At 37.9% G+C, this 233,533-nt stretch overlaps 14 protein-coding genes across 25 annotated transcripts; 5 read left to right on the forward strand and 9 right to left on the reverse strand.

Annotated features, from left to right (window-relative positions):
• Positions 1 to 3,314: 3,314 nt before the first annotated feature.
• On the reverse strand, positions 3,315 to 4,909 carry timm10b (translocase of inner mitochondrial membrane 10 homolog B (yeast)). The gene is given in 4 exon segments (XM_058410999.1): positions 3,315 to 3,492; positions 3,494 to 3,903; positions 4,540 to 4,635; positions 4,734 to 4,909. Coding segments are annotated over 4 exon segments (561 nt in total). The 5' UTR covers positions 4,761 to 4,909; the 3' UTR covers positions 3,315 to 3,464.
• Positions 4,910 to 7,295: 2,386 nt separating this feature from the next.
• On the reverse strand, positions 7,296 to 11,729 carry LOC131366503 (uncharacterized). 2 transcript variants are annotated; one of them, XM_058410997.1, is made up of 6 exons: positions 11,605 to 11,729; positions 11,033 to 11,140; positions 10,653 to 10,695; positions 10,420 to 10,490; positions 9,958 to 10,028; positions 7,296 to 8,113 (listed from the first exon to the last, which is right to left on the reverse strand). In XM_058410997.1, the coding sequence occupies exons 1-6, from the start codon at positions 11,606 to 11,608 to the stop codon at positions 7,718 to 7,720; spliced, it is 693 nt and encodes a 230-aa protein (XP_058266980.1). In that variant the 5' UTR covers positions 11,609 to 11,729; the 3' UTR covers positions 7,296 to 7,717. The 2 variants fall into 2 exon arrangements, with proteins under 2 accessions (XP_058266980.1, XP_058266981.1); XM_058410998.1 differs by having other exon boundaries at positions 11,532 to 11,651.
• Positions 11,730 to 14,653: 2,924 nt separating this feature from the next.
• si:ch1073-15f19.2 (cell surface glycoprotein MUC18) lies at positions 14,654 to 28,150 on the reverse strand. 3 transcript variants are annotated; one of them, XM_058411031.1, is made up of 9 exons: positions 28,048 to 28,150; positions 27,364 to 27,720; positions 24,510 to 24,628; positions 24,245 to 24,392; positions 23,955 to 24,070; positions 17,074 to 17,227; positions 15,844 to 16,239; positions 15,409 to 15,508; positions 14,654 to 15,328 (listed from the first exon to the last, which is right to left on the reverse strand). In XM_058411031.1, exons 1-9 carry the CDS (start codon positions 28,106 to 28,108, stop codon positions 15,232 to 15,234), a joined length of 1,548 nt encoding a protein of 515 aa, XP_058267014.1. In that variant the 5' UTR covers positions 28,109 to 28,150; the 3' UTR covers positions 14,654 to 15,231. The 3 variants fall into 3 exon arrangements, with proteins under 3 accessions (XP_058267014.1, XP_058267016.1, XP_058267015.1); XM_058411033.1 differs by lacking the exons at positions 27,364 to 27,720; positions 28,048 to 28,150 and adding exons at positions 25,090 to 25,446; positions 25,550 to 25,574 and having other exon boundaries at positions 14,659 to 15,328; XM_058411032.1 differs by lacking the exons at positions 27,364 to 27,720; positions 28,048 to 28,150 and adding exons at positions 25,090 to 25,446; positions 25,781 to 25,958 and having other exon boundaries at positions 14,660 to 15,328.
• Positions 28,151 to 45,247: 17,097 nt separating this feature from the next.
• On the reverse strand, positions 45,248 to 57,995 carry mtnr1bb (melatonin receptor 1Bb). The gene is made up of 2 exons (XM_058412333.1): positions 57,782 to 57,995; positions 45,248 to 46,891 (listed from the first exon to the last, which is right to left on the reverse strand). The coding sequence occupies exons 1-2, from the start codon at positions 57,975 to 57,977 to the stop codon at positions 46,047 to 46,049; spliced, it is 1,041 nt and encodes a 346-aa protein (XP_058268316.1). The 5' UTR covers positions 57,978 to 57,995; the 3' UTR covers positions 45,248 to 46,046.
• Positions 57,996 to 65,286: 7,291 nt separating this feature from the next.
• Positions 65,287 to 115,268, reverse strand: LOC131366674 (protocadherin Fat 3). The gene is made up of 29 exons (XM_058411320.1): positions 111,986 to 115,268; positions 106,638 to 106,955; positions 101,779 to 101,840; positions 99,395 to 99,709; positions 99,058 to 99,268; positions 98,767 to 98,835; positions 98,029 to 98,165; positions 96,889 to 97,164; positions 96,476 to 96,686; positions 92,281 to 96,372; positions 91,710 to 91,906; positions 91,030 to 91,183; positions 89,666 to 89,899; positions 88,597 to 88,989; positions 87,937 to 88,151; positions 87,564 to 87,701; positions 86,885 to 87,028; positions 86,559 to 86,756; positions 85,417 to 85,694; positions 84,793 to 85,316; positions 82,267 to 82,398; positions 81,099 to 81,256; positions 79,988 to 80,450; positions 78,734 to 78,887; positions 77,260 to 77,975; positions 76,445 to 76,534; positions 75,575 to 75,634; positions 69,999 to 70,064; positions 65,287 to 68,122 (listed from the first exon to the last, which is right to left on the reverse strand). The coding sequence occupies exons 1-29, from the start codon at positions 115,266 to 115,268 to the stop codon at positions 67,629 to 67,631; spliced, it is 13,782 nt and encodes a 4,593-aa protein (XP_058267303.1). The 3' UTR covers positions 65,287 to 67,628.
• Positions 115,269 to 116,613: 1,345 nt separating this feature from the next.
• Positions 116,614 to 123,656, forward strand: chordc1b (cysteine and histidine-rich domain (CHORD) containing 1b). The gene is made up of 11 exons (XM_058411972.1): positions 116,614 to 116,802; positions 117,077 to 117,126; positions 117,225 to 117,281; positions 117,667 to 117,827; positions 117,973 to 118,073; positions 118,340 to 118,398; positions 118,491 to 118,561; positions 118,644 to 118,749; positions 121,492 to 121,611; positions 121,781 to 121,843; positions 122,987 to 123,656. Exons 1-11 carry the CDS (start codon positions 116,739 to 116,741, stop codon positions 123,182 to 123,184), a joined length of 1,050 nt encoding a protein of 349 aa, XP_058267955.1. The 5' UTR covers positions 116,614 to 116,738; the 3' UTR covers positions 123,185 to 123,656.
• Positions 123,657 to 125,271: 1,615 nt separating this feature from the next.
• Positions 125,272 to 128,493, reverse strand: kpna7 (karyopherin alpha 7 (importin alpha 8)). 2 transcript variants are annotated; one of them, XM_058411971.1, is made up of 11 exons: positions 128,468 to 128,493; positions 128,286 to 128,370; positions 128,052 to 128,192; positions 127,884 to 127,969; positions 127,538 to 127,806; positions 127,351 to 127,433; positions 127,004 to 127,267; positions 126,644 to 126,877; positions 125,755 to 125,937; positions 125,489 to 125,635; positions 125,272 to 125,401 (listed from the first exon to the last, which is right to left on the reverse strand). In XM_058411971.1, the coding sequence occupies exons 2-11, from the start codon at positions 128,358 to 128,360 to the stop codon at positions 125,312 to 125,314; spliced, it is 1,572 nt and encodes a 523-aa protein (XP_058267954.1). In that variant the 5' UTR covers positions 128,361 to 128,370; positions 128,468 to 128,493; the 3' UTR covers positions 125,272 to 125,311. The 2 variants fall into 2 exon arrangements, with proteins under 2 accessions (XP_058267954.1, XP_058267953.1); XM_058411970.1 differs by lacking the exon at positions 128,468 to 128,493 and having other exon boundaries at positions 128,286 to 128,418.
• A 649-nt stretch (positions 128,494 to 129,142) lies between these two features.
• Positions 129,143 to 133,639, reverse strand: LOC131366931 (tyrosinase-like). Its single transcript, XM_058411969.1, has 5 exons — positions 132,770 to 133,639; positions 131,626 to 131,842; positions 130,872 to 131,019; positions 130,608 to 130,789; positions 129,143 to 129,401 (listed from the first exon to the last, which is right to left on the reverse strand). The coding sequence occupies exons 1-5, from the start codon at positions 133,589 to 133,591 to the stop codon at positions 129,172 to 129,174; spliced, it is 1,599 nt and encodes a 532-aa protein (XP_058267952.1). The 5' UTR covers positions 133,592 to 133,639; the 3' UTR covers positions 129,143 to 129,171.
• A 1,071-nt stretch (positions 133,640 to 134,710) lies between these two features.
• On the forward strand, positions 134,711 to 163,391 carry grm5a (glutamate receptor, metabotropic 5a). Of its 4 annotated transcripts, none has more exons than XM_058411967.1 (9): positions 134,711 to 134,963; positions 135,604 to 136,449; positions 141,664 to 141,913; positions 145,935 to 146,170; positions 146,415 to 146,661; positions 147,883 to 148,051; positions 149,802 to 149,928; positions 157,643 to 158,582; positions 160,275 to 163,391. In XM_058411967.1, the coding sequence occupies exons 2-9, from the start codon at positions 135,765 to 135,767 to the stop codon at positions 161,149 to 161,151; spliced, it is 3,531 nt and encodes a 1,176-aa protein (XP_058267950.1). In that variant the 5' UTR covers positions 134,711 to 134,963; positions 135,604 to 135,764; the 3' UTR covers positions 161,152 to 163,391. The 4 variants fall into 4 exon arrangements, with proteins under 4 accessions (XP_058267950.1, XP_058267948.1, XP_058267951.1 ...); XM_058411965.1 differs by having other exon boundaries at positions 135,709 to 136,449; XM_058411968.1 differs by having other exon boundaries at positions 134,711 to 134,954.
• On the forward strand, positions 163,176 to 167,025 carry rab38b (RAB38b, member of RAS oncogene family). Its single transcript, XM_058411975.1, has 3 exons — positions 163,176 to 163,516; positions 164,425 to 164,705; positions 166,726 to 167,025. The coding sequence occupies exons 1-3, from the start codon at positions 163,318 to 163,320 to the stop codon at positions 166,876 to 166,878; spliced, it is 633 nt and encodes a 210-aa protein (XP_058267958.1). The 5' UTR covers positions 163,176 to 163,317; the 3' UTR covers positions 166,879 to 167,025.
• Positions 167,026 to 181,424: 14,399 nt separating this feature from the next.
• Positions 181,425 to 199,355, reverse strand: tmem135 (transmembrane protein 135). The gene is made up of 15 exons (XM_058412216.1): positions 199,185 to 199,355; positions 196,043 to 196,170; positions 192,481 to 192,573; positions 187,886 to 187,919; positions 187,727 to 187,792; positions 186,969 to 187,015; positions 186,839 to 186,880; positions 186,597 to 186,758; positions 186,386 to 186,455; positions 185,004 to 185,171; positions 184,785 to 184,848; positions 184,627 to 184,703; positions 184,312 to 184,410; positions 182,638 to 182,705; positions 181,425 to 182,444 (listed from the first exon to the last, which is right to left on the reverse strand). Exons 1-15 carry the CDS (start codon positions 199,323 to 199,325, stop codon positions 182,312 to 182,314), a joined length of 1,392 nt encoding a protein of 463 aa, XP_058268199.1. The 5' UTR covers positions 199,326 to 199,355; the 3' UTR covers positions 181,425 to 182,311.
• A 347-nt stretch (positions 199,356 to 199,702) lies between these two features.
• cct8 (chaperonin containing TCP1, subunit 8 (theta)) lies at positions 199,703 to 206,809 on the reverse strand. Of its 2 annotated transcripts, XM_058412214.1 has the most exons (16): positions 206,650 to 206,809; positions 205,472 to 205,562; positions 205,296 to 205,375; positions 204,887 to 205,036; positions 204,181 to 204,361; positions 203,996 to 204,057; positions 203,746 to 203,883; positions 202,872 to 203,050; positions 202,686 to 202,752; positions 202,512 to 202,599; positions 201,900 to 202,015; positions 201,614 to 201,685; positions 201,023 to 201,187; positions 200,800 to 200,919; positions 200,417 to 200,548; positions 199,703 to 199,944 (listed from the first exon to the last, which is right to left on the reverse strand). In XM_058412214.1, exons 1-15 carry the CDS (start codon positions 206,707 to 206,709, stop codon positions 200,441 to 200,443), a joined length of 1,677 nt encoding a protein of 558 aa, XP_058268197.1. In that variant the 5' UTR covers positions 206,710 to 206,809; the 3' UTR covers positions 199,703 to 199,944; positions 200,417 to 200,440. The 2 variants fall into 2 exon arrangements, with proteins under 2 accessions (XP_058268197.1, XP_058268198.1); XM_058412215.1 differs by lacking the exon at positions 200,417 to 200,548.
• Positions 206,810 to 209,279: 2,470 nt separating this feature from the next.
• Positions 209,280 to 217,617, forward strand: map3k7cl (map3k7 C-terminal like). Of its 2 annotated transcripts, XM_058411251.1 has the most exons (7): positions 209,280 to 209,550; positions 209,815 to 209,933; positions 210,018 to 210,100; positions 211,881 to 211,939; positions 214,149 to 214,264; positions 216,680 to 216,881; positions 216,988 to 217,617. In XM_058411251.1, exons 3-6 carry the CDS (start codon positions 210,025 to 210,027, stop codon positions 216,858 to 216,860), a joined length of 432 nt encoding a protein of 143 aa, XP_058267234.1. In that variant the 5' UTR covers positions 209,280 to 209,550; positions 209,815 to 209,933; positions 210,018 to 210,024; the 3' UTR covers positions 216,861 to 216,881; positions 216,988 to 217,617. The 2 variants fall into 2 exon arrangements, with proteins under 2 accessions (XP_058267234.1, XP_058267235.1); XM_058411252.1 differs by lacking the exon at positions 209,815 to 209,933 and having other exon boundaries at positions 209,281 to 209,550.
• Positions 217,618 to 220,348: 2,731 nt separating this feature from the next.
• bach1b (BTB and CNC homology 1, basic leucine zipper transcription factor 1 b) lies at positions 220,349 to 232,541 on the forward strand. Of its 3 annotated transcripts, none has more exons than XM_058411547.1 (5): positions 220,349 to 220,474; positions 221,809 to 222,060; positions 222,224 to 223,363; positions 228,198 to 228,416; positions 231,433 to 232,541. In XM_058411547.1, the coding sequence occupies exons 2-5, from the start codon at positions 221,821 to 221,823 to the stop codon at positions 231,844 to 231,846; spliced, it is 2,013 nt and encodes a 670-aa protein (XP_058267530.1). In that variant the 5' UTR covers positions 220,349 to 220,474; positions 221,809 to 221,820; the 3' UTR covers positions 231,847 to 232,541. The 3 variants fall into 3 exon arrangements, with proteins under 3 accessions (XP_058267530.1, XP_058267529.1, XP_058267531.1); XM_058411546.1 differs by having other exon boundaries at positions 220,352 to 220,474; positions 221,784 to 222,060; XM_058411548.1 differs by having other exon boundaries at positions 220,352 to 220,474; positions 221,784 to 222,060; positions 228,210 to 228,416.
• Positions 232,542 to 233,533: the final 992 nt, after the last annotated feature.

Below are 233,533 nucleotides of genomic sequence, written 5' to 3' on the forward strand. Positions count from 1 at the left end.
AGATGGTTGTTGACTTCAGGAGAGCAAAGAGGGAACAGGAACAGTGGTGAACCAGCGACAGGGTCATGGGCGGGCAAGGCTCATTGATGCACGTGGAGAGCGAAGGCTGGCCCGTGTGATCTGATCCAACAGATGAGCTACTGTTGCTGAAATTGCTGAAGAAGTTAATGCTGGTTCTGATAGAAAAGTGTCAGAATACACAGTGCCACAATGACAGGTCAGGGCTGTTTTGTCAGCAAAAGGGGGACCAACATGATATTAGGCAGGTGGTTTTGTAATAATAGTATTCTATTGTCTGTTTGCATGCATGCATTTAATGTCAATAGGTTAATATTTTTATTCTTCAGCCATTAGTTTTGTGTTGTCTTGTGTAGCTCTGTGTCTTTATGTAGCATCAGGGTCCTTGAAGAACACTGTTTCATTTTGCTGTGCACTGCACCACCTACACTATATTACCAAAATATTTTTGGGACACCCCTCCAAATAATTGAAAAGGAAAGGAACTCTTAAGGCTTCGTGGGAACAGTTTGGGGATGACCCCTTCCTGTTCCAACATGACTGCGCACCAGTGCACAAAACAAGGTTTGGTCCTGACCTCAACCCCATAGAACACCTTTGGGATGAATTAGAGCAGACTGTGAGCCAGACCTTCTCGTCCAACATCAATGCCTGACCTCACAAATGTGCTTCTAGAGTAATGGTCAAAAATTCCCATAAACACACTCCTAAACCTTGTGGAAAGCCTTCCCTGAAGAGTTGAAGCTGTTATAGCTGCAAAAGGCAGGACAACTCTATATCAAATTCATGTGCATGTAAAGGCAGACGTCCCAGTTTTGGCCTCGCTCAGAGGCTCCACTCTAATTGGTGTTCTATCAGGTTGAGGTCAGGACTCTGTGCAGGCCAGTCAAGTTCCTCCACACCAAACTCTCTCATCCATGTCTTTATGGACCTTGCTTTGTGCACTGGTGTGTATTCAGGTTGAAACAGGAAGTGGTCATCCCCAAACTGTTCCCACAAAGCCTTAAGAGTTCCTTTCACTTGAACTAAGGGGCCAAGTCCAACTCCTGAAAAACAACTCCAGAATTAAATTTTGAGAGGGGTGTCCCAAAACCTTTGGCAATATAGTGTATATATGGTTAAAATGACAATAAAAGCTTTTTGGTTTTTGTCTTCATTACCTAGGCCTGTAGCTAAAAAGTCACTGCTTGCACCTATATTTCCTATAATTATTATTTTTTTATTACACAACACTGATTTTATATTAAAGAACAAAGAGTAACATTAACTGTTAATAAATAATCTGTTCTATCTAGTGATTACTGTAAATTACAGAAGTGGGCTGCTCACTGATTTCTAATGTAATAGTTGCAATAGAAATTGATTTACAGTGTTAATAATAGTTAATTATTTTAAGTTTTAACTTAGTCATAATGTAAATCTTGTGTTTTAAGAACACATTTATGAACTCATAATTTTGAACACTAATGTATGATAAATTAGATGTATACAATAAATAATACAATACAAAATTAGGCACCAGACAATTCACTACTAACTGATGGCCCTTTATCACAAGTGAAACTTGAGCAGCTTTGCCTGAATGTGTTTTACTAGTCTGTAGACAGTGTCTGTGTAATGTTGTTAAATAAAATAGTGAAAGGTCAAACTAAATGTTTGCCCCAATGTAGTATTTAGGGCATATGATAATGTTTCAGTCTGTATAGACAGCTTCTTCCTGTGAGTGGCATAGAAATACATAAAAGACGAGGATATTGCAACACTGCAAAATGTTTGTGACTGTAGCCTGTTTTTAAATGTAGAACTAATTCTTAGGTGCATTATGTGTTAGCTAATTTGTATTTGTTCCTGTACACAAGTCTTAAGAAGTCATTTTACACAATATTACCTTTCTACACTTTAACAAGTACAAAGCCAGTGAAATTCAGTTGTCTCTCCATAATCTTCATGTTTTAATTAAGGAATAGAGTAACTTGTTAGCATCAAGTTCAAGTATTTAACAAGTTGACATGACAGAAAGAATAAGACCTAATACCCATCACTGTAATCTGTTGCTACTTAGACCATTTTATCATTCTTGTACTTTTAATTTCATACTTAAAAAGAGTAAAGAGAGAATAAAAGAATAAAGAGTTCATACTATTTTACTTTATGTTAAAGATATACCTCAATGCTTATGTATTAAGTTGAAGAACTGTACTTTTTACTGTGTAAAGGGTTTCAGGAATGATTGCTCAGCGTCAGCAGCAATCATATTTGGTTGTTAAAATATTTCTATTTTTGTTTTTTCACATGGCATTAGCCAAAGCCAAATCATTTTTAATCTTACAGTTCTTAAAGTTCCCATCTCAATTTCTGTCTCGAATTAGCCAAAGGAAAAAAAAAAAAATCCATCTGCATTTTGTCAAAGAAGTCAAGGCTGAGCTGTTCAACTAAACATTAAAAAGCCCAAATTGTATTAGTTTGTGTACTTTGTGGTCATGATTTTTGCCAAAGTAGTACTGATATTTGCATTCTGAGGAAAAATACCATAGGCAGCAGACTTGACCAATAATAAGCAATAATAACTCTTGGAACCCAAGCTAACCTAGCCTACATTATACTTCTGCAACTAAGACAGAAGTGATTATTTCTAGCACGTCTTGGACAATGGCTCCACAATGCCCATGCCTGCACTCCAGGCAGTGCTTCTTCAGCCATTATAAAATAAATATGTTTAATATGTAATAAATAAATATTAAACATAATATCCAACATGGTGCTTGTGCAGTCTGCGAGTGAAAGGGAACGGAACTGTATCAGTGTTTCAATTTCTGTTAAAAGACTTCCATGTAAAGTGTAGTCCTACTTCTCATGTGAAGTTTGTGGAAACCCCTAAGACTAATAATATATACAATAATATAAGCATGCAATAATAACAACCTAAATTTGATCATATTATGAAGATGAAAAAAAAAAACCCTCAAAAGATTATTATAACATTTTATTTATTTATTTTTAATTTGTTAAAATGTGACGTTCTTCTACTCATCTAAACACATTTATACAATACTCCACCCTGGTGCATCGTGTTTTTAGTCACATGGTCACTTATACTTCCCAACATCAGAAGTTTTTGTTGCCTCTGTGCCTGCCAAAACAATATTAATGAAAGTCAGACTTTCTCACCTTCATGTAATTATTCTACTCAGCACATGCTTCCGGAAAACAGCTCTGCGCTATGAAACTTGTCCCTGTCTATTAAATAAACCAGCATTAAGATGGTGGTCCTTCTCCCTCAGTAGATCGATGTGCTGAGGCTGCTGGTGATGTACAGCTGTTGACTACACCAATGTGCTTTACATCTACATTTCTTAACGGGATACCTGCTGTAGCACTTGAGAGAGACTCTTGTCTGGGATTTGCAGGAGACATAGAGACTTTCAGTCCCTCTGAAAGTGGAGAGGTCACTTCTGAGGATGCTTGCATGGATGAAACTACTACCGTTGGCTCAGCTGCAGGTATGTGTGCACTTTCTGTAACAATCGGGACTGGTAAAGGTGAACCCAATGCCTCATTAGTAGATAGTGATGGTGCAGATTGGATTGTGCCACTGGTAGCTGCTGTCCCTGCTTGTTCTGCAGCAGATGTGGGTGTCTGCACACCTGGTGGTGGTGTAGCAAGAGTAGATGTCATGACTGAGGATGGAGCATCTGATGAATTTAATCCTCCAGCGAGGGGCTCCACTGGGCCTACTGCTTCGGTTGCCTTTGCTATTTCTGCAGCTTTGCTCTCCATTTCCTCCATTCGCCGTTGAACCATGGCTGGCATCAGCTGTACATATGTGCCCATTAGACGATGGTTGGAACGGATTAGTTTACCAGCACAGTTGTCTGCACAACGCTCCTGAAGAAGAAAAAAAAGCTGGTTACTTTTCTCATTACATAAAGTTGCTCTGTGCAGCTTACACCGATTGAGCATAACATTATGAGCACTGACAGGTGAAGTGAATAACACTGATTATCTCCTCATTATGGCACCTGTTAGTGGGTGGGATATATTAGGCAGCAAGTGAAAATTTTGTCCTCAAAGTTGATGTGTTAGAATCAGGAAAAATGGACAAGCTTAAGGATTTGAGCGAGTTCGACGAAGGGCCAAATTGTGATGGCTAGACCACTGGATCAGAGCATCTCCAAAACTGCAGCTCTTGTGCGGTGTTCCCGGTCTGCAGTGATCAGTATCAAAAGTGCTCCAAAGTAGGAACAGTGGTGAACTGGCGACAGGGTCATGGGCAGCCAAGGCTCATTGATGCACGTGGGGAGTGAAGGCTGATCCGATCCAACAGACGAGCTACTGTTGCTGAAATTGCTGAAGAAGTTAATGCTGGTTCTGATAGAAAGGTGTCAGAATACACAGTGCATGACGGGTCAGGACTGTTTTGAAAGCAAAAGGGGGACCTACACAATATTAGGCAGGTGGTCATAATGCTATGCCTGATCGGCGTATTATTCGTTACTGTTTCTAATACACTGCTTGACTTACTTCATCCATTGTCAGATTTCTGTAGTTGAAATTGTTCGTGCATCGCTGGAAGCAAATTTCCGTCATTCGATTATATACCAGGAGGAAGTCCCGAAGCTAGAAAAATCCAGATGTAAAAAACAATACCGCATTAAGCAATGCACTTTCCTCTACTCATGTCTACATGCGATGAAGCAGCTATTACGTTTACTTACATTCCGCAGTTGTCCGGCGGGATCCATAACAGTGTGTCTATAAAATAAAATATATGTGAACGATAATAATATCGTTCTACTACTGGTTCCTTATATACGGTGACTTAAAAACAGCGAACAGTATTTCTACAGGGTGTAGCATGACTTTCACATGCGCGCGGCCATGTTCATGTCACGTGACCAGAGCAGGGGCAACGTCATTGTCGTTGCGGCGGAACCCCGGAAGTCACCCTTATCATGGAGTTAAATATATATAAAATGTCAATTATGTTTTAAGCAGTAAATTCATTGAATGTTTGTGGTTGGTTTGTTTGCTTGCATGCTTGCTTGTTTGTTTATTGTAACACTACATGCTTAGATGCTTGCTCATGATCTACAGTTTATGGTCAGTACTCTTATCAAACACAATGTGTGGCCTGTGATTATGGTTTGAATTATTAAAGTTGACTTTATTTGTCACGTATACATTACTGAACAGTGAAATTCTTTCTTTGCATATCCCATCCTTGGAGGTTGGGACAGAGCACAGGTTCAGCCATGATGCAGCGCCCCTAGAGCAGGGGGGTTAAGGGCCTTGCTCAAGGGCCCAACGGTTTTATTTAGAATAATGGAATTACATGTCTTATCTAGCATCAGGGTCCTGGAGAAACGTTGTCTCATTTCACGATGTACTGCGTCAGCTATATGTGGTTGAAATGACAGTAAAAGCTTCTTAAATCTTGACATATACACTATATTGCCAAAAGTATTCGCTCACCTGCCTTGACTCGCATATGAACTTAAGTGACATCCCATTCCTAATCCATAGGGTTCAATATGACGTCGGTCCACCCTTTGCAGCTATAACAGCTTCAACTCTTCTGGGAAGGCTGTCCACAAGGTTTAGGAGTGTGTTTATGGGAATTTTTGACCATTCTTCCAGAAGCGCATTTGTGAGGTCACACACTGATGTTGGACGAGAAGGCCTGGCTCTCAGTCTCCGCTCTAATTCATCCCAAAGGTGTTCTATCGGGTTGAGGTCAGGACTCTGTGCAGGCCAGTCAAGTTCCTCCACACCAGACTCTGTCATCCATGTCTTTATGGGCCTTGCTTTGTGCACTGGTGCACAGTCATGTTGGAAGAGGAAGGGGCCAGCTCCAAACTGTTCCCACAAAGTTGGGAACATGGAATTGTCCAAAATGTCTTGGTATGCTGAAGCATTCAGAGTTCTTTTCACTGGAACTAAAGGGCCAAGCCCAGCTCCTGAAAAACAACCCCACACCATAATCCCCCCTCCACCTAACTTTACACTTGGCACAATGCAGTCAGACAAGTACCGTTCTCCTGGCAACCGCCAAACCCAGACTCGTCCATCAGATTGCCAGATGGAGAAGCGCGATTCGTCACTCCAGAGAACGCGTCTCCACTGCTCTAGAGTCCAGTGGTGGCGTGCTTTACACCACTGCATCCGACGCTTTGCATTGCACTTGGTGATGTATGGCTTGGATGCAGCTGCTCGGCCATGGAAACCCATTCCATGAAGCTCTCTGCGCACTGTTCTTGAGCTAATCTGAAGGCCACATGAAGTTTGGAGGTCTGTAGCGATTGACTCTGCAGAAAGTTGGCGACCTCTTCGCACTATGCGCCTCAGCATCCGCTGACCCCGCTCCGTCAGTTTACGTGGCCTACCACTTCGTGGCTGAGTTGCTGTCGTTCCCAAACACTTCCACGTTCTTATAATACAGCTGACAGTTGACTGTGGAATATTTAGGAGCGAGGAAATTTCACGACTGGATTTGTTGCACAGGAGGCATCCTATCACAGTTCCACGCTGGAATTCACTGAGCTCCTGAGAGCGACCCATTCTTTCACAAATGTTTGTAAAAACAGTCTGCATGCCTAGGTGCTTGATTTTATACACCTGTGGCCATGGAAGTGATTGGAACACCTGATTCTGATTATTTGGATGGGTGAGCGAATACTTTTGGCAATATAGTGTATATAATGGGCTCTAATGAAAAGTACTGACAAACTCGAACATTACTTCATAAATGATATGTTGAAAAAGTATAATATGATTTCGAAATTATTGTTCTGAATTCTAAATTGAAATGAAATGACCGTATAAATCTATATCACAATAAATCAATTCATTATAACTTCATGTTTTGTTATACAGATGCCAGCTGTCACCACTGACCCGCATTTTAATAAAAAAGAAAGCAAGAAAAAGAATGCAACACATCTTAAATCACTCATTATGTATGCAGTGGTCTTGCATTATATTAAATGCATCAATGCATTAAATTGCATTATGATAAACCGTTTTAATTTAATTTAGGAAGCATTTTGAGCTGCATATGTTAATGATTTAATTATATATATATATATATATATATATATATATATATATATAAAAGCAGACACATTTTATTTAATGACCTTTATAATTAAAGTTGTATCATTTTTATTATCATAAACAAACATATTTCCAACATGCACAGAGCTTGCCTAGTGACTTAAGTGGAATAGCAGATATGATCTATTACAAATAACATTCTTGCGCTCTGCACTCTTTGCACATGTCTTTGAGGCTGTTTTTATTTATTTTTTTAACACCCCGGTACAAATTTAGCTCAGAACTGATTAGGTACAATGTATTTTTCCATAAACCTAGAAAAAAACCTCTTTCATATTTTTTGTTATCAGTTTCCTCATGGAAACATTTAAAGGTGTTTTCCACAACATAAATAAACAATGTTGCTCAATATCCTCCTGTCACCTGCTGTTGCTGAATATATTGTACAATCTGATTATAGAGCTCAGCGTACCTGCAGAAGCATGCAATTTCATTATTCTACTCACTTACAGGCAGCAATATTTGTCTTCACATACTGTGACCACTGATCTTAAGATATTTATGGTAAAATAAGTTATTCTAATGAATTGTGCCAGATTTAGCACTAAGTCAGATATCTTTGGACTTTTTACATTTGCTTTGGTCTTTAGCTGCCTTGATCATGACATGACTCTGATGAACCCAGACTGTGATCAGTGTTGCCATGCAATTTCATCATCATCTCCCACTCATGAGTACTTTTCCATTCTGTCTCTCTCTCCTTTTCTCGTTCTCTCTCTCTCTGTAGCTCCTCCGTCTCCAGTGCTACTTGATGGCTGTTGAGGTAGATGCTGCTGCGGGACACAATGAGGCTGCTGGTCCGTGAAGGCAGAGCGACGTCATAGTTGGCTCCCCTTTCCATGCACCTCTTCTGTGGCACAGGAGCAGCATGAGTCTGAACCATATGCATCTGATTCTGTCTCTCCTGGTATCTCTTCTTTTTCTTACGTTTCTGAGCAAGTCGCAAATCCAAGGATGCATAAGAAACATCTTCTGGGTCAGACTGGGGGGGGAAATGTTGTTTTGATTAGTCTATAATCCATTCATTAACAAACTACAGGGCTGAGCCCACCATCAGGACCTGTCTATTAGTTATGAAAAACTATTTCACAATACTGGGTTTAGCAGACGAACATAGAGGCAATGCTATTTCTGTCAATATTGAGTCATTGAAAGAAAAAAACATCAAACAAACCAAAAAAATAAGAGTTTGTCGGCTGTATGTATGACTGATACCTGGTTGCTTAATAATCTGATAATAGTGGTTACGGCAATATAATGTACAAATAGGTGAAACAAATAAAATTTTTTGACAACCTAACTGAACACCTATGAGAGAATATGGACTGACGTGTTAGACAGAGCGCTTCAATATCAACATCAGATCTCTAATAGAAGGAAATTTTTTTTTTTAGAAGCACAGTATTCATTTCCCCTGTACAGTGCCAGAGACTTGCAGAACCTATGCACAACATCTTATGTTGTTGATCATCAACATCTATTGCCGAAAATAATAATAATAAATAAAAAATTCATTTCAAAAGTTTTTGCTTAGGTATATTATGGAAGTTATTCCAGGTGTCAGAAATAGAGGTATATGAAATAATGACTTAAAATAAATGTTCATGTGTCAAAATAGCTACATATTTTGCCACTAAATTCAGATCTTTTTACGTTTTCCTAAAGAAGATATTTCTTTATAAAGATCAGTTACAGGCATTCATGAATAGCATCGTACTAACTGCATAGTCCAAAAGTCAGAAACTAGTTCAAATAGAAAAGGTTTCCATTACAATCAGCAACAGCTTGAGTAAAAAGTTGAACCTTGAAAATATCGACATGCATTTCATAATTTGTATTTTTTTGCTTAAATGACAGCGTGCACTCAGCTGGCGCCAAAACCTTGATGAACCGTGTTAGCTGAAATCCATTTAAGTGTCATCTGAACAACGTGCTTCAGTAGAAGGAATGAGTTTCTGAGACAATCTGACCTTTTTGTACAAAGCAGTTAACATGTTCAATATCACAGATTTTCCTACATGCCATTATTTATGCAACATCTTGAATAGTCAAAGGTTGCACATTTCCTTTTTTTTTTTTTGCTTTTAAATGTTGAGTATGATAAAATCATTCTGTTAATGTTTCTAAAATTCCGGATTTTCAAACGTGGTTTCAGACGTTTGGACGCCACTGGACATCTTTAGTTAAATATAAATTTTTAAATGAATTTACATTTTGAAGTTTGTACATTTTCACTAAGGTACAATGGAAAGAGGTTTCTCTTCCTTCTTATGGAGTACTTTTATTTCTCACCAATAAATCTGTAGCACACTGTATACTGGAAGTGTGAGGTGAATAGCTACTGTATACCTCCCGAAGAACTAGTTTTCCGTGTGACATTCAACATGTCTATTACATATAAAAAGCCTTCGTCAGTTTTTAGTCTTATCTGGTTTCCTGTGCATATCTTCGCATCTAACTTATTGATGCACAGTGGTCTAAGAGTGCAATACCACAGTTGTGTGAGAGTAAAGAGCCACGGTATTTCTCTGCATGTGGCCGCTTTTAAATGCGTGGGTTGGCCTGCTCAAAATAGTTACCTTGCTATCAAATTAACAGTGCATTTTAACACGATAACAACTATTCCAGTACATCAGCTCTAGCATTAAAAATATCAGCGAAGGTGACACTGTCGCATTTTTTCATGCTTAAGCCTTTTATTTACAGCTTTCCTTCATAATTCATGTCATTTAGATTAGACTGTAATGTTTAAGTGTTTACTAGACAGATTTCTCCAGTTTTATAATAATGGTCATGTTATTTGAGCATACATCAGTAGCACTGTACCTTTTCATCTTGTCTTGTGACTTGTTTTGGCATTTGTACGTTGTTTCCATATTCAGCCATTGACATGGATCCTGAAAAAAATGTAAAAATAATTAAAATACATATTTTTTGCAAAATGGTAGTGAGACGGTGTATTTTTTATGACGGTACTGTTTATTATACTGCATAGCACCGCTATTTACAAAATGTGTGCATATAAAATGATATATATTTTTTTAGCATTAATTTATAAAGCTTAAGAAATTGCAACTTGTTAATTGAATTTTTGACTTCTTGACTTTTTACAGTTCATTTTGCTTTTATAAAGCTCCGACTTTTGCCTTATGGACTGTACAACCGTCATGGAAAGCATCAAGTTTGACTTTTTCCCAAATGTTAAAATCTGTCACGATATACAATATACAATATCAGTGATGAAAAAAAAAGATTAAAAGGCAATGAGGCTTAAAAAACCTGATTCACCTCCAACTCCATCTACAAAGATGTTTCCATATATAGGATTGTCTTGATCTTGTCGTTCTTCATCCTCAAACCTGTGAGATGATGAAGAATAACTAAACACATTTATTTAATACATGGCTTGTGTCATGTTAAGCCCAGGGCACAGCATATGTAAGTATGTAAGCAAGCGAATAAATAAATAAATAAATAAATAAATAAATAAATGCACAAGAGCGCTTGTAAAATATGCCTACCTGTCACTATGGAAAGAATCTTGGTACAACGGCATCCCAACATCTATTTAAAAAAAATAAAAAAATAAAAAAATAAATCAGTATTATCCAAAGTTATTGTTATGTTTGAATGCATTGGGAGAAAAGTATAACATATGCTAATATACTTGTATGCTAATTTAAAATAATGATGATAGGTATAACATTATTACATAATACATATATACATTACACCATATGCTCATTTACTTTACAGGATACAATAAACTAATACACTTTACATTTTAACAGCATTCTAAAAATAATAATACAATATACTGAATCTACAGTGAAATATTCTTAATATACAGCGTTACTAACAAATGATTATGTGTTAAATAAATAAACGATGTTTAACGTACCTCTGTTTTGTCTGTCTCTTCTTCTCAGGTAATAAAGAAAAATGTTTAAACCTACAGACATTAACAGTGCTATAGACGTTATTGACAGCCCCGTATAGCATGGATCCACTTAGAAAACAAGAAGGAAAAAATAAGAAACGTTAGATATATTTTGCTGCATTTTGTTAATAATGAAATCAAGTAAGTACAGTTAATAAAAAGCGCAGTTGTTTCATTTAAATAATAATAATAATAATAATAATAATAATAATAATAATAATAATGAATAAAAACTATATGATAACTACTGACAACAATTAACAATAATTTTAAAACATCAGTGGAATAGATATTTGGAAATAATGTCTAATGTACTGATGGAAATAATGAATTAATAGGCCAAGCTTATTTCTACTTTCCAAGACACTAGTTTTCTTCAGCTAATATGTTTTTCATCTTTCTTAAAAATGCATTAAAGAAGTCAAAAAGAACTGCTCAGCGTAGAGATAGATATTCATACCTTCAGTCTGGAAAACATGTCCACGTACGAAAGTTGTACTTATAGCACAGCAAAAGTAATCATTCTAGCTTACCCATTGCAGATCTCCTTATCCTCAACAGTCCGTTAGCAATGAAGCTTCAGCTTTGCCTACTATGCGTTTTGTTCGTAAGGTGCACCATATCTGCTTCTATTTTTACTGCCTTGTGTCTTTTTCGGTTACAAACAGGAAATGTGGCGGATACTTAATTCACTGCAAATGTTCACGTCACCCAAAGGCAAGGTGAGTCTCTCTTCATGTAACAAATGTGGCACTTTTTCATTTCATCTATAGCCAAATGAAATTCATTCAAAGGATTTACTTAGCAGAGTTTTGTCAAATTAATGATCTTAGATACTTGTTCCCATTTCACTGCTTCATTTATTAAAACTGATACCTTGAAATTATTCTCCTGAAAGCCCAATAGATTAAGTAGAAATGTTATTTGGAATATTTGCAATTAAAGGTAAGATTAATTGCGAACAGATTTCTGCTTTAAGCAACATGCAGTCATGAGAGCTGTTTTATTTATTGTGTTCAACAAATAAATAAAAGTCAATGTCTACTCTACTCAGTCTCTTATACTTAGTCTTGTTTGTAATTAACACTGTGTTTCTGTTCATGTTATCTGGAATAGTATCAGGCAATAAAAATGTTGCTATTGTGTTTAATGTCAATAATGATCATGATTAATATTAAAAACATCAGCAACAACATTGAAAATAATTACAAGCCAGTATATTTGAGTTGTATTGATCTGAACAGACACATTAGCTACAGACTTGTGCTCTGTGGTTGTACCTTAAGGTAAATTCTAAAATCTGTTGCTACGTCTTTTTGGAGTTCCCATGCTGCATGTTATGTTAAATAACAGAATCATATAGAAACCAAGCCAGCATGAGAAAGCTGGCTATTCCTGAGAAAATGTATGTATGTGCACTTGCATCTATAACAGCTTATTACAACTAAATCAGTGCAAAAGTAAATATTAACTACCTATGATTATTTGTTCATTCCTTGTTGCTAGTTGTTTTGAGTTTGCAGGAGTATGTGAGATTTTCTTTTTTTTTTTTTTTTGTTTAAATTTCCATTTCCGACCACATAGCAGGAAACGTCCTTCTGGGTAACTCGTATCTCTTCTTTGAGAACTGAACCACAAACACAAAACACTTGCACAATATAGTCACTAACAATAGAGTTCGGCCAGTGTAAGCATATATATTCTCTATTATTCGAAATGAAAATGATTAAAACGGTTAAATTAGTCATTCAGATAACTGTAAAATGACTTAGATGATATAGTCTGGTTAATATAAAATAAACTGTTGTGTAACACTAGAAAGGCGTTCCTGTTGGTCAGTTCTTGATATCTGATGTGGTTTGCTTGGTTAGTTTTCCTGTCGTCTTTGAATATATGAGGCGTGACCTGAGGTTTAGTGTCAGCTCTAGTGACAAGTATTTTATTTTTTTGTAGGTTGTTATTTGAAGGGCCATTCTCTGTATTCGTGTGAGAATAAAGGTATCAAAGTTTTCAGTCACCCGTCTCATTTTGAAGATATAATAGTGGTTATTGAAAATGACTTACAATACTATAATACTGAAGAACTGGTAAAGCTCCTCGGATGAGCGGTGGAATGTCTTCTGGGTTGTAAACATACCATTTTCAGATATTTGATTTATTTCCAATTTTCTCTGTGTTACATTAGATATGTAAAGACTTGCTTTTGTATGTCTTTCGTCCTGTTCTGTAGGACTGTGATATCATCAGTTACTTGTTTAGGACCCCACACTGTCAGATCAGTAGATTAGTGTTACAGGTTTAGTCACTTCAAAATAGACATTCAAAATGATGTCTGCATGTTTTTGTACACCAGGTTCAATATAATTGCTACTTCATATCACTCCATGAAGACCACCAAAGTTATTATTATTATTATTATTATTATTATTATTATTATTATTATTATTATTATTATTATTAACACAACCACAATTATTTGTTGATGTTTCCCCTTAAGAGAGCATTAAGCCTCTGGCTGCTATGTCTAACATGGGTCATTAACACTAGTAGAGGAATTTCTGGCCCGTTCCAGTTAGAACATTTCAAACTCCCTTATATTTGTAGCTTTGCACATATGCAGTGCTTATTTTTTCACCCAATGCATTGATTCATAGAAATACAGGTCAAGAGCTTCGCTTAAAATTCACATGAAATATCAGAACGGTGGAAAAATGTGACGTCAGTGAGGGGCGGTGGTGACACAAGTGGTTAAGGCTCTGGGTCGTTAACCGGAAGGTTAGGGGTTCAAGCCCCAGCACCACCACGTTGCCACTGTTGAGTCCTTGACAGATATTGAAGTGAATATTCTACAGCAGCATAAGACCACATCAGCTGTTGAACAGGAATCTGAAGCATCTTTGCAGATGTAATAGTATTCCTAATAAAAAGAGTTGGTTAGTGTATAGTACCACGCTGTTCTGTCATCAGCTGAGCTGCAGGATCTCAATCCCAGTGTGCACCTGTAATATGCGTGTCTTTTAAATAGCCTAGTCCAGTCTCAAACAGTTTGTTAGTCACTTCCTTGTTAGCTTCACTGTCAGAGGCATTGCTGTTCCTGTATCTCTTTGGTTATTGAGTCTTTTCAAACCGTTTCAGTCTTTGTCTAGTTGAGGTTGCTCTGTATTTAAGTGACCTTTTCGTTTAGCCTTTCTCTTCTGGTCTGCTCAGTAAATCACTCAACAAACTTACCCCTGTATTTGCATTCAACTCTAAATGCTTTCTTGCTCTGAGTATTCAACATCATTGATGATCACTTCCACGTGCCTTCAATGTATCCGACCGTGGTGGATGTTGTGAACAAGATACAGCTGTTAAGCAAGGTCAGAGCAATACTTGTATTGATTGTCCCTGATTAGTTGTTGCTGTCCACAAACATTTTGTACTCTGAGCTCTTGATATTCAAATAGTGCATTTTTATTTTTGACTCTAGGGCACCTACTTAAGTCTGCTGCAAATATATCGCAACAGATTTGAACCAATCATAACATTTACAGCATGGTGGACCTGGGATTCAAACTCACAACCTTCCAATCAGTAGTTCAATACCTTAATCACTGAGCTACCACTTCATAAATGGTTCATATAAAGTTTAATTTAATCATAAAGTAACAATTAGATTTAATATAACAAGTAATAGCCATGTGAACTGTTTTATACAAAACAACTGTGAGAACATGCAGGTAATTCACAGGGGGAAAAAAATAAAGAATACACAGAATATGACACAAAATTAAAATAACTTTTTTCACATAAAAAAATCACATTCAGTGGCAAACTTTAATCATAGTATAGCAGTTTTGCACCATAGTATCTAAGATATAGCTGTATCTAAGGCTAAACCTTCATGCATTTTTTTGTTTTGTTTTGCTTTTTTCTTCTGATGACATCCTGTTTCCTTGTTCATACTCTTTGACCTTTTCAGATATTTCAAGGGAAAATGTAAAAACCCAGACAGTTAGTAAATGTGTTGAAATGTCAGAGTGTGAAAGAGGGTTCCTGCTTACAAAATAAAGAATAGCTTAAATATATATATTACAGGCAGACATAGTCTATCAAAAAAAAATCCTAAAACTCAAAAGTACTTGTCAGTATAGAAGGCTCTGTTTTGATGCATGAGTTCATCATACTAAAATGTCAGTAACAGGTATATCATTATTTCTTGCTGATGTGTACTTCACTGGTGGTGGAGGAGGCTTGAATGGGGGCGGCATATCCAACCTGAAAAGAAAAACAAAGAGATTAGAGTCACACAGAAAGGTGACAGACAGGACACATGGACCTTCTGACGTGTCTCTCACCTTTTCTGAATGAGGTATTGCCGGTAAAGAAACCCAATGACAGCCAACAAGAGAAGAAAAGGAATGATAAACACTGCATGTGACTTACTGGTGCTCCCATCTGCAACAAAGAGGTCATGAGATAAAGAGAAAGTGATCTCTTTCTTTATTCCCTGTTGTTATGCATTTGCCAGTTTTGGTGGAATAGCTTCTTATGTAGTTATTATAAACAGTGTCACATGATATCGTTAGCATTTCACATCCTTTCAAAATTGCAATGCTGCATTTTACGGGTTCTGTTTGTCTAATGTCTAAAATATTGCAAAAACTAAATGTAGTGCTTCGTTTCCAGGCAGGTGACACTGTATTCATTTAAATTAATAAAATAAAATAAAAAATAGCAAATAATCCTAACCCTAACCCTATTTAGTAAACAGGAGAGATTGCTTGCATCACCTTGTTTTGTAAAACCTAAGGTGTTGTTTCTCACAGTGGCCTTGCTTAAGGAATCCGATGTACTTGAGGGTCCATAGGTGAGTTCTCTGCTGGCTGATTCTGGGCTGGATGTACAGCAAATCTCAGACAGTGTCCTGTCCTCTCTTGATGTATGTGTGAAGGTGGTGGCTGAGCTTTTTACCCCCGTGTGTGTTGTTGTGTGCACCACTGTGACGTTTCCAGTAGATGGAGTTGAGGTGCTGATATACGTGACTTCCTCTGTAGATGTTCTATCAGTGGTGCTGCTGTTATATTCTGTTTGTAATGTTGCCGTTGTAACATTAAGTTCTGGTGTTGTTATAGTTGTGCTGCTTATCTGAGGTGTTGTTTCCGTAGTCATGGTGCTGCACCGATGTTCTTTAAATTGAGAAAGACACAGATACATTTTGAGTGTTATACACAAAGGGAGTAATTGAGCCACGTGTCCCAATATTAAAAATGGAGATTCTCACAAATGAAAAAGCAATATAAAAGTTGCAATTGACATCAATAGAAAAACAATATGTTTCACGTTAAAATGGTCTTTATAAATATAGATAGGCATCAACATCTGGGGCATAGCTTGGTATGCGGACCCAACCATTGTTTGATGAGGGAGATGAACTGCTGTCACTGTGATCACAATGTGGAACAGTTTCATTACTCAAACTGCCACCGAGTGTTAGCGTCTACAATACATCTTCAATATGTGAGTTTATTTAAAGGTTGTCCCAGATTTTAACAATTATAACCCAAGACAGGGGTCATCAACTGGTGGATCCGGTCTGAATGCAGACCAGGCAAAATATCTCAGAGGATCAAACCAATCCTGATACTTTAACCGTATGGAAATAGAAAAGTATATTTTTGCCATTCAAGTTAAACACTGAGACAAGTTCTCTAAAACTTATGTTTATACCTTCCAATTTGCTAAAAAAAAGTTTACAAAGATGTAAGTTAAGCACAAGTATTTTTTTTATTTTATTTTCCTGTACAATAACTGTAACACACTGTGTCCATTCTGTCCATAGAGGAAACCACATTTTCAGCTCTGGCATAAATACCCAGAACACAGCAGACCGCATCTAGTCTTTACAGGAAGTGAGCTCTGAGTAAGCAGCAAACTCAGCAAACAACAATCCTTTTGTCATGTAGCCTTATCAGAGTGTTCAACCTCATAACAGATTTATGCAGACATTTTGACACACTCACCCGTGTGTGTTCTGTTCATCACAGTAACTGTAAAAACCTTCAGTCTGTGTAGACGAGGATTTCCGGTGTGAACAATCAGGGTGTAAATTCCAGATTGATCAGGACTCACTGACCACAGTTTTATACTGGGACTGGAGGACACTGTCATGTTGTGCTGTAGGAAAAGGGGAAACATCATAGGCTTATATGTACACTTACTGAGCACTTTATTAGGAACGCTATTACACCTGAACATTCAGTGTATGAAACCAGATACAGGCCAGCAGCTTCAGGTAATGCTCACATCAACCAAAAAAAAAAAAAAAAAAAGGCATCTGAGTTATTCTGGTGCCAGATGGGGTTATTTGAGTATATCTTTAACTGCTAATCTCTTGGGATTTTCACACACAAGAGCCTCTAAAGTTTACACAGAACGGTGTGGGGAAAAAAATCAAGTGAGTGACAGTGCTCCTGGTGGAAATGCCTCTGCTTTAGAGCAATGTCACTGTTAAAAGTGCTATAGATTTAAAATTGAATTAATTTTTTGCAGAGGAAAATAGCCAGATTCAAGCTGGTTCAAGTCAACAAGAAGGATAACTCAATAACTCAAATAATCATTCTTTACAAGTGTGATTATGAGCAGAAAAGCATCTCAAAACACACAAAACATCAATCTTTGCGATGGATGGCCTACCAACACCGACAACCGTGCTACAGGTAAACTCATTGAGATGACACTTTCACTATTTCAGTATTTCCTGAAGCCCTAAATCTGTGTCATGGTTCAGAAATGCCGCAACTCAGACCGTCCTTGATTTTATTTAACTAAAAATGACATAACGAAGGAAACATGAAATAAACAGTACCTAAATACTTGGAAACATGACTGAAAACAAAATTCAGCATGGCAAAACTGAAACAGAAACAAGCCGAACCAAAAACGACAGTAAACAATAACTTGAAAAGGACATGCACAAAAGGGCAGGTATAAATAGGGCAACACATTAGGGATCATTATATACAGGTGACATAACACATGAAATGATCACATGACACTCAACAAGGAGTAGCAAGCCACCCACCAGCACCCCCTCTGGTGGTGTGGCAGTGAATTGTCCTAGTAGTTCCTTACGATCTGTATCTGATTGGATACATGGTTCTGCTGTCGTTGTGCTACGATTGCCTGATTGCATAATTGAGTGTGTATAGGTGTTCCTAATAAAATGCTCATTGAGTGAATATGGATATTTCTTTATATTTATTTATTTATTTATAGATATGGGAATTTGAAACTGAAATTAAGTTAATGCCATGTTTTATTAAATTTTAATTTTAATTTAAAATATTAAATTTAAATTCTAGGTAATATTAAGGCAATTTCTAGGTAATATTAAACATTGTTTATTCCCATGATATTTTACTTCTGGTAACTTCATTACCAAACTATGTAGCACTAGTCATGCATATAAGCACATTGATTTAACCAGAGATTGTCTAACCTGACATTAATAAAGAAAACATACTTTCTTAAACATAGCCAGTTAATGCTAGAAAATTAGCAAAACATTTTACATACTGTATATGTTCATGCCTGTGCTTTAGGGAGGCTAATGAGACACCTTTCTTAAACATATTAAAACATTTTAGTGAGGTAAACTGAATTATAGAATAGAATTATACTAAATTAATACTAAGTTAAGTATTATAGTATAGTATAGTATAGTATAGTATAGTATAGTATAGTATAGTATAGTATAGTATATAATGAGGGAAAAAAATTATTTGATCCCCTGCTGATTTTGTACGTTTGCCTAATGACAAAGAAATGATCAGTCTATAAATATAATGGTAAGTTTATTTGAACATTGAGAGACAGAATAACACAGAAAAATGCATTTCAAAAAAGTTATTCACTGATTTGCATTTTAATGAGTGAAATAAGTATTTGACCCCTTCACAAAACATGACTTAGTACTTGGTAGCAAAACCCTTGTTGGCAATCATGGAGGTCAGATGCTTCTTGTAGTTGGCCACCAGATTTTCACACATCTCAGAAGGGATTTTGGCCCACTCCTCTTTGCAGATCCTCTCCAAGTCATTAAGGTTTCGAGGCTGACGTTTGGCAACTCGAACCTTCAGCTCCCTCCACAGATTTTCTATGGGATTAAGGTCTGGAGACTGGCTAGGCCACTAGACCTTAATGTGCTTCTTCTTTAGCCACTCCTTTGTTGCCTTGGCTGTGTGTTTTGGGTTATTGTCATGCTGGAATACCCATCCACGACCCATTTTCAATGCCCTCGCTGAGGGAAGGAGGTTCTCACCCAAGATTTGATGGTACATGGCCCCGTCCATTGTCCCTTTGATGTGGTGTAGTTGTTCTGTCACCTGAGGATGGTGTTCTCGGGGTCATGGGCAGCATTTGTCATCCTCCAAACACTGCAAGTTGAGTTGATGCCAAAAGGCTCGATTTTGGTCTCATCTGACCACAACACTTTCACCCAGTTCTCCTCTGAATCATTCAGATGTTCATTGGCAAACTTCAGACGGGCCTGTACATGCGCTTTCCTGAGCAGGGGGACCTTGTGGCCACTGCAGGAATTTAGTCCATCACCATGAGATGTGTTTCAATTTGTTTTCTTGGTGACTATGGTCCCAGCTGCCTTGGGAACTATTGACAAGATCCTCCTGTGTAGTTCTGGGCTGATTCCTCACCGCTCTCATGATCATTAAACTCCACGAGGTGAGATCTTGCATAGAGCCCCAGACTGAGGGAGATTGACAGTTATTTTGTATTTCTTTCATTTGCGAATAATCGCACCAACTGTTGTCACCTTCTGACCAAGCTGCTTGGCGATGGTCTTGTAGCCCATTCCAGCCTTGTGTAGGTCTACAATCTTGTCCCTGACATCCTTGGACAGCTCTTTGGTCTTGGCCATGATGGAGAGTTTGGAATCTGACTGATTGACTGTTTCTGTGGACAGGTGTCTTTTATACAGGTAACAAGCTGAGATTAGGAGCACTCCCTTTTTGTTACCTGTATAAAAGACACCTGTCCACAGATACAGTCAATCTTGCTGATTGACAGGGGATCGAATACGTATTTCACTCTCATTAAAATGCAAATCAATGTTTAACTTTTCTGAAATGCGTTTTTCTGGATTTTTTTGTTGTTATTCTGTCTAACTGTTAAAATAAACCTACCATTAAAATTGTAAACTGATCATTTCTTTGTCAGTGGGCAAACGTACAAAATCAGCAGGGTATCAAAAAATAATTTCACTTTAAGTATACATTTAATTATCTGATTAAATGACATTATACATTTAATCACCCCGCCAAAGGGAGGTTACCAGTGGCAGGCTGTGCATTTCACACCTAGGCCTTCACTGATGTCCTTCCTGAATTAATCCACCTCTATTCCATCATTATGACACCACGGCAATAGATACTAATCAACCGTTAAATGGCAAAGTAAAAAAGAAATTAGGCTACAGTACAGTATTTCACACCTCACAAGGAATAGTCAATTTTATTACAGTCCACCTTGAAAATGCATTTGTAAGGATGTCTGAGACCAAATTGATTTCTTCTCCTCTGTCAGCCATTATGAGTTAAAAAAAAAAAAATATATATATATATATATATTATTTAGTTTGTGCAATTCGCCTCTGACTACTCCAATTATCCAATCAAAGGACAGGAAATTGCTGACGTAATCGTATGCCTGCTAGATGGCCCCAGTGACGCCAACTCGAAATCTGATTGGTTAATGTAACAATTTCATTGCCACTTATTTTAAGCTACGGGCGCCTACACTATTGATTCTGAAGGCCTTAAGGCAGATTTCTTTCACTCTGGCAACACATGATGTCAGCCACTGGCTGAAATATGATTGGATAAATACTCTTATCATAAATATACACTACTGGAAGCAGCGCAACCGAGAGAAAAGCTATGAAATGTAGAGAATAGACAATTGGGAATAATTTAATACACATTCATGGAAAAATATATTAAATATATTAAAATGCAAGTCAGTGATTCAGATCACTGCTGTTTAGGCCAGCAGAGAAGGCCTTGCTGGCCCTGACGGTCCGCCACTGGAGGTTATGTATTTTAGGTATCTATAAAGCCTCTAAATCTTCTTCTTCTTTTGGCTTTTCCCTTCAGGGGTCGCCACAGCGAATCATCTCTCTCCACCTATCCCTATCTTCTGCATCATCAACACTTACACCCACTATCTTCATATCCTCATTTATTACATCCATATACCTCCTCTTTGGCCTTCCTTTTTGCCTCCTGCCTGGCAGCTCCATGTCCAACATTCTCCTACCAGTATACTCACTCTCCCTCCTCTGAACATGTCCAAACCATCTTAATCTGGCCTCGCTAACTTTGTCCTCCAAACGTCCAACATGAGCTGTCCCTCTGATGTACTCGTTCCTAATCCTGTCCATCCTTGTCACTCCCAAAGAGAACTTTAACATCTTCAGCTCTGCTACCTCCAGCTCTGACTCCTGTCTCTTCCTCAGTGATACTGCCTCTAAACCATACAGCATGGCCGGTCTCTCCACTGTCTTGTACACCTTCCCCTTGATTCTTGCTGAAATTTTTCTATCACACAGAACTCCCGACATCTTTCTCCACCCACACTCTCCATTACTCTGGACTGTTGACCCCAAGTACTTAAACTCCTGTACCTTCTTCACCTCTTCACCCTGTAATCTTACTGTTCCACTTCACATGTACTCAGTCTTACTACGACTGACTTTCATTCCTCTTCTCTCCAGCACAAACCTCCACCTCTCCTGGTTTTCCTCCACCTGCTCCCTGCTCTCACTACAGATCACAATGTCATCTGCAAACATCATTGTCCAAGGAGACTCCTGTCTGACCTGCTCTGACAACTGGTCCATCACCATAGCAAACAGGAAGGGGCTCAGAGCCGATCCCTGATGCAATCCCACCTCCACTCTGAACTCCTCTGTCTGCCCCACAGCACACCTCACCACTGTCCTGCTCCTCTCATACATGTCCTGCACCACTCTGACATACTTCTCTGCTACTCCTGACTTCCTCATACAGTACCACAGCTCTTCTCTTGGCACCCTGTCATACGCTTTCTCCAAGTCTACAAACACACAGTGCAACTCCCTCTGACCATCCCTGTACTTCTCCATCAACATTCTCAGAGCAAAAATTCCATCTGTTGTGCTTTTTCTGGGCATGAAGCCATACTGCTGCTCACAAATTTCCACTACCTTCCTGAACTTAGCTTCCACTACTCTTTCCCATAGCTTCATTGTATGGCTCATCAACTTTATCCCCCTATAGTTGCTGCAACTCTGCACGTCACCCTTATTCTTAAAGATTGGCACTAAAACACTTCTTCTCCATTCCTCAGGCATCTTCTCACTCTCTAAAACCCTGTTAAACAGACTAGTTAAAAATTCCCCTTCCGCCTCTCCTAGACTCTTCCAGACCTCCACCGGGATGTCGTCAGGACCAACTGCCTTTCCACTTTTCATCCTCTTCTAAGCCTTCCTGACTTCATCTTTTCTAATCTTATCTACTTTCTGTTCCACAGAGTTCACCCCTTCTACTCTTTGTTCCCTCTCATTTCCCTCATTCATCAGCTCTTCAAAGTACTCCTTCCATCTCCTCTCCTCACTTGTGAGCACCTTTCCATCTCTATCCTTAATAACTCTAACTTGCCGCACATCCTTCCCATCTCGATCCCTCTGCCTAGCTAACCTGTACAAGTCCTTCTCTCCATCTCTAGTGTCTAACCTAGTGTACAACTCATCATACGCCTTCTGCTTGGCCTTAGACACCTCCCTCTTCACTCTGTGCTGTAACTCCTTGTATTCCTGTCTATTCTCTTCAGTCCTGTCCATGTCCCACTTCTTCTTGGCTAACCTCTTCCTCTGAATACTATCCTGAACTTCCTCATTCCACCACCAAGTCTCCTTATCTTCTTTCCTCCTTCCAGATGACACACCCAGCACCTTTCTTCCTGTCTCCCTGATCACTTCTGCTGTAGTTTCCCAGTCATCTGGCAGCACTACCTGCCCACCCAGAGCCTGCCTCAACTTCTGTCTAAATTCCTCACAACATTCCTCCTTTTTCAGCTTCCACCACTTGGTTTTCTTCTCTATCTCTATCTTTGACCATCAAATTCATCCTACACACCACCATCCTATGCTGTCTGGATACACTCTCTCCCACTACCACTTTACAGTCACTAATCTCTTTCAGATTGCCTCTTCTACATAGGATGTAGTCTACCCGTGTGCTCCTACCGCCACTCTTGTAAGTCACTCTATGCTCCTCCCTCTTCTGAAAATAAGTGTTAACCACAGCCATGTCCATCCTCTTAGCAAAGTCCACTACCATCTGCCCTTCAAGGTTCCTTTCCTTAACTCCAAACTTGCCCATTACCTCTTCATCACCTGTGTTCCCCTCACCAACATGTCCATTAAAATCTGCTCCTATCACCACTCTCTCACCCGTGGGAATACTCTCTACCACCTCATCTAATTCACTCCAGAATCTCTCTTTCTTTTCTAACTCACAACCTACCTGTGGGGCATAACCACTAACAACATTCAACATCACCCCTTCAACCTCTAACTTCAGACTCATCACCCTGTCTGACACTCTCTTCACCTCCAGAACATTCCTCACAAACTCCTCCTTCAGGACCACACCTACCCCATTTCTCTTACTATCCACACCATAATAAAACAACTTGAATCCTGCTCCTATACTACGAGCCTTGCTACCCTTCCACCTGGTCTCCTGTACACACAGTATATCCACCTTCCTATAAAGCCTCTAAATATGAATCTATATTTTATTACAAGTTTGTCTTTCTGTTATCTTTTTCTTATGTGAATTACCTTCATCCAAACAAATTGCAAGGATTTGGAAGACTTTGCTTCACAGGTAATCGTCAGATTTGTCCCAGTTTCAACTTGTATCTGGCTCTCCGAACTACACTCTATATTGTCAAGAACTGTTGGGCAGAATGAGAATAATGTTAAAAAATGAATATTAAAACGAATAATAAAATAATAAAGAAAAAAAATATTTTTGAGCATTTTAAAAGAAAGTATTAAGATTCAGCTGTTTTCTTTTATCTTAAGTCTTAAAGCATGTGAAGGGTAAAATAATATTGCTATAGACTCACAGTCTACAGTCAGGTGCACGGTTGCATTGAGGTGTTGTAGACGTTGGTTTGATGAGCTCCAGAGCGGTTGACAGATCAGGTCACTCATGTGCCGAGTAACGTTCTGAATTATGAACTTTCCATCCCGACTTTCCATTATTGATTGACTCTGTTGGGAGGAGCAAATCAAAATGATGGTAAAGTGATGTCATGGAGAAGAGGTTGAGTTGCTTGTGACTGAGCACACAGTGGATAGCTTTTCACTGCTGTAGGTTTTTTCACTCACCAGTGAGGATGATAACATGTACTTGTCAGGTGATGGATCACAGACACACGTGACACTCACTGTGTCTCCTTCAATTACAGTCCTGTTGGTGGGCGTGACCTTCACTGAAACTTTCGGCACTTGGGCACAAACATTCATTTTCAGATGAAAACATTCATTTGTATCAGCAAAGACATAATTGTATCTCCATTACCACTAAAGTTTATGTGTAAATATAAAAAGAAGGTATTTCTGAGTAATTCATTTTAAAGCTATGGAATAATTAAATACTAGGTTACATAATTTTAATACTACATATTTATATACTAGATAATAGGTATAGCATTATCATTAAGAATATCTGATTTCTTCTTCTTTCGGCTTTTCCCTTCATGAGTCACCGCATCTCTCTCCACGTATTACTATTTTGTGCATACTCAATACTTTCACTCATGAGCTTCATATCCTCATTTATTACATACATTTATAATATCTGATAGAAAACATTCCATGATAATAGATAGTTATAAACAGATACATCTTATATAAACATATATCTTACCTACTGTTCCACTCCCAATTAAATCCTTTATAAATTTACCTGTAACTTGTACTTTTGTGAAGTTTTTGATGCTGCCATCAGGAAATGAGGTAATATCACAAACATAGACTCCACTATCCTGTTCTGTAGCTTCCTGCAAATGCAAGATGGAGCCTCGCAGCTCTGCGGTGTTTGTGTCATTCACCAGCTCCAGTGTCACATCCGCAAAGTAAAGAGTGGAAAAGACAGGATTAAACACCACTAATTTTTGTTCTCCCTGGTTTCTCTCTTTATGCCATTGTAACTGGATGATTTTTGAACGCTTGTTGGACAAGATGCAAGGCAGGCTGATGTTCTGTCCAACTGCGGCATTCACCTCTGTTTTGTGTTCTATGAAGGCGGTCTGACAGAGAGTTCCTGTTGATGAGTGTGAATAACATTAATCAGGGATAAGCAAGGTTATTCTAGAAAAATCTTGGTACTTTTTAAATGTTAAAGCTGCTTTGATTGAGTTCGACACCTGTGTTCATCAACACTCCAGAGATTTCTGAATGTCTTTCAAACAACTGATTCTCACTGTTAATATCAGAAAAACCATGATCATTTTACTAACAAGATACAGATGAGATACAAATTCATATAAACATAATACATGCTTAACCAATTAAGTAAAATAAACCACATATTTTTAAACAATTAAGGCAAGATATGAATCTATTGAAGGCTTGTGAATAAATCTAGTCATCCTCACCTTGAAGAATGCTTATAAAAATCAGAAGGCTGGTAGCTTTATTGGCCATGACAGAAGCCATGACTGAGACAGCAGTCAGTTTTGGAGAACGAAAAGAAATGACGCTTTTCACAGGAAGTGGCTAGGGGTTATACCACTGAAGAGACAAGAACAAAACTGTCTGCATCTGCACACGTCCTTGTTCAAACTGCACCATATATTAACACTGTGAGGTCTTGAATATGCAAATAATATTTTAAATGTATCTGTGTAATGGACTGAATGAATTACTTATTTATTATTTTTTTCAGTGGTAATTTTTTAAAATATAAAATGTTCATCTCTTTAAAAAAAAAAAGCTATACCTTTGCCATCTATGTTGTAAGGGGGTTAGATTCTTATTTAAATATAATCTTTCTTCTTCTTCTTCTTCTTTTTTTTTTTTTAAAAAAAGAGATTTTGGTGATTATAAAAACAACAACATCTTTGTGTTAGATTTGAGGATGAGGTTTTCTTTGAAGCACTGCTCAGGCCTGTGCGCAATCATGACCTCCTTCCTAGTTTCATTTTGGTTTCCTGTTCAAATACTCAGTTATACCATTATGCAGTGTGCACACACACACACACAGATGAAGACAGAAACAGAAACCTTGTTCCCATCAACATATCCTAACTCCTATTTTAAAACCTGTGAATTTTGTTTGGCCAAAAATGTAAAAGAATGCACGAATCTCCTTTCCTTCTAGATCTAAGGTCTAATCTTGTTGATGTTGAATAGGTTTCAGCTCACAGGTTTGATGTCTTGCTTACAAAATTAATAAGATCTTTGAAGAGTAGAAAACAGCTAAACAGAAAATTCAATAATTGTCAAGTGAAGGATAGATAACATTTACAGTAAGATACTCTTACCTATCTCCTCTCACAGTTTTGTGTGCCACTGTGGGTTTTAGTGGGTTTTGTGTACCACAGAGACCTGCAGCACTGGGGCACAGATTTGTGTTCATGATCATACAAAATCATAATGTATCAGGAAAAAAAAGATTATTCCTCCAGAGCCAGGCAAAAAACTTTAAATTTATACAGGTGTATACTGTCATGAACTGTGTGGCAGAGCAAAATAACGATTGTGGATTAAGATTCACAGTCGCTTTTGTCCACTCTAGTTCACTCTGTGTGTGAAGTGTATAAAATTGATTCATATTTCTTTCACCATATATCTGTGAGCATGCCAGGCTGTTGAACATGTATGCTTGCATAGAGGTCAGTCTTCATACTTGAATATAATGTGGGCAACTATATTTTGAAAAGTGCTGGAGACAAAATATAGAAACCTTGGGACAAACCATTTCTCACTGAAAGCACTTCTAAAGCATTTCAGTCATTATACAGTAAGCACAGTATTGACGCACATTGGGTCAAATGTAACAGATGCTCTGCTGCTGGATTTCCTTTCATAATAGAAAACTATGTAGATAATGGGGTATTTGCTTGTACTGTCATGATACTGTGAATCTAATTTCCTGTTACTGGTTGATTTCTTATTGATAACAGCACACAGTTGTGTTCATCTGTTCCTCTCCCAATTAAATCCTTCATAAATTTACCTGTAACTTGCACTTTTGTGAAGTTTTTGAGGCTGCCCTTAGGAAAGGAGGTAATATCACAAACATAGACTCCACTATCCTGTTCTGTAGCTTCCTGCAAATGCAAGATGGAGCCTCGCAGCTCTGCGGTGTTTGTGTCATTCACCAGCTCCAGTGTCACATCCACAAAGTAAAGAGTGGAAAAGACAGGATTAAACACCACTAATTTTTGTTCTCCCTGGTTTCCCTCTTTATGCCATTGTAACTGGATGATTTTTGAACGCTTGTTGGACAAGATGCATGGCAGGCTGATGTTCTGTCCAACGGCGGCATTCACCTCTGTTTTGTGTTCTATGAAGGCGGTCTGACAGAGAGTTCCTGTTGATGAGTGTGAATAACATTAATCAGGGATAAGCAAGGCTATTCTAGAAAAATCTTGGTACTTTTTAAATGTTAAAGCTGCTTTGATTGAGTTCGACACCTGTGTTCATCAACACTCCAGAGATTTCTGAATGTCTTTCAAACAACTGATTCTCACTGTTAATATCAGAAAAACCATGATCATTTTACTAACAAGATACAGATGAGATACAAATTCATATAAACATAATAAATCAATTAAATAAAATAAACCATATATTTTTAAACAATTAAGGCAAGATATGAATCTATTGAAGCCTTGTGAATAAATTTAGTCATCCTCACCTTGAAAAATGCTTATAAAAATCAGAAGGCTGGTAGCTTTATTGGCCGTGACAGAAGCCATGACTGAGACAGCAGAACGAAAAGAAATGACGCTTTTCCAAGGAAGTGGCTAGGGGTTATACCACTGAAGAGACAGGAACAATATTTGCACACAGGCTTGTTTCTCACACAGACCAGAGATTAACATTGTGAGATCTCGAATATGTAAATAATATTTTAAATGTATGTGTGTAATGGACTGAACGAATTACTTGAGTGTTTATTTGCTTATTCAATTATATTTTTTTATTTAAAATATTTATCTCTAAAAAAGGTGGATAGACCTTTTCCATCTGTGTAGTAAGGGGTTTAGATTTTTATTAAAACAAAATCTCTCTCTCTCTCTCTCAAAGAGATGAGGTTTTCATTGCTCAGGCCTGTGCACAATCACGGTTTCCTTCCTAGGTTAATTTTGGTTTCTGTTGAAATGCTCAGTTTCTGCATTTCTGTGATTTTTTTTAGCCAAAAAATGTAAAAGAATGCAGAAATCTCCAAAATGTCAGATTTTTTTTTACAGTATAATTGAATCAAACAGTTTTCATGCTTAAATATAGGTAAAACAAGTAAAAATAAATGACATTTATAGCTAGAGAGTGAAACAAAGAAAAGAAAAAACAGTGTCATAACATTTATATCAATTTCCGGAGATTTAAGTCATCTTCACTTTTCTTTAAGATCAGTGGTCTGTTCTTGTGAAAATTCAATAATTGTCAAATGGAGGATTGATGACATTTACAGTAAGTTACTCTCATATCCTATCACAATCTATTCTGGGGCTGTGTATGCCACAGAGACCTGCAGCACTGGGGCACAAAATTATGTTCACTATTATGCAAAATCATAAAAGGTTATTCCATCAGAGCCAAGCACAATACTTTAACTTTATACAAATGTGTACTGTCATGAACTGCTTGGCATTAAGAGCCTGTTTGTGCGTTAAGATTCACATTCGCTTTTGTCCTATTTAACTCTGTGTGTGAAGTGTATAAAATTGATTTATGTTTTTTCACCATATATCTGTGAGCATGCCAGGATGTTAAGTATGTATGCTTGCATAGAGGTCAGTCTTCATATATGAATATAATGTGGGCAACTTCATTTTGGAAAGTGCTGGAGACAAAAAATATAAAAATCTTGGGACAAACCAATTCTCACTGAAAGCACTTCTAAAGCATTTCACTCATTATACAGAAAGAACAGCATTGACGCTAAGTGGATAACCAATCGTAACAAATCCTGCTGCTATATTTCCTGATAATAGAAAACTATATGTGGATATTGGGATATATGCTTGTACACTGATGATTCTGTGTCTTAACAAGAAGCACAATCTAGGGTGAATGGATTCGCTGGGGTGAAAGTCTGTGAATTGCAGCAGGTAGCTGCTTGTTGGTGGCCTGGAGCATGCTACATTGTTAGTGGTAATTGAAAATGCAGCTGCACAGCTTGTTTTCAACCTGCCTAAGTTCTCCCACACCACCCCACTGCTGCGTTCCCTCCACTGGCTTCCGGTAGGTGCATGCATCAGATTCAAAACACTGATGCTTGCCTACAAAGCCAAGAATGGACCAGCACCATCTTACCTCAAAGATCTTATTACTCCTCACACTGCACCTGGCTCCCTCAGATCCGCTAGCACTGTCCAACTGGTCCCACCATCTCTCAGGGTAAAAGGTAGGTATACATCTAGACTCTTCTCTGTTCTGGCACCGTGGTGGTGGAATGAAATTCCCCTAGATGTCCGTAGAGCCGAGTTACTGACTGACAGTCAATTCCTGAAACTGTATCAACTCTGCTGGATTCTTGAAAGGCAAAGTATTGTGTAAGGAATAGTTGGGAAACGGCAATGTAAAATCCATATGCAGAGTTAATTAAAAAATCCAAAAGCAAACAATCCAAAACATGAGGCAAAAATATAACAGTAAGCAGACAAAAATCTGTAATCAGGACAGTCAGCGGGTCAAACAATCCAGAAAACACAACCCAAAAGGCAAAAACCAGAAAACATGACAATAGTCAAGAACAATGAGGCAGAAATTCAGCACAATCTAACAATATTTTGAAAAGAACTTGAGCAAGTGCAGTCTAAACTGGAAGTGTTAGTATTCTGGAGAGGGTTCCCTCTGGTGGTGTGGAGGGGAAGTTCAAAGGGGGTTGTTACAAAATGGTTGCATTTTCATTCAGTGATCATTTAAAGTCAAGTTATATTCACAGGGTACATTTTTGCTAAATATGTTGTTGCTCAGCCAAATTTGACATATTGTGTATATAGTCAAACACTTCCAGGATAACACCTTTGCATCATTTTGCATTTTGTGTTTGCTCCTTCCTCAGGTGGAGTTGGAGAGTAATGGCATCTAGTCAGTGTCTGGTCTCTTGTGTTTGTGTGTCTTTTTAAACCTTTTAAATAGTCCAGAGTAATCATTTACAGGCACTGACCTCATTAGCAGTTGACAGCACTGCTCAGAGGGCTGCTCCTCCAACCCCCACAACTGTCAGCTTTGGGATCAATTTATACATTTTACAATCTAATTTTCAAGAGACTTTCATGTGAAGTAAGACAAGAGTATAATCTTTGTTGGGGAAAACCTGTAAAAGATATAAAGCAACAGGTGGATGAATGTTAGATTGCTAGATGCTTTTTTTCAGCTTTCCGCAGTAATAATATAATATGATACACTATATTGCCAAAAGTATTCGCTCACCCATCCAAATAATCAGAATCAGGTGTTCCAATCACTTCCATGGCCACAGGTGTATAAAATCAAGCACCTAGGCATGCAGACTGTTTTTACAAACATTTGTGAAAGAATGGGTCGCTCTCAGGAGCTCAGTGAATTCCAGCGTGGAACTGTGATAGGATGCCACCTGTGCAACAAATCCAGTCGTGAAATTTCCTCACTCCTAAATATTCCACAGTCAACTGTCAGCTGTATTATAAGAACGTGGAAGTGTTTGGGAACGACAGCAACTCAGCCACGAAGTGGTAGGCCACGTAAACTGACGGAGCGGGGTCAGCGGATGCTGAGGCGCATAGTGCGAAGAGGTCGCCAACTTTCTGCAGAGTCAATCGCTACAGACCTCCAAACTTCATGTGGCCTTCAGATTAGCTCAAGAACAGTGCGCAGAGAGCTTCATGGAATGGGTTTCCATGGCCGAGCAGCTGCATCCAAGCCATACATCACCAAGTGCAATGCAAAGCGTCGGATGCAGTGGTGTAAAGCACGCCACCACTGGACTCTAGAGCAGTGGAGACGCGTTCTCTGGAGTGACGAATCTCGCTTCTCCATCTGGCAATCTGATGGACGAGTCTGGGTTTGGCGGTTGCCAGGAGAACGGTACTTGTCTGACTGCATTGTGCCAAGTGTAAAGTTTGGTGGAGGGGGGATTATGGTGTGGGGTTGTTTTTCAGGAGCTGGGCTTGGCCCCTTAGTTCCAGTGAAAGGAACTCTGAATGCTTCAGCATACCAAGACATTTTGGACAATTCCATGCTCCCAACTTTGTGGGAACAGTTTGGAGCTGGCCCCTTCCTCTTCCAACATGACTGTGCACCAGTGCACAAAGCAAGATCCATAAAAACATGGATGACAGAGTCTGGTGTGGATGAACTTGACTGGCCTGCACAGAGTCCTGACCTCAACCCGATAGAACACCTTTGGGATGAATTAGAGCGGAGACTGAAAGCCAGGCCTTCTCGTCCAACATCAGTGTGTGACCTCACAAATGTGCTTCTGGAAGAATGGTCAAAAATTCACATAAACACACTCCTAAACCTTGTGGACAGCCTTCCCAGAAGAGTTGAAGCTGTTATAGCTGCAAAGGGTGGACTGACGTCATATTGAACCCTATGGATTAGGAATGGGATGTCACTTAAGTTCATATGCGAGTCAAGGCAGGTGAGCGAATACTTTTGGCAATATAGTGTATGATATGATATGATATGATATGATATGATATGATATGACTCTGGATAAATATGAGACCACTGCCCAATCTCCAGATTTGAACCCTATTGAAAACCTCTGGAATGTCATCAAGAGGAAGGTGGATGGTCACAAACCATCAAGCAAAGCTGAGCTGTTTGCTTTTTTTTTTTTTTTTTTATGGTGGACAGGGATTAGTATTGCCTCATCTGTGTATACTTAAAGCAACATTTACTAATGCAGAACATTGAGTATAGTCAAGTCCACATTTGCTCATTCATAAAATTATTATTTTTTTTATCTGTGTACCAACATATAATGGAGTTGAAATGAAATAATGAATATGAGATAAAATGCTGACTTTCTTCTTTAACGTGATGGTATTTCCATCCACATAAGGAGAAATGTATAGGAATTACAGCACTTTTTTACGTACAGTATGTGTGTCTCTTTTTAAGGGACCAAATGTAATTGGGCAATTGTCTGCTAAGCCTTTCCATGACCAAGTGTTTGATAGTCCCTCATTATTTCACTTGCAAGTAAGGAGATACTAGAGTTGATTGTATGAGCAGTATTTGCACTAGGAATCTCCTACTGTTAATTCTCAATATGGTTCAAGAATGACAGTTCGGAAGTGTCTACAACATAACTTAAGGCCCATGAGGTCCATCCACACAATTCTAGTTTGGAGTTTGCCTGGACATGCATTTTAAATTGCTTAAATTGTTTTTATAATAACAAATAATACTCATTTCCTGAGACATGGCATGACATTAACAATTTTTTTTATCATGTTCTTTTATCATTTTCAAGGTTATTTTACATTTTGGAAGTGATTGTTGCTCTTTTAAAGTCCAGTTCAATACAGCTTTACAGATTTAAAGCTAGGATATGACATAACAAGGCAAAACAAATGTCCAGTGTTAGACAGGTCTCACACAGGTTATCAAGACATGTGTGATCAATGTTGTGTGTGACAAATCACTTGGAAGACAGTGTCCTCTGGTGGCTGAGAGTCTGTTGTTTAAGTGACTGCACACCATTAGTTTAATGTTTTTAAACAAGCTATGCCATTACATTTTAAATGGTTATATCTGCCTTTTTCTAACACACACAATGTTAATTTTTGTCTTTAAATGACATCCCTCAATGGACAGTTAATTAAATACAGTTGACCACTAAAGCTGTGAGACTCACACAAAAGCAATGTCCTGCAACCCCTGGAGAACTTCTACTACTCTTAAGGTACAACATTATTCAGTAGGACATGGACACTGGTACTATATGGAAAGTACTGGATTACTATTAGTTTCTGTTGCATACCATAACGCATAACTTTAAAAATACTACCATAAGTATAGTGAGAATCTTGACAATAGAGGAGGGCCTAGACACTGCTCCTCCCAGTTCAAAGCATTAGATTACCCATCATGTCCGCTGGAGAGATTATACCTCACAGTTATCTTTGGAAAGTTTGGGAATCAAATGTGGACAGGGATGAAATAACTTCACAACATGTTGCCAATATGATGCATACTAGGAAGTGTAAATAAAATGAAATGAAATGAAATTAAACCTGCTACTTTTAGTAAACAAGACTAAGGTTTTGGTTAATGAATAATGAAGTATTCCCAGTATTCATAGTAGACATTTTTGTAGCTGATTAAAAAAAAGTAAAACTTAGTAGCTGTCCAAGTCTCATCTCAACATTTTTTGCTGTATGTTGACAATGCTTTAGCACTCCTGGTAGAAGTGGCCAAATCAAACATTTTGTTGAACTGAAAATAGCTGAGAACAACTCTGTCCAGCAAAGACGAGGCAGTTGACAAGAATTACTCTAATTCCCTAGCTTCTAATCGCTTCATTCCCTCTGTAGGGAAGATGACAAAGCTATACACATTGTGCCTTGGATCCATTTAGTAGGACTGTGATTGCATGTCGGGTTTCTCTGATGGACCAGCTGCAGAGAAAAGTGTGATGTCTTCAGTGTCAGAATAACTGTGGAAAGAGTTTCATTTTAGATGGCTCCTTCATAACACTGCTGGCTGGCTGTTGGCAGAACAATGTAAGCAGCAACTCAAATAATAATGATACACTTATGTTGTGCCATAATTTAAAACAACCCAAACAAACAAAGAAAAAAACCCCGCGCACACAGGTGGAACTATATACTGAACTAAAAGAAATATTTCTAGGACAATGGAAAATAAAAGCAGGCAACACTAGCAGACAAGATGGCTGACCCTGTTGAACCCACTTTTTAGCATGACATGTCTCCATAATGTCTAAATGAACAGGTACTGTATTATTACCATGTGTGTGGGTGTGTGTGTTTTTGTACCTGTTTGAGCATCTGTGATGTGTTTTTATGTCTTTATGTGTGCATGAGCAGGTATGTGTAAAAGCCCTCCGCAATGTAACAGCACAGTACAGCAAAACTAGTGACTGTTTCCTTCTCTCCATTTGTTGAAGGTCACATTGAGCAGGTAGCAGTGAGCGAATCTGGGCACTTCAGTGCTGATTCCATTTAATTTGATGTGACCTCTTCATTTAGTCATCATTCTTTCAGCTTTATTCTTTTTTTGTTCAGTTAGTATTTATTTATTTATTTTAACTGAGTCATATGGAAAAGAGTACAAGGAAAGGAGGATATAGATTTTAATCTTTGTACATGAATAATTGAGTATCTCTAGTTATCTAAGATGAATACACACACACATACACACACACACACACACACACACGCATATTTATATACATGACACTGCTCTGATGCCACAGAAGAACTGCTGTATTACAAATAGCTTAAAGGAAACCACAAAGGATATAGCTTCATTTCCTGTTATTTACATCTAGGTATATTAATAGTTTGAACAGTTAATAGCTCTGAATGTCTATTCTTGATTTGAGACCTGAATGTATGGGGTTTTTTTTTAATTCATTTGTTATTAAAACACATAACTAACATGAAAAAAGAGGCTGTCTGTTGGAGAAAGCAATTTATAAAAAACAACAAAAAACAGTAGTAGACTAAGGACAAGACACTGAATGGTTTTTGGCCAAGCAAAACATCAGTTAGTAGTCTGTGAGCAGTTCCTTTCCAAGATGTTCCAATGCTTTTGGAGGAGACTGTATATCCACGTCTCCTGATCTGAATCGACATGCTGCCTTCTACAGAGACTTCTTCAAAGTTGTCCTCTTTATCAGACACCTGGTCTCTCCTTCTGGTCCTCCTCATCCCCCAGGAACTGCTGGAGTGTGCATCTATGTTGACTCTAGAGAACTCGAATGGGATGAACTCTCTCTGAAGAAGATGAATGCTCTTACAAATTAGTGAACTTAAACGCCTGATATTCATTATCATCTGGCCCTATGCTGTGTTTTATTAGGTTCTACTAGATTCTGTGTTCTACATGCTATGTTCTCTTCATTATTTTCTCCATCAGAGATCTGCTCCCTACTGGAGGGTAGCAGGTCATACAACAATTCCTCCTTTAATTGTCCTGTGTTGAAAGACATTGAAGAGAAAATAAGACACAGTTCATGACAAGGATCTACTTACAGTGGCACTATAACCAGTACATGAGTAATCTCTAACTTGTGTGCTTCAAACCTTTATAATAAGTATTTCTAAAATCCTGTTTTCATGTACAGCTTCCAAACATACACTGATCATTATGATCAGTGACAGGTGAAGTGAATAACACCGAATATCTCCTCATCATGGCACCTGTTAGTGGGTGGGATATATTAGGCAGCAAGTGAACATTTTGTCCTCAAAGTTGATGTGTTAGAAGCAGGAAAAAGTGTAAGGATTTAAGCGAGTTTGATGAAGGGCCAAATTGTGATGGCTAGACCACTGGATCAGAGCATCTCCAAAACTGCAGCACTTGTGGGGTGTTCCTGGTCTGCAGTGGTCAGTATCTATTAAAAGTATCATTTAAGTCCTGTAACTATCCTTTAAGTCCTGTAAGTATCCTTTAAGTACTGTAAGTTGCGAGGTGGGGCCCATGGAGGCAGAAAAAGCGGGACTTATACAACATCAGTGTATGGACAATCAATTTCAGGCACTTTAGTACAAGTATAAGATGTACTGTAAATGTTCTTCAAGACCACTCAAGACCATTTACTGTAATTTAAAAGAAAGCGATCTTTCTTGCTGTTTTCTGTACTGTCAGTTTTCATGTACCATCATACTTTGAAATAAATGCATTTTTATTGACTGCAAAACCTTGGTGTAAAAGCAAGCAGAAATTGGCTAAAGCTTTTAAGATATAAAAACAGGGCTTTAGTATGTATGTATTTATTTATTTATTTTACATTTTTTGTGGTATATCTCCCCCTTATCATTTTCTTGCTGAAAATATAATTCTGCCGGTGTTTGTACCTACTCTGTTCCATTAATAACTCGTAAAAGTGGCTATTCAGATTTGTTTGCTTAATTTTTTAATTCCTGTATGTAAATCTGTAGACATCTGGTAATAACTTGGCCTGAAATGGGCATATCTAGTTCTGCTTTGAAACCTGCCTTGGGGAATCAAATATTTCTTTATTTTGATAGAAACATTTTTAACCATCCCTCTCCCCTTTTTCCTTTGTTCTCCTCTGTATCTTTCATCAACTACTCTCTTTAGCAGTTCTGGTCCAGTAAACAGCAGCTTAAAGGCCAGAAAAAAGCCCTGAGTGCTTCTGCTGCACCATCTGTCCATACATGACTGCTCTTTGATTGCATGTCTGTCATACTCAGAAAGCTTTTTGAAGCATTCTGATTATAGCCTATGGTATCAAATCTATATGATTGTAGCTTCTTGTCTATTATTTTTAAGTGTCCTTCAGTATTACATAAGGAGAAATAGTCAATCTTCATGTTCCAATCCTGAGTGCAGTCAGGTATTGCCAGTTGTCAGGTCTCCAGAAAACCCTGAACTCTATTTCCCAAAGTGCACCATGGCCTACAAACATGGTTGCACCGTACCCCATTCCCCACAACACACACATGCACATCCTAGTTTACAGTCACTGGACATCTGATTGCATTCACACACTCTGTGCATCTTTATTAACCTCTTTTTGTTTCTGTCACATTGACTATACCAAGCCTTATATCATTATCATTATTACGACTCTCCTGGTTCTGACCCTGTCCCTGTTCCTTGTTTTTGTCTCACCTAATTTGACTTGCTTCCTCATCACCTGACCTGTGCCTTGCTCTGACCCTGAACTTTCTCAAAGTGTTCTTAAAGCTGCCTCACCTGCATCTGCATCTGTCTCAGAGTTTCTATCCTGACATCATTAGTGTATAGTTAAAGTTGGACTTATAGTTGGACTTCCTACTACATTGTTTCTTACACACTGCAATGTTATTTAAAATGAGCAGGTCTATAGCCATGGTATACATGTAATGGTTATTTCATCATAATACTGTACTTTTTGGTGCATTGACAGCCAAGTTCCTTTTATGATAGTAGTTATTTAATTTGCATTTGATGGAAAAATGTTGTCCCTGAGACCATAATGATGGTGTAATGCATTCGCCAGTTCCTGATATTGTGATGACGGCATTCTGTTTCTGTATAGAAATGTGACTGACGGAAAATAAAATGAAATGAAAATGCAGCGTGAAAGAGATTTGCACATTTGGTTTAGAGATGCTTTACTGGAAGTTTTTGACAGTAAGATCAAGAAAAACTCTTCAAGTAGGTGAAAAGCTTGGCTCATGAATCATCAGGCTGATTATCAGAATTGCTGAAGCACTCCCAGGAGACAGATTTAGGCAAATCCTTCCAACAATGTACACTAAGATTAGTAAGCAAATCATCAGACCAGCTGAGAGAACCCAAAGGGGAAAAAAAAGATTTGTGTGTGGAATTTTTTTTTTTGCAATGGATCAGCACCTAAAAGGAGAAAAATTTGGGCAAAACAGTACAATTGATTCAATTTGAATGCATTTGAAACTATTTTTTATGTAACTGTCCTCTCTAAACCAATGCAATTCAACTTTGCAGGCTTTGTATCAAGCCAACAGTACTAACAGCTCCCTCAATTCACTGTCATTTCTCTTTCAACACTTTTCTGTGTTCATATTGTGCTAACGTATGTGTGTCTTGAGTTTCGCTCCTATCTGCAAGGGCACGGAGAATGGCTACGGGTGCTCTTTTCAGGTATGAATGAATAAGCACTTATGCTAAAATCACTGTATTTGTATGTCTAGCCATAGACAAACAGACAAATCAGCATAAGAAGAGAAGGCCAGCCTCACATGCTTCTTAAAATGATGCTGTGCAGCATGTTAGCTGAGTGGACAGAGGGCACTGATTGGTGTATTTGAAGTCAAAGACACTGAAACACTAGAGCTGTAAATGCAACACTAAATACTGATTATTTCTTCACTCATGCAAAACCTAAAACCCAAACCTGAACTCCAGAGTCAAAAAATACTAACAAATCAGTCACAGACTTAGAGTCTGTTTTACATTTTTATAGCCAGCATGTCTGATGTAACTGCTAATATTTTTATATACTTTGTCAAATCCATAAATATTGGGACATATACACTGATAAGAGCAATATGAACAGTGACAGGTGAAGTGAATAACACTGATGATCTCCTCATTGTGGTACCTGTTAGTGGGTGGGATATATTAGGCAGCATGTGAACATTTTGTTGATGTGTTAGAAGCAGGAAAAATGGGCAAGTGTAAGGATTTGAGCTCTTGTGGTCTGCAGTGGTCAGTATCTATCAAAATTGGTCCAAGGAAGGAACAGTGGTGAACTGGTGACAGGATCATGGGTGGCCAAGGCTCACTGATGCATGTGGAGAGCAAAGTTATATATTATATTATATTATATTATATTATATTATATTATATTATATTATATTATATTATATTATATTATATTATATTATATTATATTATATTATAATGGAGTTATAATGAATTGAATGAATTGAGTTTAAATTTATCTCATTGCAAAAACATTAGGTGTGGACAAATAGTTGATATTTGATATATTTTTAAAATGAACAAACACAAAGCACATCAGACAGTGCAGATGGCAGACGATCCCCAAAACACATTTTGAAAGCAATCTTTTTTTTAGTCCCAACAGGTGGTGTTGTTCTGCAAATGGCAAAATCAAGTCATTTCAGCCTGAAGGCAGAAAGTCCCAAGAACAAGCAAGAACAAAATACAGTTGTAGAGCATCACCAGAGAAGAAACCCAACTTCTGGTGATGTCTAAGGGTTCCAGACTGCAGGCAGTGCAAAAATGACAATTTAGTTTACACGGTATGGCCAAAAGTATATGGACACCTGACCAACACAAACATATCTGCAATTCCAAAACCACGGTTATAAACATTAGACCTGTTTGCTGTTAATGCTGTTAAGCTGTGACTGTTGGTCAAACATCTGTGAATCCTAGAAAAAAAAACAGCTCTAGCCCACTATCATTCTCTACCAAACTTTAGATAAAGAATAACAATAGATTAATGATTTTTTCCATGCTATGCTCTTCAGCACTCGACAACCCTGCCCAGGGAGTTTACATGGTGATTTATCATGTTTTGTCCCTTCACCAGCAGAGCATTATTTTCTTGGTGCACTACAAAACTTTTTTACTCTCTAAACTTTGTTATTGTACAGACAAGGCCAAGCACAGACTTCTATTTTCTTGTCACTGTGTTTTTCTGTCTTTTTTTCCCTTTAGTATAGCTAAGCAGTCTACCCATGCATCCCATTCAGACACTGTCCCCTGTTTACCACACAAACATCTTTCTTTCATTGTATGAGACACAAAGGACAAACATGAATGCAAGCAAGTGTGTGTGTGTGTGTGTTGGGGTAACTTGTGTGCACTGCACCTGCGAATGACATTGTGTGGAGCTTTGCTTCACTTTTTCACCCAGAGTGGTAAGGTCAGGGTAGAGTTTCCAGCGAAATAGTGGCCCATAGATTTTATACAACCTTAATGTTGGGCTAGGTGAACGGTGGATATACCACTTGTGGAACATCATTAACTGTGGTAAAGGTAGAGTAGGCTACTGGCAGACTAAATTTGACTAAGTTCAAAATCTAAATAATATTTCAGATCTAATTTTTATAATAATCTTTTAAAACTGTTATGGTGCATAACACTGTTTTATGGTGCTTCTGAAATTTTTGGATTTATGCTTTTCAGTGGACAAGGATGAAAATACAGTTAGAAATGAAAGATTAATGCCTTTCTGAACCCACTGGTGATCAGTTATCCCGTGATTAAAATGAAAGACTAGTAGCGTCCCATGTTTTGGTAACAAGATTGAATAGAAACATTTTACATGTAACTGCGTAAAATTTGGTGATGTTGAATCACAAAAAAAGGTTTGCTTTACAAGCACAAATAAAGTAGACTTAGAGATATGAAATATTTTGGTTATTGCATTCATGTTGAACCACTGTACAGTATGATTTTCAATCATTGCATTTTGATTATCATCTGTCAGTTTCTGACAAGTCAATACTTTGCTTCCAAAATTGGCTATTAAACATTTTTTTTTTTTGTATGTAACAATTTTTAGAAACTTGTTGTAGGATGATCCTCATTTCACCCAACAAAAAAAAATCAAATGAGATGACTTTCTGTTTATTAATTTATTATTATTAAAAAAAATAATAATAAATAAAATTCACTTTTCTTGAATTGTTCATTTTGTTGACCCCATATTTTACCCAACAGACTGAAATTTGTGCCACATTTTTCAAACATTTTCACCTGATTTTCGGGTTATTCAGTACTGTGGTGCATTTAATGCAGTCTGCTCTGAGCATCGCTGAATCCCAGTGGAAGTCAATGTGCATGCTGATTTACTAGGCAGCTGGATTAATGAAGAAGCGGTGCTAGGTTCTGTACAAGGGTCTCAGAGTCAGTAATGAGTCAGGCCTCACTCTTCCCTTCTGTATTTTCATATTTTTTATTTAGGTTAATCTAGCTTTTAAATTAGATTATATATATAATTAATTATGTAATATTTTATTTAAACGCCTTTTATTTTCACACACACACAACAGTCTCTAGAGTTTAGACAGAATGGTGTGAAAACAAAACCGATGTGATGTGTACAGTTCTGTGGCTTCAAACACCTTGTTGATAAGAGGTTTAGGAGAAAATGACCAGATTGGTTCGAGTTGCCAGGAAAGATGTAGTAACTCATATAATCACTTTTTAGAACCATGGTGTAAAAGAAAAAAAAGAAAAGCATCTCAGCATGCACAAAACATCAAGCCTTGAGGTCGATGGGCTCCACTCCTCTCTGTCAAGAACAGGAATCAAAGGCTACTATGGGCACAGGCTCATCAAAACTAGACTGTTGATGATTAAAACAGTCACCTTAAAAAAACTGGTCTTTTTCCAGTCTTTAGCTGCCTAGTTCAGATGGGTCTATGCCCTTGATAGCCTCACACTCTTTTGTCCCAAGTGTGGAACCTGATGTGGTCTTCTGTTGTAGCTCATCCACCTGAAGGTTTGATGTGTTGTGTGTTTAGAGATGCTTTTCTCATCACATTTGTAAACACACTTTAATTTGGATAAGGGCATCTGCCAAATGCCATGAATGGAAATGTAAAGGTTGCTTATCTGAGTTACTATAGACTTCCTGTCAGCTCAGACTAGTCTGGTCATTCTCCTCTGGTCTCTCTCATCATTAAGCTGTTTCAGCCTGCAAGAGCCGCTACATACGGGATGATTTTTATTTTTCACCCAAGTCTGTGTAAACTCATGTGCATGAAATGCTACGGTTAAAGTGACAGAAATGGCAATTTTCTCCATTCTGATGTTTGATGTAAAAAGAGGCTTTTTACCTGTATCTTCATGATTTTATGGACTGCACAGGTACTGCATGATTGGCTGATTAGATAGCTGTATGAATGTGTGTTCCTGAAAAGGTGAGTGTACCGTATACTGCAAAGCAGAAATGTGAAGTTCTGTTAATTTCTCTTGCAAAACATCAGAAAAAGAGGGAAAGTATTGGAGTGGCAAGGCCAATTTTTGGGAAGTGAAATGCTGCTCAATTGGGTTAGGGTCTGGTGGTCGACTTGTTCAATCTAAAACCACTTCCACATTTTCCCTTGATAAAGTGCTTTGCTGAGCTGGCACTGTGTTTTGGGTCATTGCCTTGTTCCTCATTAGACTGGATGCATTTCTCTGGAGATTCAGAAACAGAATATTACTGTAGACTGAATGTATTCCGTTGCCACCATCATGGGTTACATGATCAATAAAGATTTGGGAGTCCATTCCAGAAGCAGTCAAGTACAGCCCATAACCATGCTTGACCGATGAGCTAGTATGTTTTGAATCATCAGCAGACTCCCCTGGTGTGAAGAGAATTTACACAAGAGGGAACTTTTGTAGCTGGGCACAGGGCCATTACCAGTAAAGCACTCCCACAAGCGATATTTAATCCATTTGAGGTGTTGATTCATAACTGTCTTAAGGAAATGTTTTGCTGTCCTTTGTGTCCTCTGTCTCAAGCTATCAAATGGCTTTGTGCTGTTTTTGGGCAAGGGATGAGAGATGATGAATGGAGGAGAAGAGATGAAAATGGAAAGATGGATTATTTTTGATGTCCTGGGGCAAGATGGCTTGGTGATTGCTGCACAGCTGGATGGTTATACATTTTACGAGGCGTATTTCTATAGTGAATTAAAAAGCATGTATAATCCTTGCTGATCAAAGACTGTGTGTGTGTGTGAGTGAAATGGAAGGAAAGTATGAGCAACATCATTAAACATATGTGCATCTCTTCCTGTCTTTTTGTGCAGTTTTTGTGTTGTACTTTGTGTTGTGTTGTAATTTTGCTGAAAATTTGCCAACCCTCATCATGGGCCTCAACACGCTGTCCTCTGAATTTATTCTTGCCACTGTAATCTCTGTGTTGTTTATTAGGGATCTGTAATTCTGCTATTAAAAACACTTTACAAATAAAAATGTAAATATTGAACTGTTTAAGGTTCATACAGTGCTTTGCATTCCAGTGGTTGTTATTTTCCTCATTATTGCCAGTATTCCATTCAGAATCCCTCCATTTGGCAAAAAAATGTCTGGTACATTTTTATATAACTGATGTCTGTGATATTAAGGACATTTGGGCAATTAGCAATTAGGGCAGCCATTATGCCTGCTAGCCATGATACCCAAAGCCCTCCCCACTACATTTAACAAGTGACCAGTGGAAAACACAGTCATGCCACTACCATCTTCCTGAAGCGAATAACAATAGATATTTAAATGTCTTCTAAAGGTATGCCTTGTAGACTGTGATTAATGCACACCCTTTACAACCACTAATGTTATCTACACAGATGTTGTCTTCTTAGCTGATTAAATTCCCAACTTTTTGATCGTGATCAATGCTTCAAGCACTGTTCTTTTAGTATTACTACAGTGCTATACTGCATTGTTATGTACTTCAAATGCATAATGTGCATTCTCATAGAGGCATTTACTGAATCTTTTTTGTGAAGCCTCAGGCATGCAAGACTGTAATCCAGAGGTGTTAACAAGCAACAGATCTTCACACGTCCACCCACATGTATAGCCTAACACGAATGAACCAGCCACAGACTTATTTTTGGTCTTTTTATCCACAAGCCATACGATCATAACGGATGTCCTATAATGCATGAGGTTTTACATATTTACGTGCTATCATGACGCTGTAATGTATTGTAGTACTGTGCTGCATTGGGTTTTGCCGAAAAAAAAACCCCCTGAACATTTAATTAAAAAAATATCACAACACACCTTTTTTTGCAACAAGTTATAATAACAGCCTGCCATTGATTTCATTTGGTTTTGTGTTGAAATGTGATGTGGTAGATTAGTGGTTAAGACTATTGATCGGGAGCTTGTGAGTTTTCAAAGTGCCACTGCTAGGCCCTTGAGCAAGGCCCTTAACCCTCAATTGCTCAGTTGTATGAAAAATGAGATAAAATGTAAGTTGCTCTGGAAAAGGGCGTCTGCCAAATATAAACATTTTAATGAAATCTCAGTAGTTTCGTTGCTTGGAGTAATGAAATCATCAAAAATCAAAAGATTAGTGTTCAGTTGGTTATTTTAGTTTCTAATTTGTTATATATAAAACAATTGACCTATTTATTTATTTAATTTATTATGAGTTTATAGAAAAGAATCTCAGCAGTTTTTCTGCCCAGATGCTTGGCTTCACCTTGTAATGATTGATAGACCATACAAAAGGTTGGATTTTTGTGACCAGCTCAATGTTAAACACATTAGCATCACTTGGAGCTGCACTACTGGTCAGTTAAATAACATAATCCAAAACATCCTAGTATATCTTGTTATTTTTTCTTCAAATTTTGCAAATCTATTAAATAAACTGTAAGTACAAAGTTCTGTAATCCTCATTCATTTTTTCTTTATTTGTTTTTTATACATCCAACTATCTAGCCGTGACTTCCTTCTTTAGCTTCACCGTCTTCTTAGATGCATTTTGGCAAAAAAAAAAAAAAAAAAAAAAAGTATGTTTTTTTGATGCTCATGCTAATGAGGGGAGATTGAAAATGAAACAAAAAGGCATTAGTTAAACATGACTGCTAATTGCTCTCTCAGTAATGATTGTGGATGTAGGGAAGGTGTACATAAAATTTCCCAGCTGGTTGTACTTTATCACCCGAGGAGCACGTAATTATGTAGCCTCTTGTAAGTAAAAATGAAATGACTTCATAATAGACAGCTGTGATTCTTCTGTTTTATAAATCGCTGTGCTAAACTGTAAATAGTGAACATATACGAAACTGGATCCACCCATTTCTTCTGTCTCTCTTTTAAGGAGATGAAAGTAAGAAATTGGAAGGTAATTTAGAATCACAATTTTCAAGAACAGTTTGATATGATTTGTGTGTGTGTCTGTGTCTCTCTGTGTGTGATAGAGACAGAGAAAGAGAGAGAGAGAGAGAAAGAGAGAGAGCAGTAATGCCTGTATATATGAACAGGAAAGGAATCCCATACACTTTGCATAATCCTGCGTGAATCTGCAGCCATAAGGTTTAAACACATCTCATTCTTTCCTTCTAATCCTCGGCCCAACCCCTTCATCAACACTGAGGCCAGCTGGATAAGCAGCATTGCTTTCTTTTGAATCCTTTCTTTATTGAGGTCACTCATAAAGCACCATGTTTGGGCACAGTACAGGTTTTAAAATCTTAGGATAAATTAAATAGTACATTCTTGGACAACACAGAAAACAAGTACATATAGTCAATACATTCCATAATTTTCCTGAATGCGAAAAACTCTTTCCTGTATTCTTTTGCCAGTCTATCACTTTTATACATTTTTGCCTGTGGCTTATTTTTCCACAAACTGTTAAAGTAATAAACGATTACATAATACCGTCATGCACATTTTCTGCTGGAAAATAACAGATGATCAATTATTTTAATGTATGGATGATAAGAGATGAACAAAAATAGATGAGATCCGCTTCCTCATCCTTCATGTGTTAAAGGCCAATACTGGTCTTGGCTAAATCATTAGGAGCAGATTAAATGCTGTGCTTTAGCCAGCTTTTCTAGTCCTTGATAGATTTAGCAATACACATGGATCAATCTATAAAATTGTCTGCATTTTGTTATTAGAAAAAAAAAAAGGTTCTACAAAATCTAAAATGTTATATTCAAGGTTAGATGTTAAACATAAGAGATTTGCAATTGAAACCATATGTAGTACTTTCACAAAAATGTGCCAAAACATCTTTAATAAATGCATGAGTTAAAATTCTTTGATAACACCAGCAGAAATAAAGTTAAAACAAACTCTGTAGAATATGTATAGTTTCAGCAAAAAAAACAAAAAACAAAAACAGTGCTTTGAAATCGTTCTTTCTATAGTGGCAGACAAGCGCCCTGAGTTGTGTAAAAAGATATAAACAAATTTCACAAATGACAAGCAATGACATGCTTGATAGGGTTTGAAGTAAGCTTTTCACTAATCTTCATCACCCATTTGAGGCAAGAGGGAAATTGATTGTCTCTGTCACTCATTGTTGATGGCTGGTGAGGGTTTGCTTCGTATGCCATCTGTGACAGCTCTGGATGTCTCTGATACAAATCGCCGTGGCATCCACACAGATGTTACGATACGCTTATACTCCTTACGAAAATTCCGGTTGAGCAGCCCATAGATGATGGCATTGAGGCAACTGTTAAAGTAGGCCATGAAGTAGCTGACAACAAACAGCCATTCTGGGATGCGAGGGGCCATTACTTCCGGGTCAACGGCCACCACCAGGCCAATAAGATTCAGTGGTGCCCAACAGATAGCAAACAGCACAAACACCACAAACATAGTAACAAAGTTTCGCCGGTCGCTGCGTCGCACCCTGCCATGCTCCTCCTTCTTCACTTTGCGCCGGACCTGGATGACCAGCACCCAAATGCGGAGGTAGCAGAAGGTCACCACCGCAATAGGTACCAGGAAGTGCACCACCACCACAACCACTGTGTATGAGCTGCTGGCTGTCTGCGTGAATGTGCACGAGTAGACCCTGGGGTCATAGCTCAATGAGCCTACAAAGAAGTTGGGGAGGATGGCCACCACAGTCAGCGTCCAGATGAGTGCCACCAATAGCAGTGTGTTACGGAAGCTGTACAGGCGCCCATAGGCAAAGCTGTGGCAAATGTAGCAATAGCGGTTGATAGCAATGCCTGTGATATTGAACACTGAGCCGATTACACTCAGGCCCATTAGAAAACCACTCACTTGGCATTGTGTGTCCCCCAGTGACCATCCATCATGGAACAGTGCATACAAAACCAGCGGATATGGGTAGAAAGCCACCACCAAGTCAGCAAAGGCCAGGCTAACCACAAAAATATTACCTGAAAGAAGGATAGGAAGAAAGATTTTTAAAAATAGCAGAGCTGATATTGTGCTCCACCTAGATTAATAATAAGTAATGAAAACATCTGGACCACATTTTTACAAAACAGCATTTGAATTTGCTATAAACAGGTGGCAGCATGAATGAAAGGTAATTACAGTATAGCACTTATAAAAATAAATCATTTGCTATAACTAAGTTGCTTTCTGTTTTATAGTGAACATGAGATGTGGAGCTGCCACCAATTCAGGGTGGTGAAAAACAGCAGTGAGGTAAACAGTAAAGGAATACACACAAACGCACAATTATATTCAAGTTTTCTTTCTGCAGTTTCATGAAAAAAGAAGCTGAAATAACAGACAAATCATATGCATTGGATGTGTTTTTATTGTCATCAATGTATCACCATTAGACTGGCAGATTCACATTCACAGGCAACCTTCATTGTGTCTGGGAAATTTAATAGCACGAATTTAAAGAGGTTTTTGCCCAAATGCTTTCCATCATATATTGATTTTTCTACATAAGCTGACCAGACCCTTGATCACTGCTATGCTGCACTCAAGGACAGCTACAAATACCACCACACAGCATTTGGTAAGGCTACTGTTGCCTGCATAAAATGGCTCAATCAAGAAAAACTGTCCATCACTGGAGGAAGGAAGCTATCATAAAGCTCCAGAACTGCTTTGACAGCACCAATGATGATGTTCTGTCATGCAGCTAAATGTGGACATCAGTGAATATACAGACTCCATTGCTAAGTGCATGAAGGATGTTATCTTTAAGATTACAGTGAGGTAAATTTCTAACCAAAACCGCTGGCTTGATGCTGATGTCCCTGACAAACTAAGATAAAGCATGGTTGCATTCAATTTAGGTGACCCACTGGCCTACAGAGAGGTAAGATATAAGCTGTTCCATAACGGTCCATGCAACCTGCCAAAGGGATTAGGGTGGTGAATATACCAGGGCTCCAACCTCAAGAGCATGTTGAATTGCCTGTGTTCATAGAGCTGTGAGATGGCAAGCACAGACTCCAGTGTGCCTTGAAGATTGTCTGATAACATATCCTATGCTCACTTTGAGGCAAGTAGTCCATCTCCTGCTCCTAAACCTGCTTCTGACCAAGACAGACAGACACTTACTTTGTCCACATCAGATGTGAGCAAGGCCTTCAAAACAGTTAACCCTCATAAAGCTACAGGACATGATGGAATCCATGGCCAGGTCATCAAAGAATGTGCTATCCAGATGGTAGAGGTTTTAACACACATCTTTAATTTCTCCTTGAGGCTGTTAGTGATTCCTAGTTGCTTTAAGGTCCACCAACTCACATATGTTTAATACTTCCTGCCACACTCAATCCTCTACAATTTGCAGTCAAAGAAAACAATAAATGCAACTGGTTTGACCATGCACACTTAACTAATAAAACAGAATGCAATTCATTAATTTTCACTTATTCTCCCTGCTAAGCTCTTCACTAAAATGATTGCTTTAGGTCTGGACAACAATCTGTGCATTTAGATACTTGACTTTCTGACTGGCAGACCACCAGAGAGTGATAACTGTCATCTTCACGTCCTCCATCCTGACTCTGAATACAGGCACCCTACAAGTGTGCATCCTCAGCCCACTTCTGTACTCCCTTTTCACACAGAACTGTGTCACAAAGCTCAAAGCACAGCTCAAACACCATCCTAAAAGTTGCTGAAGACACTAACATCCTACATTTATTACTGTTTTGTTCTATTCTGTGTTGCATCTGTGCCTTAGCAAGTTTACAGAGACTCATCACAATGCATAGTTTCACTGGCATACTGTGCATATGACAAATAAATATACGAACAAATAACTCTGTTAACATTCACATTTACTTCATATCTAATGTGTCATAATGTCCACAGAGCTCATATATCTCTGTGAATGTGAAGTGTATGAGTGTAGGTTTTGCAGGCTTATTCACTTAAATTGGTGTCGTAATTAAAGTTTTCATGCTCAGCTTCAGATCTCCTGCACTGTAAACATGCACAGGCAAAAAGAAATGGAAATATGGATTATTAAATTAAGTGGGACTACAACTGGAAAGTTACTGTATTTATGCATTAGAATAATCGGCAATCCAACATTACAAATCATAGCCCAATTTACCAAGAGAGCTTACATATTCTGGTGGCTACCAATTTTGCTTCTTGTAATTTAGACACATCATTTACTTGTGTTTTAAAACCTTTAGAATATGTTTTTTTTTTTTTTTTTGGAATTCTACTTGAGAATGTCTCTGATAGGGATAGCGTTTTCCCTTTTTAAAGATGATGAACTAAATGTCATGTGCTATTTCAGCATGAATATGCTGAGGTTATCCAGTTGTCCACTGTCCATTGCTGCAACTCAATGGACAACAGATGCAATTGATCTTCAAGATGTGATTTTAAATTTAACCTCATTTCCAAGCATATACTTTGAAAGCCCTGCTTAGTCACCTGACGACTGAACTGGGAGAAGTTGCATTTTGTAACTCATGTATAGTTCGATTAATTTGTTGTTGTTCGATTGTTATTATCTCGAATTTTAATATGTGTACAAGCCCAACTTCCCATGGTTTTCAACTAAATTATTAACAACATTTTGAAAAGACAGGTGCATACATTTTATGGCTTACTATTTGGAAACTACAGGTATGTAGAAATACACCACACAGCTAGTAATATTTTACACAGTTTGGATAAACCAGTCATATTTGTTTTGCCTGTGTTGTTTTTTTCCACCATACTGAGCCATGAAGTAAACAACCACTATTCTGCTCCCTGTGATAGATCCCTTTTTTGAAGTGCACCGGATGAGAAAAGTGTCATCACTCCTTATTCTTTTTGGCTTTGAAGCTTCCACAACGAAGCACACAAAAAATGCACTTTCTTGAGAGCAAAAGGACTAATTTGACTCTATACTGACTGTAGTCTGCAATCTGTTGTGTAAACTTAAATTTACACCAGTCCTTTGCCCCATTTCTAATGGAGTAAAATTGCCTTGTTGGGCATTGCCTGTAGTCCGATATAAGCGCTCATTAGTGCAGCAACTCTCTTCTTCACTACAAACTGATGTTGGAAGAGTAGGAAAAGAAGGCATCAGAGTTGTTGAAAGTTTTAATTGTATATCAGTAACCTGTAGTGCACTACCTCTATCCACTGTAATATGTTTTTAATTAAACAAAACAAAAAAGCAAAAAAAAAAGCAAAATGGTGAACAGTATAACAAATTATCAACAGTATCTTAGGTTAGTTACTTTAGAGATAAAATGCCCTAGTTGTAAAACCGACATGCTGTTCACCAAATTAAGATTCATCTTCTGCATTACTTGAAGCCTCTAGGCTTTTTTTGGGATTCATCTTTGCCTTTGATCATAATCCTTTGATTAAGAGATTTTATATAGTTCACAATTAAACTTTGCCCCAAAAGTTTGCCTTCAAACGTTTAATCCAGCACTTAAAAATTTCCACATTTATGCTGATCATCATATAAAAAGATCCACATCGAAAGGGGCCAGTTGAGGTGGCTGGGGCATCTGTTTCGGATGCCTCCTGGATGTCTCCCAGGGGAGGTGTTCTGGGCATGCCCCACCGGGAAGAGACCCCGGGGAAGACCCAGGACACGCTGGAGGGACTATGTCTCTCGGCTGACCTGGGAACACCTTGGAATTCCCCCAGAAGAGTTGGAGGAAGTGGCTAGGGAGAGGGAAGTCTGGGCATCCCTGCTTAGACTGCTGCCCCCGCGACCCGGCTACGGATAAGCGGGAGACAATGATGATGATGATCATATAAAAATACACAAAGGGAGCACAGTTACAGAATACTAGTAACAGTGAAAAACAAATGAGTCTATAAAAATGAATGACTCATGCACTGGGTCATATCTGGAGTGGAATAACAATTGGGGAAATTGTATAATAATATTTCAATAAAATATTTTCCATGCAAAAAATGTTTTATAAATAGTTCAATTTTTCATTCCAGATTACCAGCGCAGTTTCCTTTGGAACTGGTGGGAACTTCTCATGTGACTGTTTCCATGCTGAAGCTCAATAGCAAAGAGCCCATTAAGCTCTTTGAGTTAGTTCTAGCATACATCATTCATGTGTGTCTTGCTTAGAGACCCTGTAATGCCCCTCTAGATATTGACTGCTGTATAGACAGACCAAACAGACCCCACAGGAGGAAGCCCAGGGACTAAAATTCAATTAATAATTCTAAGAGGCTATATGACTTGTGTTCATCGTTTATAGTTCATTGGCATGAGGTTTGACAGTCAGGAACAAGTTGTTTCACAAGACAGAATTTATAGTTACACAATTATATGTCTGGCTGGGATGTTGGAAAGAGAATCTCCAACTAGGAATGCTGCAACTCAGACTTCAGCATTGGCTTAGAGCCTCAGTGAATGCTCAGAGCTTGACAGCCATATTAGAAAGCATATGTCAATAATAGTATGCATGTATGCACACCCTGAGGTGGTATTACCCTCAGGTAGGTGTACTGTAAAGGCAGATGTACACATTCTGTCTGTAAGAGCTCTCTAGCTTCCACCTACTAGTCTGACGTAATCAGATATTGGATGTGGTAATTTAGCTAATTATAACACCTAGGCAGTTGTTTTGGGACATGAAGCATTGGAGTATGACTGGCCCAAACTACACAACAGATTTTATGAGTCTGGCCCCTGGGAGCAACCTCAATATACTGGCATGTTTGCAAAGGGTCAGACAGACTCTTATGAGAGTGTGTTCCATTAATGTGGCAGTTTTATGAGGGCAGGTGAAAAGAATCTGGATTTAGTGCCCGGCAGTTTCTGCAACATGACATATGACCCAAAGGAGCTGATAGAAAGTGCATTATTGGACAGTGTCTGCATTGTGGTTTAGAGATCAAACAGTTCATGTCATGCTGTGACCAAAGTGTTGGAGTTGCAGCATACATATGAACTTATCAGTCTATTAGTAATGTGCCTAGGCCAGCCCTGTATCCACTGAGGGCTTTCAAGTTCTATGTATAAGACACTACCAGCTGGTATTTCACGGACCAGCTGTTTGTATGCTTTATGCAGTGCCGTTATGCATCTTAGGACAGCAAAGGTTAACCAATTGGGTAAGGGAAGTGACTGCACATGCATACTTGAACACAGGTCAAGATGTGTCTTCAATTAAATACCATTTGTCAAACGCTATGGCAACCAACCAGTGGCGCGAACAAAAATGTCACGTGCGCAGCAAAGATTTAAATACTGAAATCTTCACTGCACCCCTTTGTTTTGTGGATGCTTACCCTTAGAGTAGTTTTCCTATTAAATAAGGAACACCATCAGAGTAATAATTGTCGTTCTTAACAAAAAGTATTTGTCAGTATTGACTGACAATACATCAGTCCATTTTCAGAAAAAAAACAACAACATTTGCTAACAGTGTTTAAGACTGGGTTAGTGCCACATTTTCCAAAATGATGTTATGCTTCATCACTACATAAATGAGAGAGTGGCCAACATTTTCTGATTTGTTCACTGTTAATTTATCCAGTGTGTGTAGGCACTAATTCTTAAACAAACAAACATGACTAGTGTTTGCAGCATATTGTTTACAACATATAATAAATGTATATAATATACACTGATCAAGCATAACATTATGAGCAGTGCCAGGTGACGTGAATAAGACTGATGATCTCCTCATCATGGCACCTGTTAGTGGGTGGGATATATTAGGCAGCAAGTGAACATTTTGTCCTCAAAGTTGATGTGTTAGAAGCAGGAAAAATGGACAAGTGGTCAAACTGTGATGGCTAGACAACTGGATCAGAGCATCTCCAAAACTGCAGCTCTTGTGGGGTGTTCCCAGTTGGAAGTGGTCAGTATCTATCAAAAGTGGTCCAAGGAAATAACAGTGGTGAACCGGCGACAGGGTCATGGGAGGCCAAGGCTCACTGATGCACGTGAAGTGAGTGAAGGCTGGACCATGTGTACCGATCCAACAGACGAGCTACTGTTGCTCAAATTGCTGAAGAAGTTAATGCTGGTTCTGATAGAAAGGTGTCAGAATACACAGTGCATGACGGGTCAGGGCTGTTTTGGCAGCAAAATATTACCAAGTACCAACACAATATTAGGCATATTAGGTGGTCATAAGGTTATGCCTGATCAGTGTATATCATAAAAATCATCTGTAGACATTTTAATTATAACTTTGTAGCATAGTCTGATGGACAGCAGAGGCCAAAGGCGCACCATGATAGTGTTGCAAGGAATGATGCTGTGACAAATAACATCAGATTGACTTCCCTCTGTCTCTCTCTCTACATTGTAGTCAGTGCGAACTGTGCACATCAAAGGCACCAATCCTGCTAGAGCACTCCACCATTCTTAAAAATGTCCCCAGGTCTTGTAAGATGCTTATGTAAGCCATCTGTTCAAATGATTACAATGCGTTTATAGGAGATATAGAAAAGGATTTGGATAAGAAATTGGATTTTATTAAATATAATGTTCCCCATGCAGAGCTGGGTCAGATGCATTGAAGTATATGATTGCTATTTTCTTCATGGTCGACTATGTGGGATAGGGGTTCAAAACCACTGCAACTGGTAGTCTTTTTGTTGTTGTTGTCGTTGTTGTTGTTTTTGGTGTGGTTTTGATGGCAACAACAGCTGGAGACTGAGAATAAATTCAAATAAAAAAATAATAATTCCTGCTATTGTTTTAGTGGAAAATGTGAATTATTTTATATAATGTTTATTTTAAACAAATATCTTTGTTAATTTTATGTAGGTTGCCAGTGATTCTGCGGAGCACTGTAAGTGTTAAAAAAAATCAAGACACTAAAATGTTTAACACAAATTTCTGAAAGAGTTCTTAATGTTTTGTGTGCTTAGAATCAGTGCTTAAAATCAGTTTCTTTTAATGCTGACCTCTCACGTAATGCATGATAATTATTCTTTTTTGATAGACTTAAAACAAAAAGTCTATCAAAAAGCTGTCCAATATGTAAATTAGTTTGGTGCACAGATTCTTTTAACTTAGGGTACATGTATTAGTCACAGCAATCCTTTTCAAATTTTCCATAAGCCCGTTTAATCGACTTGAAGTTTGTGTCTATTTAATGCTTTCATGACCTCTATGCTCTCACTGAGTTCTCTCACTCTTTCTCTCTCTCTGTTTTATTCCCCAAGAAACTTTTCAAAATGTAAACTCAGCTTGCTGCTGACCAAAGTCATTACTGTTTATCCCAAGCTAATAGGTTAGTATGCTAGAATGCGAGCGTATTAACTTAAGGCAAATATGTTTTTTAACCACTGCCATAGGCTTTCCTGTTTTAGGGACAAAAATTACAGCAGGGCATTTGGGCTTGATCAAATTGAAATATTTATATTTAAATATTTATTTGTGTGTTATAAGTAGTACTTGGCCTACTTTTATGCAGCCAGTTGCTGCATACACTACAATACATTGATGAAGATGCATCAGAATGAGAGCCTCATATCAAATGATACAATATGCCATAAAATTACATAGCTAGTGGTTTAATGTACCACTGTATGTCTCTTGCCCAACCGTCATTTTCCCAGGCTCCTTGGTTTCTGCCCTTGTCACTGTGCTCAGCAGCAGATCCTCTCTTTGCCCATACTTGATGTTCACTTTGTGCCCTGGGACTATTTGCAGCTGCCACAGAGAGTTTGTGACCAGCCATTAGGCAGAGAGCCTTCTAGGAACCTGACACATTCATTATTTTTATTATCTCAACATTACATAACATTACAGTGCTTTTCACATTACAGTATAAGTCAAAAAATAAAGGCTTAAACTAGATCATTTTGCATCTTTTTTTTTATTAGTGATGGAATTAAGATGATAGATTTAAGATTCTTATATCATCTTGCTCTTTCCTTTTTATAATTTTTTAGCTTTGATACATGGTTACCATATATTTGCGAGCAGATGCTAGATGCACTGCTTTTCTCTAAAGATAGTATGGTGAAAGTTGTAGGAATATTTTCCTTTCTCCTGGTTAGATTTGTTCATGTTGTAAAGAGCAGAAACAAGCAGCTGATAAACTATTGATCAAGCAGATTTAAATTCTGGCGGGTTTTCTCCCTGACCCTAACACTCTGACATGAACAGACAGTAGATAATCTGAAGTGGGATTCATGCCACTCAGAATTATAAGAAAATGAGGCTGATTTTGAAGCTGCATTGTGCATGTGTACCACAGCCTCTCATAGACACCATCATTTAGTTCAACTGATGCTGCAATTGGGACCCAATAGTCCAGACATAACATAGAATTATCTGCCAAGCCTCTGTCATTTTTCCAATTAAAAGCCAAACAAATAGCATGCAAATGGTTTGCTTGGTACTTGGATTACACTCCACTCTGTTTCAGAAATGAGACTGCACTGGATCCTAACATCAAAGCAGAGCTCTGAAATTATGTCCAGACACACAGACAGTTTCGCACTGACAAGGTTCTGGAGTCTAATCTCAAACCAGTGCACACATTTCCACCACAAAATCAGTTTGCTTCTGGAGCCAAGGATCATTAATGGGTTGTGGAGGCAATTCCATCAACATGACAATAACTCAAGCAAATTGTTGGCAACTTGGCAATTTTATGATGTTTTGCATTTGAAATTGTGTTTAAATGTCTGTAAAGGCTTTAACAGTACAGGAAAAATGTGACCTCCACTATATACAGTATATATATTTATTTTATGTGATAATGTGAATGTTATTTCTAATACGGCTTTATGTATTTGAGGTAAAAAAAATATTATATATATATATATATATATATTTTTTTTTTTTTATATATATATATATATATATGTATTTTTTTTTTTTACCTCAAATACATAAAGCCATATTAGAAATAACATTCACATTATCACATAAAATAAATTTGTGATTTGATCCATTTATATTATTTTACCATTTCTATGTCTTTATTTTTCAAGATTTACCTCTTAATTATGCCACAGAAATTTCTTGTGTTATATTTTATAAATCTAATTCAAGTTCAAATACAGTAAAATAAAAAAATCTTAGTAGATGTGATCAGTGCCTTTTAACTTATTTTATAATGATGTTCACTATGCATAAAATCAAGAAAATACAGGTGAAGAACCTCAGTTTAATATTCAGATCAAACATCAGAATGGGGAAAATGTGTTCCTCGGAAATTGATCAGTATGACTGGCAGTAAAGGGGTTGTGGAGTACTTTAGAAGATTTATTAGAAAATATTATACAGTTTATTAAAAGAGAATGGCCAGAGTAGCTTGACCTGACAGGAAGGCTATGTTAACTCAAACAAGCACTATTTAAAGTGAGAAGAAAGGCATCTCAGTACACAACATGCCAATCCTTGAGGCAGATGAGCTACAAAAACAGATCCCCTTCTGCAATGGTTTTCCAACCTTTGTTTGTCCAGGAATACCTGTGCTCACTGCAGCTTCAAATGAAAAGTTGTCGGTATGCCAGAATCAGAATCACTCTCATAATCTAAAAATTTTATAAAGCATGGTAAAAACTAGAAAATTCAAAACCCTGGAGTAAATATGAGGAAGTAATAGAAAAGCTGTTACTCTTGCAGTGTAATTTAGAATTCATCAAAAAGCTCTCTTAAGCATCTGAGCTGTTTACAAGCATGAATGGTTTGTCTCTGCTTGTGTGAATGTGCCAGCATGAGAGCACAGGGAGTGAAGCAGTGTAAAAAATAAATAAATAAATAAATAAATAAATAAATAAATAAATAAATAAATAAAAATCAAGAAATTATAGAAATTATTCTTCTTATTGAAGTACAAAGTACATACAAGAATATTACTGTTCTATTATAACAGTGGTGCATACTGTTTTGTCATTCGTGGTACTGCGCTAATTTTGCAATTATTTAAAATAGATATATAAAATATAATGCAGAGTAGTGCTATTTTGTTAACCAGTTGAGTAAAATTTCATGAAATTTCACCATTAGGCAAAGTTGCTGGTCAAAATATTGCACTCTTTGTCTGGTTGAGAACATAAAATGTCACTGAGCCATTTGGGAGCCTGAAGAGCCAGCTTGTTGGTGAACTGATCCAAACAATCTGACTCGCTCAAAAGAAATAATAATTATTAGCTTATTAATTATACATGCATGAAATGTCTAAACTGGTTTGATTTGTTTTTGTTCTAAAATAGTGTTTTCTCTTACACTTGATGAAACACCCACACAGTAATGAGTTACATGCTTTGTTTAGTTATAATTGTATTTAACATTTCTAATTTTGTGCCTTTTATTTCTCCAAATCAAAAAAAAAAGAAGAAGATGTGATACAGAAGATAATAGATGAATAAAAACACCATATTTCTGTTGTGTTATCCAGAGACACTGAGCTGGAGTGTCAGTTACACAAGATACTCAACCGATTGTTGGTGTTTTTGAAGGTCAGAAATATTCAAAAAGAAAGAATAAGGTGTTAAAACACACATAACTGCAACTTTGATTGTCTTCGTCAATTTAACTGGCAGACCGAATTTGTGAAAGCTTTTCATGAAACAGCACATGGTACAGATAATAAAACACTGAGCACTAACAGTAAAGCACAAGCACCTTCTAACCAATTCAATCAACTGGCACGAGTGACTCCAAGCGTGCGTGCGCATTCTTTGTTACACACACACACACACACACACACACACACACTTTATTTCAAAGTGCTTAAACTTTTGCTGAAGACCTGGTTTGACACTAGGTTTCCAAACTACAAAGGGGTCATTTTAAAATAGTACCCCTGTGCGTTATAAGGTAAATGAAGAGAACAATCGGAAATGATAACTATGTACTGTAGAATTAATATGCTACTCACCCGCATTTCTCAGTTTACGATTTCGGAACACAGAAATGATGACCAGCAAATTCCCCAGCACGTCGACTACAGTGGTGAAGATGAGCACGCTGGCCAGCAATGCTATGGCCCAAGCGGGGCGTGCGCCGGAGTCCGACACGTGCCCGACGTGTCCCACTTCCCTGAGGTTCCTGACGTGAGGGGCGTTTACTGACATGCCGGAATAAACTCAAAAGACTACTCATCCAAGCCCAGTCCATTCAAAAATGACCTGGAATATCGACAACAGAACATCTAGTCTTTGTAGTTATTATGATACGAATGCTTATTGTTGTTAATAAGAAAAACAGATTACTGCAATACTTTGGACATGCAGTGGACAAACCAACTTTCACTTAATCTTCATCATTATTTGTTTAGTTGTATCAGTTTCATCTGTATTTTTAAATAATTTACGAACCATTCCATTACTTAATTGATGATTTGATTAATTACAGATTAATTCATTCCTCATATCCCTGATGTCTCCATTTGCATGCCACACAGTCGAAGGCACAGCGTGAGCCTTTATGTCCTCTTGGCGCGTTAATTCACGCACCGTTGTTTTCCCCGCTTTGCTCCTCTCCAAATTACTGATGAATAAAAGGCGCACTTCGCGCGCTCCGCTTCTCCAAGGGAACATCCGACCATCCTAAATTATAATGACAGTCACTTCACACCGGAGAGAAGATTGGCTCTTCGCAGAGAGAGGAGGCAAAACACAAGCTCGCTCGTGCAGGAGTCTTTATGAACAGCGCGCGCTGATGATTCGCTGCGGTTACGCACAGTTACCTCACTTCAGCTTTGAGCGCACAAGCTTGATGACGGTTTTAACACGCATCGAGTTGCACGCAAAAGGAATCATGGTTTGATGAGTTGTGGTTGAAATATCAGGCAATTTGTCCAGATGATTTTCATCTTCATGTTAATGGGTTTGGATATTCAACAGGTATAGTGAATTTGGCTATACTGGGACAGTTTTGGAATTTCAGCTTGACTAAGCTTTCTCTTTTAGAAGACATTTCTGGACTCCTCAATTTGTTTTCTATGAACATGTTTACATTACACTATAAAAGGTTTACTATACATTATAGTAAAACATGACTTGCCATCCCTACCCTTTTGTCAAATCGTTTAAACGACACGTGGTAACTTATGACATATTTTTATTGGTTAAAGTTAAATACATGCTTAATCACATGTTTTAAAACTTTTATAGCATGTGCATTTTCATCAGTATTCATATACATTTCAATAATGATTTGTTTGAAATCTTTAAATCTCTTAAAATGTATAATACTGTATGAATGTAAACTAAGTTAAATGAATACGGTATTCCCTAATGCATTTCTTACAGCAATTGCAACAGGACATGACAGAGAAAATGCAAACTAGCCCATCTGTTACCACTGAGATCACACCTTTTCCCATTCTGATGCTTGAAGTGACCATTCATTGAAGCTCATGACCTGTATCTGTGTGATTTTATGCATTGTGCTGGTGCTACATGATAACTGCATAAATCAGCAGGTGTAAAACTGAACAGTACAAAACTTAAGGCCATCCAAGGAAGACTTACGCGCTAATGGACCTTTCCTTGTGCTAATTTTTAAACACCCGGTGTAATTATAACACTGCTTCATGAAAAGGTAAATGGAAAGGTGACCAGATCTTTGGTATATATTTGTAAAAATAGCACGCATGTTTAACTCAGTATTGAATCTTGTAATTGTTTATGAGTGTCATCAACAAGAATTTCTTGACATTCATGAAAAAATTAAAGCTCACTCAGCCTTAGTTTTTTTTTTTGAATGAATGAATGGTATGAATGTATGAATGAATGAATGAGTGAATGAATGCCAAACAGTTCAACAGTCTAGTTAATCAAATGTATTGTAAGGCTAAAAATGGCTACAAGAGTAACAAAACAAAATGCAATCAGTAGAAGCTCTGGGGAAAGGGAGAGGTGGTTGCTAGTCATGACTAGCTAACTAGTTTTAGCTAACTCACCTTCACTTCAAGCAGTAATGCCAATACTGGTGGTATTCTTCATAGTGTACTTGGCATTGACCACCATTTCAGCACCACTGTCCTGTTTTCAATCAACAACAGTTTATATGTTGATAATACTTGCATCTGTATGCTGCTCTTTCTTCTCTTTCTCTGTTTGTTTTTCTCTTTAAGCAGCTTCTTAGTTAACAATTAGATGTACATCTGTGTTGCCTGAAAGCCCATAGTGTCACAGAAAATCTGAAACAGTTAGATAGTGTTTTATTATTTATGTGTATACCAGTTATGCTCAGATTTATTTTAATTAATAAAACATTCGCTTGAAAACAATGAAACATAAAAAATTAAAACAAAAGAAAATAACAGGCTACAGCTCTGCAATGGACCCCAAAACTCCTTACATCCCAGTACTATTATTTTGGTTAACTTACAGATATTTATCTAGATAGGGAGCATAATGGTATTTTAGCTAGACACCTGAACTTGCTGACAGCAAGCTTCGTCCAAATTAACAATGTGTAATTAAAAAATATTTTTAATCACATTAGGCTTTAATTGATGGGCAACAGAAGCCTGCACATTTCAGACAGAAACTGAAAACTAAATGCATTAATCTGAGTCTTCTAGGACAAGAGATCCTGAGACAAGATGTTACAGCCTTGCTGCATTTTTATCGACTTTATTCACTCACCCAAGAAGGCTTATTTAAAATTCACAGCCATGACCGTGAAACACAAGAAATTATGTGGAGTATGTAATGGAAACACTGAGATCTACTTAAGGAAGGCTTACCTTTAGGAATTAGACAAGAAGAAATCTTTGTGTACAATGAAGAGCAACTCGTCATTTAGTACAATATTCATTGTGTAAGCTGGCCAAGCAGACTCAAAAACAGATGTGACTGCTATCAATGCAGCATGCCAACAGCCTTTTCCAGGGCAACTGTGGCTTCACATTGAAGTTGTCACTGTGTCTGCCTTAAGGCCTCCCTTGGGTCCACATCAATTTTTTGATGTTGTTTCAAGGTCCCACACACTTGTAGGCCAGCAGTGCATTCATTGTTAGTAATGTATTATTTAATACTTAAGACCTAAGCATAGCAATGTGTAAGCGTGTATGTTTTCAGACAGTTCAAATAATTATAGTAAGAAAGAAGCTTGACCATGCGATTCTTTCCTCTAGGTTGGTTTGCTTTGCTTTACTTTGCATTACTTCACTCCTCAATTTCTTATAGGAATCAATGTGTCCAAACTAATTTAAATAACCGCTTACCTCCATGACCTCTATCCAAAATCTGTGTTGCAACTATAACTAGAAATAAAGTGTATAACAATAATAATAATAATAATAATAATAATAATAATAATAATAATAACAACCCCTGGTATTTTTTTCACAAATACATCTCTTAATAAAAGAAATATATATATATATATATATAATTTATAATATAAGAATATTTAATGGCTGCTAACTACTCGATCTGTCTTGCTGCCAGATAAATCATTTTGCCAATTTGTATCTATTTCCATTGACAATTTTCTAAACTCTGACTCAACTGATCAGATTCTTCTCTTCTTCTCTTCTCTTCTCTTCTCTTCTCTTCTCTTCTCTTCTCTTCTCTTCTCTTCTCTTCTCTTCTCTTCTCTTCTCTTCTCTTCTCTTCTCTTCTCTTCTCTTGGATACACATGAAATAGCTTTTATTAACAGACATGGAAAGGAAAAGGCAACAGGTAACTGATGCAATATCCAAAATTCAAAAGTCTGTATTCTATTTCTCCTATACCTGAACTTTATAAAGAAGGGATTTTCTTTTCAGACTCAACACAACGGAATTTCAACATCTCAGTCAGCGGCTTATTCTTCGGTCACGAAGCTTTTTCTATGAGCATGGGGAAAAGGCCAGCCAAAACCTTGCCCATCAACTTAAATCCAGATCTGCAACATATTTCCCAAATTGAAAATGAATCTGGGGAACTATCTTTTAATTCCCTTACAATTGTTAATGCTTTTAAGAATTTTTATGCCAACCTTTATGAATCAGAATCACCTGAAGATCAGTCTTTTCTTTTTTTTTTTAAATATATATATAAAATAAAGGTCCCTACTATTTCATTTGAACAATTTAGATCAACCCCTTCAACTTCAAGAAATCTCTAATGCTATCTCAGTGATGCAGAGCAGCAAGGCCCCAGGGCCTGATGTATTCCCAATTCAATTCTGTAAGACATTTTCTACCAAATTATCCCCTCCTTCTACTCAATGCTTGAAAACTCTCTATCTCAAGGCACCCTGCTAAAGTCTCTTACTGAAGCTCTGATTACACTCTTACTGAAACCTGATAAGGAGGCAACAAAGTATAGTTCATATCAACCGATTTCTTTGTTAAATGCTGTTGTCAATATTCTAGCAGAAATATCAGATCTCCCCTTAGTTAATATGATTCCAACCAATCAGGCCAGTTTCATAAAAGATTGGTTTCATTCTCTAATGTTGTCCTCTTCTGGATGTCCTTTACACTCCCTCATCTGAGGACAAGAATGAAATAGTTGTAGTGTCTTTACCCCTGAAGTTGTAGCGCAGATCGTTTGGAGTCTTTACCTAGCTATGGTTCAAATATTTGGGTATAAACATTAGGCATAACTTTAAGGGTCTGTATGAAAATAATTTTTTATATTTGTCAATAAAATGACATATTGATTATGATTTACATTTACGGATGACTTGTTAAATATTTTAAAGGAACCAGTATGAAGAGGTTTGAGTTATAGAAAATAGAAATTGCATGTCATTCATGGAGAGCAACACATGACCACCAGGTCACAAGGTTTATTGTATTGCTACATTTACATTTACATTAATGGTTTTTGGGAAGGTTTGAAAACACACAAGGCAATGACTTTTTAAACAATGTGTTAATTTAAGAAGAGGCAAGACAGCCGTTTGAAGACAGCCAGTCACTCAGCAGCCAGGGGAAATGCTTTCCACCACCACGGTGCCTCCTGTACCCTGAGAAATGGTGGGTCCAATAAAGCAGTGCTGCAGGATCAGAGGGAGAGGTGCAAAGCAGGGTATGATAAGGGTTTCAGTGTTTAAGCATCACTGTTTTAAACCTGTTGCATACTGAACTTGGTTGAAAACAACTACATTTTGCATTACAAATATTCTAAAAGTAAAACTGGCATGAATGATTCAATCTAGCAGTACTAGGTGTCAGATAGTGAGATCTGAGTGTTGTACAGGGGCATCACCAGGCTGCTCTCCATTATGAAATGTCAGCCAGACATTCTGTGATCCATGTAGAAGCATGAGTGTTGGCAGCAAAGCAGTAGTATAAAAAAAACCCATGTGAAGATATGACCTCACCATAGGAAGAAAGTATAGGGGGTGAACAGTCGAGAACCCAGCACTGAACCCTGTGGGACACCAGGAAATGTGGATTTCCCACCTTATAAGACTGTTCCTCAGCCTTTTCAAAGGCTGATGTAAGGTTGAGAAGGCATGAAGCAGCATGAAGCTTCTCAATGATTTTGTAGAGTCTCGTATTCTGTGGAAGTTGTATTGGGGGATATAGAGAGGCAGTTGAGTGTAGACAGCACATTCAAGAATTTTCAAAAGATTGAAGTGATACTAGTCAATAGACGCTTATGTCTATGGAGGATGGGAAAAACTTGCTGTATTAAATGCCATCAGTACTTGATCAGATGTCGGAGTTGTTAATGATAAAAGAGATGAAGAGGTCTTTTCAGATGGTCTGAGGCAATGTGGAAGGGATCAGAAACAGTGGTCAGACCTGTTTGGGATTGCAGGACAAGATAAGCTGCAGTCACTAGAGTTGCTAAGCTAGAAAAAAGTTACAATAGCCTATGTGCATAGGTGTGCACTCCCTTTTATAACTGGGGGTGTGTTTGTGGTCAGAATGAAAGGTATTGATCAGAAAAGGGGTATAAAAGAATTTCTAAAACATCAAATGTGCCATGGACCACCATAATGGCCACCATCAACAAACAGAGAAAATGGCAAGAAACCTATCGGGGACCATTTGGAGCTACAAGAATATATTAATATATAAGTATTGATTACTCTGCATCCAAGCACAACTAAATCCCCCAAGCCATGTGGCAAAATCCGTTATGGTCTAATGAGACCAATGTCAAAAGAAAGGTAGGATAGTGGTGAATCTTCAAGGAAGAAATGTGGTCAGAAAAAAATCTTTGAAGATCATCAGTGAAGATCATTTTGGGTGAAATCAAATCATAAAAAAAAACAATAGAACTCACAGCTTTTTATTAATAAATGTGAAGCATTTCCACATGCACAGAGTGAAGAGAATTAAACAGCAGTGTAGCCTTGAGAAGGCCACTTCTTAGTGAGGCTAATTAGAATAAAAGGCTTCAATTTGCTAGGGAACATAATGATTGGACTCTGGTGCAATGGAAAAGCCCCTGTGGTTTGATGTGTCCAGCTTTACCTGGTTCCAGAGTGACCACAGTGCATCAGGGTAAGAAGAGAGTTGGATGAAGTGATGTACTCATCGTACCTAGTGCCTACTGTACAAGTCTATGGGGGCGGTGTTAAGATATGGGGATGCTTTAGTTGTTCAGGCCTCAGTTCTTCAATATTATATGCCCAACAATGAGGTCAGCTGACTGCCTGAATATACTGAATGAGCAGGTTTTTCCATCAATGGTTTGATGGAAGATAGAAGATTAACCTTCCAAAATGACAGTGCCAGGATTCATCCGACTGAAATTGTGAAAGAGTGGATCAGGGAGCATGAGAAATCATTTCCACACATGGATTGGCCACTAGAGTCCAGACCTTAACCCCATTAAGAAGGACAGATAACATAAATATATATACGTTTATAACAACAACAATAATAAAAAATGAATAATAACCATAATAACAATGTTGTTTATTTAACAATATTTCCAATAATTTCATCTACAGTGTAAGTTTGAAAGATAACACAATCAGCATTTGTGCGTCAACACTATAAATTTCCTGTAGAAACTTAAATCAGCAAAGAGTAAGAGAACATAAACAGTATGTTTACTTCTTATTCTGTAATATTTACTACAGAAGATTAGGCTTGTTAAGAATACATATTGTTGTAATTCATTGTTGTAAAACATTCTGACACACACGTTTTTCATCCTGACAACCGAACATTTAGAACATAGACAAACATGCGTACATTTGTCACAATGGCTACAATAAATGTGTATGTGCAGGAAAGAAAATAGTTTTAAAGCAGAACCTATTGTGAGAGGCTACACTATTATAGTAAGTGTTTAATGCTTCTGTGTTTGTGTTAATTATTAATCATAAAAGAGATAAATGATTCCTCACTTTATAATTATTTTGACCTGTAGGGTGCCTTAACAATTGCATTGCATATTTATGAAACAACCCATGTGCTACAAATATATATATATATATATATATTTTTAGCAGTCCACATAGTCTTGCACCACTTCCCAATTACTGGCCTTATAGACTCACCATCATTTTAAAGTTGTGGCTCAATATCACGTCACACATGTGGAGCACCTACAACTTATAGCAGCACCAGTGGGCTCTTTTTACTGGACTTCCCCACAGGAATCAATCACCAACCCCTATTTGAGTCTCTGCTTTAAGACTTCCTTCATGCTGCACAACAACGTTTTGTGGCCCTTCAGAAGTTGCTGGAGGTAGGCATCATCTAGCCAGTGAAGATACATCGATCAGGCATAACATTATGACCACCTGCCTAATGATGTGTTGGTTCCCCTTTTCCTTCCAAAACAGCCCTGACCCATCGAGGCATGGACTCCACCAGATCCCTGAAGGTGTGCTGTGCTATCTGGCACTAGATATTAGCTGCAGATCCTTTAAGCCCTGTAAGTTGCGACGTGGGGCCTTCATGGGACTCCATACAGGATGCTTTTGATAGGTACTGACCACTGCAGACCGGGAACACCCCACAAAAGCTGCAGTTTTGGAGATGTTCTGATCCAGTGGTCTAGCCATCACAATTTGGCCCATTTTTCCTGCTTCTAACACATCAACTCTGAAGACAAAACGTTCACTTGCTGCCTAATATATCCCACCCACTAACAGGTGCCATGATGAGGAGATCATCAGTGTTATTCACTTCACCTGTCACTGCTCATAATGTTATGCCTGGTCAGTGTATATAAGATGTTCATCCTGAACAAGTGTTCCTGACGACTCCTCTCTACCACATATTTCAAGAGCTTCACCTCTCTACCACATTTTCCAACCTACACCTCCACCAGGGCTAATTACAAGTTCCCATGCACCCTAAGAGCATTTGTCTCACATGCGAGGATATTCTGCTAAACAAGACTCTCTTGTAGCCTCATCTCAACCTTCAACTGCTTCCAAAAAACAAGACACATCTTTAGAGACATCCTTGGGGTGGTGATTAATTACACATTGTGGTGCATGGCCCAACACTACCCTTCATAAGAAATGCTTGTACCATGTCTCAGACACACAAACTCACACTCAGTGAACATACTGTTTCTGGCATCAACATAGTTTCACATAGGATGCTTTCTAACATGTGAGAGCCTTAGCCTGCTCTACACAAAGGTGGAAGCAGTGCTGCAAAGCTCAAACAAGAGGTATAACCATTGCCTCCTTCGCCCTGCTCAGCTAGCGCTTAGTTGGAAAATGTAAATCTCTGGCTTGAATTTGAGCCTGAGAAAGGTGGCTCAAGAAACAGACTCCCTAAGGATACATATGCTGGGTTGAGAAGCTCCAGCAGTATCAGTTTAGCTATTTAGAATCTGGTGCTGAAATCACCTCTGCTAATTAGGTTTCTTTAAGGCTGCTTTGTCACAGTTAAAAGCCCAATACAAATTAAAAGTGATTTACATTACTCACAACTGAGTAAAATCCAACAACAGGGATAAATCAGATGACTTTCATTCACTAGCATAAGGAAAGAGGAAAGAGGAGTTTTTCCTTAGCTTCAGCAAGAGGAAAAACCACCACTCCGTTTTTTTTTTACAGTACTACCTTTCCTCTCTCTCTGAATATTGTTTGATTTTACTCTCTCATGCTTTTATTCTTTCTCTGTGCTGTCAGTCTCTAGCAGGTTTTCTTGTGTGCCTAAAGTTGGGAGATGATGAAGTTTGACATACTGAAGCTGATGTATGGCATATGTGTGCAATTCCAAAATCACACAACTGACAAAATGCTGACTGCCAATTACTTTTACAGGAATGTCAGGTTGACTCACTGCAGGTCAGGAATGCCATATTACAATTATTATATATTACTATTTTTTTCATTTATGTCTGTTTTAAATGCCTATAGTCACTGGTCACATCAGATGGAGGGAATAGAGGCACAATGCTGTTCTTTAATAGAATTAACATCACAAGTAAACAAATTATAGTGTGATTCAGACACTGACAGCATACCAAGAGAATGAAATGTAAAAGCACAAAAGAACAGAATAACTTTCATTCTCGCTGTTCATATGGGGTGACAACAGATATGGTATATGCAAGTCTTTGAATGATGCATATGATTTAAATTTCTAATATAGTCATCTGTTTATATATCATATGAGTACTGGTAGACATTACAATTTAATCTGCTATATACTTTCCCACTGCTTGATTTTAAGAGTCCACACATTGCCAGTAATACAGTGTGACTATTCCATAATAGTGTATTTGTGAAAAGGTATTGATTGATTTTTTTGGCCCATGCACATTAACAGCAGTTTTGATGCCAGCTTGGCCAGCTTATGGCAGTGTCCACACAGAGCCATAGGTCTAGGCTGTCATTGCAGCTAGTAGTGTTTATACTGATCAGCTTCAGGCATAGATGGGCTGTGCTGATTACTGTGTGAGCACTTAGCTCCAAATGACCATCTGTCCCCAAGTCTGCTGATCTCCCTATGACTGCCGAAGGAATGGGAGTCTTTCCAGACATGAAGCCTTTCTTCCGTAAGGTTAGATTGATAGCAGGAAGCATTGGCTATCCCCTCGTTATAGCTCCTTTGGGGAAGACTCTCCTCATCCTGGCACTCCTCACACACAGGGACAGGACACTTCCTAGATAGGGATGAGTAGAAGTCTCTGTGGCCTTCATATCTACGTAAGGGGTAGCTGGTCTCCAAGGAATGTGTACTGCCACCTAGACGGACACTACCACCAAGTCGTTTGGGGGTAAGGGCAAGAGGAGCTGGTAAAGGAGGAGGAGTTGGAGAGTGCTGTCTGTTAGTGGGTTCCAGGTCTGTTATTAAGGTGTCAGCAGTCCACTCTGTAGCCTCCCAGTGGTATGCTGCAGGACAGAGAAAGACTGTTATTATTAAAACTTTCATTTGGCTGTGTAGTGTATCTGTGGAGCTTTACATGTAGCAAAACGAGTATAGATTTAAAAAAAAGTTGCTCAACAGACTTATTTGATATTGTGCAATGTTTACACAATCAAGGTTTGCCCATTCATTACAAAGTGGTTGATTTGTTGCATTAAGATATTTCAAAATATCTTTGTGGTATACTGTGTGGTACAAAACTGGATGGATGGATTTTAGTAGGTAATTTAGTAGGATTTATTTGTTTACTGTTTACCTGTTAGGAGCTACTGGGACAGTTCCCTGCCAGACAACCATAAGGGGTGCTGGCAGGTGATTCGTCATAGCCTGCTTTTTTGTCTGTGTAGTCTCCATGAGTTTTGTGCCACACCCCTCCTGTTGTTCCCCTGTATTGTTGTCCCCAATTACCCTAATGTTCTGTCCTATATATATCAGCCCTTTTGTATCTGTCTTCATCAGTCATTGTTTGTTGGTTTTTGTTTGTTTAGTCAGGCCCTATTATGTTCCTAAATTATGCCCTATTATCTTATATTTTGTTAATCATGTTTTATTTGTCCTGTGTTAGTTTTGTTTTAAGTTATGTTAATAAAGCAGCGCTTTAATTTACCCTACATGTGGGTCTGCTAAACTGTGCGCGGGAGCTTGTGACTACCAGGGAGATCTGTGTTCAATCCCTGCTTTGGGTGGTGTCTCTTGTTTGTTACAGAGTGACTGATCACTTTGAAGCCTCAGCAGGATCACCCAGTGAGTTTCCTGTTTTTTTTTAAGGACTTGTCATGGACTGGCTGATTTGGCGGTGGATGCGGGTTTCTCTGCCCCGTTTCTTCAAGAATGTGCCTCCACTTCTGTTTCACCCGATGATGCTGCTGCACTTATGGTTCCATGGAGGACGTCGCTCAGCACCATGTTTGATGGAGGGCACTTCCAATTTTATTGGACCCTACTGGAAGCGTGGTTCTGCCGTCTTGCTAGCCAAGGATGCCGCTCCACTTCTTGGTTCCATGAAGGATGCCACTCGGCAACCCGAGGGGAGACGCTTCCCCCCTACTGTCCATATAGGATGTCTCTCTGCCCCCCAGGCTTGGCTGAGGACATTACTTGCGATCCTGTTTATTGGTTACAGTGTTCCTCGCTTCTCCTCTTTACACCTTGCTATACCTCTTGCTCACTCCTGGGGCATTCGCTCAGTTAAGCTGGGGGCACTTCTGGAGCCACGCCTTAGAGGGGGGACTATGTCAGGAGCTACTGGGACAGTTCCCTGCCAGACCAGCAGAGGGGGTGCTGGCAGGTGATTCATCATAGCCTGCTTTTTTGTTTGTGTAGTCCTAACATGTTTTGTGCCACACCCCTCCTATTGTTCTGCTTTCCTGCCAGGTCCCCATTTACCCTAATGCTTTATCCAATATATATCAGCGCTTTTATATCTATCCCCATCATCGGTCATTGTTTGTTGGTTTTTGTTGTTTGTTTGGTCAAGCGCTGTTATGTTCCAGGTTCCCATGTTATCGTTATATTTTGTTAATCATGTTTTATTTGTCCAGCGTCCTGTGTTTAGTTATGTTTTGAGTTATGTTATTAAAGCAGCGCTTTAATTTGTCCTGCATGTGGGTATGCTAAACTGCCCATGGGAGCTTGTGACTACCACAGAGATTGGGGTTCGATCCCCACTTCAGACGGTGTCTCCTGTTTGTTACATTATCATTAAAAACCTCCTATTTAGAATTTGTAAGTATTTAGAATTTAATAACAATTTTGATCAAGTATTTATAATTTGATCACTTCTATAAACCATTATATAAAGTTATTGCAACTAAATTGTTTATTACAAAGCAGGCAGCTTACAATTGACAAAGTATTCTTTGACGTATTCAATGCATGTTTGATCCACTTGATGGAGATTTGGATTAACTGTAATCAAACAGAAAAGAAACAAAATGCAACAGACAAATTGTAATAAATGAAACAATACTGTAACAAAATGATTATATAAAACATTTGATAAACTGATTTTAAAAAAGCATCAAAATACTTTTTTAACTGAAATTACTTCACACACAGGAAATAATACTGTATGTACAGTACTGTGCAAAAGCCATTCGGAACAGCTAATGGAATTCTGCAAGACTGCCTTTGAAAAATACTGAATTGCAAAATAATTTTTACATTGAGCAAGTACTAAAACTAAACAGCAAAACAACTGAACTAAAAACTTGATGTATCTACATTTTAAACTCCATAAATTCCCTAAGGTGTAGTTTTCTAAGAAAATCTGCTGCAAGGTTGCTCCAGGCTTCTGGAAAAACTTTCTACAGTTCTTCTGTCTCTCTTACAGACATACATACAACATACAGTAACATCTAAGAACTTTTTTGAATTTTTTTTATTTTTGTTTTAAATAAAAAATGTGACCTATTACTTAATATGGGCTATAAATGAACAAACTACAGATATATTTGCTATAATATTGTAATAAATATAATGTTTAAAAAAAAATTCCCCATCAACATGCTAATATAGTAAAATAGAAAATATAGAATTTATTTTTAAAAATGCCCTTTGAAGAGTAATATACAGCGCACTTTAAAACAAAACTGAGGGTGGGGTGGGAGTTTAGAGATTTTGAAATAAACTACGCGACCTATTGAACTCACAAGTACCATATGCCCATTTCAAGTTCGAGCTTCCTACAGCCACTTCATGCAGCTCATTCGGGACGTTTTTGAATATCCTCCAGGGGGCCATTACATATCGACCCAGCTTCTCCAGCTATGCCAGGGCCCCAATTCGGCGGCTGATTACACGGTCAAGTTCAGGACCATAGCAGCCCAGAGTGTGTGAAATGACCCTGCACTGAAGGCCAATTTCCACAAGAGCCTAAATCCTTCTCTTCAGGCTGAGCTCACTGGTAGGGATGAGGAGACCACTCTAAACCAGTACATTGCAATGGCCGTTCGTTTGGACAATCTGCTCCAAAACTGACCTCATCGAGCTCCCACAGTGACAAGAGTTTTTTTCCAGAGGAATGCCAGTGCCGATTGCACCTCCAACTGTGTTTCTACTACAGTCAGGCAGGACTTCGCTGCTCTGCCTGCCCTGAGAGACCAACCATTCAAAGCCCCAAGATGAGCCTTTCAGTTTCCTTTCAGTTTCTGTTTTCCTGTACAAATACAGTGCTCAGAGTAAATGAGTACACCCCCTTGTACTCATTTAAAAAGTAACATTTTAAGCAGTATCTCAATATACACAAAAACAATCTTCAAAATGTTGACAAGACTAAGTTTTATATAACATCTGTTTAACTTATAACATGAAAGTAAGGTTAATAATACAACTTAGAGAACAAAATTGTCAGTTTTACTCAAATTAGGTAATTAGGTGATGCAAAAATGAGTACACCCCACTGAAAGTCTCTGGAGCAAAGCTAAATAGTTGACTACAAAAGGGTGTTACTTAAAGAAAACCCCTTCCCATTTCATGCTGTCAGCAATGGCACCATGTAGAATAGAAATGTCACAAGACCTGAGAAAGAAAATAATTACTTTACACCAGAAAGTTGAAGGCTACAAGAAGATCAGCAAAGCCTTACTTATCAGTCAGAATACTGTAGCAAAAGTGGTACAAAAATTTTACAAAGATGGAACTGCAACCATCTCACAAAAATGTCCAGGTCGTCCACGGAAGTTAACACCTTGACAGGAGTGTCTACTGATGAGAAGGGGTGAAGAAAATCGGCATGCAAGTTCACTGCAGTTATCTAAAGAAGTAGAAAGCCAAACTGGGGTGACTGCCGTCCACGAAAGAAGCCTCTCCTAAAGTCCAGGCACAAAAAAGCCCAACTAGAGTTTGCCAGGGCCCATGCTGACAAAGAGGAAGACTACTGGGACTCTATACTCTGGAGTGATGAGACCAAGATAAATGTTTTTGGAACTGATGGCTTCAAAACTGTATGGCGTCGCAAAGGTGAGGAATACAAAGAAAAATGCATGGCGCCTACAGTGAAACATGGTGGTGGCAGTGTCCTTATGTGGGGCTGCATGAGTGCTGCTGGTGTCAGGGAGCTGCATTTCATTGACGGCATCATGAATCTCTCACTCCGTGCCCTTGGTCGTCATGCACTTTTCCAGCATGACAATGATCCTAAACACACATCTAAGGTCACTGTTGGATTTCTGAAGAAGAACAGGGTGAAAGTGATTCAGTAGCCAAGTATGTCTCCTGATCTGAACCCAATCGAACACCTATGGGGAATTTTGAAGAGACAAGTTGAGCATCACTCCCAGTCTCTAAAAGAGGTCATTATTGAAGAATGGAAAAAGATAGATGTTGCAAAATGTCGCCAACTTGATCATTCCATGCCTAGAAGACTTGGTGCTGTCATTAAAAATCATGGAGGCCATACAAAGTACTAGATGTAGTAGTTTTTGTTGTGGGGTGTACTCATTTTTGCATCACACTAATTTGAGTAAAACTGAAAAATGTGTATCTAAGTTATATTATTAACCTTACTTCCAGTTATAAGTTAAACAGATGTTGTAATAAACTTAGTCTTGTCAACATTTGGAAATTGTTTTTGTGTTCATTGAAATATTGTTAAAAATGTTACTGTTTTAAAGGGGGTGTACTCATTTACGCTGAGCATTGTACCTCATGTTAATAGCACCCACTCTGTCTCAGCCCTAGTAGACTAGGGGTTGGCCGTCAATCTTATCCACCGCCAGCAGATTGAGGAGCTCCACCTCCTGACCACCACCTGCACAGTTCCCCTGAGGATAACTGCGGTGGACAATCAACCCATAGGAGACGGCCTCACCACTCACCAAACTGTTACCCTCATGCTACAGACAGGACTTTTCCACGTAGAGGAAACCACACTCCTTGTCACCTCCTCGAATGGAAGACGGTGTTCCTGACTGCCAGTGGTCATTTGTTAACAAGGTCTTCAAAGACCTCCTCAACCAGTATGTAATTGTGTACATACATGATATTTTAATTTACTTACAAACTTCCAAAGAGCATGTAGTACATGTGCGTTCAGTGCTGAGCAGACTCCTACAGAACAACTTGCTTGCTAAAGCTGAAAAAAGTGAATTCCACAAGCACACGATTACCTTCTTGGGATATGTCATCAGCGAGCAAGGGGTACAGATGGACAATAGTAAGGTGAGTGCTGTCACAGAATGGCCAAAACCTACCAGTGTCAAGGAGTTACCAAGGTTCCTTGGGTTTGCAAATTTTTATAGGAGGTTCATCCAGAACTATAGTACTGTGGCCGCCCCCCTCACAGCCTTACTTTGTGGAAAACCGAAAAAGGTTCCCTTGCCTGGAACAGTGCAATAGGCCTTCGACCAACTGCCGCAGTGATCCCATATGTTCACTGGGATGTTATGTGATGTTACATATGTTCTGGAGGGGAGGGGGTGTGGCCAGGTAGAGAGAGAGACCTTGTGATCACATACGATAGTGATGTCACACGTATTGCTGTACTACACCGCACACAGGGAGGCAGACCTACGCTGGCACCTAGTGGAGGAAATAATTCAAGCCCAATGCTATGAACTGCCACCCCCTGCGTGTCCTCCCATGCTACAATATGTTCCCAATGCCCTCAGGCAACACACCATGGAATGGGTTCTTACAGCTTACCAAGTTCCAGCTACCCAGGCTTCCAACGAACCACACAGCTTCTCCAGAATGCCTTCTGGTGGCCCTCACTAGCTGTTGACACTAAACGGTACATGGAGACCTGCAGTGTATGTGCTCATGATCTGCTATCTATGGACATATTGCAGTAGAGAGCAGCAACATTGGAGTAAGTTTCTTTCATTGGCCTAGTTTGCCCAGAACTCCCTCACCTGCAAATCATTAGCCTAACTCCAGTGCGTGCTTGGATGCCAGCCACCTTTGTTCCACTGGTCAGGAACCGTCAGATGTCCTTGCCATCAATGACTGGTTCCGGTGTAGTAGAGAAGTCTGGGCGAGCGCCCTTGTGCGCATTCAAAGAACAGTACGCAGCCAGCGCATCCAGGCAAACCATAGGAGACGTTCACACCCATCGTATCAACCCACAAAGAATCTCTGCCTGAGACTACCTTGTTGAAAACTAAGCCTTTATTTGTCACAGTGAAATTCTTTCTTCACATATCCATGATACAGCACCCCTGGAGCAGAGAGGGTTAAGCACCTTGCTCAAGGGCCCAACTGTGGCAACTTGGCAGTGCTGGGGCTTGAACCCCAATATTCAGGTCAATGACCCAAAACCTTAACTACTTAAGTCACCACCACACATATCCCAGCTTATTAGGAAGCCAGGGTCAGCTATGATATGGCACCCCTGGAGTAGGGAGGGTTAAGGACCCAAGAGTGGTAGCTTAGCAGCGCTGGGGCTCGAACCCCCAACCTGCCGATCAGTGACCCAGAGCCATAACCACTTGAGCCACCACATCCCCGATCTTGCATCTCTCATCAGGTTAACCCTGTGACTTCCCAAGTCCAACTGCCAGCCAGCTATCATATTTCACCCATGTTCCATGCCTCCCTCCTCAACCCATCCCAAGCAAGGGCCCCTTCCACATCTACAGACATTTAAACAGTGCACACGCCACTAATCAACGGGAAGTATCGTTAGTTCTACTACATACCAAGCCATTTGTTTTGACATTGTATCTTTGGCATTGTATATGAGTATATGTTTTTTGGATTTATTGCATTTTGTCTTTGCCCTTATTGGATTTGTTTGCCACACTGACTGTGTTTCCTTGTGTAGGACCATTTGCTCTTTTACCTGGATTTATTGCTCTTTGTCCTTGCCCTTATTGGATTTGTTAGCCATTCTGACTTTGTTTTCTGGTTTTTTGGACTTTGTGCCTGTTTTGTTGACCTGCCTTCTGCCTTGCTGTTTTTTGGATTATCAAAAGTGGTGCATAGAGCTACATATCTTAGCTGTTTCTCCACAAAAGTAATCATTTAATTATTCATTTATCATTTTATGTTATCATTTTACTATTTTACTTTATATATTTTAAAGCTTGTATTTTCAATGGACGTTTTTGTTATTCTTGAATTAAATCTTTAAATGACCCTGCTACAAAAGTATTAAAATAAAACACTCTCAGAAAAGCATACAGGAAATATAATAAAATGTGTCTTAAAACACTCCTTCCATTTTGACTTTCTGGAAGCACACTGTAAGTGTGTCACAGTTTTAGAATAGATTCTGTTAATGTGTCTTTAAATAAATAAATAAATAAATAAACAAACAAACAATAATACCCTAAATAACAGTTTCTCAATTAAGAGATACTGCTATTGTGTTACACCCTGACTGCTGAACTTATTGATATACAGCAGGTGTTGTATTACTAATATTTATATATTATTAAAATGAAAAGACAGCAGTCAAAAAATAGATATCATCATACCTTCTTTTTCAGCGTTGTCCACTGCATCATTGACCCGCCGTATCACTGTCACAATGGAAGCTAATTTGAGGTTTAAGCAAACAACAAATCAAACACAAACAAATCAAATAAAGGACTTTAAATAATTTATTACACCCTAGTAGATTTGTCAGCTAGCCAGGATAAACATGTTATGATTTACATTTAATCAGGAGCCATGCTATGACTGCTTGTTTTTCCAAACAGTATTACCACTGATCCTCTACTATTGACTGAAATATCAGTATAGTTCACCCTAATTGACAGAATAATTAATGAATATAATGTTGAGTTAGGGTTGAGGTTAGGCTGTGAGTCATCTTAATGCTCTACTATCCTTTGTGCTTGGAGCTTTGTGTACTTGTGACGCACATTCTTCTGCTATGACTGATCCCACATGGAGGTTTGTTTTCCTTCAACAGTGTCACCTTTGCCTTGCTCAGTAGAGACCTAAATCTAAATTTAGATTTCTGTAAAGTTGCTTTGTGATATCTATTCTTAAAAACATTATACAGATAAAGCTAAATAGAATTGTATGTATTCTCAACACCGGTGCTGAGAGCTACAACATTTTTGCAGTACAGTGAAGTTGTTCAATAGAACACCTGTTTGCTTTCTACACTTAACCTTACTTGCTGCAATAGTTGCTGTGATTATTAGCACATAAATGGCAGGTGGAACATGTCAATTTCATTAAGATGTAATTGTTTTAAGGCAGCTTTGTTGGCATCATATGTACCTACAATGTCTACAGGAAGTTGATAAAGGCTAATGTGGTGGGTTTGATGGGAACTGGTATGAATGGGGTTTACTACAGAAGATGTATAGTTGATATGCTGAATGTAGCCTCACCGTCATCACAGAAGTCAGATCTAACAGAATGAGCTTCACTTGTACTGCTATCTGAAAAACAAGAGGCCTCTTCTGTTGTACTATTGGACTCTACAGAGGAGTAGAAGTTATACACACAGACAAATTAGACTACAAGTGTTTTTACTGAACTGTTTATGCTTATGTGTCTTACACACACACACACACACTGTTTGATGATATGCTCCTAGACCTAGTTATTGCTTTACTGTCGTATGCTTCTGCATATTTTATTCCTTACTTAATAAAACACAAGTAAACACTGTAAACACAGAAAATCTGTCTCTTAGCTAGACTACACACACTATTTATATTATGTCTTTGTGCTCTCGGCTATGTAAAGAAATCTTAATCAAATTTCACATCCAAATCTACTAATTGCTTTGCCATAATTTCAGTTTATGCACAACAATATTTCATATAGTGGTTAGCGCAATTTTTGCTCAGTTTATAGCAGCACCTCATAGACTAGCAGCATGTAACAGTTATATAAAATAAAATTTATTCTAAAAACCCAAGACCAAAAAAGACTATAAAACATGACAGTATGAAGCAGGAGAAATCATCATATTATTATTTTGGCAAGGAACCAGTAAACGTAATGCCTCTAATGTAATTTTGTGCGCTTCTGATTCATTAGTGGAGCTAGATGATAAAGGATTTCATTATTTCTTCACTTGCTCTTAAAACAAAGCTTTTTATTCTCTTTTTCAATTATTAAAAGATTTTCTTTATCTATGCGAAGTGAGGGTCAAATATATGTGTGTGAAGTGTACATATTCATGTGATCTCTTTACCCCATTTTGTGTCCATTTCCTGTCCATCTGCCCGATGACAGATGTTTCTGTCTTGCCATTTTAGCGCCTGAGCTTCATATTCTTCATTCTCATTTTCATCATCATCATCATCTTCTTCGTCATCATCCTCCCAAGGAGGTTTGCAGAGAGGGAAGTTAGGCAACAACGAGGGCAGATTTGGAGCAACGCTACACACAGCCACTCCTCTTCTAGATATGCCTAGATTGTGTGACGTTATCTGAAATGTAGCCATTGGGGGTGGGCAAGAGACGGTGGCCAGAGCATGCTTTTCTGCTGTTTTCTCGCCCTGACACCGAGGTGCTGTGTAAGCAGTAGGGCGCACCATAACCTGCGGAGGTCCTCCAGTGCCCTCGGCACCTGCACACATTTCACGTAGAGGATAGCCATTCTCTGTGGAGATCCCTGCTGACTCAGCGCTCACCCAGTCCTTGCGTAGCAGCTTCTTATGGAAAACAGCCAGCAGCACGAGAAGCACAAACACCACGAAAAGCAAAACACCAATGCCAATCACTTCCGCAGGGCCAATGTAGGACAAGATCTCGGCCTGTGTTCCTACTACACCTGTTGATGGCTGCCCACAGAACTGGCCCTCGAAGCCAGCTGTGCAGTTGCAGTAGAATCCACCGAATGTGTTCACACAAGTGCCGCCATTCTCACACTCCTCCCGCTCACACTCGTTCACATCCTCATCGCATCTGTGTTAATTCAGAGAGTCGTTAATCAGTGAGTCATTTTGCTCTTTCACAATTGTCATTTTTGTATAACGAGACCAAGGGTAATATTTTCTTTAAGTTATTCATGATTAAGAGAATTTCTAATCATATAAGCAATTTATAAGCTGACCATACAGTTTAAAAGCCATGTAGAAGATGTGAAAAATGTTATATTTTATTGAGACTGCATTCACAAGACTTTAAAACCCTTAATTTTAGCTTTAAAATTGCAGCTTTTAATCACACACAATCTGTAAAACTAAACTGGCAGATAACTGTAGTATTGTGTTAAATAAAGTTATTATATATTTGTGTGTGTGTGTGTGTGTGTGCATTAAATAAGATTGAACACCTGACTGAGAATTTTGCTTTGTGACTTGTGAGATGAAAAGCATTTCCTTACTTTTGCACAGCAATGCTGCCCTCTTATGGAAGAGCTTTTTCTACAAAGCCCACAGACTGTGACTTATTATAAAAGCAGTCCCACATGGCCCTAATTACTGTAATATCCATCAATAATTATAACCAGCCATAATGACATTATGCGGGACTTAATTAAGAATAACTGTTACATGACCAATCACAAATTAAAATACAATGAGGCATTTGTATTCAGTGGATGTCTGAGAGAGAGAGAGAGAGAGAGAGAGAGAGAGAGTGTGTGTGTGTGTGTGTGTGCGTGTGTGTGTGTGTGCTGTCTGTGTAAAGGTACGGTTTGATTACTCAAAGATGAGTCTTACATGAGTCCGGTGAAGCCTTTTGGGCAGCCACAAAGGAAAGTGCTGCCCACAGCTTTACACTCTCCTCTATTCCGACATGGTGTGGGGACACAAGATGAGACCTCCGTCTCACAGAGCATACCAGTGTACTGTGGTGGGCAGCTGCAGGAAAATGCTGAGGGACCATGCCCATGAAGAACAGCAATTATGACAAGCAATCTTTCATCAGTCAGTTATTAACATTAAATACAATTACTTAACCAAATCACCGAATACAACACATCAATTTTATCACGTTCTCAAATGTTGTTGATCTTTCAGCTGCTCCCTGCAGGTGAGGGGTCAAAACAACTTAGCACAGGTCTTATGCCAGATGCCCTTCCTGACACAACCCTCCCCATTTTTATCCAGGCTTGGGACTAGCACTGCATCTAGTGGCTAGGGTTTGGGCACAGGCTGGGAATCAAACCCAGACCTTCCACATGGTAGGCGAGAAACCTACCACTGAGCCACCAGTGCCCTATCACATGTTCTTGAATAAAAATTCAAAAGATGTATATAATTGTACAAAATCCCATTTAGTTTCATGCTTTGATCACATCTTACTGCCTGAAAGCTTCCACTGCAGCATTTAACATCAGAAGAAAGTGTGAACTGGCCTCTTCGACACACATATGCTTATAAATGCCCCTGTCACTACCAACCTCCCCACACCAAGAGCACTGACATTTATTGGTCTCTTAGACTCCTGGCTATGGGAGATGTGGGCACAATGTCATTAGGGAGAATGCGTTTTGTTGTGCCCCTGTAGAGCCCTTGATTAGAGCTTGTTTTAATCTTTTATTATTATCCCTATGCTTACAGAGGTCAATTCTAAAATCTTTTTTTTCCTTAATAGGTTTAGGATACATTCATGATATTTGTTTTGTAATATATTTTAACTGATTTTAGATGAAATGCCATTTGTTCTAATTTGTTTTGATTTTTAAATGTTATCATGGGTGAATTGCTCAAAAATCAGCAAATGGGGTTTCACTTTTAGATATAAATAGTTAATAATTAGATTATTAGATTAGACTATTAAATTAGATTAGATAGGAATTGTTAATAATTTATTTATTGACTAAATCTTGTTTATTTCTCACCTAAGAACTTTTGTCAGTTCACAGGAAATGTGTGTTCAATTTAATCCACTACTACCGAACCTAAAAAATGAATATCACAAACCAAAACCTTTTAGAGCTATTAAATGACACACTTTTCTACATATTTTACCTCCGGAGAGCAGGCTATTGCAGGTGGCACCGTTCTGGCACAATGCCCCAAGGCAAGGGTTAGGGTACAGCATGCAGCCCATCTTCACCCCACTGATGGCTGTTAATTCACCATAGCGGTTCCTCTTAGTCTGTAGTGGCAGCTCATTGCCATTCAGTGTTACAGCACTCAGGCAGCCCTGGAAACCATCATATGGCCGGGAGTGCCTGAGCCCACCACTCTGTGTCACCTGGGCCCCAAAAAACAGTGAACTATTGGTGCCATGTGGCCAAAGATGAACAGGGACCTGGGCATCATGCCAGCGCTCTACATAGCTGTCATCCAGTGAGAGCAGTGTATAGTTGTAAGTCAGATCCAGGGCCACAGCATGCCACGCACCATCATTTATGGCATGCCCAGAGATGCCCAGCACATCCAGGCTATTTGTACAGTCCAACTGGAACCAGAGGCGCCCTTCCTCAATCTGAATGAACAGTATGACAGAGTGTGAGTGAGATGAAATAGCTGAGTAGGCATTGCAGAAAGCACATTCTAGATGGTAGTGTGATAAGCCATCAGAATCCTAAATGCAGTTGTATTGATTTGTCCAGATGTTTCACTAAATTTGACTTTGTTTGCATCATTATAAAGAAAAACATAAGTGGTCAGTACGTTTGGGGGTAAACATAATTTAAGCATTATTATTTTGTAACAGAAACCCCCACAAAGATAGAGTTTTTCTTACATTTACAGCATTGGGCAGACCCCCTTATCCAGAGCAACTTACATTTTTATCTCATTTTATACAACTGAGGGTTAAGGACCTTGCCTAGGGGAAGCTTGGTGGACTTGGGATTCAAACTCACAACCTTCCGATCAGCAAGCCAACACCTTAACCCCTAAGCTACCACATCCCGTTTTTTGTAGGTATAACCCTATAAATAAAAAAAATCTCTAAAAAAAAAAAAAAAAACTATAAAGAAACTATGAAAACACTGCAAAGACTTGGTGCAGATTGCATTAATGTAAAATGGTATAATGATATACAGTAGAGGTTTAAGTTTACATTTAATTAAATTAAATTAAAGTGTTTTAATTTGAGAATTTAATTAAAGTGTGTGCTTGTGTTTACCTTTAGCATGTGACAGGGCGCAGTAAGTCTGTACATTATGACTCCTCTGTTCTGAAAGGTTCTGATCTTCAGACCGACCTTCATACCCTGATCCTTACTGCTGGCAGTCACTCTGTACTTAATATAGCTGTTCCCTGAAAAACTTAGAGACGTCTGACCTGCAGAACACATCAGCAAAAGACAAACAAGCCTCAGGAAAGCAGAATTGCGCACACACACGCACACACACACACACACGCACACACACACACACACACAGACACCAGTCACTGCTACATACTGCACAATGCCAAATATCTTACGTACATAACTCTGAGCCCTTTCAAATTTATTCCCATACCACTGATAAGATTATAGTCTTGTTTCAAAGACAACCAAAGCTAATTGGAGGTGATGTGCTTACTTTTTAGTGGGATGTACTCACATAATGTGATTGTGCTATAAATGACTAAAAAGAGAACATTCAGGAAACACTGATAAATAAATTAAAATACACTATATGGCCAAAAGTATGTGAACACTTGACTGTGACACCCATACAGTATGTGCTTATTGAACATCATATTCCAAAACCATGGCATTAATACGTATTTGGTGCTTTCTTTGTTGCCTCTAGCCTCCATTCTTCTGGGAAGGATTTTCACATAATTTATCCTAAATGTTGCTTGGGGATTTGTGCCTATTTAGGCTAATGGAACACTGATGTCAGATGAGGAGACCTAGCAAGCAGAATACTTTCCAAATCATCCCAAAGGTTTTTCAGAAGAGTTGAGGAAGGAATTTGTGCAGGCCAGTTGAATTCTTCCAAACCACATATTAATGGATGTCACTTTGTGCATGTAGCATTGTCATGTGGAATAGTTCCAGTGAAGGGAAATCATAAAGACACAGCATATAAAGGCATTATAGAAAATCTTGTGCTTCCATGTTTATGGCAAAAGTTTGGCACAGTCTACATATGTAGGTCATGGTTAGGCATCCATATACCTTAAGTCAAATAGTGTATTTAGCTTTAACTGACTAAAGCTTTTACATTTTAGTTCACTTATTTTATCTGGCTACAGTTGCTAAAACTAGTCTAAAACTATCAATAATAACATAAATAATACTGTTATGTATTTAATTAACTACCAAAACTAAATACTGGAAGATTTGAGTTTGCTCTAACCTGCACACTGGTGGAGAGTTTCAGGCAGGCACTGGCAGGCAGAGGGAACTGTTGAGGCACTGCGTACACACTGCATGTCAGGAGGACAGACCTGGCCTTCACAAAGCTCTGCAGATGTTGAACATATTCCACCTGCTCAAGAAAGAGCAGTATGTTTAGATCATAAGCTATGCAAAAAAAAAAAAAAGGATAAACAGCTCAGATAAATGCAAACAGCCAGAAATATAAAGAAGTCTTTGGCTCTGTGAAGAGCATTTTGAAATACACTTGATGAACACTTTATTAGGAACACTATACTAATACATGGATTCCCCAAGATGTTGGAAAAATCCCATTTAGGTACTGGTCCATGTTGATATCATTGTATCATGCAACTCCTGCAGATTTTTTATGTGGACTGAATCTCCTGTTCTGCCATATTCGGTAGCTGCTCTATTAGATTCAGATCCAATGACTCTAAAGAACAATGTATTCATTGTCATGAAACCAATTTGAGATGACTTAGAAGATGCTAAATTGTGGCCATGAAGGGATGCACATGATCAGCAACAATACTCCAATAGGCTGTAGCACTGAAGTGATGATTGATCGGTATTATTAGGATCAAAGTGTACCAAGAAAACTTTACTCACACCATTACACCTCCGCCACCAGCCTCGACTGTTAACACAAGGCAAGTGGGTCCATGGATTCAAGCTGTTCAAAATCAATTAGATTTTTCTCATTCTGATGGTGGGTGAAGCTGCGTGATTTTATACACTGCACTGATGCTACACAATTGGCAGATTAGATAACTGCCTGAATGGGTAGGCTTACAAGTCTATATTATCTATATTAATCGCAATGCAGTGAGTTCAGATTTAGCTAAATTGATAACCTGGCACCCGAAATTGCCAAATTCCTTATTTGTAACATTTAAATTGGGTATTGTTATAGGAGCAGGGAATAATATTTGGTTGATAATAAAAAAAAAAAAAACCTTTGGTCACTGCTATATTACTGGAAGTTATGATTCACAACAGAAAAATACACCGGGCATGACTAAGTGCAGTGCTGGGGAGTAACTAGTTACATGTAACAGAGTTACGTAATTTAATTACAAAATAAATGTAACTGTAATTCGTTACAGTTACTGAGAAAAAATATGTAATATAATGACAGTTACTTATGAAAATGTTAAAGATTACAAATAGAGTTACATCTGAATGTTTTCTTTAAAAAAAACTAGGATATGTTGAATAATATTAATTTGTTGCTAGTATTTGTTAAAGCGGTGCTATTCTGATGCTTTTGATTGGTTCTCTGGTTTGAATTTGCGGCGCGTCTGCCAATTACGTTAATCCACATTGCCCCGGAAAGCTTTAGGCTACTACACTGTCTGAGAGTTACCACCATGGAGAGTGATAAAAATGCATTTCAGTCCTGGAAATCTAAAAATAATTTCATCCTGAAATCCAGTAAGGGGCAAATATAACAGTTCAGTGCAAAATTTGTTTGCCAGCTGTTAAAATGCTTTCGACATCAAAGGCTTCAATGTTGAACCTGAGGAAGTATCTGCAGGTCTGTAACCTAGCCTTTCTTTATTTTCTAAAAGCATATGGTTTTTGTCATTATTGTGAGTGTACAGAAATAAAAACAGACCCTTTAGTTTCGAATGATATATTTCTCGTTTCTGTATAATAAAAAGTGACAGAGTGGTCAGTCGATTTACTGAAGCTGCTATGTGGAAAAAATCCACTAAAATGCGCCTGCGCATTCATCGAGCCCATAGTGTACTCAAGACCTGTATTCAAAACATTCAGAACAAATTAGCTAGTCTCCTAGCTACCTTTACCAGGCACACTTCTATTTATGAACCGTTTGACAGAAAATATATAGCTCACATTTTTCCTCCTTGATAATGTGTTGGTAAAGTCAGATCTAATATAACTTAGTTATTTTAGCGCTGTAGCATACATTATGATGACTCTTTTCAGATTATGTTTTTTTTTTCCAAGGCATTGTTACTTGCCAGTGTGTCCTGTCATAGCTATGCAGATTTAATTCCTAAAACAATATTAAACAGTTTTTGTTATGAAGTCTGGTTTTGTGGTGGCTGTGCTTAAAATTAAATCAATATAATCTTAATTCAAGTGATGAAAGATTTAAAATTCTAACAGTAAACAGAGTTGAGTTCTACTGTAAGGTTAACCCTGCCTGGTATAAATGTTTGGAAATGATTTAGTTGAAAATATCTGTTAGAAACTTGAAAGTAATCACAAAGTAATCAAATGTAATCAGTTACTTTACTTTTATAAAGTAATTGAAAAGTTACACTACTTATTACATTTTAAACAGAGTAACCTGTAATCTGTAACCTATTACATTTCCAAAGTAACCTTCCCAACACTGACTAAGTGTACGGTTTTTTCTATGTCATGGTTTCATCTGCCATGACGCAGGGCTTCAAAAAAGCTTTACCCATTATATATTTGCTTCTGTTCATTTGTAATTGGATTTTGGAATATAGCCTGGAGTCGGACCTACCTGAGCACATGCAGGTCTCTGCACGCCTGAAACGTGGTAAGACGAAGCTCACTTTAGAAGTACAATAGGTGATGAAGTCAACAAGTTCCATCTTCAGGCTGAGCTCACACACACCATCACCACAGTCCAATTCTCCTGAGCAGCTCTGATCTAGCACTTCCACCAGCTGTAGCTTTTCCCGCAGTTTACCCAGCCTCAGTGCCAGCTCCCCAGGCCCCAGATACCCTCCGTCCTGTGCCTCCACTGCCAAAAGCACCTCTAGATGGGAAGACTGTGCTACCGACTGCACCCCTATAACATGCATAGGCTCTGAGGTTTGTGCCACTCCAGCCCCAACCAGTGCATTCTGGAGTGTTCTCTTCAAATGTTTTAGATATATACCCACAAAGTCCTCAGGAGAGAGGTCTTGGAAGCGCAGCATGACTGCATTCTGCACCATTTCCTCTGTGGCCACCTCCACTTGTACCTTTACGCCAATTATTTCAGAGAACTGTCCATCACTGACTGTGACATTAATGAAGTACCTAGAAACATTGGTAGTGTTATGAAATAACATACAACCCACAGTCTGAAATGACAGAAACAAACAAAAACAGAAGTACACACTGTTGTTTACACTGCTACCTGCCAGGCTCCAGGCCACTGAGGGCCACAATCTTGCCATCCTGTTGGTCGATCCTGAACAGGCTTTTTGGCTGAGGCTGTTGTTTAAAAGACAGCACGTCATTTTCATCTTCATCGCTGGCATAGATCCTACCAATGATTCCACCAGGAAACACATCTTCCACCATTACTATAATGATTTCCAGAGGAAAGACCACAGGCTTAAAGACACTTCCTCCAATCACACGCACAACCACGAAAGAGGATGATGACAAGCGAGGCTTTCCAGAGTCCCATGCCTTACTCATAACGGAGGAAAGTGGAAAACACATGCATAAAATAGTATAAATAACATGAAGTTACAGTGTTTGTATTTATAAATACACTTTTAAATGTAGTCATTATAAAGTTCATAAAGTTGTTATAAAGTTCATAAAGTTAGTCATTTTCCTGCAGGATTATACTTTGCATTACATCTATGCAAAAACTAACATTAGATTTTTGCATTAATATATTTTTAATATAATAATATTTTGTTTAATTATTTGTTGAAATTACTAGAACATCATTCTTTTCGATTTGAGGTAAAGTTGCTTTGCACTGAAGGAAACTGGACTAATGGACCATCATTTAGAAAACAGATGTTTGATGTTTTGCCAAACTTATCACATTATTTAGGATGTACTGTACAACATGACATGTGAAAAGCATTAAGGTAAATGTTCATAGACATCAGCATTAAACTTAACACTTCTTGTCAACTGACATAAAAACTACATAAACTTAGGACTCACTGCAGTAAGTGTCACTTGTCATAAAGTCTGCTTTGCTCAGTTTTGATGTCAAGTGCATACTGTCTTGATAACTGATATGTTATATAACCTGCCACGTGAGGTTTTAGTAAAACCAGAAAAAGTAGATGCTTACAAAATTCAATTATGTAATGTAGCAGTCACTTGACTCAGGTGCTATGTCATCTTGACAACAATACTGATTAGTAGACAGCTAATGCATGCTGTATTAGAGCTTTGTAAATGTTCATGTAGAGTAATGCCAGCTGTCATAAAGAGCTTACACAGGTGACGTTGAACAATAAACACAGCTTTTAAGAACTGTTAATGTACAGTTTGTCAATATGATCCTGCTTTTTAATGTAAGCACACCTGTATCTCAAGGACATACTCCCTTGTGTCATGTGGTCCAAACAATTTGTTTGAGCGTAGCTCTCCATTCCTGTCCAGTGTGAATGCATTGTTCTCGTTCCCAGATACAATTAGGAATTCAAAAGGGCCTCCGTTTCGTGGAGAGTCATTATCAGAGACAGACAGTTTCAGGATGGTGGTACCTGCAGGTTTGTTCAGCTGAAAATGCACATAATTAAAATTTTATTCTAACGATGAAAAGATTTTTTTTTAAATATAAGGCTGTTCTATACTGAAACAATGTTATAGTTTCTTAAAAGAAAATCATAGACATCATGAGCACACACCTGAATAACTGCTGAAGCATTTCCTGGGGAAAACATTGGAGGATTGTCATTCACATCGGCAATGTCAATGTTCACCGTTACTGACGTAGACATTGCAGGAGATCCACTATCGAATGCCTGGACTAACAGCCTGTAGCTTGAGACCTTAGATGAGATATGAGAAGACATAAGAAGGTGCATAGAGTGTAATTAAAATATGATTAAAATAATTGTGTGTTAAACATTCTAGCCCAACCAATATGACACCTGGGTCCCACAGGACCATTCTCAATTCACACTTCTTACTCTACCAGTATCCTATAATAAAAGATTTCTATATCTTGGAGGACGTGGTCTCTTCCTGAATGACAATGTCTCTATCTACAGGCCACAAGGGCTCAACGAATGGTCTGATAAGTATGAAAATTATGTAAATCATATGCTGTGGCCAACACAGCCACCAGATCTCAACTTATGACTTGGAATTCATGTGTTCATCCTTCCAGTGCAGTTGAAGAGACTTGTAGAATGTATGTAACTAAAGCTGTTATGAAGCCAAGACTCCTTATTAAGTTTATGTTATTTTTTACAGCCATGTCTTACAGATTCACCGATGTATTTGTAGAGAAAAGAATCTAAACACTAAGGCCAAAGTGGTTTAATGTTTGTGATAGTCATAAAGGTTGGTTAAAGATCTAACCTTTTCTCTATCAAGTGCCTTGTTGACTTTCAGTAGTCCTGTGATCGGATCGATCCAGAACTGGTTCCCTTGGTCTCCTCTTAAGATTGAGTAAGTAATTCGTCCATTTACTTGGCTGTCAAGGTCTTCTGCTAATAACTTCACACCACAAGCCCACACAAAACAAGTGCCTCAATAATGGTACATAAAACAATCATGGCCTATTTCCTGCAAATTCTCATCATTTAAATTAAAATTTTGTAGCTTATTAAGTAAATGCAAGGAAGAAGTGAACATAATTAAACGCTTGCTATAAAACGAACTAAGTAATTATCTAGTAGCGGCTAATAAATGCTAAAGAAGTTGTATAAAACCAGACAGTATTGAACCGTACCCTAGTGATTGTCTCTCCAATGGCAGTGTCTTCACTGACCAGAACATTATAAATCTCCTCACTAAAGAAAGGTGCGTTATCATTAACATCCATCACTTCAATGCTTATTATTGTGGATGTTTTCAGAGGAGGGGTTCCACCATCCACAGCCTCAACTTTGAGGAAAAACTCTTTACACACTTCATAATCCAGATCATCAGCCACTGAGATGCTTCCTGCAGTAATAAGCAATGAGAATTAGTCTTCAATACAATACAGTACAGACCTGCCTTCTGATGACCAAATCTTTTGCAAACCTCAACCTCTAAAAAAGTACTGCTATGTTTAAATTTCTTTTTAGATATTGCAGTTTCCTTTCATGCCAATGTTTTTCAACTTCAGTCCTAGAATCCCTCTAATTATAAATTGCATATTTTATATTATTTCATGCATACAGTACACGTGACCCGTGCCTAAACTGCTATCCTCATGTTATGGCTCATTGCTATGATTTGTCTTATGTTCTTGTCATGTCATTTATGCTGAAAGTGGAAAATTGTATTTGTATTTGTATTGGAAAATATTTATTTTGTGGTTACAGTGAAATGTAGGTCTTCTAGATTTATGATTAATTAAAAAACTTAAGACATGGCCAGTAAACAGCATCAATTGGTCTCTCACCTTTGGTCTTATCAATGTGAAACTTTCCAAGTTCATTGCCTGTACTGATACTGTAGTATATCTCAGCATTGACACCAATATCCTTACTGGAGGCAAAGACCCTCAACAGCTCTGTTCCCACAGCAACATCCTCTGGCACTGTTACAGCATAGTCCTGCTTCTGGAAGACTGGTGGGTTATCGTTCACATCCAAAACCATGACAATGAGGTCTACCTGTGTGGAGAGGGAGCTGGCTGCCCCTGTTTGGTCTGCAGCCTGGACCCTAACCCGGTATGAGTCTTGGATCTCTCGATCCAGAGACTTCTCCAGAATTACCACTCCAGAAAAAGGGTTAATGGAGAAGACACCATCAGCAGAGTCTACTAGAGAGTACATGATTCTTCTGTTCAGGCCTGGGTGAGATACAGGGTAGAAATAAACAGACCACTTTGAATTGATTGTTTTATATTATTTTCAGTGTGTGGCTGAATAACAGTAAAGGACTACACTTAATCCATGCCTAGAGGTGCTTTCAAATATGCAGTATTTTGTGTATTTGAATTAAACCCTGATGAGCTTACTTCCCTGGTGCAGTTAATTTATAAACATGAACACAGGAATCTCTGGAAGAAAAAATAGTCTCATGCCTCTTCCAAGCAAACCTTTTTAATGTTGAATTGATTCAACATAAATTTGTATGTATCATTGGAATGAACCAGTGAATCATAGAGAAGCACGGTTATAACACTACACACTTTCAAACACAACCAATATTTTTATTCTTAAACTTAAATATAATTCCCATTAAATGGGTTAAGCCATTATGAAAAACAAAAGTACAACACGATTTAAATGTAGATGAATGTGTTCTCATCAAAAAGCCTTCTTTTTCAGGCTTTCTTTAAATAACGCTGTGGTCCGAAGTGTGAATGTGCAGTATAATATCTAGTATAAAACCAACTTTCACAGAAATAATCACAGTAAGAATCAGAAAACTCTTTTCAAGTATATTCAAACACCTGCGCTTCAGTAAAAAAGAGAAATACCAGCCTATGTGTAGTGAGGAAAATGCACTAGTGAAGTACTCACCCTCATCAGGATCTTCAGCTTGAAGACGTGTTAGCAGGGTTTTAGGTGCAACATTCTCAAATACACTGGTTAGAAACTCAGTGAAAAAGAAGGATGGAGCATTGTCATTTATATCTATTACAGTGAGAAATATCTCAAAGCGACAGAATAAGCCTCCTCCATCTGTAGCCTGGGCTATTAGATTATAGTTCTGAGTCCTCTCCCGGTCAATCAGAGAGGCAGTCTTCAGCTCACCTGAAATAATAATAATAAAAAAAAAAACAGTTAATAAAAAAATTGCACTTTTGCTATACCATAGTTGAAATACCATAACAAAATTCAACTGAAAAACAAAAATAGACACATTTTATTGGACAAATAAAAGAAAGAAACTTACTATAACATGCTGATATAAGTGTGCACATTCCTTTATAATGGGGCAAATGTAATTATCACATCATGAACCTGTCATCATTGAAGTGATTCTGATTAACTTTAAATAAAGATCAGCTGTTTCTGTAAGATTTTCTTGACATCCCAGAGCAAAAGCCATGGTCTGCATAGAGCTTACTAAGCATGTATGGGATCTCGTTGTCGAAAGTAATAAATCAAGAGAGGAGTTTAAATGAATTCCCAAAAAATTAAATATATCATGGAACATCAGTAAGGCCATCATCAAGAAATGGGGAAAATGTGACACATCCAAGAACAGGATGTTAATATTACAAGACAAAAACTTAACAGGGAGGCTGCCAAGAGACAGCAACCTTAAGCTGCAGGAATATCTGGCATTGGTCACTCCCATGCACTTGACAACTGTCTCTAATATTATGGTGCAAAGATCTGACCACAGACACTCATAGAACAAAAAGTGTCCTAAAGATAATACCATGTATGAAAGGGAACAATAGCATTTGAGTTGTATACACAAAGAGAATACAGTTCAAGAGCAATGTGTATTTTTATGGGACTTCAAAACCTAACTGATGGATTTCTAAAAGTATGGTGGTATTCACTCCAAGGGAACATAGTACAGCAGAATTAAAAATACATAAAGTGACATCAGAGGTCTTGTAAATCTTAAAAAATGCTTATTTGTTTCATGGTGCTATGTTCTCATGAAAAATATGCCAATATGCTACATCATCATGTACAACTATGAGCCATGCTGGAGTATTATATTTATCAGCGACCTGGAATGTTAAAACTGTATACTCAGAAATGAAACTTACTGTACTTGGCCAGTTTGGCTATCATATACTGTACCGTGTAATCCATAACTGACCCTAATACACCTAATGCCTAACATAAATGTCTGCTATGTATGTTTCAATGCATTTTATCAGTTTACTGTCAAACAACTGGTTACTGAGTATTATCTTTACCAGTGTTAGTATCCATGTAGAAGTCTTCAACTCCTATGCCAAATAAGGAGTACTGAATTTCTGCATTGGTACCGATGTCAGAGTCTGTAGCCGAAACAGTCAGAATTCCATAATTAATGGGTATGTCCTCTGGAAAAGAGGCATCATATACAGCCTGGTGAAACAGAAGGGCAAAAAGTAAAAATAACAAAAATAATTTCATTATGATTAAAATACTTATTAATGTTATTAAAGATGAATAATGGAATGCATACTACTGTCTTATATTAAGTAATGCTTATTAATGTACTCTTTTTTTATGAACTGGTTCCAATTTATGTATGTAAATCATATTTTATTTAATAATAATAATAATAATAATAATAATAATAATAATAATAATAATACAAATTTTATGAGTAAAGCTTTGTACATTTATTATTATTAATACATAAAATTACTTAATAATACGTGTTAATTATAATTATTTTCATTATTTAATGGGTAAAAAACATTTCACTTAAATGTTATTTAGATTTAGACTATTATTTAAAACTACTGTATATCTATTTTGCCAGAGGCTTCAATGGTGAAAGCAAAATAATCAATGTCCCCTGACAGGGTATGGAAATAATAAAGTGTACATGGGAGACATGCTTGACATGTAGATTTTAACAAAGGTAATTTAATTTTACCCACACCTGGTTACATATGGGGCTGTTGTCATTGGCATCCATAATGGTGACCTCTACAGTCACCTGGGTAGCAAACAAGCTGTCGGACGCAGTGATATTGAGTAGATATCGATCCTGTTTTTCCCTATCCAGTGGCCGCTTCACAGACAACATCCACACTCCTTGCACTGAAGCTAGTGCAAACACCCCCCTAGGGTTCCCCCCTGGGCCAAGGAAACCACCACCACAGACAAAAAAGATTATATTTACAATATAATAACAGTAATAAATATGAATCTGTAACAGGACTAATTTTATTTCTGCCTAAACTCGTTCTTCCAACCACTAATATGTGTGGCTCATATGTAACTGCAATGAAAACCTGCAGACACATCGGCTCTCAAAGATTCAGAAAATGTGATAAATAAAAACTATTAACTAGTAATGGGAGAAGGTTTACTACAAATGATTAAATGTGACACTCACGGATATGACACATAGACTCACACTTCCCCCCACATGCGCTGCCTTTTTACTTGACTAGTTCATTATATTTATTCTACTGCATCATGATACAGAGGCCTAGATTAATACATACCTGTGATATGGAGGCTGACCAGCCTATTCTGATCTGAGGTGTCTAAGTCTCTGGTGCTGAGAACAGATACTACTTCTCCAAGTGGGTCATTCTCCCTCACAGAAGCTCTGTAGTAGTCCCTCTCAAAGATAGGAGGGTTGTCATTGATATCAGCAATGGCAACAGTAACCACAGCAGTAGAAGAGAGAGAGACTGTTTCTCCTAGATCTGATGCAACCACAGTGAATGTGTAAGATGGACATATTTCATGGTCCAGGTCTCCAAGAGCAGTGATCCATCCGGTTTTACTATCAACTGCAAACATAGTATTGATCGTAGAGGTTCTCTCAAAGGTTTGCTCTTTCTCATGATTGAAGATTGATCCAAGGCTGTAGGTAACCTGACCATTTGACCCCCAGTCAGGGTCCAAAGCATGTACCCGCATGACCCTTGTACCTACAGGAATGCCCTCCATTACCATAGCTACATATGAGCTCGTCTCGAAGGAAGGCTTATTGTCATTCACATCCAGGACTTTCACCTCCACATCAACTACATACATAGATTCTACTAGATCTTCTCTCATGGTTGCAGACACTTTGAAGCGATAGATGTTGACTAGTTCATAGTCTAGTGAATTATCAAGCCTAATAAGCCCAGTTTCTCTCTCAATAACAAACATTTTACCCTGGTTGTTCTCCACTGTTTCTCCATTTACCACAGCAAAAAATGCTGCCTGACCTGGACTCAGGTACACTGAACCTATGGCTGTCCCAACTGGTGTGTCCTCAAGTATGGTAAAGGAGTATTGAGGCTGAGTGAAGGCTGGTATGTTAGCATCAGGTGGCAGTACATGGATAAATGCAGACACCAATGAATGTTTAGAAGGGACTCCTCCATCTGTGGCCTTGACAAAGAATGATAGTACAGTTCCTCTCAAATGAGCCATGCTTCCCTTTGTAACCATCCACCCACTATCGGGCTCAATTTCTAACACATCCACTAGAGGAAGCCTTGCCTCACTGTACAGTGAATAAGTCACCTTGCCATTGCTCCCAGCATCTGGGTCCTGAGCCTGGATCTGAGTCACAAGTGTACCGATGGCTATATTAGCTTTAATGCTAACCCTATACTCTGCAGCCCTGAAGAGTGGTGCATTGTCATTCTCATCTGTTAGTATTACTCTAACACTACAGAAAGATGCTCTTCCACCCCCATCCAGAGCCATTACTACCAGGACAATGTCCCTGTTCACTGGATTCTCTCTGTCTAATTTTTGGGCAGTGGTGATCACTCCATCTGCTCCTATAGCAAATAAAGTCTTTCCCACGTCATTGATAAATGAATACATTATCTGGCCAAAAATCCCGTAGTCCTCATCTGTGGCCCGCACCTGCATAACCTTAGCCCCTGCAGGGACATTTTCTTGTATCTCAGCTAGGTAAAATGTCTGACTAAAGACAGGGTTATACAGGTTAGCCCCCAGAATTCTGATGTTTACCTGTGCTATACTAGTGAACACTCCGTCTGATGCAGAGACATTAAGCATGTATATCTGCTGCATGCGCTGCAAACGTTGGTGTGACAAAGACATGACTCCTGTTTCAGGGTCCATTAAAAAGTTCATCCTATCATCTCCAGAAAGAATGCTATATTTTAGTTTGCCAAAATCAGAGATGTCTGCATCAGAAGCCTGAACACACGTTACAAAGTGCCCCCTGGGAGCAAGTTCATTAACAAAAGCTTCATAGACTGGCTGATTAAAGGATGGAGGGTTGTCATTTGTGTCATTTACTAAAACAGTAATCATGACTTCACTGCTCTGGGCTGGAGTGCCATTATCTGTTGCTCGTACAGTAAAGCTATAGCGCTGGATCAGTTCATAGTCCAAAAGACGGGCTGTAACAATAAAACCAGTGGTGCTGTCAATGTCAAAGTAATCTGAGTAGTTCAAAGCATCTAGGAGAATCTCGTAACGAATAGCACAATTTTCAGAATCATTGTCTGTCGCTAAGAGTTGTACCACTGTAGTCCCAGTTATTGAGTTCTCAGCCAGAGTAACAGTATATGAGGCTTTCTCAAATACAGGTGCATTGTCATTTACATCTAAAATGTCAATATTAACATCCACCTCTGATGTAGCTCCAGTGAACATATCAGTGGACCTGACTATTAGCTTGTAATATGGAGTAGTCTCATAATCTAAGGGGTAAATTACACTGATCACCCCACTCTCAAAACCAATGTCAAACTGAAAAGAGGGATTCCAGTTCACAATTGTGTAAATGATGCTCTGTTCTTCAGGACTCACAGCAGTAATCTTTAGAATTGAGGTTGACACAGGTGTGTCCTCTCTAACAGAAATACCATAAAAGGGTTTATCAAAAACAGGCATGGCTTTGTTAACTACTGTGACTGAAAGTTCCACTGCAGTGAAAAGGGAGGGGTAGCCAGCATCACTTGCAATAATGACCAGTGAGTACTCAATACTGGACATGTCTGCTACAAAAGATCTTTGAATGGTGAGTTCTCCTGTTGTACTATTTAGCTTAAAATATCTATGCTCATCCTCGAGCTCATAGGAAACCATCCCATTTATTCCTTTGTCCAAGTCTATGGCTGACACCTGAAATACGGATGAGCCAATTTGTGCATCAACCTGTACTGCAGCATAATAAGGTAGGTCAACAAACTCAGGAGCATTATCATTGACGTCTTCCACTTGCACTCGTACAATCACCCTGGCAACCCTCAGCCAGTCATACTCACGACTTGCCTCTACCACCAACTCATAGACTTCTTGCTCTTCACAATCAAATGAGATCCCTGTGGTCTGTATGACCCCAGATGTGGGTCCAATTTTAAAGTGGATCCCTGCATTCAACACTGCATATTTGATGGGCTCATTCAGATGATTTCCTGTAGTACTGACTACCATTAAGGTAGATATGTTTGAGGTGTTCTCCAGCACAGTGAAAGAATATGAAGGCTGACTAAACAAAAGTCCATTGTCCATAGCCTCACGTACTATCACTGTAACAAGGGCAGTGCAGGAGTAACGTCCATCTGACGCCTTTATGTTGAAACAGTAGCGGTCCTGGGACAGTTTGCTGTTTTTGACTGTGAGGATGCCAGTGCTGGGATCAATGGAAAAGGGCTCCAAGTTGTTGTCAGCAAAATAATAAATTGACTTTGTACTGGTGTCAGGGTCAGATGCCTCCACTCTCAAAACCTCTATGCCAGAATATGTAGGAAGAAGCACAACAGCATCATAGGTATACTGAGAGAATCTGGGAGGAGAATCATTGATGTTTACAACTTTTATTAAAACTTTAGCTGGACTCTCTGCAGTCAACTCTGGGCTACCACTATCCCTGACATTGACATGGAAGTAAAACTCACTAAAAGTTTCATAGTCCAGAGTGGCAATGTTTCTGATTGATCCAGTACCAGAGTCAACAGTGAAGAATAATTTAGCCATGTCTTCAACAATCTGAAAGACTAAAAGGGAATTCTGGTTCCAATCAGAATCAATGGCTTGGATAACTAGGGGACTACCATCCTCACCTAAAACCACACTGTTGATGGGGGCTGCTTCACTAATGCTCCCTGAGTAGAACAGCTGTTGAAATACAGGTGGATTGTCATTCTTGTCAACCACTTGAATGTTAAGTGTAGTATTGGAAACAATCCCTGCCAGGTTGACAGCTTGGATAACCAAAATATAGGATGCTGTGGTTTCAAAATCTAAGGACTTCTGAGTCACAATTACACCTGTGTAGCGGTTGATTTCAAACCTCTTCTCATTATTCCCCTGGACTATATTGTACATGAGTTCTGAGGGGCTTATGGCTGTGATAATAGTAACAAAGGCTCCAACAGGCACATTCTCAGGGATCTCAGCCTGGTAATCTAGTTGGGTGAATTTAGGACTAGAGAAATTTGAGAGTGAGACAGCAATTCTAGCAGTGGCTGTGGCACTTAGTGCTGGATTTCCGCCATCCGTAGCACGAACAGTAAGGATGTAAAGGCCGACAAATGTGTAATCCAGCTCTCTGGCAACTGAAATGGTGCCAGACAGTGGATCAATTCCAAATGCACCTCCTGTATTACCTGAAAGAAAACAAGTTGTTTACAGTACTACAGTACTCAACAAAGATATGAATAATAATAGCAGACATAACTGACAGCAAATATCAATATTTCATAAACCCACCTGCTTCGATGGAGTATACAAGCTCTTTATTCCTCCCTGTGTCTCTGTCCAAGGCTGAGACCTGTACAACAAGTTTCCCAAGCAAAGCAATATCAGTTACTATTCCATCATACACTGTCCGTGTAAAAAAAGGACTCTGGTCATTGGAATCCTCTATAGTCACTATGATCCGAGCCAGGTCTCTGTAGTAGGGGAATTCCTGGTCTTTTACCTACAGAAAATATGAAGATATAGAAAAAGACTTTTTCTATAGTGTGAAAATAATTACAGTAAATAACAGTGAATCATCACTATATAATTCCCTGATTAGTTTGACTGCATTTTCTAAATCACATGCTTTATGGTAAATAGTTGAATAATAAGCCATTATGTATTTGCAAATTTAAATATGTAAATGTTTATCTTTTTCTTACCATAATAGTAAGGATATGCTGAGTGCATGCCTCGTAGTCCAAAACATCAGCGGTGTAAATGACACCGGTGCCAACATCAATCCGAAACATGCGCATGCTGATGAGATCCACACTACCATGAATAGAATAACTTAGCTTGGCTCGTTCATCACTATCTGTGGCTTTGATACGCAGAATCTCAGTGTTTACTGGTGTGCTCTCTAAAACGGAGACCTCATATACAGGTTGGGAGAAGAGTGGAGCATTATCATTGCAGTCCAAAACTCTGATATGAACCTGGAATTAGAGACAGTGGATGCCATCAAGCCATCAAAACACCTGCATTACTGCATGTAAAAGCTGAATGTAAAATTTACATTGATTATTTATAAGCATGCACACTACTGACTATGCCACATACTATATGTAAATGACAAAAATCTTTCTTTGGACGTGAAAATTTCGAAATAACATCAGGTTTTCGAGGGCCATAACTCACAGGCTTATCAAGCATCAGCCCACTCAATTAGCTACACAAGAGGCTCATTTGTCTAATGCAATTAAGCTCTTAGAGTAGCTAATCTTTGTGAGTTCTTTGTTTACACATGCATTCCAAACTTTATCTTGAATGTATCTTTCACCTCACATTTGCTTATGATTACAAATAAATTTACTACATACAAAGGAGTATTTAAAAATACGCTATATGGCCAAATGTATGTGGGCACCTGATCACCACACCCATGTGCCCATTCCAAGACCATGGTCTTTAACATGGCATTGGTTCTTCCTTTTGAGTTTATAGCCTTCACTCTTTCAGGGAGGCTTCATTTTGGAAGCTGGCTCTTACAACCAGATTTGTGCTCACTGGGCTACACAATTAGGTACTGATGCCAAGTAAGTAGGCATGGTGAACACCTGACATTCCAATTCATGGACTATGAATTGTGTACAGGGGTGTTGCCATGATGAAACATGATTGGACCCCTTAGTTAAAGTGAAAGGAAATTGTGATGCTACAGCATAAATTGACATTTTATACAAACTGTATACAAATTCTCAGCATACTTTTGCCATTTAGTATACCTAATGCAATTAAAAGAACAATCCATAAGTAAAGAAACATAATATGAAATTAGAGGATTCTTGAACATATCCAACCTGTGTGATTGCTGAATTTGTCCCGTCAGTCACCTGAACAGTCAAGTTGTAAAGTGACTGGTTTTCTGCATCCAGAGGCTTCACCAAATCTATAGTCCCCATTCCCCTCTGGATTTCAAATGCTCCATCATAGTTTTCTCTTGCTAATAAATAAACGAATAGAAAATATCTTTAAAATTGCTTAACAATATGTTATATTTATTATGTAATATTTATGATATTATCTGTTGTTAAGGCAGCTATAACATAATATCCACACAATTATTCTACCAACATACTGATTTAGTATTTTTTCCACATCTCTGGGAAATGCAATTTCCATGCTGCAAAGCTCATCATCAAAGTTTTATGGACTTCATAGCATCAGCCACTGTATGCTCGCATCTTTCTCATCAGCTACGGTCTCATATCTCAATCTGCCACAAACAGCTGCAATAAGTTCATGCTTTCCTTGCCCCAGTTCCTCAAATCGTTAATTCCACTCCATTCTGAAGCATGAGGGCATTTTTAGTATTCATTGCATATGTCTTATCCAATTTCACTCAATTTCCTTCGTATTTAACAGAGATCAGCGGAAATGGATTCTGGCAGGTGTCGAGTATTCACTGTTTACTGTAACAAGGGTTGTGATTTGCCCTAAGCAAACTGAGGTCTTAAAGCAAGTATCAGAAAGTGGTATGGGTGATCCAAAATGAGGAAATTCAAAATGCAAGTAACATAAGAAGAGTTTTTTTTCACCTGTGTTGGTTGTGCAATTTCTAGCATGATAAATTTGGGGAATGTAAAACATCTCCTGTGATGTCCCACCTTTTGAAGATGAAGCCAGAGAGAAAGAAAGAATAAACAGAAAGAGAAAATAGTGAAACATCAACGCCAAAAGGTCAACAGAATCAAGTAACTGCATCAGAACTGCTAAAAGTCTGTCTCTAAAAATTAATAAACAACAATAACAAGGTTGTAATATAGAACATTTTTTTGTAAACACGCTGACATGAAACCAGATTCAGCTTCATCCATGCCATTGCTCACCAATGATATCAAACCAGAGGGGTGTTTCTGCTTGACGTACAAATATGGTGCCCACATTTTCAAAAACTTTGGCATTCTCTGAGATAGTAAAGTTATAGCTAGACACCATAAATTGCAAGGCCTGTGGCAAAGGCAAACGTTTTCTGATCCACTCGATGTGTAGCTGTACAGTTGACCACTTCTGTGGGATCCCATTGTCCATGGCTTTTATCTGCAGAGTATGAAGAATGTAAAATGATATGATTACACAAGGTAGCAACAGACTTTGCTAATACAAAATAAAAAATGGGATGGGAAACCACAATAAGACATATGCCTGATAAAAAACATCATGTACCGTGAGGATGTCATAAGCCCCTGCTGTAACCATCTTTCTGGAGTACACCATTGCAGTTTTGGTATCAATGAAGAACTTCCCATCTCCATTTCCATCCACTATGCTGTATGTAAGTTCTGCATTAGGCCCTTCATCAGAGTCGTACGCAAAGACCCTATAGACAGGATCGCCACGTTTGTTCTGGTCGCGCTCTGGGAGACTTACACAGTAGAGTCTCTGTGGGAACTCTGGTGTGTTGTCATTCTCATCTTCTATATGCACTATTACCCAAACTGTGGACTGCCTGGAGACACCACTGCCATCTGTAATGGTAACCTGAATGCAGGGATTAATTTCCAAACAGTTGTACTGGTATAAAATATGGAAGGAAGCTTAAGTTTGTTTTTTGTTTTTTTTTCCAGAAACAGAATAACAGTCTTTGTTATAACCATTCTTTACATTGACAAAATATTTTTTTAAACTATTTAAGGTCATTACATCATTAAATTAGATGTATATAATTATTGCATATAATTAGTGCAAAATGTAACTAACAACCAATTAGTAGTTATTACATGCTAATAAACAAACATAATGCCATCTTCCGCGTTCTTAAAATGTCTTAATGTCCACTATCCTCCACGTTCTTAAAAAAATACTACCAAAAAGTAAATGCAAAAATAGTTCTAAAGTGTCTAGCCCAAATATTGTTGTTAAACAGTAATTCTGCAATTCATGATTTTATTTATATCTTGCCTCTCTTTTATATAAAAACCATTAAAAAACAGCTAATTAAATCTATTAAATCAATGAGTTCAAATAATTTCAGGAGAAAGACCATGCTTGAATCTTCACTTTTATAATTACTTCATTAATTAGGTAATGAATTAATGTAATAATAATAACAATCCATGCCGAAAATTCTGTCCAATATAACTTCTTAGGCAGTTTATTTTTCAAGTTCATTATCACATTCACTGTTCCCCATCCTTGTATATAAATATTTGTTCCGTATAAAATACTCACATGTACACAAAATGTATGAGGCAAAAAATAAGGTTAGTATAATGGTTTAAATAGTACCTCATAGTTTCTTCTCTTGCCCTTCTATTAGATACGCTCTATCACATAACAGCCAGTGAAAGGCCTGGGGGATTTCATTTATACTGGGATCATTGGACAATAGCAGCAGAAGGGTTCAAAACTACACACACACAGCAAATAAATTGTTTGTTTACTATTGAACCTCTGCAAACAGAGCAGGAATCATAGGGAACAATACAGATTATAGATCTGCAATTCTGTACAACCCCGACCAGCTAATCAACTCCTGCTCAGTAAACTGTATCAAAGTTCTATGACTGCATATGTGTTATATAAAAGAATAAGAGTACACATGCAATAGCATTTCTCCCATCATTTTGTTGGACTCTTCACAGAATCCTCATCTATAACCTAATTACAAAGGCTTTAGAGGCTGCCTAGTAATGACACTTATTCTGCATTGTATCCATTCTGGCCTACTTTAAATAATCAATAGCATATAAGGTCTTTTTTTTTTTACTATGAATTGCAGTCAATGCATTCAATGAGCTGAGAAAAATTACAATCAAATGCAAGCTGTATATGTCAGACAGTTCTCACAGTTCTTAAAAACTGCTAGGTGTATGAATAATATACTGTAATATATAGTACTAATACCACATGTCTGATTTACTGGACCTTCTCCACAGCTATGTCATCATATCTGGCAATTAATATTAATGCTCTGGTTTCATCTTTACAGGTAAGATGTAAATAGCTAGCTAACTTTTTCACACTTGGCTAGGTAGCTACGTAATTTAAAATGATTGCATGGTGCAGTTACTAATGAACACAACACCTATAAACTAGCAAGCTAGCTGGTATTGCCAATAACCTGGCCATTTGCAGGGCATCATGGTGCAGTGTCTGTGTGTGTGTACTGTATGGATAAGTAATCTGGGGGAAGAAACGGTTGCATACAGATCGTTTTATTTTGTCAAAACATTTAGAGAAAATGATAGGTTATAGCATGTTTTTTAGCTGATTAGAACCAGTGGCTTTCAAATCAGTCAGATTCTTTCAAATGCTGGCTACAGACGTATCTGTTATCAGTCTCTATAAAACGCCTCTTAAAATGCTCACACAAAGCTATTTCTTTCTTATAAGCACAGTGGGATATGAGTGAAAGACTAAGTATGCATGTTTGCAATCTGTCTTATCAGTATTTAAACCCTACTTAAGCTTGTGAATTCAAAAATATGGAAGTACAGTATGAAAATATCTGTTGGACTTACTCACGTGATATATGGGGAAAGGTCTTGTATTTCATATATTTCTTATATAAGTGGCATACTGTGTATGTAAATTATGTAAGGACACACCTCCAAAAAGTGTTCAGCTTGCTGCTCTCTATCCAGTTTTCTTGATGTTGTAGTGATCAGACCTAAATGAAACGATCATCATTATCATCTAATAAAACACAGTCCAACATTTCAAATAATCAAACCACTACAGTAAACATTGGGTGTCAAATATTACAATAGCCACTGAAATCAGAATCTGTGTTAATTATCCATATGCGTCTACAGGTGGGTCCATATGTAAAGACATATTTTTCTTTCTGTACACCACCACAATGGATTTGGAATGGGGCAATCAAGTTGTGATTAAAGTGTAGTCTTTCAGCTTTAATTCAAGAGGTTTAACAAAAATATTGCATTAACTGTTTAGGAATTACAATCATTTTTCCTTTGTTTTCATAGGTTGAAAAGCAACTGGACAAACTTACATAATTGTTAATATAAGGATTATTTTAATACTTGTAGGCAAATCCTTTGCAGTCAGTGATTGCCCGAAGTCTGGAAAACATGGATATCACCAAATGCTGAGTTTCCTCCCTTGAGATTCACTGCCAGGCCTTTAGTGCTGCTGCTTTCAGTTGCTGCTTGTTTGTGGCTCTGCTTGCAGTTTTGTCTTCATTAAATGAAAGGCATGCTCAGTTGGGTTGAGGTCAGGTGACTGACTCTGCCATTTAATAACATTCCATTTCTGTGCCTTAAGAAAATCTTGGGTTGCTTTTTGCTGAATAATTTAGGTCATTATCCATCTGTACTGTTTCAAAACACTGACTGAATTTGACAAGAAAGTATATCTATCAGCAGCCACATCATCAACGAACACCATTTGACCCAGTTCCATTAGCAACTATACATGCCCATGCCATATCACTGCCGCCACCATGTCTGACAGATGTCAGAGGTATTGCTTTGGATGATGAGCCCTTCCTTTCTCTCTTCATATTCTTCACTTCCCATCATTCTGATACAAGATAATATTGGTTTAATCTGGCCAAATAATTCTTTAACTGGACAGCCTTTTTTTTAGATGTTTACTGTTCTTGAGTGTTTTCATCTAGAGGTAGCCTCTCTGCATTTGCATAAATTAAGGCATTTCTTGATTGTAGACTTCAATGATGATACTCCTACCTCCTCGAGAGTGTTCTTGACCTGGCTAGATTTTGTGAGGGGATTTTTCCACATGAAGGAAATAATTCTGCAATCTCTTCCATGGTCTTCCAGGCCATTTGGTGTTGCTGAGCTCACTAGTGCATTTGTTCATAATTTTAACAGTGTACCAAATTTGGTCAGGTTTTTGCTATCTCTTGGATAGGTCTGTTTTGTATTTTTTTTACTATGTTATGATGACCTCCTTCACTTGCACTGACACCTCTTTGGACTGTATATTGAGAGTACCCATGAACAGCTACCAAATGCAAATTCAACACTTATAATCAACTCTTATCAACTCCAGATGTCTTATCAACTTAATTTGTCATGAAACAATGAGGAAACAATGGGGATACACCTGGCTGCTTATTAGTCATGGGTACAATATTTTTTGGTCCTGTGAAAATGGGAAAAAAAAATGGTTTATGCAATATTTTGGTTCAACCTCTTGAATTAAAGCTGAGAGTATACCATTTTAATCATATCCTGATTGCTTAATTTGCGATCCACTGTAATAGTGAACTGAGGCAAACTTACAAATATTGTCTCACTGCCCAAATTACTATGGACCCAACTATAAATACAAATAATACATGACAAATTTAAAACAAGCTTGTGTATAAAGGGGGAGGGACTGGACAGCATCTCAACATCCAAGCTCAGGGGAATGCTTGCACAGCTCAGACTTTACATATGGCATAGAGTAGTTTTTTTTTTTTTTTTATTGAGCCCCCTGCGGCCTCCGCAAAACTATTAAAGTATATAGAGAGAAGTTGAGACTTGAGACTGGAAAGACACTAAAATCAGAGATTTTCCCTGACAGATAGGACATCTGAATGGAGACAGATTCAAAGTAAATATGAACATGTCAAACATTTGGCCCACATTCCGGTCGATACTGTAGAAAGAGTAAGGAGCTGAAAACGAAGCAGATGGCATAAAAAGCATAACTAATGTCCATGTTATAATTTTGAAACTGTGGCTACAAGAAAGAGTGCAGCGCAGCTGAACGTGGCATCTATTCCCAAATGTGTAACATGCTGATCCAAAGAGACTCCATTAAACAAATGACAACAGCTGTGAACTGGCAGCACACACATGCATGCAGAGTGACTACAAAGACAGCATTAAAGCCAGGAGGCGAATTTATAGCAACAGAAAAGACATGGGCCAAGCAAAGATGCAATGTGTTTCTAACAGGAGAAAAAAAGATTAACAACATCAAAAGCTAGCAAAAAAAGCTGCCAGTGAAACAAGTACATTAATTATGGAATTACTCAATAAACTACTACTTAAGTAATCACTGACCCACACTTAAATCAAAAGCATGAATATAAAGGCATCGCCGTTTAAGTTTCTGTATGATTGGAACATCTGACTCCTACTTGTTTTTTTATATCAGACTTTCTTAGCAGATATAAAATGTAAAAACGTGACACCAAGCACATCATTATCTATCATTTCCTAAAGAAAAGAGATGTGCAATTAACCTTAGAGTTCCCTGTATCACCTTTATTTATTAGACACACACACACACAGCATGTATATATACACTATATTCTTATAATTTGGTATGATGATTTTACATTTAAACTCCTCATATATCAGTGAATGTGTACCATCTGACAACAAAGGTCATAATGCACTACTCTGTTAAGCTCTCCCAGGAGGATGAACCACCATTTAATTATTTCATTTAGCTACACAAATTGATCACTCACGAGTCATGGCATATGTAGGCAGAATTGAGCACGATCAGAGATGCAGAAATAAGTTTGAGCAGGAGCACAATATATGACATATTGGATCCTATATGTGTGGGGACAAGTGTGTGTGTGTTAGAGAAGCAGCTTGTAGATGATCTGACACAGAAGGTAATTACTAGTCAGCTAGCAAGCGCATGGATCAATACCTGTTATTGCCCATCTCCGATTGTGCTGCCACTGGCCTCATTTAACTACTACACAAAGTAATACCCATGAGTTAGAATGCAGAAGTACTTCAGAGCTCGTAAATTTCACACACACACACGCACACACACACACTTGTAACATACACATTTGTATATTGTATATATGTATAAAATTTTCTTTGGCTAATTTCTGGTCTAAATTACTTAATTACTAAACTTCAGTAAGTAGTTTGCTTAATTGTGTCAATATTGTATTATCCATTATGCTTTTCAGTGATTTGATTTCTGTTGTGGCTGCATTATTTAGGATGGAATTTCTGGCTTCGCTGCACAAGGCCAATATAACTAGAAGTGAAAAATGGCTAAAATTACCTTACTTTGGAAGAGAATTAATCAAAGTCAATAAAATATTTTTTGATCCGTATGTATCTTCCTGCTGTATATTCATAAACTTCTCTTATACACAGCACCTCTCACGATTCTGGTAAGAGCCTCAGAGCATTTTAGAGCACTGCGGCTTATCACATATTCTTGGGTAAAGTTCCAGGGTGGTTTATCAAAAACAGAAAAAAACCGTTTTGTCTTTATAGAGAGGATACATCTATGTCAGCTAACTAACTAAGTTTTGCTAATGTTAGCAGTTTTCCCATATCATTACGTAAACATTCCAGTTTTCCTTTAATGTTGCTAGCTTATTACATAACTGGGTCAACTCATCTGTTAGTTAAGAGATCTCTTTGGAGATCATTTTGATTTGACAGATTTAGTTAACAAATGCAGTTTCCAATCTCCAGTCCACTGCACAGCTGATATGGCTAATATTATTGTAAATGACAAAGCTAGCATGACTTAAGCAGCATAACATTTGCTAGCTAGGTGAAAAAGTACTCATTACACAGGATAGGTGTATTCTGTTGGAGTTTAGTGGTCCTCTTTATGGTGGTGATCTTTAGATGAACTATAGTGATGTTCAGAAAAAAAGGTTTTTAAAAGCAATCTAGAATTTGATTTCTCCATTTCGTTTTTCATGCATGCATGAGTGATTCGATACAAAACACAAAATCTCTGACTGTATCTAAGTTTGGTCAAAGGGGTGTTAACCTTTCCCAAAGTTTGAAAATATCACAGATACTTTTGATGAATCACAGCATAGCAGAAAAGCAACAGCGTGAACTTTACAATACAGGCACCAGCGAGCACTGCATTTTGGAGAAAGATAATAGTTTTGAGTGCAAGGAATCGTGCAGTAAATAAGATTGGTTTCGACTGATAGTAGCAGAAACTTCCTGCTAGAACTAGAGTTGGGGGGGTTTCTTAGTCTTTACTGAGAACTGTTAAATATGTGGAAAGCACAAAGTGTTTTTTTTTGGGGGGGGTATTTATTTGCAAGTAAATTTATTTGTGACTGACAGGTATAGTAATAATGATGCAAATTTTATATTGGGCTATTCTATTAAACTGAACAATGGCATGTTTTTAAAAGAGACAACAGGAGTGTGTGCTGGGAGCAAAGGTGTTAGATTTATAATTTGAATCATTTCAAATTAGTAATGTAAATTATTGAATTAAATTCAACTCATCAATCAGTATTTAAATAAACTAGAACATGGACATTTCCCGAATACCATATTTTTTAGGTTTACTTCTGAGAAAAATTCTGTGTTTTTTTTCCTTTATTTTTTTATGTACAATAAAGTAAAACTCTTCTTTGGGCATCTTTTGGCAAAATACATTTTCCTTGATTGTTCTGCATAACCAATGAACTGTCCTAATAATAAACTTTAAATGGACAATATAATCAAGACAATCTCAATCTTCTTACCTGTCTTGGAATTGATGGTGAAGAAGTTTTGTGGGTTTCCAGCAGTGATGCGGTACGTGAGATGATTGGCAAAAGAAGTGAGGTCAGGGTCGGTGGCCTGTACTCGCACCACTGAAACATCTTTGGGTGAATTCTCCAAGACATAAGGATGATAGATAGGCTCAGATGTCAAAGGGGCATTATCGTTGACATCCTCTACTTGGACATACACCTCGATGGAGGTAGAGAGAGGCACAACCCCTTGGTCTGTGGCATAGATGGTTAACCAGTAAGAGTCCTGCCTCTCACTGTCTAGAATACTAGATGTGTAGATCACTCCTATTAAGAAAAATCACACAACATTATAACTCTGAGCACGTAACTTGCAACAACACAATCAATTAACACATAAGACATGTGCAATATAAACTCTTTCTTATTTTATTAGTATATAAAAATTATGACACTTCAGTTACTGTTTATTTTTTAATACCTCTCTTAAACCAAGATATAAAAAAAGTTCCTCTTTTGTAATTTAACCAAAATCAAAAGAAAATACTACTTTCCATTACTATTACTTATAATACTTCTCCAAAGATTTACTATGTTTTGCATGCTTTATAAATCTGCTGTACTCATATTTATGGAGTAGAGCATTTACTATTTATCACAGGCTGGCAGAAGTCAATCTATATGAAATGCTACAGAAAGGAATTTTTTTTTTATAATTGCATTATCTGGTTTTACCCAGATGAGTATGATATCCTGTCAAGGTTTCTTTGTAATATCATCCCAGGGAGATTTTCTTTGCCACTCTTGCCTCTGGCTTACTCAGTTGGGATAAATGTATACATTTATACATTTTTATAAATATATATAATTTATACAGAATTTATACATTTCTGTAAAGCTGCTTTGTGACAATAGCCATTGTTAAAAGTGCTTTACAAATAAAATTTGATTAAATTAAATTGAAATGCCGTAGGTGTGATTTGGGTTCGCCGGGTTTGTAATCATGTAGACAAGACTATTAATTTAGTTACATTGAAAAGGGAACAAAATAACACTGCAGTCTGAGAACTTCACCTCCAAGACTTTATAATACAAAGTGTAAATTTGTGATGTACTACAATTTCAAAATAAAGTATAACACACTAATCTGAAAATGCTTTCGATTTTTGACTTAAATCATTGATTTCTTTTTAAAAAGAACACACTAGATCTAACAAAAGCAAATAAAGCTCTTGTGTTCCCTCTTTGGAGCTGTGCTGACCTATCTAATTTCTTGAAGAATCTTCTCTGGGGAAATTTACCCAACTACCCAGACTACTGAACATAAGCTTCAGCAATGGGAAAGAAATCTGCTCAGCTTGCAGGTATTAACAGCCTAGTACTTTTACTTTATCATTCATTTCCTACAAAACAAATGCTGTGAATAAAATTTTTAATCAGTATTTGAAAGTAAGATAATGAAAAAGGCAAAAATATGTACATAAATAAAGGATTTTTTTATTCATGTGCGTCTTATTTTTTGCTGTGAAGGCGCTATACCGTGCCAGAGCCATAACTGCTGAATGAACAGATTTTTAACGGGTGGTGTCAAAAACACACTCACATGGTACAGCTTTTCACATTAAATGTTGAAGAAATCATCTCGACTTGAGAGCCTCTTACTGTAGGGAACAACTGCCATGGCAACACTCAGGGACTGGACGACCTTCAGCTCTTCAATGTAGAACATCTAATCGTTCCTGACCAAAGTGCTACCTCGGCCATTCTGTGATCGGGGCCCTCAAATACTGCAACGCTCCCACATGTAAATATGATCACCGCTGGGGCTTTGAGCTGCCGACAAAGTCACCCAGCACATGGCAGTGCAGCAATCAGACAGCTGTCCCCATCCACTAGTCCATACTATGGAACTCACTTCAGTACCACTCAGCTAGAAAGTGCTGCCTCAGGGGTTCCAACTAGCACATCCACCATGAGCAGAAAAAAAGTCCACTCAGGTCACCCAGTACGCTGCTCCTAGAGTGTAATTAGGATTGAACAAGCTTCTGCAGAAGGTATTAAGCACCACAGGACATACACACAAGCATACAAATGTGCATACATTTACACACTAGACCGTAACAAAGAGAGACAGATGATGGATCAGCTCACAACTGGATAAAGCAGCAATTCACATATCACCTGCATTTCAAACACAAAAATATGTATTCATTCTTTTTTTAAATGCTTTCACTCATCAACTAGTCCAGTGACAATAAAGGTCGGAAAGCACAATCTGGAAAATGCCTTAGTATAACAACCTTGGCGTCTTTACTCAGTTATTTTGACACATGTGCAAATTAATCTAACTGCTTATGGCCTGTTTAAAAATATATCATTTTGTCAGACCTAGATATTGATCAAGTAAGTATGTATTACAAAAAACTATGCTCATATAAGGCATATGAATTTTAAAGGACATTTACAATGATTGTGGATTTTGTGACAAAGAAACCCAGCTATATTAGAAATGTAATTCTACATCTGTCCAACGGCCAGACTTCTTTACACATACAATTAAATGTGTGCACTTAAACACATGCATCTTCGCACAGATTGCTCTGCTCTTGCACAGAAACAATCAAATTTGTGCTATACACCGCTTATAACGCTTATAAAAGCTGATATCTTTGTTTTGTGGTAAATACCCAGTACAAGCTCAACTCCTGCTTACGCCATGAACATTTTAGTTACATTTAGGTAACTTTCTGATTCAAATTAAGTAACCTTAGAAGGCACATGATTAGGACATGAATAGGAGGCACATGATTCTTTTTTTTTAAATAGAAAACTTGCACTAAAATCAATGTGCTGCAGTGTGCAATAAATTTACTCCATCGTTAGTTACTGCTTGTTCAGGGTCACTGTAGATTAGATTGGTTTTGTGGGCAGGTACCAGCAAGCACATATCTCTAGATGTAGAAGAAATATGTACTAGAATAATGTAACTGAGGTTGAAAAACTACCAAAGCCAAAATTCAGAGATCAAGGTGACATTTTCTATTATTTCTAGCGTTGTCTAGCTCTTTTTCTAGCTCTGGTTTGCCAAACTAGTTCCTTATTGTTTATAGCAGTGCTATAAATCAAATAGATGACTTAATGCAATAAACCACCAATTCCTGCTTCTGTCAGTTAATGGCAACAAAAACGTTAAGTGATCAAATAACACCTGAATTAAGACTTGTTCGAGAAGTGTTGGCTGTCCTTGCAATGTAATGGATGTTATCTAAGAATAACCTACTAGTGATTGGGACAGAACTGGGGACCTTGGAGATGGCCGCAATGTTACAAACTAGGCCATAAATGATGCTGTATTGCCTAAAGCTTGCTGGCTCTCATTAGAAACTAGATTGGAAAACTGCCATACTTTTACTAATGATAGAACTTCATAATGAATTGCTGGACCAGGTTTAATTACATCTTTATACAAAAAACGAAGGAATATGGATGAATTGGAAGCATATTGAATATGTGTTAGAGTTTCAAAAATCCTCATATGTTCTATTGACCAACAAGCTATGCATGTGTCACCAGAATCACATTCAATTTACATAATGAGAACTAAAGTCAACAAAATCCTTCAAGTTTTCAATGAAATACAGTCAAAGCTGTTAAACTCACCTGTCCTAAATTGCTTTTCAAGTCTAAGAACCCTTTTTACAACAGTCGCTTCCTGTGAATATTAAAGACCTGTTCAGTTCTAGCACATCCCTTTAAGGCCCTTCTGTTCTAAGTCTGGTCTTTTTTTGCTTAAGATATAAATGTGATCTCTAAATGTAATTATAATTGAATCTAAGTGACTTAAGTTCATGGTAAGAGACTTAAGCTCATGGTAAAAATTCTCTGCTCCCATGGCTTCAGGGAAACATGAAACACCTCCAAAAAAAAAAAAAAAAAAAAAAAGCAACACGGTAATAAGATTATTCTGATTCTGTCCATGAAGACATGCTGTGATTATGTTTTTTCCTGTATAAATGAGTTTGATATAGGGAATGTTACCAGGAATAAAAAAGGCCAGAGATCAGAGGTAAATTAAAGCCGCGTCTACTCCGTGACAGCAATCTAAATGAAAATGTGCTTTGACTTATTTCTCCGAGTTCTGGTGAGAATACCAATAGCTGCTAAAGGCAGAGACGTGGAGTGAGGATAAGCATTTTATAAATCCCATCCATCTTTTTAGTTCACTGTGACATTTAAACAGAGGAAGTTAATTTTACTAACTTGCTTTAACACATACAGCGCTACAATCAATCACAGCAGGAGTTAAAAAGAAAATTAAGGCGGGTATATCTGACTCTACATTTTTACAGGAAGAATATACAGAATTCACTTTTTAGAAAGCTCCCAAAATTAGTCTGCAAAATCTCAGCGTGTCACCTAATATGGAAGCTAATTAGATGCTAATAAGTGAATGTGCAGAGAAACACCAAAGCCAAAGTCAGTGTCATCGACCAACAAGAAGTGCTGACTTTGAACATGAAATAAAACTTGAGGGTTATATTCAGTAGAAAATCCGTCCTTATCTGCAGCGCTGACATGGCTAGCCACACTTACAGCTTTAAACACTGCAAGATTAACATACTCAACCTAAATAGTTGACATGTGAATGGAGGACCACAGCTGTGTTACCCCACAGCACTCCAGCCATTTAATCAATAGTAATTAGCTGTAATTAATGATCAGACTGCTGCTCAACATGCCACATCAGTAATTGTGAATCTTTATTTTATTGGGGGGGGGGGGGATTCTGCTGAATCAGCCTTGTACATTGTACATTTTTACTAAAAGTTATGAACTCAATCTCTGCAACCACAAAGTGGCTTTTAAGAACGCTTATTCAAAAAGCATGAAGGTTAATTCTTGCTTTCTAGATCAGTAGTTTGCTCTGACGGCACGCAAATGCAATTTCATCTGATAGAGCAACAACCTTGTAATAATATGTAATTGGCAGACTGTTGCTAGCGCAAAGAAAGACTGCTTTATTATAACATGGCAAAATGTAATAACTGTATAATCATCTTTTTTTCCCCCTATCAAGCAGGTCAAGCAGAAGAACTGATTAATAGACTGCAAAGTAATGCACTGCTGTAGGTTTTTATTCTATGTTAAGGACCTGCTATTAGGTAATGTCCAGAAGAACATGAATAATTAATGATACACTTCCATATAATAGAATCATTAGTGTTAATCTATCATATTAATTACTAATGTCCTTCATGGGGCAAATGATATATAATGTGTGTGCTCTGAAAATAAAAGAGAAATGAATGTCTTTACCACAAAAGGGGTGCAGAGATATTAAGTGATTAAATACATACCAGTTTCTTCGTCAATGAAGAACCTGCCAAGGCCACTTCCAGATTTGATGGAGTATCTCAGCAGGCCATCCCTGCCCTTGTCGCTGTCCTTAGCAGTGACTTGAACCACGCTTGTTCCGATGCGCGAGTTCTCCTTAACAGTGGCTTTCACTGCAAATTCAGTGAAGCTGGGCTCGTTGAAGTTTTCATTAACATCAACCACCTCCACCTCAATGTAAGAGAATGAACGAAGCCGAGTGGAAAAATCACAATCTTCTGCAACCACAGAGAGATTGTAGAACTGCTGTTTTTCAAAGTCCAGTTCCTTGGCCACCTTGACAGCTCCACTCTCCATATTAACCCTGAACGTCCCATTGAAGTCATTGGTCAGAAAATAATTTACTCTTCCCCCTAGTCCAAGGTCAGGATCTTTGGCTTGCAACCATGTGATGACGGTTCCTACAGGAATGTCTTCCAATACACGGCAGCTAAAACTCTTGGGAATAAACATGGGTGGGCAGTCATTCAAATCCTCCAGGTAGACCTTCATAGATGTCACTGATGATTTTTGATTCCCTCTCTCTGCCTTGTCTCTGGCTTCAATTTTCAGGGTAATATCTGACAATGACTCTCTGTCCAATTGGCCAGAAACATAGACCCACCCAGTGGCACTGTTAATGATGAAAAGAGGTGTACTGGTCAATAATGTGTAAAAGATTTCACCGTTATGATCCAGGTCAATATCTGAAGCTACGATTTGGATCACTTCTGTGCCAATGGCTGTGTTCTCTGGGACCACTGCAGTGTAGCTCTCCAAAGAAAACTGAGGGCTATTATCATTTACATCATCAATGTTTACAGTTAACAGCCTCCAGTTGGACCTCTGAAGCAGACCCATGTCATATATACTAATATTAAGGAGGTAGCGGTCTGATCTTTCACGATCCAGTGGCTGATAGATATAAATCACACCAGTTTCCATATCAATATTGAAACAGCTATCAGTATTTCCATCTGATATCACATGGAGAATGCGAGCGTTGAAGCCTGTATCTTTATCAATGGCGTTCACTTTAATGACAGTTGATCCAACAGGCAAATCCTCACGAACTACTATATCAGAGGGAAAGGATTCGAACTGAGGTGTGTGACGGTTGACAGAATATAGGTCGCTGTATCCCTCTTCAACCTTTGACTTGTCTATTGCATTGTTTTTTTTGAGAAGCTGTTCAGCTATTTTTTGTTCAACTTTCGTGTCATTACAATTAAAATTCCTGGATGAAGTTTTTCCTTTCATAACTGTTATGTTGATGAAGGTGGGCTCAGAGAATAACTCGCCATCTGTAGCTGCTATTTTCAAACTGAACTGTTCATTTTTAACGTTAGTGCCAACAAGAGACTTTCTCAGGGACAATATCCCAGTGTCTGGATTCAAACCGAAGATGCCCTGTTCATTTCCAGACAATATCTTATATTTTACCAAGCTAAGCTCATCAATGTCAATAGCAGAAAAAGTGATTATGGTTTGTCCAACAGTGAACTCTTGAGCAATTGTTCCTTTACATGACACACGTTCGAAGAGGGGTGGATTGTCATTGATGTTCAAGATTTGTACTGTGACATTTACCTCACTCTCTCTTCTATAAGGCAAGCCCCAGTCAGAAGCCCGGACAGGGAATACATATGTTTCCAAAGATGATTCAAAATCAAGTTCTTTTGATGTCATTAGTTCACCTGTATTCTGGTTAATGGAGAAGGGCAGAGGCTGAAGGCTTTGTATACTGTATGTAATGCACCCATTATCCCCTTGATCATTATCTACTGCTGATAAGACAAGTATTACAGTACCAACTGGAGTGTTCTCAGTGACAGACACCTTGTAGGATGCTTGGGTGAAAGTTGGAACATTATCATTAGCATCCTCCACAGTGATCTGTACTTTGGCCCTCAGACCACTCACAGCCTCTATTACCTCTAGGTCAAAAAGCTGTTGTCCTAGCATGGTAAAGGGTCTTATTGTTGAGATGACACCAGTAAAACTATTAATAGCAAAATATGTGGATTCAGAGGTGAGGCTTAATCTATAGGTGACATACTGTGGCTTAGGAGAGATTGCAACAGTGTGTATGATCGCTCCAGGAGGAGCCATTTCATTAACTGTAGCTCTGTAAATATCTTCCACAAATTTAAAAAGCACAGGTTCTGGCTTTTTTACCAAGAGCTGAAGATTCTGAGTGCTAGAAAACCTTGGAGGTACGCCTCTGTCTTTGGCTTTGAAAGTGAGATTATAGGCATACGGAAATGTATTCCAGTCTGCTGGTTCAGACATTTTCAGCAAGTAATCATTGCCATGTGGTGCTCTCTTGAGCACAAACTGCTCCATTGGGTCACCTTCAGTGATACAAACCCACTCAATTTCCCCATTTGGACCTTCATCCAGATCCTCCACTGTGACCACAGCATACACTGGATCTTTGTCTGTTAAAGATGGGACGAGTGCAACCACATTTAATGTTGGCGAAAATTCATTAACACGTATGACGTTGATCATTACTTTTGCTGTGCTGCTCACACCATTGTTCTCATAAACCTTCATTCCACGATCAACTGCCAAAACATCAAGCTCAAATTTTGTATTCTCATCAGCATTAGGTTTGGCCGTAAGATATATTATGCCACTTGTGGGATGGACGGCAAACTCCTCCACTAATTTCCTGAAGAAATAATAGAATTCACCATTGGAGCCTATGTCAGCGTCAGTGGCAGTGACCTGGGCAATGCTGGTCCCCAATGGGGTGCTTTCAGATACAATAATGGTATAAGTGGTAGGTGAGAATAAAGGTCTAAGATCATTCATGTCCATGACTTGCACACTGACTTCTGTAGATACACTTAGACCACCACTTGCTGTAGCTCTTACACTTAATGTGTAGTTGTCCTTGATCTCACGGTTCAAAATGTCAGAGCTTTCACCTTTAGTATGTATGCGTAGAAAACAGAAGTCTCCCAGAACATACTTCTCGGCTTCAAACAACCCCTCATCATCCCCTGACGTGATTGAGAATTCAATGTCCCTTGAGAGGGACTGTGACAGAATTATCCCCATCTTGACCTCACTCCTTAGGTAGGACCGAGCTGGAGAGTTCTCATAAATAGCAGCATTGTAGACAGACCTGGTGAACTGAAAACCTTGCGATTCAGCAGGCTGAAGCTGTGCACAACAGGTAAGCAAGCAAAGTAGCAAGAGAGACAAGGTGGAGAGATGGGCTCTCATAATTCTCCTACAAAATCTGTTTATAGCCATCCCATCATCCAGTGTCCCTGTAAGTAAGAAATTACTTGCTATAAAGAATATACAGACTAATTCACAAAGGCATATAATTTGGCTGTCTTTAAAATGAACTTGTTGACTTTTGCAAATGCTGAAATGCTGCCAACAGTTAATTGTAAAAAAAGATGTAAAGAGTTTGATCAGGACGACAAAGTGCTCAGCAGCGAGGCAAGGTCTGAATTCACAATTGTTCTCCTGGTCTACAACGAAATTAATCTCACAGCAGAAAGCGCATTCAGAGGTCAAAAAGTAATATACTTTGTGAAAACTCATTAGAAAGGCAAAGAAAAATTAAGATCTATCTCACTTCATACACGGTTATCTATGTATATTCACCAGACCAAACACACACACACACTCACGCACGCAAGCACACACTGTGCGTGTGCGTGCGTGCGTGTGCGTGTGTGTGTGTGTGATACTACAATTCATCATTTTCCTGATAACAAGAAATCGCGTTTTTCGTGCAATGAAGCGAGATTAACTTTCTGTGTTGTCTGTAGTGCTGGAGCTCATAAGCAATGTGCGATTTAACTTAACTCCTCACTGACTGAATGCAATTAGAATACGAAAGATATGTCTTACCTCTAGATGAGGGAGTGTAAACTAAAGAAATTACCCCCTAAGAAAATCAACCGTGTTCCGATCAATCCTCTTCACATCCTTGATTTAATCCCTTAGCGTGCACTGTTAACTGCGCGTGGTGCACGGCTGGCAGGCGCGCGCACGAGTCAGCGTCAGCTCTGCACGCGCAAACGCGCCACTGCTTGGTGAAGTTAGTATTAATCACTTTTTAATAAAAAAACGCGTAACGTGACTCGCGGAGGAAAAACAACATCAACAACAACAACACACGAGTAAGCGGTGTAATATGCGTTCATTTTATATAAATCTAAATTGTGACATTTTTTTGTTTGACGCGTGTCTTTGTTGGTTTATAAGGATATTGACTGAATGGCCACTAGCCAAAATGTGTGGGGTTTTTTTTTTTAAACTTTAAGCTTACAAACTTTTTAAAATAATGTTCTACATGTCTTCCAGGTTATTTGCAAAAGTAATAAATAAATAAAACTTAAACTGTTGCACAATTTATTGGAACATTACCTCTTAAATCGCAGTGCATATAAAGTATTCTATTATTTTAGTAACATAATAATAATAATAATAATAATAATAATAATAATAATAATAATAATAATAATAATAATAAAACTCCTCTACATTTCCAGTTACTTAAATGTAATATACGGATCGTCCATCGATTCGTAATGCCTGGAATAGGAGGCTCGACTCTCACTGGGATCGACTTCCAGCACTAGATCAAATGGTTATGGCGGAAGGAGGAAGCGGCAAGTAGCTCTTTAGAACCGACCGAGTCCACATCTGGCTCTGCATCCAGTCCGTGATATTTTAGAGCTTTATATCCATATATGTACCTACAAAATGTCTGTGCTTTGTTATAATAAGGGATGTGGGCAACGTTTTGACCCTGAAAACAATCACGGCGGTGAGTTAGTAAGCTTTCAAAAGCTAAAAGGTTAGCTGCATGCTTCCACTGGGTTAAAGAAAATTCGAGTACAAGTAGCTGTAATGTTGGCTAGGTTAATATAAACCAGCGATACATAGCAAAATAAAAACGATTGCCTCGTTTTAAAACTCCCAGTTAGTAATCCAGTCAAATTTGAAGCAAGTAAACTAAAAAAAAAAAAAAAAACCCCACTATATTTACTGTTATATCTTTACAAATACGGTTAGCTAACGTTAATTCCCTATATCTACAGATGTATGCACTTATCACCCAGGTGTGCCAGTGTTCCACGATGCACTGAAGGTAACTTATAATGAGGCAGAATTTCTACTTTCAGACATTGTTTTTTTGTTTTGTTTACATATTTGGATTTATATGTTGCTTGTTTTTACTCTCCTTAGGGTTGGTCGTGCTGTAAGAGACGCACAACTGACTTTTCAGATTTCCTCAGTATTGCTGTGAGTATAACTTTAGGATCAAATAACACTGTGTAACACGAGTTTTGTTCCTGGGTACTGAATGACATTTTCCAACTACGCTTGATGGAAAATTTTATATATATATATATATATATATATATATATATATATAATATATAATAGCCATTAAGCCCCTCGTAGTTTGGGTTTGGGCTTTTAAGAGAACGAAAACCTCAGAATTTTGCCCATTTTACTAAAGAAAACTGCCCAAAATTAACCCAAACTTTCATGGCTAACGTTTTTTTTTTCACTTTATTTGGGTTACAAAGAATGGACACAAAGAAGAATGGTTACAAAGAAGACTTCATTCATGTTACATAGAAAGGATTCAGGCATGTGCACTAAATTTTTTAATTTCCCTCAGGGATGTACAAAAGGACCCCATAACCAGGAGAAACCCCCCGAACCCATCAAACCTGAGGTCAGGACTTCAGGAGAAAAGAAGGATGTTGATGACCTTAAACCAAAGTTTAATGAGTCTATCATCCAGGCACCAAAACCTGTTGAAGCAATTCAGCGACCAAGGTAACAGAAGTTCTAACACTCTTTTTACTCACCAATGCTGTGAACTACTTCAGGTAAACTTATTTGTAGCAGTAGCAATGTGTGCTTGTTATTTAAGTGTTTTAGCAGAGGACATGTAGCAAAATTCTTCTTGCTGTTTTTGCAGTCAAGATGAACCAATGTCAAGATTACCACAGAAAGTCTCTGCTTCACTTAAGCAAGCTTTAGAAAAGCTCAAGTTGTCAGATAATGCGCCAGAGAAAAAGGGTGAGTGAGAATGTTTAATGGTGAATTTGTAGGGACCTAATATATGAAGGTCTTGAAATCTGCCTTGAAAACAAGCCAATAGGTTTCCTTTGGCTATTGGGGTTAGGATTAGGGTTGGGATTATATGCATGTATTGCATTTAATTAGCTATATTAATAATTATGTCATTGCCAAAGATTGTCAACTGCGCATAAACGCACAAGGCAAGACAGGCTTGTTTCTTTCTGTTGATCTTCGAGGGAATAAGTTATATGTTTGTTTTACAGAGGAAGATGATGATGAAATTAAGATTGGTACATCTTGTAAAAATGGAGGATGCACTAAGGTATGTTTTGTGTACAAACTGTATATCTAGCTAGTATCTTCATCAGTACTAACTAATAATTCTTGCATATTTTGTTTTGACCATTCTATTAGACCTTTAGTGGAGCAGAGAGCAATGAGGAAGATTGCATGTATCATGCTGGAGTCCCAATCTTCCATGAGGGGTAAATAAATAACTAATAAAAAATAGTTCTCTACTAGTATTTCTTGAAACAGTTCTGGCTAAAATTTTGTTTTTTTTGTCAGGATGAAATACTGGAGCTGCTGCAAGAGGAAAACGTCTGACTTCAACACTTTTCTGTCTCAGGAGGGCTGCACCAAAGGAAAACATCTATGGCGGAAAAAAGACATGGTGTGTCTTTGTGTGACGTTTAGAATATTATACTATAAGAATGGTTCAGTAGGATCTTAGCCCTTGGTATGGAAGCAGTTGAATTTGTTGGGTAGTGTTTCTTATTATATTTGGTTTGCACCACATCATAAAAGAATTACATGCTATATGTTACATACACTATATTGCCAAAAGTTTTTGGACACCCCTCCACAACATTAAATTCAGGTGTTGTCTTTCAGGGGTTGGGCTCGGCCCCTTAGTTCCAGTGATAGGAACTCTTAATGCTTCAGCATACCAAGACATTTTGGACAATTTCCTGCTCCTGATTTTGTGGGGACAGTTTGGGGATGACCTATTCCTGTGTCCTGCTCTAATTCATCCTAAAGGTGTCCCGGTAGAACACCTTTGGGATAAATTAGTGTGGAGACTGCGAGCAAGGCCAAAACTGGGACATCTATTTATGGGAATTTTGACCATTTGTCTAGAAGTGCATTTGTGAGGTCGGGCACTGATGTTGGACGAGAAGGCCTGGCCTCACAGTCTCTGCTCTAATTCATCCCAAAGGTGTTCTATCTAGTTGAGGTCAGGACTCTGCAGGCCAGTTAAGTTCCTCCACACCAAACTCGCTTATTCATGTCTTTATGGACCTTGCTTTGTGCACTGGTGTGCAGTCATGTTGGAACAGGAAGGGGTCATCCCCAAACTCCTCCACTGTTCACTGCTCACTGGAACTAAGGGGCCATGCCCAACCCCTGAAAAAACATGAAGGATGTGTTTATATTAATGCACTTGTTCTAACACATCATTGCTAACTCGCAGGGATTTGGAATCTAAGACTTAAGATCACAGCCATTTAATTTAATTCTACCAAGACAGCTAAAAGCAACTTTTTAATGTTTGACTTTCAAGTTATTACAGTCTTGAGTTTTGGTCTGCTTTTACGTTCAATTTTCTAAAGGTGTTTATTTACACCTTATACTTACTTACAGCAACAGCAGCCTATAAGCGATTTACATTGGCAGCAGTAGGTTTGGCATGTCAGTCATGTGTGTTCCCTATTTACTGATTGGCAGCTGGTTACAAGTTTCCGTCCCCTTGAGAGGTCTACCCGTTATAATAAGAATGGAGTGTGCATCCATGTGGGACAAAGAGCATGCCGCACAGTAAACACTTCACATTAACATTTATTCATTTAGCAGACGGTTTAATCCAAAGTGACCTACAAATGAGGAAATTCATATACTTGTAGTAGTGCAATACAAGTAGTGCTACCAAATTAGAGTTTAATTGAGTGCTAGAGGAGTAAGATGCACAGGTAACAGCTGGTGTAAATGCAGAATTTATTTATTTTTGAAGAGAGGACAAGTTTGGAGTGTTCATTGAAGAAAACAGGAATGAATACCATTGTATGTATTGAGATTGAAAGTTTATTGTACTACTGGGTGTCTAACTGATTGTAGGTTACGATAGGAGACATAAACTTCAAGGAGAGCCAAGACGATTTTTTTTTCTGTTCAAATCCCATCCGCCCTCACTCCATTCACTTGCGGTGAAGCCTTGCATCTGGACGGGACTCAACATGACGTGTTAAAAGCCTGTTGTCCAGTGAATGTTAATTTTTCATTGTATTAAAACAGGGAATACACAAGCACCTAACGATAAATGACAACAAGGGCTTTAATAGCTGTGTATTAATGCTGGTTTTGGAGATTCCATGCAAGCTGCACTGTCTGCTGAAGAATTTGAATTTACTGAACTAAGCTATATAGCAGAATCCCTTTCTTCACTAAAATATTGAATTGAAACAAGATTGTTAATAAAGACACTTTGGTAAACATTCCACTCCCTTATACAAATGAAATTTTAGGTGAAGCCAGGCTTTTTACGTAGAATTTTTGCTGCATGCTGAACATGCCTTTCCAGATTTAGTTTCTTGTATTCTGTTATAATAACCTCCCTTCTTCTGGGAATGCTTTACTGTGGGATTTTTCCATTCAGCATCATACCCATATGTATGCATTTCACTGGAATTAAAGGGCATGATCTTGGTTTGTCAAAATTAGCATGGAAGAACTCAAATGGCCTACACAGAGCCATTGACCTTAGTGCTCCAGTGAAATGCATACATATGGGTATGATGCTCAGGTATCAGTCTCATCACTTAAGGCATTAAAAAGACTAATTTCTATCTGCTTGACTGATCATGGTTCACTTGGTGAAATAATTGTAATGATTTCAATGTCTGCCAATTAATTCAATAAGTTTGTACTTTTGGCAAATTTTTGCCATATTTTAATTAGTATTCAACCGTTACTATGTTGTCTGCTGCAAACTCTACAGTGTCAGCAATGGTGTGTGCTTAAAAATTTGACAGCTGGTATTTAGAGACCGAATTTATTAGGCTTATGCCAGTTTCACTATGCCACATATCCAAAAAACAAGATCAAAGCATGACATTCACTTTGTGAGGCATAGCTGGCAAACTAGCAATTAAAACATCTTTTGTAGAGTCTGGCAGTTTGTTAAATCAACTATATATTATGAAATCTCTGAAAGCCTAGGTAGGTTTTTAAAGAAAATTATTTTTTCTTTTCTTGAAGTGCAGTGGCAACATATGTTATAGCATGTGTTCAATTTGGCTCTTTGACACATTATTAGCTCCAGCAGCAGCAGTGTTTTCCCAGACGACCACTTTTGGTTCCTGAGAAAAACTGTTTTTCAGACTATGAACATAATGCTGTTGTGTACATCTGTTTTCAGGGTAAGAAGGTCGTGCCATGCAGGTTTGATTGGCACCAAACAGGAAGCCAGGTCACCATAACAGTCTATGCCAAAAACTCCCTCCCTGAGCTCAGCTACGTGGATGCGAATAGTACCCAGGTACAACAGCACTAAGCCATGAAACGTCTGTCTCTCTTTTTATTTTGCAGTGTTTTGTTTTTGGGTAATTTTTTGGTTGTTTTACATTTCAAGTTTAGTGTTGGCTTCAAACTCTTATTATTAAGCTCAGAAGTTAAATGCCTTTCTAATGATAATGTTTCTGTTACAGTTGGATATCCACATTACATTTGATGGAGATAAGGAATTTGAACAGAAGATAATTTTATGGGGTGTAAGTACTAAAATTCATGCATCTCAGAATTCATTTTATAAGTACAATATAATGGTGTTTAAGACTACAATGCTCACAATGAACATCCCTTCACTTGATGCTATATACAGTAGTACTGGAGTGCTGATTTGCAAGTTCCTCTATCCAGTGACGCATTTCATTCTGATTCCTTTCAGTAATTCATGGGGAGTTTTCTCCTTGCTGATTATGGATCTACATGCAGATTTCTGTATAGCTACTTTGTGACGGTGTCTATTGTTAAGCTCTATACACAAAAAATGTAATTGAATTAAGCATTTACACGTTTCACTTTGTTTACGTACATCTTGCAGAATCTGCAAAATGTTAATCATTTTAAAGAGTAAGAGAGATCCAAAATCTTTGGGTTTTTTTTTTTTTTTTATGTTCTGCCCTAAATAAACTGCACTGTATTGCCAAAAGTTTTGGGACACCCCTCCAAATCATTGAATTCAGGGGTAGGGCTTGGCCCCTTAGTTTCAGTGAAAGGAACTCTTAATGCTTCAGCATACCAAGACATTTTGGACAATTTCACGCTCCCAACTTTGTGGGAACAGTTTGGGGACGATCCCCTGACACCTGAATTCAATGATTCAAAACTTTTGGCAATATAGTGTGTTTCACATAACAGATGTTTACATATAGTCTAGAAGACAAAGCAATAACTGAATTTCCCGTCTTGGGCATCACTGAAGAGTTGCACCTTTTTTAAGAGTTATGTGTGAAGTCACTGGTGGAAAGAGTTAATTATGTAGAAGATGCTGGAAAAGCAAATAATGTGCAGGACCCAGAGGATCTTTCTTAGGAACAGAGGGTAGTGTAATTGCTCAGGACAGACAAAAGACTCATAAATAACCATCACAAAACATAATAATTGTTGATCATCCAGGTAACAACAAGAATCAAGCGTATGTAAACTTTTGAACTGATTCATTTGTATAAATTCAGTTATCATTGTCTCTTGTGGACTATATGTAAACAGATGCTATGTGAAATAGCTTACTCAATGCACAACTAAATAAAAATCAAATTTTCTTTTATTATATTCTTTTTATTATCCTATTTATTAACATATTGCAGAACTTTATACATACATCAGTGCTAAGCTTTTCATTCTCGTCATAGGTCATCGACACAAGTAAAAGCACACTGAACATGATGGCTGCCAAGATTGAGATTGTTTTGAAGAAAGCTGAGCCGATGTCTTGGGCACGACTGGACCTTCCACCTGTAGTCAGCCCACCTAAAGAAGAGGAGAAGAAAAGAGAGCGTGATAGCGATAGTGATAGTAGTGATGATGATGATGATGATGATGATGATTAGATGAACATACATTACTATAAGATATTTCTGACCTTTTCCTATAAAAATATTGAACAAAGAATGAAGCTTCACGATGCATGAAAGACATTCTATAAAGACCAGTATTTCCAGTGTTCACAATTCATTGCACGTGGCAATGTAAAATGCGGTTGTGCGTTCCTCTAAATTAGTTTCAGATTTACTATTCTAAATGTATTAAGCTATGAATGCTTAGGAGATGTCATTTGCCACACTAGGCTGCTTGAAGCACAACAGCCAGGGTCATCTAGTTTAATGTTGCAATGAAGTCCATTACTATTATCATGTAAAATATCAAATTGACACTATATTACAATGGAAAGAGCCATGGTTTTAGCACCCCACTGTAAATCTTTTTTTTTCTTTTTTCCTATTGTTTATCCTTTCATGTCTTTTAAACATCACACCTTTAACTTGAACATTATGGTTATTAAACTATGGACCAATCCTAACACTGAAACTGAGTGTTATTCAAATTATTTTAGACGAACAGGATGGGGGATAGGTGTGTAAAGGTGGATTTAAAATAAATAAATAAGTCATTTTATTAGCAAAGCCTAACATATTTCACAAAGACCCAGATATTCCACATCAGGGGATGTCTCAAATATTGTTGGGGACACAGAAGGGTTAGCAGGTGTCGGGTTTGGAGCTCTGTTTCTCCAGTGTGCAGTTGGTACTCTCAACAGAAGGATAAATGGGCACTTTTTGTTAAATTTGATGGTCATTTCTTATTGTCAGATGGCTAAAAGCCCTAGTAATAAGGAATTTACAGACAGAAAGGAAATAAACAATAAATTATATTAGCTGCTCAATTACATTGTATTAATTGTCACATTTACTTGATTAATTTTCCTTTCTAATTTGTGCTTGGCCAGTCTCTACATTCCCAGAGATGGAGCCAGCTCTCCTATTATGTGGCAGCCAGGGAGGATGACGGCTAACTGCTTCCTATGAGACATGGGAAGTCAGATACAGGGCAGTGTATCAAAATGAATGTGTGTAGTCATTAGTACTTAATTTGTATTTGATTAATAACCAACCAATCATGGGCGGTTACTGATATAATGGCCAAAATGACTGCTGAGCAATGGTGTGTAGGTCATTGTTTCATACACATCACAGTATATGGGGGAAAATAGTATATTAATATACTGTTATGAAAGTGTCCTCTAACCTGAAATAAAGCTTCCCAGTTCATTCTTAATCATATTTGAAATGATGGTAATTAAGGTCCCCAGGTTTACCAAATACTGTCCCAGGTTGTCTTGTTTTACATAAATCTATAATTGGTACAGGATTGTTGTGTGCAGTCAGCCTATATGGTGCAAGATTAATACCAAATTTACTAAATATCTAACAGCTAATTTTGAATATTTTTTTTTGTGAGTTTTGCATTTGAGGTAATACATTACATAGCCATGAAAATGTAAGTAGTTTTTAGAGCCAGTGTTTGTGAAATCCAGGAATATTTGCCCTACACAGTTCAAGTACACTTGGCTTATATTAAATTATTTGGCCATTTCATCAGATACACCTACATGATGTACTTTCTAGGTATATGAAGTGTCTAGCATTAAACTGATGCTTGGCTCAGATCATTCTCAGCTCAGGCATGAAAAATGTGCATTACTCTAATAGGAGGAAATACACAAGGTTAAATAGTTAGCACTGTGGTTAGAATTAAAGTACTGATAATGGGTAAGAGAATGAGGAAAGGAGAACTAGACAGAGACAGTACATTTTCATCCCAAAATGCCTCCATACCAGCATAAACATACTGCATTGCTAAACATCTGGTCAATTATACACCCCCCCAATGGATGTTTTAGTGATTGAATACATGATAATCTAGTACTTTTAAAACATAGCACACTATGGTACAGTTAGCTGACAGTTTTTACCCTCATTATACCAAATGACCTTAAGTGCTTAAAACAAAACATGGACATAAGACTGGAATGATCGAAATCTTTGAAAAGCAACCAATAGGATAACTAAACAGGCAGGTATAGCAGCTCACTCCTCAGCTAGGCCCATCCCAAACATACCACCAATGGCCAAAGTACTGCAAAAATATTTATTCATACAAAACTAAGCCATAAAAATTCAGAAGTCAAATCTTCTCTGGACCTCAGCTGGCCCAAAAACAAAGTCCTTTTCAGTGGCTTCAGTCTTCAGGCATTCATCTTCAGCACTCTACATCAAAACAAAGTGCATCAAATGAGCTGTACAACCAAAATGGGGAAACAAAGGTACAGCATGACAGTTGTGTTTTCAACCCACCTCACTGAAGTACTTCTCAATAAGTGCTTGGGCAGCATGATACACAGCATTGTTTTCATGATTCTGAAGGAGCTCGATATGTTCCAGCCCACCCAACTCTTCCACAAGCAAACAAAGCTTTTCAACCTCCAGAAGTTGCTCAGCAGCCTAAGAAAACCAAAAGCGGTCACTGTCTGGTAGCAGCCACACCAGGTCGGTAGTTATTCAGCATAGGAACAGAAATTCACACTACATAAGCGTACATACTTGAGTGATTGCACTCTTACCAAGAAAATGTTATTGATTGCATCCAAGATGACTAGGATAGTCTTGGAATCTTTAACGGTCAATAAATTTAGGATGCCTTCCAGACCTCCACACTTCACAAGCTGTACAACCTGGTTCACTGTTCCTCCACTGGTGTAGTTTGTGACCGCCCAGACAGCTTCTCGCTGAGTCTTAAAGTCACTCTGAAAGCAAGATTTAAAATCGTTACATGTTCAAAGAACGATTTTAGAATGATTTAAGGAAGGAATAATAAAACTGCAACAAGCTGTGCCATTAAATGGTAAATAATCCACTATTGGATGTGGTCCAGCCACCCAAGTGGTTGCCCATAATGACACGGTCCATCATGTTTGTTGTGTCACAATATGACAATTATTTAAATTTTAGTGTACTGTGCTTTTTAACGCTTTATACTTTGTGCATTGTACAAGAGAGTAATCCTCCATGTTACAGCAGCTAGAAGCAGTCATCTCCTTACCAACCTCTTGACATTTAAGTGACGGTGAGTGCAGCAGTTGCTAAAAAGAAAAGCTAAACAGTACAAAATTCATTCATTTGGAAGATTTTCCCCCGGTAGAAGTTTACTGTTAAAGCCTCAACACTTACAACTCCTTCCATAAATGTTCCAGAGCTAATACATTACATTAGACGTTTGAATAATTTCTTAATCCTTTTATTAAGGCTGTGGTTGTTGACTTATTGCTAACAAAGTCCCTGTGAAGGCATTGTAAAAGCAGCAATGTCTGAGCACTCAGATAGGCTCATCTGAAACTGTACAAGCCGGTAATCTACAACTTCAAAAGAAAGCTGTGGTATTAGCAGCTTAAATACATTCCATTCAATTAAAACCTTTATGATAATTATGATTGTATGCAAGTCACCACCTACATTCCTGAGCAAATTCACAAGAGGAGGCAGTAGACCACATGTTATTAGTTGCTGAATCTGTTGGGGTGGTCCAGCTGCAATGTTGGAGACAGCCCAGGCTGCATCCTTTTGGATACTGGGTTTAGGATGACGCATTAGTTTTGGCAAGGCACTCAGCACACCAGCATCAATAGCCATCTGTGTCTGAGGGTCTGAACCGCTCACAATGTTCCCAATAGAACGAAGTGCTGGAGTCTTCAAAAGAATAAAAAGGTCTTAACAGGTGCACAAGTTAATTACAAAAGCGATTTCATTTCTGACATTTTACTAGAATGAAATGAAGGCCCAAATTAAAAGCCAGAACAAGTTGTAATGGTTTACCACCACTGCAAGGTCCTCAAAGCCCAGCAGCTCAACCAGTCGTGAAAGAACCCCGGTCTTTATTACAACGTCAATGCGCTCATTTGGCCCATCTGTAAGGTACGAGATGGCCCAGCATGCGTCAGACAGAACAGATTTATCACTGTGGTGAAGCAGCTGTATAATGGAGGGAAGCATCTGCTGGACTGCAGAGAAACGAGGGAAAGGATTCTTGTTCCTGCACAGGTTTGAGAGGGTCCATGTCAGGTTGCGTAGATAGCCAACCTGTGAAAGACACCCAGGTATGTTTTTGTTCCTCCATGAAGCCTAATATTCAGATACTGAGCATTTAAAATTAAATAACTTACAGGGACGTCTGGCGTTAGCCGTGCTAGTAGCGCAGGGATCACACTGCAGTCAATAAGTGCATCACGATATGCTGGGCCATCACCTGTGGGAACACGTGTAGAGCCAAATCTAATGCATGATCCTGCTCAATCAGGATTGCATCGAATATCTTGCATGTAGTCTTCGAATAAGAAGTATGCAAATTACCTGCAATATTACCCAGGGCCCAGACAGCCTGCTCACTTATGTTTAACATTGGTGAAGCCAAAAGGGCAATGAAGGCAGGCACTGCACCATGTTCCACCACTTGTTGAGTGTGCCACGAGTTGCCTGATGCCACATTAGTAAGTGACCAGGCAGCCTCAAACTGCAGAGTGGGGTTATCGTTCCTACCCAAAAACTCTACAAAGCGGGACAGCAGACCTGCTTCCACAATTTCTTTTAATGGAGGGTTCCTCTCTCGAGACAGCAGCTTCCTAAAATGACAGTGAGCATTAAATACCAAAGACTATGGATCATTATAATCGACAGGCATGTACAGAATTCACCATACCTGGCTGTTTGACAACCCTGCACCTGTCGCTCTGGACAGTCACTGTTAACATTGGCAACAATTTCCTGAATTGTTGCTGAAATGACCTAAAAGAAATAGTAGAAGAGTAAACTTCAATTGGATTACTGCTAAGGATTCATATCGCTGTACGAATAATGAGACTACAACCTCTTGGTTGTCAGTGTTGTAGTCTGGAGACAGAGGTTCTTCATCAGGCTGAGAAGAAATATTCCTCCTCTTCAGGATGCTTTCCACTTTTTGGGCTTTTCGAAGCTCCACACACTCCGCAACTCTGCGCTCACGCATTTTCTTCAAGGAAGGAGCAAAATTAGCCAAATATAGTTTTAATAATGGGTTAAAAAAAAAAATGATATATAGTTTTAATAATGGGTTAAAACATACCATGAAATCCTTGCCTCGGTTTTTGAACTTGCACATGCGCTTATCAACCATATTTTCAGTAGGCATTGTGTGCATCAAGTTGGCACTAAAAATAAAAATAAATTTATCTGGAGAAATTCTTACAGCCAGGAATCTCAAATGAAACGAAGTAGAAGAAATAACTTGAAATGCAGCCCACTCACCCAGGTCTTCAGAAAATAAACCTTCAGGACCCCAAAGAAATAAGCCAACCTCCTGCTGAAATATTTAAACGCTGAGACTAACAATGATCAGGTGATCCTAATCAGCACTTCGCCGTGGGCATGTTTAGCATGCTTTTGTACCTCAATGCAATGCATATGCTCCAGTAATACTAAATCTGTCTGCAGCGCGTGATGTGACTTTTTAATACCGCATTGAAGCACCTCATATCTCACCGGATTTATTGTATTTGGAAGTGGTGCAATAATTCCTTCACGTAAGCTTTAGAAAATGGTGCACTGTGATAAGAGTAGTCTTAAGAGAATAAGCTGGGAAATAAATGATAACTGGATAACTGATGGGTTTTGAGACACGCTTTAATTATATCAGTATGTTTAACACTGAAATATCCAATGTTTATTGAAGCATCATGGTCAAGTACATCATCAGGAATAGGAATGGGGGAAATGATTGTCTGATTTTATTTTTTAAATGAAATAAAACGAAACAAGCAAAATGGATTAAGTCAATTTTGCTCCATAACTTATATATATATATATATATATATATATATATATATATATATATATATATATATATATATATATATATATATTTTCATAGGTTATTTAGCGTCAAGCATATTTGGTGTAGGTAGATGACGTTGGAGTTCTTGGACACTGTCGCCACCTAGCGGTCACATGCTTCACTCCATCATGGTTTGGTAAGAGTCGGTCGAGTCCTCGGAGCTGCTGAGGAGTGGCTGCTTCTCGGAGCTACTTTTCCCTCGCTTTGATAAAAGCCTACGGATTTTAACTAGGACTACAGTCAAAAATGCAAAACAAACTGCACCCAATATCGCAGCACCCAGGAGCCAGGGCCAGAGCTCACGTGCTTCCTCCAGATAGGACACGATGTCATCTACAAACCGCCGGCCTACAATCATAATATTAAAAATAAATAAAACACATACAAAAATTCATATATGTGGAGATATTTTGAAAGATTTTTGTTTTTATTCAGTGCTCCTACATTTGGGGTGTATACAACGATAAGGCATAACATTATGAGCAGTGCCTGGTGAAGTGAATAAGACTGATGATCTCCTCATCATGGCACCTGTTAGTGGGTGGGATATATTAGGCAGCAAGTGAACATTTTGTGCTCAGAGTTGATGTGTTAGAAGCGGGAAAAATGGACAAGCGTAAGGATTTGAGCGAGTTTGACAAGGGCCAATTTGTGATGGCTAGACGATTGGATCAGAGCATCTCCAAAACTGCAGCTCTTGTGGGGTGTTCCCGGTCTGCAGTGGTCAGTATCTATCAAAAGTATCCTTTAAGTCCTGTAAGTTGCGAGGCGGGGTCTTCATGGGCCCCACCTTGCAGTTTTCAGGATTTAAAGGATCTGCTGCTAACATCCTGGTGCCAGATACCACAGCACACCTTCAGGGATCTAGTGGAGTCCATGACTCGATGGGTCAGGACTGTTTTGACAGCAGAAAGGGGGACCAACTCAATATTAGGCAGGTAGTCATAATGTTATGCCTGATCTATGTATATAATAATGTTAAATTTGTCTTAAATGTTCTGTCATATTTGTAACTAATGAAGCCCATACATAGAAAAAAAAGTGTACAGTTCATGTTGTCATATAAAATAATATGGTAACTAAGTGGATGGTACCCAATGTACCTTGAAACATGTTTTATAATATTAGTAAATTTAACACGGAAATATGTCATAGCATTTATTGAAGCACAATATCCTGCTCAAGTGTATCATGAGGATTATGAAGGATAGATCTAATTGCCTACATTAAAATTACTACATTCATTTTTAAAGAAATAAAAATTGGTAGAATAACCAAGTTTTTAAAAATGGTTTTAAACTGTGAGATTTTGGAGACAGTTGAGAACTTTGATAACAATTAACACGTTCTCTGTAACTTGCTTAAATTTCCAACTAAGATTGTAAATGTTTTTGTGATGAATGTGCTTTCTATTAAGCATTGTTTGTTTGTGCTAGCCTTTTATAAATTGCCATGGTCAAAAAACAAAGTGAGATTAGCCTGAAATAAGAGTATTTACAGTATTTACAGAAATTACCATTATATAAATAAATATAAAGCAAAAAAAAATATCACCAGGGTCTTGGAGGTAGGAGTATTCATAGCCTATTTCTCTGCTGGAAATGAAATAGTCCCCATTCTGATAGAGAGGTATGAATGGTGCCATGTAGTATTCACTGTTGTGGCCAATTGGTGCATTGGCTGTGGGATAGTGAGACCTTTCTGGCTGGTGCCTTCTCAGCCACTGCTCGTAGATGCTACGGAAACAGAGGCAAACTCAAACAAGTCTTCAAAGCAAATCTTGAGTTAGGAAGTGTTCAATTTCACTTGATTTCTCACCTATCAACGAAGGCATGATGTAGGAGGAAAACTGGGTCATTGGCTGAGCCCTGCACTGAGGACATGGTGCCATTCATGAAGACGTGCAGGGCTGCATGCATGCTGAGTTTGTTGCTGTTCCCAAGGCCTGTGCGAGGATTTCCAAAACCTATACAGGAAGAAAAGTTAAGTGCTAACAGTTTCAAGAGATAAAGCCTGCCTGGTCAAATCATGGAATTAAATGAGATCGATCAGGGGCATAAACTCAAACTGAAGATATGACAATAATCAGATGTTGTCTGATTATAAGTCAAAAGTATGATTTTTTCCATAAACAACATCAGGATCAGTAACTACAGCCATAGACCTAATTACAAATGTTGTTGGGGGATGTAGTAGCTTAGTGGTTAAGGTGTTGGACTACTGATTGGAAGGTTCTGGGCCTGATCCTGATGCTGAGCCTGATGCTGGGCTCCTGAGCAAGGCCCTTAACCCTCATTTGCTCAGTTGTATAAAATGAGATAGCTCTGGATAAGAAATCTCAAAATGCCAGAAATGCCAGATATGTAAATGTTTTCCTTTCTGGCAAAACCTACTATGTCTACACTAACATGACACTCCCAGATACACATACAACCACTACAACAACTTAAAAATATATATGTATCTGGTCAAGAATATCAACTTCCTGATCTTTTTAAAACACATTTGGTTTGGTGTTTATGTGATAATGGTGCTTTGTAACTAACTAGTGTCTAAATTTGATGTATTTAACCTTCTAGTGTGTTCCTGAAACTCATGTTGGCCATGCGGTCCATTGGTCCAGTGTCATACTGCGACAGACTGAGAGTGAAGTCCACCTCAGAGGATGTGGGAAGCCCATCTGCAAGGTTCCGGTCATGGTTCCCAGGGTTGCGCAGTAAAGGTCCTTCCTCTGTACCATCACACAAGATACCTCTCATACTGTATTCTGGTTCTCTGGAGCAAATCACCTATAAGGTTTATAATTAAACAAAAAAAATACAATCAGATAAATAAGTGATTTGATATTAAGGATGTTTAACATTATTGTAAAGGCAGGTGTATGGGCCACCAAAATATTCATCCACTTGAAAATACAGAACTTTATATAAACTTAATCAGTCCTAAATTTTTAACTCGGAAATGCGTTTAGCATTATTCCAAAAAATATTTTAGGAGTTTCTAGACTACTGTAATCAGGAAGAGAAATAAATATGTTAAAATTTAGTGAATGACTTTGGCAGACAAGCTATGTTATGATTGCACTAAGCAGGGGAAGGGGTGTTGCAGCCTTCCAGAGCTCAACAGTTTTTTGAACATAGCTGTAGATGATGTTATATCAGTCTGCATCAGCAACTTATAATTATGTAATTATATATTCTTTATTATAAGGTCGTTCAAGAGGACATTTTCCAGGTCTTGGCTGGCTGTTATACTAAACCGAAAAAAGTTTTTTTTCCAATGCTTGCTTCTCCGTTCTTCTTTATGAAGAATCGATCCAAGATATAATGTGACGGAAATAACATTATGATAAGATGATCGTGGGCTAAACAATCCATAATTTTAATTTCAGCTTGACAGATGTATTCCTCTTCAAAGGAAGACTTTCTCTTCATATATGACTTTTACACAATTTTTTAAACAAAATTTTGAACCCTGAATGGAATGTATTTTAGGTTATCCCTCTGGGGAACCTTTAACTCTACTTAAACCCTTCAGTAGTGATGACATCAGAAAGTATTCAAAATATGACTCTTTTTTGGAAGCTAAGAACTAATAATTTAAGAGCATTAATGAAATGTTTTTATGTGCAAGTAGAGTATGATTAAGTACAGATTAATTTAAGATGGTTTAAGATTTTTAATAATTCATGTATAAGCGATTTTTTTCTGATTTACCTTCCAAGAGGAGAAAACAGATGATGGGCTGATGAGGTTGGGGTTTAGAGGACTTTGTCCGCCCACGATCTCATCGGTGCAAACTTCACACTCCTGTGCATCCCTCCAGTCCCAGTATGGAATGGCAAAGTCGAAGTCTCCTGTTAATTTCCTAATCTCATGTTCCCAGCGAAGCAGAAACACCCTGTGCCATGGCAAGAAGCCCGGGGCCCAGTGTCCAAAATCTACCTGCAGCCACACATTATTCTCCCCTCCAAGCAGAGCGGGCCGGGAAACATAGTAATGCATCCAGACGAACAGATCGTAGATGGAAACGTCTCTAAACATTGGCCCAGATGAGTTGCTCATTTGGTTGTAGATGCCCGTGATTATCACATAATCTTGGCTGATGGTATTTTTGGCTAAATTAAGATAAGAGATGAACTTCTGCTTTTCCGCCTTTGAAAGCTGGAAAATGTTTCTTCTGACCGTCTCGCGTCTTTCAGTGCAAACTGACCCGAAGTAGCCAAATGCGCATTCACTGCAGTCAGGACCCATAAAGTTTCGGAGACAACGACAAGTTCGGTTAAAAAATGTGAGAGGCCATCTCTCCCTGTCATCCAAACCGTTAAACGGGTATTGAGGTCCATCGGGCTGCTCGGACACGGTTACGTCTTGGCACATTCCCCGACCAGAACGAGCTCCGCAAGCTGATCCATCTCCGCTCCAAACGGGACAGCATTGTCTCGAGGCCAGAGCTTCACTATTAGCGCACTGCCGGGGAATTTGCTGCCATGTCGGCTTTAGTAGCTGAGCGAAAAAGACTATAACAAGGGAGTGCATCTCATAAGTCAGAAGGGTTCTGTTTGTGATGGCACACTGATGACTATTGGGTTAATCCTTTCAGGGTCTTTACCACCCCCATCCGTTGCCCACTCCCCCATCAGATTCTTCAGATCACATGCCTCTTTGCCTCAGGGTCGTTAGGGTGAAAAATTCTTCCCTGCATGTTACTGCTACTCGGAGTGTGTTACGGAGTCAATATTTTAACATTATACATGTTTTAGGTGTTATTAGATGGGAACTGATATCATGTTCCCTGTATAGATTTGTCACAGAATTTGACGACCTTATCCAAAGACACACCTTTCTTTCTTTCTTTCTTTCTTTTCAGTAAACATAAAGTCAAGGTGGATCTGGAGCAGGAACACGAAGAGCAAGGCCGGAATACACCTCGAATGGGACACCAGCTAATTGCAGGGCCCCATACAGACATTTATATACTCGTTCCTGTCTAGGGATAATTTAGAGGAATCAGTTTACCTACTGAAATATTTTTAGAGGTGAAACCCGAAGAACCCTAGGGAAACTAAAATGACAACGAATCTGAGCTCAGGATTGAACCGGAGACCTTTAAACTTTAATGCGCAATGTACAGTTTAAACAGAAGATGGCGCCGTGAACAAATAACATAAGAGTTAGGGTTTCATGTTAGGGAGGATAAAATTACTTGTCTATGTAGAGAAAAATGGAGACTCTGTACCGTGCCTCAATGACAGATTTTGCGGAGTGATCCAAGATCAGCTATCATATATAGTTTTACGTAAAGCAGGTTGAGCCTACACACATGATTTTTTATTGTCTTTGGGCTTTGAAAAACGTTTCCTGTAGTAATGTAATATTATGCTCACATCTCTGTCTAAAACATTGCAAATTGGCCAACAAATGTTGAGTTATCTGTCTTTCTATAGAGACTCAATAAGTTATAAGATGGTTAACAACCTAGAGTTTCTTATTGATTCCATAACTAGATTGCCAATGTTGAATAAGCACATACAATGTGGAATATAAAAAAAAAACAGTTAGATCTACACATAAACTCATTTAGACTACCGTTATTTGGTTCAACCTGACGGGAGAGGGAAACAAATTTCCCATAACGCCATACAGAATACCGCATTCAAACCACCTACGCTCACTCTGCGCTGTTAGTCCTCAGAAATAGACGTGTGTATAGGCTACACTTAAGGGATGTGTTAGTGTTTCTCAGTATCCTGTATGAATGTAAACACTTTGACTAGCGCGCAAAACGCAGCGGTATATTATTCATAATGCCATGTGACCCTCGGCGCTGAAACGGCACGCGTTTCGTGAGCGCTTATTAGAAGGGAAGCAGAGATGTCCACCTTTTGAGACACGAAGTAAGGTGAGAACGGTAAGATTTCCGTAAGTGTTTTACTTACCTGTAAATTCAAAGTAGACATTTTAGGGCATTTAATTATGTTTGTTTTATATTGATAGACCGTGATATTTTTCAAGCTTAAGAAACATATCGTTTTGTATAAATCGGTGGGGTTTGGTTTTTGCAGACGGAATATGAAAAGGCAAATAAGCTTCTTCATTCTGCAAACATTTTATTTTGATTTGTGTGATTGTAATTCTGAGATTTCAGCACCGCGGACAGCTCCGAGACTTTAGCCCTATGCACGTTGTAGGAGTATTAAGTTTATACGGTCTTGTCAAGTCGACTCTAGTTTGTTTGGTCAAATTAAATGCTACGAGATCACTGATAAGAAAGTGAACCTATTAGTTAACAGGTCTCTCTTGGCTCCAACACGGACACATTCAAACACTTGCACAGCCATTTGCCATGAGCTATTTTAGTTCTTAAAGAGATAGAGAGCTTTAATTAGGTAAAAAGGTAAGTTTTAACTTGCAGAATTTAGTACTGCTTTTGATAGCTATATAATAATTGCTGTTCTCTCGTTCTGATATTTGAAACAAAGTATATAAGACAAAACATATAAGACATAGCTCTGAAAAACAGTTTTTCTTTGTCACTCTTTTTCCATCAGAATTGAATATCACAAACTAGAGGATGTAGGAGGGTCTGTCATCTACAGAGATTTTCCTAGATTTTTCTTTTTCTGTCTGAGCTTCTTTTCTGATAACTGTTGCAGATACCATGATGACTCCATCTGCATTTGGCACTGACTGATCTGAGAGAGAGCAGGAAATGGGGATTTTACTTTTCTTCCTTTTTGCACTTCTCGGACACATCAACAGGCTCACACGGCTAGGCACACTGGTGCATGCTCAGTCTAATGAGCGCCGAGTCCTGGCTCACATGCCTGGTGACATTACCATTGGGGCACTCTTCTCAGTGCACCACCAGCCACCAGCAGATAAGGTCCATGAGCGGAAATGTGGCGCAGTGCGTGAACAGTATGGCATCCAGCGTGTGGAGGCTATGATGCACACTCTTGATCGCATCAATGCTGACCCCAACATCCTGCCCAACATCACACTGGGCTGCGAGATCCGAGACTCATGTTGGCACTCAGCAGTGGCACTAGAACAAAGCATTGAGTTCATCCGTGACACCCTAGTCTCCACTGAGGAAGAGGAGAGCATGTCCAGGTGTTCAGCTAATGGTGGAGGGATACCCATGAAAGGGAAGAAACCCATAGTGGGCCTCATTGGGCCAGGCTCCAGCTCAGTAGCCATCCAGGTGCAAAATCTTCTTCAGCTTTTCAACATTCCCCAAATTGCCTACTCAGCCACCAGTATGGATCTCAGCGATAAGTCCTTGTATAAGTATTTCATGAGGGTGGTACCCTCAGATGCTCAGCAGGCCAGAGCAATGGTGGACATCGTCAAAAGATACAACTGGACTTATGTGTCAGCCATACACACAGAGGGTAAGATGTGACATGAAATTTTTCATTTAAATGTGCCTCTGGTGGCATAATTTTTGGATTAGAGTAAAAATGCCAGTTTGAGGATTGTTTGTATCAGATAAATTCAGCATATTTATATCTAAATCTCTTATAAAAATGCAAAAAAAATGCTCAGTCCATTTTTTGTAATTCAGATTTATTTAGCTATAATCAGTTCTTGATGATTAATCATAGTTTGCCCAGTGTTAATTTGTTCAGTTATGAAGTTTGTTATTGATTCTGAGAGAAAGAAAAGTCATAGTCTGTTTGGCAAAATCCATTTTCTGAATTCAGATGTATTTAATGATTATGACAACAAAAGGGGTTACTTAAACTTATTGGATATGGGTTATAATATAAAACAAAATCATGGATAATCAGTGTACTCTGTAATTGTTGACACTTACAGTACACAGAAAATATTCATTGAGAAAGTAAGACATGATTATTTCTGTTTTTGCTCTAATGTTATAAAATTTAATGTAACTGGCTGATTGGCACAGGTTTTCTCAAGACTTTGCTCATATTTGGCTCCATCCATGTTGCCTTTGACAACAAACTTTCCTGCTAAAAAGCTACTCAAATGAATCATGTTACCACCAACATGCTTGGTACCTGGGTTTAGGGCTGTATTTTGTCTGTTTTTCTGTTTGACAAAATGACTTTGATGTTAGTCCTATAACCTGGTGGTGTCCACTCTTCTAATTTTGGTTATGCCAAAATTTTCCTTTTTGTTATAATAGATTTCACCGTACTCCTTAAATGGTTCCAAGCTATACTCAGGTTTGAGTTGGTCCCGGTTTTGCTGCCAAAACAGCCCTGACCCATCAAAGCATGGACTCCACTAGATCCCTGAAGGTGTGCTGTTGTATCTGAGACCAAGATGTTAGCAGCAGATCCTTTAAGTCCTGTAAGTTGGGCCTCCATGGGCCCCACCTCGCAACTTACAGGACATAAAAGACACTTACATGACTTGAAGGACTTATAGGACTTAAAGGATAATTTTGATAGATACTGATCTCTGCAGACCGGGAACACCCCCACAAGAACTGCAGTTTTGGAGATGTTCTGATCCAGTGGTCTGATCTAGCCATCACAATTTGGCTTTTGTCAAACTCGCTCAAATCCTTACACTTGCCCATTTTTCCTGCTTCTAACACATCAACTTTGAGGACAAAATGTTCACTTGCTGCCTAATATATCCCACCCACTAACAGGTGCCATGATAATCTGTCTTATTCACTTCACCTGGCACTGCTCATAATGTTATGCCTGATCGGTGTATGTACCCTGTTTAACCTGTATAGTGTAAGCCCTTGAGAATTAAATACTAGTTCCAATTTAGATTGCTGATTGGTAAATTCTGATCAGTTTTAGACTTAAATTTGATTTCTGAATACTTAACGTTCCGAATACTTACGTTTTATAAATGATGTATGCTACTTAGAAACTGTTCTGAAAAATGAGTCATCATATTTGTTGTAATAAGTACCATTCATAATCAAGTCATAGCAGTTTTTCCCCCCAATACTTCATCATCTGAACACTATGTAATTGAAGTGAAACTCCCCCACATTATTTCTGCCCTGTTAGCATATAAACACTTGATGGGCATATTGAGAAGCAGCATGTCACTGTTACTGTGGCTAGTAGGGTTAATGTGTAGGCACCCTGCTTTTGTTTTCACCTCTCTGTTTCTGTCATGGTAGACCAAATAATTCAGTAGGACAGCTTGGATCACTTGATGAGGAGTGATCATGATTACCATTTACATATTCATTTTATTTTTTTCCCTACCAGTGGGTGTTGGTTACAGTGTAATTAATTTCCTTTGTGGAACGTGGTGTGCTCAAAAGCTACTGATATTTACATGAGATCGGCAAGCCTATTCACCTAAAATAGTTATCATGCAAATGAAGCCTTTTGTACTAAAGATGTGTTTTTTTTAAAGCAAAAGATTTTACATAATACTCTCAAACTGAAACAGGTTTGTTTGGTGTTAGAACAAAGTTTCAGGTATAACTCTTTCACCATATGCACAAAACACAGCTGTCTGGCAGTAATTCAGAGGAAGAGATCCTTCAAAAGCTGTGCCAGATAGAGAAACAGAGAGAAGATCATCTGTGACTAGCTTTGTGGATGTTTGAAATTTTGATATCAGTCTAAATTTTGTCAGCGCAGAAGGTGAAATGCATGATCATTTAAGTTAAGGGCTGACGATTGCTTCGGCCAATCCAAAACCTTCCAAGTTTTCCCCTGATGAAGTTATTTTTTGTGTGTTCAGTACATTTTGGATCATTGTCTTGCTGCATGATTAGGTTCCTCACAATTAGATTGGCTGCATTTCTCTGTAACCTGACAGAGAGAATGATTCTGTAGACTTCTGAATTTATTCTGCTGCTTCCATCATGAGTTACATTATCAATAACGATTGGTGAACCATGACACTACCTCCAATGTTCTTGACCAGTTAGCTTGTACATTTTGGATTAATTGCAGATCATTTCTTTCTCCACATTTTGATCTTTCCATCACTTTGGTAGAGATAACTCTTGATTCCAGAATGTCAGTTGCTTATCTCTGTATTTCACTGTTAAATTCTAACCTGGCTGTCTGATTCTTACTGCTGATAAGTGGTCTGCACCTTGTGGTATGTCAAATGATTGTGATTGTGCCCTATGGAGGTTGCTGATGATGTCACATGACTGTTGTTTTATGGAGTTTCTTCACAGCTCTCACAATGTTTCTATCATCAACTGCTGTTGTTTTCCTTGGTTGATATTTTCAATGTCCGGTTGTTTAGTACACCAGTCATTTCTTTCATTTCCCCTCTTTTCTCAGCTGGGATGTTTTTCACCTATAGACAGCTTCCCAGTTCGACAAGTACAGTATTCTTTTTAACGACAAGTACAGTATGCGAAGGTGAAACCCAGGGCTCAAAGCAAGAGTAGACATTAAGAGCTATTAACTGTTTAATCAATGAATCTGTTAGGACACACATGGGCAGCAAGAAAATGTAGAATGTGTGGGTTTAAACAAAAGGTGTCAAAGTTGTTTAACACGTCTAGGTGTAAATATTAGGAAACAGAAGCTGAAATTCTCATATTCATCTCAAATCCAAATCTCTTCTGCATTTAGCATACATAAAAAAGGCCTTCCCTTTCCGAATGGAATGAATATAAATAGCATTATTTTCTATGAGGCATTAAAACATAATGTTTATGATATAATAACTGGGACTGTGTATATTAATGTCATTATGTAGGTTTAATATTGCCTTCTGTTTTATCCCAATGATGCATTTTACATCAGCACTCATACCACTTGATACCAGAGGGTCCATATTCCTAGCAGAAAGTAGGTGACCTGATTTTGAAGTAATATGGGGAAGCTTACCCCTGACAGTGTGCAAAACAGGGGCATAGCAGACTAATGTTCGTTAGTTTTTATCAGACAGAAAAATGCAACATGTTCCTATTTAAATTGTAAATAAATAAATAGATAGATAGATAAATAAATAAATAAATAAATAAATAATCATGCAACCTCTACAAAATACATACAGGAATCAAGCATGGCACCACCCTCATGCCTAGAGCTACTGCTCTCCAGAGAAGGCACATTATAAGACATTGACTTGGAATTCCTGCAGTTAAAAAAAACAACCCCAAAAAGAAAATAGGTGTTTCAAACAGGCTCACTGATGTGTTGTAAGTATATCACCACCAGCCTCTCTCTTACATAAATAACTCTGTGGTGGAGGATGTCTATTGGGTGTCCACCCATGATTATGTTGATAGTTCTTAGACATCAGAAATTAGACAGCATGATATTTGTTAGGTTGTGGCCACCTGGCATTTGAATGCTCTAAATTTTAGTTCCTTGGCCAGAGGCTTAATAAGTGGTCCTGCTGTGCAGCATAATTTTCACAGGGTTGTTTGCATGCATGCTGATTTTGTGCCAATCCCATTATGCAAAAATAAAACCGATGAAGATTCTGTGTCCTGTCCTAGGTCTCTCACTATCAGGCTTGACATTTCCATCAGCTCTGTCACATATGCATGCATGAATAGATGTTGAATGGACTGATCTCTTCAGTGCAAGCAACAGAACTTATGTGTCTACGTGTGCCATGCTTGAGGCAATGTTGTTTGACCTCATCAGGATATCGGCAATGTACCTGTATTCTGTACACTGTTTTTAGACACTGTGTGCCTGAACAGTTGTGTCTGTAGGTATGTGATCAGGCCCACGTGTTAATTAGCACAAACCACAAGATGTCCAGATGTGTGTAGAGACATCCAAATCTATATCTTATACCCTGTCGGCCTCTGGATTGGTAGGTAATTAAGATATCTTTGCTATGGCCAGTACCAACAAAGCTGACATTGGTGTCCATACCCAACTTCTAGGGATTCTAAAACTTGTCTACACAACCATGAGTCAAAATCGCTTAAACCAAACTTGTTTACAGATAAACCCATTTATGGCAAACAATCTTCCTGATCTATGGCTCTCAGATCATAGTTAACTGCAGATTTTGGTTTAGATCTGATAAGCGTGCAGCCTCTGTAGCCTCTTTAACAACTCCCTTTCTGAGTTGATCAATGCTGTGGCATTGAGTGATGCCTATCTTCAGCTAACAGACAGCCCAGGCATTGCACACATACATAATGAAGCTTGCATTATCACACTTTAAATCCTTTATGAGCCTGAACTGCTAATAGTAGGAATATGGAGTTCAATGATTCACCAGAGTGTTATTCTGAGGCAACCCTCTTGGAAAGCTAAAAAAGTACAAAACAAAAACACAAGAACTTGGAAGTTGATGCTCAGTAAGGATTGTGCTGAGAGACAGCAAAGGTAACCTTGCTTGACATTAATAGAGGAAGAAACTCATTCTGGACATGATTTTATAATGTAATTATAGGGTAACCTGACAGTGTGGTAATGGTTGCATGCACACAAGAATTCATTAAAAATATAAATGTACTAAATACTATGGTTGGTATTCCATAACTTTTAGAACTCTTAAAATCACTATACAATACAGCAGCTCATGACTTCAGTCTGTGACTTTAGATCGCATTAGGGTATTTTTTTTTGTTTTTTGTTGGGAAAATGCTGTGAAAAAACTCCAGCATGCTTATGTTCACATGCAACAGCTTGTTAACAAAGTAATGTCTTAATCTTCAGGAAACTATGGTGAGAGCGGGATGGAGGCATTCAAAGAAATGGCAGCCAAGGAGGGCATCTGTATTGCACATTCAGACAAGATCTACAGTAACGCTGGAGAGCAGAGCTTCGACCGGCTGTTGGAAAAACTGCGCATTCACCTGCCCAAAGCACGTGTGGTGGCATGTTTCTGCGAGGGCATGACTGTGCGTGGCATTCTTAAAGCCATGAGAAGACGCCGGCTAGTGGGAGAGTTCCTTTTGGTCGGCAGGTAATTCTCTCTCAAGTGACCTACAATTCATTCATTCTGCAGTGACGTATTAGTCCCACACTGGACTGACTGCCATCATCTGCATCACTGTTCTACTCGAGTCTTTCCATGAGTGAGAAAAGGTTTATTTTTTGTGGCATATTCCAGTGAACAGTGTTTAAAGACTTTGTGCCCAGAAGCCTTCATAATAAAAAAAGAACCAAATGTGCTATTTATAGTACCATTTAAACAAGTGATTTTTCATTCCATTTTCATTTTTCTCAAATGAGACACTAAAATTTCTTATTAATAGATTTACCCCTATTTCATTCTTGGTTGTTCCTTTAACTATAACTTGGGAAGAAATAATGCTACCCCTTAAACTCCCAGGATGCATCAAGTCCTGACTTACATTCTTCACGCTTGTAAGTTCATAACTTATTTTCAAATATAAATTATTTTCAATATAGTTACTAACAATTTATGAAAATGACTGAATACTACTACTACAACTGATAATAATAATAATAACAACAACAACAACAACAACAACAACAACAACAACAACAATAATAATAATAATAATAATAATAAGCTACTTTAAACAAGAAAAATCCCAGATTTATTGTATTTGTTATACAACAATAAAACTTTTAAAATATGAAGTTGTTCCTAATCAAGGCATGTCCCTGAAAATGTTATTTCAAAACATGTTATTTCTTTCTCTCTCTCTCTCTTTCTCTCTCTCTCTCTTTCTCTCTCTCTCTCTCTCTCTCTCTCTCTCTGACATGTGCACACACACACACACACACAAACTTTTACCTCAGCAACCAAATAGAAACCAATGATCTCTTTAAATTATTTTAAATAAAAACTCCAGGGTTAATAATAATACTGTATTTAATAGTAATTCATTTATATGATATTTTCTATTAAAAACTAAAATCAAATAATCCTATCCCCACTCACTCACTTACACACTCCCTTTCAGCAAACACTTTATTTGGAGTATTTACTCAGAGCTCCGACTTCAGCTGCCGACACTGGGGGTGAGTTGGTATTACCACCTGTTTGGAAAAACTAGATAAATAAATGCTTAATTCTCAGATTAAGCATTTTAATATATTTTCTACCAAGAAAGAAGGTCAGTTCTTAGCCATGTACTCTCTGAGTTAAATAAAGAGGTTCCATATTTCAACTAGAGGAGTTTTAACAAATAGGAACTTGTAAAATTAAACAGGTCTTGCCATTGTTTTCCACTGGACTTGCAGTGATATGGCAGACTGCTGGCATCCCATTATATGCTAAAAGCATGAAAATACCTTTATTCAGATTTGTTTTTGCTTCCTACACAATTTACGTCATATATGTGTGGGAGTACAGAAATATGTATCTTGCCTATGACACTGAGGTCCCATGACTCTTCATTTGTCAGAAGAAGTGTGATCCTTTTGATCCCTGGCAGGCTGCAACAGCATTAAACCCTCATCTACATAAACACATGCAGGTGTCTGTAGAAATATAACTCAACAGAACGTCATTTGAGTGTGTTCAGCACCATATCTCCAAACAAGCTATAAAATATGAGGTAGTATAAGAGAAGATTTATTATATGTTCATTAATATGTGTGTAACATGATTTCTTTTGCTATATAATAATTGGGGCTGTTTTCCTCCCTGCTTTGTTTTCCACTGTTTGCTGTAAAACATGGTTGATGTACCCATTAATACCTTTTGGTTCATGACAAAAATGGGCCTTTAATTTACGCTCCATTCAAATTTATTATCAGTGCTTTCAGAGAGAGGCATTGTGGCATGCAAGAAAAGCCCAAATGTTGTTTACTTTATGTAGAGTGTGAATTTTTAAAGGGTGTCTATTTCAGAAAATGGTGTCATGGATGTTATCCAGACGGCCTGGTTTGACGTAGCAAAGCTGCCATGCATGTGGAGGTGTGTGTACAACAGTCTGTGATGCAGGCTCCAGGCAAATGCTAGGCAGACAAGCACTGAGTTTCTGCCAACATTTCTACCTAGCGTGTTGGATTTTATAGAATAGATCTTAAATTTGGCCAATTTTCAGTGCGCAGTGCTTTCAATTAAGTGAGGCAGGGGATTGTTTTCCGGGAATGGTATAAGAGAAAATTTGCATTCTTTCATAACAAGACTTATTGAAAATGTTCAATTGAAAATGAAAGCATTTTAATATTCTCAATTCTCAAGATTTTACAAACACATCCTGCTTATATTTGCTAGCAGCACCACTTCTGTATTATTTGCTGTTTCATCAAAGTGGTGCTAGCACAATAAAATATTTCATTCAAACAAATCAAATGCCTTTTAGATGGCTATTTTAAATAGAGCTGTGCAGATTATCTCCTACTTAGCACTCACTGAAATGATGATAGTGCTTTTAATTGACTTAAAAAAAGCAAATGGGTATTGTCATGTTCAGGTGTCTCTTTCCAACAACAATAGTTTATGAAATCAAAAAGGCTTAAATCCACTCATGGCTCTTAGCATAAAAAAGCCTATAAAAATACTTATTACAATTCAGTGCTTTTCAGTTATCCACTAATGAGTAATATAGTAGTTTTGAGTCATCTGACCAGCATGAATCAGAAAGGAGCCAACAAAGTTTATGGCACAAAGCTCATAACAGGACATTTTAGATTAAAGTCCCGTGTCTTAAGAAGTGTTTGTTTTAACGAAATTTTAATTAAAATTGTCACAATAAGACATTTTTATATGTAGATCTCTGATGGAGCAGCAAGAAAACCTCACGTTGAGACAACAAAAGGGAATCCATCATCTTCTGGGCAACACCAGATAGTGAAATTATATTATTGTTCTTCTTCAGTATGCTTTAACATCACAAAGTATGACATTTTGAAAGGATATACAAATAATGCAGCTAGTGTAGATGTACCAAGTGGATTTGAATTAAAAGCTGATTAACTACTGTTATTAGACTAGTGTAATTGCAATCTACAGCTCTCTCCCTCTGTCTTCAAGCTCTTCCGGAAAAGATATAAAATAAAAAATCATTATGTGCCTAAATGTAATATAAGCTACAATGGCTCGGCTCCTGTGCAGGATCTATTTTATAACAGTAGCAGTCGGGAGTTATAAAGAAGGCTGACCCAATGGGTCAGTGTGTGGGCTATTGCAGAGCTCACTAGCACGCTGTGCTGCAATGTTTCAAGCTTGCCGCTAACACTGCCTTCAATGTTTTTGCTCACATCGCTTTTGGCTCCAAGGACGAGTTATGAAAGCCTCTCCTTCCTTAGCGAGAGAACAGAAATGAAACAAAGACCTCCCACGCTCGGAGTTGTGTAACACCAGAGCTGCAAAGCTTGGAAGTGTTTGAAAAGGCAGAATGAACACAAAATAGTTTTGTGCGTATTTGAAAGAGTAGGAAGGCCACAGCCACACACCCTCAGCCTCACCCCTGGTGTTCAGAAGAATGCGAGAGTTAGTCAGGAAGTCACAACATCCGCTTTACTCACTAAAATGCTTCTACAATAAATTTATATGGTATAGTTGCAAAGCTCGTTGGAGGGAGAGATGCCTTGCATCTGCATAGACATGTACATTCAGTATATTCTATTTAATAATAGATACAGAAGCATGTTGGGTGACACACTAAAACTTTACACTGATCAAAGACATCACTGGCATCATTTTGAAAGCCGAGCCATAGTTTCACCAGACAAAGTGTAATTTAGGCACCCCCTCTTATTTGGGTAATGTCTCACATTCTGTCATTTTTGTTCATGTTATCATGTGCTTTTCCTTCTGTTCCGTCTCCAACCCTGTCCTGTCTTGATTCGTTTGTCTATTTCTATGCTCCACTTCCTTTGTCCTGTTGATGTCTATGTTTGAGCCTTGTTCTTCAGTATCACTATTCTGTGTTTCTAGTTAGTCCTGTTTGGGATACTGCTGCTTGTGTAAATTTATTCCAACTTTGACTCCTGTTGTCATGGTATTTCATTTCACTGCTATCGCACTCCTCGTTGCTGCTGTTCTCTGTCCGTCTCTGCAGTGATGGCTGGGCCGATCGCTATGATGTGACAGATGGCTATCAGAAAGAGGCAGCTGGAGGCATTACTATCAAACTGCAATCTGCTTATGTCACCTGGTTTGATGATTACTACCTGAACCTGCAGCCAGACACGAACCAGCGCAACCCGTGGTTCATTGAATTCTGGCAACATCGCTTCCAGTGCCGACTTAAGGGCCACCCACAGGAGAACGCAAAATACAACCGCACCTGCACCAGTGAGTGTAGCTTAAACGTTAGAGTTGAATTTCTTTTAAGTGTTATAAACATTTTAAATAAATCAATATTGTATTATATTTTTATCTTACTTTCTAATCTTTTCCAGTTTTCTATTTATTCCACCCTGAAAATAGCGTATATCTAAGACAAATAATATGTTTATCTCATTTCACCCCGTACTTCATGTATGTGTTAAATTGTCATGCTTTAAAGAAGTAATTAATCTAACATTTCCCTAATCAGAGAAAGAGTCTCTCCGGCTCCACTATGCTCAAGACACTAAGATGGGCTTCGTCATCAATGCCATCTACAGCATGGCTTACGGTTTACACACCATGCAGAAAATGCTGTGTCCTGGCTACTTGGGTCTGTGTGAAGCAATGAGACCCATCGATGGCCGAAAGCTTCTCGAATTCCTCATGAGGACCAATTTCACTGGTGTATCAGGAGAAGTGGTGCTTTTTGATGAGAATGGAGATTCTCCTGGGAGGTAGGAGCAAATGGTCAAGGAAAAAGGAGCAAAAATGTGCCCTAAAATGTGAATAGATCTTCAGCTAATTTCTAAAAATAAAACAAGATGAAGAGAACCCAATTAAAACATAAAACATGTTTTACATTTGTTGGAAAATTTATATGAACCTTTAATCTTTCAGTAAGATGTGTGACCCACTTGACAGCAATAACTTCAAGTGTTTCTTGTAACTGCTGATGTGAATTTTGTCTTTTACTCCTTCTCCTTACAAAACTGCTTCAATTCAGTGATGTTGAAAAAAGTCATTTTATTTGAACTGCTCTTTTTGAACCTTTCCTCAATGCTTCTAATGGTTTGAAGTCTGTACTTTGACTTGACCGTTCCAAGATGACAGATTTATTATATATTTCTTTGTATATTTACATGTGAAACAGCCTTTACATGTGTATTAGTGTTTTGTTACATGAGGCTTAAGTTCATGGAAAACTCCCCTGATAATCTCCGGGAGAATTTACTGGTACAATCCAGAATTTATAGGTCCATCAATAATGCCAAGACATCCTGAACCGGGTGGAACAAAGCAGCCCTAAATGCATGCTATCCTGCCAAGCACAACATTCTTGTTCAATGTTTGCCTTATGGTGCCTTCATGAAGAAAGAAAGTAAATACAAGAATGAAGTGAATGTTAGAGTGGCTTGTAGATCCTCAGAAATTACAATGGAGATTTTTATGACTTCTTTTTGCTATGCTCTTGGAGTGATACTTGTTAAAAAGAAGAGTAATAATGGTCCTCTTTTATATATCTGCCTCACAGTGGGTTGGTGGAGACTCTTAGGAAATGAGTCTGGTTAGCAATAATAACTCTTTTTCAAAAGTCCTCAGGAATCTCCTTTGAGGAATGGCACACTTTTATAACCGTATGTGGTGAAGACAAGACATTGATAGTGAAAACCCAAGTTCATGTTCTTGAAACATGAGAGGGCTAAACCTATACCTGTTTGTCATCCCCTTGACTGAAACACCTGACTTCATTAACTCCTAACCCTACAGGTTCATATACTTTTTCTGGCAAAAACATTTAATGTGGAATCGTTTTGTTCAATAAATAAATGCTAAACTAAATGGGTTCTTTTGATGTCTTGATCACATTTCAGGTCAACTATATGCAGAAATACAGAAAACAGTAAAGGGTTCACGAATATGTATGTGTGTGTGTGTCTGTGTGTGTGTGTGGTCAGGTATGAGATCATGAACTTCAAACAGATGAGTGAAGAAGACTACAGCTACATTCACGTTGGCAGCTGGGACAACAGTGGGCTAAAGATGGACGATGATGAGATCTGGGCCAACAGCAGTGCGATCATCCACTCGGTCTGCAGTGACCCCTGTGAAAGGGCTCAGATTAAGGTGAGAAATATTACATCATAAAAGTCATAAAATGAAAGGAAATAAAAAGTCTTGTCATGCCATGATCTGCAAAACAGCCTTATCAGGTTAATCATTTTAATTGGTATTAATTGGCAATATAGCACAAATTACATTATAGAATATAGCAACACAGTGCAATTTATATATATATATATATATATATACACTATATTGCCAAAAGTATTCGCTTACCCATCCAAATAATCAGAATCAGGTGTTCCAATCACTTCCATGGCCACAGGTGTATAAAATCAAGCACCTAGGCATGCAGACTGTTTTTACAAACATTTGTGAAAGAATGGGTCGCTCTCAGGAGCTCAGTGAATTCCAGCGTGGAACTGTGATAGGATGCCACCTGTGCAACAAATCCAGTCGTGAAATTTCCTCGCTCCTAAATATTCCACAGTCAACTGTCAGCTGTATTATAAGAACGTGGAAGTGTTTGGGAACGACAGCAACTCAGCCACGAAGTGGTAGGCCACGTAAACTGACGGAGCGGGGTCAGCAGATGCTGAGGCGCATAGTGCGAAGAGGTCGCCAACTTTCTGCAGAGTCAATCGCTACAGACCTCCAAACTTCATGTGGCCTTCAGATTAGCTCAAGAACAGTGCGCAGAGAGCTTCATGGAATGGGTTTCCATGGCCGAGCAGCTGCATCCAAGCCATACATCACCAAGTGCAATGCAAAGCGTCGGATGCAGTGGTGTAAAGCACGCCGCCACTGGACTCTAGAGCGGTGGAGACGCGTTCTCTGGAGTGACGAATCGCACTTCTCCATCTGGCAATCTGATGGACGAGTCTGGGTTTGGCGGTTGCCAGGAGAACGGTACTTGTCTGACTGCATTGTGCCAAGTGTAAAGTTTGGTGGAGGGGGGATTATGGTGTGGGGTTGTTTTTCAGGAGCTGGGCTTGGCCCCTTAGTTCCAGTGAAAAGAACTCTGAATGCTTCAGCATACCAAGACATTTTGGACAATTCCATGCTCCCAACTTTGTGGGAACAGTTTGGAGCTGGCCTCTTCCTCTTCCAACATGACTGTGCACCAGTGACCAAAGCAAGGTCCATAAAGACATGGATGAGTGAGTTTGGTGTGGATGAACTTGACTGGCCTGCACAGAGTCCTGACCTCAACCCGATAGAACACCTTTGGGATGAATTAGAGCGGAGACTGAGAGCCAGGCCTTCTCGTCCAACATCAGTGTGTGACCTCACAAATGCGCTTCTGGAAGAATGGTCAAAAATTCCCATAAACACACTCCTAAACCTTGTGGACAGCCTTCCCAGAAGAGTTGAAGCTGTTATAGCTGCAAAGAGTGGACCGACGTCATATTGAACTCTATGGATTAGGAATGGGACGTCACTTAAGTTCATATGCGAGTCAAGGCAGGTGAGTGAATACTTTTGGCAATATAGTGTATATGACCTGTAATGTGTGTCTATTATAATAACTAGCCATGATTAAGCCTTTGGCACTGTGATATTTCAGTGGCTAATTTGTAATACTGTTATACTTTTGTAAATGTATAAAATAAATATATGTATAAATATAACACATAAATAGAGCCTAAGTATTTCTAAAAAAATAATAGGTTTGACAGAACTGCTTAATATACAGTTTTTATTTAAGTTCTGAGGGCATCACAAGAATGATGATTCTCCAAATGAAATCATAATTTTTGAAAGCTGTATTAGTATCAGTGGACTGTTGTTGAGTTCCTGTCTCTCATCTAAGGTGATCCGGAAAGGTGAGGTTAGCTGCTGCTGGACCTGTACTCCATGTAAAGAGAATGAGTACGTATTTGATGAGTACACCTGCCGGGCCTGTGAGCTGGGATCCTGGCCAACAGATGACCTCACAGGTGAGACAATAGATCTTACTGATGTAATTAATTTGATATGTATAAAGAACGTACTAAACTAGAGAAAATAAAAATTCTTCAAAAGGGCATACCGTGCCATAATGACCTATTGTTCCAGGTTTCCAATAGAAACTGTATGTTATAAATTCTATGGCTCCCACGGTTTGGTGCTAAAATCCAACATTTGTGAAACATCCTTTATGGAAAAATCACATACATTATGTTATTAATATGCACATAATACTGGTTAAATGCCAGTAATATCATATGCCATTGTATATGTTAATATAAAAAAAAAAATGAATAATTAAATTAATATGTATGTGAAAATAAAAAAAAATCATTTATCACAATGTGAAAAAATGAATATATGAAAATTAGGAGAATTACATATAATTATTTTCTTTATGGATTGATATGAAAATCTTGGCAGAAACAGTGCTGTCTGTATAATTTTTTAATGGAAAAGACCTTACACAACAATTTATTACCAAAATTTTCACTGTATTATAGTTTGGTGGCGGCAGTGGTTAGCGCGTTCACCTCACACCTCCAGGGTTCGAATCTCGCTCCTGCTCACTGTGTGTGTGTGGAGTTTGCATGTTCTCCCCGTGCTTGGTGGGTTTCCACTGGGTGCTCCAGTTTCCTCCCACAGTCCAAAGACATGCATCTAGGCTGATTGGAGTCTCTAAAATGCCCATAGTGTGTGATTGCGAGAGTGAATGAGTGTGTGTGTTGCGATGGGTTGGCACTCTGTCCAGGGTGTATCCTGCCTTCATGCCCGATGACTCCTGAGATAGGCACAGGCTCCCCATGACCCGAGTATAGATCGGATAAGTGGTACAGACAATGAAATGAATATTTTGGTCTGGTGTACTAAAATACTGGCGAATACTAGAGAAATTATGTGTTTTTGTTTGTTTTTTTATGAGCACAAAGTCTTGTGTGATAAAGTCTATTTAACTTGATATTTAAACTGATACTTACCCTGTCCTCCATATTAGTCCAATGACTCCAGATAAACAGTTTTATTAAACTTACATTTGACCTATGTACAGTCAAGAGATAAAGACCGAACAGTGTTATTCAATTTAATTCAATTTTATTTGTATAGTGCTGTATTGTCTCAAAGCAACTTTACACAAATATAGAAATTCAGTTATTATATTTATTTATTAATGAGCAAACTTCAGGCAACAGTAACAAGGAAAAACTCCCTGATACAATATGAGGAAGAATCCTTGAGAGGAACCAGACTCAAAAGGGAACCCATCCTTATTTGTGTGACACTGAAGAGTGTGATTATAAATAATGTCCTGTCTACAACTCTGTATAGTCAAGTGGAAGTGTAAACAGGAGCTTTTGAACAACTTATAAATATAAGCATCAACATAATTTCTGAATGCTAATTCCTTTCTAATAAAGCCATCAATTGTTCAATGACCTGAGCACAAAACTGACCATGGCAACAGCAGTTTAAAGCCACCGTCATAGTCTCCAACTGGTTCTCTCCACAGCAACCCTTATTATCTACATTTTTTTTCCTCTAGGGCCTAAATAACAATGGTATGGTCCACAACATACACAAGAACAACATACATAACAGATTTATTTTCAGCTGACAACAACAAAAAACAAAAGTAGTGACTTTTTCCCAAAAAGTCAATCAACATCAGAAACCAAGTGAGAAATAATTCTAAGACGATAATTAAGAGCTAGGTGTTACTAATGAGATGCACAAAATTAGTTACTTATTAAGAAGCATGACCACTTCTATAAATTCAGACCTTTTTTGTGAAAGATTTGTGTTCTGGAGCACTCAGGTGTGTATCTGCATCGTGTCAAGAAGAAAGAACATCAACCATAGGCTTGTTGCTACTCATCAAGCTAGGGTTATAAGGTCATCTCCAAACAGTTTTAAATTCATGAATTTACAGTGAGAAGTATTGTTTACAAATGGAGATTGTTCAAGACAACTGGCAATTTTCCCAGCAACAGTGACCCAGCAAATTCAGTCAAGCTCAGATAGTTTAATGCTCAGAGATATAAGAAAAAAAACCTACCTATGGCCTTATGTTAATGACACAATCAGTCCAAAACTGAACAATTCATGGGGTGGTTAAGAATAGCCCCTTCTCTCCAAAAAGACTATGGAGCAAACTTCGCAAGTTTAAGTTGTATCTCCAGGAAGAATATGGAGTGCAACTTAAGTTTTACAAAATTGCACCTGAACAAATCTTTTGGACAGATGACACCAAGGTGGAGAAGTTTGGTCACTCTATACAATGCCATGTTTGGTGAAAACTAAACAAGGAATGTCACCAAAACACCTTAAAGCATCTGTGAAGCATGGTGCTAAAGGAATGATAATTTGGGCTTGTTTTGCAGCCACAGGACCTGGGAAACATAGAGTGATGATGATGAAATAATGATGAACTCCACTTTATACCAGAATATTCTTGTGACAAATGTGATGCTGATCCCAAGCAAATTGACATTTGAATTGCATAGGAAGAATCCAGTACTCAACCCCACTGGGATGCTGTGGAGGGATCTTAAGATTCAAGAAGATTCAAGAAGCTTTTATTGTCAGTTCAACCACATATAGCTGACGCAGTACGTAGTACCCTGGTGCTACATGAACATACAACATATAGTTCAAACACAAAAAACAACAACACAGAGCTAGGACAGAAGTTTGTCTTAGCCACATAAAGTGCAAAGTGTGCAACTAGGTGCAAACAGAGCAAAGACAGGACAGTGCAGAAACAATAAGTACAAGAAACAACATAAAAACAGGACACATAGCGCCGAAAAAGAACATGTGCAATGAAATGAAAATGAAATAAAATGAGTTGTGCGTGTGTGTGTGTGTGTGTGTGTGAGAGAGAGAGAGAGAGAGAGAGAGAGAGTTTTGTACAGTTCAGTCCTGGGTGTTGAGGAGCCTGATGGCTTGAGGGAAGAAACTGTTACACAGTCTGGTTGTGAGGGCCCGAATGCTCCGGTACCTCTTTCCAGATGGCAGGAGGGCAAAGAGTGTATGTGAGGGGTGTGTGGTGTCATCCACAATACTGTTTGCTTTGCGGATGCAGCGTGCGGTGTAAATGTCTGTGATAGAGGGGAGAGAGACTCCGATGATCTTCTCAGCTGTCCTCACTATCCGCTGAAGGGTCTTGTGATTCGAGACGGTGCAGTTCCCAAACCAGGCAGTGATGCAGCTGCTCAGGATGCTCTCGATGGTATCTCTGCAGAAGACCGTCAGGATAGGGTGGGGTGGGGTGGGGGTATAGATGGGCTTTCCTCGGCCTCCTCAGGAAGTAGAGGCGCTGCTGGGCTTTCTTGCTGATGGAGCTGGTGTTGAGTGACTAGGTGAAGTTCTCTGCCAGATGAACACCAAGGAATTTGGTGCTCTTGATGATTTCCACAGAGGATCCGTTAAGAGAGCTATGTGTAAACTGATACCTGATACCTCAAACATCAATGAACTGAAGCAATGTTGTAAAGATGAGTGGGGCAACATTTCTACAAAACAATGTCAGAGACTGATCAACTCTTTCAGAAAATATTTACTTCAAGTTCTTGTTTGCTAAAGGTGGTTCTGCATGTTACTGAATTATAGGGTGTGATTATTTCCCCCCTGGTTTCTGAATGATGGCTTATATTTTGGGAAAAACTGATTGCATAATGAAACCTATTGTGTTATTTTGCTGTCAGATTAGGTTAGTTATTTGGTTATATGTTTAATATTTTATTTGGTACATGATTGTAATTTTGAGTTTGAGTAGTATTTGAATAAACTTGCAGACATACAGCATTTTGCCATGAGACATTAAGACAGAAATTGCAGAGATGATGATTTTAGTTACTCTCACATGAACAGTGGGAAGATCATTTGAGAGAACAAGATCTAGGTTAGGAGTAGAAGTTCTAACATAAAACAAGTTGTTACCTTTCATATAATAAACAGAAGCTGGGACACAATGATCAGCATTTTTGCAGTGGTATCTTCAACACGGGTATATTCTGTTATAAGCTTCCAGTATCTGGGTCACTGAGATCCAAGGCAGACCCACAGCAATTAAATGCCATAAACACTGATTTTCATCAGAACATTCTAGAATATCAAGGCAGACAATATTTTCATACAATAAAGCTGTTTAAAAAGTAACTCTGCCCATTACAACTCAAAGGCTCTGTCTCAAACAATGATTAGTTTATTTATTTTTGTATGGCCCAGGAAAGCATGCCAGGGGCTTAGAGTGTGTTATCAGCTTAAACAACAAAAGCAGAAACATATTCCATATTCTGTAACTGTAATTGAGAGATTTCGTCTACTTTCAAAGCCTTTTTAAGAAGATTATATCAGTTCTTTTCACCATTTGTGCCAGGCCAATGCTAGTCAAAGTGGCACAGAAGGAGCAATTGTTCTGATTCTTTTTTGGGTTTTTGAGTATTTTCGGTGATTGGGACAACTGCAAAATGTAACTATAATAATGAAATATGGGAATAATCTGATCCAGAGTATGTGGGAATGTGGGAATACTCTCATTATACACTTCGTCTATCATTAATAACAGGGCTCAAATGCTGCATGCATTGTAACAGCTCAAAACAGTCTGGCACTTTCTTTACAAGCAACATGACACTGGATATATCCTGATCATTCATATGAGAAGAATGAAGACAACTGATTTAATTTAAATACAGTATCTCAAAAAAAGTGTGTACACCCCTCACATTTTTGTAAATATTTTATTAGGGAGTACAAAGACAAGTGTGTCTTGCCTACAGTCAAGCATGGTGGTGGGAGTGTCATGGTCTGGGCCAGCAGCACTGGGGAGCTACAGTTCATTGAGGGAACCATGAATGCCAACATGTACTGTGACGTACTGAAGCAGAGCATGATCCCCTCCCTTCGGAGACTGGGCCACAGGGCAGTATTCCAACATGATAACGATCCCAAACACACCTCCAAGACGACCACTGCCTTGCTAAAGAAGCTGAGGGTAAAGGTGATGGACTGGCCAAGCATGTCTCCAGACCTAAACCCTAAGGTGGGGGAGCACAAGGTCTCTAACATCCACCAGCTCTGTGATGTCATCATGGAAGAGTGGAAGAGGACTCCAGTGGCAACCTGTGAAGCTCCGGTGAACTCCATGCCCAAGAGGGTTAAGGCAGTGCTGGTAAATAATGGTGGCCACGCAAAATATAGACACTTTGGGCCCAATTTGGACATTTCCACTGAGGGGTGTACTCACTTTTGTTGCCAACAGTTTAGACATTAATGGCTGTGTGTTGAGTTATTTTGAGGGGTCAGCAAATTTACACTGTTATACAGGCTGTACACTCACTACTTTACATTGTAGCAGAGTGTCATTTCTTCAGTGTTGTCACATAAAATATTTACAAAAATGTGAGGGGTGTACTCAATTTTGTGAGATACTGCATTTCTTAACTAACTATCTACTGAGCAAACATGTTTACTAAAGCAATATATTGTCAGAAACAAAAAAAGAGAAAAGAAAGCAAGACACAGTCAATAAAGTGCCATAAGATGAAAAAAGTGCTGCATGAATCAATCCAGGTGAAAAGGAGGATCAGAGGCAGACAACTACAAAAAAAAACTCTTATCAAATATAAATATTAAAAATTTTAAATGTAAAAAAATCTGGATTTAAAATCGTAGGCCAGGCACAGTGTATTTATGGAGCTTTTCACCGACATAGGTGATGTGTGATGAACTACACTATAACCAGTTTAACTTAAATCATTTACATTTACATTTCTGGCATTTGGCAGATGCCCTTATCCAGAGCAGCTTACAATATTTTCTCATTTTAAATCTCATTTCTCATGTCGAACTCACAACCTTCCAATCAGAAGTCCAACACTAAGCTACCATATCCTCCAAATCAAATTGACAACTAACTCTCAGTGCACTTTTGAGTCAGGAGAAGGATGAGAGAGTGTGTGTGTGTATGTGTGTGTGTGTGTGTGTGTGTGTGTGTGTGTGTGTGTGAGAGAGAGAGAGAGAGAGAGAGAGAGAGACAAAACAAGCTTTGCATCACAGAAAGGATACTATATTGTATTAAAATTTTACTAAAAATTCCCAAGGTGAAATACTGATCATGAATGAAATGAGGACAGCTCAAGTTAACTATTCTCTCATGTTGGGAGGATATACACTATACTTGCAGATCATGGCCCTAACTTGGTCTTTTGGAAACTGAAGGTCACCACTGTACTACAGTAAAAATATATATGGTCCATTCTGGGATATTTCAATGGAAAAACAATTCCTGAACATAAAAAAAATAATATTCGCATTTAAAAATGTTCCTTATATTTGCAACCGGAACATGTTACTTAAACAAATGTGGGGGAGATAAAAAGCTAGTCTTGGATCAGTCATGTGGAACATCCAGTGGTCCCAACAAAAACACTAGGATTCCATGAAGATGGTCACTGCAAATCAGAAGACTGCAAACAGCAGGGCTATGACTCACAGCAGTAAAAGTTTAAACTAACTGGATTACCCCAGTTCCTTGCAATACCACCCTCCACTCCATTCAAAGCCTTTTGTGCTTTGGGACATCTCTGGTATTCCTATCACAGTCTTTCCAGTTCTTCTTCTGGGTAATCCCAGAGTGTGAGCTCACCAAATGTTGTTGGGAGAACTGGGCCAGTGCCTCCATTTTTTTGCTAATCACTGTTGATAGCAAAGAGAACAAAAAGATATTTTAACAAAAAATGATTAAACAAGTTAACTGCTTACATTACCAGGCTCCTAACTCAAATTTTTAGTTTTAATACCTTAAACACCCAATTTGCATCTGTAAATCCTGATATTCACATCTCAACACACACATGTGGAAAGTCACTCTGGAAAAGTTAAACGTAAATACAATGAAATGTAAATAAAGTTGTTTGCTGTTGTGCTAAATAAGAATAGAACAAAAAAAATGCACTGTCTTTACACTGGCCCAAAGAAACATGTCCTGACTGATCATCCATATGGGGAGAAAGAACAAAACAGATTTAATTGAAATATTTCTTAATTAACATCTACTGAGCAAACAAGTTTACTAAAGCAATATTTTGTCAGAAAAAGAAAAGAAAAGAAAAGAAAAGATATGGCGCATGAACCAAGGCAATCAAAAAATAGGACTACAAAAATACTCATCAAATATAAATATTAAAATTGAAAATATAAAGATCATGATTAATAATATGAAACTATATACAGTCCTATTAAAATGAAATTTAATACAATTTAAAGGAAAATTACCTGAAAATCAACCTGCTTTCTAGAACTCAGCAGTCTCAGTTCATACTCCCCAGTGGCCTGTCTTTATAGGAGATCTGTTTCTCCTGGCCTTTGTAAAACAAACTAGGGCCATAATCTGTTTGTGAGCTTCATCAAAGTCATTATCCTCTTTTATGCATTTTCAGTTGATGAAAATAATTTTTAAAACTACTTTATTCAAGACTGTGATGAATAAAATATACTTTTGTTTCTTTTCTGTTTAACACTAGCAATATGTTCTGATGTTTTTGGCAAGAGTTGTAAAATAAGATAATTAGCCTATATGTATAGTTTTAAAGCCACCAACACCATAGTGCATCCTTGTAATTATATTTATGTTTTAATATTTCATTGTGATTAATGTTGTTAACCATGTAATACAACAGAATGTGCTGTTCTATTTCTCAGGGTGTGAGCCAATACCAGTGCATTATTTACAATGGGGAGACCCTGAACCTATCGCTGCTGTGGTCTTCGCCTGCCTTGGTCTTCTGTCCACCATCTTCGTGACACTCGTTTTCATCAGGTTCCATGATACACCAGTTGTGAAATCCTCCAGCAGGGAACTTTGCTTCATCATCCTAGCTGGCATCTGTCTGGGCTACCTTTGCACATTCTGCCTCATCGCAAAGCCACATGTAGTGTACTGCTATCTACAAAGATTGGGCATCGGCCTTTCCCCTGCTATGAGCTACTCTGCTCTGGTAACCAAGACCAATCGCATCGCTCGCATCTTGGCTGGCAGCAAGAAAAAAATCTGTACCAAGAAGCCGCGTTTCATGAGTGCTTGCGCCCAGTTGATCATAGCTTTTATCCTCATTCTCTTGCAACTAGCCATCATAGTGGCACTCTTCATCATGGAGCCACCTCAGGTGATCTATGACTACCCATCAATCCGTGAGGTGCACCTCATCTGTAATACAACAACACTAGGGGTTGTAGCACCATTGGGCTACAATGGGCTTCTCATCCTCAGCTGCACCTTTTATGCCTTCAAGACTCGTAATGTCCCTGCCAACTTCAATGAGGCCAAATACATCGCCTTCACCATGTACACCACCTGCATTATCTGGCTGGCATTTGTGCCTATCTATTTTGGCTCCAACTATAAAATAATCACCATGTGCTTTTCAGTCAGTCTCAGTGCGACCACTGCCTTGTGCTGCATGTTTGTGCCAAAGGTCTATATCATGCTCGCCAAGCCAGAGCGTAATGTGCGCAGTGCATTTACCACATCTACTGTGGTAAGGATGCACGTGGGTGATGGAAAGTCTGCCTCATCAGCCAGCCGTTCAAGCAGTTTGGCTAAATTGTGGAAACGACGTGGATCGGGAACAGACAACGTCAGGTTTGTTATTATGATAAAATGTGTTGTTTAGATAGGATTAATTTGTACATTTACAGTAACATACTGACAGCAGAATGACCAGATAGCTATTATTTACAGCATTGTTACTATAGTGCAAGTGAGTATTTGCAAGAAATACAGACATTCCCTGGAAACTCAACAAGTTCTTACTATGTTAGAGCTGGTTTCGATTGACAAGGAACCCTAAGATTAATAGAACTACAGTTATGATCCCGCCATTCTATTTTATCCCTCATAGTCAGTGATTACAGCTAAAAAAAATATGTCACAATGTAATGCAGAATCGACAGCAGGTGAATGGTGATGGTGTAGGTACAGTAGGCTTTATTATACCTCTATGCAATGTCCATGAGGTGAAGACACTCTTCAAAGAATGGTTTGCAATGATAGGGGCTGCACTTCCATTCAGTCTATGGACAATGGTAATAACTTTCACAATCCAGTGGTCTAGTTTCTAGTTAGACATGGGAACACCTTGCATCTGTGACAGATAGACAAGTGGTTTGAGTATCGTTTAACCACAGTCGGAGCTAAGAAGTGCCATAATCCATGTATCAGGCACATTAAGAATCCTGTGAAGGATAACTTTCATGAAGCACTACAGGGTCAGTTGATTGCAAGGCAATCACTTAATTTGCAAAATTGAATAAAATCACTTAATGAAAGGATTGCCAAATTGTTGTGAAATGTGAGAAAATCAGCGCAGGCAAGTAGATTACAGGGTATCATTAATCATACACAGGTATTCACACATTCATGAAACTCCCCACTCCTTCTCCATGAATCTACCCCTCCATTCACAAGAGGCACTTGACCATGCCCTTGACAGCACACAGTTCTTTTATGGGAATGTGAAAACAGACTTTGTCTCAGGTCCAATGACATAAAACAGTCCTGTGGTTGCATGAAATGATAACATGTAATAGATTTAGCATAATGAAAGAGGGACTCCTGAAGAATCAGTTCAGTGGGGTCTTATATCAACTAGGCCCTGATTTCTAGTGATCACTGGCCAATAGACAATATAGCACTTAATGGGGTCCTGATAATGATGATGATGATAGGGTACTCTCCCTCCATCAGGCTTGCACAAGACAGACTGGCCATTATGGATAGTGGAACATGGAACTGCATGTTTTATCAATTTTACAGATTTAATTTTGACAAATTTACAGAGTTGATTTGCAGCATGGCCAGTGCTAATTACATCACACACAAACCAGTTGCCAGGTAGTAAGTTATGAGTACTTCTGCATTCAGTGCTCGGGAAGCAGGCATCTGGACATAGTGATTCATCAGCAGTAGACATGTTGCCCAACTATATGCTTTCTAAGGGAAATTGAGAAATTCAGCTTACTAAGAAGCTAGACCAGGAAGAGTGCAGGAACAGCAAGGCAAAGCCAGTCATCTATGCTAGTGGCATATAGCCTTAGCCAGTAGGGGGTGTGGAATATTCTGCACCCATCCAGTTAGAGCTGAAATATAGTTGGATATTGTCATTTATTTGAAATGGCATGATATTTGTATGTTCAGCAGAAAAATATTTGCAATAACATTGTTTATAAATTAAGTGGTACAATGAAAAAGACTAAAATAGATATAGACTAATCTATATCTATTGTTCTGAGATAAGGTTTTATTTTTGTTTTTTTGTTTGTTTGTTTTTTTCAGTTCAAATGGCAAAACAGTTACTTGGGCACAAAATGAGAGAGGCTACCGGCCAAATCTGTGGAAGAGGATCTCCATTCACATCAAGAGAAAAGAGGAGGTCAATCAGACAGCTATCATCAAACCTTTCTCCAAGGGCTGTGATGCACCGCCAGACACTGGGATGAAGGTGTCCTATGAGCGGCAACAGAGTGGTCAGCGTTACCCTGTGACTTACCGCCCACGCACACCCTCTCCCCTGCCCACTGTGTGCCAGCGTGGTTCGATGCAGCACTGCTGCGAAGATGAAGAGAATGTTAGAGAACAGCCTTTGCCGGTGGCAGCACTGCCTACATACCTTACAGAGCGTTTACAGCAAGGTGGGCCATTGCAGACATCCATTATGGACCAGATTAGCAGCGTGGTGAACCGCTTCACTGCGAACATCAGCGAGCTCAACAGCATGATGCTGCCAGCTGGCTCTCCTTCTGGCAGTACTATAAATGCCTCTGGCCCCTGCTCACCCTCCTTCAAGGTGATTCCACGAGAGATGCAGCGCTCAACAACGGTGACCACCTATGCTGAAGTGGTGGCTGCAGCTAATGCTACCCCTCGCTCAGCCGTAGGCATAGCAGGAGGGATAGTCACAGGTGGAAGCAGCAGAGCATCCCCTGCTAGTCTTTCTAATAGCCCCTATGACTCCTCATATGCAGTCAGGACCACGGAGTTTGATGAGCTGGCTGCTCTAACACCTCCATCCCCATTCAGGGACTCCTCAGTGGACTCAGCTAGTGACTCCCCCACCTGTCCAGAAACAGAGCTGGTTCTGTGCGAGCGTAATTCCCCAAAGTATGACCGACTGATGCTGCGCAACTATAGCCAGAGCTCCTCCTCACTATAAATAGCCTTCTGGGTGATCAAAATCACATGCTAACCATCAGTGGCATGCGGGCATTTTAAATACTGTTTTGACATTAATTTCAAATCAGGTTTTACTACACTGTTGCAAAGAATTGATACACATTGCTGCAGAACTCACAAGACCTGGGATCAAGGCTGTACTAAGAAATGGATCAGGGATAAAACAGTGCTAGAGGAAGCTCTGCAGGGATTTACTGAAGTAGCTGAATAGCTTCATTAAGCCTGAACAGCATGGACTAAAATGTTCCTTGTAAGCTTTTGAATGAAGTGCACCAACAGAGATGTCAAAGCTTCAGGGTTTCCGGTGCACATATGTTTTTGCTTAGAAAAGCTCAGTGAACTATGGATGGATGTTATATACTGTGCTTTATATTTAGCCAGTGATCACATTCCAACAGTATTACACAATGATACCTGTAAAATAATACCATATGTGACTATATGGAGGCATTGCAATATTTGTTGTTTGTGTATAACACTGTCATTTGGCTAAAATTCTTGCATTTATAATGTATAGTATATCTTCTTTTAATTAGTATGGGACCCATTCTACTGAACTAATCTTTAATGGCATTATTTTCCAGGTGACTGTGTTTTAGTGACAAGTTCCACTTAGCAGTGTTGTCTAACACTTTCGGATGAACAACGATGCATTGGAAAGCAAGGAAATCATATTTTAATGATGTTCAGTTATTATAATTTAATAGAATTTACTGTTAAGCTGGCTGTGTGATGTGCAACATAAAGGAAGCAATACTTAAGGCTTAGTGAATTAGTAGACAAGCATTCAAGTGCATATGCTTTGCATCTTGTTACAATGTTCTTTATAGTTATTATGTACTTTTGAATGTGACTCGGTCAGATATGTTTTCTTTTAACCCTAACGAAACGACATATGTCTGTTTATAGACATCATTTGGACCAAACGGATTCCGTTTTAAAAAGATTTTTTTTATTCAAGGCAGCGCTTAAACTTTCTACTAATGTTGTGCACAGTGCATATCTCTACAGGCTTTAGTCTATTTAACATTGTGCAATGTATTTATTAAATGGATGTACTGTAATGATCATTTACGTCTGCATGCAGAACACTGCCAACAGCTGACTCTATAATGTCACCTTTTGTATATTTTCTAAAAAGCATTTTGCATCTTTTGCTCTTTGCCTTTTTTCAAAGAATGTAGATATTTGCCTATAAGTGTGAGGTATTTTTCTACCAACATGTGTGCTGATTTAGTCATATTACTGTAATATAGTAAGCTGATAATTATTAGTTTATGCTTTGTGATAGTGGAATGAATGTATCTTGTAAAAGCTTTTATAAGAGTTTTAAATTTATCTATACAATGTGAAAATAAGCTCTATAATTTTTTTTTTTTTTTTAAATCCTGTTGCATTTGTATTGTGTGGGGGAGAAAAATTAAATAGGCTACTATTGAATATCATTAAAAAGGACATAATTGCAAGGATCTAATTTTTTTGTTAGGAAGATGAATGGTTAATTTGATGCCGTGCACCAAACTGGATTGTCACTCTGATTTTCTTTTTCTTTCTGTTCCTCTTTTCATTTCTTGGGTATGCACGCGCACACACGATTGGGCAATTGAAGTTTGGGTCTGAAATCCTAACAGGCTGAGCCACGTTTGCAGCCGTCGACATTATTAACATCAGCAATTAATAATATTGCGAATACATTAAGAACATAATTTGATCATATTGTTTTACTATATGTACAGGAAACCCTGATCATTAGCCACTGTGCTGCCCATAGGATAGCCAAATCGTTGCCTGTTATGTTGCGTAGCAACGAAAGCTTACTGTTAAAGCAACACATTGCGTGGTAGAAGTATTTACTGTCGGCCTGTCTAGAAAAAAAAAAAACATTGAAATATCTATTGAGCACTGGAGTGTTTTGTCATATTAATTACTGTACTATTAATAGATTAATACACGCGCGCGCGTCTTTTCCACATTTTCGGCTGGGGGGGTGGGGGGAGGAAACGTGACGCCCACGAGAGACTCCAACATGCCGGTCACAAGTTGTTCTCCCGCCCCACCCTGCCGGACTTTACAGGGTCAGCTGTGGCTGCATCACTAAACTTTTCACGGGACTCCGAGTGGAGTGACCGCGCAGTCCGCCGCAGCCATGCAAAACAGTCAGAAAGAACACTTGTACAAAATCCTAGTTATCGGCGATTTAGGTGTGGGCAAGACCAGCATCATTAAGCGCTATGTTCATCAGACGTACTCGACGAACTACAGAGCCACGATCGGAGTGGACTTCGCCCTCAAAGTTCTCAGCTGGGAGTCGGAGACTGTGAGACTGCAGCTCTGGGACATAGCAGGTAGGCGTGGGCAGTAGTGCTCACAACACTCTGAAAGTTTCTGCCTCTGGCCTCAGACCGAAGTGGAGGTTCTCATATTGTTCACGTGTTCTAAAGATTAAAGCTATTCATTAGACACGGTTCATAGAAGTAATATAATAATGCTGCTATTATTTGTTCATATGTTTGGTTGCTGGGGAGGATTAATCTCAGTCTGAAATAACTACCTCATTACAGCTTACTTTTAGATACACAGAAATATGCCCAATATTAAATTAACACCTACACTGTTTATGTAAGCCTGGTTGGAACAAAATGAACATTGTAGTTAATATAACACTGGGGAGTTTGCTGTTTAGAACTACTCATAGATGTACTGTGGAATAAAAAGCAGATCCAAATGTGAAATGGATTGCCAGGTAAGCGAGTCCTCAGTGTGCCTCCTACAGAGCACTATTTTAATAATCCATATCCATTCCCATGTGCCAACTATGCCAGCTACCCCCCCCCCCCCCGCCCCCTTCGGTCTGACTCTCTAAGAACTAGGCTCATTTCCCATGTGGAAGGTATGCGTGCAATCATATGAGAACTCGTCTCATGTGAGTAAGATTTGGAGGTAGATCACATGGGAGTCATTGTGGAGGAAAATTACTATAAACAAACCAGAGGAAAACCCAAGCTTTGAAAATTTGCTCATATAAGAAGAGAAAATCTAATGAATTCGATTTTTTAATCACAGCATATGTCAGATTAGTAATAAAATTATTGGATAGGTTCTACATCAAGTGCTCACAAATAATCACAAATGAAACTTTACAAAAGATTTACAATTGTATATTGCAGGCACAGCAATGAAGTCAAATGTCCTTAACTAAATCATATGCTTACCTTCCCATTCTTATTCTTTGCCTGTCTTGCTGATCATAAAGGTCAGGAGCGATTTGGGAACATGACACGGGTTTACTACAGAGAGGCCATGGGGGCGTTCATTGTTTTCGATGTCACCAGACCCGCAACATTTGAAGCAGTCACCAAATGGAAGGAGGACCTGGACTCAAAGTTGACACTTGCCAATGGCAAAAGCATTACCACAGTGCTTCTGGCCAACAAGTGTGACCAAAGCAAAGACATTCTGGTCAATAATGGTCTGAAAATGGACCAGTTCTGCCAAGAAAATGGATTTGTGGGATGGTTTGAAACCTCAGCCAAGGTAGGCTGTAATACCTAGTTTTGAAGCATTATTTTCCACTAGATGTTCATATTACTGATTACTTTTCTTCTGTTGTCTTTACTCAAACTTAGTGATTCATTTTAGTTAAAATCCATTTTTTTTCCCTATTCAAATAGATTTTATCTATGCATACAAATATATCTTATGAAAATTTGCTAATACAGCAGAGAGACTTTGCACATATCTTTGATGCCATGGGATATTTGCTGTCCATTTGGATGAAACTCGGTAGAGTCAGTCCTGATTAAAATTGCATATAAGTATGGAACTTAGATTTTAGGATAAATTTCAAGCTGTAAGTCTTTTAAGGTTGATGTAAGTGACGTTAGTAGTTCTTGCACCAGACATAGCCACAGGGCCCATTCCTCTCTTAAATCCCTCCATTCATATCTTTTTTTAACAGATGCACCAATAATTTTGGAAAAAAGGATAGAAAAGAAAGGAGGGCAGCAGTAACACTTTGGTCACAAACAAGCTGTTACACACTAGGGGCCTCATCAGCACTGTGAAGAAATAATCTAAATAATTTCCTAGAATCCACACAATCCTCATAATTAACCATAAATTGTGTGTTGGTTCAAATGTACTTACAAATGGCTTGTTCTATTGAAAAAGTATTTGTAGCCAAACACTATGCTGATTTAAAATGGCTTTAGATTTGTGTGCCTTGCATCCCTCTAAAACATGGGCTGTAGGTAAAAGCACATACTATACTAAATTTCGGGAGGTTTCTGCCAATAAACCAGTCGGAGCTTATAATCAAGATCTTGGTCGTGTCCCTATGTCTTCTGTTCAAGTGCTCTGGCTAGCAAACTTTTCAAAGAAGTAGGTCACAATTTCTAACAACTCTGTTAGCTTTTTATGGCATGCAGACAGAACCATAAATATATAAAAGGCGATTTTAAAAACAATTAAAAGTGCACATGATTTAAATGAATGATTAAAAAAAAAAACAATAATCTAAATCTGATGTTTATCACATGCACTTTATAACTGAGGAAAACACCAATTATCTAGCTATGAAATTTCTGAGGTCCAGCATGGAGAGCCACAGCAGGGTTCACTCTTGTCTTCCCTCTTGGTCCTACAACAAAAATGCTTACTCATATGATCACATAATAGTTGTTATTTCTATTAAGTATACATATATGTATTTCATGGAATCTGAACTTTACAAAGAACTCCTTTAATCGCATATAAGAGCTGTTGTTTTTAGAGCTTGACTTTTTGACTAGTCACCTGCCAATACAAAAATAGGATTTGGATTAGAAATAGCTAAGCAATCTTATGTAGGCAGCTCAGGATTTAATAGGATGTCAGGTGGCCAGAATCAGGAGATCATGAGATTATGAGACCTCTAATTAAAAGTCATGAATATTCAATTCCTTATTACAGCAGACAGGCGACTCAAGCAGCTGTTGAAGGAAACCAGAAGCTATTCATGGTTTTTCATCATTAGACTTAATGAAGACTTTTTAATAGAGTTATTTATGTATTTATTTATTCATTTATTTCAGTTTACCACCCAATTTCATTTATCTCTAATGAAACACAAAATCCAACCTCTCCTCTTGGCAATTTGATGCATTTGAATAATTCACAGAGTTTCACTGATTTAGAACTGGGAGAGATGAGATTCTTCAAGTCTTCATATTGGCCTCATGATCAAAAGCATTAGGAACATTCATACTGCAATATTAGTATACTATACAGTGCACTGTTTTGTATTATTGATTAAGATGTATTAAATGGCAAATTTCCCCAATATCAACTAGATAACATTCAGGAAATAAAAGTTTTTTAGTCCCATAAAGGAGCATTTAAATGAAATGCTTACTGAACTCCATTTATATATCTAGTGAATCTTATGTTCAAGCACAGTTAAAACTCAGTTATTCAGTTAAGTCAGTTAACTTGCAGGATAAATAGTTACTGTATTGATTTTTTTTGTCAGTCAGTGCACATTATGAGTTTTCCTCTTACTCTCTCAATGTTATAGGAAAATCTAAACATCAATGAAGCTGCAAACTTCCTGGTCAAGCACATCATTGCCAGCGAGAACGATATTCTCAAATCAGTGGTTCCTGACACCATTTCACCTCAACTGACCACAACTACAAAGATGAGCTGCTCTGCATGTTTCAAACCCTAACGTCTGGCCAGGAGGTGGATTCAGGCTCAGCAGCTGGGAAGAACCAAAAGACAAGATGTCATTTTCTCCCACTATATCTGTAACCATACGATCTAAGCAGGACATCAAAGATAAATGTGTCTGAATGCAACACAAAGTCCAGTTACATATATAAGGGTACTTTTAAGGGTAAGATTAACAGTTATTTATGTGCAACACAAGACTGGTATCAACATGTTTTTAATGTTATAGTTGATTCCAAATGGACAGATAGAGAACACAGCTGGATAAGATAAGGAAGTAGGTCCCTTTTTAATACGTTACATCTGTCCAACAGTTTGTGACTACTGATCTCATATGTGCTTTACATGTTAGTATTCGTGCTTAAATGTCTCAGTGTTGTGTTAAAGCAGATGTTTTTCTTGAATTATCCTTTTTTAGATTTGAGACTATGTAGATGACATGCAGAACATTTTTAGATAAACTTTCATCTTTTTGGTGCATGAAATGAAAACCTCCACACACACACACACACTCTCTCTCTCTCTCTCTGTGTTTCTCTGTAGCTCTTTCCATCTATTTTCTGCATTCTCCCCATCTCTGTTTCTCGTTCTCACTCTTTCTCCATGCTCCTCAGTGATTCACTTTCTGACTCACTGCCATTATATAAATCTCCCATGAAGCCCCTCTTTAGCACACACTTTTGTTCACATCTTTAAACATGGTTATTGATCTAAGTTCCTTTCTGTTCCATTCCCTGCTGAGAGCAAACCTTTTGCACTTTCACATCGTACTAGTCTATTGTCGTCTATGTGGGAAGTATTACATAATTTGAAAACACTTTATGCCAAGTATTAAGTACCTTTTTTTTTTAAATAAAGCAGACGAGCGTGTAAATATTAAATGTTTTGTATTTGGATAATAATAATGTTTGTTTCTATTGCATGAATGCATTGCATTTTGGTCTTAAAACGGAAGAAATCTTTTGTCTCTGCTTTGTCACAATAGCAATGCTACTGTTTTAAACCGACAAATCCTATGCAGTATTATAATTAACTCTGATTAGATTTTTGTGTGTAAATATAATCATCTAAGTACAGTTAATTAGTCTGCTTATCCTTTTTCACATTTTATCCACGGCCGTTTAGATGATATTGAGTATCCACTATTTTGGGGTATTCCAGATATAAATAGATTTCATTAAAATTCCCTACAAGCAAACATCTGTTTTTTTTTTATCAAACAACAATTGTTAATATACTGACTATACATTTAGCTTTAAATTCTTCAGTGATAATTGTATGGATTGAAGCGCAGAAACAGTAATGTATGCTAAACTTAAACTGAATATCTGTTGCCCTAACCAGTAACATTCTTGAGGAGAATAAAAGCAGAAGTTCCTGTCAATGGGAAGAGTACATGATAGAACGTTGGTGGAATTGCAGTGCATTTTAGCATATTACTCATATTCAACCCAAGTCCTCTGGTATCACCATGACAACTGCTGAGCACAGAAGTATAAAAGCTCCTGCAACATCCGCATGATTAATATTCTGCAAACCTGTGCATGTTGGTGCTCTATCATTTCAGTAGTACCCTGGAATTTATAAAGATCAAATCGATCGGACTGTGTGGTATTTAGCATTATAAGCAGAACTTGGATTAAATCCTTCTTCGCACTGTGTGAAATGATCAATCCAGTGAATAAATGCAACTGTAATATATCACAGATCACTCATGCTACCTCTACAATACCTCCTCTAGGTTATTCTGTGCATTATGTAAAAGTATGCTTATATCTGAGGTAAGTGATAAACTCAGCTGAGGACTTTAAATGTAATTACTGCCTAGTTGACTCATTTGTTTTTTTTTCCCATTCAGGAATTCACAGGTTGCTGGTAATCAGTGGCACTGCTAGTCATATGAGTCCTTTTAGAGTGCCTAGAAACATGTAAAGCAAACAAAGTTGCAAACAGAGACGCACAAAGAAAAAAAGATTTACAGAAAAAATAATCAAGAAATTGACATCATTCTATTCTGTTTTGGAAATCAACACACTAGTCCATAATCTGTGTGTTACCAGATATCGTTGCTATAGGACGAGAGCATTTAATTTCAGTTGTTGTACTCGTGAGTGATGCAATTCCTGCAATTCCTCCTCCTCCTGGCGGAGATGTGCTTCTATAGCAAGGCATTCCTAATTTAGAACTTCTGACAGGACATGAATTAAATCCAGTTCTTCAAATATATTGCATCATATTCATTATAACATTCATACATCATTTAAAATCGCCATAAGTGAAAGGACAAAAAAAAAAATTATATATATTATTAATATCAGCCTCTTTGGTTTATTTTCAGCACAGGACTATGAGGATGTAACAGATTTCTTTGGGGTTTAGAGCACATTCTGGGAAGAGTGATCAAAAAGCATATTTGCCTACACCTGGTGGTATTTAAGCTGTATTTCTATTTAATCACCATACTGCCTGGTATAAACTGACTCTATATACACCCTTCAGCTCCTCTAACACTTCAGTCAGATTAGCTTTTCCAGAGAGTATCACCCACACAGAAGCAGCCACACTGCCTCTCTCTCTCTCTCTCTCACACACACACACACACACACACAGAATGCAGGCATAGCTGAACACAACCACCTACACTCACACTAGTTCAACTGTACACAGATATAGAGGTTTTGAAATACTATCTAGCTTTTCTCTCTCTCTCTCTCTCTCTCTCTCTCTCTCTCTCTCTCACAGACACAAACACACACACAAGCACACACCCACAAACTTCCCCTTTTTTTTTGCAGGTTCTATTCCTCGTGTAACTCATGTAACGATATGCTTCGGCTCTAAACCCTTTAAACACATTTAAACACCCCTAGGCAAAGGGTATCGCTATACGAATTCTGAAAGAAAATATGATCCACGATGATAATACAACTGCACACAAATCAAGCTCTATAAAGAGATGGATTGCCAAAGTTGGTTTGGACAAACTTGAGTGGTCTGCACAGCGTCCTGACCTCGCCCCCACTGAACATCTTCGGGATGAATTGGACAATCCGACATCACCCAACATCACTAATGCTCTTGCGGCTGAATGAGCAAATCCCCACAGCCACATTCCAGAATCTATTGGGAAGCATTACTCGAAGAGTGAAGGTTATTATGACAGAATGTGAAGGACTAAATTTTAAATAGCATATTCAACAAGCAGGACAGGTGTGACTGATCAGGTATCCTCATACTTTTGGCCAAAAAGTGTGGATTCAGACATTCTGCTAGAATTTTTTTAGAAGGGAACCTTAATTACCCTAGTACTCTATATACTGACACATGTTTAAGCTTCAGCAGACAGAACTCTAGTTCAAGGATAAGAGTTAAAGGAGAAGAATTGTGGTATCCTCAGTAGTTACTGAAGATAAATGTTCACTTTCATTTGGCAGTGTAAGTAAATATGCAGATTTGAATCAATAAAATATATTTCCTTGCTGAAAGGCTCGATATTTGCTTCCTGGATGTTTTAAAGTGTAAATTCAAAAGCTTAATCAATGAGCTACTGAAATAAATTGAAATAAATCTCCCAGTGAACACATATACATACCATCAGTTGTGTACATAAGTGTCTCTGGTTATATGAACCAGGGATAAGCAGAAGAATTATCTTATTGTGTGTGCATGCATGCCTATATTCTAACGAAATTGTGTGATGTATGAAGCACATGTGTAGGTGAGGAAAAAGCAAGAAATTCACTTGCACAACTTTTGACATAGTACTATTGTGATACATACTGCTGGCTCCTGGAACTTTCCCACCAAGTTCTTGCCAAGTCTGCACTGGTTCCAAATGACAAGGAATCTAATGTTATTTGGAGAACCAGTTATATTATGTTTTCTTTTGGCTTTTCCCATTAGAGTCACTGACACTGCAGTTATAACATGGTCACTGTCAAGACAGCAAACATGTGAATGCTGCCCATCACAGTCTTCCTGTGGATTCAGGAGGATTCACAAAAAGTCTTATAGCATGGCCCATTTAATCACACAGGAAAACCAAGAACAGCTTGAATGTAGAAAAAAATCAAACAAGCTGTGTTAGCAATCCAGCTAAAGTAGAACGCTCAGTAGGTGTGGTGAGGAACACATCCTTGATTATGCCACCGACTTGGCAAATTGGGCTTTGAAAATTTGTTAATGAAAGGGAGTGTAAAAGAAAGACGTGTAGCAAAATGCAGAGGGAGCACTCAGCCCAGTGGGTAGAATGAGGAGAGAAACCCAAATCTAGCCTCATTGTTGTGTTTGCAGAATAGGCTAACATAGCAATTTAGCCTTTCAATGCAGTAGCAGTCACATGATAAGTGTTATGTATAAGACACTAGCACCAAATGTTTTCACTGAATTGTGCAAGTATGGACAGGGGAGCTAGCAGGCCATTATCAAATAGTATGCCCTACAACATTTACACAATATATACTATACAATGCATACAGCACTGTACTCTTTTATTTTAATGTTAATACTCTCAGAGAAACTTGTATATGTGTGCTTGTTTGAATTTTAATGGCAGATGAAACCAGAGCCTATAGGCAGTCACTTGAGGTATTTGATCTTTGAACTCTAGAGCATGGCATTGAATCACATGACTCTGACATGCTGAGGAACAACCACACCACAACGACAGAACAAGCAGTGACACACTATTATCCACTCAAATACCAGCTACATGTTAATATGCTGGGATTTGACCTTAATTTACATTGTAGGCCAGAAGAGAACAGGCTCTACCTCTGGTGTTAAAACAAGTCTTCTTTGGCCTAAGTGTTTGCTTTGGCTTGCTTATTTAACCTAAGAGGCATTCTGTATTGTAAAAACTGTTTCATTTTTTCAGCTATTCATAAACCTCTATATCTCAAGATAAGGATCTTTAATGGTAGGTCATGTAACCTCATTACGTTATGAGACTGATATGAGCTCATAGCATACTCTTTGTAAATCATTAGTTGACTCAGGGAGAGAAGCACAGGTTTAATTGTATTGCATATATAGAGCAGTGTTTCAGTCCTAGAATATAATTTTAAACATGTCATTGGTAATGTGGTTCATGCTGTGAATCATCGTTTCAAATGCAACCTACTTCATGTTCATGGAACTAATTTGTTCTTTGTGAGATGGTGAATTATCATGCTGGACGTAATCATTATAAGTGGGTTCAGTTGTTGCCATGAAGAGATTAGCACATGGTCAGCTATAATACTCAGATTCTCAGATCGCACCTGTGGCGTTCAATGAATGCTTGGTATTGAGGGGTCCAAAATGTGCCAAGAAAATACCATTAGACCATAGACAACCAGTCTAAACTGTTTACACAAGGTCCATAGATTCATACTGCTGATGGAATTTTAGACGCTACAGACTTTGAGCTGCAGAAATATTGAGATTCTTCAGACCAGACAATGTTCAATCTTCAGTTGTATAGTTATGGTGAGCCAGTGGCAACTGTAGCCTCAGATTCTTGTTTTTGGCTAAGAGCAGTAGGGCCTGATGTGGTTTTCTGCTAGTGTAGCTAATCTACCTTAAGGTTTGAGGTGTTATGTGTTGTGGGATGTTTTTCCACACCATAGTTGAACTACGTCTCTGGTGGTCCAGTGGCAGGAGCATATGCTCTCACCACCTTGGTCCAGATTCCTGGGTCAAGGAACCAACCCAGCCATTGAGGGGTTAACTCTCAATACTGCCCCCAAACCCAGTTAAAATAGGAGAGCTGCATCAGGAAAAGCATTTGCCATAAAACCTATGCCAAATCAAGTACGGATTAGATGATCTGGTGTTGTGACCCAAACAACAGTTTTATCATAGTTTTCTTGTCAAACCACCTCGAGTCTGTCGGGCCATTCTCCTCTGACCTCTCCAGTCAGCAAGGTGTTTCAGCCCATAGACCTAAGGCTCACTGGATACTTTTTGTTTTTTCTCACAATATGTGTAAAACCTAGAGACATGAAAATTCCAGCTTCTGAAAAACGCAAACCAGCCTGTCTAGAAACGAATAACTGTGCTACAGTCCAAATCAATGAGATTGCATTTTTTCCCATTGGGATATTTAATGTGAACTGCTGAAGTTATTGACCTGTATTTGTATCTGTATGATTTTCTGTAATCCACAGCTGAAACATGATTGGCTGACTGGATAATTGCATGAAAGGCCAAATGTAAATGTGATCCTAATAATGTAGCTGGTGAGTTTATATTTTATAGGGTTTTATTAATCTGAAAAGTCATCTGACAATGGATTACTATTCAAGAGTAAAATAAAAATAAAAGGAAAGGGATTAGATGCTTGAACACAGAAGTGAACAAGAGGGCTGACCGGCTTAGGGTGACACAGTGTGTTGGATTAGTGCAGTTCTATGGTGGATTTCAGTTCAGTAAGAAATGTGGGAGTAATTTTCTGTGGTTTAGAGTGTTTAAAGTGTATTTGAATGCATTTTTGTTTGTGTTTGTATAAAACAATAAGAATCAGAGGACAGCATGATTGGGTTATCAGGCACCACCACAGTTTATTGACCACCTCTACTTAAAGGTTTACCAATGTAGGGTTTAACATGACATGTGGGACGAGAGGTTTGGGTACGTTTGTTGTACCGAGACTGGACGGCCTGAGTAGAGTGAGTGACAGTGGGAGTAAGATCGGTCTGACAAGCCTGTTCGGCAGTAGATGGACAGAAACATTAATCCTGGTACAGCCAGGGTTGGAACTGTGCCCAGGGTCATCGTCCCCAGCCATAGGCGTATTGGAACCTCAAGAGGAATAGAGCTCGGCCGTGAGCAAAAGTGCAACGTGTCGTAGGGAATCAAGGGTTGAGGGAGATAAAGCTAGGAATAAGTGGGAAAACCAAGCAATCAAAGACAGAGCTGTGGCCCTGAAGCTTACCCATGCTGTCAAATGAACTGTTTGATGAAAACAAGCTGGAAAAGTCCCACTGATAAGGGCAGAGATGCCCATTATTTTTTATGACTGACCTCGAAAGTTTAATTATAATGGAATGTGAAAATGGTAAAAAGTAAAAGATAATGGTGTCCAAAAAAAGAACCTGATATTCTAAAAAGAAAATGGGAGGGACTTTCCAGCAAAGAGGGGTTGGTTTGAATATTATGCACAGTTTGGCTTATTTAGTTAGAGTCTTGCTCAACTGAGCTGTCGGGTCAGTGAGGAGTTGGAGTCAGATAATAGCAAAGTATTAAACGAGCATTATTGTATCGGATAAAAATATTTTCCACAGAACAATTAATGCTCACTCCTTCCAGAAATATTTAGAAAGATAAGCAAATTTATAACTAGGATATCTGAAAAGCCATTTGGATGTGGTTTTGATTCATGCATTTTGATAGGAAACCTTCTCGGGCTTTTGGCAGGTTCCTCAGAAGACACAGAAGTCTATGAAGTTAAGAAATGAAATACATTATAGAGATTAAACAACAGTAATTAGGCCTAGCCTAAACTAAAATACTTTTTGTGGACAAACATTCAGTCCAGGTGGCATGATGGTGCAGTGGGTCATGTTTCTCAGGTTTTCTTTGGGTTCAGTGGTTTCTTCCACCTCCAAGAACATGCCAGTAGGTAGTTTGGCTATGCCATTTAAAACTAATAAAATAAAAATTGACATACAGTAAAGATGTGATTTATAATTTCCAAACATCATTCATTCATTCATTCATCATTCATATGGTGCTTCTTAAAGACACTCTCTTATCGTGTTCATAAGTGGGTCATTAGAAACAGACACAAGTGTAGATTCTCAGTGGACTCAAATGAATCAAGAGCAGCCAAAGCTGAATATAGGCTGCATTTTAAATGGCATACAGCATAATATCACTTTGGATTCTAAAAAAGCCTGCAGGCTTCCATCTGAGTTTATCGAGAAAGGGCTTTGCAGATACTCTTGTGCAAAAGGCTTTTAGGTGAAAAAATGCATTTAGTTTAAGTAAAGGGTCTGGTACTGGGTAAATTATATCATGCACAGTACTATTATAGGTAACAGGAGGGGATCAGTTGCATTTTTAAATGACAGTTCCATAAATAAATGCTGCTGCTGAACTGAGAAAAGACTTGTTCTAGTCATTCACATAAACATTACTGGTCTTGTATTACCAATCAACAGCAGTTGTGACCTCAGCCATAAACAGTGGAAAGGCATTTTATAAAACTGTCACCCACAGCATTGTCAGCCAGATTGGCATCCTAACTCTTCTAAAATACCTCAAAGATTTAAATGAATAATAAAATAAAGTCTTATGGTCAAGCTTGGAGCATTCATTAGGAGAAGGACATGTTTTATGACACACAATGGCAGAGTCATGGCCCAAGATAATACCCTGTATTGCTCTGCACGGTGAGTCATGTCTGTCTCCAATAAGATATTTCCAGCCTTAGTGACTCCAATGCACTTTTCTGTGACACACACACACAATAGGATGACACACTGACCATCAGTTTATGGTTATATCCACTGTTTATGTCCATTTTTAAGGACATAAGGAAAAACCTGTATTTAATGTAGGGCATGGAATGATTTGAAAGACTCTGATTCTCTCAAAGATGTTATGGGTTTATACACTACCAGTCAATTACTTTAGAATATTAATAAAGACATTAAAAGTGTGAAAGAACATATATAGAATTGCCATTAAACCATTAAAAAACTACGTATTATTTATATAACTTTCATTCACACATTTCTGGTACACTACTTTGGACATGGGCTGATATTTAGTTTAAAAGTACAAGGACATTTCAATATTTGTAAAATACTAATTCTTACAATAGTTCCCTTTCGATGGACCTCGATGCTGCGTCACGGCTGATGCTATGGGAACGCTTATAAGTCAGCCATGACGCAGCGTCTCGTTCCTATCTCAGGGAACCGGGTTACATACGTAACCTGGTGTAGATTTATTTTTGTTGATGGAGCTAAAATAAACATATTATGACTGCAATGTCAGTTCCTTAGTATACATTTATTCATTATGGAACTTTTATATGCTGGATAGCAGCTTGGCTATGATTACCTGCAGTTTAATAACAGGCCTGCTGATATTCACTACAGCATCACAAGTGTGAATGTTATATTGCTTTAATACAAAAGTTCTATATGTAATATATTCATTTTAAGCAAATCTCAAGTCATCTAAAGTACTGGAACAAATAGTTTTAAAGTAGAATGATTTAATAACATATAGTTATCAGTTCTTTGCAATAACTGCAAATCAAAAAGGTGTTTCACTTTTCTTTTGTGATGCTTTCTTAGGCTCGTACCACAGCTTATTGCAGTAGTTTTTGGCAGGTTTCTCCCATCACTCTACTCTTCAGGAAGTGAAATGCATTCTCAGGTAAAGTCTGGTGATCGGCTTAGCCAGACTTTTTCCCCTAATATCCTGTTGTGTTTGCAGTGAATTTTGGCTCAGTTCTTTGATATATGTTGAAGTTCCTACAAATCTGATTGGATGTATATCTGGGTAAATTGGCAGACGCAATGTTCCTGTAGACTTTTAAATTCATTCTGCTGCTATCACCATGAGTCTTTACCAATGAGTTTGTATGTTTTGGATCATCTTCATTTACAGTCTGGCCTTGTCAATACTTTGGTAGAGGTTTATTTTTGTCTCAGAATTGTTGAAGATCAGATATGTATTTCTTTCTGAATACTGATTTGGTTTTCTGGTTCTTAGTGCTTATGATTTGGTGGTTTGCATGTTCTGATATAGCCATTCTGTTCTCAGTGATTTCTTTAAAGGATGTATTGTGATATGTTCACCTCTGCCCTGTGGAGGTTCGTTGGTGATGTCACTGACTGTTGGGTTTTTCTTCACAGCTTTGAAATGGTTCTGTCATTAACTGCTGATGTTTTCTTTGGCTGTTTGATATCTAGTTGCTCTTTCTTTTTCAGGATATTCCAGATATTTTTTCTAACCTTCAACCGTCTAGTACTGATGAGCCGGTACCAAAGAACGGATTCTCTGGTTGACACAAACCCAATACAGTGTTCTGCTTCTGTAGTCCGATTTGAGGTTTTGTGCTAGTTGAGATGCTTTTCTGCTCACAAAGATTAAGATTATTTGTATCAATATATCCTTCCTTGCAGCTCAGTCCAATCTGGCCATTTTCCTCCGACCTTTCACTCAATGAGTTTCACTCTTCTTTTTTTTTTTTTAGCTACCCTTCTGTGAAAACTCTAGGGACTATTGTGTGTAAAAAGGAGATCAGGAGGTTATACAATACTCAAACCAGGACATCTGGCACCATCAACCATGCCACAGTTAAAGTCACACACTTTTTCCTCGTTCTGATGTTTCATGTGGACATTAACTGAAGCTTAACCTGTATTGGCATGTTTTTTTTTTTTTACATTGCACTGCTGCCACATGATAACAGATAGCTGCATGAATATATATATATATATATATATATATATATATATATATATATATATATATATATATATATATATATATATATATATATATATATATATGTAATATAAAACTGACTTATACAATATGGAGTTGGTGTGTTTATATGTTTAGATTTTTTATTTATTTATATATGACTCTGTTACAGTTGTAAAAAATAACAACAATAACAAAGTATTTTTTAAAACTGTTCTAGGTCCCACATCCAACATTCACACTTCCATAGAAAGCTGATCTAGGATTAGCGTAGTAGTCAAATTTTATTAAAACTGTCAGGAGCACCAAAGTGTAATGGCTTTTGCTCTGTAATTAGACAGAAGCCTCATTTTAACATGTGAGACACAGGAAGAGAGAGCACAGAGTCCCACCTCGTTCTGTGCCATGGGTCTTACCCTCCAGACACATCTCCTGAACACTTTAATTAAACCTAGAGAGGCAAATGAATTTATCTCCAAGATAAGGAAGGTATTCTACAGCCCAGTCCAACATTCTGATAGTAGAAGTAATATACAGAGGTGAGATTCTGTTTTAATTTTAGCTGGCGATATAAATTCCTCACTAGAGGAATTTAGAGGAGAAGTTACTTACAAGGCACCAATATCTTCTGGATGCAGTACATCTACAGACAATAAGCCAAACCTCCTTGCAGTCCATTCTTAATCATTCAAATGTAGCACATATGGTCAAGTCTAGAATTATTAACACTATTAAGTTTCTGGAAAAGAGAGAAGGGGGGTGTTGCATTAAAAACTACAGCATTTATTCTCTAAATATCACTTATTACATGTTTTTTTATATAATATTTTCATTTTGCCAATATTCAGGAATGGTGTAAATAGTTCTGGAGCTGATTGTACATTTACACCCAAAGAGAAATGATGCTTTCAACCAAATGATTTCTGGTATAAAGTTTACCACGTTTTAATATGAAAGCCTGGGGGACTTCTGCTAAAGCCTACCAGAGTGCTGTTTAATTAGCTTCATGTTTTCTTTTCATTCCCTCATTTATGAGAACACCAAAATGGGCCAACAAAAATAATGTTTTCAATAAATGGGCAACAAGAAAATCTCACTATAATTAAGCCACAGTGTAAGAAATGCACCAGTGTAAAGATGCACTGATACGCTACAGAAAATTGCAAGCACTTAAACCTATTGCACTGTTGCGAATGCGAGTGTGTGGTGGCCTCATTCTGCCACAGACACCTGACAGGCCAGCAGTGGAAGAAGGAAAAGCACAGTGTGTGCAGGTGCACAGAGGACAATAACAATGCACACACACCTTATCTGTTTCTACATGACAGGATGGCATGGCTCCTTGTTCAGTGCTGTTTGTAGACAGCAGACTGTGCATAATAATGTAGGTAAATAAAAAATCTGAAGCCTTCTGTACTTAACGGTGTAATGAATATAGCTAAATCCTACCGTGTGCTATACCCTAATAAAGTGCTAATAAGTAGCTTATGCCACTGTCCAAAACCTACAAACCTATCTACAGTAATAATGCCACAACTGCATGCTGCTACACTTCATATCATCCTCTATTGCAACATATACACACTATACTGGGATATTATATGGAATAAAAACTATAGAACCCCTTCCATTTCCACACACCCATCAATATCAATATGTGATAAGTGACTACCTTAGGATACGTATGACAAATTATTATTTTTGTGATGGATAATTCTGAGCGAAGAATGACACAAAGAATCAAAAATGGTATTGCACTGGAGCTATATATATATATATATCCAGTATATCCACCACAGAAGCATTTTTGAGTATTTAGTAGCAGAACACAGTGCAATTTTGGATGTAGTCATTGAAGATTGTGAAAGAGGGAGTGTGAGAAGAGCAAAAAGATGGCATGGTATTATACAAAGACATCGTTTGAAATTCTGTAAATGTTTACATTCATTATACTAAATATGCACACACAACACACACACACATCCTCAGAAGCTCATGCAGTGATTTGACAAGCTCCTGTTGCCACGGCGACAACCGGGCGTGATTGGCCTACGCGCAAAAAGAAGTGTTCACAGAAACTTTGAGTCGTTATTTTTATGAGCTCTGTGGGGAAATGAGAGCCTTATATGGGTGAATTTCTTCCTTGTGCAATTTTCTCAAGGTCAGTTAAAAAAAAATACCAGCTTAATTAGATGCGGATCCCATAAGACAGAGCAGATTAACATATGTAAAGTAAATCAAAAGTGAGGCTGAACTGATTCAGTGATTGGAGGATAGTTAACAGCATTTCAGAAATTTTAGGAGCCGTTCTGCCCCTCTAAAATTATTTCTCATGATGTGAACCACTGACCGGAGATAAAATTACTGTCTGTCACCAGGGAGAAGTGAGAAGTGTTCCTCCCTCTCCCCCATCTGATGAGAAATTGCAGACTATTTTAAAGGACATGGTTGCAAAGTGGAGCATTAATAACTGATCTGTATCATACTGAAAAGCCATTCAGTCCTTCTTTTAAAAGAAGAGGGCGGTGTGTGCGTGTGTATTGGGAGGGTGGAGTACCATGGGATTGTCTGGTGATGTGATTTGGGGAGTTTAGGGCAAAGACTATCACCTCTCTGGACACAATGCAGCAGTACATATGCATTCCTGGGGTTCTTAGTTATGTAGCCTATAAGAGGAAGAAATCTCTCACACAGAAGGCTCTCTGTGAATGTGAAAGAGTGGGTGATGATGCACAAGTCCTGGCTATTAGAACTTTTCTTTCCCCAGGCAAGCCAGAGCTTAGGCGAGATCATGTGAACAGCACATGGTTGAATCCTGTGCTGCTTATGTGCCTTGATCCTATGACTTTGGGAAGCTAACTAACTGCTGGTGTGAAGAACATGGCTCAGCCCTTTGGTATAGCATACTGTACATCCAGGAGATTAAGTCAAGTGAAGACAGATTGAAAAGAGATAAGTCATGAAAGGTAGTTAAAATAATAGAAGCTATACATATTGTACTTGTTTGGATCCAGATTATTTTTCAAAGTTACAAACTGATCATTTACACAACCTTCATCAAAACAATGGATGTTGGAAATGATTTCAGCAAAGTACCACATCGCCCTCAAGTGGACAAAAATGTCAGGCTTTCTAACAAAACCTCCCCCCAAATTAGAGAACAAGGGCGATATGTGTAGTGCCTTGCTTAAGAAATTCCCCAATTTCTACACCAATTATTTTTAAATGAATGAATTATATTATATTACATCAATATAATGACATAAATTGATTTGACAGGTAAATGACATTTATATGTCATAAATCAGTTTACACTAAAAAAAAATGTCCATAATATTGAAAAGCGATGTAGTTTGCAAAATTATTTATAATTTATTTGTGATGCCTCAGAAGATTATCTGAATGAGTTCCTCCTGTGTGTCACGTGATCTCAATATTAATGCACATGCTCCTGGAACATTCCAATAGAGCACCATACAATACATTATTAAAATCCGAAAAGAATATGGAACAAACATAACCAAGAGATCAAGCTTAACTCACAACTACCAATACCATGATTCGTTGTATATAAGGAGGAATCGCTGTTTGAAATTGTTAAATGTTTTATATTTAAAGTCTACATATTGCATAGTGCCATTTTTCTCAAGATCAATTGTACAGAGCCAACAGATATGTCTCCGTCAGGTGGGTGGTATTTTATTGTTTTCACTGTATTTATTAACTAGTTAAAATCTGTCATGAAAAGATAGGATAAGAGCATGATCAACCCTGCATGTCTTTCTGAACTCATCATTGGACCGACATACATCTCTTTCCTCTTTTCTGCCTCACTCCTCTTAACAGTTTGAGATCTCTAACACTCCTTATTTGTTCTGAGCATCCTTCTCCAGATCTGAAATGATCTTTTATGCCTTTCTCGGACTGTTTTTCATAACTGTAAATTTAGCATAGCATATTTAAAACTATTAATGAATAGTATTAATAATAGATCACACATAGCTGTTATGGTCACACGTAGCTCTTCTATATAATATTTCCTGTATTGCTGTTACAGAGACATGAAGAAACAAAAGACTTTAAGAAGCAGCTAAACAAAAATTTTGACCTTTTATTCAATCTGCAAGACATTTGTCTAGTCTGTGTTTTTTTGTTCAGAAGAACAACAAATAAAACTATCACAGTAATGCAGTGGAAGACATTTTAATATAAATTCTTTACTTATAGAAACAGCAACGATTTTACATAAATTAAAGTTTCATACAAGTAGAATATTTTGATTACATAGATAATCACTAAATTTATTAAAATTAAAGATAATCTGTGCTACTATACTGTTTCTGTAATTATACACACATTCTATGTGTTTCATTATGTGAATCTGGTTTTTATACCCAGTTAGTGCTGATTTTGGGCAAATAGGGTTCAACTTAAATTATGTTACTGTTCTCCTCTTGAATGCCTTCAAGCAATGTTTTATGTACTTCAGAAAATGTCAGTAGGCTTACATAGCATAAACGTTTAATTCCACTACAGAGTAAACCCTGATTCTTGTCCAAAACATGTGGCAGATAGACATTTGCTCATACATCGTGACTTGAGCAAATGAAAGGCCTGATTGTTCCACAGAATATAGTTACAACAGTGTTACACATTCTTCCATATCTAAGCAACCTAGTTTAAAATCACATCTGAAATTAAGGCATTATGTCAAGGATTCATAATCAACTAGAACAAAAATTATGGTCTCAACACCACACTTGTAATGACTGAATGATGAGAAACCTTACACCTACAAGCCTTAATTCTGGCAACATTAAAATCACTTTAATTGTGGTAAGACATAGTTCCAATTAAACTCCAAGGATTATGAAAGGATAGGAGGATTTAATACTGCCTTTGAGCAATGCCAGAATTTCATACTAGCAACCAGTGCATTGATATTCACATTATTTGTTGAAAGAGGCTGCCTGGGTGGTCACTGCAGTGGTTTCCATGGCTTGTTAACTCAGTTGCATGTAGGCATCCTGAATAAACAGTGTGTATTTGGGGTCCAATTTGGGAGTGAAGTCTTTAAAGTGTCTAGAAGCCTCAGTCCCGAACACATCCAGCACTTTTCTGTTCATCAGAGCAAACCTGAAGATTAAAAAAAATAATAATAATAAGCTGGAGGTTATCTAACATGCTTAGCTAAACTCTGGCTTCAGCTCGTTTTCAGTTTGCTTTATTTTTGCCAGAAAATATCACCCACACCAAAAACACCCACACACTCTGCCTCAGCTCCTGATAATAAGCAGCAAGCAAAGCAATGCAGTCTATACATACTGACCTGCCCTTTGTCAATCGCAAGAGAAACTTCCAGTATGATGGTCGCAGATTCTGCACTTCCATCACCGCCTAGAAGGATCAAACAAAACATCCAAAACTCAGAAAATGATGCAAAACTAATGTAAACAACTGGGCTTATGCTGAACTAATCTGATAATGTGATACCTTTATTATAGTATATATTTAAATACTAGTTCGGACACAAAGTGTACATTTTGTAAGACACTTTTGATAAATGACATAAATATGAATGAAAATATGTCCAGTCACAAATATTCAGCTTTCACTAACGAAAAATAGGAACATGTTCCAGATGCAGAGGAACATTAGCACTGAGGTTCGATACAACATGTGCTTTAATCTACTTTGATATGGCACCAAAATGCTGATTGATCAATATAGCAAATAATATATTATATATATATATATATATATATATATATATATATATATATATATATATATATATTCATTCATTCATGTTTGATGGTCCTGGACTAACTGATCCTGGAACTGGACTGTAAAGAGATTTTAAAATACAAACTAAAACCTAAAATATATAATTAAGTATGTATACATACAGCTTGTATCATATAATATCTGGTCTAAAAATATAAAATGCAAAATTATTAATAACTTCCTGCTTGTAAAGATTCCTGAGAGAGTTCAGGAAAACCTCTATTTTTAACTGTACCAAAAATATAATATATGGCCAAAAAACAGGGTTGTCTAAACTTTTTTCAAAGGGAGACAGAATAGACCTCATCGGAAAAGTATTGAAAGAGCAAGGCTGTTCTTTTGTTTTTGCTATGTTCATACACTAAAGATATTTGGATTTGATCGCAAAATTGTTGGAGATCAATAAATATCAGTGAATGTCAGTAAATTTAAGTTTAAGCTTTCCTGTCCTGATATTTACGCCTAGATGTGTTTAACAAATTAGAATATGTGTGTGTATGTGTGTGTGTGTACAGTATAGTCACATTACATGTACCCTAGTATATTAGAGTTGAAATTAAATAAGAAATATGACTTTAAATTTCTCAAAACATTTTGAGGAATCCACATAATCATAAAACATGGTCATTTTTAATACCCACTTTAGTTAAGGACTCACACACTGCCTCGCAAAATGCTTAGTTGTTTCCAGTTTGCATTTATCTGCAGCTTTAACAGTTAATTAACTTTTACACTCTGCTGCCACCCTCAGGTGAAAGTGAAAATTGCAAAATGTTCATTTCAAGAGAGAAGCAGTAAACCTGTTAACATACTGAAGATCTGCAGGCAATGTTTGCCCTGGGGTCGGACTTTGGACACCGATGGCTAAAAGTATGTAGACATCTGATCATCACACCCACATAAGGGACCTTCCCCAAACTGCACACAAATGTCTTTGTATGGTGCGCCATTAAGATTTCACTTCACTAGAAGAGGATCGTTAACACGTTCATATGGATGTGATTGGTCTGGTGTCCACATATTTCGGTCATTTAGTGTATATATAGAGACAAAATGTCAATATATGACCACTTGAAGGGTTTCCAAAGGCCACCACATGCATAAGGGAAGACACAGTCAGACAGTTTTTTTTTCACAGATAGAATAATCTTACATTAAGGTTAGATAAATTACTGAGGGTCTTGAAAGACCCCTGAGTGCAGTGCAGAGGACTTACAGCCTGAAAGCAGATGGCGGTTGAGATGGCATAGATTAATGTGTCAGAATTAGGGAAGTAGGGGAAGTGTCCTGCCTCGATTCCTTTGAAGTACATGGTCTGGCAGGAGATGATAAAAATACAATGTAATGCAAAGAAAGACAGTGATTACCAATGCCAGATATGATCCTGGCTTATATTATATTATATATAATATATTTAAACTACTTACGTTAAGTGTACTAACTTGTGTAAAAAAGTTAATGTAGCTTGAAGATGCACCAGTAAAAGCTATTGTATGAAAATAAACTGTAATAATATGTAAATTAAAGTCACCTCCACAAGCTTGGAAAAGAGATACATTGAGATGGTGGTGCTCTTATAGAAGAACATGGAGATGCCAGCGAGAAAACCTGAAAGAAGAAAACAGGAGATGAGATCACTCAAAAGCAGAATGGAAACCACACAGTGAAAACACACACAAAGGAATATACCTGCTATAAGTGCATGAAGCTCATCATCAAGGTTACGCACCCACCGAAGGAAACAGCTGGTTCCCTTCAAGCAGGGGAAGAAGTAAAACAAAACAAACAACAGAAACCGAGAAAGTGAACAATTTCAAGCATTAAAAATGAACAAAATCCAAAGTTGCAGGCAGTGAATAAAACACACACTATCTGTCATATATATTAAAAATTACAGGCAGTCTCTACCTTGTAAATGCTGACGAAAGAACCGAGAAAGGCTCCCAGCTGGAAATTCTCCTTATTGTAGAGTAGTGATAGAACACGAGAGGGTTTGGTGAAAACATGCCTAAATGTTGACGGAACCTTCAGACAGCACTGGATGAGGTAGCCCACGCTAAACATGCGGATGAATCCCTTCAGACACACACAAAAGTTTATATCAGTTTATATCTCTAGAGCAGATTTCAGTTCTCATATTCTTTGATACAACCTGCGATGGTACAGGCCTTTACTGCACTCACTACATTTATGACATTTTGTCAGACACCCTTATCGTTCATGTTGCTCTGGATAAGGGTGTCTGACAAAAGCCATAAATGTAGTGAGTGCAGTAAAGGTCTGTACCATCGCAGGTTGTTTAATCAAGTCTATCAATGAATTCTTCCTGATAATAGTTCACTAGGTCATGAACTAATAATAACATCAGTGTAAAAACTTTATTGGGGAGGCAAGATAGCAAGAAATTACTATTTTTAAGTACTTATTTAAGTACTTTAGGTAGAGGTGGGTCTTTAGTTGCTGTAATGCTACTAGACCTGGCAGACATGAAAATATACTATAGATACCATAATAAATTATAAGTAAAATCATATTTATTATAAACTTGCTTAATAATAATATTTAATATAATGAATTAGATCATTTATTAATGTACTCATTCTTACACTGAATGGCCAAAGGTTTGTGTTCACCTGACCATCACACCCATAAGGAGTTCTTCCACAAATTGTGCCCACAAAGTTGGGAGCAGCCTGGATGGTTTTGTATGACATAATATTGAAGATACCCTTCACTGCAACGAATGGGCCCAAACATGACAACATCACTGTACATGAAGCCATGGTTAGAGCTGAAGAACTTGAGTGACCTGCACAGAGACCTGACCTCAACCCCACTGAACACCTTTGTGATGAACTGAATCACTGACTGGGCTTCTTCTCCCCACGTCAGTGGCTGACCTCATTAACACACTTAAGGATGAATGGGCAAATCCTCACAGCCTTGCTCCAAAATCTAGAGGAAAGCCTTCCCAGGAAAGTGTAGATTATTATAACAGCAATGGGGAAATACAGTATATCTGGAGCAGGATATTCAAGAAGCACATGTGAGTGCTATGATCAGGTGTCCACAAATTTTTGACCACAATTAGTTATAAAAGTTTTATGAAATGTTACAGAAAGAACCTTTACACACTTAGCCGATGACTTACAGTCAAATGTTTAGTGGCAATTAACGTCCTGACCACAAGATCCGCTAATCCAAAGCAAGCCTTCTGTCTTCTTCACATAAACTCACGCAAACATACAAACACATTAGCAGCGGATCTAAGAAAGGGCACAGACTCTTACTTTGATGCAATAGGAGAAGCAGTTGTCTTGGTAGTGTTTGCAACACCTATGCCTGGGTCCATGTTTGCATCTAAAAGGGAACAGCACAGTCCAGAGCATGCAAACAAGCATTAAACTGCAACAGTTGTTTATTCATTTAAGTAAAAGTTGGAAGTTGGACTGCAAAAATATTTCAAATCAGATCTTACATAAACATTGCTTGTATACTCACAGAGAATCTAGCAGCCTGCGAGCCAGAGCAGTGATGGTCCTTCCACAGGATGAAGGCTGTTCCGCATCTGTTGAAGGTAAAACTGGTCTTTCTGAGCGAGACGCACTGGTCAGCTCAGACAGTGTGGAATGTGTGGGAATCTCCTCCTTCCCTACAATAAACCTACCATGACAAACAAAAGAATTAAATAAAAAATAACAGCTCTTAACAACTAATTAAAAACAAGCAGTACAAATACTTACTTTAATGCTGAGAAAGCAAAACCCTTAAGTCCATCTTTACATCTGGAAATGAAGCAAATATGTCAAGTATCTACAAATCACCAACAGACTTCCAGTGTTATCTTTAACACCACATTCCTTTTGCACTCACCTGAAGAAAAACATGTAGAGTGACGCAGTTATACAGAAAAGGAGAACCTGAAAAGTGAGATGTCCACGGAGATTGAGAATGTCAGACCCATGCAATGTCAGACCGATGCAACATTAAATTCACATGCTAGCATAAGAAAAAAGCAAATATACACCTCCATGCAGGATTCACCTGATTATTAACTACACCGATCAGGCATAACGTTATGAGCAGTGGGTGGGCACCTGTTAGTGGGTGGGATATATTAGGCAGCAAGTGAACATTTTGTACTCAAAGTTGATGTGTTAGAAGCAGAAAAAATAGGCAAGTGTAAGGAGTTGAGGACCAAATTGTGATGGCTAGACCACTGGATCAGAGCATCTCCAAAACTGCAGCTCTTGTGGGGTGTTCCCAGTCTGCAGTGGTCAGTATCTATCATAAGTGGTCCAAGAAAAGAACAGTGGTGAACCGGCGACAGGGTCACAGGCAGCCAAGGCTCATTGACACACATGGGGAGTGAAGGCTGGCCCGTGTGATCTGATCCAACAGACGTGCTACTGTTGCTCAAATTGCTGAAGAAGTTAATGCTGGTTTTTGCAACAAAAGGAGGACCAACACAATATTAGATAGGTGGTCATAATGTTATGCCTGGTCAGTGTAATTATTCACCCAATTATTATATATAAGTTAGCTTATATCAGTACAGTGTTCTGCAGTATAAGATTTAGAATGTTTTATACTTCTACTAAAAAAAGAGGCAATAAAATCTGGCAGTGTACCTCTCCATGTTTTAAAGGGTTAATGATGCCTCGTGTGACAGCCATCCGAAATACTGTCTCAGTTGCCTAGAAATTAGCAGACATTACATAATGGTTAGTATAATATAAAATCTGCAACATATCTATTAATGTTCATGATTCAATTCTTAAGTCTCTCACCAGGTTTGCCATATATATTGTTAAAAGTCCTCTCCTGCAGTGAGACAGAAATTAAACACTGTGTAAGACTTAGCAAAAAAAAGACATACATATTCACTTTATTAGGAACACTGCATACACATGTATATTCAAGCAATGAGCCAATCATGTGGCAGCAACTCAATGTCTCCAAGAGCTTTGTTTAATGTTCACATCAAACATCAGAGTAAGGGTAAAAAAAAAAACTTTGAACATGGTGTAGTTGTTGGTCTTCAGAAACTGCTGATGATCTCAAAACTAAATAAAGAACTCAATAGAAACATTCTGTCTGCTAATTTACAGAGAAATATATCCAGTCTTATTGAGAGCAACTTCATCATACAGCAAGACAATGATCCACAACAAAAGACTTTATCAGTCTTAGTGAAAGTGAAAGTTTAAAACAAAAATCTGACAGAAGCTGTTTTACAAGTCTGGTAAAGCATCACAAAAGATGAATGCATCAGTTTGGTCACTGGCTTGATGCAGTTCAAGCAAGGGATCTGCAGCCAAATATTAAGTCCAATTCAATTTCATTTTTATAGCATGTTCATTAATGATCATCGTCAAATAAATTTAAAACGTATAAATGTATTTTCTAATGAAAATGCCAGAGGCAATGGTGGCAAGGAAAAACTCCCCGTGACATCATAAAGAAGAAACCTTGAGGGGCCAGACTCAAATTTTCCTAATATAGCTGTATACCATATGGTCAAAAAGCGCAATTGTGTGTTATTTACTTTAACACTAACTGTTCCTGTACTTATGCTCACCTAAAAATGGGCTTTTCTGCCACCGAAAGTGCAGTGTTCTAGGTTGCTCATCAAATTCATCCTTAGATCTTAAATCCAAATGCTTTCGATATATAATTCAATTCAATTCAATTTTATTTGTGTAGCACTTTTAACAACGGACATTCTCTCAAAGCAGCTTCACAGAACATAAGAAATATAGCACAAAATGTTCAAGATTAATATTAGACTTATTTATATTTAAATTTATTTGTATCAATCCCAATCCCAATCCCCAATGAGCAAGCTGGAGGCGAGTGTGGTGAGGAAAAACTTCCTTTAGATGGTAAGAGGAAGAAACCTTGAGAGGAACCAGATGCAAAAGGGAACCCATCCTCATTTGGTTGATACCGGAGAGTGTGATTATAAATGATTATAAACACTGGAGAGTGTGATTATAAATGATTATAAACACCGGAGAGTGTGATTATAAATGATTATAAACACTGGAGAGTGTGATTATAAATGATTATAAACACCGGAGAGTGTGATTATAAATGATTATAAACACCACAGAGTGTGATTATAAATGATTATAAACACCGGAGAGTGTGATTATAAATGATTATAAACACCACAGAGTGTGATTATAAATGATTATAAACACCGGAGAGTGTGATTATAAATGATTTTAAACACCGGAGAGTGTGATTATAAATGATTATAAACACCACAGAGTGTGATTATAAATGATTTTAAACACCGGAGAGTGTGATTATAAATGATTATAAACACCACAGAGTGTGATTATAAATGATTATAAACACCACAGAGTGTGATTATAAATGATTATAAACACCACAGAGTGTGATTATAAATGATTATAAACACCACAGAGTGTGATTATAAATGATTATAAACACCACAGAGTGTGATTATAAATGATTATAAACACCACAGAGTGTGATTATAAATGATTATAAACACCACAGTGTGATTATAAATTATTATAAACACCACAGAGTGTGATTATAAATTATTATAAACATTGGAGTGTGTGATTATAAATAATTATAAACACCACAGAGTGTGATTATAAATGATTATAAACACTGGAGAGTGTGATTATAAATTATTATAAACACCGGAGAGTGTGATTATAAATGATTATAAACACTGGAGAGTGTGATTATAAATGATTATAAACACCGGAGAGTGTGATTATAAATGATTATAAACACTGGAGAGTGTGATTATAAATGATTATAAACACCGGAGAGTGTGATTATAAATGATTATAAACACCACAGAGTGTGATTATAAATGATTATAAACACCGGAGAGTGTGATTATAAATGATTTTAAACACCGGAGAGTGTGATTATAAATGATTATAAACACCACAGAGTGTGATTATAAATGATTTTAAACACCGGAGAGTGTGATTATAAATGATTATAAACACCACAGAGTGTGATTATAAATGATTATAAACACCACAGAGTGTGATTATAAATGATTATAAACACCACAGAGTGTGATTATAAATGATTATAAACACCACAGAGTGTGATTATAAATGATTATAAACACCACAGAGTGTGATTATAAATGATTATAAACACCACAGAGTGTGATTATAAATGATTATAAACACCACAGAGTGTGATTATAAATGATTATAAACACCACAGAGTGTGATTATAAATGATTATAAACACCACAGAGTGTGATTATAAATGATTATAAACACCACAGAGTGTGATTATAAATTATTATAAACATTGGAGTGTGTGATTATAAATGATTATAAACACCACAGAGTGTGATTATAAATGATTATAAACACCACAGAGTGTGATTATAAATTATTATAAACATCGGAGTGTGTGATTATAAATAATTATAAACACCACAGAATGTGATTATAAATGATTATAAACACTGGAGAGTGTGATTATAAATTATTATAAACACCGGAGAGTGTGATTATAAATGATTATAAACACCACAGAGTGTGATTATAAATGATTATAAACACCACAGAGTGTGATTATAAATGATTATAAACACTGGAGAGTGTGATTATAAATTATTATAAACACCGGAGAGTGTGATTATAAATGATTATAAACACCACAGAGTGTGATTATAAATGATTATAAACACCACAGAGTGTGATTATAAATGATTATAAACACCACAGAGTGTGATTATAAATGATTATAAACACCACAGAGTGTGATTATAAATTATTATAAACATCGGAGTGTGTGATTATAAATGATTATAAACACCACAGAGTGTGATTATAAATGATTATAAACACCACAGAGTGTGATTATAAATGATTATAAACACCACAGAGTGTGATTATAAATGATTATAAACACCACAGAGTGTGATTATAAATGATTATAAACACCACAGAGTGTGATTATAAATTATTATAAACACCGGAGTGTGATTATACATTATTATAAACACCGGAGAGTGTGATTATAAATGATTATAAACACCACAGAGTGTGATTATAAATGATTATAAACACCACAGAGTGTGATTATAAATTATTATAAACATCGGAGTGTGTGATTATAAATAATTATAAACACCACAGAGTGTGATTATAAATGATTATAAACACTGGAGAGTGTGATTATAAATTATTATAAACACCGGAGAGTGTGATTATAAATGATTATAAACACCACAGAGTGTGATTATAAATGATTATAAACACCACAGAGTGTGATTATAAATGATTATAAACACCACAGAGTGTGATTATAAATGATTATAAACACCACAGAGTGTGATTATAAATTATTATAAACACCGGAGTGTGATTATACATTATTATAAACACCGGAGAGTGTGATTATAAATGATTATAAACACCACAGAGTGTGATTATAAATGATTATAAACACCACAGAGTGTGATTATAAATGATTATAAACACCACAGAGTGTGATTATAAATGATTATAAACACCACAGAGTGTGATTATAAATGATTATAAACACCGGAGAGTGTGATTATAAATGATTATAAACACCACAGAGTGTGATTATAAATGATTATAAACACCACAGAGTGTGATTATAAATGATTATAAACACCACAGAGTGTGATTATAAATGATTATAAACACCACAGAGTGTGATTATAAATGATTATAAACACCACAGAGTGTGATTATAAATGATTATAAACACCACAGAGTGTGATTATAAATGATTATAAACACCACAGAGTGTGATTATAAATGATTATAAACACCACAGAGTGTGATTATAAATGATTATAAACACCACAGAGTGTGATTATAAATGATTATAAACACCACAGAGTGTGATTATAAATGATTATAAACACCACAGTGTGATTATAAATAATTATAAACACCACAGAGTGTGATTATAAATGATTATAAACACCACAGAGTGTGATTATAAATGATTATAAACACCACAGAGTGTGATTATAAATGATTATAAACACCACAGAGTGTGATTATAAATGATTATAAACACCACAGAGTGTGACTATAAATTATTATAAACACCACAGAGTGTGATTATAAATTATTATAAACACCACAGAGTGTGACTATAAATTATTATAAACACCACAGAGTGTGATTATAAATGATTATAAACACCACAGAGTATGATTATAAATGATTATAAACAATGTCTTTTCTACAGTCATAATGTACAATAGTGCTTGCTGTTCTAATATGTTTACAGAGAATTGTATCTAGCATTTATTTGTTTATAATATTGATTGTTGTCAAGTTAGTATATCAATATTCAGACAAGGGTAGGAATCCTAGCACACCTGCTTTTGCGCTCTATCAGAATAGCGATGTATGAAGCCGGTAGTGCAGCTCCAAAGCCTGATGACCAGGAGTAGAAACAGCCCAGCAGCTTCCTGTATGACAAAAAGAAAATAACTGGAATTAAATGCGATTATTGCAATTAAAATCGATGCAAAAAAATCAACTCTCTTAGCACACAGAACAGTAGTATATTTTGCACAAAATAGCAGAGACTTGCATTCATCAGTTGTGAACCCTGATAAAATGTTCAACAATGCTCAAGAAACGTCCTAGGGAATTTATATATGAAGGTTAAGACTAAAATGTGGTGTATGCACAAAAAAGATCAGATTTATATAAGCATGCATTCCATTTATCTATCTCAGTTTATGTGAATTTTCACAAATGTTGCACATGCACAAATTTCTAACCCCACATTCTCCCCAATCCCTTGTTGGCTGGTCTTTGGTTTCCCCATTTTCCCCAATTCTACTAAGGATATACTGCCATAGATTGAGTTTTTTTTATTTGTTTTTGCTTGGCCATTTTGCATGAATCACATAGTATCTAAATTTTAAAACAAGCAGAGTCTCATCATACCCTTGTCTCTTTCCCGTTTCACTATTTGTTCTGTTTCTATGAAAGTTCTATGCTGTGTAATAATAAATTAGTTTAACAACTGTCACAGTTATGATTACATAGCCATGCATGTAATAATATGAGGGCATATTAAAAACCTCTAAGAAAGAACAAGCAAGGAAAACTTGTATTATATGACATTACTTTATAATATTACATTTAAATGATAAATTTCACAATAGTACATCATGATGACGGAACAAGCAGCCCATGAGGTCTTAAATAGTTTTTCTGGGGGTTTTTTTTCTGAATGGCCACTTGGCTAGTTTTGTAAACCTCGCTCTCTTCTTGTTGTTCTTTCTGTTGCTCCCTGTTTGGGGTCAACACAGCAGATCATCCAACCCAAATATTTGACATGGCACAGGTTTTACACTGGATGCCCTCCCCGGCACAACCCTTCCACTTTATTCAGGGTTGGGACTGGCACTTAGAGCTAACCCCTCAGTGGCTGGGTTGGTTCTCAGGGCTGCTGGTCCACCAGAGGACAAAATCCTGCTTTCTTCCATTTGTATATACAGTAATACCCCAGTCATGCTCCCAAAACACTTTAATTTCATTTAAAAGTTAGCTTAAAACATTACCCTTAAAAAATAAATAAATGTTTGACGTGAAAATAGAGTACAGTATCGCCTGTATAAAAACCTAGGAAAAAATCACTGAGATCACTTATTCACACTTACAGAATATACGCGCGTGTTGAACCAAGTACAAGGTGCAGGGAGATGAACCGCGACATCACGCATACAAAGCAACAGCCAATCAGCAGCTAGGTAAAACTGCTAATGCTCTGTGATTGGCTACTTTCAACCCATCCAGCCAATAGCGTGTCATTATGGCTGTACTGTACGTATATCAGCGACGTTCGATATCATTAAAATAACATTTTACAAACAAAATAACATAAAATGACAATTAATAAAATATTTTTTCTTAATAATTTCGCATTAAAAAACATGAAAATGTATGGCTACGAAATTAGCCGTAAACACTTTTGCAGGATTTTGCGAGGATTTCGCCGGTCTGCGAAAAATTCGCAGATGCAAATTAGTTAGGTTCCGATGAAGATTTTGCGGATCAGTGGAGTCGCGAATCGTGAGACGCGGATCTGAGAGGTATTACTGTAATAACGAATGCAGGTATTACTGTAATAACGAATTCAGTGCATAATGAAATGCTTTTCTGCACACCAGTTTTGTAAAGAGTAGTTATTGGAGTCATCATAGCCTTCCTGCCAGCCCCAACCAGTCTGCCCATTTTCCTGTGACCTGAACAAGGCATTTCCACCTGCTGGATGTGCCTTTAACAGGTTGCGGGGTTTTTTCACACTGTTCTATGCAAACTCTAAAGACTGTTGTTCATATGTCTGAATGTATGCAGTGCTGTCACATGATTGGCTGATAACTGCATGTATGAACAGGAGTACATAATAAAGTGGCTATAAGAAACCAGTGAATGTATTTCTTTTTTGTATAATTCTTTTTAACTTTTAGGTGTTTGTTTTACTACACTTTAAAAAATAAGCTACAGACCATGAAAAAAAGATCCAGAAATAATTAAATAAAGACATTTTTTAGTTTACTGTAACTCTGAATGAGTTCTTGCTTGGAGGCAGGCACACGTTCATGGTAAATAAGATTACAGTGTTACAGATTAACCATAAAAAAAATATGTGGTGTGACACAACTACCTAATCAGAGTGATAAACATTTTTAATCAAAAAGTCATTTTCATATTAGATTAGATCTAGATTGGTCCAGTAAAATAAATCAACCTAGCTACAATAAACAGTCATTCATTCATTCTCTCTCTGTTCCTCTCTCTTTACAATTGAGACCTCCCTTCCATAAGAGTCAAATAAAAGTCTCTTCTTTTGTAATTCTGTTTACTATTAGTCTTATATTATGTAGGGCATTTGCCACATAAATCCCTGTGATTAGCTCTTACTAGAGATACAATACTGTATTAGAACAAGGGCATTAATATTAATCCACCATTCATGTTACAGCCAGAATTACTGCCTGACTGTTGCGCAAAATATACTGCAATATAATTCTTTCCAATCAGATTTTAAAAAATCAATCATTTAAACATTAACTAACAAACATTTGATTATATAACTCTAACTTGGTACAATTTTAGAGTCTTTAAAATCAGGTCATTCAAAAACCTTTGGGAATAAAAATATCACACTTCTGTGGGTAGGGTTAGGGTTATGGTTGATCACAGTCAGAAACAGACACAGAAGCTGACCACAAAAAATCTGGACACATTTCACTGATTTAATTTGCTCCAACAGTATATAAATCTAACAAAGCCAGCCATCAGGCTCAACGACAACATTTTGCCACAAGATCAGTCAGACATTTGCACATCAGACATAATTTGCACACGGCTGATGTGTATTCTGTTGACATAAGCAAATTCATTCTCTTTAAAGAAACATGAGTGCAGACAATAGGCTGCAGTTTAATATCAGCATTATGACATAAGTTCCTATTTGGGGGTCAGTTACTGACCTGAAAAAATCTACTGTACTGAGAAACTGAGCCATATGACCTGACAAAATAGTGTACTTATTGTCTAAAGTTGGCATGGGGACATCCTCAAATGTACTTCTTCTCTTTTAAATAAATCACAACATTTGTCAATATATAACTCTTACAGAAGGAGCCCTGGATATGTAGGACATATGTTTTAATAAAAAATTTTTTGTTTTATTTTTCCATTTTACTATTATAAAGGGTGGGAGGGAGTCTTGATTGTGAAGCAGAAATGCAATCTTTATAACTCTGTATATTGAACCTGTACTTCAACCAGTTGATAAGAGCAGAGATTCAAAAACTGATAAGCTCCTCTGTCTGGAAAACTATTTAACTGACATGTAAAATGGGTTTGCGTCAATTGCAAACAACTGTAAAAAGAAGGCTGTTGATGTGCTCCTACCTAAGGAGGCAGAAAAAGACAATGTACAGGCCTCCATTTGTGGTAAGAAACGACGCAGACTGCAGGATTTCAGGAATCAGTCTCTTCTTATAGTAGTCTTTCTTCCTTCTTCGCAGGATCGCTGCAATCTAGAGAGGGATTACATATGTAAGAAATTTGATTGATTGATCGATTTGATCAATTTATTCATTCACATAATCAATTATAATTGTGTTATAAAATGGGTGTATCCTGTAATATCACCAACGGGTGCAATGAACTCCCCCTCTGAGGTCTGAATAGCTGAGTCACTGTCTGTATTCAAGGACCTACCTGTTCAAAGAGCTTCTATTAAGTACGGAAAAAACTTGACTTGTGAATTTTAGCTTACTAACTCCTCTCTAACAGGATTTTAGCTTGACAGTTTTCTTAAATCTAGCATGATTCATAATATGCATTTCTGTAGCTCCTACAGAACATCCCCAAAGTTCCCAAACTCTCACATGTCTAATGGACATACAGTTGCAAGAAAAAGTATGTGAACCCTTTGGGATTACTTGGATTTCTGCATAAATCGTGTTCTAATCTTCATCCAAGTCACAACAATAGAAAAACACAGTCTGCTTAAACTAATACCGCACAAACATTATATGTTTTCATGTTTTTTTTTTAACACAACATGTAAACATTCACAGTGAAGGGTGGAAAAAGTATGTGAACCCCTAGGCTAATGACTTCTCCAAGAGCTAATTGGAGCCAGGAGTCAGCCAACCTGGAGTCCAATCAATGTGTTGAGATTGGATGTTTTGGTTAAAGCTGCGCTGCTCTATAAAAAACACACAAAGTTTTGAGTTTGCTGATCTCAAGAAGCATTGCCTGATGTGAACCATGCCTTGCACAAAAGAGCTCTCAGAAGACCTACGATCAAGAATTGTTGACTTGCATGAAGCTGAAAAGGGTTACAAAAGTATTTCTAAAAGCCTTGATGTTCAAGTGTCCATGGTAGGACAGACTGTCTACAAATGGAGAAAGTTCAGCACTGTTGCTACTCTCCCTAGGCGTGGTCATCCTGTAAAGGTGAGAGCACAGCGCAGAATGCTCAATGAGGTGAAGAGGAATCCTGGAGTGTCAGCTAAAGACTTATAGAAATCTCTGGCACATGCTAACATTTTTGTTGACTAATCTACAATAAGTAAAACATTAAACAAGAATGGAGTTCATGGGAGGAAGCCACTGCTGTCCAAAAAAAACATTGCAGCATGTTCGAAGTTTGCAAAAGAGCACCTGGATGTTCCACAGCACTACTGGCAAAATATTCTGTGGACAGATGAAACCAAAATTGAGTTGTTTGGAAAGAACACACAACGCTATGTGTGGAGAAAAAAAGGCACAGCACATGAGGCAAAACCCCATCCCAACTGTGAAATGTGGTGGAGGGGGCATCATGGTTTGGGGCTGCTCAGGGCCTGGATGGATTGCTGTCATCGACGGAAAAATTAATTCCAAAGATTATTAAGACATTTTGCAGGAAAACTTAAGACCATCTGTCCGTCAACTGAAGCTCAACAGAGGATGGGTGATGCAACAGGACAACGACCCAAAGCATAGAAGTAAATCAACAACAGTATGGCTTCAACAGAAGAAAATACGCCTTCTGGAGTGGAGTCCTGACCTCAACCCAATTGAGATGCTGTGGCATGACCTCAAGAGTGTGATTCACACCAGACATCCCAAGAATATTGCTGCACTGAAACAGTTCTGTAAAGAGGAATGGTCCAAAATTCCTCCTGACCGTTGTGCAGGTCTGATCTGTAACTACAGGAAACGTTTGGTCGAGGTTATTGCTGCCTAAGGAGGGTCAACCAGTTATTAAACCCAAAGGTTCACATACTTTTCCCACCCTGCACTGTGAATGTTTACATGTTGTGTTCAATAAAAACATGAAAACATATGTTTGTGCGGTATTAGTTTAAGCAGACTGTGTTTTTCTATTGTTGTGACTTAGATGAAGATCAGAACACATTTTATGACCAATATATGCAGAAATCCAAGTAATCCCAAAGGGTTCACATACTTTTTCTTGCAACTGTATATGAAACACACGTTTGTTGATTGTATAACAAGTATAGTTTTTAATTAATGGATGTTTTGTAACTCATTAGCCTTTAATTACAACTAATTTGACAATACTCTGGTCTGAAATAGATTTTCCTACTTAACTTTTTTTTAAAAAAAACGAGCCTAGTGACTAATCTAGTGATTTTTGGAGCTGATGTTAACAGCTGTACTGCACTCACTAAGGCTCTCAGGTTCACATGTGCAGTTGACTGACCACCAGTTTTGTGTAGTCTGACCCATTGCATGAGCTGATACTCCCAATAACCAATCACTGAGCAGCACTGTTTTCAAGTGACCAATCGTTGCTGAATATTTGTTTGTCCCACCCACACACAGCAATAATCTTCATACTCTTTTCTGGAACCGAGAACTCCCTCTATAGGAAATAGATTATTTTGTAAAAAAAAAATATATATATATATATAAAACTATATTCAATTTAAATGTCTTCAGAAAAATCAGCTTTTTTTGTTGTTAATTTAAAAACACACTAATGTGCAAATTAATATGACGTTTCAACGAATATGCAAATTAAGTCTGGTGCTTCATCCTGGGACTTTTTAAAGCATGCATTAGATATTTCTTAGGGATTTTACAGTATTTCCGCATTACTACAATGTTCTTTGTGTGAGGAGTGAAAACACCATGTACAGAAACACCGGACACGACAGGACAGCAGTGATGCCGTCATACAGCTTTACCTGATTAGCTCTGGTCACTAACGAACACACTGAACTCTTGCACCATGTAAAGGCTGTAGTTAGCTAATCACACCAAATGGGTTTGTAGTTCATTCGTATACAACTTATTCTCTCAGCGCCATTCAGCATTGAACTAGCGATGATCCCTTGAGCCGACACACAAGCCATGATTATATAAGACTTCTCGCGATCTTTTAGAAGACTGTAACCTTACTTACCTACATCCTTTCCACAGATATTGGGTATCTCGTTGCAATCGAGACATGAGCTAGTAGTGTCATTGATCTTTAATGCTAGCTAACGTCACCTAACTCGCCTTTGTAACCACCGCACAAAATACTTACCAGATACAACGGTGCATATATTTTGAGAGAGACCTCCAGTGCCCCGGCCGTGACTTGCAGTGCTGAAAGTGTACATGATGGGCTCCATGTATGTCCTATCTCATAGCAGTTGTGCGGTATAGACTTGCTGAGCGCAGCCATGTTTACTGAAGAGCGCGAGAACGCGCACTCAAGTGCTCGTGAGAGCGCGCTCCCGTGCCTTAAAGTGACAGCTCCGTCACAAGTTAAACACGTTTTAATACTAATTCTACGATTTGTTTGCATAATACACGCAAATTTACAACTTAATATTAAATCGAAATAGTGATGCAAGCTTCAAATAATGAAATGCTAGAAAATTGCTGGAATGCTAGTGTTGCTGAATGAAAACCAAAGAGGGCCCTCATTTGCATACTGGTTATTTCGTTGCTAATTATTTTAAATGAAAATTTACTTTGCAAATGTACTTCACATAAGTGTTTTTTTTTTTATATTTGTTTGTCTTTCTTTACATTAAAAGAAACACTAAATACTCAAAATGACAGCTCAAGTGCCATTTATTGGGACCACAAAAACTACAGAGCCATCCTTTAACGTCCAACATGAATGAATCAAAAGCTCATTCTAAAAGGAAGAAAATAATACAAAACAAGTGTTGATATTAAATAAACAGTCGAAACGTTTAAGTGGTGAAGGAGGGCATTCCAGCTCATTCATCTTCGTCCCAGTCTTTCTTCTCTGGTGGAGCTTTGGGCCCTCCTGCTGGTTTGGCCATGATAATCTGTACAGACAGGAAGACACAACCTTAGAACACTAATGGGAAGAAAACAAAACACTATTGAGCAGTTAGTTTGAGTCTGTTAACCACATCTATGGAGGAGGAAAAGTCCTTCAATTCATGCGACATGCAATCTCGTACCAGAGCATCATGTTCCAATTCCAACTCTTTGTGACAAGTACATTGTGACAAGTTAGTTCAGTGCTGTCCGAAAGGTATCAAGGTATCAACATGACGGATGAGTGAAAATTAGTAACAAATCATCACCCATTTTTCTTCCAAAAGCAGTTAATTCCAGACCCATTCTATATAATCCTTTCCTTTTACACATCTAAGAAAATATTTTGTAGCAAGATCTTCAATGCTACTTCAAATAGTGAACAGGGTACAGTCAAAACAGTAAGTGTGTTCATGCAATCCCATCCAGCACTCCCACGCTTAAGTGGTTAAGCACACACACAAAGAAATAGGGCACCTGTCCCAATTCTGGGGTTTCTGATCAATGATGGGTGTCAAATTTATCAGGTTCTTCATTCCATTCGTCTTTGTCCCAGTGGCCTTGCTGTTTGGGAGCTTTGGGGCCCCCAGCTGGTTTCGCCATTATGATCTGATACAGTATATTCCAGGCTTAGAAACAGTTGTATGTACTCTTCTATTTCATTTATACAGTGCACAATGGAGTAGAAGCCATAATTTGGTACTCAGCCAAAAAATTAAGTCCAGATAAATAACAAGAAACAAACAAACAAACAAAAAAATCCAGTTTCGAGTGATACTGTAAACATGAAGTAATAAAATACTGGCAAATTGTGAGGATAAGTAAGGTTTGTGACCAAACAATGTAAGGTAGCAGCTGACCTGGTCAACCCGGAGGACAGTGATGGCAGCATTTGTGGCCAATTTGATGCCCCAGAATTTGACCAGGTAGGGATCCAGAATTCCAGCCTCAAGCATGTCTTTCACTGCAGGCCCTTCACCCTACCAAAGGAAGAGGAAACGGTTAAACCAACAATAAAGCCAACAGAAATACAAGAAAGCCAACATAATAGCCTTTTGTTCAGCCTTTTGGTTGCACTCTCACCTCAATATCAAAGCCCATGTTTTTGTTGCCCTCATGGTGAACAGCGTACAGTTTGGAGATCAGCTCGTTACCCTTCACGCCAGAGTTTTCTGCCAAAGCACGTGGCACAGCCTCAAAAGCCTCAGCAAATTTCTTAATGGAGTACTGCTCCAGACCTGGGCAAGACTGGCAAAACATACCAACATTTTTTGAGAAAAAAAAAATCCAACTTCATGTGTATTAACGGATTTAATGGCTTATTTATACAAAAAGAAGCAGAAAGACACAGACATTGCATACTGGGAATAGACCATGGTGAACCATTTGGTTTTTTGTTTGCTGTTCTTTCTCTCCTAAAAGTGTATTCCAAGCATTTGGTGACTGGAATTGGTTTTATCTTTGTCTTGATAAACTACTAATGCCATGGACAACCCATCTTCAGTTTGCTTAAAAATATATTCTAGACATGTATTCTTGGTCCTTTTACTTTTTAAGCACCAAAAACATTTGGTGTCATTAGTTCATTTTTTATGTCAGAGTATAAACATAAGTTGAATTTTAAGAAGAAAATAAGTACAATTCAGTTTTTAATGCTTCTGAGCAGTGACCTACCTCTCCATAAGACATTATCTGTTTGGCCAGTTCAATTTCAGTAGCACCAGCACCAGGACACAGCCTCTTGTCCTAGAAATGAATAAACAAATAAATAAACAAAACAAATCAGAATCAGGTTAATTGCCCAAGAACGTTTTTACACACAAGTAGTTTGGTACTGGCTGTTGGTGACCCTTGAAAGTACAGACATAAAATAATGACACTAAGTCTATTCTAAACAATAGATTTAAAATAAGCTAGAAAATCTGAAAATACATTCATTTAGCCATCTGAACAGACTTACCCTGACAAGGACCTTAAATGTGTTTACTCCATCATCAATGGCTCGTTCAATGTCATCCATCAGGTTGTCTGTGGAGCCTCGAATCACCAAGGTAGAAATGGCTCCCTCTTCCTTCTCTGTTAGAGACGAATACAGTAAATCATGCAATTTATTTCTAAGCAGCACACTTTGTTATTATTTGGAGATTGTTTGAATCCTGTGATGCCACAGCCATGATAAAGGGGTACTGTCTCATCCCCGTATCATTCACTGTGCCACTAGTCAATCACTGGCTCAAGCAAATGAAAGGAAACAGACAGCACTTTCCTTAATGTGCGTCATGTTCCCCCTGTAAGTATAAGCAGCAGTTATGTACCCACCCAAATAGAGAGTGGGGGGCCAAAAACAATTTAGGCACAAAATAAGGTGAAGTCATCTGGAAGCAAAAACACTCCCAAAGACCCACGGTAAATGTATTGTTTAATAATATTTGTCCAAGCAGGAGCTACTCCTTCTGGTACTCGTACAAGACAAACAAAAAATCAGGAAAATGTGGAACATCGTAGAAACAAAGTAAAATACACATGTCTAGATCTCTGGTGGCGAAAGTAGTGCAACTGTAAATTAACTCACCATGTTTGAACACAACAACCTGGGTGTCTCCGACTTCAGTCAGGTAAACACTGTTACAGTGACCCATTTCCTCTGGAGTAGGAACAGTCTGGCAACACACAGAAGGTAAATGCCAACAAAAATCCAAAGCAAAAACCAAGGTTCTATTGTTTTTCACTAAAAAATAAACCTTACCATTTTGGGCAATGCTACAGCACCAACAGTTTTGCATAACCTTCTCAGGTCCCATTTGGAATTGAGCCTTGATGGACACACACCAAAGAATTACACTTTGTCAGATTACCCATTCTGCGTGTGTATGTGTGAGAGAGACAAGTTAAAGACATAGATGGGTGAATTATTCCATTAAAATGCACTCACCGAACTACCATGAGCTGATACTTGTTGGCATAGTGTAATGCCATGTCTGCCACTTTGCCTCCAGTTACGACCACATTAGCACCAGCATCAGCAATGGCCTTCACCTGGGCCTCCATCAGGTTCTCCTCACCTTGGCTGAAGTTCATCAGCTCCTCAGCACTCTTTATCAGCACTGTGCCCTAAGAAATGCACACACCATCAGTGTGATTTTTTTTTTTTTAAATTCATTTTCTTTAATAACTAAGCTCCTCTATTAGATTATTACACATTTATAATACAAATGTATCTCACAACATTTTATAAAATAATATCTTGATACATAAAACTGGATACAACCATTAAATGTTATATACACAACCTCATACAGCAGTAAGTTTACATATTTTAACAGTAAAATGCTTCACTAAATGTAATTTATACTATTTTTAAATAAGTCTTAAATAAGGGTATAATGATGCATCATGACGATGATTTACATGATTTATGTTAATGTGACTGGGCATCCTGGAAAGGAGCATTCAAATATAAATGTAATGCAGTTGCACTGTTTGTACACAAGGGGTCCCAATTTGCACACTGGTCAGAGGAAACGTTGGTTAGGTGATTACATTATTTCATGGAAAGCCTGTGAGAACATCTGCACCTGTGTCCAGTAGCACAACAGGATGGCAATTATACAGTAATTAAATTGAGAAGCCAGTATCATAAATCGAAAGACGGCCAGATTAGACTGTTCTTTCACCCTACTTTTAAAATCAACACTACATATAATTATTAGAAACAAATATTTAAATAACTACCAAAATGCCTGCAACAAAAACTCTGTATATTCAAAAATAAAACAAATATTGTATATTTTTGACAATACACTCACCTTGGTCTCAGTAACCATGCAGTCAAATGGACAAGAAAACACAACTATCTTCGCATCTTTAACTGACGTGATGTCTCCTTCAGTTTCCTTCTTAAAGACCATACCATGCAGCATCGACGAGGCATGCAGCCCGCAACCCTACATGAACACATATTGGAATAAAAAAACCAAGCCAGTGACTAAAAGCATAAACAAAATGTTATTTGGTATGAAATTCATATTTACAGTAACATTTTGTATTAAAACTCACCAAAATCTTGCACACTCTCACATTATCGACATTGAAATTGCCAGACTCAGGGAAAATTGATACTGTGTAGAGAGAACAGCAGCACATTTAATAAACGAAATAAAGATATTAAACTGAGAAAATACGCCTAAACATGAAATACTAAGACATTAGATATACGTTAGGTGTCTGAATGCAGCCCTCACCACAAGCTTGTGCGATAAGGTCGCCGAGGAAGTCTTCATTTCCGTACTGTTTGCTCATCACGGCTGTGCGGATCATGGCTTTGGCCTCAGCCACGTCATGCAGGTTCTTAGCAGAGGAGCAAACACAGTCCGGCAGAATCTCCAAAGCCTTTTTACAGGCCATCTCATAACCCTCAATGACCTATATAGGGAGAGATTAAGATCAACTCAGTTTGATGATCTCGCAGCCAAACACCTGACAGACTCTTTGAAATGCAATTACTGACTAAAAACAATTCCTTGCCCATAAAATCTCTTCTCTACATAAGACGTGTGCATCAAATAATTCCATAATGGACAATAGGACCATTACTAGTGTAGCCTGTGCATTAGACACTGTGTGCTTCGTGACAGAATTAGGATAAGACAGTATGACTTACAGTTGCTGTCACAGACCAATGCATTGTCAATGAGCAGGAGTGGACAAATCAGTAGCCCAGGCAGAGAGACAAGCAGACTGTGTATTTGTGTCTATATCAACAGGCTGTTGATAACTAATTTGCAATGTCTTTTACTTCACTCGTCCAACAAATAATAACAGCTTTTGTTTCAATCTAACATTACGCAAAGTGTTCACCCAGTTACAAGCTGCACACACTTTTTTTAAAATGTAAATACTTGCTTCTTTTTTTTTTTTTTAATACAATTACAAATTTCATCCCCTCACCTCCGACACAGAGAGCCCCATTCGGAGCAGCTCCTCTGCCAGTTCCAGCAGAGCGCCAGCAAACACCAGGACAAAGTTGGTCCCATCCCCTACTTCCTGCTCCTGCATGTGGGACGCCATAACGATCATCCTAGCAGCTGGGTGCTGGACCTAGAAAAGAAAGACACAGTATTTAAGGCTGTATGCTGTGCATTATAGAATTGCCATTGACATATTACAAAGGATGCAGTGGGTGCTTCTCATTTTTTTAATTGAGCCTCCTTGTTTTCTTTCCTTCCTTAATTCTATACTCCTTCCTCCAGTGAATCAGAGAAAGATGGCAGAATACAATAGTGGTAGGATTGAATAATCAGAGGCATCCATTAGCGAGGCACCCTGCGTTTCACTAAATCACATCATCCAAACTCACCTCGAGCTCTCTCAGAATGGTAGCAGCATCATTGGTTACCAGGAGTTTCTCTAAATGGTTGATGACCATCTTGTTCATGCCTGGCAAATATATAATAATACAATTCATTAAGAACAATTAACATTACAAGTTAGATTAAATAAGCAAAATCCTGAAGCAGGGAAACAGTCAGTTACCATTGGGTCCATATGCAGTTCTTGTAGTCTGTGCCAGTTCCTTGCATGCCTGGATATTTCTAAAAACTGCCTCCTCCAGACCTGAATAATGCTGATCAGCAGAAAATAGTATAAATTCAATACAAATGAACAAATTTTTATAAAGCACACCACAACCTATGTAAAAATAATAATAATAATAATAAAAATCAAAAGCCATTAAAAGTACAACTCGGTGACATGATATAATAATGAAATCCTCATACAATGTATCAAATACACTTTGAAATATTGTAGTGCTTTTTGATTTAAAAAACATTTACATTTCTGGCATTTAGCAGACGCTCTCATCCAGATCGACTTACATTTTCATCTCATTTTATACAACTGAGCAATTGAGGGTTGAGGGCTTTGCTCAAGGGCCCTTTAGTGGCAGTTTAGTGGACCAGGGATTCAAACTCATCACCTTCTGAGCAAAAGGCCAACGCCTTAACCACTAAGCTAACACATCCCCATAAATAAAACACAAATATTACAATTTTGCTTCTCAAGATTTATGTTTAATAAATAAAAACATTGTTTTAAACAAGAGTTATAATGAGTTTATTTTGCAACTGTATTGGGGGGGATAAAATGACCAAACCGTGAGAGACATGAAACAGGCTACAGTGAATCTTGCACACAATGTTTCCTAATTTGGTTACAAAACGAGAAAGTGAATAAATGATGATCATGATAATATAATCCGTTGTAGAATAACGTTATCTAGCATAAGGAAAATAACTGCACTGTGAGAGCTGTTAGCCATTATCGCACTAATAATACATTATTTAATAATAAAAATGGGTTATTGATCCGAATTGCTGTCAGGGGAAGCAGCTAGCAGGCTAACTAGTTTGCCGGCAGATGCACATGCTGAACTAGCTAGGGTAACAAAAAGCTAATTACTGGAGTAAATCTAGATTTTATAGTTCTTGGGTAAAAGGAAACACTGCCTTAATTAACTGCTAATATTTTGCGCGTGCATAGTCTGTCTGATTTGCTATATACATGTAATCAGTAGCTTTGACTGTGGACCCTGTGTTCTAGAAATCTCCACCCACATGATTCAGGCTAACTCGCTAACACGTTAGCTAGCTGCTTAGCTAAGTGTTAAGATCAGACCCTAATAAAAAAAAAAGGATCCTAACGATTCTTACCTTCGCACCATCCTTTAACATTTGGGCAAAGCCAGGCGCTTTAGGGACGTGAAGGGCCATTTTTTAGCGTTTGAACAGCCCCGGTAGGAGAATAATCCGGACTGGATGCTGCCAGAAACCGCTCCACAAGGCAAAGCACGCAGCTAAGAAAAGACTGGGCGAGTGTCGAGGGCAGAATCATAGATCATCATCCTCACAGGCCAGATAGTAGATCGACGATTGCGTCAAACGCTGTCTGTTATCTATGTATCTGTTAGTTTGTTGAACTATGACAAGAGCTTAAAAAAAAGAGCCTAAAATACAACCAAGCCATAACATATGTTTTAAAAGTGAAATTTCTATTCAAACTATCTAGACTAATTTAGAAAATAATACCAGGTCAACATTAGATTAGATTCAACTTTATTGTCCTTGTGCAGAGTACATGTACAGAGCCAATGAAATGCAGTTAGCATCCAACCAGAAGTGCATAAGTGGCATATTTACAATTAATTACAATAAAGATATACAGGTATGGGGATGATATGTACAAGAGAATGGATGTCTTATGTACAGGTGTAGTAGGAAATATAAATAGGTATAAAAAAAAAAAGACTATACAATGTACAATGTACAATTTGTTATGTCCTTTGTTCCAATCAGTGCTGAGTAACACACACACACACACACACACACACACACCAGCCAAGTGGTGCCATTGTTGTTAAATTGTTATGTACACTCAATGTATAGTAATAAAGATATGTTAAGAATTAACATGCTAAACAAGATATACAGATGGGTATGTGTATATTATACATTATATACAGCTCTGGAAAAAAAAAAAAAAGAGACCACTGCCCAATCTCCAGATTTGAACCCTATTGAAAACCTCTGGAATGTCATCAAGAGGAAGATGGATGGTCACAAACCATCAAGCAAAGCTGAGCTGTTTGCTTTTTTGCAAAAAGAGTGGTATAAAGTTCCCCAACAGCAATGTGAGAAACTGGTGGAGAGCATGGAGCCAAAACGCATGCAAATCGGGGTTATTCCACCAAATACTGATTTCTTTATGTCATTTAGCCAAAGCATTAACACAATTTCTTTACAAATTATTTGCATTTTGTTTTATTTGAGTTATTAAAGCTCGGCAAATACTGCATGATCTCTGGTTATTTTGATGTGTTGTCATTTCCTTTAAATATACATTCTAAATAACAATAGTTATATTTTGAATTTAGGAGAAATATTGTCAGCAGTTCACAAAAAATGTAACAAAACTGTTCATCTCACGTACATGCACCTGGAAGAAAAAAACATAAGAAACTGATTATTTTGCAGTGGTCTCTTATTTTTTCCCAGAGCTGTATATATGCATGTTTAAATAGTACTATTATGTACAGGACAAAAATGTACAGGAAGGAGGTGTTCATGGACCAGGCGAGGTCCTCTGAGAAGTGGACCCCAAGGAACTTAAAGCTGGGTACACGCTCAACAGCAGCTCCACTGATGTGAATGGGAGCATGAGTGTGATTCCCAGCACGTCTGAAGTCCACAATGACCTCCTTTGTTTTCCTGGTGTTGAGTTCCAGGTTGTTGTCCCCACACTATAGCTATAACATTACACTATAGTTTATTAGTTTTATAGTTTATTTACTATATACACCGACCAGGCATAACATTATGACCTAATATTGTGTTGGTCCCCCTTTTTCTGCCAAAACAGCCTTGACCCATCATGCACTGTGTATTCTGACACCTTTCTCTCAGAACCAGCATTAATATCTTCAGCTATTTGAGCAACTGTATTTCGTCTGTTGGATCGGATCACAGGGGCCAGCCTTCACTCCCCACATGCATCAGTGAGCCTTGGCCGCCCGTGACCCTGTCTTGTTCCCTTCACCTGGCACTGCTCATAATGTTATACCTGATCAGTATACTTTCCTCACACAGTTTCTCTATAAATTAACATAAAACATTTCTATACCCTAAAAAAACCCTTTCTAAACTCTATACACTGTTCTTATTTTTTCACAGAAAGCTAAAAAAAAAAAAAATTTTAATTCACAATAAATTCCTCATTGTGTGGGATGATCTTTTTGGCACAAAATTATAATTCAGTTTATAGTTTAATATTTAGGTATATATTGTTTATACAACAAAACAAAAGAATCATGGAAACATGAAACATATTTTTCTTTTTTTCCTAGGTTTCATGGCATCACTTTGTAAGAATAGATTTTAATTGTAAAGTCCACCATCATAGAAGGACTACATGCAAAACTGCTCAACACTGTGATAAAATATTATAAATTCAGGGCTCGCTTAAAGGTTTCACTCAGAGGGTCAAAAAAAAGAAAGAAAGAAAGAAAGACAGAAAGAAAGAAAGAAAGAAAGAAAGAAAGAAAGAAAGAAAGAAAGAAAGAAAGAAAGAAAGAAAGAAAGAAAGAAAGAAAGAAAGAAAGAAAGAAAGAAAAAAGTAGGATTAGACATTAATGACCTTAATCCGGTAAAACAGCTTCATTTCAAAACAATGGCACCACTTGGCTGGTGTGTGTGTGTGTGTTACTCAGCACTGATTGGAACAAAGGACATTTTTCTTGCCTAAAGTCATGCGTCCGAGCCTTTTAACTGGCACTGGTGTAGGGGGTGTATCTGTAGTCCTAGTGAGCAACCACACACACACACACACACACACACGCACGCACACTACTCTGCCATGTTTCTGACGAGTAGCCGAGATGATTCTTATGAAAACAGTCTTCTTCTCCTCTCTGGCCCTCATTAACTGGCCCAGATGATTGTATGATTAGCTCACTCTGGAAAGCTCTAACACTTCCTGCACGCTCTTTCTGTGGAAGGAGTCACTCTTGAACCTTCTTAAGTTTAAGGACTTTCTCAGAAGTAAGCTTTTGTTGCCAGGTAAGTTTTAATTTATCTCTCATAATATTTTTAAACTGGACTCACAGAATTGTAAAGATGTGTTTAACTTTACTCAAAGTTTACTGAATTTTATGTTGCAAAAATTCCCTTCTACAACTGCTTTGATTGTTTTTAACTGTGGAAACAACATGTTTCTGCTCAGTAAATGGCTTGAGTCATGGCAGATAATAAAATCTCGTTTAATAGTTTACAATTTCATTCATAAATGCACATGGATTAAATGATAGAAAATGCTTTGGTCAGTGCAAAGACAGTGGAGACGTGTGACCTCACCCTCTGGCTCGGAGGGGCTCTACCTCTAATTGTTTAATCCCCGATGCAGCTTTGGGCACATGATGAAATCCAGTCATTGCCCCTGAGAGGTGAATGATCTCACATTACAGCTGTGTATTAAAGGAAACTAGCTTTATGCCCCCTATCCTGTCATACTTGTCTGCCTTCCACAGGGAATAAATGATCACCTCAGCAAGACGATTCACCACAGACAAACCTGAAGTTCAAATCTCCTTCAGCCTTGATGAGTCCTCAGGTATGTTGCTTTCTTGGGTTCTACGTTTGAAGGTGTTACTTAACTGTTGGCTTTAAAAATGGTTTTGTCCTCTCAACCACCTCCCCCTCAGCTGTAATGGCATACACTGCATGCCTTACACCAAAACAGCAACCCACAAAAGCTAGTACAAAGCCCTTCTCGTGCCGGATCTGTTTTAACTTTTGCCATTCTTTACAGTAAAACAGGTGCTCTCTCTATTTTGGTCTATCACTGGCATCTTACAAATAAAATATCTACCTAGACACAAAGCTTATCTGGTCCCTGCTGTCAAAGTGTTTTACAGCTATTCAGACGAATGTTTGGATGGCAGCTGCAGCATCAGGTTTCCTCTTTAATACCTCACTGCTGTGTGATTCACTCATTTGCTTTTATAACACTGGCCTATATTTAAAGGTGCTTAACACTTCATCCTCCATTCCTGCCCGGAACCTCACATCTTAGTCTGTGCTTGCATTTAAGGACTGCCGTGCAAACACACAGATCAAGAAACTCGTCTAGTTATTTGACACACAGGTTAAGTGAGTTCTCTGTGATCATATTGATCAGCATGCTGTATGTCAGACTGGCTTTGACCTTATCTTGTTTTGTTTTTTTCTTTTCTTTTTAAAGAATCTGAAGATTTACAACGGCTTTGTTTTCTTTCTGAAACTGAGAGTATGTTAAACTTTATTAGAACAGGAGTCTGGCATGTTTGCAAGACTTAAAAAGCCTATAAATGTTTCTACTATTGTAGAGTCACACGAGCAAGAGCCTGGATCTCCTACATTGGGAATTACCTCATCCCAAGTTGAAATGCAATATGTGGCTGTAATTCAAACAAGTGGCCGATTCTGCTTGTGTATATTTTGCTTATAATTAGTCCCATGGTCAGTGTGTAACCACACCCCATTTTTAGCTGGTTTCATCAGAGGATTCCCGACATGTGTACCCTGGCTACGTATAGACATAGCTTGCATGATAGCAGCCAGTGTAGACAACTCGTCTGTCATAGCCCTCGTTAAAGACATCTCATCGTCAGGTATCTAAAAGATAGTTAGAACCAATCTGTCCACTAAAGCTTTAGTTTATGTGGACCAGACTAACAGGTGTTGGCTGATGTTCTCCTTGCAGCGATAGAAAAACAGGCCTGTGGTTTCTATAAACATAGCCAAGCCGAAGAACCTCTGTTGTTGGTTAGGCACTTAATTTTATAATTAGTAATGATTTAATTACTTAAACTATGCAATATGTAACTGGGAGCCTCTGTGTATGCTCTGTTTGTGGGATAGGGCAGAGGAGGACATGCAGAAGCACCTCTGGCATTTAGTACGTTTCTAAAAGGGTATCTGGCCACTGGACAAAATTAGAGTCATTACCATTTAAGAAATTAGGTTTTAAACCAATAACTGTAGTGCTAATGCCTCGCAGTTCCAGAGTCTGTGATTTGATCCTGAGGTTGTGTTACTTTCCATTTGATATTTTGCACTTCCTGCATAAACATGGGTTTATTCTGGGTTCTCAAGATTCTTTCCACCTCCCAAAGCATAAATCTTCATGATCTGTTCATGATAAATTGCTCCTAGGTGTGAATGAGTGTGTTAATGTGTGTGTTCACGGCACCCTATGATAGACTGCTGTCTCACCCAGGGTGTATTCTTACTTTATAGTACCCAGTGTTCCCTGGATCCACTGCAACCCTGACCAGTAACCGGTACTTGCCATCCCTTATTACTTCCTCAATGCACCAGAGATACTAAACTGATTGTCTTTATTAATACAGAGCTGACCGATGCAGAGGATCAATTCCCATCTTTCCCTGACCTTGAGCAACGCTTGCAGGTAAGACTCAATAATTATATGAAGACAGAGATATATTAATGCAGATGACATTTTTGTGATTTAACTGGTCATTTAATGTTGATTTCAGTAAAGCAAACGGTATAAGAATTAGAAAGCTGAACAACTGTTGCTTATCATACCACAGTGTGAACATAAGAGGGCAGCAGTATATGTTTGTAGTGTTTAAGTTCTTAAATGAAGACCTTCTGTAAGAATATCCTGTATAACAGGGTTTCTCAGCCACACTTACCTCAAATTAGTACAAATAATTGGATCTTATTAGTCAAATTTTATACCTTTACTATAGTACTGCTAAATTTCCACTATATACCTCAGGGATTGTTCTTTAAAAACACCAGGACTGTGAGTTGTTTCATTGTACTATGTTCTTTAGTCTAAATTTATTTACTTACATGATCTTATTTCACATTGGACCTGAGTTAAAAACTCACCATAACAAGCCATTAAAATTCAGTTACTTGTTGAGCAGCCACTGCTATTACACAACACTTCTGCATGAACTTCCTGTACAATACAGGAACAATATACAATATGAAAACAGGTGACAAATTAAAACTAATATAAAGTGTGTTATTAAGGTATTGGGCCACCACAAGCCACCAGCTTCAATGTGCCTTAGCAAACAAGTTTCCAAAAAAGAAAATTCCCTCTAACGATGTTTTGATGATGGTGGTGTAGAGAGTTTTTACAACATGTCACTAAAAATTCTCTTGTAGGAGTTCCGCTGAACTGAGATCTGGTGATTGGCCATAGCATATTTATATTTTTTGGGAATTGGGAAATTGTTATCCTAGAAAAGACCACTCCCATTTGGATGAAAATATTCCATATGATAGGTGATCAATTAGAATATTTAACCTTGTACTTAACCTTCTTTCTTTCTTTCTTTCTTTCTTTCTTTCTTTCTTTCTTTCTTTCTTTCTTTCTTTCTTTCTTTCTTTCTTTCAACCCAAGATTTACTTTAATCCATGTAACGCATTAGAAGCCCAAGGCAGTTAAATACAATTACACTAATATCTCAGGTCAACGTGTAGCAAAGGTCAGATGAATAAATACATGAATAAATGAATGAATGAATGAATGAATTCGATAAAATTATTAAATGAATAAATACATACATAGACATACGAAGCCAGCAATTACGTAATCAGATGTTGAAAACAATGGGTATAGTTACACAAGTGATACTTGCTAACTAGACTATTAACAACACACTAAACACTAACACTGAAAGGGAGGAACTGTGGAGCTGGAAAAGGAGGAAGTAGACATCCAGACAGCATCAAATGGAATTATAAAAAAAAAGAAAAGAAAAGAAAAGAAAAGAAAAAAGAAACTGGCCAAATCTCTCTGCTTACCGTACATCAGGATGATGCCATCTAACTTATTTAATTTTTATCTCTGTAAGCGCACACAGTGGAAGAACACTATTGTGTCACATGTACAGTCAGGCCTTCAATAATATCTGATCCTCTAAGAGAAACTTATATTATATTTTCACTTATATAGACTTCTAGCCATCATAGGTACATTACCTATGTTTTTATTAGTAAGGGAATTCTAGTTAAAAAAAAATAATAAAAAATTATTACTTAAATAAATACGCTGTGAGGTTTCCAAGGCACTTGGAGAAGTTGCAGAAGTTGAAGTGATATTTTGGAGGAGTTGGCTATGAGTCATTGTGAAAGCAGAAGTCCTGCTTGAGATGAAGCCAAAACTTTTTACCAACAGTTTCCTACATAATGTGGTGGGAGTGTAAGTGTGTGCTGGTTGCTATCATGGAAAGCGATACTGTCTGAGGGGATTTTTGTTTCATAGACACTCCAGACTTCAGCACTAGTTTTGTGGACAGCTAATTAAATAAAAAAGTCCAAACACGGAACAGAAACCACAGAACCGGTTTGCAGCACACGAGTGGGTTACACCTCTTCTTTTCTGACTGATTTATGACTAGTTTAACTAGATTAGTGTCAGCTAACTCCACTCCTCTCGTGCAGTCTTCCCGAAACTTTAAACTACAATCTTTAACATTATGTCTGGTAGACTGCTGGAACCCTAATAGTTTTGTATCGCTGTCTGGCAGCTCCTTTGACATTAGTATTGATGAAATTTGTGCTATTGATTATTTTTAAGTCACAAGTGTATGAATGTTATATGTGTGGGTCTTGTGTCCTCTTCATTTCTGCAGCCAGTGTTGCCATGCCAATCTCTAAAGGAGTCTGTCCAAGTCTACAGAGACCATTGCAGAATGGCGAAAGAGTTTCACCAGGTTAAAACAGAAATCGCTCTTCTGGAAGACAGAAAGTAAGTGTGAAGGCTGAGAGCAGGGAAAACCCTGCCACTGTACAAGGAAATATGATTTTCCATTTTTCCCAGTACAGGTTTATATGTACATACATGCAACAAGCTGAAACTTTTGAAGTTTCATAAGGGAACAAGGACGAGAACAATTTCAGATTCTACTAAAGTTTATTTCAGAGATTCCTCACTGTGATGCAACATGGTTTGTGTGGTGCTCTTCCTTAGGACACATTCCATTTTGACTGACAAGGGGGATTTCCTTACAAGTCATGCTGTGCTGGGTAAAAATAGGCCTGTGTAATCATGACAGCCTCTTACATACTGTATTGTGGCATGCAACACTTGTGTTTTTCGAAAATGGCTTGGGTTGTCCGTAGCAACCAGGCATGATTTCTTTTACATTCAAATGAATCTTTCCCGTAAAGACTTTATGAATCTACGAACTGGATAGCATTGATTAAAAAAAAAAAAAAAAACTGTAGTCAATTTATGAAAAATATATCCAAATGCCTTTTTTATTGAATAAGCAATATATCAACCGATTAGATATAGTGTAAATGTCCACAGTAGCTTGTCCTTCTGTCTCCAGCGGAATCTTTGGGATATCATAATGTATGAGCTTTCCACAGACAATTAGGATTAAGCTTTAAATATTGATATGATATACTTAATTATAAGCTGTTGTTAAATGTTGAAACGTCAGACGATTAGTTGATCACTTTCCTATAGCAGCATGCCTCTGCAGGGTTCAATTCAAATCGTGTTTATAATAATGCACTTGTTCCTATAGTGCTGTTCCTAGGGTAACAGATTAATAGGAATTTGGCAGATGATCTAAATTATCTAAGACTAATAATAATTGAATAAAAAAATTGTTGTATTTAACAAAGAAAATGTATAATTGTTGATATGGTGAAGCATACTTTATTTAACATTACTACCAAGCAACTCCCAGTGGCTATTTATATATTTATCTTATTTACATCCTATAAACTCCTAACAAGAGAGAGAGAGAGAGAGCAGGTTTGTATGTTTTATCTATAATATATAGATTTAAATTCCATGTAGTTTAATAAATGAAACTCTTTTTTGTCTATTTATGATAGGCAAACCTCTGTGGTATAAGAGGAATAATATTATTATATATTATTAAATATAACATATTTATGAGCTTCACGGTTACTTCCATTCATACACTTTTGTTCAAATGGTTACACCCACACATACATTAAGAGTGTCCTTTTATCACTTTTATTGTAAGCTGTAAATTGTGGTTAATTTACTGGAAGTCCCAGGCTATTGTGTCCATCCTAGAAACGGTGTTCAAAGGTCCAAACACTGGAGTTTCACTTACTGGCAACCTGCCATGTGATCACATTTTATAAAAACAGGAAGTAGTAGTAGTACATCATGCAGCACAGCTTCAGCTGTGTACAAATCTGCAAGTAGGTGTTACAGGTGTATGTTTAGTGGCAGTGGTTTTAGTGCAGATGAATATGGTTAGATTAGCAGGCCAGAGATTACGTGTTTGACCTTCATTTGATAATAAAATTCTACGTTTACACACCTTGTGTAATCTAATCCATTTAGGAAATGAAAAAAAAAAGAATAGATAAAAAAAAAAGGAATAGACTCTTGGGTGGAAAAAGTACCAAAAAATATATATTTGAGTGAATATTGAGATAATCTTATTCAGTTAAAAGTGGAAGTATACAGTGAAATGTACTCAAGTATAAAGATTGCTTCCTATAAATGTATTGCAAAAGAAAACATAGAGGTTTTAACTGATGAAATTAAGTTAATAATTGTTAATAAACAAACAAAAGGTTTGCTGGTCATATGCATGACTAACTATGCTTAGGTTGATAAAGATTTAAGCAGAAGTAAATCTTCTTGTTAATATTTACTATTAGCTAGCCTTTGACTTGCTACCTAGCCAGTAATGCCACTAAATGTGATGTAGGTCTAAACCTGGAATTACTGAAGAAAACAGGCTTAAAAACTTAAACCTTAAATGTAGCCAGTCAACAGCAAATTGTTATGCTTTTTCAAATGTGTTACAGTCCATTCCTACTAGCAGGCCATGCAAGATAGCTTGTTAAGTCTCTGCTTACCGTAGTATACTGAAATATTTTACTGAGGTAGGGCCAGGCTGATAGCTGTAGCATTAATTATGTTGTGTAGCATAAAAAATGTCACAGCAGATGATGATTTTTTTTTTTTTTTTTTACGATTCTTGATAGTTTTCTTCTACTGAACTTGATTGAAAACTAAATTGATTGAAAAGTATGTTTTTAAAAAAAAATAAATAAAAAATCTCGCTAAACTAGTGTTAACCGTAAACATCAATGAAGGTAACAGCTGTAAAGTTTATTTCCTTGCCTGTTCTCTGTGTATGTTTGGGTGTGCTTACCCCAGAAGGGATTTGATAGCTGAGCTGGCTGAGGACGAGAAGGTGACGCTGGAGATCTCTAGACTGGAGGAAGAGTTTCGGCTTTTGACAGAGGAGAACCATACCCTCGTCAGCATGTACACAGAGCGAACTCAGCAGCTTGCCACTCTGCGTATACTCAATCAGAAGAGGCAGGGTTCCTCCTGACCCTTGGCCTTTTGTGAAATGGTCAGTACAAATATGTTTCAAGATTTTTTTCCTTATGAGCCATCTTAACATTGAGGTCTGCTACAATGTACATTTAACATCCCATTATATGTTTCAACCCTAACAGCAGTTCAAAATAGTGAACATTATACTATGTGAGGGCAGCACATTGGAAAGGGAGGATTTCATATTAAGAAGAGTTTCCTTTGAGACGACTACATCAGGTTTCACCAGCAAAAGATGGAAAATGGCTCTCTAGCACTTATTGATTGTAATTAGAATTCTAGGCAACTGTTTAGGTGAATAAAGGGATTTACAATTGAAAATATCCATTAATGAATAATGGGTATCATTATCTGTGTCATGCAATGCGTAATAAAAATGAAAGTGTGCTGAGTTAATACCAATCTGAGCAAAAAACACTGGTTTAAAGACTGGTTAAAGGGTCTGCACTGGAAACCAGAGGATTATCCATACTGACTCCTATATGGACTCAGGTTTGGGTTTTGTATGTTGTGTATATATACGCAATTATACTGAATAACTAGAATTTTGACATAAATACAAAGCAACAGTTTGTTCTTTAATGGTACTTTACTATAATCATGTGTAGCCTATAAACTCCAATAAGCATGTATGCAAAATGGTAACCATGAATTAATTCACAAAATGAATATGCATATTATAATATGATTATGGTCAAATGAATCACATCTAAAATCAATCAGTAAATACATAGAAATATATATATATATATATATATATATATATATATATATATATATATATATATATATATATATATATATATATATATTTGTCAAACACTGGTGCTGAATCCAGAATGCATGATGAACATGATGATTGATGATCTGTGTTCTGAGTTCGCGGGTATCTCAATGAAAGTGTTATGTTTAATTCAAAATTCACACTTCCTATGATGCCTTTCACTACAAAGTGATATGATAACCAATGGATAAAGAAGCAACATTTCTATATTATGATATTTTTATAAATATAACATCCCTGGTGGAGAACATGCTGGGTTCTGGAGTGTTTTGTAAAGGATCACATCAATCCTATCAATAAATACCTTTTAAAGGGTTTTTTTTGGTCTGTTTTATCTGTTTATTGTCCAGCCTGTCTGTCTTTTCATTATTTGTCTGATATCCAGTACTTGGTCATTGATAAACTGACATGGTCATATCACTCTTTAGTCTGTAAATATTATAGCTATGTATATGTCAGTGCAAGTTTTATACTCTTTACTGTGTTCATTCCATAATAAGGAACTGATCGTTAAAAAATGAGCACACTGTAAGATTGTGAAATCCTTTAAAAGGCAATGTCTCTCATCCCACACAGATTTACCAGGCAACTTCAGAAAGAGGCAGTTGACATAGCTATAGCTACGGAACAAAAAACATGTGATAAATATTAATATGCATGTGATATGCATGTGATCCAGGGATCTGAGTTTGATACTGAACTCAAGTCCAGAATCCACTTGCAAAAAGCATTCAGGTAGGTGACCTGGCTATCTTAAACTGGTACTTATCTTGTTCCTGATATCCTTGGCCGTAACTACTGACATTATAAGGCCAAAAGTATGGGGGCATCTGACCACCATACCTCTATGTGCTTTTAAAACATCCCATTCCAGACTTTCTCCCTTTGCTGTTATAATAGCCTCCACTTTTCTGGTAAGGCTTTCCACTAGATTTGGGTAGACATTTGGGTGTGAAGCAACTCCTGTTGTCAAATTTAATATGGAAACAAAGGCCTCTTGGTAACATCGTAGTATGTAGCCTACTGTGAAACTACTACCCAGTGATCAGTAGTGATTATTAATTCACACCTGACCACAGAGTAGTTTTGGAGGACACTAAGGAGGACTAAGTTTGCCTATAGATGTACAGTATGTATGCTCTCAGATGTATTAGCTTTCACAAAACACTTTTGGGAGGTATGCAACACTTATCTGACATATATATATTATGGATTATTTTACATTATTGCATGGTCTAAAGTGTTTTATTCTGCTTGTACCACGGTATTTTGCTATAGATTGTAGATGTTGAATTTTCAAAATGACACTTGTTAACAGTTCCTAGTTATATTTAATGCTTTGGAATGTCCGTAAAACATGGGAGTTCCTGTTTCACTTAAGTTTATTAATAATAATAATAATAATAATAATAAATAGCCGTTCTATCACCATCTCATATTCTCTTTCTTGTCATTGTATGTATAAATTATAAATGTTACAAAGTGCTAACACCCAAGACTCCTATTATAAATGTTAAAATCTTGTCAGTCAGTTTCAAGTCGGAAAAACATCACAGCATCAACAATCATATAAACAACAACAACAACAACAATCAATTTATTTCACAGTCTGGTGTGTGTTTCATGTATTAAACAGCTATTTGCCGTAGATAGCATTTATATTTAGTGTAACATATTCTGCTCTGGAATGTCCAAAAGACAAGTTACTTCCTGTTATCACATACATTCCCTTTCCATTGCCTCACCAGCATCTCCGTTTCCTTCACTTAAAAAACACATCTTGGCTTTATACAAAGAAACCCAACATCGTAAACTATGTCCCGAAACCTGTCTGACTCTTACAAAGTGCTGACATCCACTACTTCTCTCATTCACATTTGTGTCCCATTCATAATCAGAACTATAGCCCATTCATTCTTTAATTCAACAATATAGCACCATGCTGGGGGTACAGAAACAATTAATTATGTCTTAACAACATGATTTTTAATCAATTTCTTATTAGTCTTTGATTATTGTCAAGCATCAATTCCTTACAAACGAGTTGGTACTATAAAATTGTGGAAAAATAATTGAGGAAAATAATATTTTCCTCCGAAAATAGTGCCGGCTCTAAAGCGAATCACAGGGGTATTAGTATTAATGCGCTCTTTCTTGTCAATTTTATAGTACCAACTCGTTTGTAAGGAATTGATGCTTGACAATGTGCGATATGCGAAATTAATCAACACTTTCTGATCAGTCAGATTCGAGATTTCAGGTGTGCTGTCAGAAATACCTGTCAGAAATTTGTTATGCCAAATTAGACAAATTTGGTATTTAATTTATTAAGAAACCTGCCATTTCAGGTTAAGGGGTTTTAATTGAACATCTATTAAAGTTAAACGAGCTGCTTATATATATATAGAAGACTTAACTAAACTATAATCAGCTTTTTTTAAACAATTGTTAACTAATCTCGTAATTTACTTATTAGGTTTTTCTTCTCCTTACAAACCCCCAGATGAGAAATATTGTTGTTGTTAGAAGTGACCATACAACGGACTGACCATGGCCGAATCCCAATTAATAGCTGTTGCTGAAGCCCATAGGGTGTGAGAGACGATATTTTCTACTAAAGCTAGGGCACCTAAAGAGGGAGCATGGGGACATTGGGATTGAGCCTCCGTGTATTCAGTGGGCTGGACAATAACAAGAGTTTTGGCTTCAGTCACATGATGGAAACACAAGCGCCTCCTTGTTTGCTCCGACTCGGAGTTTTTTAAAAGCTACGTGTATTGTTGACAAATCGAAACGTCTGGACTTTTACTCCAGGGACATGATAGGTGAGTATTAACTTTTAGATCGGGCGAATGTTTATAATCGGCAGGGATATACACTCTGAAAGAGCGAGAAATACGCGAAAACAGCTTGCCCTACCTAACATATGCTGTCAAACTTTATCAGACAGGTTGTTTACTCGCGACTGAAATGAAATGAAATGAATAAGTGTTGAAACGTGGTTTTAATCGGACATGTCAGGATCACGGGGGTAAACATCAACACCACCCCTTTAAATAAAAAACACGTTTGACGTTTTCGCTCGCGTCCGGTTTTCTCTCTCTCTCTCTCTCTCTCTCTCTCTCTCCCGACGTTATTATGTATCACTTTCCCTCATTTTTCGCCTTAAACGTGGGCAGAGCTGAACTTCTCCAGGGCATTTAGGGAAGTTGGGTGGTGTGTACGCTGACGTGCGGGTGTATGTAGAGTTTCATCGGAAAGTGACTGGAATTTGTGAAGGGAGAGGCGGAGAAAATGTGCTGCCTCATCCTTTATCAGCAGAGCCGTGAGTCAGCAACGCAGCCGCAGCAATGACTCGCCTGACCCTACTTCTCTCTTTAGTTTATCCTCAGATAAACACTGAAGACACGACAGGAGTTGCATAGCATTTATAATTAGCATTTAAAAATATATATATAAATAATAGAAAGCATAGGTGACCCTCTGAGGTGTTAGTTGTTCTATGTCTAAGGTGCATGGTCGCTTCATCTGCAGGATCTGCATGTGCATGCAAGAAAAGTAGATTATTACTGACCTGTATTTCTCACGGTATTTATTTATTTACATACAAAGACGTGATAACTAGTTAGTTGTTACAGCGGTTACTTGAATGGGATTGAAACTGCAGGTCACACTCGTGTGTGTAAGAAGTTTATTTTCTAATCAGAAGCTGAGTATATTAAAAACAAGCATTACTTTGTTTTGGGGTTTTTTTTTTTTTAACCAAGTAAATTGCTGTTATTATTAAATAATACAGTCTTGAATTGATCATTTAAATCTATGGAATGAAATACTCTAATAAATCAGTAAACACGGATTTGCCTAGTTAAATAAATACATAGTTTTGTTAATGTTCATAAAATAGACCTGCGATCATAAAGGGGTCCGTGTAGTTTGCCTGTGAAATATGGTTTGGATTGGAAAAGACTGGTCCAGATCTTAGTTCGGAGATTATAGACAATCTGTCATGACCTAGTATGTGTCAAAGTCCATATGTTGTAAATCCTGTCAGAGATAATAAGCAGCCATAAATGTCTATCTGCCTTGGTTTTGACTAAATGTCACGTTCAATGTGTTATTTTGTTTCATGTGCAGAATTTCCTCTTTCACTATGATGTAGATGTAATTTAGCATGACAATGTCGAGCTGCAAGACTTCAGAGTTCACGTTCCAGTCGTCGGTGCACAGTACACATGTGCTACGCTGTCTGGATGAGCAGAGGCGGAAGGACCTCCTGTGTGATATGACGGTGATGGTAGAGAACCGCGGTTTCAGGGCCCATCGCTCGGTTCTTGCCTCCTGCAGTGAATACTTCAGCACCCGCATGAACAACCACACAGGCCCGGGACTCATCATCAGTTTGCCTGATGAAGTAAGTACATGCTGTATTCTTTATCTAATACCATGTAACACTGACTGTTAGTTATTTTATTCTACATTCAGCTATATACAACAGATCCCTCATTGAATATCGTTTCCTCAGTCTATGTCTTTAAGAAAAGTGAATCTGATTCTGATTGGTTTTATTATCCTAGTTAACGGCTGAAGGATTTGAACCCTTGCTGCAGTTTGCATACACCTCCAAACTGCTCTTCACCAAAGAGAATGTGCTGGAGATCCATAACTGTGCCACCGTGCTGGGCTTCAAAAACTTGGACCAAGCCTGCTTTGACTTCATCTTGCCCAAGTTCTTTGACAGTAGCAAAAGTTCTTCAAAGGTCCAGAGGTCTTGCTGCAAGACCAAATGCTGGAGAGCCAAAGATGAATCAAGCTTTAAAAATGATGGTGCTAATGATACTGGTGATGTATCATCAGCGGCTCAGCTTTCTAAGAAACAGGAGCAGAACGTCTCCTCAAACCTCAGTGAAACGGCAGTGAGAACCTGTAGCCCGTGTCCAGTAGAAACTGAAGCAGATACAGAAACCGAGTCAGACTACTCCTCGCTTTGTCCAAAATATCGCAAGTTTCAGCTCGCTTGTGGGAAAGGCCAGTCTAACACAGACACGGAACCAGAGAACACTGAGAGTTCCTGCTCTCTAAATTGCCTGCCATGCTCCAGCTCTGAAAAATGTGAGTCTGCAGATACTCTGTCTAGCAAGACTTCAACAGGAATCATTGAAGAGGATGCAGCGTCTTTCTTCTGCCCATTAGCAAAGCAATCACCAGTTGAAACACCTCTGAATCTTTGCTCAGGCAAGTCATCTCCACAGATGTGTCCAGTGACACAAGGTTCCTTTCCTCCTCCTCAATCTGCTGGGAAAGTGGCTGAAAGTTCTTCAGTGCGAGTCTCTGGTAAAGAATGCATAATGTCAGATTGTAGAACTGGAACTGTTTGTCCAAACCCAAGTACAGAGAAAAGGAGCAGTGTGGAGATGGAGGTGGCCAACCAGCTCAGCGCCTGGCCTGACATTTATAGCTCCTGTGTCTCAGAGCCCGTGTCTTCTTCATATGGCCAAGGCATGGCTGTGAAAAGCTCAGAGTTACAATGGCTAAAACAACTAGAGTGTCCCTTTCTCAGAGATTTGGGTGCAGTGGATGCTCAGGTGCGATGCAGTGAGGTGACATCTCGCTCAGCAGAGTGTTCCTACATTTCTTCCATTAATTCAGGAGAAGACTCTGATAGCTTTGACACTGAAGGGGACAGTGAGTCCTGCACCAGTGAGCAAGCAAGTCTGGTAAGTCTGGTAATCTTTTTGATTTCTTATACCTTAACATATTAGCAATCATATGAAGGGCTGAACAAAAAGTTGTATAAAACTTGTGATCTAGATTTGTTCTTCAATGCAAGTTGACTTAAAAAAACTGTGCTGATTCTGTAGTATTTGGATTTGGGTTTATTCATTATGACCAGTGACCATAAATGTTGTACCACATGACTTCATGCACAGACCTAAAGTTCTACAAGTCTGTAGAAGAAAAAGGCAGGAAACCACATTGGAAGGCTAAACTGTAAGTGAATTTTAAAATGACCAAACTGCCTGCATGGAGTGAGATGGAACACTACAAAACATACTAAATTCCTAAATACTAAACAAATGTACATGAAATGAACTCCGAATGGCCACAGGTGCTGTGTCACACAAAACTTGCACGTAACACATAACAGCATCTTTAAGACTTTATAAAGTGGTTATGCATTGCTGTCATTTGACCAGCCAATTATTTAACCAGCTGTTAATATTGCTGGTTTCTTTTTAACTTTGGTTGAACACATGCCCTATGCTCTTCAATGGGACTAAAGTTATAGCGAAGATATCAGTAATTCAAAATGCAGAGGAGCTATCATTAACAAACATCCTCTTGGAAGATATTGCTCCTATGGGCTGATACAGTTTTGTAAGAAAGAGTACTATATTATTCCTTAGAAAACTGGTCAGAGAACTGTGATCTCAGTTCTAAGCCACATAATTCTTCTTTCATCAAGAATTAATCATCTAGACTAAATTACATTTTAAAAAGACAAACTGATGCTTTTAAAGAAGAGTCCTGTACTGTCTGTGAGGTGAACTGTAACTGAGATTTCTGACGAAAATATGGGTAAGTTGCCTTTGAGATGTTTGACTGTTTATCGTAGACTTTCTTTTGACATTTGAATGTAAACATTTCACACTTCACTACATTATTTTCACTGTAGTTACTGAAGAATTATAACCAGAAAATATTTTTTAAAGAAAAATGGGGAATAGCTGTTTAATGGCTAGGGATGGAACTAATTTACAGGCCAGGAAACTGTAAATTTAATTTGCATAAGTATTCACCCCCTTGAACCTTTCCCCATTTTTTTAGTGTTGCAACCTGGAATTGAAATCGACTAAACTGTGGTTTTTTTTTACTGTTTGATTTACACAATATGTCCAGTATTTGAAGATGCAAAACATTTTATTATTGCCAATAGTTTTCTATTTTTATGAAAGAAATAAAAGAAATTTAGATAATTACAATTGGTTGCATAGGTGAAATATATTTAAAAAAAAAAAAAGTGTGTATATATATATATATATATATATATATATATATATATATATATATATATTTCATTTATATATATATATATATATAATATATATATATATGTGTATATATATTATATATATATATATATAATATTTTATAATATTATATATATAATATAATATTTTATTCCTGCAATGCACAAAATGAGGGATTTTTTAATTTTGGTGTCACAGTTGTGCCATATTCTGTGATTTTTTTTTAATGGGAATTTTTTAATAATCAAGCCCTGATTCATTCTTTACCAGACTTTTTTTGATTGCTCTGTCATCTTCCAAGAATCATTACATAAAATCCCAGTGAAGTTTATTTCAAACCTCAAAGGTTATTTTTTCAATTTCAGAGTGGTTTGGGGTTAGGGCTGGTGAATAGTTTTTTTATTTATTTATTTATTTATTTATTTATTTATTTATTTATTTATTTATTTATTTATTTATATTTTTACTCAAAGAATGAAGTGAAGAAACTATTGAAACCATGGGATGACAGTTTTGCAAATTAGTTTTCGTAATTTAAATGTTGTATGCCTCAGTAGATCTTTACACAAAAAAGTCATTGTCTCTGAACTGTTTATAAAACCTAAGGATTTAAATTAGGAAACTTATTATTAAGCACCAAGATTGTGTAGATTTCACTTTTTCCTCATACTCTATGCTATTGAAGTCAAACAACTAATTGTGCAACAACTTCACTTAACTGTGCTTGTTGGACAGTTGTTAAGTGGGTATATAATATTGGCAGTGTTGATGACATGATTGCTGATCCTCAACCAGTTCTATGGAAAAGGCGAAGGTCCACTAGATCACAAAAAAATGGCCTGATGTTGGGAAGACACAAGAAACACACAATAATAATCTACTTTCGGCTTCTGTTTGAAACACACCAAAATTGTGTTGTAGCACTGCCACTTATTGATGCTTATTATATGTGTGTAAAAATAATGTAATTATTGGCTGATTTTTCTCGATATTGTTGTCTGAATACTGCCATTGCCCAAGTAACTTGTCAAGTGTTGGCATTATCGTAAGTGGGGTCACTGCGTCATGCCACGTCATCACATGCCAATGAGGCTGTTTGCAGAAGTGAACATAAACAGAAAGACAACAGAGGAAAGCATGCTCAGCTGTTTGACAAAATGCTTAGAGGACTACCATCATGCTTAACTGGGCATGTTACCACTGAAGATTTCCAGTGGATCTATTGCCCTTTTATTTTTTGTTTCATGGAGGCATTTGCCAGTGGAATTATTCAACCCTACCAGTTAGGGGGATCTTTCACAATTGGGCAGATACCAAACTTCAAACTTTGGGAAACCCTGAGCATGTTGTTGAGAGGTCCTGTGCTGTTGGTGGAAGGTAGAGAAAGCTTAAGTACATGAATGGAAGACGCTTAAAGCATCCTTCATGACTGCTTTTTTTTACCTGTTCACTGTTTAGTAGAGGCAGATATCAAGGTGGAGGAATTGGTTAGGCTGCATTCTTAATAACATTAATCCCAGTTTTTCCAGTTTCCTAAGAGGGACAGTGAGGACTGTTGAATAGCTTGTCAAGGTGGACTTCAGGGTAGAAAAGGACTGTGTTAAAAGAATTTAAAAGAAAAAGTAGCAAGAAACCACCTGGAAGCCGAGGTCCTAGAAACCTTGCCAGGGTGTTTCTCACACCCTTCCAACTCCAGGCACTGCTAATGGTTGGTAGGAAGTAGTAAAATTAATTATTGACACAGGCTTGTCACTACCCTCTTGCATCAGAGTCAATGGAGCCAACTGGAAGGGAATATGACCAAAATTGGCACACACCTCTAGCAAAAATTCATCATAGCAGATGTGAAAGTACATTACTTCAAAGCCAAGAGGTCTATCACATAAAAATGGCACAGTTCCACAGTAGAAATTTACATCATGGATGACACCCACCTGACCTTTCCTGTTATTCTGAGGTTAGACTTCACAACACAAAGACAGCAGCAATATTTGAAGTGACTAACAATCAGTACAGGCTGCATTCAGGACAAGAGTATGTTTACTATCTGTTCATTAATCACCACTGGGTGCCAGATCCTCCTAAACACAAACATCATCAGCTAGATTCAGCTGTAACCTTGTATTATCACCAGAACCAATATCCCCGTGACTAACTGCATCCAGCAAAGAGTCTGCTCTGAAGTGAGAGCCTAATAATCACCGGGAGTTGAGGAAACAAATGAAGGCTTGGCTTTTCATCACCTCCTATGACTTTGGCCAGACCAGTGTGGTGACACTACATAGGATTTCCATGAAGGGTGAGGTTTCAATTAAGAGCAGAGTTCTGAAGATTGCATCATTAACATAATCCTCATTGCCATGGTCCTTACCTGTGGTCTTAGTGCCTACACCAGACAGCACTTACTGGTTTTGTGTAGAATGCAGAAGGAGCAGCAAGACCATTGCAAACGTTTATCCAATGCCTATATTGCTTGCCATCCTTGAATCTTTAGAAGGCACCTTAGGCTGGCTTTGAAGCACCTCAATCTGGCTTTGAAGCAAGTCAAGAACCTGCCTTTCCAGGTTTACATAAAGTAATGTCATATGTAGCAAGGAAATTTAAGAGGGCCTGAGCAAATACTACCTGAGCAAATACTCCACCTCAGAGAAGGAGTGTTTTGCAATGTTTTGGGCAATAGAAAAGGTGGAGACATTTCTTAGAAAGAGTAGAGTTTGAAGTCTTTACTTAGCATTTGCTACTTGAGTGGACATTCTGTTGCTAAGGCCTCCTCTTACATGAAAAAATTGGACCCTGCGGCTGCAACAATTCCACTCAAAGTACACAACAGGAAGCACCAACATGGGACCAGATATGTCACCTGTGTCACCAAACTGACGTACCTCGCTAGTTAGAACACAGAAGACACTGACAAATAAAGACAAAGCTGCAAGACCAAAACAGACCCATTCACCATGTTGTTTTTGAGGTCTACCAGTGGGTTCTGTATAGAAAACTCCCACTGCAAGATAAACGAGAAAAGTACTACAGACTGCTGAATCTATTTTGTTATTGTTTTCATTCTTTGCTCTTCATCACCACTTCCTCTCAGCAGCAAACTGTTAGTGTTGTCATCATTTTTTTGTGTCATGTGATTAGAAACTCTGAAACAGATATCCTCCTTAGAATTCTTATAAGTTTAAAATAGTGTATTAGACATTTAAAGTAATAACGCTATCAATGTACAAATATATGTGGACCTTTCTGTGTGGGCAATGCTTAGTGTCAACATACAAACATTGCTGATAAATAGCTGTACTGTTTATTTGTAGAAGACTATTACTTATCAAAAAATCCCAGAAACAATATGTGTTTCAATTATTCTCACGTCCAGATTTTTTTGATGAACAGACAAAAAGTATTGAAAAAAAAAGCTTTTTTTTTTTGTAATGCTCAAAATGTCTGAAAAAGCTTTAATTCATTAAAATAAGAACTCTGGCACCTAATTTAAATGGAAATGCAAATTGACTTATTTTTCCAGCTTTTTGCACAGATGCAGCTGCCATTTTCCGTGGCGGGAATTGTATCACTGAGCCGCAACGACTTCCAGCAGATGCTGAAGACACAACAGATGACACGTGAACAGCTTGATTTTGTGCATGACGTTCGGCGCCGCAGCAAAAACCGCATTGCTGCACGCCGCTGCCGCAAGAGGAAACTTGATTGTATCCACAACCTGGAGTGTGAAATTGAAAGACTGGTGAGTGACTATGATGTGCCGATTCTTTCCCACTTAACAGAAGGTTAAGTTAAATGTTGTGTGGTTTCTATACCTGTGTAAAGAAGAAATGTAATACATGTTGTACTGAATTCTGTAATAGCAGCAGTTGGCATGAGAAAGAGCAACGTACTGTAGCACACTGATTTTAATCTGTTTTGGCAATTCCAGAATTCAGCTATCAGTTTATAAGGTGAATTTTGTTGTAATAATTAATGAAGGATATAGAGCTATCAAAATCCCTAGTTTCTCTCAGCTAAGCTGATCTATATCTACCACACTGAGGGATATTACCTGAACAAGATGGTACAAATGCTAGCTTAAGCTTGAGCTTGTAGCTCAGCATAATTAATTAATACGTAAAACTGTAGGAGTGACATCTACTTCAAATGTTCATACAGTCTATAGTAAATTCTTATGACATTTAGCTGCTTTGGTGTATAAATGGTGCTTAAATGTCAAAATGAACAACACGCCAGAAAAACTGCAAAAGAAATCCCAGCTGAAGGTTTGGTAGAACAGTTTAATGCAGGAAAAAAAAGACATGGCTTTACCTCAGAACTGTCAAGAGCTTCAGGTGTGTGTTTGCAAAGTAGGTGCACATTCATAAAGCTACTGTCATGTCTAAAGCTGTCAGTAACCTCGTCAACCACACCATTTTATTCATTCTTTTATTTATGTATAAGGTCAAGTCAACTTGTAAAATATACATTTGCCTGGTTCTCCATTGACTTATAAAAGAATGGCCAGGGTTAAAACTGAACTTCAGCCAGCCACTAGAGGGCCTCAGAGAGTTTTTTGCTTCTCTTATCCCTATTACTGTGTCCACTCATATATACATACAGTCATTGATTGGAATAGCATTATTGCTGCTATATAATTTTATTTTATTATTTATTTGTTTATTTTATCAGGTTGCTTTAGTTTGTGGTCTTAATAACAGTGTACATTTTGCAGTCCACCCTGATTTGGTCGTTATTTGGAATATACATCTATTGTGTGCCAGGATACACTAGTCTTAGGTCACACAACATCCTGCTATCCTTCCACACTTTTCTACGTTCACCAAACTAGTTGCTGAAATAGTCATTAGTAGTAATAATCAGTGAAGCTTTATATGTTTAGTGTTCATTTAAATTAATAAGTAAGTTTTGGGGGTCTTAATTGTTTAAACTGAATATTTGTGCTGGAATAATTGTAATTAAATACTGAACTACTTAATTTGTACTTATATTTTCATTTATGTCTTCAATGTAATCATTAGTAAGCATTCAGTAAAGTCAATCAGTGTAGAAACTAAAATGATCAAGGATTCCAGAGAGAGAATGAATTTTTCAGGCAAAAGTCACTTATAGCAGTTTCAGATAGGTCACTGGCTTATGCACAGGAGTTTTCCCAGTTAAACTTATACTCTTTTACTTTTAATTGAGTACATTTTTGTCTTGATACTTTTTCAGTTTTAACTGAGTATAATTTATAAAAATGCATTAGAACCCATCTGCTCCTGCTGGTTGTCCTTCAGTGCCCTGTTACATCAGAAAGCTTATATTACATGCATGTAGCTAGGTAATGTCAGTAATATTTAATGCTAAAGGTATCTGATGTTCGCCACAATATTAACTTACTGCTGCACTGAAGACTTTATGTGCCAGAAATGATATGGATTATAAAACATCAAGTATACAGCTCTGCACAGTACCTGTTACCATGCTATTACTGTCATGGAACATATGTAGTAAATGTACAGCTAGACATTCTTCTAAGCTTCAAGTCTGTTCTTTCTTCAAGTAGAATAAGCTAAGTTCCTTAGGAAATATTGTGGATAGATGACAAATTGCCTGGGTGCAAGCAGGAGTATGATCTATCCTGCCTTAATCAGTATATCCTATTCTTGATAACTGAAATATACTGAGTAATCAACTAAACATTGATTAAACTTACCTGGTCAAATACATACACGTCTTAGAGTCCTGACTGCCCCTGAGGGGAATTCCCAGGGAATCCTTGGTTTTCCCAGAATTGCAGCAGCTGTCAACAGACAGTCTGTTTTCCAGGCACGAGGGTGGGAGAGTTTGTGAACATGTGTCCCAAAGCTGATGCACATAGATGAGCAGGTGGCCAACCTTGCTGAGAGTCAAGAGACCACATCAAAGATGGCCTGATTCTGCTGATCATACTCCAGCTGATTCTGGTCTGGCAGCTGCTATGCCATAAAATGGGTTTCCCCAGACAGCAGAGACAGCATTTGGACTAGGCTTTGGGTTAGACCCAATGCTTCCACTTTAGGTGGAGCAGCTGCAGCTGGAGTGCCAAAGGGTTACAGCAAGCTTCAGATAATCTTCTTGTTCCTCAGCCTGTGCTTTAAAGCATTAGTCATATACTATACACACACACACACACACACACACACACACTTTCAGTCTGTTTGGTGTTTGGCCCATACAGAAACTGTTTAGCTTAATCATACAGTCACAGCCAGTGCTTAAACTCGTCTTCTGTTCCACAGTCATCATAACCAGACAAGTGGCCTTTGTCATGGTAGCCATGAGAGCTTTGTTATTGCTATTAAAATACCTAGCTAACACATACTTCTAGTAAAGTATGTCACTGTGTGGAAATGGGCCATTGTACAAGTTGTACTGAGGGACATTGTACTGAGGGACATGCTAACTGAAAATCTCTGTCATTCTAGCTAATACTGTTTGCCAAGTAGTTAGTGTCTATGGTGGGATACTACTTTTTTACAATTATGTATTGTAGTAAACAGATTTGGTCTGGGACTCATATTTGGATTTGGACTCATTTATTTTATATCACCTTGTAGAATGCTTTTCAAAATATTCACCAAAATAGCAGCTGATGAAGATTTGCATTTATTAGGCAAAATTATCAAAACAAGTAGACATAACTTGTCCTATGATCTCTTTCTCGATCAGTGATTTTGTTATTTACTAGTATGCATAGGTTTGACACTTGTTTGCTGGTTTGTGTTGCACAGCGGAGTGAGAAAGAAAAGTTGACTGCTGAGAAGAGGCAACTGGACCAACTAAGGCTAAAGACAAGGGAGAATTACTCAGTTTTGTATGACAGGCTGTGTGCTGAGGCCAAACTGCAGCCTGAGCAGCTACAGGTGTTTGCCAAGTATACCTCTCTGGCAGAGTGCCCTTTCTCTACCCACCTGTCCACCAAAGCGCAGCTTTACCACCCCTCTGAGCCTGAGCTCCAGCCCAGGGCATCGTGCCTTGGCACTGACACTGGCATCTATGAGCCTGGCACCTCCACCAGATCTGTCAACACTCAGAATCTCGCTGCTTCTGATCTCCGATCTACTGAACCTCCACATACAGGGAACAACAAGACCATGTCCATCTCTACAGACCAAATCAGTAAACCTGAAACAGATCAATCATAAGGTGCTTCCTTTTCTACAATTTGTAATTCAGGAACTGTTCTTTTTTGTTTACTAAATGAAGCAAACAGTTATTCTTGACAATCAGTGTGTTCGATTGCTTCTCTGTATTTTTTGTCTTTATGGTTGTATTCTTTCATGTATGTTTTCATTTAAGGTCAGGTTTGTTTCTCAGTGTTGTTTGAACCATTTGATGAACCAAATGATATTTTTTTATACTTCTAAGGTAGGTTCCTCTTAATTGTACTCCCATGGACTTATCGTCTTATCAATTCTTGACCATCCTGATCTTTTGAGTCCTGAACAGGTAATCAAAGATCTTGAATTTTATGCATTATATTGCATTAATTATGGCAGAGGAGCAAGGGGTACAGACGGCCCAGCTCCATGTGAATTTTAAGATTGTTTTCTAGTGTACAGTATTATGCATAAACAAAAATTGGGCTACATATATTGCTTGAACTAACTAAGCTATTGGCACAATTTTATCTTAAACCAAACCTAATGGAAAAAATCCAACACAGGGTCAAACATTTATAATCTTTTTTTGTTGTTTGTAAAATTTTAATATACTTACTTAAATACCTGCTAGTTTGATTATGCTGTTAGCTCTTTGCAGTTTTCTTCTTGCAAGGGACAAGATTATTTCATTTGTCTTACAAGACAAATCAATAAATCATTTGATCATGCTAACTTCACCACGCACCAGACTGATTCCCTTATTTCTTTACAGAATATCACAGTTCATGTGATCAGAATTTTTAAATGGTTGCTGTACAGATATATATTTCTACATTAATATTCACTGTCAGCCACTATTTCACCAGCAGGTGGCATCACTTGTCTTAGAACCTTGGTAAGAACCATCCATTGTGTGAAGTTAGTAGATTTCATCTGGTAATAAATGCAGCTCAATGCAAGCAACATGAGCCTCCAGAGTCCTGTTTTTTTTTTTTTTTTTCCTTCTAAAATGTTGGATGTTGTTGCCTTTCCTATAAACTGTGCCTTTGCAAGATCCTAATATATGAAATCTTTCTTTGTTTGGTTATAAAATATACAGAATAAATAAATAAAAACTCTTACATTAATTCTGCAAAGTAGTTCCTAGCTGATGTGAGTCAGTAGCTGTGCCAGTCAGTACCAGAAATAGATTTTTTCTATCCAGGACCAAGGCAGTACAAAAGAATGTATTTGTTATGTTTTATTAGAAAACAGGAAATAAATTTTGTTCCATGAGTGCAGAAAAAGACCCCCCATAAAAACAGTCAAGGAAATGGGTGGCATGTGTCACTACTCATTCTTCGTTGGATTGAAATGTGTTGTTAAAATTCAACAGATGCTGTATCTAAGGCAGAATCAGAATCCTCAATGTGTCCTGACAGATTGTTCCCGAACTGTCATTCAGGTGACATTAGATGCTAAGAACAGGACAGACATAGAGGCGCATAATCCAGAGTCCTGTTCACTCAGGATTAAAATATAGAACAAAAAATCTGCTTGAGGTACTGATTAAGAGCAGATTAGAGGCCACATAACCACTATTACAGATGTCTAAACCCAATCGTGGAATTAATCAAAATAGGCTACAAATGAGGGGGAAAAGATCTTTAAGCTGGCTTTAAGCTAATGAAAAGCCTTCTTGGGCTGATTCCTGACTCCTATAAACAAACAACAATGTATAAAACATTGA

Source organism: Hemibagrus wyckioides, linkage group LG16 (genome assembly GCF_019097595.1).
Source record: "Hemibagrus wyckioides isolate EC202008001 linkage group LG16, SWU_Hwy_1.0, whole genome shotgun sequence".
Taxonomy (NCBI): domain Eukaryota; kingdom Metazoa; phylum Chordata; class Actinopteri; order Siluriformes; family Bagridae; genus Hemibagrus; species Hemibagrus wyckioides.

Coding starts and splice junctions, on each gene's coding strand:
- LOC131366503 (XM_058410997.1), bottom strand. Junction 10,491..10,652: donor GATTCTTTCCATAGTGACAG/GTAGGCATATTT, acceptor ATCATCTCACAG/GTTTGAGGATGAAGAACGAC. Junction 10,029..10,419: donor CTTTGTAGATGGAGTTGGAG/GTGAATCAGGTT, acceptor CATTTTTTTCAG/GATCCATGTCAATGGCTGAA.
- si:ch1073-15f19.2 (XM_058411031.1), bottom strand. CDS start 28,108: ATGGCTTCTGTCACGGCCAATAAAGCTACCAGCCTTCTGATTTTTATA. Junction 24,071..24,244: donor CGTGCACCTGACTGTAGACT/GTGAGTCTATAG, acceptor TCTGCCCAACAG/TTCTTGACAATATAGAGTGT. Junction 15,329..15,408: donor CAATACCTCATTCAGAAAAG/GTGAGAGACACG, acceptor TTTTCTTTTCAG/GTTGGATATGCCGCCCCCAT.
- mtnr1bb (XM_058412333.1), bottom strand. CDS start 57,977: ATGTCAGTAAACGCCCCTCACGTCAGGAACCTCAGGGAAGTGGGACAC. Junction 46,892..57,781: donor TCGTAAACTGAGAAATGCGG/GTGAGTAGCATA, acceptor TCCTTCTTTCAG/GTAATATTTTTGTGGTTAGC.
- LOC131366674 (XM_058411320.1), bottom strand. CDS start 115,268: ATGGCTATAAACAGATTTTGTAGGAGAATTATGAGAGCCCATCTCTCC. Junction 91,184..91,709: donor ACAGCCCCATATGTAACCAG/GTGTGGGTAAAA, acceptor CTGTTTCACCAG/GCTGTATATGATGCCTCTTT. Junction 85,695..86,558: donor AGTATGTCCTTGAGATACAG/GTGTGCTTACAT, acceptor GTTATGAGTAAG/GCATGGGACTCTGGAAAGCC.
- chordc1b (XM_058411972.1), top strand. CDS start 116,739: ATGTCTGTGCTTTGTTATAATAAGGGATGTGGGCAACGTTTTGACCCT. Junction 117,127..117,224: donor TGTTCCACGATGCACTGAAG/GTAACTTATAAT, acceptor TACTCTCCTTAG/GGTTGGTCGTGCTGTAAGAG. Junction 117,282..117,666: donor CAGATTTCCTCAGTATTGCT/GTGAGTATAACT, acceptor AATTTCCCTCAG/GGATGTACAAAAGGACCCCA.
- kpna7 (XM_058411971.1), bottom strand. CDS start 128,360: ATGCACACAATGCCTACTGAAAATATGGTTGATAAGCGCATGTGCAAG. Junction 128,193..128,285: donor ACCGAGGCAAGGATTTCATG/GTATGTTTTAAC, acceptor CCTTCCTTGAAG/AAAATGCGTGAGCGCAGAGT. Junction 127,807..127,883: donor CAGGGTTGTCAAACAGCCAG/GTATGGTGAATT, acceptor CTGTCATTTTAG/GAAGCTGCTGTCTCGAGAGA.
- LOC131366931 (XM_058411969.1), bottom strand. CDS start 133,591: ATGCACTCCCTTGTTATAGTCTTTTTCGCTCAGCTACTAAAGCCGACA. Junction 131,020..131,625: donor TTTCAGGAACACACTAGAAG/GTTAAATACATC, acceptor CTTCCTGTATAG/GTTTTGGAAATCCTCGCACA. Junction 129,402..130,607: donor CTCCTACCTCCAAGACCCTG/GTGATATTTTTT, acceptor TTATGATTGTAG/GCCGGCGGTTTGTAGATGAC.
- grm5a (XM_058411967.1), top strand. CDS start 135,765: ATGGGGATTTTACTTTTCTTCCTTTTTGCACTTCTCGGACACATCAAC. Junction 146,171..146,414: donor ATACAACCGCACCTGCACCA/GTGAGTGTAGCT, acceptor TTCCCTAATCAG/AGAAAGAGTCTCTCCGGCTC. Junction 149,929..157,642: donor GCCAACAGATGACCTCACAG/GTGAGACAATAG, acceptor TCTATTTCTCAG/GGTGTGAGCCAATACCAGTG.
- rab38b (XM_058411975.1), top strand. CDS start 163,318: ATGCAAAACAGTCAGAAAGAACACTTGTACAAAATCCTAGTTATCGGC. Junction 163,517..164,424: donor GCAGCTCTGGGACATAGCAG/GTAGGCGTGGGC, acceptor CTGATCATAAAG/GTCAGGAGCGATTTGGGAAC. Junction 164,706..166,725: donor GGTTTGAAACCTCAGCCAAG/GTAGGCTGTAAT, acceptor TCAATGTTATAG/GAAAATCTAAACATCAATGA.
- tmem135 (XM_058412216.1), bottom strand. CDS start 199,325: ATGGCTGCGCTCAGCAAGTCTATACCGCACAACTGCTATGAGATAGGA. Junction 187,920..192,480: donor CTGATAGAGCGCAAAAGCAG/GTGTGCTAGGAT, acceptor GTCTCACTGCAG/GAGAGGACTTTTAACAATAT. Junction 186,881..186,968: donor CTCTACATGTTTTTCTTCAG/GTGAGTGCAAAA, acceptor CTTCATTTCCAG/ATGTAAAGATGGACTTAAGG.
- cct8 (XM_058412214.1), bottom strand. CDS start 206,709: ATGGCCCTTCACGTCCCTAAAGCGCCTGGCTTTGCCCAAATGTTAAAG. Junction 205,376..205,471: donor AACTGCATATGGACCCAATG/GTAACTGACTGT, acceptor TATATTTGCCAG/GCATGAACAAGATGGTCATC. Junction 202,753..202,871: donor TATCAGCTCATGGTAGTTCG/GTGAGTGCATTT, acceptor GTGTCCATCAAG/GCTCAATTCCAAATGGGACC.
- map3k7cl (XM_058411251.1), top strand. CDS start 210,025: ATGATCACCTCAGCAAGACGATTCACCACAGACAAACCTGAAGTTCAA. Junction 211,940..214,148: donor ACCTTGAGCAACGCTTGCAG/GTAAGACTCAAT, acceptor TCATTTCTGCAG/CCAGTGTTGCCATGCCAATC. Junction 214,265..216,679: donor GCTCTTCTGGAAGACAGAAA/GTAAGTGTGAAG, acceptor TGCTTACCCCAG/AAGGGATTTGATAGCTGAGC.
- bach1b (XM_058411547.1), top strand. CDS start 221,821: ATGACAATGTCGAGCTGCAAGACTTCAGAGTTCACGTTCCAGTCGTCG. Junction 222,061..222,223: donor TCATCAGTTTGCCTGATGAA/GTAAGTACATGC, acceptor TTATTATCCTAG/TTAACGGCTGAAGGATTTGA. Junction 228,417..231,432: donor AGTGTGAAATTGAAAGACTG/GTGAGTGACTAT, acceptor TGTGTTGCACAG/CGGAGTGAGAAAGAAAAGTT.